The sequence below is a fragment of the Cryptomeria japonica genome, chromosome 5, assembly GCF_030272615.1.
Source record: "Cryptomeria japonica chromosome 5, Sugi_1.0, whole genome shotgun sequence".
NCBI lineage: Eukaryota > Viridiplantae > Streptophyta > Pinopsida > Cupressales > Cupressaceae > Cryptomeria > Cryptomeria japonica.
This window is the reverse complement of record NC_081409.1, coordinates 876306724-876595081: the sequence shown is the minus strand read 5'-3', so window position 1 is coordinate 876595081 and position 288358 is coordinate 876306724. Positions and strand designations below refer to the sequence as shown.

Genomic DNA, 288358 nt, shown 5'->3' with positions numbered 1-288358 from the left:
ACAAAAGGCATCTTTAAATCTGCATAAAAGCCCTTTTTAGATCTGCACAAAAGTGGTTTTTAAATTATCACCAAAATGGTTTTAACTTAGCACAAATGTATTGCATAGGAAGAGCATTTAAATCTGCATTAAAACCATGTCAAAATCTGTCAATATGTGCCTTCATAACAAATGGCAAAAAAAAATGCATTTTCATTCATTGCATGCACATTATGCTTGCAGGGGACATGGTTGATAATGATATTTCTTCAAGCAACCTAGATACAAACTTGCAAGCACACAAAAGAAATAAAATCGATTAGTTCATGTCGGGTTCACCAGAAAATGTAGATAGGAAAATGAAAAACATCAAAGCAATAATCAATAGGTAACCACAAAGCCTAAATTGCTATGAAATAAAATCCTATCACATTCAATAAAGGAATGGAAAACAAGCATTAAAAGAGAAAACCATAACATATGTTGATACTTTCTCCATTGACCTCCATTGTCCTTCTTTCACCTTCAAATGGGATTTTTGTGGACATCACCTACAAGATTGTGCATGCAAATGAAAGCAAGAAAGATGACAAGATGAAAAATGCAGCATAAGGATACTCGAAGTGTGGTTAGTTTTGATGAGAAATGCATCCAATTTATAGAAAAATTGGAGAGAGGACAACATTTAGTAAGAAATCGATATTAGATGCAATTGGATTCAAGAATGGGAAAAATCAGATTGGAGAGAAGACAACAATTAGCAAGAAATCGATATTAGATGCAATTGGATTCAAAAATGGGAAAAATTAGATTTAAAAAGAAATACCATTGCACACTTTCCATGCAAGAGGATAAGACTAGCAATCAAATCTAATGTTAGGATAAGATGCCATATCCAAACTCATGACAAATAAGGAAACATGCTTCCAAATTAAAGCACAAAAATAGGAGCCACGTGAGAGAGATAATGAGTTGGAAATTAGGATTTAGCAATTAGGAAATTAGGTGAAAACGATGAATTAGAAATTAGGAAATTAGTAAATTAGGTGAATTAATTAATAAGTTTTCATTCATTAATTAATTCACAAAAGAGGGGGGATTAATTAGCCAATTAAATAAATATTTAATTGTGACAAGAAGACTTAGGATAAATGAATAAATTATTTAACCTTGAGGGAAAATGACAAATAAGATTAAATGATTAAATTACAAAACCCTAGGAGATGAATTAGAAATGCAAGGACGATAATTAGGTCATGACAAAAGATAATTGATATAGGGTGGATTTGATCATGATTTAATGATGAAAATTGGATAATTGATAAAGTGTCGATGTTGATTGATAAAGATCAATGATAAATTGATCAAGATTGACAAGGATGAAATTGATAGACGCTAATTGATGAGGAACAATGACTAATTGATCCAAATTGATAAGAGATTGATAAATTGATGATTGATAAGGATAAAACCCTAATTCGACATTGAGAAGGGTTAATGATGTCCAATTTACATGATAATATTGATAATGATCAAAGATCACAATTGATAATGATAATGTTGACAAGACCTAATTGAAAATGTGACAAATGCAAGAAATGCAAAAGAATGACAAAATGTCGACAAATAATAAAGATCAAGTGTCCGACATAGAAGAAACCGTAAAATAAGGTCACGCGGACATGTTAAAGTATGACACTGCAAGCATTGACCATTTTTCGATGCCTACAGTAGTGATTATCATAATTTAGACTTTATATTAGTGAATCTATTCTCTTAGTCCCTTAAAGGAACTACGTTAGAGTGGTATAATTCATTTCCTGTCTATTCTATTAAATCATTTGATCAATTTATGGATGCCTTTTGTATGCAGTTTCAAGCAAACATTAGAATTAAGGTCACTATAGTGAACCTTGTTCATTGCGAGCAAAAACCTAATGAGAGGGTAACTGATTTCATTTCTTGCTATCAATCAATATCCACAAAGATCCCCTTTTCCCTACTAGATAGTGATTTGTAGAGGATGTCTATCATAAATCTACAGTTGGCATTAAGGGAGAAGTTGGCTCTTAATTGTTATCTAACTTTACCAACCTTTGTTCCACGCTCACTGACTATCAGCATATGCTAGCTCAATTCAGATAATATTCTTCAAACTCTCATGCTAATGTTTTTGGGGGTGCATCTACTTTAGGAGGGTCTAAAAAGAATAAAGTTGTGGCAAATCTCATAACTATGCCTCAAGAAACTGAGAGATCTATGCAAGAACCACAGCAGAATTGAGTCTTTACCAAATTGTCCAATTCTTATCTAAGTATATTCCAAAAGCTTCTAATGGGAAATATTTTGAACCTTCCTAAAATTAGACCATTTCTCAATAACAAACCATACCCTTACTAGTATGATGGCTTCAAATTCTGTCAATATCATTTTATGTTTAGACATGACACCAAGCATTGTATAATTCATCTAAGACATATAGTTCAAGATCATATAGATAGCAGTGTTATCCAAGTCGGTGATCGGAAACATAAATGTAACAAGTTTGTTGATAAGACCAACAATGAGCTCTAGATCCACACCAATCCTTTCCCACCTCATTCATCTAACTTTATTTCTACATAATGAGACCCTACAATGAGTGGTGGTATCTATGTAAACATGGTCACTATAACTTTGATCTCACCCCCTAGCCAAAGGACAAAGTCTAATGACATATCCTTTACACATCTAGATACTCTTTACTATGGGGATCCTACTCCTTTATACATATTCGATAAGATAAAAGGTCGCACTATTGCAGGTGTGATGGTTGATCCTACATGTTGAGTCGATGTCATTTGGAGGAGGCTCTTTTCATTAATGATTTACATATAGTAAGATATGATGAATGTCATGTCTTTGTTTGTATGCATGATAGGTTGTTTGTTCCTCTTCTGGGTAGCACCACCTTCACGGTCCTTGTGGGACCCAAGGTGGTTTCAAGAACCTTAATTTTTATTCTCAATTCAAACATGTTATTGGTTAAGCTTGGTATTCTTTGGTTGATCGACATGGAAGTAGTCCCCTCAGTTAATCATAAGTGCTTGAAGCTCCCTCATGAAGGCATAATCCATGTTGTCCAAGACACTAGATACTAGTCACTACTTGCCTATGGGGGATTTTTATTAGATCATTTTTGGCCTACTCTAATTAGGCCAATGCTTCTCCATGGAGACTTGTATAAAGCTTATTACAAGTATAAGATAGGGAAGTTGACATCTAGGTCAATTTAGCCTACAATTTCTTTACATCCTCCTACATCAATTTTTGCCCCTCCTTCCCTATCTGCTCTAGTACAACAACAGATTGTATCTTTTGACTCTTCTTCATCAAAATCTAAAGATAGACGTGTTCCTCAAGGTAGACCTCCTTTCTCACCTAGGAATGTGTAGCCCTCGATGGTGTCTTATGTTCCTACTTTTGTAGCTAGTACAAACAAAGAAAAGGCGCTCATGTTTGTTGACATTTATAACCCACCCTCCCTTTAAGTTTATAATTATTGGAGATATTTCTCATCCTATGTACTATGGTTTGGGTAGACGTTCACCCAGAGCTCATTTGTCACATCTAGCTCCTGCATCACAACCTCTAAGGGTATCCCTTTTTCTTTGACTTCTCTTAAAGTAAAATGAGGAAGGGTATTCATGTTGGCAACAATAATAAATGAAAACTGAGAGGAGGGTGAATCAATTTTCACCAGATTAATAAACTTAACCTCATATACAAATATGATTAATTGTAGCAACAACAAAGATAAGCAAATTGGTAGCACAACACACAACACCATGATTTTAACGTGGAAACCCCGGTTAATGAAAAAACCATGGTGGGAACCTACCCATAATAAGATGATACTCTATAGTAGAATGTGAAAATAATTACAATGGGGAATGCACCTGCATTCAGACTTGTTGCCTAGAGCTCATTGATCAAGATATAATAACCCAGAAGGCTACAACCCTCAAGGAAGGTTCACTACCTTATAAGGAAGTCTTACTAACATACAAAATATTCGGACAACAATCTAGAATCAAATGAACTGAAAGAATAGTATATGCAAATGCCTGATGACAGTTCTGATTAAGCACATTTGTCTGCTTTGCAACACTTCAATCTCTACTCAATCACAATGTTGAAGGATGTATTCACTTCTTCACACCTCTTCCACTCTCTTATAATATAGAAACAATACCGATACTCTATTTGCATGACTTTATCACCTATTTATAAAATTCATCAACCTTGACTACAAGGTCAGCAAAACCCTCAACTCACAATTTCAAAATTATATCACACGATACAAAGATCGACCATTGGACCAATATAATGATATACATGATATAACATGGACCTAAACCAAATTATCAAACACACAACACCATCGGAAATCATGCCAATATCAACTACAATACGTTACACCACCAAGAATACCGCATAACACGAAGAATATTACTGGTTCAATAAATCACCAAAAACTCGCACAACGATCAATGCGGACCATAAAAAAAATAAGACACAATTAAGAAACACCAGTAAGCACGTTAGAATCATATGTAACAATCGCACCAACACCACTTGTCAAATCTTCGTCGATCAACATCAGAAACTCAAGAACACTCAAACATCAGCAACTACCACGAAGAAAGATAACTTGTAGAGCACCAAATCATGAACCATTTGCAATGAAGATACACAAGAACACCCAAACAATCTCCCAAAATCTCAACTCAAGATCTGATCACATCGCAATATGCTAGAGGAAATACCGAACTCTGCAAAGCACTGATCAGAAAAAAAAACTGCAAACTAGATCACATGATATGATCAATTAAGCTTCCAGATCACTGAAACCAATACAAGAAGTACTCCATGCATGGAACCATCATATCAATAAACCAATTTGCAACCACCAAAGCAATAAATCACAGGAATATGTTGACATCAATGACAACAACATATCCTAGCAATAGCAATGTCCAACAATCTCCCCCTTTGGCATTGATGGCAACATATGGATGTGAAAAACAATCAATGCAAAGAAAGAAAACATCTCCAACAAACTCCCCCTAAGATCAAGCAGATAAAACAATTTTTCACATGCTTTCTCTCTCCCTTTGACTTCAATGACAAAGGTTCTCAAAATAGAAAACCAAACTTACTCTCCCCCTTAGAATAAACAAATTATAATTACAACTAGCTCAACTGAACCACAAACAGACTACACTAGAGGAGCAACATAAACTCATCAATCTGGACAATAAGGATAAGACAGTGAAGTCCATCGGATCGATGCAACTCAATGCATCTAGTTCCCATCAGGAGGGGTGGCTACCCCTAACTTCTCTCAAATCGACAAATGTATCTATAGGAAAAGGCTTAGTGAAAATATCAGCAATTTGTCCCTTTGTAGATATATACTCTAGCTTCACTTCCTCTTCATTGACTTTTTGTCTCAAGAAATGATACTTGATTGATACATGTTTAGTCTTTGAATGTTGCATCGGGTTCTTTGACATATTAATAGCATTGGAGTTATCACAATATGTGTCAGTAGGCTCATCATAGATAACTCTGATATCCTTCAACATTTATTTCATCCAAACTACCTGGGTGCAATTACTAGCCGCAACAATGTACTCAGCTTCAGCAGTAGATAGGGAAACTAAATCTTGTTTCTTACTAGCCCATGAAACCAATTTCTTACCCAAAAATAATGCACCACCGGAGGTACTCTTCTGGTCATCAACATCACCAAATTCCTCGGATACCTAAAGCCATAATCCACAGTTCCTTTCAAGTATATGAATATTACCTTTACAACAGTGACATGACTCTCTTTCAAATCATCTTGATATCTAGCAGCCATGCACACAATATGCATAATGTCAGGTCTAGACTGAGTTAAGTATAGCAGTGCACCAACCATAGATCTGTACAAGGTTTGATTAGCTTTCGAAGATTCATCATTTTTTAGATAATTTGCAGCCAGTCGCCATAGGAGTTCCAGCCGGTTTAGAATCTTCTAACCCAAATTTCTTTAGTAATTCCTTCACATATTTAGTTTGAGATATAAAAATACCTTTTCCAATCTATGAAATCTACAAGTCTAAGAAAAATTGCATCTCTCCTATATCATAGACATCTCAAATTCTTTTTGCATATCACCAACAAACTTCATACTCAAGTTATCATCTCCTCAAAAGATAATATCATCAACAAAAACTTCAACCATCAAGATGTTACCATTCTCAATTTTTAAGTATAGATTACTATCAACAGTACCTTTATTAAATCCTAATTTCAGCAAGTACTTATCCAATCTAGCATACCAAGCTCTAGGGGAATGTTTCAATCCATAAAGAACTTTCTTGAGTTTGCATACCATGCCTCCATCATCTGATAATGAAAACCCATTAGGTTTCTCAATGTAGACTTATTCTTCAATGTCACTCTTCAAAAAGGTTGACTTGATATCCATCTAATATACCTTGAAATCCTTATATGCAGTATATGCAAGCAATAGTCTAACAATTTCAAGTCTGGCTACCAAAGAAAAAGTCTCCTCATAATCAATCCCTTCCTTTTGTGAATATCCTTTGCATACCAATCTTGCTTTATTTCTGACAACTTCACTGGCTTCATTCAATTTGTTCCTGAATACCCATTTAGTACCAATCATACTCTTGTCTTTAGGTCTAGGCACAAGTTCCCATGTATTATTTTTTATATTCTGATTCAATTCTTCTTCCATAGTCTTTAACCAATTTTCATCATTGCAAGCCTCAACAACATCTTTAGGTTCAATTTTAGAGATCAAACATACCTCTTCAGAAGCTAGCCTTCTTCTAGTCATCACGCCTTTATTTTTATCACCAATGATTTTATTTTTCAAAATGATTCAATCTTACATACCTCAGATTCTTCTGATTATTCTGATTTTCAGGTTCCTACACCTCTCCACCAGCAACAACAATATTTGGGTTAACAGTCTCTACCAGATCATACTGCTTCAATTCTTCATTCTAAATTTTCTTTATGACAACATTTTTATCATTATCATATTTGCATGCTCTGATATCTTTTCCATAGTTCTCATCAACTTTCACATTTGCACTTTCCACTATCTTTCTCAGTCTTTTATTGTAGCACCAGTAGGATTTTCTCTTTGTTGAATATCCCCAGAAAATCCCTTCATCACTTCTCACATCAAACTTTCCTATATCCTCATCTCTCTTTATATAACACTTGCTTCCAAAAATTCTAAAATATTTCATAGTAGGAACATGACCATCATAGCTCATAAGGAGTCTTACTAGTATCACATTTTATATGTACTCAGTTGAATGTGTAAGCGGAAATGATAACAACTTCTCTCCAATAGATCTTTGGAACATTCCCTTCAATCAACATGGTCCTTGCAACATCCAAGATAGTCCTATTCTTCCTTTCAACAACTCCATTTTATTATGGGGTTCTAGGAGCAAATAATTGTCTTCTAATCCCATGCATCTCATAAAATGAATCAAACTCACCAGAACAAAATTGTCCTCCTCTGTTAGATCTAAGACATTTCACCTTCAATCCTATCTCAATCTCCACCTTTGCTTTGAATATCTTGAATTTGTCCAATGCTTTTGATTTTTCCCTCAAAAAGGCAACCCACATCATCCTGGAATAATCATTAATCAACAACATGAAATATCTATCACCCTGCATACTTCTTATACTTATAGGTCCACATAGGTCAGTATGCACAAGATCTAATAATCTATTAGATGAATATTGCTTACTCTTGAAAGAAATTCTTGTTTTCTTTCCCATTTGACATTCCTTATATACTAGATTAGCAGGCTTAAGAATCTTAGGAAAATCTCTAATAGCTTGAGTGGAACTGATCTTAATCATTGAATCAAAATTAACACTACACATTCTCCTATGCCATAGCCAGCTTTCATCAATCTAATAAATCAAGCAACTTTTCTCACCAACATTCAAATGAAAGATATTACCTTCAATGTTAGTTCTAGATGCAATCTCTATACCAGAGGCATTTAGGATCTTGCATTTTCCATTCTTGAATTATAAATCATAACTTTTTCCAACCATATGTCCAAAACTTAAGAGATTATGCTTCAAACCTTCGACATACAAGACATCATCAGTGTTATACTTACCATCCAAGGAAATAGAACCTCTACCATAGATCACACTGGCTTTGTCATCTCCAAATCTTACTATTCCATGAATCATATCTCTTCATATTCACAAATTTGCTTTTATCACCAGTCATATGATATCAACAACCGTTGTCAATCGCCCATTCATCTTTCTCTTCAACTTTAGCAACTAAATTTTTCTCCTCAATAGTGCGGCTTGTGGAATCAATAGGTACTGGTCCATCTTCTTTAATAGCAATAAATATAATTTCATCTCCTTCTGATTCTTCATCTATAACACCTTCATCAACAACCTAATAATAGTTCTTCTGATTCTTATACTTCTAGTTAGGCTTGTAAGGCTTATCATACTTCTCATGCTTCTCATATCTATCATTCCTATCATGCTTATCAAATTTATCATACCTACCATAATTAGACATTCTCTCTGGGAACCTAGAAGCAAAATGTCCTATCTTATTGCAAGAGAAATATTTCAGAGGTAATTTTCCATCATACTTACTAGATCCTTTAGGCAATCTTCGGGCAATCAATGCTTCAAGCTCATCCAATTCTCTTTCTTACTCTTCCATCTCTCTTCTCTCTCACACACATTTGGATATTTTGCATTCATCGGGATCATACTTCTATTTTCTAGATACAGATGCTCTTAATGCTATCTCAAACTTTCCATGTGATTCACCAAACTCACTCAGTTTAAATGCAGTAATCTTTCCAACCAACATATCTCTTGTTACAGTAGTCACACTCTAGATCTCATCAATAGCAGCTACCTTATGTTTGTAAGCAGGAGGCAATGATCTCAACACTTAGCAATAATTTCATCTTCTACAAGGGTTCCACTAGCACATCTGATACCTAGGACAAGGTCATTCACCTTAGCCATAAAAGAGTTTATGTTCTAATCTTCTCCCATTTTCAGCATCTCATACTTCCCTTTCAAACTCTACAACTTAGCAACTTTTACTTGTTTATCTCCTTCATATAGGTTTTTAAGCTTCGCTCAGATCTCATGTGAATTTTGAAGTCCCATTACATTAGTCATCTCAGAATTAGTTAGGGCACTCAGCAATCCTTCCTTAGATATAATTTCATTTTCATCATCCTTGATCTCAGCAGTAGTAAACATCCCATTCTGAGGAACAAAATAGGCATCCTTTGTAATCTTCTAGTTTTCTTCTCCAAGACATCTCAAGTGCACTTCCATATAGCATAATAACTTCCATTAAATCTCAGACTCTCTTTCTTAAAGAAAACATCTCCAGTTGCCATCTCGGATCTCCTCAAGTGGTCAAGCTTCTTTCGAAGGATCTAGCTCTGATACCAATTGTTGTCAACAACAATGAAGGAAAACTGAGAGCAGGGGGTGAATCAGTTTTTACCAGATTAATAAACTTAACCTCAGATATAAATCTAATTAACTACAACAACAACAACAACAAAGATAAGAAAACTTATAGCACAACATACAACACCAATATTTTGACGTGGAAACCTCGGTTAAGGAAAAAACCATGGTGGGAACCTACCCACAATATGATGATACTTTGCAGTAGTATGTCAAAATAATTACAATAGGGAATGCACCTGAATTTAGACTCTCTACCTAGAGCTCACTTCTCAAGATATAATAATCTAGAAAGCTACAACCCTCAGGGAAGATTCACTACCTTACAAGGAAGTCTCACTGACTTACAAAATATTTGAACAACAATCTGAAATCAAATGAACTGAAAGATAGGATACGTAAATGTCTGATGATAGTTCTGGTTAAACACATTTGTCTTCTCTTCAACACTTCAATCTCTACTCAATCACGATGTTGAAGGATGTATTCACTCTTTCGTACCTCTTTCACTCTCTTATAATGCAGACACAACATTGATACTCAATTTACATGACTTTATCACCTATTTATATAATTCATCAACCTTGAGTACAAGGTCAGCTAAACCCTGAACTCACAATTTCAAAATTACATCACATGATACAAATATCAACCACCGGACCAATATAATGATATACATGATATAACATGGGCCTAAACCAAATGCTCAAACATGCAACACTACCGAATATCATGCCAAGATCAACCGCAACACGTTATACCACCAGGAATACCGCATAACACGAAGAATATCACCAATTTAGCAAAATCACTAAAAAATTGCACAAGGATCAATGCGGACCATCAAAATAAATAGAACACAATTAGGAAACACTAGCAAGCACATTAGAATCATCTGTAATAGCTGCACCAACACCACTTATCAAATCTTCATCAATCAACATCTGAAACTCAAGAACACTCAAACATCAGCAATTGCCACAAAGAAAGGTAACTTGCGGAGTACCAAATCATGAACCATCTTCAATGAAGATACACAAGACCACCCCGAACAATCTCCCAAAATCTCAACTCAAGATCTAATCACACCGGAATATACCAGAGGAAATACCAAACTCTACAAAGCACTGATCAAAAAAACCAAATTGCAAACCGGATCACATGATATGATCAATTAAGCTTCTGGATCACTGATACCAATACAAGAAGTAATCCATGCACCGAACCATGATCTTAATAAACCAATCTGCAACCATTGGAGCAATAAATCATAGGAATATGTTGACATCAATGACAACAATGTTAATCTTAGAGGATTTGGTTAATACTGAGAGGGGGGTGAATCGATATTAACAATAATTTTAAATCAAAAACTTAGACTCATAAAACTTTCACCAAATCAAACATAGGCCAACACTAGAGTCATTTACCAGTACCGGTATCTGGTGATAAACATCTGCTAAACTGATATATCAATGTTGCACATTAAGTGTTCATTAACCATGCATAAACTAAAAGTAAAGCATAACATCATATCAAAAACATTCACCATATGAACACCATGATTTTCACGTGGAAACCCAAATAGGGAAAAATCACGGTGGGAATTGGTACCCACAAGAATTTTGCACTCTTTCATAATGTGCCCTGTTAGGAGCCAAGCACAGTTAGAAGCTTACAATGATGCCATGTTAAGAGCTGAACCTGTTAGGAGTCACCCGGTTAAGGGATTTACCTTAGCCCTGTTAGGAGCTTTGATCTATTAGGATCAACCTCACAAGAGGATTTAGAACTCAGATATTGAGTCATCCTATTAGGGGATTTTACAATGTGAGGCTTGTTAGGACCTACCTAGTTAATCGATTTTATCTACTGCAACTGTTAGGGAACAACACTGAATGATCTGTGTATAACACTCAACTGCTTGCTTGATCAGATTCAATTAAGCTCTAAGTCTACAACACTCTAGCAGATCTTCTCACACCCTAATTTGGCTTCACACACTTCTCAAAAACATTGACACAACAAACATCAACTGTACCGACATAAATAACTTTTACAACTAGGTCGGCAATAAAACCCTAAGACTTACAACATGGATCATCACAGATCTTTACAACTCATTATAGATCATCATATGGATCATTACAATCAATTACAAATCAATATCAACCATTGAATGATCATAAGTTGTCACAGCAAGTCGGTCTGATACAAAGTCAAACCCTTAGCACATTTCGCTAAGCACTTTGCACATTCCCAAGAAATTATATCTTAAATGAGCCAAAACATAATTCAAACACTTCACACAAGTTGTGTCACAACATTATCAACATGTGAGCTTGATGTAGATCATCACCAAACCAAAAATTGTTACCAGTTAAGAGAATTCTTTACCGGTCCTTAAACCCTAGCAAAAACTCAACATAAATTATAAACATAACTTTCAGTTGTCACAGCATGATGCGATTTTGGTCAGATACATGTTACAATGATAAAAACTCATATTCAAAACCGCAAAGCCTCAATCATCACCAATCGCCATATACAATTAAAATATTTCCTCGTTTACCGATTAAGGTCCTAATTCCTAGTTTCTTAATTCTTTACCGATAAGCTCTCTCCGGTAGACCAAAAAGACTTAGATGACAAAATACAACATAAGTAAACATCAGTAGACATAAATAAGCATTAGTTTCCATCAATGACAACACAAATAACTGATTAAAGGTCATCCATCATGCAATCTCAATCTCTTCATCACATTGTCATCATAAATAGTCTTTTACCGGTTCAGTCATCATTCTTCATCTGTATTAGTTATGCCAAACATGCAAACAAATAACATATCCTAGCAGCAACAATTTCCAACAGTCTGTAGCTCCACCTATAAATCCTATTTTAGCAAGACCTCTTGCCTTGTCTATTGGGCTATCAAAAATAGTTCAAGAGGCATCTCCCATGGAGCAAGATGTTGTTGGACCTTCTCAAACCTATATTCTTGGTCCTTATTTATGTCAGAACTAGCTTGTGCATGAGCATAAGCAATGTTAATGAGTGATGGACCTAAAACGTGAGGTCACCTTGAGGGCTAGGGGTGAGTTGTTAGTGTCCACTCTTGCTCCTATTGTCTCCATGGCTACTCTCATTATTGTTGCTCTGGCTACTCTCATTATTGTTGCTCCTGCTACTTTCTTCTACTCCATCTGTTACTACTTATCAAATTGCCATTAGTTTTATGTACAAAGTCATTCTATATTCTAGTCGGTTAGTATTACCGAATCATGCAGTCGGTACACACAGAGAAGTCGATATAGTCGGTTACAGAAGGAAAACACTCACAAAGCCCAGTATTTACCGAGCTGTCTGCCGAGTGTTATTTCATGTCTACCGAGCAGTAAAGATAATACACCGAGTTGATATACACCGAGTTAAATGTGTTACCAGATTCATTGAACCTGGACACACATACGAAAATGTGTTACAAGATCGAGGCACATAGAACCGTTATCACATTGGAAATTGCACATACAGATTTTGTATAATTTTAAGGTCATCTAACCAATGAAATATTTTGCATGGTTATTTATTCGATAAATCATGTTTGTAAGATCGAAGCAATGAATCGGATCACCGACATAAAAAGTCTATTTATACAACATGAATTTAGGGTTAGAAATATATGTGAATATGAGAAATGTGTGTGTATATGTGTATGAAGCAAGACTTATGTGATACATGAGAAATCACAGAGTATTATGACTGTTACAGAGACACAGAGGTCACCGAGAAGGTTATTAGAGAACAGTCAAGGAACAGAGTAAACAGAAGGGTTTACCAAGTTACTTTATGAGTTACCGAGGTATGCTATAGGCAAGGTAATCTTATTTTGAGCACATAGAATCTGCTACAGCATTTCAAATGTAAAGTTGCAGATATTTGTAATGATTCTATTGTAATATCTTGAAGTTGTAAGAGAAACCTTTGACAGGGTAAAAGACTCTAACCAAGTCTATAAATTGTAAATCCTTTAACCAGGTGCTACACTTATATAGTGTTGTAAAATCCTTTAGCAAGGTATATCTAACTGATCTTAATACTCCTAACAGGGTAAGCTATCAGAAATAGCTAAATGTAGCTCTAACCGAGCACTCTTTATTATTGCAGTAGTGAAGTTGTGGGTGCCATCCCCACCGCAGTTTTTCTCTCTAACCAAGAGTTTCTGCGTGACCAAAATATATGTGTTATGGAGTGAATCATGTATGAATGTTATCTGTTGATTATAGTTTTGTTTTATGTTACTGTACTATTCTGTTTATGTATAACAGTAAGGTTATTACAAAAGAAAAGTTTTGGAGTACTGATTCACCCCTCCCCTCTCAGTACATTAGCTTTCCATATTGGGCCTAACAATTGGTATCAGAGCTTAAATCTTGGAAAAGGGTTTAACTACCTAAAGAGAAAGATCTTATCAATGGAAGGCTATAAACAATCTCGGAGGATTGTGTATCTACAAGAAGAGCTGGATAATGCAAATCAAATGATTGCAGACATGCAAAGGCAAATGCAAAAATCTCTGAAAGTAAGGAGAAGATTATCTGATGACTTGCAGGATTCTCAAGAGTTAGTGGAACAAATCGAGACATCATCTGACAATAGTATATCTGAAGAGACTAAAGAAATGATTGGAATGTTGAAAGAAAAGAACAAAGCATTGGCTGATCAACTAAAAGCAATGAAAAGAGAACATGAACATTTTAGTACACAGATGACTAAAAATCTAGATGCATTAAGGATAGCTGAGGATAAAGAAAGAGATCTACAAAGAGAGAAACAACAACTTGAAGTCTTGGTATCAGATAAAAATTATGAAATCATAAGGCTAACTGGTATTCAACAAAATCTGACAGATCAACTAGGTTATACACATCATGAAGCAAATCTGAAAAATGATGAGAATCAAGCATTGAAACTTGAAGTATCAAGGTTGAGCAATGAACTTGAAACAAAGAAGAAATTCAAGGAAACACTAAAGAAGAGTTATGAAGCATCAAAGATGTTGGATGAGCAACTGAACACAAGACGACCCTATAAAGAAGGAGGACTCGGTTACAAAGGAAAAGACTCTATCAAGAAGGGAATCTGCACTACCAAGAGAGGAGAATCATCAAAACAAGCTGGAAAAAGGAATAACATCAAAAGGAAGAAGCCTGTTTGCTACTACTGTGGAAATCAAGGTCGTACTGCCAATATGTGTCAAATCAGAAAAGGTAAGCAACCGAATACCACTAAGACCAATGGTTATTGTTACAATTGCAATGAATATGGTCACACATCTAATCAATGTAGGACAAAGTCTATTAACAATTATCAGAAGGCAAAATTCAAAGGGTTTTGCAAAAACTGCAATAGATATGGACATAGTACCGAGAAGTGTTGGTTTAAGCAAAAGAACCACATATGGTCTGCACACCGAGCAAATACTAGAGGTTACTGAACTCACACAGATCCTTACCGACAATATTCTGCAGTACCATGGGATTACAATACAAGGATATGGTGTGAATGTTGTGGAAGATATGGACATATAAGTGCCAATTGTTTTATAAGGTTTGGAAAGAACAACCGGAAATCATGGAGAAATCCTAGTATGGCATGTTTTCATTATCACAAAGCTGGACATTTAGCTAGAGATTGCAGAGATCAACCGAGAAGAGACAATGAGGAGATAAAAGAAAAATTCAAGATGATTTGGAAAAAGAAAGAAATTATGTCTGATGAAGAAAGCACCTTACCTACCGAGTTAGGTGCTCCCACTCCAAATTAATCGGTAAAGGTATGGAGAGACTGCATTCTCACAAGGTTAAATCTTAAATAGTTCCTATTTTAAGTATGTACTGAATTCAAAATCTGCATAGTAAGATGTAGTAGTAAGTTTGAAATTCTATCAAAGTCTTTTGGAGCACTTTACAGGAAAACTGTTAAGTCGGTGAATTCAGGAAGCTTGTCAAGTCGGTATATGAAGGAAATCTGGTTACTCGGTTAAAGCACAAAAAGGGAAAGAAATTTTAGTGAACCGAGTGCATTTAATGTCTTTGACCTAACTTGCACGGAGCCTGATAAGGTATTTTTGAGTACTTAAAAGGTTTTTCGCGATCATTTTCATTCACTAAGTTTTCGAGAAGCAAAGCAGAGTGAATCAAGGCGATCAAACCATCTTCAAAGCAAAATCTAAGGTATTTACATCGAATCTCATCGCATTGCTAAGCCGGTTTATCGAACTCATTAAGTTGTTATCTGCTGAGTGTGAAGCGTCTGTCGTTTGTTAAGTTCTCAAACCCTAAGGTTCCTATGTCAATTTTTATCTGAATTCAAAATGGCATCTAAGATCCAAGACCCCATTGTTGTCACAAATGTAGAAAAGCCCTCACTAAAATACTCTTTGACTCCCAAAGTCACCTCAGAACCGGATGATAAAACTGCATTTTCACTCATCTCGGATCGAGTCTTGTTAGTCGAGGATGTGAGATTCTTCACAAAATATCATGTTGAAGAACTCGGTCAGGTTGAAATCAAGGATGCATACGATGAATTGTGCATAGATGGTAAAATGGATAGCAAGTATGAGCATATCAAAATCAAGGGATTGACTGAAGCCCTAACCTATCCTCGTGTGTTCAAACCCCAGTGGGTCAAGTTTGTACTAAGCCAAGTGCATGATGATTTCATGTGGCTACAAGAGAAACCATTTAAGATCACTAAAGAAATCATTCATCTGATCATTGGTTACCCTATCTATGATCATGCCCAAACACAGAAAATGATATCACAAAAGGAATTGATTAGTTTGACTAGAGTTGAATCGGATTACAGAGGTCTGAAGTTGAACAATGTTACTGATCCTGAACTCAAATTTGCCATTAGAGTAATTGGTTACTGTTTCTTCCAATTGGCAAGGGAAAACAATGTACCCTGTGCAACAGTGGACTTAGCATACAAAATTGTTAAGAAAGGTATGAAAGTTGACTTATGTGAAGTATTGCTGAAGAACTTGTTTGAAAATCTGAACACAATCAGGAAGCCGAAGAACAACAACACGGCAAACACTCTAAAATTTGGATCACTACTTGTATGAATGTTTTTCTACTTTGAGAAGTTTTTTCCAACAGTCGGTAAAGTTGTTTGGGAACTACACCGACCAATCACCTATTAGATCAATGACTTCATCAAGAAGTTAGGTGATAACTTTAATGATATAATGGATGATTACTTCAGCAAGTTCCAAGAAAAAATGCATAACAGGTACCGGATTCCACCACAGCTGGTAGAAAAATACAAAGATGAAATATGTTTTGAGGTAGACACCGATTACTGTTATGTGAATGTTGTGGAACCGAGGACTCAATCTTTGTCACCTATGGGTTATGAGATTGATTTTGATATCACACAATAGCAAATTGATGCCTATCTATCATTGCCAAGGCATACTACTGAGCTGAGGTATGGAACCTATGAAGAAAGGAAAGAAAAAGTAAAAATGAGCATTGTAGTACCTAAGGCTACAAGAAAAGCTAGAAAGATGATTAAGGCATTAATTGAGAAATTTGGAGAAGAGTCTTCCTCCACACCTGTCAAAGGAGTTCTAGCCATCACCGAAGAGGAGACAGAAGCCCAAGAAGCAGCCATAACACTTAGCACCGAATTGCCTAAGGGAAAAGTGTTGAAGAGAAAGAAACAGGACACTTCAATGGCCCTACCGACCCCTCCAAAAAAGAGACCTAACACAAGGGCATCTGTTGCATTGCCGAGTAAGAAACAAAAGACTATTATCGTTCCTAAGGTAACTAGAACTTACAAGAAATCTACTCGGAGACTCATTTTGCCAAAAGAGTCGAGTGATACCGAATCTGAAGATGCAAATAAATTTCAGATTGTGAAAAGCAAGAAGGTAGATGTACATAGTGTAGAAATTTTTTGTAATAATCTAAAGGAATATGGTGGATTTGGTGGATTCAGATTTGTCAAATATGAATCCAGATCTGCTGATGAAAAGAGGCAAATTGAAGAAGTTGTCATTTGCACACTTCTCAAATTCTGAGTTGTACCATTAGAAGTATGTAATTCTATTCCTAAGGAATTATATGCACATATTGAAACCACATGGCAATATGCCCTAGACTCGAAGAAACAAATCAGAGAAAGAAGTTTGGTGCATCTCTTTCCTGATATGTTGGTTGATGAAATAAAAGAACATCTGACAAATAGCCAAACTCAATTTATAGTAAAACAAAAGGCCTTGAAATTGATGAATGGCCTGTATATAGAGGTGGAGAAGGAAACAAAAGAGCAATGGAAGACCATCTTTCGAAGAAAGAATGCTGGTGAACAATCTCTAGTAGAAATAGTCGATGTCACCGACCAAGAGCCTGGTGTCACCGAGCAAGACCCTACTGAAACCATTCAAATAGATGAAGATATCATGGATGCAGAGGCACCTGAACAAGAAATGATAGAAGGCAATGTTTATGCAAAACTTGTCTCCAGTGAATCTATTTTGGAACAAGTTCAGCCTTACCCACCGATCAATCAACCTACTACAACCGAAGCTCCTCAGGCTACAGGTGAAGGCACCAAAGGTCAAAAGTCTACAACAGAAGGTACTTCACAAGAACAAACCTCTCAAGCACCTTCTAGCACGAAAAATGTTACAGCTGAGACACCAAGCACTGAGACACCGAAGGACACTACTGAGGCTAAAACCGACAAAAGTGTTGTCTCTACTGAGCAACCTACCAAGGGTTCTCACGCCTCTCAAGCTATTGTAGTGGTTCACCCGGTGAAAGGTAAAGAAAAGAAGTTGAAAAAGCATAGTTTCAAAATTGATTTATCAAAACCGATAGTGTTGCCCAATGTAGACATCTCCAAATTGAAAGGGAAAGCACTCAATGAATTAGGTGAACTGTGCAAAGCAAAGGCCGAACAGGAGAAGCAACTGGCCATACAAAAGAAGAATAAAGTACTTCAGAAGGTAAAGACCTTACTATCAGATATGCTACCTTCAGCTACAGTATCAACCGATGCAGCCATCCATATTCAATTGGATGAACTCCTAAATCAGATTAAGACATTTGGAGTAGATGCATCCGAATACTTAAGCAGACTAAAAGACAAGGAGCTAACTGCTAAAATGATAGAGGAAGTACATAAATCAATTGATGTTGGCAAGGTAAAACTTGTCAAATTTATTGTTGAGTTGTCCCCTCAACTCAAGCACATTCTTTCATTATTTCAGAAACTCTGCACATTTTCTTTATTTCTTAAGGATATTAAGAATAAAACAAAAGCAATTGAGAAAGAGATCACCGATCTCTCAAATAAGTTGACCCCCGAGCCCAATTCAGTTCAGAACTTTTATACTAAGCTACAATAGCTCATGGCTCAACAATTGGAACTGAGGAATGAAGAACACAAGATCAGGATGGACATAATGACACTTCAAACATTATTCCTTCCTCATCTTTCATCCGTTCAAGAACAGCTAAACCGAGCCACTTCTCTCTCTACTACACAAGAAGGAAGCACTTTAGATGGCTTAATTTCATTATTGGCTGATATTAATGCATAGAATTCTTTAATGGACAGTGTCAAGGATGCACTTTTTGTCGCCCTCACTGAAGCCCAGACAAAGTACAAATCCATTTTTGATCAGTTGCCACCTCCCAATGGTAACTAAATTTTGATGTTTGTCAAAAAGGGGGAGTATATCAGAGTACATCATCAGGAGTGTATAGTATCAAACAACTAGAGTGTAGTATACAGGGGGAGTATACTAAGCAGAGAATGAGTAGAATATGCAGTGAACCGAGCAATGAACAGAGGAAAGAACAGTGATTACAGAGTATTGTACAACATATTGATAAGGGGAGTATATTTGATTATACTATTTCAATGACTAATGTATATACTGCATGTTTAGTCAATTTTGTAATGTATACATATTTTTGAGTATTGACTTTGAAAGTAGTTTTGTCAAACATCTCAACTAATGTCAAAAGGGGAGATTGTTACTACTTATGAAATTGCCATTAGTTTTATATACAAAGTCATTCTATATTCTAGTCGGTTAGTATTACCGAATCATGCAGTCGGTACACACAGAGAAGTCAGTATAGTTGGTTACAAAAGGAAAACAGTCACAAAGCCCAATATTTACCGAGCTGTCTACCGAGTGTTATTTCATGTCTACCAAGCAGTAAAGATAATACACCGAGTTGATATACACCGAGTTAAATGTGTTACCAGATTCATTGAACCTAGACACACATATGAAAATGTGTTACAAGATCGAGGCACATAGAACCGTTATCACATTGGAAATTGCACATACAGATTTTGTATAATTTTGAGGTCATCTAACCAATGAAATATTTTGCATGGTTATTTATTCGAGAAATCATGTTTGTAAGATTGAAGCAATGAATCGGATCACCGACATAAGAAGTCTATTTATATAGCATGAATTTAGGGTTAGAAATATATGTGAATATGAGAAATGTGTGTGCATATGTGTATGAAGCAAGACTTATGTGATACATGAGAAATCACAGAGTATTATGACTGTTACAGAGACACGGAGGTCACCGAGAAGGTTATTAGAGAACAGTCGAGGAATAGAGTAAACAGAAGGGTTTACCGAGTTACTTTATGAGTTACCGAGGTATGCTATAGGCAAGGTAATCTTATTTTGAGCACATAGAATCTGCTACAGCATTTCAGATGTAAAGTTGCAGATATTTGTAATGATTCTATTGTAATATCTTGAAGTTGTAAGAGAAACCTTTAACAGGGTAAAAGACTCTAACCAAGTCTATAAATTGTAAATCCTTTAACCAGGTGCTACACTTATATAGTGTTGTAAAATCCTTTAGCAAGGTAGATCTAACTGATCTTAATACTCCTAACAGGGTAAGCTATCAGAAATAGCTAAATGTAGCTCTAACCGAGCACTTTTTATTATTGCAGTAGTGAAGTTGTGGGTGCCATCCCCACCGTAGTTTTTCTCTCTAACCAAGAGTTTCTGCGTGACCAAAATATATGTGTTATGGAGTGAATCATGTATGAATGTTATTTGTTGATTATAGTTTTGTTTTATGTTACTGCACTATTATGTTTATGTATAACAGTAAGGTTATTACAAAAGAAAAGTTTTGGAGTACTGGTTCACCCCTCCCCTCTCAGTACATTAGCTTTCCATATTGGGCCTAACACCATCTTTTGTGTTATTGTCTTTCATTCTGAGGATCATTGATGAGCCTCACCCCAAAAGGGTACAGGTTTTGATTTCTCCCTCTTTAGAGTCACCCCTCATCACTTGCCTAATATCCCTCTATTTTCCTAACCCATTTACCTATTAAATACACAGATTGTGTCCAATGTAATGTTGTCTTCTTTGCAGCCTCATCTTCATTACAGCTTTCCTAGGGTACTTAACCTACTATAATTGATAAGGGAGCTTCAACTTTACACCAACCTAAGAAATTTTTTAAATAGGGTTCTTTTCCCAAGTTTGGTCATTGAAAATTAGCTTCGACAACCTATTTGTTTTTTCTCTATTTGTTTCAATTTCTATTTCTTTATCTGCTTATATTTGTGTTATAGAGGAGGTCCCAACTTCTTTGGAGTTTGTCATTGTCCCTCTTCTAGAGGTTGGCAATGTGACTCATGTTTCGCTGCCTCAAGATGAGTCACCTATCTCTTCTATGAAGGGGCATTTATTTGACTCTTTAGAGCATATCCTAGTGTTGTCTATGATCTTGACATGATGGTTGACTCTTGCCTCTTAGGATCTTTTGGATTAGAATGTGGAAGTTGCATCATCCTTGGCTCTTATTGTTGGTGAGGGACTTGGTACTACACTCATGGTTTTCCCTCTTCAGGCTCATCCTCCCTCCCCATATGATCAAGATTGGGAGGATGATGATCTAATCGTGGAGAAATTATAGGACAATACTCATCTTATCTTGTAGATTAGAGTGTGTCTATTTGTGTTCCCCTATGCTTGGTTTTACATGCTTTGTGTCCCTAGGATGACCCAAGTTACTTTGTAGGTACCTGGAAATAGGGGGCGATGACTATCTTTATATGTTCCCCTGTGTTTGGTGTATACACCCATTTCTGTCCACTTAATTAAATAGATATTTGATATTCATTTGATTATTTAACCATCATTCAACTATTAAATAAATGAACAAAACATAATTTTTAAATTAAGTCATCTTATCCTAAAATCCCCTCTCACATTTAAATAAATTGATATTTATTAAAAATCCTAAAAATCTCATCTCTCACATTTAAATAAGTAAATATTTATTTAAATTCCTCACAATCACATGCATTTAAATTAAATAATTGTCTTATTAAATTTAAATCCCCTCACCCACTTGCACTAAATCTAGAAAATGCAAGTTACACACTAACCCTCCCTTTAATCATGTCTAAACCCCTATTATTCACCTAATCACCCTCTAAGTGTTTGCACAATCCTAAACCAAGGGATTAGAGAAGAGTCACTTCTCAAATATTTGAGGCTCTTATAAAGCCTTAAAGGCCTTCTCCCTTCCACAAAAAAACCCACATGGATCTTTGACCAATCTAACCCACATTTTACCCTTGCACATTCCCCCAACCCTTAGTTAAAGGCTTATCCATTAACCTAACCATCTATGGTAACCCTCAAGTCCCCACAAGCCTTTAAGGCTTTGACTAATCTAACCCACTTTTAACCCTTGAACATTCCTTTAACCCTTGGGTACAATCTTTATCAATTAACTCAACCATCCATGGTAACCTTCATGACTCTTCAATTCATTAAGGCTTTGTCCATTCCCTCTGAAGTATTCACTTGTTGATACTTGTCAACATGTGATTGCTTGAGGAAGAGCACATGGATTGAGGATCAACACTTCCTCAATCAAACCCTTTATTTGCCCATTTTACCTATAAATAGAGCTCTTTTCTTTATTGTTAGGGATCGAGCTCTTTTCTTTATTGTTACTTTTCATAGAATTTGAATGTTTTTATAGGAAGGATTTGTATTATGTTTTAGCTCTTCCACTAGTTGGAATTGCTATTTGACATCTAATAATTCATTTACATCCTTATTCAACACTTCACATAGTCAACCATCTCCCATATGACATCCTTTTGTGCTAGTGCTCAAGCTAAGGGCATACTTCATGTAGCAACAGGATCTTGGAGAGGAGGAGGAGGACAAGGAAGAGCCAAATAATGGGAGCATCATGAGGGAATTAATATTCATGTTTGCTTATTGTTCCTAACTTTCTTCCTATTTACTAATATTTCTTGATATGTTTTGAAAAAAATTGAGTTCATTATGTGTATGGTGAGCATGCTATTTAGATGAACTTATATTGATTTTCCACTAATCTCCATTGGAAGAACAAAGTTACTTTATAGGTACTTGGAAATAGGGGGTGATGACTGTCTTTATATGTTTTTACTCTCTTGGAGGACCCAAGTCTCTCTAAAGGTTCTTGGAAATAGGGCATTATACATGTCATCATCTTCCTCTATTTTTTAATCATCCTTCTTATATTTGTCATATCTTGATTTTCAATATTCAGTGAAAATCCAAAGCATTAGAGGCATTTAGGCCCTCTTCCATGTTGACCTAGATTTTTATTCTCTCTTTGTATTTGCATGCCTTATTTAGATCCATAAATTTTGGGACCATGATGAGTAACTCGTATGCAGCGATATGCATAATTTAATTTCATTGTTGTGAGTTCTTCTAACGTCAAACTATCAGATCCCCCTGTCTCTTTGTGTTTTTGTTGATGTTGTGGGTATCATGTGGCATCTATTGTAAGGTGGCATTCCATGGAAAATTCTAGTTATGGTGATGTGACACAACATCTCTGTTGACATATGGACACTCCAATGAGACATTGTGTGTGATTGAAGGTTTTGTCATTGATGGCAACCTTGCAATCCTATGGCACCGGCAAAACATTATATCGGCAAAGCATTACATAGGCAACCTTGCAATCCTATGGCACCGACAAAACATTATATCGGCAAAGCATTACACAGGCAACCTTGCAATCCTATGGCACCGGCAAGAAATTGTACCGGCAAAACATTATTCAAGCAAGACAGTGCACCGGCATCAGCAAGATCATTGTACACCGGCACAGAAGATGTACACCAGCACAAAAGAAAACATGTATACCGGCACATAGGCCGACAGGATTTTTTATATGTAATATTTTGTTTATTTATTGTAAGTTGACTTGGCAAATTGTAAAATGACTCTTGTATATAAAAGAGATCATTGTAGACATTTGTAGGATATGGATAGGAAACATAAAGAAAATTATAAGGCAGACCTAATGTGCGAATAGTAGGTCAAGGGTATATGTAAAGAACAAAGCAAGAACCGGTACTGAATCTGGCATTGAAGATGCTATTGTAAAGTAGTACAAATCATTGGATTTGTATAATCCTCATTGTAAGTCAGTGTGACTTCTTATTGAGCAGTGTGCTCTAGGCAGTTGGCCTTCCTGCATGTGCAGGCCCCTATTGTAAGTAATATTCTCTTATTGGCCAGTAAGTGAATATTGTGGGTCACAAATCCCACCGAGGTTTTTCCCACACTGGGTTTCCTCGTTAAACATCTTGTGTTATGGTGTTCTTTTCATGTGGATGTTTTTTATTCTGTTATTTACATTAATTCTTGTATACCGGTATACTGTTACTTTATGTTCTGCATATTCAGTTTTAAGAAAATTACATTACCGGTCAGATACTGATTCACCCCCCCCTCTCAGTATCTGTGGGAACCCTAACAATTGGTATCAGAGCCTGGTCCTCTATTTTCAGAAGCCTAACAACTTGAGGAAGATCTTGACACCGGTAAAGATGGAAAATCTGATGAAGCAACTTGAAGGAGCTCTTACTGACTATGATGCAGAGAAGTTGAAAAATATCAAATTAGAAGATGATTTAAAAGCAGCTCAGGACATTATTCAGGCACTTCAAGAAAATCTTACTATTACAAGAAATAAGAGAAGAGAACTTTGTGAAAAATTGCAAAATGAGAATGATGAAAAGGAATCACTAAATGATATGATAAGCAAATTGAAACAAGAGATCATGACAACAAAAAATGAAATGCAGGATATGACTATGAGATTTTGCAAAGAGATTGAGGACAGAAAGAAGAATTAAGAAGAATTGACCAGAAGACTAAGTGATGCAGCAAATGAGAACACAAGACTTAGCTATGAAAATGACATATTGAAGACAGATCTGATGCATACTCAGAATGACTCGAATGAACTAATGAGACAAAAAGAAATCTTGGAAAGGGAATTGGAAACTGCAAATCAACACAAAGAAAATTTCAAGAAAAGCTCAGAAGAACTTGGTACCTTATTGAAGAATCAAAAACCAAAAGGTGACACTTCTGCAATTGGATTTGAAGTTGGAGAAAGCTCTGGTACTGCAAATACCCAAGATCACAGCAAACCAGTAAGACCTTCTAATACTTACAAATTCAATGGAAAATGCTTTAACTGCAATAAATATGGTCATAGGGCAAATGAATGTAGATCTAGGAATTATCAGAATATCAATCCTCCCACTGGTCAATGCTCCAAATGCAACAAAATTGGTCATAACTTTGAAAACTACAAAATGAATGTAAGATGTTATGTATGTGGAAGATTTGGTCATTTATCAAATCAATGTAGGACAATATGATGCTCCACCGGTAGGACAGAGCAATGCTCCACCGGCAAGATGTTCTTCATCAAATTAAAGAAAATTATCTTGAGCGTTTGGCAATCTAATGACACATGTGCTATTATTCGCTCGGTTAGAGAAAAGAAGTTGAAAATCATTCATTACCGGCAAATAAAGTTGAGCTAATACATTACTGGCAAGCAATTAATGTGGTAGGTAGCAGAAAAGACTTTATAAAATAAGGTTTTTGGCTCCATTTTATTTCACCGTGAATTCAAACTTTCAAAGAGCGCGAAGATTTCCGAGCTAAGGCATTTCGAGCAAAGAGGCAAAGCACTTCAGCAATCAATCCATCCAAAGGCAGAAAAAGGTATTTATCATCATGGCATCCTCCTCTGCACCTGAATTCATAGCAAACCCTACAGTAGTCGAGGTTATAAAATGACCTAGGCCCGTGTTTCAGCTAGTTCCTAAGGTAGCTAAGAAAGATGACAACACAGGTGCTTTTTCAAAAATTCTAAAAGGTGTTGTTTATGCAGAAGACCATAGAATGTATATTCATTGCAACATAGAGGAATTAGGTGATGAAGAAATTAAAAACATGTATAAGTCTGTTATATGTGACAATTCCAGAAATGTGAAACCTGAACATAAAATTGTTGAAACCCTAGGATTCACTGAAATCCTCTGCATTCCTAAATTTCCCAAGGAAGTGGTTAGGATAGTTCTGAGCAAGGTACATGGTTCATTCTTTTGGCTTGACTCGGTGCATAAAATTACAAAGGAAGCTGTGAAAGTAGTAACAGGGTTACCCTCCACCGGTAGCAGACCCGACAAAACCAAGAAGGTCTCCAATGACTTAGTAATGAACTTAACTGGTGCAACATCCGACAAGAGATCATTGAGGGTTAATGATGTGACCAATACAAATGTTAGATTTTTTAGCATGATTTTAGGTTACAAAGCAACTCATGCTAATAGGCTTAACTCAGTTTCCAGTTTATGCATAAAGAGTGCTTATGACATGGTTAAGGACAATGTAAAAATTGATATCCGTGAATGGTTAAAGGACGAGTTAATTGGCAATTTAGCAAAAATCAAGAAGGATAAGAAAGGAACCTTTAAATTTGGAAATTTACTTGTATGCTTAATGCTACATATAACCAAACAGGCTCCCAGTATAGGCAACAAGGATTTTGGATTTGACATACCGGCAGGAAAACAATTATCTGACTTATTCAACAACATGGGTGAAAACAAAGAAAAGAATATCAATGAATATTTTCAAGCACTAAAGGTCAGAATGAATAAAAGAATCAGACTATCACAGGAAATTGTCAACAAATACAAGGATGATATATGTTTTGTAATTAAAAAGGATGAGATCTGGATGGAAGCAATCATCCCAAGAACAATTTGGGTAACAGAGATGGGGTATGAAACAGATGACCACATAGTGGAAACTTATGCCAAAGCACTTCTGGAAGCCCCCAATGAACCAAAGGAAGAAGTATTCGGTAGTGCTGAGACCATAGAAAGTCAAATTCAGTCTAAGAAGAGAGTGAAAAAGGTTGAGGCATTTGTGAGGAAAGGATCCAGACAAGTAAAAATCATAAAGGAAGACATATTAATGAAAACCGGCATAGCTAAAGATGAGTTGGCAGCCCAACAACCTGAAGCTCATCTATCACCGGTAGGTACCTCCTCAGAAGGAGATATGCCAGCAACCTTCAAAAGAGTTGTCAGGAAAAGAGACCCCTCACCAACAACCACTCCTTCACCTAGAAGGACAAGACAGAAGCAACAAACCGTGAGATCTCCGGTCAAGAAAGTCACACCTAAGAAGAAGCTGACCCCCAAAAAGTAGAAGAAGACAAACATTGACTTGGCCCCTCTTGACATATTACTGAATGAGATCACAGAGGAAGGTAAATTGAAAAACATAGAGAAAATATATGACACTTTAACAGATGATGAGAAAGGACAAGTTGAGGAGAGTGTTATATTACACATGGACATGTATAAAAAGTTTTTGATGCAAGTCCTAAATGAAATTCCTGATGATCTATACAAAAGACTTGAGGCCAGAAGGCAAGGAATAATTGAGTTGGATAAGAAAATTAAAATAGAAAAATTACTTGCAGTATACCCGGTTAACTCACCTAAGGAAATTGATGATCTGATAGCTCACGCCAACCAGACAGTTTTTTACACTGCACACCGGCAAATTTCACTAATGGCAGGTAGAGTTGCAGAAGTTTCAAAGGAAACAGAAAATGGTTGGGATATATTCTTGGTTGAAAAAGAAAAACAAGAAGAATATAGGAGTCCCAAGCCCATTCTGGTATATCAGAAGGACAAAGGGAAAGGTAAAGTTGGTGGACCACCAAGTATAAAGATTAGAGACAACTTACCCCCACCTCCTTTAAATACTCCACTGGTAAAAACAACAAATACAGAAGATCAATCGACAGCTGAGAGTATGGATACAGAGGATAACAATCCTAATCCTGAAGTCCTATATACTATGAATGTGGATACTCAGAAGATCAACATAGTGGTAGATAAGGATACACCAGATAAATCAAGTATAGCCAAAGAGCCTCCGACAATAGGAAACACAGAGCAACCGGCAACAGATACAGAGAAAAAGATGGAATCTGGAACACAAACAGAGAAACCAACAGAGCTAAAGGCTCCAGAACAGATGCCACCGGTAAGAAATGATGTAGGAAAACCAGTGCTTAAAGAGATGGAGACACAAATAGACCTACCAGAGGTCAATACTAGCATGGTCACTTCCACCGGCACTCAGTTTGTTGGGTCACCATCAAATGTGACTAAGGTATTACTTGAATCTATCAAGAAAATAACTAATTATAGCTCACAAGCTTATAAAGTGATAGATGATTCAATTCCATTTTTGAAATCAATAGCTCCTAATTGTAATATAGACAATAAAGATTCTTTAGGCCAGTTGGATACACTTTGTAAATATATTTCTAGAAATTTTGAGCAAACAAAGGTAGAATCTGTAAAGGAAATTGTAGAAAAAGAGAAACAGAAATTCTTTGAGGAAGGAATAAAGAAGTGTAACAGGGAATTTGACACACTTCTACCGGAACTATGTAATTTATTGAAAGAGTACAAAACTCTGTACAAAGACACCTGTAAGATAAACTTTTTGACCATAGATGTAGACAAAAAGATGAGCAAGGTACAGGAAGAGATCAATAAACTTGCAGATAATTTTGTTAACTCACCTGATACATTATCAGTTTTTGAGGAAAGATAACAAATTTTGAGGAAGAAGTACTCAAATTGGAAAGAGAAAAAGAGAAAATAATAAACAAGGCAAAACTCTTGAGATCTAAACTAAGTCCAAGATTGGACTATTTAGCATCTCTGCGGAAGGAAATCTCAAAGGCACTAACACAGGGAAGCAAAACACCGGCAGAGCACTTGCAGCATCTCACCAGTACAGTATACAGAATTGAGACAGCAATAAAAGACAGTAAGAAGTTTATGGATGGTATAAACTTAATTTTGGGAGATATTCTTCAGATAATAACTACCCAACTACAAGGTTGAGGTTATGGATTGGTACAACTACAAACTCTACTAACCTTTGTCATTGATGCCAAAGGGGGAGTAGTAGGATGAGAAAATTCAAAACACAGGGATCACATGCTCAGGAGGAGCTCTCACATTTTTGGTCTACACATTTTTTTTTGGATATCTTTTGAAATTTCTCATGAGTGTTGCCATCAATGCCAAAGGGGGAGATTGTTGGCATATGGACACTCCAATGAGACATTGTGTGTGATTGAAGGTTTTGTCATTGATGGCAACCTTGCAATCCTATGGCACCAACAAAGAATTATACCGGCAAAGCATTACATAGGCAACCTTGCAATCCTATGGCACCGGCAAAACATTATACCGGCAAAGCATTACACAGGCAACCTTGCAATCCTATGGCACCGGCAAAACATTATACCGGCAAAGCATTACATAGGCAACCTTGCAATCCTATGGCACCGGCAAGACATTGTACCGGCAAAACATTATTCAAGCAAGATAGTGCACCGGCATCAACAAGATCACTGTACACCGACACAGAAGATGTACAGCGGCACAGAAGAAAACATGTATACCAGCACAGAGGCCGATAGGATTTTTGATATGTAATATTTTGTTTATTTATTGTAAGCCGACTTGGCAAATTGTAAAATGACTCTTGTATATAAAAGAGATCATTGTAGACATTTGTAGGATATGGATAGGAAGCATAAAGAAAATTATAAGGCAGACCTAATGTGCGAATAGTAGGTCAAGGGTATATGTAAAGAACAGAGCAAGAACCGGTACTGAATCTGGCATTGAAGATGCTATTGTAAAGCAGTACAGATCATTGGATTTGTATAATCCTCATTGTAAGTCAGTGTGACTTCTTATTGAGCAGTGTGCTCTAGGCAGTTGGCCTTCCTGCATGTGCAGGCCCCTATTTTAAGTAATATTCTCTTGTTGGCCAATAAGTGAATATTGTGGGTCACAAATCCCACTGAGGTTTTTCCCACACCGGGTTTCCTCGTTAAACATCTTGTGTTATGGTGTTCTTTTCATGTGGATGTTTTTTATTATGTTATTTACATTAATTCTTGCATACCAGTATACTGTTACTTTATGTTCTGCATATTCAATTTTAAGAAAATTACATTACTAGTCAGATACTGATTCACCCCCCCCTCTCAGTATCTGTGGGAACCCTAACAATCTCTTCTCCTTAGAATGACATCCATGTAATGCATACCATTTTAAGGGGGGCTATCATATCTCTGCAGTTTTACATGTCTGCATTTGTACTATTACTTATCTCAATATATATTTATCTAATGATCTTGTATCATGTCTTGTATTTTATGCCATCGTGGGGGCTAAATCACTATATAATTAATCATATATTTCCCTATAATATGATTATATAACATAACACAACTTGCAACCCATATCAACACAATATTTTATCTCAATGATCACTAACTCTTTATCTATGTGTCTGATTATATTGTTTTCGTATCAATGTTTTTTCTTTTTTGTTTGACATGTTTTCCTACAGCTAACATGTTTGCGATGAAATAGCCTAACAACATCTCATGAAGGTTTAGGTCTCTTCCTCAGGGGCAACTCTGTATGGTTAGAGGATTCTACTTCCCCTTCATATCCCAGTTAAATGTTTTTAATTTTTTATCTTGTTACTTTAGCTCACATCTATTGATAATGATATGCTCACTAAAGTGGGGGGAAAATGTATTGTCATAAATTTCACCTCGTGCAATTCATGCTACATAAGTGCCTCCACTTTAAGATGATTGAAGAATTCCCTTTAAATTTGACCACACACTTGTTTTTCTTGCTTTGTTAGCCTCTCTTTTTTCCTTTCTTCTAACCTTGTTGATTATCTAACTCATGGACACTTGTGCGTCGAGGAGATGTCCATGTGCTATGCTAGTGTCCTGCAAAAATGCAATACAAAGCTGGCCAATAGATTATTACACATACTATTTTTAGAAATTGTAATGCCTTGTGCAATATGCATTGACATCAATTTTCCTTCTAGGTTGCTTATCTTGCCTTTTTGGGGCTTCATTTTGGTCTCTAATCACTCTCTCATGCATTCTCATCTTTTTCTACTGAATCTCTCAATCTCTCTTATCAATCTTTTTGCTTTCTCATGTTCTAAATATCTCTTGCCTCTCTTCATTTTCTAGTTTTACTTGTACTTGAGACTCCAAAACCATCACCATTGCTTCGTGCTTTAGAGGGTTTTGTGTTTCTTATTTTCTCTAGAGAACTCTCTTCGTTTTGGGTGTGGAAAGGGAGTTTCTCCCTCTCCTTAATTTTATTTTTTATCTTTTTTATCTTTATAAGAATATCGATTATCTTGTTCATTTTGTATCTTATTTATTATATTATCAATTTTCTATCTTGGTTATCCATGGAGGTGAAAACTCTAAAATGTGGAAAACCTCGAAAACACAACCCCAACATTTTAATCCTTGCATCTTGTGTGCACGTTATTAAAGAAGATTCACATTTACTAGAGGCTTCATTCATGGACCCATTGTAAATATTTTCTTCCTTTCCCTTGTCTTTTCACTCTTCACTTACAATTAGTTTAACTTCTATTTGGATGCTCAAAATGTTGCACCTGCACAATAGACACAAACAAGACAAGCACACCAATGGGACTTTACATTAGAGATCAAAATCAACAAAACAATGTTAATTAACCAAAATCTCTCAAAATTGTCTCATTGTCCTCTATCTCCAAGGATATTCAAGATTCAAGGTGGCCATCACTTGGAAGAGCGCTTGATCTTTAAGATGACAACCTAAAGAACAAGATTTAAATGATGAACTAGAATCAAAATGGATGCAACTAAGATCCTAGTTGATAAAATGATCAAAACTATTGATATGAAGATGATATGCAAAATGGAGTTGTGTTTCCAAATTGAAGGATTAAGTGATCTAATTAAGCTAAGATGGAGATTAAAATGCTATGGAAATGAGATGCAATTAAACTAAATGATTAATTTAACACATGATATGATCTAAACATGATGCAATTAAGATGGTCTAATGCTTGAGAGAGGCACAATGAGAGCTCCTTGATAACCCGCAAAACAACTATAATAAGGATGCATAAAGTGGATATTGGGATCCTTTGATATGAGACAAGGGCTCATCTTATAGAGTTGAAGGCTTAGAAATGGATGGTCAAGATTGATTACTAATCAAGGGTCAAGATTGAAGGAAGAATGTGGTCCCAAGTTGGAAGGCTTAGCCTTGTGAAAAATGCCACAAGGGGGAGAGGGTAAGGATCAATGTGGTCCCACATGTGTGGTCCCAGATTTGCAAGCTTAGCCTTGTGACAAGTGTCAGAAGGGGGAAAGGGGTGAAAAGTCAATGTGGTCCCACCTTGGGAAAAGGGGGATATGTGCTCACACATGTGTGAGCAACCTTGGGAAGCCCAAGTGAATTAATTAGGATAATGAGAGGATTAGATAGGTTCTAGAAGGATATTAGGATGCTAATGAGAAATGTAGGAGAATGCAAATGGGGGGGAATAATAGGTATTTTTAGATAAAATAAAAGGTTTATTTTAGCCAAAAAGGTGCAACTTGCATTTGTAGGATTTTGCAAGTGGAGGGACTTTTTATAAATAAATAATGATTTATTTAAATGCAAAGGGATTTTTAATCAATGTGAATTTAATTAAAAGGGAAAAGGCTATTAATTAAATAAATAAGATGTATTCAATTAAGTGGGTAAAGGGGACTTAATCAAACCTTAGTTTAATTAATGGGTTAGATTAGAAGAAAGGGTAATTAATCAAATCTGTAATTTGATTAATAAGTCAATTAGAAGAATAGGGATATTAATTAAACCTTAGTCTAATTAATAGGCGATTAAATGATGATTAAATGAATAAAATCCATTTAATTAGTTGTGCCAGATTTAGGTGTCTACACTATTATTTGTTCATTATGCTTAAAAGCATTAAAAACTTGTGTCCTATCATTTTGTATTTTCTGGTACAAAACTTTATACTATGTTCATACAGGATGTCAACGCATCACGTGTGCATCATGGATAAAGAGCGAACGCAAACCACCAAAAGATCTTTGTGACTTGTGTAGACACCTAAAATTGTCCTTTCCTAATTAAATAAATATTTTTATTTATTTAATTATTTTATCTTAATCCTTTTATTAATTAAATAGATTTTTATTTAATTAATTAATTAATCCTTTTCTATCCTTTTCCCATTTATATAAATATTTGTATTTATTTCAATGATCCTTTCCCTAAATTAAATAAATATGTTATTTATTTATTTGGCCCCACTTTTTCTATTAATTAAATAAACCTTTATTTATTTAATTAGTTCATTAGCTTTTTCCCTCCATAGATCTCAATCATTTAAGTGAAGTGTCTGCATATTGTCAAACTACACAACCACAATCCATCCTTTATTAAGCTCTTGTGCATAATACAAAATTTGAGAGCAACCATAATTAATCAAGCAAGATCAATGGAGATAGGAAACAATAGAGATCAAACCCTAATAAGCATGTGAATCGTATAATCTTTCATATTTTGTGTTTTGCATATTTTTACGTTCTTGATTGGTGTATGGTGGATTTCATTATAGAATTGGAGTTTTATGTGGTTGGTTCCTATTTAGTTTTACAATATTTGAACTATTTGGTTTTACAAGATTCGAGTTCCCATTTCCATCACACACATTTTGGCACGCCTGGTGGGACATGGATTTCTATTAGATTTGTCTTTTTGCAAGTTTTTGTAGCCTGATATTGTTGTTTTGTAAAAAAATAGAGACTAACCTTGTGCAACTAGGGTTTTAGACACAAGATTAGGGTTTTCAAAAGATTTGATCATATATAATAAATGGCTACAAATTGTTTGCTCTTTGGAAATGGTATCAAGAGTTCTTAATCCGAAAATCAAATTTTTTAGATTAGTTTTGAATTATTTATGAGTTTTTTATGATTTTTCATTTAAAAAAATTGGGATTAAATTAGCGAATTTTTTGGATTTTCTTATATTTCTAGAAACATATCAAAATTATAGAGGGATTTTGTTCTTTGCGATTTTAATTTGGATGCAAAATAATTAATGAAGAATCAGATTTTTGAAAATTAGGTTTTTGTAATGATTTGATCATATCTCACAAACAGTTGTGTATTTGTGTACAAAATATTTTCTACATGTTTGGAATGGTATCAAAAGTACTTAGTCCAAAAAAAGATTTTTTGGATCAGTTTTGAATTATTTATGATTTTTTGAAGATTTTCTGGATCAGTTTTGAATTATTTATGATATTTTAAAGATTTTTCAAACAAAAAAAAAAATTGGAGTAAATTAGTAAATTTTTCATATTTTCTTCTATTTTTTTAAATATCTCAAAATTCTAGAGGGGGTCTATTCTTTGTGATTTTAATTTTTATGCAAAATTACTCATGAAAAATTATATCTTTAAAAATTGGGGTTTTTCAATAAGTCTGTTTTATAGGGCTCAAATCAAGGCATTTTTCTAAGAAGTTTACATTTTCATAAATCTCTCAGAATTCTAGTAGGGGTTTGTTCTTTTCATTTTAATTTTTGCGTTAAAAATCATTGCCAAAAAAAGTAATTTTTTTTTTTTTATCATAATTTATGTTTCAATCCTTTTGATTGCAGATTCGGTGATTTTCAAGACTACTAACATTTGTGGTTGCAGGGGTAATTTAGGAGAGTGTCTATTTATATCAAATCATAAAACACTTCCATTGGTACACTAAAAAGAATAAGTGTTTGAAGTGTTTGGGGCACTTGCCCAATCTGTTGTAGAACCCTAGGTGTTTAATGAAAGTGTCCTCTCCCCTCGCCTTCACGGATCTTGGGTGTAAGATAAATCATTAAACATTTCTTTTTTATAGATGGTCTGCCTCCCAATTTGTGAGAGGGAATGACCCAAGTGGTACTTTCCTCTGGTCCGCTATATAAATAATCGTGGGTGTTACGAAAGTCATCAACCACCTAGTGTCTTTGTTCTATACCGACGAAATTTTTCCTTAATATCCACGTGATGCGTAAAAACCCTTGTTCTAAGGGCTACCTGAAACCTCTTAATTTAGTGAACCGTCACATGTATAGACACTAGACTACCCTAGATTGTGACTAAAAGCCTTAGTAGTGGCTCACCCTATTTTTGTCTCAACATCGTGATAGCTTCAATGCAAGAGGATAGTTGGTTTCCCCCCAAGATACTCACCATTAGGTTCCCTTGAGATGACTTAAAAATTATCATCTTAGCATAAGCTACTTGTATCTTTCCAAGGAGGGGGTGATTGCGTCATCCTTCCAGTCCTAAAGGCCCCTAGATGTCCTCTCATGCAAAGAAAAGACAAAATAGTGTATACATTGTTGGCAATTGACACTCATTTGATTGGTTTCATATGTTGTCATTGATGGCAATATATTCTGACTTCATTCTTTGGTTCGGTACTTCATCGGCACCGGCAGGTATCTTCACTGTTAGGAAGGATTCTATGGGTATCGACATTGAAGGTCGACATGATTTGCAGATCAGGCAAGGATAGTAACCGACAAATAGGGTACCGGTATAAGAGGCTGACATCATTGGGAGATCCGACAATCGGAAATTCACTTTGTTATTTATGTATATATGTAATGAGTCGACATGAATAATCATTTTTGTATTATCTATGTAAGCTGACATGATTCATGAAGGACTGTAAGGGTACATAGATCAGTTATTAGATCATTTTGAGATATGATGTTGTTAGATTAGATCGATAATGAGAAGATCATGTATATGAGGTCATTTGTGTAAGAGATCAATATTTTGTAATGATTTGTAGATAATTTTGGATGCGCTCATAGAGCGAAGGTTATTCTGGTAAGGGTTTAGGGTTTTAGAACCAGAACAGTCAGAGCTTGAACCAGAACTTGATCAGGCATAGCAGATGCATTAAATGAGTTCATTTTTATGTTTCATTATTCAAAGTGATTGTAGTCAGTGAGACTTCTTTGTGTTGAGCAGTGTGCTCTAGGCGGTAAGCCTTCCTCCATGTGCAGGCCCCCATATTATGTAATATCTATTCATATGGCAAGTGAATTGATATTGTGAGTCACAAATCCCACCGTGGTTTTTCCTCTTTAACATTTTCCACGTATAAACTTTCTATGTTATGGTGTTCATTTATGTGATTGGTTAATTGATTGCATTACTTCCTTCAATTATATATGTATCGATTTACCAGTTGGTAAATGCATGTTATAACAAGGTTAAAACTGAACATTTCGACATAACATTGATTCACCGCCCCCCCCCTCTCAGTGTTCTTGGATTACAAGAATTGGTATAAAGCCTTATGCCTCGGAGGAAGCCTAATAGCTTGAGGGAGATCCTGAATCCGGAATCCATGGAAATGAGTATGGAAAAACAAATTGAGGTAGCACTTGAAGATTACGATGTTGAAAGGATGAAAAACTTGAAGTTACAAGATGAATTGAATTCTACAAAGGAATTCATTCTTATCCTAGATGAGAGGTTGTCATCTGTTCAAGCTAGGAGGAAGGAACTATGAGGATTGGTGCTACCGGCGGTGTTGGCAGGAGTTATCAGTGGACTCCTATGTCCAGATAGGGCGACATGAGGGTTGGCTATGAGATGGGGGAGGACACTGGAGACATTGGTGACTGAGCACACCAGGTTTGCATGGGGGTCATGTCTGTTGGCACACTTGTATTATGAGATACATCAGTTTATATATCATGAATCAACATGATTAGGATGCAGAGTGACATTGTTGCAGGTATGGGCATGTGAGCATATGTCGATTACACGACCGATACACTTTAGAGGCAAAGGACATGGATGCAACTTTGTACACCTGTATGATATGATTACTTCTCAGCCACAGATTAGGAGTCTGGAGTATTGGCGCTGGGTGATTGATGAGATAGACAGTGTGGTATGGAGGTCATACCAGGACTGTGAGGAGTGGGAGGATGATGTAGTGGAGCTGCCATATGTATTCAGGAGCAGGTATTTGATAGGGAAGACACCGTATATTATTGAGAGGCAGTTGATAGATAGAGTATGTAGGCAATTTGACAGGATACAACAGATGCCATGGGGGTCAGGGATGTATGCACAGACAGTGAGGGATCACGTACATTTAGGGCCATTGCTTTCTTATGATCAGGTTGTGACACAAATTCTAGAGATGGTTCCCATGCCTTGGGACATTTGGGCAGATGTGGAGGATGTAGGGATGGATGCAGAGTATACTACATATTGGGGAGAGCATCTATTTCCATGGCTGACGGATCCAGGGGAGCCGATAGAGGGAGACAGTGGAGGTAATGGAGATGATAATGGGGATGGTGGAGGTAGAGGCCGACGACAAAGGCAAGGCGTAGTGATAGAGAGGAGAGTGTCTCAAAGGAGAGAGGGCGGAGAGGAGAGACAGACTCATGTAGTGAGGGGTAGAGGTGGATTACCATTACAGGTGCCAGTAGCACAGGTTCCTAGATAGGTACAAGTACGAGGACAGGGACAGGAGCAACCATAGGAGCAGCCACAGGGACAATGTGAGGGGAGAGAGGAGGAGGATGAGCTACTATCCTTGAGGGAGATTTTCCAGGGATAGGCAAATGAGATCCAAGATCTGGAGAGGGATACAGCTAGGCTCAGGAGACAACTAAGGGATACTGAGAGGGAGAGGTATTAGGCTATTCAGTGCTATATAGAGACTGAGACAGCACTGAGGTAGGCAGCAGAGGACACATGGGCCGGATACACCTATGTTCTGCAGGCAGGGGAGGAGATAGCCTATTGGCGAGACCTATACTATGGAGTGGTGCTACCAGATCAACAGGTTAGGAGCTTCCAGAGACCATCACGGACGATGATGACCACTGGAGGGAGAGACAGGCGACATGTGTCTAGTGGTGGGGTCATGGATCCTCCACCACCACCAAATAGATGGGGCAGGAGAGATGATCCTGGGGCGGGTCCTTCCAAGGCTCAGACTCCATCGAGGCTAGCTGGCTTCGAGGGAGGGCATTCATCATAGCCTTAGAGGGCTCCCTATGTATCAGTTTTTGTACCATTTTTGTATGATGATGTAGACACCTTCGGGTGATTGTAGCCATATGATTTTGACATCATTGTATCATGACACCTATGATTTTTTGATATATATATGAGATGATTCATCCTTGCAGTAGCTATATGCATGTGTACCTATGTGATGCATGTATCTATGTGATGCTTCTATATGTTTTATGATGCTTATGATATGGATGCAAATATGTACATGATGAAATGCAATATTTTTGTTCTTTTATGTTTTATATGTTATGCAAATGCAAATGTGAATGTATGAAATGCAGATGAAGATGATAATGCAAATAACTGTTTACATGATGAGAATATAAAATGTGCTAACATGTGTTGTGTGCAGGATATGGTGCAATTGTGATATCTATATGTATGTATGAAATGCTAATATGTGGTAATGCAAGTGCAAACTACATAAAATGCAATTTTATTTGGTGTGTAATTATACTTAGTCATGTGATAGCAGGCTACACAAACTCTAGAAGGACGATGGAGGTCAATCAAGAAAGGGGGATGGAAGATAAAAGGTATGGAAGTGAAAGAGCTTCTTGTGCTATTATCATCATCGAGCTTTATTATGGCAAATAGGTTATGACAATCGAGGCATATGTTCGAACCAGAAAATCATTGTACCTGTTTGCATGGAGATTAGACAATCACAAACAAAGAATGCACCAACTCATACTAGACTCACAATGTCCTCATATCCTTGTACAAGTCATAGCATTACTAAGAGACAATCCACAGACAGCAAAAAAAAAGAGGTGATGATACCCCATCCTCGTCTTTCTAGTCAAAGACATCCTAGAGATAAAATCTCTAGTCAAAGACATCTCAAAAAAGCTAAAAGACATGTCACCAAAAGATAAAATCAAAAGAAAACCAAGAATCGACACCAACATCCACTGTAGTCCTCAAGTTTTTAGTGTCTCTTGTCACTTGTATAATTCTATTTGATTGTGGTCACAATGTTTACTATCACAAAAGGATAGATAGCACTGAACCATAACGTTGTCTGAGTCTGTTGAAAGATTTGATTTGTTGAAGCCCATTGTTGTTGTTGTGTCTCATCTGAAATTGATCAAATCCATGAAACTGATACTTTATTGTGGAGAAGACGAAATTTTATTGCAGAGCGATGATGCAAGTGTTGCTTTATTATGGATTGTGCGCGGATAGACTGAAGATAATTGGAAGAAATTGTACTCCTCGGAATGTCTGATGCTCTTAGTTCCACACCCATCACTAGACGTAGGATTTGCCTTAGCCACATATAGGAGCTGATTTATTATGGGTGGAAAGGGGTGAAAAGGAGGGATTATTATGAATGGAAAGAGGTGAAAAGGAGGGATTATTATGAATGGCTAACCAATCTTAGGTAGATCAATAACAAGTTATGATGGGAATGGGTAAGTTTATTATGGATGGATAGGTTGTGAGTGTGCAAAGTGAAAGGATGAGATGGAATCCTGAAGGAGGGAGGAGAAATGCCTCTACACATGGCGTTGGTGACCCGGTTTTCACCATGGTACTTGCCCAGGGCACCACCAAAGTGGTTTTCACTGTTGGACCAATTTATTTCTCTTTACTTTTTTTTATTTTTTTTTATTTTTTTGTATCACAAGGCGCTTGTTTGCCAGGTTTTCACCAAGTAACAATTTTTTATTTATTTATTTATTTTTTTGTATTTTTGGATTAGGATACTCTGAAGAGCTATGTGTAAAACCTGCGAAGGTGCATGCTATTGATAGGATCTTCCAAAGGTTCTCCCTCTGGTGTCAAAAGCTTATATGCACTAGATCCATAGACTGATGTAATGATATAAGGACAAAGCCAATTTGGCTCGAACTTTCCCTTCTTCTCCCTATCTTGTTGATTTTTAGTATTTTCTTTGAGAACTAAGTCACCTACCTCAAATGTGTGAGGCTTTACCTTATGATTGTAGTTGCATTGTTCCTTGACTGGATGATGTGTAGCTTGAGTGATTGTCTTCCTTGAGAAAGGAACTGAGATAGAACTACTAGCATGTGAACTACGTAGGCCCATATGTGTGTCGCCTAAAGAAGTTTGGGCATCCCCGATAACAAAGTCCTTTGAGGAAGTTCCATTAAAGGTCCATGATGTATCGCCAGATGGGAATGGATGTGTGGGACAAGTGGATGAGTTATAAAGGCTTATGATTATGAAAAGAAGTGAAAGTATAATGACATGATGGAGACTTAGGATCAACAAGTATTCTTTTTTACTTAAAATTGTATATCTTTTGCCCCTAGTTATTTTGATATTAGGGGAGATCATCTCTTTCTCTTTTTCTTTCGTAGGATTTTTATCCTTGACCTTTATTTTTGTAGAGTCCAGTAGCTTTTGATTTTGATTTGTACTAAAGGACTTTTCTTTAGTTTTGATTTTTAGAATTTTCTTTTCAAAGCTTAATTTTTCATCCCTGATGAGTAAGGGCTTTTGTAATTCTTGTTGATCCAAGTCTAGGAGCGGAGTGGAAATGGAATGGATAGATGAAATGGTAAAGCTATGTGAGTTCTCAAGAAGGTTGACGATACACTCAATAGATTCTTTATTGGAACCACTCTTAGGACTATTGATATCAAGAGTTGCTTGCACCACTAGAGGAGATTTGCATTTAGACTTCGTAGCCACAACACTAGGTGGTTCACACCCAATTCCTTGCAAATTGTTTATAGATTTTTCCTGTCGACTAAATACCTTAGGATATAGTGGGAGTTGATCAACATGAAAGATATACTCACCACATCCCATGTCTTTAATCTTGATTTTTTATTTTAGCTCTGCTTGCTTTGATGTAGAAGGTTTTAATGATTCAGGATCAACATATGCTGATGAAGGAATAGCCTCTCGATTGACTGGCATTGTTATTTCTGATCTAGGGTGCAAATTGTTGCAATATATGAATGGGTTTGGATCAGCTTTAACAGTCACTTCAACTCCATTGTGTAGGAACTTGATACATCAAAGATATGTTGAGGGAACAACTCTCATTTCACAAATTCATGGGCGTCCCAAAAGTATATTGTATGTGAGATTTAGATCAAGGACTTGACAAACCACATCCTTCGTAACTGGCCCAACTCTGAGAGGTAAAGTGACTGTGCCTTTGGATGAATGCTCTTCGTCATCATATGCCTTGATGGTAATTTTATTTGTAGCATTCACAACTTTTTTAAAATATCCCAATTGCTTGAGAGTATTCAATGTACATATATTGAGACCAGCTCCTCCATCTATCAGGACTCGTTTTATTCGGTGTTTATGTAGGAAGGCTTCAATGTGTAAAGGTGCATTATGCAGTTGGCTTACAGAGGCGTCGTCGGCTTTAGTGAATGTAAGAGAATGTGGAACAGAAAGGTATCCCACCATGGCTTGAAACTAGTCCATGTTCATATTAGTGGGGACATAAGTTTCACTCAAAGTTTTATCAAGGATGGCTTTATGTGCGGGGGATATGCGTAAAATTTTAAGGATGGAGATAAGGGCGAGTGTCCTCCCTAACTTCTCTACTGGATCATACTCAGGTTTGGTTGCTGAGGAAGTGGTGGTTTTAGCTGGAGCACCTTGCAAAGTGACCTTACCTCGACGAGTTGTGACATTACATTCAAAGGTAGATTCAGAAGAAGGTCCAATGCCTTTTAGGACAACTTTGGGTCTTTGGGTAGAATTTTCAGGCGTTTTGTCCTGATGATAATGGTAGAGACATAATTGTCCATCGAAATGTGATTAACAATTGAATCATAGTTATAGGATGCTCTGGTGTAGTTGGTTTTCTCATCTATGGCTTTGGATTTTCCCTTGTCATGTTTAGGGAATGGTTCCTTAAATTTCTCATGTTCTTGATTGGATGAATGTCCTTCGATCTCAATGTCACCTCTATCAATAAGATCTTGTATGATGTTCTTCAACCGATGACAATTTCTTGTTTTATGTCCCTTGCTCTTGTGATATTTGCAATACTCATCGTCATTCCACCAATTTGGTTTGACCTTTGGCTCATATGGAGGATTGCTAGGAAATGTTATTATCTTATTTGCCACTAGCTTCTTGAAAGCTGACTCAAGTGGTTCTCCCAATGGGGTGTATTTCCTTCGTGGTTTTGAAGTTGTTTGAGTATTCACTTGGTTGTTTGTAGAACTTGATCCAGAAAGGATGATTTTGGGTCTCACTATGTTAGCATCAACAACACCATCATTTACTATGTTCTTGTTCTTGTTCCCAAATCGTGGCTTGTCTTTTCCTTTAAAGTCTTCTTTATTTTCTTTGAATATTTTGATGATGCCTTGCTCAATTAAGACCTTCTCAATGACGTCCTTGAAAGTGGACAAACAAGATTTCCTCAAGTCTGTAACCAATTTCTCTGTGGACATTCTGTGTGAACATCTCTACCATTTGTTTTTGGTGGAATTTCACAAGAGCATTTGTTGGCTAAATTCCTCCATCTTTGTAAGAATGATGAAAATGACTCCCCATCCTTTTGCTTGGTGTTTCACAAAGTGGTAACCGATATATCTGTCTCTATGTTATATGAGAAATGTTGTATGAAAGCTTCTGCTAGATCACCCCATGACTTAATTCCAGGTGGAAGTTGGGAGAACCATTACATAGCTTGTTCACCTAAGCTTTGTGGAAACAATATCATCAAATATGTTTCTTTTGCTGCTACCTAAATGCAAGCTATGAAAAACTATCTTATATGTGCCTTAGGGTCTCCTTTGCCTCTATATTTATCAAACTTTGGTGTTATGAAATGTGTAGGAAATGGAGGCATTGAGATGCTTTTATCAAATGGATAGGGACATATATATCTCATTGTGTAAGTTGGCTTTGGTTTATTAATGTCCTCCATTTTCTTTTGTAAGTCCTTTATTTGCTATTCCAAATTGTTCTTAGGTGGAGACCAACTTCTTGGACCATATCCTATGCCTGAGCCACCAGGTGGATGAGGAGGATACTGCATATATGGATGGTATTGATCATAAAAATGCTCATATAGCAGAGGCCTATAATGATATTATGTATAGGGACCACCTGGTATAGAGTTATAATGAGGGATGAAATACTTTCTCTATCCATGTATATCATATTCTACAGGCATGTCATGAGTTTGTTCTTGTGTAGTGCCCCCAAATTTGACATGGGGTTTTCTTGTGTCCAAATTTTGAGCATGCCTCTAGATATCCAATTGTTTTGGAGGTTGGTCCTTAGCATTGGTATGAAATTGAGTGTATTTATCTGCATAAGACTTCCATAATGGTCTGCGTAGACAGAGTTGTTCATGAGATGCTCTTTCATGAGTATCATAAGCTTGACCATGTGTATTTGGGAACTTAGGTTTTTGAAACAAGGATGATGGTGACTCAGGCATGAAACGTGGTCCTCTAGTACCTCCACTATTAAGCCTCCTTTGATCCATGCTGAGTTGAGTTTCTTGCATAGATCGATTTTCCTTTATTTGAGGCATGTCAAAATCATGAGGTATCTTAGCTCCACTTTGTGCCATCACTTGTAAGAAATATTGTTTATCTCTTCTCATGATCTCCTCAACCAATCTATTAAAATGGGGATCCGTAATAGAGTCTTCCACTTCTGCTGAATGTATGGAAAATTTGTCCACGTTGTCATTGTGTGTATCATTGTTGTTTGTATTATCCATGTTCTCAACATTTTGAATGTTTCTATAAATGTCCATGCCAGGTAATGTGGTATGATCAAAATTGAAAAATATATCATTGTCATACTCATAGCCACTCATGTTTGTGGAATCTTGAGCCTCTTTAGCTTCCCTCCTAGTTTATTGGGAACGAGTTTCAACCATGAACTAGGTCTTGACCAAGACATGTGAGATTAGATGAAAATGGAAAGAGTATGGAAGACCAAGAGTTTGGATGGAATGTAAATGAATCTGAGGTTTACTTGCAATGTCCAAAGTGTAAGACCAAATATGTATGTAGTAGAGTAGGTGTGACTTCCAAAGAGATGATAGTTTCTCTCGATGAGGTAAGTTGACCTTGACTCCAAGTAAGACCAAATGAGACCCAAAGGCGATAGACCTTGATGAAGGACCACTTAGCAAAATGATGTTGTATGTATTGTGTTGACAAAGCAAGATGAGGACAAGCAAGTGACCTTTTGACTCAAGTTTAGACAAATGTGAATGTAATGCAAGATATAAAGCAATGATGAACTTTGTGAGACCCAAAGATAGGCTAAATTCTAGATGAAAAACTAAAGAGATAACCTAGGAAGCTCAATAATTCAGAAACTGATTGCTCTTGTTTGTTGCACTATAACTTTTTTTTTTTAATACTGAACACAGACGTGCTTGTATACTTCATAGACACGATTTCCCAACACAGATGTGTTTGAACACTGCACGGACGCATTTATGAGATTTTGTAAATGTAATATTGCTTGTAATAACACAGACGTGTTTCTGCTCTTCACAGACGCGGCTAAATGACACAGACGATGTTTAACATTGCACAGACGCGTTTCCAGAAACTGAGTGCAATTTTTCCAATTTTGTAAAGTTGTTGTTGTGACCAAATCTAAATTTTTGATTGTTTTTCATGACAAGAGGACACAATGTTGATGAAGAATCAATGTTTGCAGGTGTTTAGACTCAAAATGACTCAAAAGAAAGTGTGTTGTTTGATGTAAAAAAAATTTGCATATACTTGAAGACATGAAATACACAATGTTTTGATGTGTGATCTTGAATGTGAAAATGTTCAAAAGAAGACAAGCACAATTCTTATCGTTGGCCAAGACAATAGTATGTGGATTTCCCCTGAGGCTACGCTATTCAAAGTGGATACTTAGATGCTTGACCCCACTGGCTCCACCCTCGACACTTGCTTCTCCGAGGTAGCCAAGCATCAGTCCCCATGAAAACTCCCCGTTGCGAACTTTGTATCTCTACTAAGAACCGTGTGTGTGTGGGCCGCTCCAGAGGTCCGACCTCTTGCCCCAACAACTAGAAGGATTTTGGCTTTCTAAAACAAAAAGGTGCTAGTAAAGACATTCACTCGTGTGGCCATACATGCGGCACTTTCAACTCTGTAAATACAAAAGGGCTCCCAGCCAGTAGGGGTTACGCCCTACAACTGATCAAATAAATTTGATCAAACGGGTTTATGGGGAGATATAGTGTCAGTATGAACTAATCAACACACGTTACCCATGGCTTTCACCATGGATACAGTTATTTATAGTGGTTCGGAAGATGTGGTTTTTCCTCTCTACCACTTGGGCCATTCTCTCCTCACTAGTAGTCCTAATGACCACATGGGGAGACAGGCCCTCTAAAGATTAAACAAAAAGAGCCTATTACTCAAGACACAAAAGATACTGGTTCAATTTTAGTGCATGCTAATCTATGAAAACAAAGCACACAATGAAAATCAAAAGAAAACCCTTGCCAAGATCCTGCAACAAAGATTTGTTAGTAGTTTTGCAATAATACCCCTCCTGCAAGCACATAAGTTAAGTAAATTTTAGATCCAAAAGACTTTGTGAAATAGGGGCCTTCGATAAGATGTTTTTTGACAAATTCAAAGATTTGATTTTCCATGAGTTATTTTGCATTATAAAAAACAGAGCACCTATAAAATTTCAAGACATTTCTAGAAATGTAAGAAAATCCAAAAAAGTTTCCAATTTGCTCCAAAAATTAATTTTTTTTATGAAAAAACATTAAAAAAAATCATAGAAAATGCAACATTGATCCAAAAAATCTAAATTTTTTACTGGAAACTCTTGATAGCATTCCAAACTTGCATTAAAAAATTCCTGCAAAAATTCAAAGCAGTTTGTGAGATATGAGCAAAATAATGTAAAACCCTAATTTTTAAAGATCCAATTTTTTAAGAATTATTTTGCATCGAAATTAAAATCACAAAGAACAGATTTTGTGTATAATTATGAGAAGTTTTGAAAACTGTAAAAAATCTGAAAAATTCACTCATTTTCTCTCAAAAGTATTTTTTTATGAAAATGCATAAAACATTCATAGAAAATTCAAATATGCTCCAAAAAAATTGATTTTTTTTTATTGAGCACTTTTGATAATGTTGACTTGTAGAAAAAATTTGATGTGAAATTTCAAAGTACTTTGTGAGATCTGATCAAAATAATGAAAAACCCCAATTTTTAAAGATCCGATTTTTTAGGAAATATTTTGCATCAAAATTAAATTCACAAAGAACAAATCATGTGTATAAATCAGAGAGATTTCTAAAAATATAAGAAAATCCAAAAAATTCGCTTATTTGCCTCAAAATAATTTTTTTTATGAAAATTCATTAAAAAAAACATAGAAAATTAAAATATGCTCCAAAAAATCTGAATTTTGGATTGCGAGCTCTTGGTACTGTCCCAAACTTGCAAACAACATTTGATGCAAAAATTCCAAGTCGTTTGTGAAATAGGATCAAATCTCTCCAAGATCTTAATTTGGTGTCCAAAACCCTAACTGCACAAGGTTATTTTCCAAATTGTATTACAAAACAACAATATAGGGTTAGAAAAACCTACAAAAAAATATAGATCTAACAAAAATCCATGTCTCACCGGCGCGTGCCAAAATGTTTATGGTAAAAATGGAAACAACAATATTGAAAGACTAAATAGATTCAACCACAAAACCCTAGCCTAACAACAACAAAGATCCACCATAACATATGGAGATTACCTAAGACAATTCAAAATCAACAAAATCACAAAGATGATACCATCACATGTCCAATAGGGTTTGAATCTCCATTCTTCTTATCTCCATTGATCTTGTTGATAGTTCTGATACTTAATATAAGTACATATCCAATAGCTAACAAGATGAGAGGGGTGGGTGTGAATCATACAAACTTAATCATCCATAAAAACATCAGATTCAACCTCGGTAACATATATATCAGTCATATAACCAAAAAACTGTCAAACATGCAAACTCAAAAGCATATGAACAATATAAACCTCATAACACCAGATTTTACGTGGAAACCCAAATAGGGAAAAACCACTGTGGGATTTTGAACCCACTAAGAAATATACTCTTCTAGAGTATGCTCGGTTAAAAGCAAATCCTGTTAAAGATTACAAACAAATTGCTAGATGTGACCCGGTTAAGGGATTTCCCTTAGATCTGTTAGGATCTTCACTTTGTTAGAAGTGACCTTGTCAAAGGATTTCAAACACTCAATCAGAATGTCACCTTGTTAGAGGATTTACATTTAAGACTGTTAAGTCCACTCGGTTAAGAGATTTCCTGTCACTTTCACAAAACAACAGTAATACAATCTATCTGCAACTTCACATCTAAAATGCTAAAGTAGATTCTTATTTGTTCAATACAATCTAGACATAGAACTAATCTTGTCTATCTGTTGGGCATCAATACTTTGTTATTCTAACAAGTCTTCAAGTTTCTGTGCTCAGTAATCACTGTGTAGCATCCCTGTGCATACACTTGCCTGCATACATTGTTTATCAACAGTTTCCTATTTATAAACAATCTTCTAACCGCTTAATCTCCTTGATCACATTTCCCATGATCAATCATAGCCATCAGATCTTCAATCTTGTCCAGGTTCATTGTATCTTTCGATCTTAAAATGTTTTACCCCGCCTTGGAACTTGCACATTCACCTTGGAACTTGTGTTAGGATAATGCGGTTCAATCTGAGCTATAGATCTTCTTGCCGACTTTTCATTGCCTTAGATTTGTTTAACAAACTTCTTTCACGGCTTGCCAATCATTGATCTGCTCTAGTTCATCAGCTTCTTTCATTAAATATCACATGTAAACATTTAATGCATTCTGTTATAGCTCAGTTACAACTCGGTGAATACTAAACTTCACTCAGTAGACATTCTATCTTCATTAACCGACTGCGATAACCTTAGGGTTTACCGACTAGGTTCCTTGGGGTTTACCGACTAGGTTCTTTGCTTGATAACATAGTATAGTATTAACCTTTACATTTTACAACATATGTATGATGTTAAAATAATCTAAAACATCAAGATCTCATCATTGTCTAACTCGGTAGTAGTTGCCCATTGAATATCTTATCCCCTTATTCATCATATTCTTTCCTGTGTCTTTACCGACTTCTTTATAATCTTCATATCATACTTCTCAAGATATGGCAACATCATACTGAATTAGAAAATCAATTTCTTGATATCAATGACAAAATAATAATATCAAGATAGTAAAACATATTTAATCAGTTATGTCCATAATCATCAACAACCTTCTCAATATCCTTATAATGTAATATTGCCAACACTTGTTTGATATATTTGCTCTCAGATTTTATGTGTGCACAAGAGCTCAACAAAGAACGAAAATGTGGTTGCAAGTAGGCTTGATCGCATATGAAAGTTTGAATGCTAGAATGCTTGGGAGGGGATTGATAATGAAGGAAGCATCCTCTTATATAGAAGACACTGTAAGAAATGGAGGGATAAGATTAAGAGGTGTAAAAGATAGATGATCAGCTAGGATTAGAGGGTAGGTAGAGGAAATAAGAAAATAATGAGAGGGTAGGTAGTGTAGGAATTAAAAGATGAATGACATGTGTCATGGGTAGAAAAGGATAATGAATTAATTAAATAAATAAAGATTTATTTAATTAATAGAAAAAGTGGGATCAATTAAATAAATAAAAGTATTTATTTAATTTAGAAAAGGATAATTTAAATAAATAAATGTATTTATTTAAATAAGAAATAAGGCTAGAAGAGGGTAAATGAATTAATTAAATAAATAAAGATTTATTTAATTAATAGAAGAATTAGGCTTAAACAATTAAATAAATAAAAATATTTATTCAATTAGACAGGACAATTTTAGGTGTCTACAGATACTACTCAATGAAGATAAGAAATTGATGAATGATCAAAGACTTCCAACACCGAGGAGGAGGTCCCAATTAAGGATATGTACTTAAGATACCCATTAGGGATGCTTGTTCCAATATGAGAGAAGGAATTCAAGTATGAATACACCTCTTCAATCAATAAGAAATCCTTATAGAAGACACTACTTCACAAAGGGGAAATTTTAATCTTAAGAAGGAGAGATGTTTGTAATCACTCTTGCCCCCCATATATATAGGGAGAAGATATGAGATAGAAATAGGCTATTATGTTGCTTCAAAAAATATGATTGCATGTGAAATTGTACCATCATGAGTGACAATGAGCCCCCAGTAAGTGAGCTACCAATATCACATAATGATGAGCAACATAATAGCCATTATTGTTATTTAAAGACATGATAGATTGAATGAGGTATTTGAATATGACATGTTAAATGATCTACTATAAGTGAGATTAAAAACATGTATAAGATGATGAATGTTAAAAAGTCTTTAGAAAGAGAGAAGTTTATAGGAGAAGAATATGCCACTAAGTCATACTTTTCTTGCACACAAGATATCTTGGGAAAGGGATGAGTGTAATTCATCAGCACCTTATTCCTAGAAGAAGGGATTTTAGAATGAGTAGAAAATAAAGCCTCATAAGTGGGATTAGAAATCTTTTGAGGAGATTCATAAAGAGATTTGTTCATCACCAAGATTTCTTTATGAGGGGGATGAGCGTTGAAAGAAGTAGAAGATGATTTAATTGAGGTGAGGTCATCATCACTAATAAATATAGCATTCACATTGCGAGATGGTCTTTTAGATGCTTTGATGGGCTTAGAGGGATAATATCCAAGTACAAATATAGCTTCATTTGTATTATGTTCTAAAGGAACTTTAATTCCTTGTTCATTTGCACCACAACCATTGCCATCATAGCCACTCTTAGCTAAAATGTGAAAACTAGGACCATAAAGGGATGCCAAATCAGAAAGAGATGGTGATGCCCCGTAGATTTCAATGCTATATGAATTAGATGAAATATTTGAAGAATTATTTGAATTAGAAGCAGCCACAAAGTGGTTACTTAGTTTCTTAGACAAGGTGAGTTGCTCTTTGGGTTCCTCTTTAGATTTCTCCTTCTCGTTCTTAGATTCTTTCCAAGATACTCTATACTCTCCTATAAAAGTAGGGGTAAAGTCTAGAGATCCCCAATCATCATCTAAGAGCACTCCTTTGGGAGAAAAGATATCCTTGGGAGGAGATTCCAATTAAGTGGAAGAATCAAGAGTACTGGAAGTAACAACGTTATTAAAGGAAGTAGATGTATTTGAAGAAGTAGAAGGATTGGAAGAAGAATGGGAAGTAGTTGAACAAGAAGATCCAGACTTTAATGATTCTTGAAGTTTGGTATCAGCTAATAAGGTGTATGTTGCATTGTTATAAATGAACTTGACTTGCCTATGCAAAGTTGAGAGGACAACTTGCATGCTATGAATCCATGGTCTCCCTAACATAAGGTTATATGTCAAATTACCAGGCATAACACAAATAGGTGTAGGTAACACAACAAGACCTACCCTAACAAGCAAGGTTATGACACCTAGACATTGTTTGGAAACATTATCAAAGCCTCAAATAGTAAGAGAAGAAGGTTTGATGAGAGAATGATCCACATTAATCTTATCTAATAAGTCCACACCACAAACATTAAGGCCAGATCCACTGTCCACAAGGGTTCGTCTTATAGCACTGTCATGGATAATAACCACAATCATAAGAGGATCATATTGATGTTGGATTTCATGAGAAGGTAACTCATATTGTATGAATACAATTTGAGCTCTGGGTTTGTTCGTAGGATCAATCAAAGAAGCCATGTTATTAGGTGTCACTATAGGTGGGACATCTAAGTTTTTCAAAGCATCTTGTAACATCCCATGATAAGCAAGTGAAGTTTGAACCAAATCCCAAATAGAAACCTTAGCAGGAGTAGCTTTAAGTTATTCAATGAGATCATACTCCTTACTAAGAGTTTGTGATATATGAGGTGCTTGTGGAAGAATAGGTTGAGAGGGAGGAAGTGGAGTTGGGATAACTGGAGGAGGACTAAGTTGCCTATTGTTTCTTGTGTTGTAAGTATGAGCAACTGTATTATAACTCTCTCCAGTAATTTCCTTAGCATACTCATAAGGGCTCTTAGTAGGATAACCTTCTTGCACAATAATAATAGGTTTCTTAGGAGTGCAAAAAGAATCATTAGCATAACCACCTTGAACCACTAAGATAGGCTTATGTGGGGAATTTTGAGAAGGACAAGCACCTTGAACTGTGAAGAGGGGTTTATTAGGTGTTTCATTCACATGTATCAAATTTATTGAAGATGGTTTAGGAATATAAAAGGTTTCTTTAGAAGAAGAATGAATAAGATTGTTGGAAGAATTGTTGATAGTCTCTTCTTGCACTAAAATATTATCATGGGCAAGACCATTTTTAGGAGGGAGACTAGAAGTAGGCATTGATGTTTTAGGAAAGGTCATATCATCCTCTATCACCAAAGGATCTACATGGGGAATAAACTCTCTAGGAGAAGGATCAACATTACTCTTTAAAGTCTCACCTTTGAGAGGGAGATCTTTGAAAGAGATGTTAACCATATTATTTTGAACTAGGGTATCCTTATGAGTAGAACCAAGTTGAGGAGAGGGAGATGACTTACCTTTAGAGAAAAAATGATTGAGATTCATGGAAGGTGAGATGCTATCAAGAGAGTTATCAATCATGATTTTATCCCCTTTGGCTAGGGTTCTCTCATGGGGGAGAGAATAATCAACACCGTCTTCTAATGGTTCATCCCAAATAGTGAGGTCATTAGGAAAAGCATTAGAAATATCTTTCACAAAGATGTCCTTATTGTTATTTCCAATTTTGGAGAAGGGATAACATTGTTCATTAATTCTTCATCCTTAGGAAGGAGAAAATCACTAAATATATTTAAACCATCCTCTTTCCTCAAAATGTGTTCAATAGGATCTTTAGGGGAGAAAGCATTAAGGAAATTTATTATGATTTCATCTTCTTTCTCTAAGGCATCTTTAGGGGTAAGGCAAACTTTAGGAGAAGGGAAAACATTTCTCATTAATGCATCATTTATTGTGGGAATTTTGTTGGAATCAGAAGAGGAAATGCCCTCACTAGGAAAAGTAGGGACAATACCATATTCTTGCACAAAATGAACCTCATGAGGGGAGTATTCTTTAGGAGTGAGATGGACATCTTTCTCCAAAGATTCATGCTTATGAAGGAGATATTTGAAAGAAGTGCTCATAACCTCTTGTTGTACTAACATGCCCACATTGGTAAGACCAAATTTAGGAGAAGATAAGTCAATCTCCATCAATACCTTTTCACATAGAGAGGCATCAAATAAGGAAGGTAAAGTAGAATTAAGAAAGGTGTTGATGATATCATCCTCTTCTTCTAAGCTAGCAAGATGGGAATGGCACATTTTAGGAGAATTGTCAAGATCGCCCTTCAAATCTTCATCCTTAGAGCATAGGAGAGTTTTGAAGGGGTTGGTAACAACTCTTTTAGGCACCTAAAATATTGTCATAAATAGGAGGAGGCTCTTTAAGAGGTAAAAATTGAAACAAGGGAAGCTAACCCATTATCACATTTAGGAAATGAATGCATCATGACAAAAAATATATCCTCTTTAAAATGATAACATATGCAAAATAGAAGGAAATGTTCAATTTTAACCAATGAAAGCACTCCAAATTTTTATTTAGAAAATGAAATTTATAAGTGAATGAGTTCCTAAATTAGATCTGAAATTAATGATCCAAATTAGGCTATCCACAAGTTCAATTTTGAATTGAAAAATTAGGGTTTTAACAAAATTAACCTCTAATTTATTTAAAATTTGCAAGAAATTAAAATTGTAAATTAAAATTTGAATTTGAAATAGCAAAAACACTCAGATCTAAGAACATAAATAAGAATTGAAGAAGATTGGATTCACGTTGGGTTCACCAAAATGTGGAGGTGGGAAAGCAAGACCAAGTGACTAGGACCTAATCCCACTTTTGCCAACACATTGGGAATACAAAAGAGCCTAGGGAGATAGATCACTTTGGATACTTCTTGCAAGAAAGAGAGAGCCAAGTATTAACTCTCGGGGTTTCTATTCCTCTTGTTGCAAATGATGAGAAAAACTTGGGTTTGATTGATCTACTAGACTAGGAGATGAAGAATGAAGAATGAATGAACTTGAAATTGAACAAACTTGCAAATATGAAACTAAGATACTGAAAGCATGAAAGGGGGAGGATTATAGATGTGTACCTGATGCTGTAAATTGAACAAAACTGACCAGGACTAGGGTGCCACTCCATTGTCTCTGATGGGCTGACAAAGAGCTATAACTGAGAAACTACAAATCTGAGATCCTGAAGTTGCAACCTGTCAAATTTCACTGCAAAGTGGTGTTGGTATTATGGATGTGTTGCATTGGTTTTGTCATTGATGTCAACACTTATCAACACTTGTAAACACTTATTAGTGTGTGTGTGTGTGTGAAAAGTGGAATAAGAATCTGTATCTGCAATACACAACACTTCAATCAAGTCATTACATGCATGGTTAATCAGATATAATCAATGAATGATAAACCATAACAAATCGACCCATTGCCTTCTAAAAGATGCGAGTATATGATTGCTCTCAGATTATAAGCAATACCAGTGACTAGACAACATCAATACGAAGGATTTTATCTATATGAACATGATGAATGCTAGATGGATGCAATATTAATCTAACAAGATTTAAGCAATAAATGAGATAAATGATTTAATCAATGTGAAACAATTAATATGCAATATCTCAATGAAATCCTAGAGCAAAAATAGTATAATAACGATATATTCTCCGGCCTCTTTTAATGAGAGATGAGAGCCTGAATTTATAGAAAATTCAGAAAGAAACCAAAGGCTGAGATCAACTGATGATGAGCGGTCAAGATTTTCCAAGAGGAAGCACAATCCAGGTGAATTGATGTGATTGGATGTTTTTCTCAGTTTTAAAGTAAATTGAACTAAAATTAAGATAAAATCAAGAAAAACTGATTTATTTTCTATTTCATTCAATTTTGATATTTAAATGTTTTAATTGCTTTCTTTGAGATTATCTATCAATTTTTAATTTGTTTTTCAAGATTATCTCCAATTGATTTCTTTTCTCAAATTTTAATTCTTTTTTTGTCAATTAATTCTTTTTTTGATTTATTTCCATTTTTGAATATTTGTGCTCATTTGATTTATTTAATTTTAAATTAATTCCTCTTTTTGATGATTTAATGGCAAATTGATTTATTTAATTAAATATGCAAGGATATTCAATTAAAATAAATAAGATAATTGTTTAAAATGATTTACTTGGAATGATTTAATTAATTAAATAAATATTTAGTTAATATTGAGTGATTGATTTGCCATGTGACATTTGATGATTAAAGAATTAATTGTGTGCTCAAGATTGATTTAATTGCCTTTGGTTAGGACCTTGGTGATGTTGTCGAGATTAGGGGCTTATCGTTTAGATGACCATTTTTAGGGTATTACATTTGCCCCTCTTTGAATTAATGTGCAAGCAGCGCGTTGGTTCAAAGAATAGTTGATGTCTAAGAGATGCCAGCTCTGAACTTGATTGATCACGAACTAGATGAAAAACGAGGTGTTAAGCTTGATTCGAAGCGACGAAGCTGAATGAAATCTAATTAAAGCGATACCGTTCTCGAACTTGATTGAACTTAGGAATGATAGAAAACAAAAGATACCGAACTTGAACTTGATTGATCAAGAAGCGGATCTTACTGATCTAGAACTTGATTGATCTAGACACAGCGAGTGATGATAAAAATCGATCTTGAAATTGATTGATCAAGATACGATGAAGATAAACTGTTCAGCTTGATCAAGAAACAAATACCAAACACCTGCTTAAATTTAGTGTGATTAAAGATACTCTTTAAACCCTTGATTGAGTTTAAACGAATAATCAGCTTGATGAAAAGCGATGAAATTGATTAACGTTGAGAGATTGATTTAGATAAAAGACAAATATTAGTTTGATATGAAGCGATGAAACTAATATGCCCCTAGAAATTGATTTGATTTAGATGATCAAGAGATCTCAACTTGATATAAAGCGATGAATTTGAAATGCCCCTAGCGATGAGGTCTTATTTGATGTTTAGCAAAGATTAGCTACTCGACTTGCAATGAAGATTTGAAAATTTTCTCGACATTTGAAGATGTGAGGTCATAAGGTCATGAGTATGCCCCCTCGGTAGCGAAATCGAAAGATAGCGAGGGTACATGATGATAGGCAATTTTTAGCGATGATAAGTTGTTTGAGCACAACTTGATTCAGAGGAAATTTTTGAAATTTTTGCGTTGATTGATAAGAAATTGAGCACAAAGTTGATTTGTAGAAATTAAATTGAGATTCAGTGTCGATTGATGAGAAATTGAGCGCAATCTGAAGAAGGAATGAGCTTTTGATGGAAAGAGCGCTAAGTAGTCCAAATTCTAAAATTGACTAGCAAAATGATCTTGAATTTCGATTTCGATCCAGAAAATGGAATCAGGACGGTCAAATTAGCTAAGGGTACAATTTTCGTGTCCATCGGAGCAAGTTGAAAAATTAGGTTTTTGGCTATATATGGGAAAAAGGTGTCATTTTCAATTCATTTTAACCCTCCAAGTTTGAAAATTCAAAAAGCCTTCTGTGAAGAAAATGGTGGTCCCTACTCGTTAGCATCGATTCGAGCACCAGAGAAGACATAATTGACCCCGAAACTATGAGCCAGCAGTAAGTGATCGATCTTAAGCCTGTTTGTGTTTACAATTTTGAATTTTTTAATGCTTTTTTCAAGTTTTCCATGTGTTTTGGATCGGGTGTCCTGGTTTATCATGCGAGACAGGATCACGTCTCGTACAAGAAACTGGTAAAAAGTCTTTTGTCATTTGAGCCCATTAGTTTTGTCGTTCTAGGGCCACCCATGTCTCGTATGATAGGTCTGTAAAAAGACCCTTTTGTCGTGCGAAGTGAAAAAGTTTGTCGTTTTAGCTTGTTTTGTCGTACTAGAGCTATTCCTGGCTTGTACGAGATGTTGCTTTTCTGTGTTTTGTCATACGAGAGACAGTGAGCATTTTTGAGGGTGTAAACGTGAAATTTTGATTTTGCTTTTGACTTAGTTGGATTTGCGTGATGTTTTACTTCTCTTGTAGGCTCATTTGGAATGTTTTATGATGCTTCGTGATTGGGTTTGTTTGCAGGTTCGATTACCTCCTATTTTGTTTAGATGCGTGTATCCTCCCACGATGACATTAGTGCGAGATTTATCTAAGGTTGAGCAAGCTCATATTGACTTGTGTGGCTTGACTCATTTGTTCAAAGTACTTGATATGCGTGTGAACCATGGGATGCCCACGACATTGGTAGAGCGGTTTCTTTCGGAGCATAACACATTTCATCTGCCAGTGGGGGAGTTGACGATCACTCCTAAGGATGTATACATGATCCTCCGTATCCCTTTTGCTCAGGATAAGGTGGATTATTATTCAGGGCACCTTCCAGGATTACACGCAGTAAAGCATGTCTTCGGTGATCCTGACATTTTGACTCGTTCCATGAGTTGGGACATACTTATGAGCAGGTACAGTGAAGAGTATCCTTTGGCATGTGTCCTAGCAGGATTGATAGGTTGTTTTCTGATGCCAGACAGAGGCCAGTATGGCTTCCAGTTTGGATGGGGCCGGATGTTGGAGAGGTTGATAGAGACCCCTCAAAAGCTTGGCTGGGGCTCTTGTTTATTGGCCCACATGTATCGAGAGATGCATGAGATCGTATACAGAGAGGGACGTAGCATGGCCGCTGGTGTGTATATTTTGCAGGTGTGGGCTTGGGAGCACCTTCTCATGTGTCGGCTGATAGTAGCTGATAGCAGAGAGCTTGGGCAACCAATCATTTATAGGTATGCCAGATATATTACACAGCCCCATCTGGGCAAGACAGATTTTTGGAGACGGCAGCTCGATGACCTGATAGCCATCGTATGGAGACCATACAGAGGTTTGGAGTCATGGGATGACTGGCAGCTAGTTCGCAGGGACCTGTTTGTTACGCACCCACTGATCGAGAGGTCGCAGACCATTATGGAGTGATTCGTTATTTCGCGGGTGATGAGGTAGTATGGTCGGCCTCAGGGGATCTCATAGGAGTATACAACTTATGCTCGATATGTAGATGAGGAGAGACAGGGATGGTCTCCGTGACTATCATACGCTTTGGCGATGCAGGAGTTGACAGGGTTATACTGCTTGAGGTGGGATTATTTGGACGATGTGGCGGATGCGAGGGTATTGCCCCAGTATAGAGATCATTTTTAGCAGCATCTGTTCCCACGTTTTACAGATCCAGGTGAGCAGGCTCCTCATATTTAGGATGTTGAGGATGATGCCTCCACACCAGCATAGGGCCAAGGCCAGAGACAGGGCCAAAGGCAGGGTCAGGCACAGAGAGCTGAGGTTTCGTGATGGGGTAGTGGTGATCCAGGTGCTAGCAGTAGCAGGGTGCCAGCTGAGGGAGGACATCAGAGGGGTGAGGGTGGATCCCTTTAAGGAGTGGGTGTGAGATTGGGTGGGACGGAGGAGGAGCGAGCAACACCTAGGCAAGTTCGGCAGTGGAGGGAGGAGCAGGGTGGAGCTGGAGGTGGAGTTGGAGATGGGGGTAGAGATGGGGGGCTTGCAAGAGAGCAGGGGACAAACGCTGGATGGTCGATGAGGGCCCATCTTGCAGAGCTGCAGTCATAGTTGTTAGTGGCTCAGACTCAGTTGGCGGAGCGAGACCAACAGCTGGCTGAGATGAGGACCTAGCGTGATCGCCAGATCGCCGAGGTGAGGACTGAGCGTGATCATCAGATTGCAGCTCTGAGAGTAGAGATGAGAGCAGAGATAGAGCCCTGGCGATAGGAGGTCCTTCACCAGTCTAGTAGGGAATCTTACTATGTGGCCACATATAGTGTCGCAGTTCCTATTGCTCAGTAGGTGACGCCCTACTCACAGTACATGGCACGATTAGAGGGAGCGCGGGCACCTCATCAGGATCCCGAGCATCAGGCTCCTCCTCCTCCACCAGGCGATGAGGGAGAGGGTGCTAGTTAGATTATTTCTTTTTGTAGCTCGGATATTTTTTTGTAGACACACCCATTTTTTGTAGCCTATATGATTCTTGCTCCGATGGGAGTTTGTATATGTCATTTGAAATCATTTTGTACTTGTAGACTTGACATGATATATATATATATATATATATATATATATATATATATATATATATATATATATATATATATATATATATATATATATATATATATATATATATATATATATATATATATATATATATATATATATATATATATATATATATATATATATATATATATATATATATATATATACGAGATCCGATTTGACTTTATCATACTTGTGTTGATTCATTTATGAGATGTCTTTTATGTGCTTTATTCTATATGTATGCATTTCTTTTCAGCATGAATGTATGAATGCAAATGGAATATGAATGCTTATTTTTATTTCTTTTCATATGCAAATAAATGATGTAAATGAGTAATGAGTGCAATTTTTTATTATTTTCTATACAATAAGATGAATGCAAATGAATGGCAGTGAATGTATGAATCTATATTAAATGATTATGTATGCAGCTAAACATCTCAAAACACAAGTGCTCGATCAGAGAAATGATGATAAGAGACCACTTAGCAAAGAAATGATGATGCTCCAACTCTCATTCAGAAGATAGAAAAAGCGTTGTTACATATCGAAATCACTCGAAATGCATGAGATGCAGAATGAAATGCAAAAAATGAGATCCAAAATGCAACCGAAACCTAGTCACTGGACTTTGAACAGCTTAATTGTCATCATTGAGCATTTTACAATTATAGCAGGCAGATTAGAGTTCCTTTCTTTGCATGTGCAATAGTAATGATCTTGTCCGCAATGACCCTTTTTTTTTCGTTCATATCCTTGGATAGGTTTCGCAGGGACTTGGATTGCACAATAAAGAAATTCCCTCAAAACAAACAAAGAAATGATACAGACCTCCCTGTAGCATTCAAATAAGCAAAGTTGAGGTATGTGAGGCGAGTCCACCTTGTTGTGGAGGCTCTTATCATAGACACCCAGCTAATTTAGATGTTTCCAGATCATTGGCATCATTCCTACAAGCAGCAAACAAGAAAACATTATGCCCCCAATCCTCGCTTCTCTTAGTCATAATAGACTTCCTTGAGTTACTCAAAGGGATAATAATCAAAAACCAATATAAAAGACATCACACAAAGAAAATTTCCATGCACAACTCAAATTGTTTAGTGATTGTTTTCCGTTATGTTGTTTTGCTTGTTAACTCAGTGATAAAACTCTTTAGTAGTCAGGAGACAGGTAACTGACTCGGAGTGAACGACCAGGTTTCATTGACATAAGGTTGACTTGGATGACACTGCTTAGGACATGTAATGTGCTCTTGGTGATTAACCTAAGACTATGACAATGATCGGTTTCAAGCCATGAGGGTTCCAACGAACTATGATGTCACGAAAGTGACTGAAATATGTACAAGCGAAAGCAAAGATGCATGAAAGCGGGAATGCCAACGTTGTGTTGATAGATGGAGCGCTTGAGTACAAGAGGTGCCTATTTGCCAGGTTTTCACCTGCTTGGCAGAGATGCATATTTTTTTTTTTTTTACCAAGGTACCTGTTTACCAGGTTTTCACCAAGGCATTTTCTCTCGTTTTTCCTTTTTTCTTCTATTTTTCTTTTTCTCTTTTTTTTTTTTTGAATTTCTTCAGGACTTTTTCTAATTTTTAGGATTTCTTCAGGACATTTTATGATTTTTATGGATTTTTTCAGGACATTTTATGACTTTTATGGACTTTTTTCAGGACATTTTATGATTTTTATGGATTTTTTTCAGGACTTTTTCCGTTGTATAAGTTGTTGGAAAAGAGAATATTTAGGTGAAGAATTTCTTCAAATGGATGGTGTTAATCAGTTCACGGAGCTGTTCGCCTTCCGATGTTGAGAGTTGATAAGCACCAAAGCCAAAAGCTGCAATAACGATATAGGGACCCAACCAGTTGGGTTCAAACTTCCCTTTGTTGTCTCAAAACTGTTGATTTTTAGGATTCTCTCTTAGAACTAAGTCACCAACTTGAAATTCTTGGTGTTGAACTTTCTTGTTATATCCTCTGGACATTTTTTTTTGATACACTCTAAGATGATCAAACGCCACTTGTTGATGCTCATCCAGCAATTCAAGCTCTTGCAACCTAGATATTCTATGGTCTTCCTCAGTAATAAGACCTTGCAAGGAAACTCTTAGAGATGGTATTTCTACCTCAATAGGTAATATTGCTTCGGACCCATACACCAAAGAGAAAGGTGTAGCCCCAGTAGGTGTTATGATACTTGTTCTATAAGCCCATGATGCAAGATTTAGTTGCAGATGCCAATCCTTCTTGGATTTGTTCACTGTTCTATGTAAGATAGTCAGTAGGTTTTTGTTAGATGCCTTTGCTTGTCCATTACCTTGGGGGTAATATACAGAGGACCAGTGTTGCTTGATTTTAAATTTCTCACAGAGATCATCTAGATCTTTGTTCTTAAACTGTCCTCCATTGTCAGTTATAATGGACGAAGGTATACCATACCTGCAGATGATATAATTAAGAATAAAGAGAGCCACTTGTTTGCCTATTGCCTTGATGAGTGGAACCACTTCTACCCGCTTAGTGAAGTACTCAGTGGTAGTGATAATAAATTTATGTCCATTGGATGACGCTGGATATATTTGGCCTATCAAATCGAACACCCACTGTTGGAAGGGCCAGTGCGTTACAAATGGTATAAGATCCCTTGCAAGAGCATGGATAAGGTACCCATGTAACTGACACTTTTCACAGGTTTTAGCAAATTTTATGGCTTCCTTCTCCATGTTTGGCCAGTAGTAGCCAGCCCTTAGTAATTTTCACGCTAAAGTTAGACCGTTCGAATGAGATCCACAAACACCTTCATGAACTTCAGATAATGCGCGTTGGGACTCCTCAGTTTCTAGACATCTAAGGAAAGTGTTATCTAAACCTTGCCTGAATAAGTCATTATCAATGATGACGTACCGTGACGCATTTCGGATTAGATTCTGTTTTTCATTTCGGGAAAGATTGGCAGGGACAACTTGGTCACACAGGTAAGAGTAAATGTGGCTATAACGAGATGAGTCATGTCCAATAATAGAACAGACTACCTGGGACTCGGGAGAATCATAGGCAGGGTAATGTAACTCTTCCACCAGGAATTCAAAGCGAAAATTAGACTCCTGTAGTTGTGGTATAGATGCCAAAGTAGCCATTGCATCCGCTGCTCTATTTGTTGTTCTAGGTATCTGCTAAAATGATATAGAGGTAAAATATTGCTTGAGGTCATCCACCATCCTCTTGTAAGGCATTAGTTTCTCATCTCTCATCTGATATAGATCATTGATCTGGTTGATAATGAGTTGAGAATCTCCATAGATGTGTAATTCCATGATCTTCCACTTGATGGCCAACTTGATCCTGTTTACCAAAGCTTCATATTCCACAATGTTGTTTGTGCAAGGGAAGAGAATCTTGTAAGCTTTTGGAATTGAGTATTTTTGGGGAGTAATAAATAGTATCCCAGCACCAGAGCCATGTTGAGTAAAAGACCAATCAAAGAAAATCTTCCATGATTGTTCAGTAAGGTGCATGATTGATTCATCTGGAATTCTATATGCAGAGGTTGATCGTCTTTAAGTGGAGCTTCAGCAAGTTGGTCTGCGATAACCTGTCCTTTGATGGATGTACGTTCCACATATTCAATGTCAAATTCTATAAGGACCATGACCCATTTGGCCAGTCTTCCTGTAAGCGTTGCTTTACTGAGGAGGTACTTAAGTGGATCAATCTTGGCTACCAGCTTAATAGAATGTGCCAACATATAGTGCCTCAATTTTTGTGATGCAAAGACCAATTCTAAGCATGCTTTTTCTATTATAGTATAATTCATTTCATATGACACCAATGTTTGGCTGATGTAATAGATAGCTCGTTCCTTTTTATTGTCATCCTGTTGTGCTAGAAGTGCCCCCAGTGAAGTATCTGTAGCTGATATGTACAGGATCAATGGCTTATCTTGAATCGGTAGCATTAATATGGGTGGATTAGAAAGATATACTTTGATTTGCTGTAAATGTAGTTCACAATCCTTATCCTAGTTGTATTGAATCCCTTTCCTTAATACCTTCATGAAGGGTTGAGCTTTGTCAGCTAACTGAGATATAAAACGCCTTATGGACTGAAGAAGGCCTTGTAGACTTCTCATCTGACTGATATTCTTTGGTGGAGGCATCTCCATTATAGCTTGGACCTTTTCAAGGTCAACCTCAATTCCTTTCTTGGATATTATGTACCCAAGAAATTTTCCTGATGTTACCCCAAATGCACATTTCTTTGGATTCAAGCGGAGCTTGAATCTTTCCATTCGATCTAATATGAGGCCTAGCTCTTGAATGTGTGTAGATCTCTTCATAGTCTTTACCAGGGTGTCATCAACATAATCTTCCATGTTTTTATGCATCATATCATGGAAAATAGTGGTTACTGCTCTTTGGTAGGTTGCTCTTGCATTCTTTAGACCAAACGGCATAAAATTCCAGCAGAAGGTTCCCCATGCACATGTGAAATTTGTCTTCTCTTGGTCTCCAGGTGCAATCTTGATCTGATTGTAACCAGAGAATCCATCCATTAATGAATACATCTCGTATCCAGCAGTATATCTACTATCATGTCAATGTTGGGCAATGGAAAATCATCTTTGGGACATGCCTTGTTGAGATCCCTGAAATCTGTGCAAACTCTAATAGATTTTTCTGCTTTTGATACAGGTACTATGTTGGATAGCCATTCTACGTAGTCTATAGCTCTGATAAATCTAGCTTTTAGCAATTTCTCTAGTTCAACCTTGACTAGTAGTGCCATATGAGGATGCATTTTTCAGAGTTTTTGTTTGACTGGTTTAACTCCTGGCATAATAGAGAGATGATGCATGATGAGATCAGGATCTAGTCCTGGCATATCTGAGTATGTCCATGCAAAGTTAATCTTCTTTTCTAAAAACAGATTGCTGAAATCTTTTAACTCTTCTACTGACAATGATTGGGCTAAATGAATGATATGTGGTATCTCTTGACTCCCAATGTTCACTAGCCGAGTTGGCTCGATCAATATGGAAGATCTCTCTTGGAAGTGGCTCGGCAGTATATCAAGTATCTCACCTTTAGGCGCCTCAAAGAGGTTTTCACCTTTAGGTACATCCTTTATTTTCTCTTTTTTAGATTCTGACACTGCCACAATATGGTTTTCACCATCAGTATTCTTATTTTTCTTTTTTTGCGACTAAGATACTTGATATCCACTTCAGTCATGTTTTCATTATGTTCACTGGTGGAAGAGTATATGGGTTCAACTGCATTGAGATAGTAGGCTAGTGTATAGTCATTGGCAAAAGTAGGCACGTTCAAGGGTTGGTTATAAAGGGTGCAATCAATCAGCTCTAGATGTATTAAGGATAATGTTGGAACAGGCTCAAGGGAGTTCACGGTACTATCATCATTGTTTCGGACCAACCAGTCGATTTCCAGAATACTACCTTGCGTATGTGTCTCGAGACCAGGAAGAGTTATGACACGATTATCGAAATTCATGTTAGTATTTATTGGGCCTAACTCAACCGACCTACTTCTAGCATTGTCACCTACTTCAGATTGGACTACATGTCGTGGTATAACAGTAGACATTATCTCATCATTCATGACAGAGTAGTCATAATGCGTTGTTGAATAGTTGTTGTCATAGATAGAGCTCTTGTCCGAGTCATCAGAGTCATAGGATGGATTTGCTGACCCATCTTCAAGTGGTTTAGTGAAGGCATATATAGTATCAACACCCACATCCTTGATGTTGCAAGTTCCTCCATGATTTAGTTTGTTGATTGCTTGCACTTGACACACTTGTGGATATGACTTGGACGGTTCTGTTAATCCCTATCATCTGTTCCATTCAGCTTCTTCTAGACTGATAACTAGTTCGTTTGTTGTAGCTTCTAGTTCTTCCTGTGTAATTCCATACCTGATTTGTCCTATCTCATTAGGAGGGTTGGTAGATGAAGGACTTGCTTGTGTCTTTTCTTTCTCCAACTGTCGGTCATAATCTTCTTGTCGTTTTAATCTGATTTCTTCTATTTCCTTTTGCATTCTTAGTGTATCAGCCCTTGTGTGTCATCTGCAGCGTCCCTGAGTTCTTCAAGCATTTCTGTAGTAGATATATCTGAGATGTGATCTGGACCCCATTCATACTCATTTGAATTGGTTTATGAGTCATCTACTTGTTGTCTGCCAGTATATGTGACGGGAACGTTTAGTGGTGCAAACAATTCTCTGATCCTGTATACCTCGTCTCTCATATCCTCTGGGATTTCTACTTCCTGTGGTATGATAGCTGATAGGATTGGAACTTGATTTCCATCTATTTCCTTTCTCTGGGTAGGCAATTCTTGTTGTTCAGCGTCACACTCTTCCTGAGTTTGGTGAGCATTAATCTCTTGTATGGTTAAAGGTAGTACCTTTTTCTTCCACTTACATTGATAGTGAGGTGTACTTTTCTAATCTGAGTGCTTGCTTGGATCATATCCCAGTCCAGCTCTATCATGGACAGACTTAGTTTGCAGTTGAATGGGTTCAATGATACCTTGTTGACGCTTACCTAGGGGACTGACACCTGAATATCCCATGCGTTGAAACATCTTATAGCTTGGAACATATTGTGTTGGAGAAATCGCACGATGTCGTACTTCTTTATCTGTGTTGTCTTCTTTGAAAAGTGATTTAAGGACATCATCTCCTTTTATCTCACCTGCAAGAGAAGTAGAGGATTGTATAAAGGTGCCATCATAAATGACCTTTGGGGTTGAAATTTGTGGCTTCATACCCTCTGACGGCTTTCTCAACTGTCTTGGTGATGGAGGAAGTGACATTAGTGAGAGTATAGGCTCTATCTTGTAGCCATCCATGCCAGTGTTTGTGATTTTTAGTTTCTTTTCCAAATCTTTTAGCAGAGATTCTGAACTTTCAGCTGCGAAAATTGCTCTATTATTAGGAACAAAAGCATCAACACCTCGCGTTAATGCATTGCAGGCATAGCTTGTATCGGCAGGAATACTGACTTCTACTCCATTATAAGGAAACTTCAGACATTGATGGTATGTAGATGGTACTGCTTTCATTTCATGAATCCATGGCCTACCCAGTAAGATGGTGTATGAAAGATGAAGATCTAGGACTTGAAAAATGACATCTCTCTCCACAGGTCCCACTCTGATTGGCAATGATACCAGTCCCTTAGAAGTTCTTTCTTCTTCATCGTAAGCCTTGATTATTATCTTCTTTGTTGGATCAATAACATTTTCAGAGAATCCCAGCTGTGTTAATAGACTGTAAGTACAAATATTCAACCCAGCACCTCCATCTATCAAAACACATTTAACGCGGTGTTTATGGATCATGGCTTCAATGTGTAATGGCTGGTTATGTGGATGACTCAGTGAATTGTCATCTTCGTCGGAGAACGTGAGATAATGAGGGGAGGTCAGCTGACCTACCATAGATTGAAACTGATCTATGTCTAAATCTTTAGGAACACTGGTGGTAAGTAGAGCCTTGTCTAGGACCTCTTTATGAGCAGAAGAGATCTTAAGCAGTTCTAGAATGGAGATTTGAGCATTGGTTCTCTTCAATTGTTCAACAATACTATAACTAGGAGAAGACAACGAAGCTGGTTGTTTCGATTTGGCCATGATTGTGTCTGTTTGTTTATTTGGCAGTTTTAATGTTGTTTGATCAAAAGTGGAGGAACTAGCTCCTGGGAGAGAAATCTTCCTTTGAGCGTGAGTCATAGCATTAGCAGTCTATGCTTGAGTTTGGGGATCTTGGACGATGATCACGTTGCAATATTCAGGTTGCACAGATTCAATCATGTCGATCACATTATCGTGATTAGTGTAGGTATAATTGATTCTAGCTCCTCCCTTGGATTTTGAGGATTCCCCTTGTTCATAATTGGTTAAGGGATCTTTAAAAGCCTTATGATCAACATTAGTCACGTGACTTCCAACAATGATCTTGCCTGCGTCAATGAGATCTTGAATTTCATGTCGGAGTTTCATGCAGTTGTTTATGTTATGTCCCTTGTTCCGATGATAGTCACAGTATTCATTTTCTCTCCACCATCTAGGTCTAATTTCTGGATCGTTTGGTCTAGAATTGTCTGGCAATGTTATCAAATCATTTGCCAATAAAGTTTTAAAAGCCGACTCATATGACTCATCTAGAGGAGTAAAATCACGTTTAGGTTTTGAGACCCAAGGTTTGTCTTTAAACCACTCTCTTGTCTTCTTGGGTGGATTTTCCGTTGTAGTTTTAGCTGCCTTGAGTGCCTGTGTGCCACTAGCCAAGTTAAATATTGTGGATTTCGCTTTCGTTTCGACGGTATCTACCACTCTGTCATTGACAACGTTCTTGTTGCTATCTTTGCCATATTTCCAGTATTTACTTTTTTCTTTAGAGCTAGAACCTAACTGTGTTTCCTTTCAAAGTGAGATATCCCCTTTCTTTATGAGCGCATCTTCCAGTCTGAGGGTGTTATCTACCATTTTGTTGAATGAAGGGTGTACCTGCATCTGGACATTGTACTTTAATTCAGGGACTAAGTCGTTGACAAAGATATCCATTTTCTCAAGATCTAGGATAGTCTATGAATATCTAGAGAACATCTTTCTCCATCGTTGGAGGAAAGTGAGAAAGGGTTCTCCTATCTTTTGTCTAACATTGCAAAGCTCTATCATAGTGACTGGGTGATGAATGTTGTACAAGTATTGTTGTAAAAATAGTTGGATTAATTCTTCAAACATTATTATCCCTTTGGGTAGGCTTGCGAACCATTCCATCGCTTGACCCCCTAAAGTCCTTGGGAAAAGGTGCATGAGGTACGTTTGATCATGCATAAACTCCATACAAGCGACACAAAACTCTCTGACGCGATCTTGAGGATCTGAGGTTCCATCATACTTGTCAAATTTTGGTATCTCAACTCGTAAAGGAAATGGAGACATGTAAAGTTTTTTGTCAAATGGGAATGAGCATATTGTGTCCAGAGAATATTGTTTTGGTGTCTTATCTTTGTTTTCTATTTTTGTGACCACAGTTTGCAATGCTTGCATTTATTTGCTTATTTTTCCCCATGGTGTCTCTTCCTCTTTAGCAACGAGGCCCTCTACATTATAACCAGTAGGGAGTTTGGCACCTTGTTTTGCTAATTCTAGGAAATAGTCTTCTTTTTCCCTAGCCATGATGACCTTCATCATTTTCCAGAATTCTTTATTATTCCGACATCTATGTGCTTCATCTTCAAGAGGTTCAGGGAGCTCAAATTCAGTTGATGAATCGCTGTCAGTGGCATGATTGCTGAAATCTTTGTGGGTATTTCGTTTACTAGCTTCTCTTTCTTGTCTTTCCCTAGACATGGTGGGAGATAGGGGCTGACCAAAGATGGGTATGTCATAAACTGGTATCTGTGATGAGGACGGTTTATTGTAAAAGGGGTCTTCCATAAAGAATGGATTGTCTTTGGTCGAAAAGGGTGTCTCTTTTGCTTTGTTTGTTTTGTTGCGAGAGCTTCTGGTTTGAACAGGCATTTCTAACTGACAGGACCAAGAGCGGGATGTGTTGCAGAAGTCAAGATCAAATTGTAGCTAGTAGTTCGTTTAACGTAGTAATTAAGAGAAGTAACTTAAGATCTAGTTTGGTTTCAGGAACGATCTATCCTGTGTAAGATGTTATCCAAGTTGACTTAGGATTGATAAAATGTTTGTTTGAACTAGTTGAGAAATGATCAACAAAATCGTGCAACGCAACTGCAGAGGTACACTATCAAGGTTGTTTATGCTTATGAGGATGATAACCAGTTTTAGGCTCGATGTATACTGTTTTGGATAGGTTTAACTGTTATGGACTAGCAAAATCAGAGACTCGTACGACATAATTTTTGAGACTGTACGACAGTTCCACAAGTTCAGGATGACAACAATTATGTTTCGTACGAGTTGCTGCCTAGTAACGTACGACAAATGGGCAGGTCCCAGACGACAAATGATTCTATTTGGTTCTATTTTGTATGACACAGGATTCAGCTTAAATGACAGACTGTTTGGTTTCGTACGCTACAAGATTGGACACAGGACAACAATTTAGTATACTCGTACGACACTGAATTTGGTGAAAGATGACAATTCAGCAGACTCGTACGACTGTTCACAGAGAAAAGACTAAAATTCTGAGTTTTCAATGACTGAGCAGGATAACTGAGTACAACCAATTTCTGAGATGGACCGATTTTTGACAGGGATAGGCCAGTTTCAACACAGACATAGTTTATCACTGATGGGAATGGGCTTGGGATAGACTAGCCTAGTCTATGCTTTTTGATCCTCCCCTTGGATCACCAAGTGTTCCAACCACACCCTAGGGTCTCTAGGTCTTCCCTTGCTTGTGGGATCCCCTGACCTTGCCCAATCCACCCACCAATAACATGTGAGTCTTCTCTTAAGCTCTCACCTACTCATAAGCTTCAAAAACCCTTACCTAAGCTAATAAGGGTTTAACTCTTCCTACACCTTCTCAGGTCCTAGAAAGGATAGGACAGGTCTTTGACATGTTTCTCCAACCACTCATGTGCCCCCAAGAGATTTTGACATTCCTTCTTGTTACCGATTTCACAATTTTGCTTTTTTCCTACAAAATAGGGCTACAAGGAATGAGCCCCTATTAGGCCTCCATTCCAGACTTTTAGGGATTCCTCTTCCAAACAATGCCAAAACTTGTAAAACTTCTCAAAGGGACTACTATTCATTTATCAAAGGCTCAAGGATTTTCCTAGTTTTGGGCTCCCAAGTGTCCGTACACTGCCCTAGGTGAAATTAAGGGTTTTCAGGGTTTTTTTAGGCCTGCAAGGGTCACAAAGTTGGTTTGTTGTCTTCACCACCTTTTCTGGATTGGTGGAAGCTCCTCCTTCTCACCAATGATGCTACACAAACCCCTCTTCAACTCCTCTAAAGGGTTCCTCCTTCCTTGTCCTTCCTTGTTCTCACGGACCTCTGCAACCTTGACCCTTCCTAGCCGGGCACAGACCAGTCTCGCCTAGGAGTGGGTTTTTGAAAGGTTTTCCTGCATTCTCCAGGGCCCTGCTTCCTCTGAGATACTGTACAGGGTCTGTACTCCTATACCCCATGGTTTCATGGTGTTTCCACAATGGGGATAGGAGTTACCAACCCATTTTCACAAAGCAGTCCAAAACTGGACAGTGAAGAGGTAACTACAAAATATTTACAAAGCACACAACACCTGCAAAATAAAACCTAATCTAAATGCTCAAAATGAAATTATAAACACTATACAAGACTCTCAACATAGTTTAGTTTCCAGAACAATCCATTATCAATCCTTTAATGCTCCATTTGTGCTGACTAGCAACAAAAACACAGTCACAGTCAAGGTGTTTTTCCTTTGGCCGTACAATCTGACATCTAACCCCTCATTTTAGGGTTTGCAACAATTTATAACATCTTTGCCTTGATTTGTGTACCAAATTTAGGGTTCCCAACGCCAAGCTAAGGTTATGACCAATTTGGTGGAAAAGTTGCATGACAACTTTGAAAAGTTGTCATGCAACTTTTTGCAACTTTTAAGCAACTTTTGCAATGTTGCTTTTCTTGGCTTTTAGGCCTTTATTAGGCTATCCTCTGGACACAACCATGCCAAAAGGACCCCAAACTCATCAATATGCCCACATTCCCTCAACCCCAAGAGAAAACTCTACCTAGACTTGTGAACCTAGGACCTAAATAAAACCAATGAGCTCTTGACTCTTATTACATTACATGGCTTCATGAAGAAGCAAAATCACAACAAAAACAAATGGTGGGAGCCCTTAGAAGGGTGCTCCTGCACCATACTCCCCCTTTGCACAAAACTAAGGAACTAGGGGAGAGATGAGAGCTGGATCAATACCAAGTTTCTTGAACCTGCCCTCTTCAACCCAAGTAGCTTCAGACACAAGTTGACCTGCCCACTTCACCAAGTGTTCCATGTAGACTTGGTGTCTAGTAGACTTCTTCACCCTTGACTCCAAGATCTGCTTTGCTATTGGCTGCTTCACTTGGGGCAAGACATTCACATCTAAGTCCTGCAACACCTTGGCTTGATTCTCAGTCCGCTCTGCTATTTCACCTTTGTATAATATCAGATTAGCAACATTGAAAACTGGTGATATAGCCAAATCTGAAGGAAGATCCACCTTGTAGGCGTTCTCACCATATTTGGACAAAATTTTACAAGGTCCTACCCTCTTCATTTGCAACTTAGTAGGCTTGTCACTTTTCATTCTAGCTTTACTTAAATGGACCATCACATAATCACCCACTTTGAACTGAACCTCTCTCCTTTTCTCGTCCACTTTAGCTTTTAGTTTTTGAGTAGACTCTAGGATGACTCTCTTGACCTGTTCTTGTACTTCCTTGATGGTTTGGGTGAAGTCCTCTGCTTGCCCACTCTTCATCTCCATTGAACCAAGTTCTCTTAGTTCACACACCCCTCTAGGATGTCTGCCATAGACAACCTCAAAAGGACTCCTTCCAGTGGTCCTATTTACACTATCATTGTAGGCATACTTAGCTTGTGGAATAACTAGATCCCAAGTCTGCCCATACTCCTTGGTTAGACACCTTAGCAAGTTGCCTAACACCCTATTAATGACTTCAATTTGACCATTAGTTTTTGGATGGTAAGTTGAGCTGAATGACAGATTAGTTCCTAGTCTTCTCCATAAGGTTTTCCAAAAATGGCCCATGAACTTGCTATCCCTATCTGAAACAATACTTAATGGGAGTCCATGAATCCTTACAATCTCCTTAAAGAAGAGATGTGCAATATAACTAGCATCATGAGTAGTTCTACATGGAATGAAGTGGCTCATCTTAGAAAACCTGTCTACCACCACATAGATGCTATCCATGCCTGTCTTTGTCTTGGGGAGTCCTACCACAAAGTCCATGCTTACACACTCCCAAGGCCTATTTGGGACTGGTAATGGCTGATAGAGGCCTGCATTGCTTGATCCTCCTTTTGCCCTTTGGTACACACCACATTGCTCCACATACCTTCTCACATCCCTTGGCAACCTAGGCCAACAATAGTATCTCTGTACTAAATCCAAAGTTTTATTGATTCCAAAGTGTCCACTTAGGCTTCCATTGTGTTTTTCTTGTATGATATATTCTCTCATGGATCCTCTAGGCACACATAACTGATTGCCTTTGAACAAGAGACCATTTTGAAGAGTGTAATCTGCATACTCACCATGAAAATTATTCTCAAACTCCTTGCATACCTTGTAGGCTGATGAGAAGTCTTCATCTTCTTCATAGAGATCCTTGAAACCTTCTATCCCTATGCTCTGCAATTGTAATTCTTGGACAGTCAATAACTTTCAGCTTAAAGCATCTACCACCTTGTTGAGCTACCCCTTTTTATGCTTGATGGTAAAGGTAAAGGATTGGAGGTACTCCATCCACTTCAAATGTCTGTTGCTAAGCTTCTCTTGAGTGTTAATGTAACTCAAAGCCTGGTTATCTGTGAACACCATAAATTCTTTTGGGTGTAGGTAATGCCCCCACTTCTTGAGAGACTGAACTAGTGCATACAACTCTAGATCATATGTTGAATACCTCTTCTTTGCCTCATTAAGGTTCTCATTGAAAAATGCTACAAGCCTTCCCTCTTGACTCAATACACCCCCTACTGCAATTCCACTTTCATCACACTCCAATGTGAATAGCTTGTCAAAAGTAGGTAAGAGTAGGATGGGTTTTGTGGCTACTTCTTGCTTCAATAATTGGAATGCTTCATCAGCTTGTTCAGTCCATTTGAACTTAGTTTTAGGGCCTCCTTTTATAGTGTCAAGTACTGGTGCACATATGCCACTGAAGTTCCTCACAAACTTTCTATAGAATTGGGCTTAACCATGGAAACTCCTAACTTCAGTCCTTGTTTTAGGGGCAGGCCAATTCAAGATTGCCTCCACTTTGCTTGGATCCATCTTCAAGGTTCCCTTAGACACCACAAACCCCAAGTAGACTAACTCTTGCTTCAAGAAGTCACACTTCTCTAAGTTGATTGCCAACTTCTCTTCATGCAACCTCTCTAGGACTAACCTCAAATGTTCAAGGTTCTCCTCTTTGGTTCTGCTATAGATGAGTATGTCGTCTAAGTACACCACCACAAATCTACCTATGAAGTCCTTCAACACCTCATTCATCAACCTCATGAAGGTGCTTGGGGCATTGGTAAGTCCAAATGGCATCACAAGCCATTCATACAACCCTTTTGTGGTCTTAAAACCGTTCTTCCATTCATCACCCTCCTTAATCCTAATTTGATGATAACCACTTTTAAGGTCCAACTTAGTAAAATACATGGCACCCCCTAAACAGTCCATCAAATCCTCTATTCTAGGAATAGGGAATTTGTACCTTATGGTGATCCTATTTATTGCCCTTGAATCAATGCAAAGTCTCCACTTGCCTCCCTTCTTTGTTGCTAGCACTACCGGGACTGCACATGGGCTGATGCTCTTCTTGATCAGTCCTTGATCCAACAACTCCTCCACTTGCCTTGCCACCTCCTTATTTTGGTTAGGTGTGAGCTTATATGCTGCTTTATTGGGCAAGGATGCACCGGGGACAAAGTCTATTTGATGGCTTATAGACCTTCTTGGTGGAAGTGTTGCAGGTGCTCCATCACTCACTATATCTTTGTATTCTTCCAACATTTGCTTTACCTCCTTAGGTACCTCTGTCTGCAACTTACCTTCCTCCTCCTTTGGCTTCACAAATATGGCACATCCCACTGTCTCTTCTTCATGCAGCAGGTGTAAGAACTCTTTACTAGTGTTAAGTAAGACACTAGGTGTTCTTGAGGTTCCCTCATCATTCTCTGTCAGAGACTGAATCTTAAAGGTTCTGCTGTCCTTCTTGAAGGAAATGGAGTTCTCCTCTCCATCATAGATCACCTTCCTATCAAATTGTCAGGGTCTACCTAGCAGCAGATGACAAGCATCCATGGGTAGCACATCACAAAGGATCTTGTCCTTGTACCCTCCAATAGAAAACTCCACCCAAGTCTGTTCATTGACAAGCACACTCTGCTCTTGATTCAACCATGTCACCTTGTAAGGACTAGTGTGGGGTATCTTTGTGAGTTTTAACTTCTTGGCTTCCTCATCTGATATGATGTTATCAGTTGAACCTGAATCAACTATCACCTTGCAAACCTTACCAAGGATTTTGCATCTCACCCTAAACAATGCTCTCCTATGCTTAGGTTCATCCTTAACCGATTGTCTTCTCAAGACCCTATTGAACATCAGATTTTCTCCAATTTTTGATTCAATATGGTCCACCTCAAGTGTCTTGTTGCTTGATGTGTCTTCATGGGCATAAGCAACCCTCTTTCCACTGTTTGATGAGGTAGGCTTGTCAGGGCATCTATGGGTCGGGTCTCCCAATTGACCACAATTGTAGCATTTCATGGTTGCAAAGTAGGAATTACCCCTGCCAGTACCTCTACCCCTATTTGGACCCCCTTGTGCACCTCTTCCTCTAGAATGGCCTCCTCTGAGAGTGGTTTCACTGTTATGCTCAGTCAACTTGGACTCTCCTTGATTCCTTTGCTCATTTGCCTTGCTTTGGTAACCACCTCAGTGACTCATTTGATCTCTACCTCTGCCTCTACCCTTGTTGTTGGAGTCTCCCTTCCTTTTGTTCCTCTCTTCCACCTTAGCAGCAAGCTGATGACATTTTTGGACAGTGGTTGGAGTCCATAGGCTTATCTCCTCTTGGATGTTCCACTTTAGGCCACTTAAATACCTAGCCACCTTGATAGATTCCTCTTCTTGGACTTTGGATCTAAGACAAAGCTTCTGAAACTCCTCTGGGTAAGAGGCCACATCAAGATATTTCCGCTTCAATCCTTGTCTCTTCTTATGAAGTTGGACTTCATAATCCTCTGGCAAGTAGTTCTCCTTGATCTTACTCACCATGGCCTTCCAGTTTGCAATAGGTAGCTTCCCCATGCTAATTCTCTCCTCTTGCAAGTACTTCCACCATGTCAAGGCTACTCCCCTTAGTCTTGATTTGGCAAACTTAACCTTTTGGACTTCTATCACACCTTCACACTCAAAATGGTTCTCCATACCTTCAATCCATTCCATGATGGTGTCAATATCCATCCTTCCACTGAAAAGTGGCAATCCTTCAAAAGATTTTGTATCCAAAGCCTTAATGGCCTTTACAAAAGGTTCTTCATTGATTAAGGGGTCTGGTTCAGGTATGATGTCATCTATATCAATAGTTTTCTTGCCTCTGTCATTGGTGTCCACACCCCAAAGTTCTTGTGCTCTCTGATCAACCACTTCTTGCAGCTTGTTCCTTATCTCACTCATAGCATCTTCAAGGAGTTTATTTTTCTCCTTATGTTCTTCTACCTCCCTTGCCAGCTCTACATTAGTGACCATTATGTTCTCCCCTACTGATTCACCAGAATATAGAGACATGCACGGTCCACCAAATCTTTAACTTGGCTCTGATACCAATCTGATGGGAATGGGCTTGGGATAGACTAGCCTAGTCCATGCTCTTTGATCCTCCCCTTGGATCACCAGGTGTTCCAATCACACCCTAGGGTCTCTAGGTCTTCCCTTGCTTGTGGGATCCCCTGACCTTGCCCAATCCACCCACCAACAACATGTGATTCTTCTCCTAAGCTCTCACCTACTCACAAGCTTCAAAAACTCTTACATAGGCTAATAAGGGTTTAACTCTTCCTACACCTTCTCAAGTCCTAGCAAGGATAGGACAAGTCTTTGACATGTTTCTCCAACTACTCATGTGCCCCCAAGAGGTTTTTACATTCCTGCTTGTTACTGATTTCACAATTTTGCTTTTTTCCTACAAAATAGGGCTACAAGGAATGAGCCCCTATTAGGCCTCCATTCCGGACTTTTAGGGCTTCTTCTTCCAAAAAATGCCAAAACTTGTAAAAATTCCCAAAGGGACTGCTATTCATTTATCAAAGGCTCAAGGATTTTCCTAGTTTTGGGCCTCCAAGTGTCCGTACATTGCCCTAGGTGAAATTAAGGGTTTTTTTAGGCCTGCCAGGGTCACAGAGTTGGTTTGCTATCTTCACCACCTTGTCTGGATTGGTGGAAGCTCCTCCTTCTCACCAATGATGCTCTTCACACCCCTCTTCAACTCCTCCAAAGGGTGCCTCCTTCCTTGTCCTTCCTTGTTCTCACGGACCTCTGCAACCTTGACCCTTCCTAGTTGGGCACAGACCAGTCTCACCTAGGAGTGGGTTTTTGAAAGGTTTTCCTGCATTCTCCAGGGCCCTGCTTCCTCTGAGATATTGTATAGGGTCTGTACTCCTATACCCCATGGTTTCATGGTGTTTCCACAATGGGGATAGGAGTTACCAACCCATTTTCACAAAGTAGTCCAAAACTGGACAGTGAAGAGGTAACTACAAAATATTTACAAAGCACACAACACCTGCAAAACAAAACCTAATCTAAATGCTCAAAATGAAAGTATAAACACTATACAAGACTCTCAACACAGTTTAGTTTCCAGAACAATCCATTATCAATCCTTTAATGCTCCATTTGTGCCGACTAGCAACAAAAACACAGTCACAGTCAAGGTGTTTTTCCTTTGGCCATACAATCTGACATCTAACCCCTCATTTTAGGGTTTGCAACAATTTATAATGTCTTTGCCTCAGTTTGTATGCCAAAGTTAGGGTTCCCAACGCCAAGCTAAGGTTATGACCAATTTGGTGGAAAAGTTGCATGACAACTTTGAAAAGTTGCATGACAACTTTGAAAAGTTGTCATGCAACTTTTTGCAACTTTTAAGCAACTTTTGCAATGTTGCTTTTCTTGGCTTTTAGGCCTTTATTAGGCTATCCTCTAGACACAACCATGCCAAAAGGACCCCAAACTCATCAATAGGCCCACATTCCCTCAACCTCAAGAGAAAACTCAACCTAGACTTGTGAACCTAGGACCTAAACAAAACCAATGAGCTCCTGGCTCTTATTACATTACATGGCTTCATGAAGAAGCAAAATCACAACAAAAACAAATGGTGGGAGCCCTTAGAAGGGTGCTCCTGCACCAATCACTGAGTTGTTTGATCTGTTTGATTTGTTTTCTCCAATTTCAGTATTTCATTTTTTTAATTCCAGGGATGAAAACACGGAAAACACGCAAGATATATAATATTTCAAGCACATCACACTAACCCTATGGAAGTTGGCTTAGAGAAGAAAACCTTTGCTTGCTGACTTAGGTACACACCCAATAGCTAATTAGAATACAGTCGTTGAGTCTCATGCAATGGATTATCAACGCCGTATTAGCCGACTCCAAACGCTAATGGGGGCACGATATGGCAAGTGTCTTGGGAGAGTTACTATCTCTCTTGCACAAATATTATCAACCTTTCAGAGGTGAATCGAGTGGCTTCTATTTTATAGTTCTTAATCAGGAATTCCATTTGAAATTACCCCTTGAAGTCATGCAAGCATGATTGAGGCCTATAGCCTGACAAGGTACCGAAACAAGCTGTAGTCACATAAATGCGATTGAGACCGTGAGGCCCTACAAAATGCCTGATATGAGAGATCTCAGAGAAAACTCAAATAATCTCATCCTCTGAGACTTTAATCATCAGAGACCTGTTTATTATAGTGAGTTGGAATGCTTAGGTCCAGTTGTACTCACTTGGGTCATTCTCACAGGGTGATTACTTTTTCCCATTGTGACAGGCCCGCTAAAGGTACACAAATCTCAAAACTTAGAAAAAAGCTTCGAGGGTCTAGATTTCTGATTGTCTGTAAAAGACGAGCATACTCTCCTACCTCTTAGATTTTTCTCAAAACATGAAAGACAGATTTGTTCATTAACCAGATAGCGAGTTAGGTGCCTAAAAAAAATGAATTTAAAGAATACACGATATTTGGTTGATTTTCTTTTTAGGCAACCTGCAAAAACAATGCATCAGTAGTCATGTTGTTTTCATTCTTTGACAGGCGTATGTTTGATTTGATAGATTCTTTGACAAGCGTCCTGCAAGAAATTGGTCAGGCTATAAAAATCTCAGACATACAGAAGACAATCCAAGGTCAGCGTTAGCATCATTAAAATTTCAGCAAAACAAATCCTGAAAAGTAATCTGTTTTTTTTTTAATCTATTGGAAAACAAAATCGTACGACAATCCTTTCAAAACAGAACGACGGAACTATTTTATCATACGGGTTAGAAACCAGCATATAGCGACAAAAGGATAACATAAGCAGTGCGTCGTATGAGTCAGAAATCAGCATAGAACGACAAAAGGATAACATAAGCAGTGTGTCGTACGAGTCAGAAATCAACATAGAACGACAACGTATAAAAGAATCAGTATGTCGTACGAGTGCATATTTTGATTTGTACGACAATTGAAAGGATATGATCTCGTTTCGTATGATAAACTGTAGACATTAATATAATGTCGTACGATGCAGTGAAACTGCTCGTACGATATTTCACAGAGGCTGTACGGACGAAACCTATAGGATAAAAAAATGATTTTGAGGCCAAAAAAGTTGTTTTCTGCCCCACGGTGGGCGCAAAAAATGTGTGTGTGAAAAGTGGAATAAGAATCTGCATCTGCAAGACACAACACTTCAATCAAGTCATTACATGCATGGTTAATCAGATATAATCAATGAATAATAAACCATAACAAATCGACCCATTGCCTTCTAAAAGATGCGAGTATATGATTGCTCTCAGATTATAAGCAATACCAGTGACTAAACAACATCAAGACGAAGGATTTTATCTATATGAACATGATGAATGCTAGATGGATGCAATATTAATCTAACAAGATTTAAGCAATAAATGAGATAAATGATTTAATCAATGTGAAACAATTAATATTCAATATCTCAATGGATTCCTAGAGCAAAAATAGTAAAATAATGATATATTCTCCAGCCTCTTTTAATGAGAGATGAGAGCTTGAATTTATAGAAAATTCAGAAAGAAACCAAAGGCTGAGATCAACTGATGATGAGCGGTCAAGATTTTCCAAGAGGAAGCACAATCCAGGTGAATTGATGTGATTGGATGCTTCTCTCAGTTTTATAGGAAATTGAACTAAAATTAAGATAAAATCAAGAAAAACTGATTTATTTTCTATTTCATTCAATTTTGAGATTTAATTGTTTTAATTGCTTTCTTTGAGATTATCTATCAATTTTTAATTTGTTTTTCAAGATTATCTCCAATTGATTTCTTTTCTCAATTTTTAATTCTTTTTTTGTCAATTAATTCCTTTTTTAATTTATTTCCATTTTTGAAGATTTCAGCTCATTTGATTTATTTAATTTTAAATTAATTCCTCTTTTTGATGATTTAATGGCAAATTGATTTAAAAAATTAAATATGCAAGGATATTCAATTAAAATAAATAAGATAATTGTTTAAAATGATTTACTTGGAATGATTTAATTAATTAAATAAATATTTAAATAATATTGAGTGATTGATTTGCCATGTGAGATTTGATGATTAAAGAATTAACTGTGTGCTCACGATTGATTTAATTGCCTTTGGTTAGGACCTTGGTGATGTTGTTGAGATTAGGGGCTTATGGTTTAGATGACCATTTTTAGGGTATTACAATTAGCACTGAAGATCTTTGGTTATGTTCACCGACATGTTCAGTGACTTATGCACAGTCATTGGTATTTGGTTCACCGGTAGGTTATATTGTTCACCGACACTGAAGATGATCTGTTATCATCTGAAGATTACTTGGTTATGTCGAAGACATGGTTTGGATACTTGGCTTTGGTGATTTGGTTATTGGTCTAATCGTGTTTGCATATTTGTTGTTACCGACAAATAGGTCTAGGTTATGGACCAGCAAGCATTATCTATTCCAGATCAACACGACACGTTGTGGAGATGATTTATTGATTGGTTATTATTGTAAATGCATTGAGCTGACATGATGCATCACATATTGATTCATTTGTAATTGATTTAATTGTAATATTCTTAGTGAGCCGACCTACACATTTGGTCTTAGGTTTTGGTATATATGTAAGATGTCATTTGTGAGATTGATATAGGAAAGGTAATAAGGTATTACAAGGTTGTAATAAGGTATATGCAAATATAAGCAGAGCTATACACACAGACATCATTTGAAGATTCAAGGAAGGTATGAAGAAGACAATCAGAGCTTAACCGATACTGAATCCAGCATATGAAGATGCTATTCTGAGCAGTAAATTATCATTGGATTTAACCATCCAATTGTAGTAAGTGAGACTCTCATTTTGTGATTGAGCAGTGAGCTCTAGGCAGTTGGCCTCTTTGCATGTTCAGACCCCATTTATACACACATACTATCTACAGTAGTATCATCTGATTGTGGGTAAGGTTTCCCACCGTGGTTTTCCCCCTTACAGGGTTTCCATGTACAAATATATGTGTTATGTGTTGTGGATGTTATTTGTGTTTCTGTTTCATGCATTAAACTTTACCGGTACTGTTATTAATTGTTAAACTGTCAACCGACATCAAGTTTGGTTTACCGGTATTATGCATCAAGTTTGATTAAGATATATTTGGGTTGAAATTAATAGACAACTGATTCACCCCCCTCCCCCCTCTCAGTTGCCTCCGGGTCCTAACAAGTGGAGGGACCAGGGCGCCACGCCCCCGTCCTTGATAGTTTTCTACACTTTGGAGACTTCTGGGTGGTGTTGATGCCTTTTCTTGGTCCAAAACTGCCTCTGGGTACATGTTCTTGCACTTGTAACTGAAAAGGGAAGGTTTGGGTGGTTATATAGGGTTTTGCCTTAGTCAAACTCTTGTGTTGGTGATTTCCATCTCCACAAATAGCCGATAATGTTTATTGAAAATGTGTGCTAGAAGCTTGTGTGTATGCAAGATCCTAAATGATAAGAAACTAGAGCTACCCTATGCATGAGAGTAAACCCTAAATGTAAATGGGAATGTAAATAACAATGCTTCAAACCAAATATGCTAAATGATCTAATGCATGGAGGTGAATGTGCAAATTGATGTAAAGAATATCATGCAAAGACATAAAAATAACATGAAATCATACCAATACCCCAAGGGAGAGATATTGCCACTAGATGTCCTATTACTCTTCAATGTCTTCGAGGCTCCTAATTGATGATGAGTGCTTGAGAAATGCTTGATAAATGTTGTTGAATTTTGTTGAAGACTCCACATAGGCTTCTCTTTCACTACATAGAAGACTCCTTATGCTTGCTTTTGATGCAGAGATAGGAGAATCTAATACAAATTTGCAAATAAAAGGTGTATTTTGGACCCAAACCCCTTACACTCCTCAGGTGTCTCAAATGCACTCAATGCCTCAATAGGCTCAAAACCTAACACCACCTAAACCAGGTGTGTCTCCTGCCTCTACATACTTCAAAGGACCTCAACAAACATGATTCAAAGGTTTTCTAAACCCCTAAGCCTCTAGCTTCAACACAAACTCAATACATTTATTCAACCAAGCATCTAGCCCTTCAAATCGGGTAATTTTCCTTTAACTCAAAACTTTTCCAAAAAAACTTGCCCAAAAAAATTACATATTTAGACACCCATTTGGATGTTACACAACATATCAGAAAACCGATATAGGTTGTTTTGGACGGACCCTTTGCTGTCCTCAAATGTGCCCCTTTTTAACCTTAAAAACCACCCACTTTACAAAGGAAGTACCAACAAAACTTAACACCAGGTTACAAAAATTTGTACAATATTCAATCAGGTTCTCAAACCAAGGATTTTCTAGGTTTTATGTCTTGATTCAACTTCTAAGTGTCCAAACTCTAAAACCCTCCTTAAATCACCCTCTAAACTAGGGCTTGCTCAAAATCATGCCTTTAATCACTTCTCTGATCAAATGAAGGTTGTTTCACTATTAAATTGGTGCCCTCTACTGATTCCAATCATAAAAGATAGCCCTCCAATGGCTACTTTAGTGGTTGCTACACTCTAGCCACCAACCCCATGCTCCAATCAACCAACAAATTCACCATTTGTGAGTGATCACTTTGCAAAACCACTTCAATCCTGCACTTTCATGTTAGTTTGATATGATACAACATTATTTTCCATCCCCAAGTCACAATAAGCACATAAAGGGGATGGATTACATATTCATACTTGAGAAAACAAGGAAAATCAGACTTTTAAAACAGGACAGTCAATATAAATCCTTAGATTAGATTAAAAATGATATAAAATGCTTCAGATCATGCACATTAAATGCCTATCAACCTTCCTCGATGATTAGAACTCAAAGATCATCAAAGGAATGCAAGTTTTTCAAGGAAAATCAAGTTTATTGCATTAAAACTGTCTCAATCCGCACAACAGCACCTCTAGTCCGTACCATCTGTACTTTTCTCTCTTTTTTCCATCATAAATGATGAATACAACTTCCCCAACCAACCCAAGGTGGTTGGAGGGGTTTACAAATTCATTAAGACTTAAAAACTCAATTTCCCTCCAAAATGCTACTAAACGTTGGAATACAAAGATTTGAATTTTCCAACTTTATTTAATACATTCTATTTGCTAAAATCATTCCAAATCAATGGAATTTTATTTCATATACCTAAATAACCCTACCAAAGACCCTACTAACCATTCTAGACCCTTGAAACACTATTGGCCTACTTGACATCGTATTTTGTCTTAGGTCCCTTATCAGGACTTATTACATTTAAATCAAATTGAGCATTACATAGAGCCATTATTGGCTTCAAAACATTCCAATTCACTTTCAAGGGATTGGAATCAGTAGAGGGCACCAATTTAATAGTGAAACAACCTTCATTTGATCAGAGAAGTGATTGGAGGCGTGATTTTGAGCAAGCCCTAGTTTAGAGGGTGATTTAAGGAGGGTTTTAGAGTTTGGACACTTAGAAGTTGAATCAAATTGGTGCCCTCTACTGATTCCAATTCCTTGAAAGTGAATTGGAATGTTTTGAAGCCAATAATGGCTCTATGTAATGCTCAATTTGATTTAAATGTAATAAGTCCTGATAAGGGACCTAAGACAAAATATGGTGTCAAGTAGGCCAATAGTGTTTCAAGGGTCTAGAATGGTTAGTAGGGTCTTTGGTAGGGTTATTTAGGTATATGAAATAAAATTCCATTGATTTGGAATGATTTTAGCAAATAGAATGTATTAAATAAAGTTGGAAAATTCAAATCTTTGTATTCCAACGTTTAGTAGCATTTTGGAGGGAAATTGAGTTTTTAAGTCTTAATGAATTTGTAAACCCCTCCAACCACCCTGGGTTGGTTGGGGAAGTTGTATTCATCATTTATGATGGAAAAAAGAGAGAAAAGTACAGATGGTACGGACTGGAGGTGCTGTTGTGCGGACTGAGACAGTTTTAATGCAATAAACTTGATTTTCCTTGAAAAACTTGCATTCCTTTGATGATCTTTGAGTTCTAATCATTGAGGAAGGTTGATAGGCATTTAATGTGCATGATCTGAAGCATTTTATATCATTTTTAATCTGATCTAAGGATTTATATTGACTGTCTTGTTTTAAAAGTCTGATTTTCCTTGTTTTCTCAAGTATGAATATGCAATCCATTCCCTTTATGTGCTTATTGTGACTTGGGGATGGAAAATAATGTTGTATCATATCAAACTAACATGAAAGTGCAAGATTGAAGTGGTTTTGCAGAGTGATCACTCACAAATGGTGAATTTGTTGGTTGATTGGAGCATGGGGATGGTGGCTAGAGTGTAGTAGCCACTAAAGTAGCCATTGGAGGGCTATCTTTTATGATTGGAATCAGTAGAGGGTACCAATTTAATAGTGAAACAACCTTAATTTGATCAGAGAAGTGATTGGAGGCGTGATTTTGAGCAAGCCCTAGTTTAGAGGGTGATTTAAGGAGGGTTTTAGAGTTTGGACACTTAGAAGTTGAATCAAGCCATAAAACCTAGAAAATCCTTGGTTTGGGAACCTGATTGAATACTGTACAAAGTTTTGTAACCTGGTGTTAAGTTTTGTTGGTACTTCCTTTGTAAAGTGGGTGGTTTTTAAGGCTAAAAAGGGGCACATTTGAGGACAGCAAAGGGTCTGTCCAAAACAACCTATATCGGTTTTCTGATATGTTGTGTAACATCCAAATGGATGTCTAAATGTGTAATTTTTTTGGGCAAGTTTTTTTGGAAAAGTTTTGAGTTAAAGGGAAATTACCCGATTTGAAGGGCTAGATGCTTGGTTGAATAAATGTATTGAGTTTGTGTTGAAGCTAGAGGCTTAGGGGTTTAGAAAACCTTTGAATCATGTTTGTTGAGGTCCTTTGAAGTATGTGGAGGTAGGAGACACACTTGGTTTAGGTGGTGTTAGGTTTTTGAGCCTATTGAGGCATTGAGTGCATTTGAGACACCTGAGGAGTGTAAGGGGTTTGGGTCCAAAATACACCTTTTATTTGCAAATTTGTATTAGATTCTCCTGTCTCTGCATCATCTTTGTTGAAAACTCCCTTAGATTAGATAGATCTTAGTTGCCTTCAAATGAAGAAAGAGAGCTCTTATGTATGAAACCCTAGATCTTAATTTCGACTTGATTCCGTCTTTAGGCCGACCTAGGAATTGAATTTCCCGCCAGTCTTTTGGGGTTAAGCATTATAATATCATAGAATTGTGCTCCCAAAATTTCGAGAAAAAAAGTCGAGGACCATGTGCACTCTCGCCATGGTCCGACCAACTTTTCACCAAATTTTCAGGGCCATTAGATATGATGATATTAGAGCAATTCCTAAAGTTACAACTGATTTCGAGGTGTTTTGATATGCGAAATTGGGCCTTAAAGGCTGAAATAAGACATAATTAAGGTTTATGATTAAATGATTTATTGGAGGAATAAAATAAAAAGGGGCACACTTAGGGTAAAGGGCCCAATTTTATGATGTATGAAGCGATGAAATATGATTTTAGATTTAATTAAATTAATTAATTAAATGCTTAAAGGGAAATTAGAAATGCAAGGTGCAAGATACACTAAGGCGGGTGCTAACCTACGTGTGAAATTGTACCACCCTAGCAAGGGTGTACAATTTACGACACTACACTTACAAATTAAGTAAATAAAAATGTAGAGTTGAAATTGCACATGTTTATGTTAAGTTAAAGACTTATAGTTTGACTAGGGAGAAGATGATAAATATTTCTCAATGATGGATCATAGAGTGATCAAAATATTGATGTAATTTTTTTTGACATATTTAAATTTAGAAACATTATAAACAATACAATAGATTGTGAAAATATTATGATTTCTCTAATTCAAATTTTGTAGCAATAGTAAAATATTAAAAATACATTTTAACAAGATTCTAATGTTTGAGATCTTTTTTTTTTCATTCAAACAAAATAAATATAATTTAAACATATGATATAGATAAACAATTTAACACTACTCTAATATCGATTAATAATAGATATTTTCCATAAAAAGTTAAATTATGATATAACTATGAGGATTCAATTGTGTAGTTTTTGAGTCAAACTCAATGATCCATGTTTCATGAGTAGTGGTTCACAAGAACCCATCTCTCATGAGAATGAATGGTCCACTTAGCACTCATTGCATCTAGGTGATGTTCACAAGGTGAAATATTAGGCCTTCCTGGGAGGTCACCCATCCCAGCCTTACTCCAACTTAAACACAATTAACCATAAAGTTTCCTCCAAAATTAAACTCACTTAACATGCAACTCTAATATTTTAATAAAAAACTAAAAAACTAAAAAACTAAAAATAAAAACAAAGACAAATATTTACATTGCAAAAAAAGTCATGTTCAATTGAAATGAAATATTTTAGAAAAACATTCATTCTTAATTTTTTAAAAATCCACATCATGCTCATGGTACCCTTACCAAGTTAAGTGAAATGAGTTTTACAAATACGGAGCATGTACTTTTTGCCTCTACACAAAAAACAATGGGAACTTAACTACAAACAATAGTTTAAAAAATTGCTTTAACGCCCATTACCCCCAAAACGAGGGCTGCAAAATCTAGTCGACCCCGAACAAATTTGAAGCTCAAAGTCAAAGTAGTCTCCTCCATAATACATCACATAAAACTACACGCCCATTAATTTCAACGCTTTATCCACTCCACGACATATACACACTCTATATCCATCCGCACAAAGAATATACTCACCGAAAAGAGGCGGCCTCAAGAAAAATAACTGGAAAAATTGAAAACCCAAACGCCATGAATTTTTCCCCACATTTTCGCTTTATTCTCTGCGACAGCTGCTCTTTTGCGTAGGGTTTGGCAGGCGCATGCTTGTTCACTGTAATGAACATTTTCATTGTTACTCGGCCCTTTTCATAACATTGAGAAGAGAAAACCCTAATGGAAGTGACACCCTATTACGGGAGTGGAGATGGAGGTGGAGGTGCAGGGGGCAAGCAGCTTCGTGGCCGCAGGCGTTACGCTCCAGCTAGGACTCCATATGATCGCCCGCTCGAGAGCCGCCATGGTAATTCTAGCAGCAGGTCGTGGTTTTCGAGGATTGTAAACCCCATCGCTAGCGGCGCCGGAAAGTTGTTTTCCTCTGTTTTCCGGCGGCCGGAGGAGACGTCGTCTTCGTCGGCTTCTTCTTCGGGTGACGATGACGATGAGGAGGACAACACTTCCGGTAAGGGAATTTAGCTAATTTTATGTGTTCTTCCGGTTCGCAACCCTAGGGTTAGGTGTTAGCTTTTGTGAAAGGAATTTAACTTAAGTTTAAAAATTTCTAGCTTCTGCATTTCGTAACTTTGGAGAATAGAATTTGGGAAAATTGTGATAAAGTTTTGGAGATGATTTGAAGGCCACTTTGTGGCTCACCATTACAAGGAATGATTCTTAGGGATGTAAGTTTAGAGCTTCTTATATACATAACTGTATTATGAATTCTGTAGAACGCTCCGATGTCCATGGGGAGTTTTGTTAATGGACTGCGGATTAGAGCTCTTTATACGTAGATAACACTATTACAAGCACTCGAGGACGGGTTACATCCACAACAAAAAGAACAATATGACAACTTTAACGAGCAGAACCATTAATATTGTTGTGAAGATTTAGATGATTGCCACAAGGAGGACACTGTATGGTCCATTTTCTCGAAGAACTATGTGTTCCATCCGACGCAAAGAATGATTTATATAGATTGCAGACTAGGTCTGCTTGCTTATATTGATAACTATCAACAGGCTTAACATGAGGGCGGAAAGGACCAAAAATGAAAGGCCAATAATTATGATATTAGCTACACCATAGTGGAATTATTTTTGACCAAAATTACAACCTTGATAATGACATTGTGATAAAGATTCATATGATAAACATTTAGAATGATCCTCTATGGACCATCATAAATTATGAAGGGCGTATTGGATACAGATTAGAGCTCCTTACATGAATAAATCTATTACAAACAAATAATCATGTGCAGTTTGCATAAAAGAGAACATTTAATTACAATCTTAGCTACGTGTCACAAAGGTTGTGGAAGTTTGACCAGAACTGATCACATAAAGAAGCTTCAATGGTTTGTTTTTCAGAGATTGCCACTCATGCACATTTTGGCATAATAATCAATGATGTGATAAAGATTTAGATAATTCCTGTCTAGAGTGATGATCTGTAGTTCATTGTTACAATATAATGTTGTAAAGGGAATGCAAAATCAGGTTTTCTTGTGTGGATCATAGTGTACAAATTTAGTGAGTTATAAGCTGGATGCTCAAGTTTTTCTGCCTGGCAAGTATTCGCTTGGGACTTGTGGACTGAGTCAGTGCAGGAAACTTGTGAGTTTCTTGGTGAGACTTGCTGAGTTTACAGCACAGACTTGGCAAGAATTTTTAGAGGCTTGCCTAATGAAAAAAATTGCCATGGGTATGTGAAAATGTGCCCGACTTTTATGTTTTTTGTCATCGTTGTTTTCTGTAATTAGGGTCTTAGCACGTTAAATTGAATATCAGTTGATTGAAAGCATTTATCAGCATTTGCTTAAAACTTAAAAGCAATCAAAATATGAAATTTAGCCTCCAATCCTCATGTTGGTTATAAATAGGAAAATGTAATACAAATTATTGTTTTGTGTTGTGCTAGATGGAAGCAGAGTTTTTTCCTTTATTTGGCTTGAAATGATGAACATAATTTTTCCACATTTTATGAATTTCAGTTTTTAGTCTCTATTGCTTAGGTCTTGAAATTTGAATATCTGATCTTGAAATTTGAATATCTGAATTTCATCTATGCATCTGTTTCGCCTAGTCAATCCCAAGTCAAGTGATGCTACTATATCAAAAATTCAAAATAGACTTTTGTGTTGTCTAAATTCATTCTTTATGCATTTCATGCATTAGTTTAGTTTGTTTTGTATGTATATTTAACTTTTTAATTTGTTGAGTTTTGTCAAGGCTTAAGGAGTCATTAAAATTTAGGTTGCCAAGTTTTTGAACAATGGTATGAATAACTCCTTTATTTAAGTCTTTAAAAAGTCTCAAAAAATGCATCTCTGCCATCCTTGCAATCCCTTTTGAAATGGTTTGTGTTGCCATTGTTTCATCATTTTTCCTTCAAATTGTTAGGAGTGTAGATCTCTTAAGAGACTTAGATCTATTGGTGTCCTCCTTTCCCCTTTTTTAGATCACCCACAAAACGAACAACCAAGGCCTCTTTGGTAGATTTGAGAGCCCTTCTCCTCATATCTGTTAGAGTGAAAGGCACCAACTATCTCATCGAGCACTAATTTTGAGACAATGCTTCCACTACCCATTACTAGGTTCTCCCATAAGTCTTGTAAAGAACATGAAAGGGTCACGAGAATGATCTTCCTCATCTTCTCACCCACAAATTGTAATTGGGTTATAACCATGTCGAATGCATTTTAGGTGCTCAAGAATAAAATCATCATCATTCATCCTCAAAGTGTATTACTTTCGTAGAAAAAACTTATTAACTAGTGATTTGGCTTGGTATAGGTTTCCTAGCTTTTCAAAAAGGGTTTTTTTGCAATCGAATCTTCATGAACATTTAATAACATAGTATTTTCAATCTTGTAATGCCCCCTTTTTAAAATGGGATTATAATAATAAAAAAATATAAAATATCATAAAAATAAAAAATAAAATATAATATAATTATAAAATATAAATTAAAGTTAATTTCATCAAAAGTCAAGGTGCATGTGAAGAATCATGATTGTTGAAAGTAAATAAGAGACACCAAACAAGGAGAAGTAACACCATACGAAGAATATATCTTTTATTATTTGATTATTATTCCTTTGGAGCATGGAACTGCGGTTCATTATATTAGAATATTTAATTATATTTTAGTCACCTATATTTAGTTCCTTGTTTAATGGTCATTTAGCTTTTTAGTTAATTAGCTTTTAAGCTTTATTTAGCATTTAGCTTTTTCTTTTTAATTAATTAGCTTTTAAGCTTTATTTAGCATTTAGCTTTTTCTTTTTAGTTAATTAGCTTTTAAGCTTAATTTAGCTTTTAGCTCTTTAATCTTTTACTTTAACGTTATGTTCTAATTATAGAACATCGTCTTGTAACCTCTATATATACGTGTGTATGTTGTTCAATGTAATCATCTGATTATTGAATCATTCATTCAATTTATTTTTCATGGTATCAGAGCATGGAAATAAAAAATTTCGAAAATTTTTGTTATTAAAATTTTTTGAAGTTTTTATTGAAGAGATTTTTTTTTAAACTTTTTTTAAAAAAAAAAACAGATTTTTTTTCTCTTCTTGGGCAGTTTTTTTTTGCAGGTTGAAAATTTTCCTAGGGTTTCTGCAATTTTTGACTAGGATTTTGACCCTTCTGTTCAAGTCGAAATTTTATTTTGGTTGTAGATTCTTGGTGGGTTTTTTAAGAGCTCAATTGGGTCGTCGTCAGATTTTTTGGGTGCATCATTTTCCGTGCCTCAATTTTTGAGTCGTCGGATTTGCATTTTGCTTTCAGATTCTTGGTGGGTTTTTTGAGAGCTTTTTTGGGTTGGTCTCAGATTTTTCTGGGTGCCTCGTTTTCCGTGCCTCAATTTTTGTGCCAGCAATTTGCCTTGAAATTTAAAAACAGTTCACAATTTCTGCTATTTCTGTGGACGTTGGGATTTTTGCTGTTTTTTTGGCACCATTTATGCTGTTTTAAGTGTGCAGAAAATTTTAATTTTTGGGTTTCTTCCAAACCTTGGAATTCGTGCCAGAATTCTCCTATAGGGTTTCAGTTTTTTCAGCAGCTGTTTCTATTCTGATTTTTTTTTCAGATTCTTCTGTCTCTTGCTTTCACTTAGTTGACCTCGATCAACCTCGATTTCCGTGATGACATCATTAACCAACATCATGTTGGAACACAGTCAAAAGTTCAACGGCCGCAACTACAACACCTGGAAACAATGTATGCTTACCATCTTTGAGTATCGTTGCCTTGATCAACTTGTTTTGGGCAAGGAATCTCGTCCTACAACAACAGGGGATGATCAAGACAAACATGATGTGAAGAATCGAGAGGCTATCATGCTTATCAAACTCTCCGTCACAGATGATCAACTCCCACAGGTGCCTTCAGGTAAAACAACAAAAGAGATTTGGGATCTTTTGAAGGATCTTCATGAAACGTCTGACAAGAGCCGAGCTTTCTTTCTGAAGAATATGTTGTTTTCTATCATGATGGATGAGAAGTCATCTATCCTGGCACATCTTACGAAGATCAAGGACATCCGTGATCAGTTAGAAGTTATAGGCCGAACCATGGTGGAAGAGGATATGGTAGTGATCACGCTGAAAAGCCTTCCTAGATCCTACGACCATTTCATTGATACGCTCAATATCTCCTCTACTAGTGTTGATTTGAAATTTCGTGATATTTGCAACAAACTGCTCTAACAGGATCAATGGAAGCAACAGTTTGGAAGCAGCGCTAGTTCATCCACTGAACAGGCTTTCACAGCCTCAGCTTCGCCTAAGTACAAGGGTAAAGCTCCGTCCTTCCAGCAGAAAGGACAAGGTCAAGGTCCACCTCAGCAGTCTTCCAAAAAGAAGAGCTTACAGTGTTCCTACTGTCATATATATGGCCATTTGGTGAAAGATTGCCGGAAATTGATAGCATCCCAGCAATCCAAATAGGGAGGGTCTAAGCAGAAAGCCAATTTTGCCACACATCCTGATCGGAAGGAATCTGCCTTCTATGCGTTCATGGCCCAAACCTCCTCTGATGATGTTCAATCATCAGCCTGGTACATTGACTCTGGAGCCTCTCAACATTTCACACATCATCGGGATTGGTTTACAGAGTACATTCCTTTCATTGATTCAGTGATCTTTGGTGGAGGTGAAGAGTATACTGTTGTCGGCAAGGGCAACGTTCAGATTTCATCTGGTGGGAGGGATTTAATATTCCTCAATGTATACTTTGTACCTGGTATGAAGCTCAATCTATTGTCAGTCAGTCAGATTATACAACATTCACCACAGCTGGATGTCGTCTTCGGGTTGCACAAGTGCAACATTGTTGACAGGGAGACTCGCACTACAGTTGCAGTTGGTATTGAGGATCATGGTCTTTATAGACTTGTTGATTCTACTGGTTCTCAGGAGCTCGCTATGGCAGCTAGGAGTACTTCCATCAGCACTCTTTGGCATCAGCGATATGGGCATCTCAATGTCCACTATCTCTCTCGGTTGGTTCGAGAGGATCTAGTCGTAGGATTACTTGAGATTCAAACTCAGAATCATGGAGTTTGCGGAGCGTGTCAAGCTGGAAAGCAGCATAGGACTCCGTTTTCAGATGGAGACGCTTGGAGAGAATCCAAGGTCTTGCAACTCGTTCATGCAGACATTTGTGGTCCCATGAACACTCCATCAGTCACTGGATGCAGGTATTTTCTATTATTTGTCGATGATTTCAGCAGACGCATGTGGGTTTATTTTCTTAAGCAGAAATCAGAGGTGTTCACCATGTTTCAAACGTTTAAGGCCTTAGTGGAAAAAGAGTCTAGTTGTCAGATAGTCACTCTTCGGTTCGACAATGGAGGGGAATTTTGTTCTACAAAGTTCACCAACTTTTGTGCATCACATGGCATTAAGCATCAACTTACCACACCTTACACCCCACAGTAGAACGGTGTTGTTGAGTGCAGGAACCGTATAGTCACTGAGATGGCTCGGTCTATGTTGGAGCATAGAAATGTTCCAAAACACTTTTGGGCGGAAGCGGTCTTCATTGCAGTCTACCTTCTGAACCGGTCTCCCACAAAGGCCGTTAAAAAGATGACTCTAGAGGAAGCTTGGTCTGGCAGGAAGCCCAAAATCAGTCATTTGAAAGTTTTTGGCTCTACAGCTTATGTTTGGATTCCAGATGCCACGCTCATCAAACTGGATCCAAAGAGTCAGAAATTGATGTTCATCGGCTACAGTGACAACCACAAGGCATATCGACTGGTTGATATAGACACTAATCACCTCATATTCAGTTGAGATGTAGTATTTGATGAAGAAAGAGGGCCTTTTCAGCCTTCCTCTCCTGATTTGAGCACTAAGGATCACCCTCCAAAGGCTGTAAGTATGGGTGTTCGTCTTCCCTTAGCTCCACTTGATGGGAGGGATTTAGTTGACTCTGAAGTTGTGGGGTCTCCCAGGCATGACATTGCACCCCCTGACTTTCCTCAAGATCTTCTCGATCCACATCCAAAGGAGCTTGCTCCAGATATTCTAGGCACTCTTCATCCTGCAACAGATGTTGGTACTTCTACTCTCGGGCCTAAGTGGTGGGCCAAGACTATTGGTGATCTTCATAATGATGAGCTCATTGAGGGTAGATCTGTTAGAGGTAAGAGCCAACAACACACAGTTAATTTTGCTCTATGGCCAACATTCACAGTATTTATGAGCCTCAAACATATACAGAGGCTAAAGGTGTACCTGAATGGGAAAAGGCTATGGCAGCGGAGCAACATAGTCTTCTGAAAAACAACACTTGGGTATTGTCTGATCTTCCTCCAGGAAAGAAGCCCATTGGCTGCAAATGGGTGTTTAAAGTCAAGTATAAAGTTGATGGAAGTCTTGATAAGTACAAGGCTCAGTTGGTGGCAAAAGGGTTTTCACAGAAGGAGGGCATCGACTATGAAGAGACATTTGCTCCCACAGCCAAGATGAGTACCATTAGGCTTGTCCTCGCTCTCTCAGCTCAATTTGGATGGAAAGTCCATCAAATGGACGTCAAGAGTGCCTTTCTCAATGGTGATTTGCAGGAAGAAGTCTACATGACACAGCCTCCAGGTTTCAAGGTTGCTGGTAAGGAACACCAGGTATGTAGACTAGTCAAAGCACTTTATGGCCTCAAACAGGCTCCTCGTGCATTGTACATCAAAATTGATAAGTACTTGATTGATCAAGGCTTTCAGAGGAGTCCTTCAGATCCCAATTTGTATGTCAAACATACTAGTGATGATATTCTATTTCTAGTAGTCTATGTTGATGATCTCATCATTACTGGCAATGCAACACATCTGATCATGCAGGTCAAACAGAATTTGTGTCAGCATTTTGATATGACAGATTTGGGACTTCTCCATTATTGTCTCGATGTAGAGGTTTGGCAGACTGATAGCCACATATTCATTTCTCAGTCAAAGTATGCCAAGAGCCTACTAGATAAGTTTCGAATGCAAGATTGTAAACTTGCATCTACACCTATGGAGATAGGGCTCAAATTATCAGCCAAATTAGATTCACCTGTAGTGGATGAGTCTTCATTCAGGCAACTAGTGGACAGCCTCATCTATCTCACCGCCACTAGACCTGACATCAGTTATGCTGTGAGCTATATTTCTCGCTTCATGTTAGCCCCAAAAGTTGAGCATTGGGTTGCAGCGAAGTGTGTGCTTAGATATGTGAAGGGCACTCCTGATTTTGGCATTCTATACGGCAGAAGCAAAGATCATAGGCTGGTTGGTTTTACAGACTCAGATTGGGCAGGTTGTGTTGATGACAGAAAGTCAACTTCTGGGTATGTTTTCAGCTTGGGTACAGGTGTAGTCACATGGACCAGCAAGAAGCAACAGGCAATAGCTCTTTCCTCGACCGAAGCAGAGTATCGGGGAACTGTTAAGGCAGCATGTGAGGCAATTTGGCTACGTAGGATGCTTGCAGACATGCAAATGTCTCAACCAGTACCTACTCCCTTGTTTTGTGATAATCAAGGTGTTCTAAAATTAGCCAAAAATCCAGTCTTCCATGAGCGGACAAAGCATGTGGAGCTTCATTGTCATTTCATCCGCCAACATGTTGAAGATGGATCAGTGATACTGCAGTACATTCCTACAGAAGATCAGACTGCAGATATCCTCACCAAGTCCTTGAGCTCGACAAAGTTTCTCAAATTTAGAGGGCAGCTTGGTGTGATAGATAGCATGACCATTAAGGGAGGGTATTAAGAATATTTAATTATATTTTAGTCACCTATATTTAGTTCCTTGTTTAATGGTCATGTAGCTTTTTAGTTAATTAGCTTTTAAGCTTTATTTAGCATTTAGCTTTTTCTTTTTAATTAATTAGCTTTTAAGCTTTATTTAGCATTTAGCTTTTTCTTTTTAGTTAATTAGCTTTTAGCTCTTTAATCTTTTACTTTAACGTTATGTTCTAATTATAGAACATCGTCTTGTAACCTCTATATATACGTGTGTATATCGTTCAATGTAATCATCTGATTATTGAATCATTCATTCAATTTATTTTTCACATTTAACTCGAGGAAGAAACCTTTGTGGCAAGAATTGTAGGACGAAAACCCACATTTTCTCAAGAGTGATACTATACAGTAATCACCACTGTGCTAAGATGACTAATCTTCTAGTAGACATTATTATAATTTTAAGTTAATAACATTGTGTGAATTTGATAAGTTATTAGAAATACCAATTGGAAGAAGTATAGTTTTTGATGTAACTATATATTATTGTATAGAAATAAAGAATTAAACTTGATTGGATATCAAGAAAAAATCCCTTTGAGATATTAAAAATTCAAATGGGACATTACATATTTGTCGATTAAAGCCTGTTAAGGCTTCTTGCATTTCTACCCGACTTTGCCCAATCATTTGGTGACACTATATTTGGTTCAGATCTAGATATTGCAGCATATAGATCTTGATGTATGAGAGAAACCTCCATCTTGAGCATCCACAACTCAAAGTTAGGGCTGCTGAATTTTTTCCATCTTTAGTCTAGACATGCTTGCTATCTTCTTGAAATAAAGATATTCTTTGTGCATGCTCCCACCCAAAAACCAAGAATTGTACAAAAAATGCGGATTCCTGCCACCTCGGATTTGAGTGGATTAGGGGTTGATACCAAATGAAAGGATGTGAAGGTGCAAAAAACATTATCCAAAATAGTTTGTAGGAAAGAAACAACACAAGAAAATCATTCACTCTAAAAAAATAATGTGATTTGGGAAAACTTTTTTGGTAAAAAAGCAGCCTCCAAATTTTGAACCAATGTTGGTTACAATACAATATAGGTAAGGAACCTTCACAAGAGACGACACCAACACTTAGATTTGGAGTAATTTTGACAACATAATAATAACTACAAAATGTGCTCTACAAACTCTATCTCAAGCATCCATTAAAGAGAGAAATCAATACATGAAAGCACAAAAGGGGATAAAAAAACCATTGGATAATACCTCCTAAAAGTGGCATTCAAATCTCCTATTTAGACAAGAGTTAAAAATTTAAAATAAAAAAGGAAACTTCAAACTTGAAATGTTTTATCTATCTAAACTTTTTATTTTAGAATTTGGATTAAAAATTGACACGTCATACTTGCAATAAAAATTTGATCATTAGAGTTTGTAGGTGATGGAATTGTTGGCCATGGAAATAACACCGATTTTGAGATCCTTCTTGAACTTGTCATGAAGAGCTTCAACTCATTGACCATTGAAGTTTATAAAATCAATGAACTTAGTCATGACTACATCATGCAAATTAGATTAGGGAAAAGTCAATTAAATGTTGCTATGTCTCCTTAGACAACTTCGAAATCTCTATATTATTAAAGTAATACCCTATTATTTAATGGTCATTTAGGAATATTTAGTTTTCTTTAGTTGTTATAGATAGTTTCTATTTCTGTTGATTGTTTCGTTTAGAAACATCGATATGTAATCTTCATTTCATTATTGAATATCCAATTTTTTTTTTCCGTTTTCATTATCGAATATCTAATTACCATTTCATATGAGGCAATCTTCATTGGCATAGAAAGGATCTCAACACCAAAGTATTTTGGACCCAATGTGAAGGCAAGAAGGTGTAGCAAGGTGGTCATTTTTCCTCGTATCTTTAATAATTTTGTTCACCTATTTGAAGAAGTTTCTTCATGATCTTGCTTGTTTGTATATATATGATGGTCTTCATCTTCTCAATCATTGATTTGATGCCATCATCTCTTTCTCCCAAACAAGGCTTATCCATGTTAGTATGATGAATTGTACTCATAGTTTGCTTGGTGAAACTAAGGATGTATTTTGCACAATTCCACCAAATGTCGTTGAGGATCATCTACTTAACATTTATTGCCTTTTTAGTTTGGTTTTCCTCCATATGGGTTAATTTTTCAATGAACATGTTAAATATGCCTCTTGAACTATAACAAGGCATCCCAAGACAATTGTGTTCAAGGCAAAATGGGTCTTAGCAACCTTCAAAATATAAATAATAAAATAAACTTTAAAGAAAAAATTTAATACAAAAATTAAATTTTTAAGCAACTAATATTAAAGTAATATTTAGTTATTTAATGGTCATTTAGGAATCTTTTTTTTTGTTTTTTTGTTGTGTCAGTGGTATCCCCGTGACCCACCTTACCTTGGACTTACTTATTGCCAAGTTGGGGTTTAGGAAGGGGCTAGGTGAGGCGAGACTAGTCCACTGGGGATGTACCAAGCCGCCTGCAAGCTAGGTGCATTGGGTGAGTCCGGGCCTCGGAGTCGAACCTGAGACCGATGGGGAGCAAACACACGGCCCAAGCCAACTCCGCTACTCGTGTGGGCTATCATTTAGGAATTTTTGGTTTTAGTTAGTTTCTAATTTCAGTTCTGTTTACGATTGTTTCTTTTTGAAACATCATTTTGTAATCTCTTTATATGTTCATTTTATGTTCATAGTTAATTCAATAAATTACCAAAACATGGTATCAAAGCAAGCTTTTTAAATTCTTGCTAAAGTTTTTTCAGTTTTTTCGATTGGTTTCTATAATTCGTGAAAATAAAAACATGTGTTTTTGTTTTTTTGTGTGAAGCGTTGAAGGTAAATTCGTGGCTCTCTGTTCCTAAAAGAGGCCGAACTTCTTTTGTATATGCTGGTTGAAATTTGTGTTCATTGAAGTTTTTGTGCATGTTCCGTATAACATGATTTTGTTCTTGTGTGCATATTTTCTCTGCTCTTGGATTGTTCGTCGTCCTCTGCTCAAATCATGACCTCTATATATTCGCGACAGGTTTTCTTTGGTCCCCGGAGGATAATATGAGACAAAAATCTGATCGGACTACAATCAAAAGACAACTGTAAAAGCAACTGCAGTAGGTGAAACATACAATCTGTATTCTTTCGTTATTTGTCTCTTTGTCTCTTTGGCAATAATAGGGAAACAATACAATGGTAATGTTCTTTATACTTTGACATCAATGCCAACTGTAACACCAACAACATGGACCTAGTCAAAATTTGCATCATCCAAGAGTGGCTCACACCAAAGAATCTCATAGAGCTCCACAACTTATTAGGATTATAAGACTTCTAGAGGAGGCTTGTACTTGGTTTTTCTCAAGCCACTTGGCCATTGAATTAGATCAGTAGAGGTGGCACAAAGGCAAAGTTTTCTTTGTTAGCTGCACAAAAAACGCATTTGAAGAACCAAAATGCAGAGTTTGTTTTGTGCCTATTTGTACTTTTAATGATTGACTGAGGACCTTTAGGTCAATGAATATCAATAAATTGCTCTTCAGATAGGGAGATTATAAATGAGAAGGGGCAAGAGAAGTCCTCAACTTTAATCCATTCTATTTACATGCTTGTTGTCTTGCTTCATGAAGAAAAGTTATTTGGTTGAGGGTCATTTCACCCCCCTGACTATGGACAAGCTACCAATATTAGTAGAGGGAGTTGATCTAGTGCCCCTGCTTCTAATTGCTTAGCAGCAATTCTAGATAGAGATTAATGCTTTCAAATATGCAGTCAAAGGCTATTTGCCTTGCACGATAAGATAGTCACCACAACAATTTGTTGGTACCCCTACAAAACTTCGTCTTTAGTCAAGTTTGTAATCATTAAACCATGTCATTCTTGTCATGTTATCTATGTCAACCATGTTTTAACATTGCCAATTGCAAGGTTATCTAGTCATGGTTTAGTTTTTCATAACAATGCTTGTAAAATTGCTCAAGGATGAGATATGCAGAGTGAAGATGATAAATGTTGTGATAGGTCAATTGCTTCAGCATAGAAAGGAGGGGGAAAATGTCACTGACTTGAATCTGAAAGGAAATTGGCAAAAGGCTAAGAGAATTTATCTAGTACACTTTTGGCTTGGCAAAGCTAGCATAATTCCACACCCAAAAAGGATGACAAAGATGGGTCTTAGAGGATGGCACACAATTTTAGTGACAATTCCATAAAGCAATGGCACTTATAAAGTGTCAAATGAACTAGAAAACTACCAGGCATAAGAGGGAACAAACAAGGAAAAGTAGCACACAATTTAGGTAGAATAACCGTTATGAAACCATGCCGAAGGAGTGGCAAATGACTTGGTGAATTGCACTTGGCAAAGTGGGTAAAAGGAAGCTTAAAAATGGCATTTTTTTTTTTGGTGCTGTCACCTTCAAGCTCTGCCTTCCTAGACTTAGTCAGTCAGCATATTTCTAATGTCCAAGTTTAGTTTTAAAATTTAAAGCAATCACCTTCAAGCTCTGCCTTCCTAGACTTAGTCAGTCAGCATATTTCCAATGTCCAAGTTTTTTTTAAAGCAAAAATCACTTAAAATAATGGTGTCTACATCAAGGAAAAGCTAGTTTTTAAAACACTGTTGGCCTATATATGCAAGTTACTATTTTTTCAAACTCACAAATTAAACTTCCTCATGTTGTTCATAGGAGAATACAGGTCCTCTATTCTGATTTTTGTAGGGTTATCAAGAATTTCTAGTGCCATAGTGAAGTATTCTCAAAGTTGGCATTGTTGGTAAGAGCGCTCACTATGATCAGCCTTTTGTCCTTCATATTCTCATCATATTTTACTGCTGTTGTGTCCAAACTCTTTCACTTCCAAGTGCTGTTTGTCATCTCTAAGCAGGAAAAGTCAATCAGAGTGCTACTTAAGGTTACGTTTTGAAATTCAGAAGGATGGGTCTGTAACCAAATCAAGCGTTTCATCAAAGTCCTTGATCAAAGTGTAGAGTCTTGAAGATGAGTGTCAAGCAGCTGGTTGTGATTGGTGGATTCATTGCGGCCACAATTCCACTTTTTAAATGCCAAGGTTAAGGTTTCCAATTTCAGGGCATCAAGTGGCAAAGGAGTTGTATTCATCAGTTCTATGTTCACGAGGTTTTAAGAGCGTTTATAGGCTCTAAGAAAAGGGTTGCTATGTTTTAGAGGATTCAATCATTTTTGTGAATCAAAGTCTATTTTAAATTTAAAAAAATCACTTTAATGACAAAAGTTTCCAGTCTTCTACCACAACCACATCTAGTAGTTGTTGTCATCAAGCAGTCGCTATTTTGATGGGATAGTGATGAGGTTATTATAAGGCTTTTATTTTATTAATTGTTTTAGAATTATTTTGCTTTTACAGTGTTTTATGTCCTTTTTTTTTGTAGGTAGGGATAGGATAGCTTTGAAGTGGTGTGTTTTTTTGGGAAATGTTTTATTATTATTTTATCCTTAAAAAGCTCTCTCTTGAGAGATTATAAATAAGTTCCTTGATCACATATTGTTTAAGGAGAGTTGATGCTAGATTTTGCTGTGGAAAGTTTCATTCAGACTTAGAAGTTAAAATATTGTGTTGTGGGTGTGAGGATTTGATAAGTTGTTATAAATAAAGTATTTGTGTAAAACGTTGTGTAGAACTTATCTTTATTCTTTGAAGTAGCTTTGCATGCTTCTAAGTAATTTCTTGCACTACATTTCTTGTTGTTAGTGAAATGTTTTCTTTGTTTAATTGATTTTGTTGTTGATACGATTGGTTTCTACCTTACCTAATAGAAACTATTTGTTTTCTGCCCATTTTTTATTTAGTTTTATAAATTTAAAGAGAGATGTTCCTTACACTTTGTTCTGGTTTGAGTTGCCTTGTAAATGACAAATTAAAATACCAACACAATTTAGCAATATCCAACATATGACAAGGAGCTTTATGCCATTGTCAGGCTTGCAAGTGATGGAAACTCAAACACTGCATATTGGGAAAATAAATATTTATCCACAATTTAGCAATATCCAACATATGACAAGGAGCTTTATGCCATTGCTAGGCTCGCAAGTACTGGAAACACGACATATTGGGAAAATAAATATTTATCCCTATGGGCCACAAGTCACTTCAGTTTTTATAGAGATAAATCATGTTACAACACAATGCCATCAAATTTGGTCTGCATCTCTATTAGTCCCACTTCATTATCAAACATAAGGAAGTTCCAATTTAGTAGTAGATTGTTTTAGTTCACTTACGTTAAAGATCTCCTCACTGTGCTTAATGCATGTGGATTTGCATCTGATATAGACTTTCCAAAAGATCATTTAGATATTGTAGAGCATTAAGCCAATTCTAATGGACTTCTATATCACCTTGAGCACTTGTTGGACACTTTGGAGTTGAAGAGACTCTCAAGTACTACAAATGTATTTTCTGGTCACACCTCTGATCAAATGTTGCCAAGTATGTCCAATCGTACACTACTTATGCCATAACCAAACTAGTTACAAAAGACAATGTATGCACACACTTTTCTTGGGTCCACCAGAGCCTCGGGAATCTTTATCTAGGGGCTTTCTGTCTATCTATCCCACCACCAGAAGGGGTAATGGCTGTCTACTTAGTGATAGATTCTTTGAGCTGGCAATTTTTTATGCTTGCCAATAAGTTTGTGTCTACTTTGGAAATTACTCAATTATACTTTCAGATGTATGGGTTCCCTTAGGAATACCATCCACTATAATGTTTGATTGACACACCAAATTGTTGAACCATTTTTGGAAAGCACTTTGGTCAGTGGACACAATATTGGATGAAGCTTATTTCCTTCCATTCATAGACTGATGAATAAACAAAAGTGGGAGATGGGATGATAGTGCATCTTCTTTGGATGAACAACTTGTTGGTTTTTATGTATTGCTAATTTGATGTGAGTTTTGCCATTGGTGGCTTGTGTTGCCTTGTGTAGTATTTTTTTGTGATCATATCTTTGTGTTTGCTTTGATGTTAGGATTTTATTGCAGTCTAGGGTATGCCTATTTACATATGCCCAATGATCAAGGTTTGTTCCTTTCAAGTCCTTTAGGTCTGTTTTGGCTAGGTATGTTGTGAACATACCTTGGTGCTAACAAAGGTCTTCATCATGCAATTTTATTTCATATTTGTGGTAGGGCTTCTTTTCTTGCTGTCATTGGCTTGAACCTCCCAGGTTATTTAAAAAGTGCTTCTCCTGCCCATGTTGGGACATTCAAACTTTTGGTCCATTTTTGTTTCTCATCAGCATTAACATGACAGAGATCTCAGCCAGATGTTAAACTTGATTGCGTACAGTCACACCCTATGGACTTAAAGTTGTTGGAAGCTTAATTGCTGATGTTTCTCATATCATCTGGTACAGTTTGTTGATCTTCATGAAATTCTCATCAGCCTGCAGTACTGTGTGGATTGAATAGGTGACTATGTTGATATGACTTGCTGAGACGTGTACAGCATATTTGCTGGGATGGTCGAACTTTTAGGCTATATATGCTGAAATTTCATAAAATGGTTGTCATTGGTTGACTGGCTGGAAGAGATTGCTAAGGATAATTTTTAACTGTCTCCTGTTTCTGCAAGTACTCGAGGGTGTCAGATGATATCACTTTGAATTTCTATGTTTCAAGAGCATGTATGTTTTTTAATCATAAAGGAATGTTCATAACTGTAATGCTATCATTGATGTCGATATCTTCATGAATGCCTGGTATGTTTTTGGGAATATATGTGATTCCTGCTACATTTGCTAGTTTGAGTGTTGTCCTAGATTAGTTGATCATCTTAGAGATTGTGAAAACCTTATGAAACCTTTCTCAAGGATTATTTCAGCATTATATAGAAAGAATATTTGTTTGTTGATGGATTCATCAACTATGGATGCTATTATATCTCTGAGTTTGTGCATTTGGCTTATATAGGGCATAGTTCATGTGTGTGTGAATGCAAGCTTTAGTCCTTTCTGTCCTCATCTCCCTTGAGTTGTAGGCTCTCTGGTTTTGATACACATTTGTTGCTCGATTTGAATTTTGAAATTCAACTGTTTCACCCAAAGGCCAATACAGATTAAGGCACAAGTTTTGTTTTCAGCTTCTCCAAAACACCATATTTCAAATGCAACAAGAACATCTTTACATCAGTTTTAGAATCATTATTCTACCAACTCAGCAAGTGCCTTTAGTATTTCAAGAATACATCGTAATAGAGTCAAAGCTTAACCAATCATTTCATGGCTTTGCATTGTTCTTCCTTTTGCACGTGTGCATGAAGTAGGCTCTCATTAGTATACATCTTAAGAGAAGTGATTTGCATATCTTGAGTTGCATGAACATTCTGTTTTTTCTTTTGCTTGAAGGAGGTTATGGTAGAAACTTGCATGAAGACTTATTGATATCCCTAGGTGTCTAGGGCAGGGTTTGTTTGGTATGATTAGTTATTTGAGTTATTTCTCTTTAATTATTCCATGTTTAACCTTAGGGAATACCCACTTTGGCCTGGCATTTGCATGAAGATTTAGTGATATACCTAGGAGTCTCTCATTGCAATAGGGAAGAGTTTGTTTGGTAAGATTATTAATTTGAGTAAGTTCTCTTTAAATATACTGTGTTTAACCTTAGGCCTAGCAGAGCCAAGAGAAGGGATTGATCTTCCCCATACATTATAGCCCATTCATTGCATAATCTGATTATAAATCTAACCCAGTACCCTTTGTTGACACTCCCTGGCCCTTAGGTTTGGAGTCTGTTTTATGAGATTTGTGGAGATATATGTTTGAGAGCCTACACAAATCTTGGAAGCTTGATGTTGTTAATAGGGACGTCTGCAATATTGGCACTTCAAGTTACTAAGGTAACTTTGTCAAATACATTGTAATTTGTGAAAATTTAAGTTCTGTATTGGGCAACATCCCATTAGTTGTAACAAATGCTGGTGGGCTTTTCATATCGTCATCAAAATATTAAGGCAATTGTGTAAAATATATTATGTAGGCTAAGCTCTACATATGGTGATGAGGGATTTGACTTTTGTATTTAGCCCAAGCATTCATGCTGATTTTTTGTCGATTCTTCACTATTTCTATGCACACCCTGCACACCTTGGAGGTAGTGATTAGCATGCTGTTTTGTTTGAAAGATGGAAGTAAAGAACATTTGGTTAAAATTGGCTGAAAGACCAAATCAAACAGCTCAAAATTTCATCGCTAGTGGTCCAAAAGAGTTGAACATGACACTGTGACTTCAATTCTATCTATTGAAGTGGAACTGAATTTTTTTACTTCTTGTTCTTTAAAACTTTGTGGTTGATTGTTTGGCTGCATTGTGTGTTCACAATCTGTAAATTGGAATCAGTATTTAAATTTTTATTTATAATGTGTGTACTGATTGACAATTGTACAGAGGAGCAGGAACAGGAAGAAAATATTCTAGGAGCTATAGTACTTAAGGTAAGAATACATATCTATAAGAAATTTATCTTCAAAAATTTCCATGATGAATAGCCAGGTTAATTTTAAAATGTTTGTTTCGAAAGAAAACAATGTAACACTCAAGTATAATTAAATTTGCTTGGTATGATTTATGGATTATTGTGCTCAGTTCCAGGGAAGATTTATGTTATTTATTTATTGCAGGATGATGTAGTACAATCAGATTCACAAGGCAGAGAGATTACTTTAGTAGCCAAAGACAAAAATGAATCAAAACTCACTGAAATTGAAAATCTAGTCAATAGCAAAACATTTACGAGGTATTTTGTATTTTTCTTCATGTTTTAAGTTTTGGGTTAGAATCTCAGTCTTACCTTTTGTTATTTATGTTTTCTTTTAAGTTTTTTAATAACTAGATTAGTTAACAGCTAATTTCAACAATTTCAAAAAAGTACAAAATGTATAGAGGGATATTAGATTAGTATGCGAGTTTTTATTTTTGTGGTGCAATCTTTACGTCTCAAAGCTTTAATTATTAATCTTTGATGTTATAAGTGTTGCTACAATATGCAAACGGTTTTATCTTGTATTTGGGTTGTATAATCATTATAAGTAGAGCAATTGAGCATTTGCATTCTTCATTTTGAGGTAGGTTGCTCTACTTTGTATCGCAAGGACATGAGAAAGGACTATCTATTTGTGCATTAGTATTGGAGGAGGTATTAATTCCAATGGTCATATATTATTATTTTTTGTTGTTCCATGGAGTTCCTTATAAAGGAAAATAGAGGACATGGAGATGAGTTTCCAGTGTGGGAAAAGAATCCAATGTTTTGGGATGGCATATCTCTATATAATAAATATAAAACATTCTTCCAAGGAGTTTCTTGAAAAAATAGTTATAAAATGATGTATGGCAATTACAAATGAACCTTAAGCAAATTAGTGAAACATAATAACATTGATTAACATAAATACTACTAAGCTTTGAAGTGAACTTAAAAAAATTATCATTGAACATTGAAAATTCAAAGTGTTGACTTGTTGATGTGTTTTTTATGCACATGCGAACACGGAATAAAATACCTAAAGGTACCTTATCCTCTCTTGAGCAAAGTTTCCCGACTGTTGAAGATCTCGCCGAAGGATTAGTCGAGGCAACTCCAAGGTTCTTGTATGTAGGTTCTCTACTCGTGGATAAGCTCTCTGTGGTATGATGTGATTTTGCTGGAATCACAAGGGGACTTACACTTGATGACTGAACGTCTGATTCGCTTTTAATATTACTGGAACACAGGATTTCACTAGCCTAGATTTTGAAAAAAAAGAAAAAATGATGAGGGCGAGGAAAGGATCTAATTCTGACACTAAGAATGTAAGAGCAATGAATGACCTTTGATGAAATTCTAACTAAGTCTTGTTTTGACATCCCAGGACCATCTCTACAAGGTTAGTGCGATCTTCGGAGGAAAGCTTTATGATGTTCAGATCATCACTATAGGCATAGACACCATCAGGCTTATGCATGTCAATGAAGAAGCGACAATTGAAGTTAAGCTCAAGCTGAATGATTCCAGTTGACTACACAAGGCAAGTCTGCAATCAACAAACTGCTAGTAGTATGGATATACAAATTTCACCATCAATCAAACACATTTCTTCCACTCATCTAATAACATGAAATCAAATCTGAGAAGTATAGAGACCATGCAAATTGTTGAATCGACCCATAGATTTCACCATTTCTTCAATAAAGTTTACAAGTCTTGTACAACAACATCTTGGCAACAATCTTTGCCTTCTCTTTCTATTCTACTCTAACTGCTATTCTATTAACTGACTATTCACTATTAGCTAACTATTCACCTACTATCAACTATTGACTAACTATTCGCTTTTACAAATGAAGAGCCAGGGCTTATATAGTGCCCACAATACAATTCAATGGCTTGGATTTTACAATGAAAACCCCAATTAGGGTTTGTTACAACAAACTTAATTCTGGCCAATGAAATAATTGCATTATTTGGACATGTCTTTTCTGGAATATTCGACCAATGGAGAACTGGGGTAGGTACATCGAAGTTTGTGCCATCTCCCATGAGTCAGGTACATTGAATCTGGACACGCTAAGGTGGACCAACCCGACTAGAGGAGTGATGACTGGGATGCCACCTTGTCTTTCCTTCAAATGTTGGGCTGGAGAAGGTCGTCCTTGTTGATGCTGGGCTGGAGAAGGTCGTCCTTGTCCTGGCCTGGTCTTCTTTCATCTGCCAAAACAAACCAAAAGATGATTAAGGACACATGATAAATTCATTTCAACATAGCATTTTCAACTTAAATCATCAACAAAAAGATATTAACATGAAACTTGCCCAAGATTTTCTCCAGGAACAAACCCTATAAGAATTTCGCCCTAGACCCTTTAGAAGGGTCAGGAGCGAAATTTGCTATTTTGCCCAATTTAGACCTCTCTTCAACATTATTTCACAATTAGCTCCTCGCCTGGCCCAAACAAGGTGAAAAATAGGAGTTTCAAAAGATTTCGCCCTGGACCCTCTGGAAGGGTCAGGAGCGAATTTTCTTGGTTAGGCCTCAATTACTCCATTTTTTGACTTCAAATCACTTCACAAGGCAAGGAAACACTTCTCTTCTCTCATCCAACTCTAGTTTGACTTAATTTTGCAAGGAGAAAAAGGTGATTGAAGAATTTTCGCCTTGGACCCTTTGGAAGGGTCAGGAGCGAATTTCTTCCTTTAGCCCAAAATCATCATTTTTGGAGACAACAATCAACTCAAGGGCAATCTCAAGGACCTCTACCATCTTTGTCTAGGGTTGGCTTGGCATAAATATGAGAGGAATAGATGGATTTTAGAATTTCGCTCTGGACCCTTTGGAAGGGTCAGGAGCGAAATTCTCTTCTTTCTTATACTTTAAGTTATATTCCATATATACTTCCAGGATGTTTGAGAGTGGTTTCAGACCTCCAAGAGTTATATTGCAAAATCTAGTTTTTGGAGGATTCTTTAGTTTTCCAGACTTAGTCAAATTTTAGGATCAGGACATTCCAGACTTAGCCAAATTTCAGGATCAAGGCATTCCAGACAGCCAAATTTCAGGGCATTTGAAGATCAGGATGACATTCCAGACTTCATCACTCACCAACTTGACCTAGCTCGGACCTTCAAGAATGATACCCACTCACAAAGCAAGACACAATTAGCAACAAGAGCAAAACCAGGCCCTAAGGAAGACTCTCAAAGAAACCCTAACCTGGAGCACCTGCTGACTCCCCTGGCTCAAGCAAAACCTACCATCCTATTGATCCCTTGGCGACACTCAAAATACAAAGGCTAACAGACAAACCCTAAACACCTAGAAAGCAAACCCTAGAAAGCAAAAAAAAGTAGGGGTCCTCATTTGCAATGGGGCGATGTGTGAATACGTCACAACACGACTCCACATGGTCAAGCTCCTCCAAAGTAATACTGAACAGCCCTCTTTGTGTATTTGTAGCATCCTTGTCAATCTGTGTTGGCTCCTCTAGCTTCACATCCCACTGTGTTGTTGGATTCTCTTTGTACAAAGTGTCTTGCGGTCAATGAGACACAATGCAATATGTACAAACACAAGCTTCTCTACTCTTCTACAGGTAAGCTTGTTCCTCTTAAAAGAGTGGATGAAGCTATAAGCAAATCAGTTATTCTCAGTAGCAAAAGAACTAGAAACTTGAGATAGCAATGAATTGGCTAGAGTGGTAGTCAAAGAATTCGGTCCATGGCAATCCCACCACAAAATTGAGGCCTCATGTGACATAGTTGCCCTATCCATCTTGGCCTCCTCAGAATAACCTCAAGAGTGACAAATTTTGTCCACTTAGTATGAATGGTGTTGGCCTTTACAGGATCATACATGTTCTACTAGAAACTTGAGATAGCAATGAATTGGCTAGAGTGGTAGTCAAAGAATTCAGTCCATGGCAGTCCCACCACAAAATTGAGGCCTCATGTGACATAGTTGCCCTATCCATCTTGGCCTCCTCAGAATAACCTCAAGAGTGACAAATTTTGTCCACTTAGTATGAATGGTGTTGGCCTTTACAAGATCATACATATTTTGGATGGACCTTATGAACCTTGCCTTCACCTCAGTATCTTGTATTCTTTTAACCTACCAAGCTTTTGCTTGTATCACTTGGAGTTCAATGCATAGCCAACCATGTGCAAGGGAGTGCTGAGCTCTTCCTATCTTCAATGAATGATTGGCTGAATATGCTCATTGTAGAATGCTAATATGGGGTCTCTTCTCACTTGACAACCCTCATTTGGTCTAGCATAGAATCAATGCACTCATACACCTTTGGCATCCCCATATCTAATGACGTGGAAAATTGGAGTAATGATGGAGACTAATTATTTTGTATCACCCCAAAAAACATTATACTACACTACATCCTAAACGATAATCCCTTGCTTTGTCTTGTACTCAGGCCACTGATTCCATTTTGCTATCATAACCATTAGTTGATATCTAGTCCTAATAGGTTTCAAGAATTTTTTCTTACAGAATGTTTTGAAGAGTGCATGTGAAGTGTGGCTGTTGAAAATAAACATCTACACATCTCTAGCATCATTGACCACTACTTTTATCCGGTCAATCTTTCCCATGTCCTTGAGTGCATTATTCTTGGTATGCACTCAATAAGGAGTCCACCAAATATGTCTATAAGCCGCCTCAATTAATTTCCTTTTAACTTTGCACACATGGGTTACATTTGTCGCTACTTGGACCACATTTTGAGGTCCAACCTCAATAGCATCCTTGAGGGTTTGAAACTGAAAATCAGCATCATTGCGATACCCTGAACAATCAGCTGCCTTAAGAAAATAGGAGTCCTCTAAACATGTAACCATGATATTGATGCATGGATGATGCCTAATGTCCATCCACCCATCCATGACTATATCGCGTCCACTTGCCGCCCAACATTTTTATTTGGAATAGTTCCTAGCCAAGATTGGGCTCCTCAATCTTGTTCCCCTAGTGGCACATATGATGGTCTTGACCTTGCTACTATCAACCTTCACCTCCTTACAATAAGGAGATTGAGCCACATGTCATGAAATGCCATTGGCAAAAGAGAATTTGGTAATGGCATCATCTGCACATTGAATAATTTAGCCATTGGGGTAGGAACATCACTTGTCAACTTGTGTTTCCCCTTGGCCTTTGTTGCATGGATTCTTGAAGAAGAAGAAGCTAGCATATGTGCAACTTGCCTCTGCAAAGTAGAAGTAGAATTTTGTTGTTGGATTTGATGACCCATTGACCTATGAAACAAAGAAGCTGATATAGGTATAGTTGCATTGTTTTCAACATTGACACCCATAGCTCACATGTCTCGACCTTGAATTTCAAATTTGTTGGTGTCACCAACAAGGCAGCAACTCACATATTTCCACACCTTTTTCTCAAATACGGGCATTAACTCTAGTAACGTTGCCTTGAAATTTAGGGACACAAAAGTGGCACTTCCACAACCTTTTGCCCCTAGATGCCTTAGGCCTGCTTTGTATTTTGTGTCAAATTGTTTTAAAGGAGATCAAGGATCAAAGGAATCCTTAGCAAAATTTGCCAGTATTGTAGAGAGGCATTTCATACTTGTAGGTTACATCTGTCATGGAATTGGTGGTTTCAATTTCACCATCATGATCACCCCTCTTAGCCTCAACCTCAACCTCAGTGGCATAATTGGATTCAACATTGTCACATTGAACATCACCTCATCCTCGTTCATGCCATCATAACTCATTACGACACTACAACGAACAAATTAACAATATAAAATTTGTAAGTCTACAATTCTAAAATTTAAATTCAAAGTATGCATGCAACATAATGCAAAGGATTAAGACAAAAAGATTTTCTTTTTGCTTTTATTAATTACGCCAAGATGTGTATTACACTCACAAAGTGAATTGAAGAACCTCTTTCAATAAAAACTCCACGCTACTTAAATCGACACTTGTATGCTTTTTATATATAAATAATTTTAGTTATCTATTTATTTTAAATGAAATATTTAATTTAAATTGTAAATATTTTATGATTATCAATATTAAAAATACTATGTTATATGAAAAAAGCCTAAGAATGATATGGATAAATTGTCATTCAATGGAGATACTCTTCCTAAAAATCAACGTAATAGAAGTTTCTAATTCATATTTAAAAAACATTTATGACAATCTTTTAAATATGAAAAAACAATTATTTCTATCTTTAAAAAAAATTAAATTAATAATATTTTATATTAAATATTATAAAATGATATATGTTAATGTTATAAACTATAATATTATATTATCTAAGTGGAATAGTGGGAATTAAATAGTACAATTATTTCTATATTATATTATATTATCCACATAATTATTCATTAGCTGAATTAAATAATTCATCGTTATCTCCTTATATCTTGAAACAACATTTTTTCATTTTCCAACTCAAATCCTTACATTGAACTAAGGAGCAATGAACATCAAGTCTTCAATTTATAGTCAAACAAATTTCTCACTTAAGATTTCAAAGGAAGCATTACAAGTGCGTGCAAACTAGAATGTTGTTCTCTCTGTTGAGCATATCTATGGCATTGAGTATGGGGCAACATGCAAGATCAAATTTGCACTTGTCTCGGGTTCAAAAATGCCCATTAATTGCATTAACTTTCTTCTCATCTTATCGATGTAGTTTTGCGAGATAGAATGTTAGGGGAGGTCCCCTTTTGTCATTTGTGAATGGAGTATGTGTGGACAAGTCCATGACCTTGAAGCCCAATTACAGAGATATTTTTAAGAATCGATTTACTATTGAAATTAGCTCGGTAGATTTTATAAGGTATGTGTTTTTCTTTCATCCCAAAACTTAATTACATGAGAGGTAGATTTAAGTGATTTTAGTCAACTTTTTGCAATTTGAATGTTTTTGTATCCCTAATTCAATGATAATTTATGTTGCCTATTACATAATATGCATATGAAGGTAATGTGAAACTTCTTCAATTAATACTTAATTTAATTATCACGAAAAAAATTTCAGCCTAGATTTTTTAAAATTTAATATTTTAAAATATCTGATTTGGATTTTCAATTATTAATATATGTTTGAATTTAATTATTTTGATAGATTTCTTTTTAATGTTTAGAATGTTCAAAATTTTTAGTTAAATATCAAAGTTCCCAGACTCGGACTCGGCTCTGACTCGGCAAGGCCGACTCGACTCGTGACTTGGCTCGGACTCGGCAATGACTCGGCAAAATAAGAAAACCCTTGAAATTTAGAGATTTTTAACGATTTAAAACTTGTTTCATACACCCATTATTGAATTAAGCTTAAAGACACTATAACATCATCAAATAGAAGCTAATTTGATCACATACATATTACATAAACATACTTCCATCACATGCGTAGAAATGTAAATTGTAGTTGAAGGAATTAGAAAACATAGATATATAGAGTTATAAATGTTGTCCAATATATATAAAATCCATGACTTCAAATGTTCCCAAACATATATGTAACTCTAAAGTGTAAACAAAAACAAGTCTATGGCTCAGGCTCTGGCTTAGCCTCGTCTATCTGCCTCCTAGAAAGGCGTCTAAGGTAGGTCCTGGATGACTGAGTAGCCATAGTCTCTACCTGTGATGTGCCAGTCTGAGTAGCCATAGGTGTTGTGCTTGATCGTGCTCTATCCTCCTCTGCCATAGCCACAGTGAGAGCCTTTCTGTCTGCCTGGTCAACCCACTCAAGGTCCTCATTAGTGAAGACTGGATCGGTGGACTCACTGAGCCAATCAGACTGTAGTGTTGCCCCAATGTGATTTGTGCAAGCTTTTTACCTCTTCCTCTCAGCTGGTTACAAAACTATGGCTTCCTATTTTTCCAGTGTTCCACGGGCGTTGGGGACGAGGGGACGCGTTTCCAGGACGGGGGGACCAAGGGCCTAAGTTTGGGGACGGCAGGGGGACGGCAGCGGGGGGGGTGGCGAGGTGGTGGTGCTGATATAGTTATACATATACATATAGTACTTGAAAAACTAGTTTTGAAAAGATGTATGACAGTATTACAGTATAAGAATTACATTTTCAAATGAGACTATAGGAAATTTGAAATACTAAATCTAAATACCAATTACCAAGATTTCTAAGTTGTGTTGTTATATGGAGCCTAATTAGACTCGTAGGTTAGATTTTCCCTACTTCTATCGGCGCGGTTTCCCCCTATATTTTTCAACGGGGGTTTGGGGGCAGCGCCCCCAAGTTGGGGTCAAGGGGCAGCGCCCCTTGCGCGTTCCCTTGACCCCGGGGTCAAGGGGCAGTGCCCCTTGCGCGATACAGGGCGGGGTCGAGGGGCAGCGCCCCGCGAGGCCAAAAAATCATTAAAAAATGTTATGTTTTTTTTTTTGTTTGTTTTACTGCACTTTTTTAAGTGACTCTGGCCGGGTCATGACCCTCGGACTCGGCGAGTCAGGCGAGTCACGCCCCCTGACCCGTCCGAGCCCGAGTCAGGGTCAATCGTGGTTTTTTTTTTTTTTTTTTATAAGGTAAATTTCATTTTTGTCCAATTCAATTTTATTTTATTTTGGTGATGAAAAATTTGTTAGTGGAATTTATATGTAGTTTTAGTATTCTTATATTTACGTCTCTATAATTTAAATCAGTGTTCCACAAGGATGCGTCTCCCCTGCACGCCCGCCGCCCCTACCTCCCCCCATCCCCCCAAGGCCCACGCCCCCCTGTCCCCAAAACTTAAGCCCTTTGCCCCCTATCACCAAGTCATACACAAAGTTTCATTGTAGTCTGACAAAATAAAAAATAATAAATTGAACATATAAACCGTTAATTTCAATTTGTAAAATAGTAAAATAAAAAATAAAAAATAAAAAATATGGCAAACACGTTTATAAATACGATTTTTTTTTTAATTTCCAAATTTCAATGTTGAATTTTGATGACAATTTGAACATTGAACAATTAATATGCACTTGCAACCATGTCTATGAAATTATGAATATGAAACTAATTAAAAAAGTCATAAAATCCTACCTTTGCTTTTAAAATCCTCTCAATTTGGTGTGGATTCCATCTTCCTCTTCTTAGAAGACAACCTTATGCTAGTACATTTGGTGTTGATGGTGGCATAGACTTGCACAAAACTGCCAATTGGTATCATGTAAACCATGTGGCTAATACCATCATCAACACCAAATGTACTAGCATCAAACTCTCACCGAGTCACATAAGTTTGCATCACAGTGTCAACAAGTATAGATCCCACAAAACAATTGTATAAGTAACCAAATGAAACCATAAATTAGAATTTGTATCCACATTGAAATATCTATGGGTATGAACAACCCACATTTGAGTTATATGCAACGTATAAGCAATAGACAACTTGCAACATTGCACAAGTCATAGATCTCATAATGGAATATATAAATTCAACAATATACTGGTAACCATGTCAAACAAAGATGATCAAAATTATACATGTAAGTTTCCAACAACTTGAACACCAAATCATTTCAGTTAATTTGCCACAAGCAAAGTACCATTGTCACGGGCTAAGTTACAGGGTTTGTTGAATTTCGGCCATGAAGTTCGAAATTCAACGATCATTAGAAAAATCTATAAAAATCATAAAAATTTGTCCACAAATTTGTATGGATTAAAAATGTTTATCTATAAAATGCATTTTTGTTCGGGTTGTTGATAGTTTTTTAAAATGCCCATCATTAGTCAAAACACGATATTAGCTTGTTGGTGAGGAGAGGTAGTGATTAAAAATGTCCCATGTATGGCTTAAATGGGCATATTTGGGCCCAAAGTAGAGGTAAATCACTCCACAAAATTGATATTCCGACCCTCATTACTCAAATAGCCATATAGATCAAAGCTAGGGTTAAAACAATAGTTGTATCACATTTCACTAGCGACATCCACCTTGACGCCTTTGCAACACTCCACCAGAAGTAGGCGGTGGTTTTTCTTTTTTAGTCTTAGTTTTGACGTTTTTCTTTTTGATTCATTTACAAAATTTTACATGTGCATTTTATATTTTAATCAATAGAGTTTATGTTGTTTTATATACATAAATTTTTATTAAAAAGGTTAACTTTATTTTTAAAATTTAATATGGTTTTATTTTTTAATAAATTTAAAAAATATTAAACTTTCATAAATTAAAATTAAATATATTCTAAAATATTTAATCTATTATTAATATATCAAATTTAATAAATTCAAATATTTAAATTAGAATTTAAGAATTACAATATATTTAATATTAATATTACCAAAATACATATATATATATATATAAATATTTAAATTTAATATAACATTATTTTATTTTTAATAATTTTAATTTATTTTTTATATAATATAAATCAAATTTATATAAGATGAATTTAATCACGAGATTTCTATCAAATTGTTTCCCCTTTTTGAATTTCATTCGAATTTTATTGTTGCTGAACTCGAACCTTGTGACATAGGTCACAGGAACAAATAAATAGATCAAATGGAAATACTTTTGAACAAAACATCTCCAAACCCGATCCATTGTATAGTCTGTTGAACAACCTTTTTACTAACTATAAGAAGAAAAAAATCTGACTTCGTATTTACAAGTTATGACATCTCAGCTAGCATTGCTATGTCAATAGGAAAATTTGGAAAAACCATTGATACACAACAAAGTGCTCAAAAGTTGACAACTATGAAAAATCATTGACACTTGGGGTGAAAGTTATGCCTTTTTGAAAAAAATGCCCAATTTGGCTATAAAGGAGGTTAAAAGTGTTGACCATACGACTGACTTCAGCAAGCTATGCAGGATTGGTGGCATGTGGTGGACCCGAAAAAAGTTAAATTCTATCTTAATTTTTTAATTTGGTTGATTTGAAAGGGCAATGGAAAAGGTTTAATAAAAAAAATTATACCTCATGGGGGGCTGGTTTCTGCCCACATGAGATTGGGGGTTGGGCCTGAGGCTTAGCCTCATTAGTCCTAGCTCACCAAACAACAATTGACAACCATCAATAGGGTTGTCAGTTTTGTTAGTGGTATAGTCAATATGATGGGTGGTACTCCCCTTACAAACCCATACTCACAACAAAAATAAAGAAATAGATAGAATAATGCATAACAATGAATATATTGATAATGGTTGAAGATGATTACAAATGTTCATATGCCTTGCTTATATAGGCAAGAGATGATGAGGTAGAAAATTAAATGCCTAAAACAATTATTAAATAATGAGACATGGGCTCATATCTTCTAGAATGCCACCTAAGATAACTAACGTGATCCTATGAACTTTATTAAATGACAAGTTACAAAAGTAACTTTATGATAATTAACTAAACATTTATTAAATGACAATTTACAAAAGTAATTAAATGATAACTAACCTATGCCAACTAATCATAAGTAAGCTTAACGTGTAAATGACATTTACTCTCGTGTAAATGATTTTTTTTTAAACATAAAATAGTAACGCTGCCATTTTAGCCCTTATTGAAAGAGAACAATATTTTTTGGTGATGCAAGATTGCTTTTACACCATGGATGCTCCTGCATCAAACACCCTAGGTAAGAAGAAATGATCCATGAGAGAAGCTCATGAACATTTGAAAACCATATGCTGATGTCGAATCTACCATTCTTCCTTGTTTGCTTCCACACTCTTCTTTGGCTTAGGTTACACCTTTATGTCTCTTCCTTCTTTCATTCTTCATCCGTTTCTTCCCCATTGAACATAATTAAGCTCAAACAAAGTTTCATTACCAAACTTTGGGAAGTCATGTGTTCTCTTCTTCAACATGAATGTCATGGAGTACCTTTGTTACCGCTGCAACTTCTTTTACATCATCAGCCTTGTTGTGACCATTTCACACATCGCCCCATTGCAAATGGGGACCTCCTCTTTTGTTTTGAGTTTTTAGGTTTTAGGTTAGATTGCTAGTGTTGATCCTTTAGGATGAATAAGTTTGGGTTGATCTTTATCCTCAACATTTTGAGAATGAATGATTTGCAATGATCATTTCATTTGATTGTCATCTTTTGCTTGCTTAAACGAGGATGAGGTGTTGGATTTGGCTAAGGCAAATTGTTTTTGAGTCAACTTTTGGAAGGAAGGATAGGCTAGAAGTCTAAATTATAATGAAGAGGCTCAAAACAAAGGGATCTAGATAGCAAAGTTAACACTTTGGGATCACTTCCAATTGAGCCCAAAATGTGCGAACTAAGACTTGTAGTCGGGCGTCGAATGTGCGAACTAAGACTTCCAGTCGAGCTTCAAATCAGCGAACTAAGCCTTGTGCATTTCCATTGCTTGAAAGATGACCACAATCTTGCTAAGTACATTGCCAAGAAGTTGTTGCAAACTTTATCAGTAGTAAGTCAAGGAAGTGTTAGTAAGTTGATTAATCCACAACAATCTTCCACTGCCAATTAGGCATGAAAAACGCGAACTAACATTTCTAATTGCCCCCTTGAAGTTCGAACTTTGCCATTAACATTTCCAATTCACTCCTCGAAGTGCGGCCTAAGACTTCTAGTCGGGCCTCCAAAGTGTAACCTAACCTAAGACTTCTATTCAGCCCTCCAAAGTGCAACCTAAGACTTCCAGTCAAGCCTCCAAAGTGGGACCTAAGACTTCCAATCGACCCTCAAAAGTGCAACTTAAGGCATAAGCACTTTCGCTACCTATTGTCATTTTATAACACCCTTGGTCCATCAGTGAGAACTGATCAGAGATATGTTCCATGCACTAGCTCTGCCCCAGTTGATCAAGGAGAAAACAATGGAATCATGAAGTGTGAAGTGTTGTCTCCCCAGAACTCCGGAACCCCTAGGTTCCCAATTTCCTTATAGAATAAAAACATTTCTCTTCATTGTGAAGCCTTGACCCTTGTGTGTGTAGGGAAATGTCAGTTAGCGAATGCAGGGAAGTGCATGCACCTGACAGTGTGTACATGCAAGCAACCTGGCCATACCCTGACAACACAATCCCAAGAAGAAAGGGACTTCCAGAAGGTGGATTGCCTGACATTTCCCTATTCAAAGATGATAATCGAGAGTGGGATAGTGAAAGCAGCAAGCTTCCCTCCAGCGATACAGTGCAATGAATTGATCATTGAGTGTGCTTAACACTATGATGCTAGCAAAAGGACAATAGTAGCACTTGATGGCAGAGAACTTGCCTATCTATTCGATTCAGCTATTGGTGAAGCTTTCCACATTCTTGAATTCAACGACATGATTTACAAAAGCAAGGAAGCAGCACATGCATTCTATGATGATGATCTTGACAAATGCCTTGGCATATTTAACAAGTACTAGTTATTAAAGAGTATTCCCGACATATCTAAGCTACCCACCAAGCTTCATAGGATTGATTTCAAGGAGGAATTTAGCAAATTAATCACTTTGCTCAATCGAATCATTGGAACCTCTCCTCCTAGTTTGAGAATTGGATGTTTTACTTCATGGAGATCATATCAAATGGAAAGGAGAGGATCAACTAGGCATGAATCATAAGCAATAAGATTGACATACAACTCAAGAGACTTGCACGAACCAGAACGTTCTACATGAGTTCATATATCATATATTCGCTTGCCAGAGCTCATGAATACACAAGATTAATTTATAGAGGTCCAATCGAAATAGGAGTTGGGGAATTGAGACAGGATGGTGAATGATGCCTTCACTATGCACATAACAAGAAGAATGTTGCAAGGTGGGATTCATCAAAGGTTATCCCCACAAGCAAAGGAGCTGATAAAGAAAGTTATTACGAAAACGTAATTGGTAAATTTTTCTTATGATATTTACAAATGATCAATGGATCATTTAATAATGTACAACAGAACGATGTTTCTAAATAAGAAACACTCTTTATTAGAAAGAATCTAAAACAGACAATATTTACATAATCTTCATAATTGACCATTAAACAATAATTAAGAATATTATTCTAATAGAAGTTTGGTGCTTGGTTTATCCAGTTTCCCAAGTTCACCTACATAAGGATTCAAGGATGCTTTTGTCTGCCCTACATGCTACCAAGATATCCTATGGACAAGATAGTATTGCTTGAGTTGGTGAGGTAGTTGATAACATATAACAAAGTACAAAAAAATACACAAGACAAGGATCCCTTTTCCCATTTGTTTGCTTGTCTCGCTCTTCATTCCACAATTGTTGTCTTCGGATTGCCTTGCTTAATCCTTGAGATCCTTGATTTATCATTGTTGAGTCTTCATGTTGGAATGTTGCTCTTGTTTTCATTAATCTCCCTTGAATTTGATTATTTCCATGTTGATGCAAGTCTTTCACATTTTAGAGTAATCCTCTTCATTGGTCCTTTCCACATTGTGAAGTCCTTGATGTTTATCCTTTATGTCTCCTTGAATGTTCATTCTTCGCATTGTACATCATTGAAGTTCAAACACCACAAATCACTGATTTTGTAAACATAAACATATGTTAATCTTCAAATAAAATGCAAGTGAATTAAAATAAACGTTGAGAAATGTGAAACTTGCACTTTCTCTTGCACACTAGGGCAGGATTAGGACATGGTCATGGATTTCAAAGTGGAAATCCATGACCACAAAGAAATTCTGACTTGAAATTGATTCAGTTTCTTTACTTGTTTCCTTGTATGATTTCATGAATACTCCTTGAAGGATTTTCACTTGATTTTGCTCTTGATTAGTTCCTTCCTTTGCTTGGAAACCTGATTTCTCCTCACAAACCCATCTTTTTCCTTGCGATTTATTTGAGAGGAAAGAATTGTGTTTGAATTGTGAAATAGCTTTCACACTTACTCCTCTTTATAGGATTCCTCAAATACATCTTGTAGGTTGGCCAAGGGTTTTTTTTTAATTTGTTTTTTAAATTTTTTGAATTTCCTCTCAAAGTAGCCAACTTGGACAACTAAAGGAGAGCAGATTTGAGACCCTCTCATGGACAAAAACAAGGGCAGGATTGCACTAGAGGAGAGGAATAGCACCCTCTACACTTGACTTCTTGGTTCACTCATCAATGCACCTTCTTGGGCACAATTTAGAGGTAGGGAGGAAATTAGATTAGAGCACATTTTCATGATGTAGAGTGCATTTCCACAAGGGAGCAAGGAATTTTATTATATGTAGAATGCATTTTGACCTTGATCAAGGAATTCCTTTGTTGGTTGAGTGCAATATGCCTAGTTTATGGAAATCATTGTTATATCGAGCGCAATTTCTTGCATTGCTCCTTATACATGCTTCACCTTAACTTAGTAGTGAATTGCCCCTTGAGTGCAGTTGAGATCCATGGAAAGGAAATTTTTCTTTGGAGTGAAACCTTATGAAGTGTTGAGCGCAAATTCAATGTAGACAAGAAATATGGAGCACAAATTTACACTTGCGTGAAAATCTTGGAATATTTCCAAGTCTTAAAAAAGAAATCCTTGAGCACACCTGAAATCTTGGAGTAGAAATTCACTATGGAAAGGAAATTTCCACATTTCCATACCTGTGGCAGGAAATCTTGCAATATTTCCGAGTGTCAGTAGGAAATTCCCTGATTCTTTTCCCTTGAAATTTCATCTTTGAACTTTAGGAACTTTCCTTTATTTTTCTCTCCTTTCAAGGTTAGAAAATCTGACCTTGACATCATATTCCTTGCAATTTTGCAACTTTTCTTGCACTTAGACAACATTGTGAATTTCAACCTTCAATTCCAGTCCTGACGTTTGTTCATGGATTAATTAAATTTAATAAGATTACGTCAAATTTAAAAAAAAAATCAAATAAAATAGTATTTGGCTCAGTTGAAAATCAAAGTTTTCTGGGCATTCGTGGGTACAATATTTGACATGTATCTGGGCTGTACTGGATACGTATCCATTTTGGATATGGGGATATGCGTGCCCAGGTAGGGACACAAGAGTTTCTGGCTACTCTGATCTTTAGTAATTGACTTAGTGCCAATTCGAATTGCTCTTCATACTTGGCTTCCATTGTAACAACTTGCCTATTATCTAACACTTCATCTTGTTCAATTTCTCCTAAGTTGTTTAACATTTCCTGCATTTTAAGAAGACATGAATGATAATCTTCATCAATCAATGCTTATATCATTGATGTCAAGAGAATGTAATGAATTAATGTTATGAAATGGTGAAAATTCCCTCGTATCATCTGAAATCTGATTGTCAATTGATACTGCTCTTAGAACATCTTGCAGTTCTTCTAGATCTTTCTTTTTTTGCAAAATTGAATGCTCATCAAAGATTTCTCCCTCTTGAGATATATTGAAATCTCTTCCGTCTTCTTTGATTGATGAAGCTTGATAATCCTCCATTTCAATGCATTCTTTCTTTTGGGTGCAAGGCATGCATAGTTCCCCTTAACTGCAGCGCATTGATCATCAGGCTCAACTGTACTATTCACTTGTAATATGATATCCTCCCTGTCGAATGATGTGGTAACATTTCTTTTGATACCAAGCTGATTTGCTGAAGGCACACACTCCAAATTTTGTCTGTAGTGCACTCCTTTGATGACTCTTTATTGCAATAATCTATTCAGATGGGGTAAATTGGAGAGATATTACAGGGTTTTATTCCAACCAAATAATATTTCTCATAAGAATTTCAGAAAATTTATCTGTTTAAATGTGTTTATAGTTGTTTTAATCAAGAGGTTCTCACATCTTTCGATCAGGTTACAGTTATGGCAATGTGAAAGTATTCAATCTCTGTCCTTTGCTGTGTTCCCAAATGATGGTGATATGCAGCCTTTCTTATGAATATGGATTATATTTTTTAATGTGTTGAATTCTTGAGGAATGAAATTTTTGAAACATTGTATCTATTTTGTCTTGCATTAGGGATGAGTTCATACACCTAACTGTGCTGCTACAATCACGGGTAATAGATAGTTCTGGCTTGAAAAAGCACGGACACAACAATGAGCTTTCAGGGAATTATTTAAGGAATGAAGCACTCGAGGAAGCACAGAGATGGCAGGAAGAGAGAAGAAAATCCCAGGAAGAAGGGGGAAACAGTGGATGGGATGGTGCTTTGTGTGGCAATGTCGCCAGCCTTGATTTGCCAACAGATGTAAGTGAATAATTATGGTTGTAATAGGCCTAGCAGTTAAAAAATAAGCTTCCTTTGTTTATGGATGCCTGTATTTACTTATGTATGTATACATGATGGGTATTCAATTAATAATTTTCTCATAAATTGTTCTATCTTTATTGTTCTTATATTAGGTTATTGTTTATTGCAGGTTCCTGACAACGCAGCATCTTCACCTGTAGACATTGCAAAAGCTTATATGGGAGTGCGACCTACCTGGGCATCATCATCACCTGTAGCTTTGCTGCCCTACAAATCAACTGAAAGTGGTTACCCGAGGAATAATCATTCTTTTGTTCCAACAACAAAAGAATTCTGGTCGGGTAGTAATAGCCAGCACGAGGATAGGTATAGGACTCCTACACCTTCAAGTTCATGGAACAACACACACAGAGTGACTTATAGTCCTTATTCCAGAGCTGGTCTAACACGAACTCCATATCATTGGGGTGCTTATTCTCAACATTCTATTCAGGTATAGAGACTTGTATAAGGATTGCTTAAGTTTGGATAGATGATTAATTATTTTGAATTGCTCCTGACAGTATCATATCTTCCATGTGCAGAGGACAGATAATGTAGCAGAGAATGATATGACATCTTCTAGGTTCACACAAAATCAGCACTCTGGTACAGGTGGATATGAGGTGAAACTTCACATCATTTGTGCTCAAATTTTCTTGTCTCATTTTATTGCAATTTTAACTTGTCAGATTGAAAGTGGAATGTGAAATGTATTTTTTTTTAAGTCAGTTAAACCTGGTTTCGATCAATGCTAACAGTGTTTTTCATTCATTGTGAGAAGATATTAAAGAGGAGGAGTTCCATGATAGATGATGATCAGGCTTGCATTGGACCAGTTCGAAGAACTCGTCAAAAGTCATTTGGAAATGTATCGTCATTTTTTACACCATATAAAGAGAGTATATCAAAAGTTTGTGATGTGCCTACACAATCAAGCCTGACAGCACAGAAAATCCTTGAAAATACTAATGAGAAGTTACCTTTGTCCGGTAATAAGCCCTCTGAAGAACAGTTGGCCTCTGTGAAAGATAAAACCACAGATCAATTGACTACGAGTGTTACTGATGTAAATTCCAAGAAGAGCAATAATATTACAAATGCACCATCAGCACTGGTATCTTCAGAGGGCACTAGGTCTGTCTGTGTCAGCTCTGCTATATCAGAGAAGACCAACAACTCACAACCAAACATCGTTGAGGCAAGACTCATGAAATTTTTGGTCAAATAAACAAAGCTATCTGTTGTCATCTGTAGTATGCTTTACGCTATTTTATCCTAGTCTAATTTCCTTTTATTTATGTATTCACACAGGGGCTAGAAAACAAGGCTTGTGAGACTACTGAGGGTGTAATTATCCCTGCCATCCAAACATCAAAGTCTCTGCCTCTTGCATCTGATGGTATATTTTTTGATACTAAGCATTTAAAAGAAACGAGCTACTATAAGTATTTCTGCAAGTTAAATTTCTTGACAATAGAAACTACAGCATTAACTAATATATTTTTCCTGCTTTGGAATTGGACAAGTTGCATATCTATGTTACCTCTGGCTAACATTATGTTTTCATCCTGCTAACTTGCAATATTCGCCCCTTAAACATGCAGCTGGGCTAAACTGTAAACAAAATCCAACTTTTGAGTTTGGCTCTGGAAACATGAGCAAAGGCCCTATCTTTTCATTTGCGACAAATGGAAGTACAAATTCTAATGCTTTCATGCCAAAGTTTGATTTCAAATTTCAAAGCAAGAGAGATATGTTATTCAGGTTAGCTACTATATTAGTGGGTTTTGTAATTGATTTGGTTATGTAGAAAATAAGTTGATTTTGGTAGCCTATCATTGCTAACTTTTCCAACTAATGATGTCTAATCCAGTGCTGCTGTGGAGGCAGCTGTAGCATCTGAATCAAGCTCACAGTCTGCTTTAAGCAGCAATCCAATATCAACCTCCCAGTCAGCATCCAATCTTGGAGCTGGCTCAAATTCTAAACCAGCTTTTCCATCATGGACTTCGGCTTCATTCAAGACTATGTCAAGCTCGCCATTTTCAAACACATTATTTAGCAATAGTTCCTCTACGTTATTTCAGAGTACAGGCTCTCCATTGTTCAGCACTTCTGTTGCTTCAGTTCCTGCATCATTTACCAGTTTCACCAAAAATAGCTCTCAAACAGGTACTGGAAATATTTCAATATTTGGATCCAGCAGCAGCACTTCATTTGGTGTAATCCCAACAACTCGATTTAACTCAGGGATTGCTCAGCCTGGAGTTAGCATTACTCCTGTGTCAGCTGCAACAGCTTCTTCCTCATCTGGTGTACATAGCAATTTTACTTTGGCCTTTGGCAGCAGTTCTTCCTCTCTAGACAATTCTGTTCCACCTTTGTTTCCATCTGTGCTCAAAACTAGCAGTACATCTTCATTTAGTTTTGGAACAAGTTCTCAATTTGGTTCTGGAGGTTCAGAAAATGGTGAAAACAAACAAGCATCTAGTTTGGTAGAGACTGTAGAAGCTGCAACTGACAAAACAACTTCTGAGACAAAGTCTTCAATTGAATGTGGTTTGGATGGTAGGTCTTTGACTTCAACTGGGTTGCCTAGTTCATCAGGGCTACCAACACAAATAATTGAATTGACAAGCTCAACTTCTGCTGTGGAGACAGCAATAGGAACTACAGTGGTGGATGGCCAACAAAGTGGGCAGATGAATGGAAACGATTTGAAAGAGCCTTCAAAATTAACAGCTACCCCTCTCTCAGGCTCTGTTGAACAGACAACTCTTTTAGAAACTACGTTGGTGGATGGCCAAAAAGTTGGGCAGATTAAGGGAAATGATTTAAAAGAGCTTTCAAAAATATCAGGTACCCCTCTTGCAGGCTCTGCTGAACAGACTTCATCAACTGTTTCACGAAGTTCAGCAGCTCTAGCAATTGATTCCCAATCAAATGCAGAATCAAGTGAAGCCAAGGCAGGCATTCCATCGCAGAAACTTTCCATATTTGACACTCATACTTCAGAGGGTCATAAAGAAGTTGCAGATAATGGAGCTGATAAACGTAGTCGGAGAATTGTAAGGGTCAAGCGGGACAGAGCTCGGAAGAAGTAAGGTGCATCAATTTCTAGACAGACTAACTGGCACAAAAACAAATAAAACGTCTTCAGGCAATGTTAAGTGCTACTGCAGTACTGTCTTTTTTAGTAGCTGGGGATAGCACACCTACAATTTACATATGCTGAGCTTCAAGAATTTGGAACACCAAACATCCTGATTGATTGTTCTAATTATTTTTTTTCAGGTAGATCTCAAGAGTCTAGCTGAATTGTATACATATTGTGCAATTCTGGATTACAGTGTATCTTTTGACAGGACCCATTAATGTTCGTGTGTAGTGTAATCTACAGATGACACGCAAAATACATGGTTGGATGGAAGTGCAATTCATATTTGTATTATAATCTGTAGTTTGAGTATACTTCCTAATGTTTGTCAAGTGACTGCATCTAGAACATGATTTGTCCATCTTTTTCAAATGCCACTGGAAAGTTGATGCTTCCGTTTGGAAATGTTGGTTCAGTTGCATTGGTTACAGTTTTAATTATCAATGTTAATCTGATCATGTTTTTTAGACTGATTTTGTTGTCAATGTTAATCTGGTCAGGCTTTTTTATATGTTTATGTTGTCAGTGCTTGTCTGGTTGTGTATGGTAAGCTAATTTTGTTGCCAATGTATGTTAGTCATGTTGAACTACTTTTTGCCAAGCTCGCCCACAAGATTAAACTCAAGAAAGCAAATGATTATGAACAGCAGCTTTGCATTTGACAGGACTCACAATAAAGGTTTACCATGCAACAGTTTAGTCATGTTATTGAACTACTTTTGTTGCCAACATTGGTCCGGTTGTGTTTATTGAACACAAGAAAGCTTTTTAATTTCCTTACTAACGATTGCATTAGGTACTAATTTTTTTATCATTTCTTTTGTAAAGAATTTTAAGTTTTTAAAATTGCATCATACTTCGCATATCAACTAGATATTCAGTGTGTTCTTAGCCTAGGCAACGGGGTAATACTAAAAAGCATGTTCTGCATGTTAGTTTTCTTAAACTATATTATTTTTCATGTGTTGTGTAATTTTATTTAATTTTGTTTTATTTAAAAACTAATGGTAAGCACTTTAAATAATGAAGATAAGTAGACATTTAAACTGCATTAACGACTTTAGACGCTTGCTAAAGTTCCTGTTTCATCTTTAACGTATGATAGACTTTAAACTTCAATGCGCACTAAACATCCTTTAAAGCTACGCTAATGGTAAGCGCTTTAAAAAATGATGAGAATTAGACAGTCGACATGCATTACCAACTTCAGCCAAAAGAATGATGATAATTAGACGGTCGATATGCAATCTCTAAAGTTTCTCTTTCGTTTTTTATGTATGAAAGTTTTTAATGTGCATTAGACATCCCACTCAACTCTAATGTTTAACTTGAAACTCGAGTGGTATGTTTAAGTGGAGTCCACTTCGCAATTCTAGTCCATGCCATCGAAATTGCCAAAAATTGAATAAAAAGCTATAAATAAGTGGTGAAAGAGGACATGCTATAAATTGAATAAAAAGCTAGATTTAAAAATTTAAATTAGGAGTTCCATGTAAAATATTCTAACCGTTGAAAATGCAATCGTAGCTCACAAAATTAACAGATAAAATGCTGTAAATGGGATCAAAATCTAGATTTTTGTTCTACATGTGATGGGGATGAGTTGTGTTAAAGGATGCTGGGATCAAAATCATAATTGAGTTTTTATTTCTTGATTCTGACCTAAAACCTCATCATGCTAGATACAAGAAGGTTCGAGACTTATAATAGAATATTTTTAGGTGATGTTTTATATCAAATTATTTGATTAATTATTGTAATTCATCTATGATTTTGGTACAAAATTTCCATCAATCCATATTTTATAAGAAATGTTTTACAAGAGCCCAACTCTTACAAGAATGAACACGGTTCAGTTAACACTCATTACACCTTTGGACCCATATCTTGCAAGTTATGATTTACAAGAACCTAACTCTTATGAGAAAGAATGACCCACTTGACATTTATTGCATCTTCATCAACCCATGCGTAATGTTCATCTATTACAATGCTCTTCATCAACTCAAGTCTAAATTATACAAGTAAAAACTTATAAAGCTCATCTATTACAATGCTCTTAAGGGTTATCTTATGTTTTTGTCCAAACTGTCCATTTAGTTTTCAAACCCTAAAGTAAGGGTTATTATAATACACTCAAGCTTGAGGACAATCCCATTTTTCAATGGAATATCTTCTCTTAATTCCTCATTAAATTATTGTGTTAGATATGTTCAGTAATACCAATGTGATGATAACTGTTAAGTTTAGTTTAGTTGTTACGTCAATATTACCTATGTGATGATAACCGTTAAATTTAGCGTAGATGTTATGACAATTCTATTTTTCAATAGAATATCCTCTTAATTTCTCATTAAATTATCTTGTATTAGATACATTCTGTAATAACGTGACGATAACCGTGAAGTTTAGTTTAGATGTAATGTACATGCACACAACATTTTCTTGGCTTTGAATTTTCCCTTTTTCCCAATTTCCATTGGATCTCGAGGTGTTGATAAGCATTTTACGAAGAATATGCTATACGGTGTAAAGGAATAAAAATAAAATGATTCCTTCACAGAAAACCTTCGCTAGTAGCACATGATTTAGAGAACTAACCAGATATTCTACAAACTAACTGCTCTGATTTACAATTATAGAAATCAGCAGAACATGTAGTTAACTGGAAATTTTATAATTTTTAGGTACAACATGACAATGGATTAAGATTTAGCACATCACAGTCTAGCTAGTGAAACAATCCTTTTAGTTTTGGGTCAAATTTGCACCTACTGATGCAGAACTATATGCTTCAAAACACATTTTTTATACTCGAACAAAGGACCATGACTTACAGTTGAATACAAATTCCTCACAATCACATTAAATTTAACTAGGTAACACATCTACAAAAGCAATTTAAATAGCATAAATATCTTAAATAGCCACAAAATATCAATCTTTAAGGCACCTATCTATTAAAGAATTATTATATTTATTTAATTTGCTTTGAAGATACTCTCATTTATATAATTGCTTTTATAAATAATGCTTAGAAAATTGTACCTATGCTGGTTTTACTTTATTTTTATTTACTCAAAAGTTATTTAGCATTACTTTATTCTACTTTAGAACTATTTAAGAATTATTTACATTAAATTATTTTATTTTATTAATTTTGTTCTTTAATAGTTTTGTTACCACACTCTCACCATTGAACTCCATCCCTCGCTGCCAATTGAGTTATGCCTCCTAACATAAAAATACAGTTCAAGTCTTTATGTACAGTCATAAAAAAGGTAACATATCTACAGACTATTCTCTTCCTCATAATCCGTAAACTGGGCTCAAAGCTTATCTAATGGAGTCCCAGTTGGTAAATTATCTAACAAAAATAGTTAAAAATATCAATATATAACTGCAGCAAAAGTCCCCTTTCTACTAAGAATATATTTAAATAATCTACAGTTTCACATCTACCAAGGCAATTGTGTGTCTCCTGTTATTCATAATATCCATTTAGAAAGAACATTGTTATCAACTTCAAAATACACGTGCATATTTGCTTTGGCGTTACCCAGCTAGGATTGCAATATAGCACCAAGATAATACAGATATATGCTCCAAAACTAGCACGTCTACCAAAAATATATAGACCTTCATCCTATTTGATATTGATAATAAACAGAAATTTGCCAACCTTTTTTGCAAACATGCTAGTTTCAAATCAAGTTAGTTAAATGGTAGGATCAAAGCTGCAAGGCTACTGAAGTACAATCATATCAACTAAGTAGGCATCTAAATCAATTTGATCTAATTTCTAACTATATTTATCTGGATAGCTTATTCTGCCTACGATATCCCAGATGCCACTATGCTGCCGATACTTTACCACTCTCCTGCTGTACAATAGATCAAATTCAAATATTTGGCACAGGAGAGCCATGGTAAAGCAAAACTGGCCGGTCAACTTGTGGCCAAGAAGAGATATCAATTATCACGTAACATGATGCAATACATAGGTCATTTTGCTCATGCATCAGGTTTCAATCATGGGCTCAGGGCCTGATGCCTCGGTAGAAACCAATCCATTCCTTGCAGACTGGTGAACTGAATTAAACAAGGTGTCCTTGATAACCTGGTTTGACAGTGAATACAACAATATATAAGTCCCTTTGAGAATCAGCTGATGATGTAAATTGATCCCTAGTTGTATACTATCGTAGTGCAGCAACATGGAATAAGTTTCAGAGCAAACATCCTACCTGTGACATCAGGCCATGCACCTGCTCAACGGTAATCTTTGAGCTGTCTCGTGTAATCTTTGCAAGTTGTGATTCCTCCTATACATAAATATTCAAACATTCTGCACATGCTTAGAATCAGAGTAAAGAAAACATACTCAGGAATAACATTTATGAATATAGAAGAAATACAAAGCATAGGATGGACAGCAGGCCACAAAACTAAAGAGAATACAAAAGATTACTAAAAGATATTTGTAACTTCATATCAAGACTTAAATATTATGGAGAAATTATATCTTCAGCAAGAAGACATTAATAAAGAATATTTTTTTTATTGTTATCATTCCTGTTTCAAAGCACCAATTACATAGGCAAGAGTTTGATTCAAAACAACAGCATGAATTTTCCACAGTTGATAATATCAAAGTACATAGATTTCTGGATTTGACCATGTAACATTTTAGCATCAACATTTTGGATCATGTTTCATGATCCATCATCAAGATGAGATTATGCTAAAAAAAGAATGAAAAAATCAGTACCTGTATATAATAAAAACTAAAAATATAAGGCAGAAGGACAAATAATATAACTAAGGAATATATGAAGTGATATATATAATGAATAGTGTATAAATCAATAGTGAAAAATGAAAGATAGAATATAGAATAATAGTGATGATAAGAGTATAAAAAATAAATAAACAAGAATCTCAAAGAGGCCATTGAAATTAACAATCATCCCTCCAACCTCAACCGGGATGGTGGTTGACATTTGAGTTCTACTTGGCAACCCTTCTTATTTGGCCTTAAAAATAGGGCTCCCCACCTTTCCTAACTTTCCTCTTGCATTCTCCCTCTCTCATTTGTCCCTCTGTTTATATTTATTTGTTTGTCTTTCTTGTTTCCTCTTTCATGCAAATTTTAGCATTATACAGAATTTATTTATATTCACTTATAATCCTTTACTTCATCGACCCTTTTTTAGTTAATTTCTCCATTAATTTTTCTACTAAGTGTTATCCTTTTTTATTGTTATCCATTTTATCTATTGTTTTTATTATTAATAATTTTTTCTTTGAATTTGTCTTATTCTTGGTATTCAGCCTGTCTTTATATTATTTTTGTCTTTCATGTATCATATTTTGTTTTATTCATTAATTTATTCTCTATCATATCTAAATCTATACTATATATTTGAACTAAACCCTATGGTCCCTATCTTCCCTAAATCTTTAGGGCATATATCTCTTAATTTATCTCATCATCTATATATTTTAGAATATGTATCTTTTGATCCATTCACTATCATCCCTAAATTTATACAATATACTTTAATTCACTATAGAGATACCTTAAATACCATTTTAATTTTTTTAGAACATACTATCATCGCCAAACTAATTCTATATTCTTTTGCATCTCCGACCAGAGCCCAATTGTATGGGTTCCTGCCTTCGCTCTGGGTAGCTCCGAAAATGGATGAGAGGGAAATCAAATGGATGGTTCGGCTGAAGAGAAGATCTTGCCTCCCACTCACCCTACAGGGGGTTCAGTAGTTAATATACCCCATTTTTTTCTATTGTTATATGCTTTATTCACTCTCATCTCCATTTTTATTCTATATTCTATTATTCATTTTTATCTATTGATCTATACATTAATCACAATATATATCTCAATTAATATATACTATTTTATTTTATTTGTCCCCTTTCATCACTTTATATATCCCTTATCATATTATTGTCCTTGTTGTGTATTAATATCTTTCGTTTTTATTATAAATTTCGTATTATTAAATATTTGACTTCAAATTTTTCTTTTCATGTGGTTTTCAACCCATCTTTCTAAATCCACTTTCTTTCCTTAATCATAATTTTTTTTATCAATTGACCTTAGGCAGGCCTTATTTTCACTTTGTAAATTTTTTCTTGCCTCTTTTTTTTTTTCTTTTGATTTTTTAACTTTTTGGGTCTTTTTCATTGGTAATTTTTCACCCCTCTTTCTTGGTCCTTCTGTCCCCACTCCCTATATCCATCAATTCTTTGGGTCTGCTACTATTTTTTTCATTCTTTTCTCTAGTATAATATCATTCTGATGATGTATCATAAATATCATCTGAAACATTGATGCTAATAAATGTTACACAGTCAATTCCAGAAATCTGTGCACAATTAGTGACAACTGACAGGTATTGCACTAGCTTTGAAAAATTATGCTCTTTTGGACAGACTCCTACCTAGAGACATGAAAAAACAGAATACCAAAAGGAAATGGAGTGCACAACTATTGATAATGATATAGATAATAATGGAACTACCTCTTTCTTGCGCTGTGGGGGCACAAGAAATGAACCCACACGTGAATGAGCAAGTTGACTCTCTGCTTGCTCCAACTTTTCCGCTGATCCACAGTAAAAAGATCAAGTCATCAAAAAATTCCATTAGAGAAACTGCAATTCAAAGATGTGTCAATTTAAGGTGACATCTGAGTAACATGCATCAACATAAACAGTACTACAATTTTCTTACCATGAAACAAGTGGCTTTTTCAAACTCAATATATATCTAACGTTAGCATCACAATGTGGTTAGAATCAATAGACAATAGGACTGGGTTATGAGTACATTTATGCACGTGGAAGATTGCACTTTGTTGGGACATTGGTATGGTACTTCAAAGATGTCTCTATAAAAATAAATAAATGAGACTATAAAGCCAGTCTGAATGGGTCTATTGCCTATTTGGTTTCCCTTTTGGGTCCTTTGCACACCTGCTTAGTTAAATTTACTTAGCACATTTACTTTTTGTCTCAAGTTATGTGATCACGACACTTATCATCACGATCACATCTCATCTCCCTTGCCTATTTATACAAGGGTCTCTATGTACATTTGCATTGTATTGTATTCTACTAGCATCAAGCCATCAACCATATAGCATTCTTTCTTGCTTGTCTTACTTGTAGAAAGTTCTTTGGTGCTAGATAAGATTTTTGCTCCTGTGAAGTTCATTTGCCACAACACATAATCAAAGCTCTGCATCTATAAGCCTTTTTTAGAAGGATTTTACTAAGCTTTTTCATTTGGTGCATCTTAGTCTAAATCTAGTCTCATAGTTGAGTCCAAAAGGCCCAAATGTCATTTGGCCCCCACCTCATTATATAGTTTGGACTATCTCTATGCAGGTATCATACCTCTTCGAGTCAATTGGAATATTCTCTAACTAGTGCCATCCTACATCCTTTAGTATATTTTCTAGCATATTTACGAGGTATACATTTATTTTATAGTTTAAGTTTTAATTAAAGGCAAAAGCCATTTAGGTTGATTGATACACCTGTCACATTTCAATCATGCATGGATCAGGTATTTATTTTACAATTAAGGAAATTTGTGCTAGTTTATCTATTTATGACAAGGAGATGTTGGCTATCATGCATGCATTAGCCAAGTTCAAGCAATACTTGGTTTGCGGGAAGTTTGTGGTGAAAACAAATCATAACTAGAAATTCTCCCTCAATCAAAAGAATTTGAATGATAGACAACAAAAATGGGTATGTTGCAAGCCTATGGCTTTGACATTGGGTATGTTAAGGGAAAGAATAATCTGATGGGTGATGCACTATCTAGGAAGCCTTATGTTCTATGACTGATATATTTGCTAAATGGAAGGTTTCTATAATAGTTGAATATGTCAAGAACACATTTGCTATTGATATATTAAATGGCAAGCTACAAGATGACAAGTACAAGGTGGTAATGAACTCATTTGCTATTTTAGTTCCTAAAGAGATTGTCGAAAACTGAGAAATAGAAGCATAAAAGAATATTTGGTTTGTTGGATGGGATGCCACATGGGAAGGAAATTTTTTTTTTTCGAGCGTCCCATTTACAATTGCTTGTGGACATGCAATTTTATGTAGGGAGAGCTGTCATGTCCTTATCTCGAGCATAAGTTCATTGATAATGATAACCCTTACCCTATGTTTCACAATTTTCTTCACAGACAAATGGGGAGGCAAAAAGAAAATTTATTAAATAATTACGTTAACTTGTTAAAAAATACTTTGCATTGTAAATTAAATGACAACTTATATATAATTATTATTACACTCAGTAATTGGTAAAAAATAGATTGTATTTACAAAATGATCAAACGATGATTATAAAGAATTACAAAAAACGATGTTTCTAAAAAGAAACAGTCGTAAAATAGAAACAAGCTATAACGTACATTATGTTACATATTTGACCATTAAATAAATAAATAAGATATGATTCTAATACCCTCCCTTGCTGGTCAATCTGTCAACAACACCAAGCTGCCCCCTAAATTTAGTAAACTTATTTGGGCTAATAAGAGACTTGGTGAGAATATCTACAATCTGATCCGCAGTTGGAACATACTGCAACTGAACTGAGCCGTCTTCAACAAGCTTCCGAATAAAACTGATCGTCTTATCTTCAGTCGAGATGTTGTCTTTGATGAAGAACGAGGACCATTTCAGCTTTCCTGAGCAGCATTATGAGGATCAACCCTTTGAAGGCTTCTGATTTAGGTGTCTATCTTCCATTTGGTTCACCTAATGGGAGGGATGATGCAGATTTTGAATTTCCTCCGAATGATGCTAATCTTCCACCTGTTCTAGATCTTGTTCCACCCCTAGTTCCAGTTATTTCTCCTACATCTGATGTTGGCACTTCTACTCTCCGGCCTAAATGGTGGGCTAAGACACCATCAACGATCTTCGTCCTGATGAGCTCATTGAGGGTAGATTGTCTAGAAACAAGAGCAAACAACAGTCTACTGTCAATTTTGCTCTCATGGCCAACATTCATAGTATTTATGAGCCTCAAACATATACAGAGGTAAAAGGGATTCCAGAGTGGGAACAGGGAATGGATACAAAATACCAGAGCCTTTTGAAGAACAACACCTGGGTTCTCTTTGATCTTCCTCCAAGGAAGAAGTCCATTAGCTGCAAATGGGTGTATAAGGTCAAGTATCATGCAGATGGTACCTTCGATAATTACAAGGCTAGATTGGTTGCTCAATGATTCACACAGTGGGAGAGCATTGATTATGAGGAGACTTTTGCTCCTACTACCAAGATGAGTACCATTCGTCTTCTTCTCGCTATTGCAGCTCAGTTTGGATGGAAAGTCCATCAAATGGATATTAAGAGTGCCTTCCTTAATGATGAGTTGCAAAACATCAAGTATGTAGACTCATGAAAGCACTCTATGGACTCAAACGGGCTCCTCTAGTGTGGTACATCGAGTTTGATCAGTACTTGGTTGCTCATGGATTTCAGTGTAGCCCTTTTGACAATAATCTGTATATCAAACACTCTGGTGATGATGTTCTCTTTCTTGTTGTCTATATGTTGATGACTTGATCATTACTAGCAGTTCAACACATTTGATTGCAGAAATCAAACAAGACCTGTGCAAGGCTTTTGATATGACAGATTTGGGGCTTCTCCATTATTGTTTAGGTGCTGAGGTTTTGGTAGACTGATGGTATCAGAGCTAGAATAAAAAATTCGTCAAAACATTTTCACAAATTTTGAAAGAAATTTTTGGAGGTTAGATTTTTTCTTGTCATTGTTCCTGGCTTCAGTTTGTGAATTTTTCGTGGGATGTGTGTCTACCGCGACCTCCCACACGACTTGGTGCAGATAATGGCACATTTTTTTTCTCCTCTGCAACTTTCGCGATTTTTCGCGACTTCTTTATGCGCATCAACCTTCTTCCCGTCTGCTTGTCCGATCATCTGCGATTTTTTTTAATCCACGAACTCTTTTGTCTTTGGTTTTATGACCTCGGTTCGTGTTTCTAAGTTTTTGTGGGATTTGTTGATGCAATTTTCTGCGATTTCGCATCGGATCTCACACAATCTTTTCTTCTCTGATTTCCTTCATTCCGCGACAGATATTTTGTGGTTTGCACGTCTTCTTTGAAGATGAATTTCTTCTCTATGGCTCACATTTTTTCACAACTTTCTATGATTATTTCATGATTTTCCCAACAACTTACGTTTTTCCTTCTACTGACTAGGGTCTGTGAAAAATTCTCAAATTTTGTGGTCGAAATCAAATTTCACCTACATATTTTTTGTGGGTTTTTTGCAAGGATTTCTAGATATTCGTTAGATTTTTTTGGGCCAGCCAAAGATTTTTACCTTGATATTTGTGCCAATCATACTTTGTCTTTTTTGAAGTTTGTACCTGATTTTGCCTTTATCTTTGCTAGAAGTGAACAGGTGGAAGATTAGCATCACCCGAAGGAAATTAAGGTTGTGCATCATCAAATTCAGAATCTGCATCATCCCTCCCATCAGGTGAACCAAATGGAAGACGAGCACCTAAATTAGAAGCCTTCAAAGGCTGATCCTTAGAATGCTTCTCAAACGAGGAAAGCTGTAATGGTCCTCGTTCTTCATCAAAGACAACATCTCGATTGAAGATAAAATGATCAGTGTCTACATCAATCAGCCGGTAAGCCTTGTAGTTGTCATTGTACCCTGTAAAAATAAGCTTCTGACTCCTGGAATTCAACTTGGAACGCTTTTCATTTGGAATCCATACACATGCGAAAGAGCCAAAAACTTTCAAATGACTGATCTTGGGTTTGCGACTAGTCCAGGCTTCCTCAGGGTTCTTCCCCTTAACATCATGTGTGGGAGACCGATTAAGGAGATAGACTACAATATACACTGCTTCTACCCAATGCTTCTTTGGAACATTCCTGTGTTCCAACATAGACCTAGCCACTTCTGTAATGGTGTGATTGCGACGTTCTACAACACCGTTTTGTTGAGGGGTGTTGTTGATGTGTATTTTGTACACGACCAAACACAGAATAAAATACCCAGAGGTATCTTATCCTCTCTTGAATAAAGTCTCCGAATGCTGAAGATGTCGTGAAAAGGATCAATCGGGATGACCTCAAGGTTCTTTTTTGTAGGATCTCTACGTGTGGATAAGCACCAATGGTCGTTGTGTTTGTTGTTTCTTCAAGGGGCCTTACGCACTTTCAGAGAAAGCTTGTCCGTGCTACTTCCTTTCAAATGAGGGAACAGGATTTTCCTAACACTAATAAATTTTCAAAAAATGTCAAAAAATAAGGGTTTCGGGGAATAGAGACTTAAACTAATCCTAAGAATGACTCAATGAAGGCTAGACTTGATAAGATTCTACCAATTTCAGTATCGCCAAGAAATTACAACTCTACTGGAATTGATGCGATCTTCTAAGGGGATTCAATAACTTTCAAATCATCAAGGATATAGATACTATCATAGAGATACATATCAATACTTCCAATAATGATTGAATTCTTAATCAATCTTAATGTTTCCAGTTGACCACACAAGGCGTCCTCACAATCAGTAAGAAGCTAGTGGTTTGGAATGTGAATCTTATCAAAGATCAAGCACAACAATTCGTCCTTCAAACTTAAAATTTAAATGCTATTTCAATTGAGAGTGATTCAAAAAGATAAACAATCATAACGATAGCCACAAGTATTGCAATAAAACACCATAACTTCAATATTTTATTGATCTCATAGCCAAATGGACAACAATTGTTCAAAATTCTTTCTTCACTACTCAATCTTGCTACAAACAATGACTAATTTCTCTCTAACTTTCTAACTTCTTCACTCTAAACTCTTTTTCTAACCAACTCCTTAAAATGAAATGAGTGAGGGCATATATAGCATCCTCAAATACAATGAACGACTTGGATCAATTCAAGATCAATGGCCAAGATTTCACAATGAAACCCTAATTAGGGTTTGTTACAACAAACTTATTTCTGACCAATGAAATAATTGCATTATTTGGACACATGTCTTCTCTGGAATATTCGACCAATGGATAGCCGGGGTAGGTACATCGAAGTTTGTGCCATATTTAATGAGCCAGGTACATTGAATCTGGATATGCTGAGGTGGACCAACCCGACTGGAGGAGTGATGACTGGGATGCCACCTTGTCTAACACTTGGTGCTCAATTTGGTGATGCCTTCCTTCAAATGCTGGACTGGAAGATAGATGGAGAAGGTCGTCCTTAATGATGTAGGACTGGAGAAGGCCGTCCTTGATGATGCTGGGCTGGAGGAGATCATCCTTAATGATGCTGGACTGGAGGAGATCGTCCTTGATCTGGCTTGATCTTCTTTGATGAGAGTCTGCTAAGTAATTGATCCTCCGGCTTTGGGGGTCGTCATTTGATGCCTACACAAAAGATTAAAGTTAGTCTTTGAATATAATATCTTATAGCATACGATCTAGACCTTTCAAGGGAACATATTAGACATTAATTTGAAAATGACAAAATAAATCCAAGAATTCTAAATTTTCAAATTAATTATGAATGGAAATTAGATTTTTCAAGACTTAGACTTTAAAAGATTGCTATGAAATCAAAATAAGTCTTGAATAAGAACTTCAAAAAGTTGATTCTTCATACCTCCTTCTTTGAAAGCCTAACTATGAACCTTGGAAAATGGAAGAAAGAAGATCAGATTTTGCTGGATAAGGATTGAATTTTGGTCTCCCTTTGAATGAATTATGCCTCAATCAGCCTTCAAAAGAACTTTGCTTTCCACTAGCCTCCAACCACTTAGCAAATTCTGGAAATTAGCCTCCAATTTAGCAAGAAATTCGCCTCCAAACTGGTATAATTGGCTCCTCCAATCTGCTCTTGAAATTCGCATGAGAAGAATAATGAATGAATGGTTTGAAAATGCTACCATGCTCCTCTCTTATATAGGGCACTCACCCTAATCAACCATGAGGCCGACCTAGGTTTTTAGCAATAAAACAAATAAAATCCCTTTTAGAAGGAGGCCGACTTGCTTGTAAAAGCAAATAAATGAATTTGAGCGCTCACCTTTATTTTTAAAATTTTAAAATTAATTTTAAGGCTTCCAAGGTGGATTTTATATTTATATTAAGGCTTAAAAATTAATTAATTAAATGGTAAAGGCCTTAATTTATGTGAATTTGATCTAGCTTCCCCAAATGTCTTAATTTTGACAAATTTAGTGAAAATTGAGGAATATTGAGGTTTGATCAAGGCTCAATGAAGTTTCCTTTCTTCCTTGGGCATTGAAATATCCAAGATGATGAAGGTCTAAACCACTTCAAGGCTTGTTCATTTCATAAATTGAAATTTTCACAACCTATATTTGCAAGTTTAATGTCCTTGTCTTCACAATCTTGCAATTTGCCCCTGACTTAATCAAACAAGGTTGAATGATAGGCTTTTTGATGATTTCGCCTTGGACCCTTTGGAAGGGTCAGGAGCGATTTTTCCAATTATGTCCTGAATACCTTATTCCCTTTACTCCAAAATCTCCCGGATGGGGAGCTCATGTTTGTTTTGACCTGACAAAGTCTTGCATTCCAAATTTTAGCATTTCTCATGAGCGAATTAGATGAAAATGTGATTTTCGCTCTGGACCCTTTAGAAGGGTTAGGAGCGATTTTTACCTTTTAGGTCAAAATTCACCTTAGTTTGATCATTAACCTCCTCCAAGGCAATCTCCGGGGTCTATTCATCTTGATCACTGAGTTGGCTTATCAATTTTTGAAGGAAATATTGTTCTTTTGGGAATTTCGCTGTGGACCCTTTGGAAGGGTCAGGAGCGAAATTCTCTCCTGAGCTCAAAATTCTCATTTTTTGAAGGTCTAAATTTCTTCAAGGCATTCCAAATGGCATCTTTTACTGTAGTCCAGGCCTAGTTTCACTTGAATTTTGGAGGAAAAGGTGTCTGATGTTTTTCGCCCTGGACCCTTTGGAAGGGTCAGGAGCGATTTTCCTTGCTTAGGCTTACTCCTCCATCATTCTGACTTCAATCCACCCCTCAAGGCTAGGCAATGGTCTTCTTCATTCACTCCAGCCAATCTTGGTTTGTTCTTGCAAGGCAAAATAGGGGATTTTGAGATTTTTGCACTGGACCCTTTGGAAGGGTCAGGAGCGAAAATCCTTCTCTGACCTAGAATCATCATTTTTTGAAACAAACATCCACTCAAAGGTGGTCTCAAGGGCCTTTTCTACCTTGGTCTAGTCTCGCCTTAGCACAAACTTGAAAGGAACATGTTGGTTTTAGGATTTTCGCCCTGGACCCTTTGGAAGGGTCAGGAGCGAAAATTAGGTTTTAGGGCAATTTTCCAATCCTTTCATCTTCAAATCACTTCCAAGGCACAAAACATCTTTGCCTCACTCCTCTCCAAGTCATGAAAAGCAAAATCTTGTCTTAAATTTGCAAGGAAAAAGGAGAATTTGGAAATTTCGCTCTGGACCCTTTGGAAGGGTCAGGAGCGAATTTCTCTCTTGGCTTCAAAACTGGCATTTTGGCAACCCAATTCCACTCTAAGACAATCCAAATTCTCTTCTCACACCCTCGCCCAAGCTTAGTTTTGTCCAAAATTTGAAAGAAAGGATAGTTTTTAGGATTTTCGCTCTGGACCCTTTGGAAGGGTCAGGAGCGAAAATCTCTCTTAGGCTCAATTCCTTCATCTTTTCAACCTCAATCATCTTCAAAAGGCAAAAACACACCTCCTCACACCCATTCAAGCCATAAAAACCAAAAAGTTGTCTTGACCTTGCAAGGAAAATAGGTGTTTTTAGGAATTTCGCTCTGGACCCTTTGGAAGGGTCAGGAGCGAAATTCACTATTTGGCTCAATTCCTTCACTTTTTAATGATTTCTTAGCACTTCAAGTCACTCCCAGGGGCGATTCCCTCTTGATTTCACCTTATCCCACACTTGACTTAGCAAAACTTGATAGCAAAGAGTGATTTTGAGAAAATTCGCTCTGGACCCTTTGGAAGGGTTAGGAGCGAAATTCACTATTTGGCTCAATTCCTTCACTTTTTAATGATTTCTTAGCACTTCAAGTCACTCCCAGGGGCGATTCCCTCTTGATTTCACCTTATCCCACACTTGACTTAGCAAAACTTGATAGCAAAGAGTGATTTTGAGAAAATTCGCTCTGGACCCTTTGGAAGGGTCAGGAGCAAATTTCTCAATCTTGACCAAAATCCTTCATTTTTTCACCTTGAAACTTCTTTGCTAAGTGGGATTTCATCTTTCATTGTGGTAGGAATAGGATTTCACGTCCAAGCAAGGCTAAAAATAGGTTAATAAGGAATTTCGCTCTGGACCCTTTGGAAGGGTCAGGAGTGAAATTGCCTTTCTTGGCCAGAATCCTTCATTTTCATGACTTCTAAACATGCCCAAGGGTTTCAACATGCTCTTTCTTCCTTTCATCATGTCTTAGACACCTCAATTTGACCAAACAAGACAAGAAATGTCTCCTATAGAAATTTTCGCTTTGGACCCTTTGGAAGGGTTTGGAGCGAAATTCTCCTTTTGGGCAAAATCCTTCATTTTTGCAAGCTAAAACATCCTCAAGAGGCAAAAGCAAGTTGTTCTTGTTTCACTCATGCCAAAAACTTGACTTTCTTCACTGCACAATAAGAGCTTTTGGGAATTTCGCTCTAGACCCTTTGGAAGGGTCAGGAGTGAAATTCACCATTTTGTCCAAAGTTCCTCATTTTTACATCCTTCCAAATCTTCAAAGGTATCAAATAAAGTCCAATCTTCATTCCAAGAGACCCTGCACATCAAAACTTAGCCAAAGTTAGGAAGAAATAAGCTCTAATTAGATTTTCGCTCTGGACCCTCTGGAAGGGTCAGGAGCGAAATCTCCATTCCAGGCCAAATTGCTCAGTTTTCAAGTTTCAAACTACCTCACAAGGAAAAGTTAGGTCATTTTCCAAGCTCAGAACAAGGTTGCAAGTCTATCCAAGGCAAGAAATAGGGTTTAGGATGAAATTCGCTCTGGACCCTTTGGAAGGGTCAGGAGCGAAATTCTCCTTCAAGCATCATCTTGCTTTTCAAAAATCAATCAAGTCCCTCTCCAGGCAAGAACATATCAATTCACTTTCAAACATGCCTTACTTAGTCAAAAATGAGAAGAAAAAATGAGGTCTACAAGGATTTTCGCCCTGGACCCTCTGGAAGGGTCAGGAGCGAAAATCTTATCTTAAGCTTGATTCTGGACATTTTGAACTCCAATTTTCCTTAAAAGGCAAACATAGACTTTCCTCATGTATCTCCATCAAGACCCTGCTTTTCACTAGGCAAAATGAGAGCTTTTCAAAATTTCGCTCTGGACCCTTTGGAAGGGTCAGGAGTGAAATTGACATTCTCAGGCTAGATGTTACCTTGATTCGCTTCATCCTCCATCAAACTTGATCATATCAACTCCCTTTCTTCATTGACTCTGCACAACTGACTTAGACAGGGAAACAAACAGGACTCTGACAAGAAAACCCTCAAATCTAGTCCTGACCTGACCTAAGGCCTATTCACCCTGTTCCTTGATCAAACCAACTTGACTCCCCTGAAAGGCATGCTTCATTATAGCAATCTTGAGGTTTCAGGCAGACGACTACCAACTCCCAAAACTAGGCTAGACTCAGCTTGAAAGAAACCCTAAAACGAGCTCCAGAGATTAGCCCTAATCTAGCCAGCCCAGGCAAACCACTCACTCACTAAAAAAACCTAGAAAGCAGAGAGAAAAACAAGCAAAAGGAAAGCAAAACCTAAAGCAAAAAGAGGGGGTCCCCATTCTAATGGGGCAATGTGTGAAATGGTCACAACAGGTGTGTGGTGTGGTTAACTGACATGAAAACTGGAGAAAGCAGTAGAACAAAACTCCCCCCCATTATCAGACCTAAGAGTAATAATAGAACAACCAAACTGTTTTTCTACTAAGGCCTTAAATTTTTGAAATACAGGAAACACATATGATTTATGTCTAAGAAAGTACACCCACATTTTATGACTGAAATCATCACCATAAAGCAAGAAATACCTGCACCTAGTAACATAAAGTTGATTCATTGGACCACATACATTAGCGTGGACCAACTGTAGTACCTTAGAGGCTTGCCATGAGTCACCATCCTTGAACGGTGTCTTGTGCTCCTTCCCAGCCTGACAAGCTTCACAAACTCGTTGATTCTGAGTTTGAATTTCAGGTCAGGTAGGCCATGTACTAAATCTTCCTAAGCAAGGTAGTGAATGTTCAGATGACCATATCGTTGATGCCATAGTCTGGTGATAGAGGAGGATTTAGCTGCAAAAGCATGCTCAAGAGAATCCCCTGTATCCACAATTCTGAATAGACCATGATCCTCAATGCCAACAGCTACAATAGTGTGTGTCGCACGATCAACAATCGAACACTTGTGAGAACTGAATATCAAATCAAGCTGAGGAGAATACCGCATAATCTGGCTCACAAAGAGTAGGTTGAGTTCCATGTCGGGAACATAGTATACATTGAGGAAAATGAGAATCCTCCCACCAGACTGTATTCTAAACGTTGCCCTTGCCGACAACGGTATATTCTTCACCTCCTCCAAATATGACTGAATCGGTATAGGGAAATAATTTTGTAAATCAAACACGCCTGTGAGTGAAATGCTGAGAAGCACCAAAATCTAAATACCAGGCAAAAGACTTCACATGGTCTGCAGGTCTTTTAGCCATGAAGGCATAAAAGGCAAACTTTTTCTGCTCTATGTGCTCACCGACATTGGCTTTAGTCTGAGACCCCCCCTACTTCCGCTGTTCGGAAGCTATCCAATTGCGAAAATCCTTGATCATATGGCATTTGTGACAATAATTGCACTGTACTTTATGCTTTTTCGAACCATCCTAAGATAGACTGGAGCCCTTCTGCTGAGATGATTGAGAGGATTGAGATTTGCGTTTATCCTTGTGAAAGGATTTGGTTGCAAATGCTTGCTCTAAGGACAAAGTGGCACTGCTACCAAACTGTTGTTTCCAACGATTCTGCTGCAGAAGTTTGGTGCACAACTCTGGAAATTTCAAATCAACATTCGTTGAGGTAATGTTGAGGAGAGTTTCTATGAAGTGCTCATAGGATTTTGGCAGAGTCTTCAGGATTATTACTACCATATCCTTTACCTCCATTTTTCGACCAATAGCTTCAAGCTGATCTTGAATGTCCTTAATCTTCGTGAGATGCTCCTATAAGGACATACGTTCATCCATCATGATGAAGAACAATTGGTTCTTCGGGAAGAACACTGGCTTTTGTTGAATGTCTCATGCAATTCCTTTAGATGCTTCTAGAATTTTGATGCTAACTTGCCAAAAGGAATCAAAGGCAATTCGTCATCTGTGACAGAGAGCTTGAGAAGCATGACGGCTTCTCGATTTCAGTCATCAAACTTGTCCCGATCTGCTTCGGTTGTGGTAGGACGAGACTCTTTTCCCAAGACGAGATGATCAAGACGGCGATATTCAAAAATAGTCAACATGAGTTGCTTCCAAGTGTTATAATTCTTGTCGTTGAATCTCTGACTGCCTTCCAACATTAAGTTGGTCAACGACGCCATCTTGCACACTTCCCAAAGCACGAAAAACGAGAAAATCTGAAAGAGGCGTAAATCTGAAACAGAGGTAGAAGCAGGTATAGACTTCAAAAAAGTGAAGTACAACTAGCACGAAACCCGAGGTAAAAAAATCGGCTTACTCAGAAAAATCTGATGAAGACCCATAAAACTACTCGAAAAACCCACCAAAAATCTGCAATCAAAATAATTGTTCGACTAAAAAAGAAGGATCAAGATTCTAGCCGATGTTGCAAAAACCCTAGGGCAGCGTAAATCACTACTAAATTTCAAGAACCTGTGAAAAATCGTGGGTTTGATGAAGAGGAATTCTAAGGGTTGAAAAAACCATAATTGTCGCCCACACATAGGTTGCAGAATGAAGAGGTCACGAAATATCATGTAGGCTGTAGGAAGGTATCGTGGCACCCAAAAAAGAAGACACGCAAAGCAAAAAACGCACGTAGGGCAGCAAGAAATCGCGGGCAGAGAGCCATCGTAGATTTTTAAAAACCACAAAATCCACAAGGAAGAAGTCGCATTGGACAGAAAAAACCGTCGAAAGAAAAAAACGCAACACAATTCTTATAAAAATTGCATAGACAAGAGGTTGTGAAATCCTTCTTGAAAATGTCGCGAAAAATCTAGACCCATTGATGCAATTTCAGAAAAACCTCGATCTTGCCTAGAAAAATTTGAAATGCAGAAAGTCGCACGGGTTTTAGTAAAAAAGGCGCCAAAAGAGATATGACAGAAGACGCCTCGTGCAAAATCGCGAGCTCAAAGAAAATCTGACACTAGAGAAACCCCGCAAAATGACCAAGAAAAAATTCGTCGTATGAAAAACTTTTCAAGAATTTTTGTCAATATTTTTTTTTTAAAATTTGACAAATTTTGAGTGTTTCTGCTTTGATACCATATTACACTTAGTAATTGGTAAAAATTAGATTGTATTTACAGAATGATCAAACAATCATTATAAAAAATTACAAAAAACGATGTTTCTAAAAAGAAACAATCGTAAAATAGAAACAAGCTATACTGTACATTATGTTACATATTTGACCATTAAATAAATAAATAAGAGAAGATTCTAATAATTATTTAACAAAGTGTTCAAAGTGAGTAAATAACATGTTGCTTGACCCAAGGTGCAAAAAGGTAACTAATAATGACACTTTATTATATTTTTATAACTTTTCAGAAATGATTGTCAAACCAAAATAATATTGTTTTATTTCCTTGAAAAAATAATAAAAGAAGGAATGTTTTGAAAAAGATCTTGCTTTTTTAAACAATTTCATTTCTCAAGAATGAACACGCATTCTTCTTTCATGTTTAAGGACAAAAGCCCTCTAGTAATGCTGGTTCCAAGGATGAAAATCCTCCTATCCTTTCAATGCAATTTCACTTAAGGATTTCTAGTATGCTTCAATAGATCCTGATTTGATTGTCCCTATTTTGGTGTGAGATTTCTATGATTTGTTCTAGTGATCAAATTTTATCTCCAATTTATTGTTTTAATTATGGAATTCTATAGATTTAAAAAATAATGATGTTTTAATTATGGTGGCAATTTAACCCTATGCATGCCATCTAAAATATGATAAAACTACAAGTTACATTCCATAAAATCAGGTCCTACCTTCGTGTTTCTGAGCATAGCCTTTAGGATCACAATTTGGTTGTACACATAGCAAGAGGGTGATCAATGTTTGAGCAGGTTGTGCAAGTTTGGTATTTATAGTAATATTGAAATTTCCTTGAATCCTATAATATAGTTCAATTTTGCAGTGCAGTTTCTTTGTGTTGAATTTATTGAAGTCGTACTTGATAAGCACACTCATATACTGAGAAGGGGTACTAAGAATGGGGGGTGAACCAATATGAAGTAATCTTTTAGTAAAAATAATCACAATAATATCAATTACACGACACCAACACACCAACAATTAAGAACACAAGATTTATGGGGAAATCCTCTCGAGAGAAAACCACGGAAAATGATTGCTTACATAAAATTCTCATACAAACTTTGTAGACACAAAACTACTAGAGACATTGATCCCCACTAATCTTTGTAGGCACCCATCCACTAGAGACACAAATCTCCACCACTAAGCATCAACTTAAGAAGCATCATCTTGATTTTGTCTATGTTGAAGGGCCCCTTTCAAGCGTTTCACTCTACCATCTACTCCACCATAGATGCCTAAGGAACTGATTCTATAATGCCCACTTTTTAGTTGTTTTGTGAGCATCTTACTAAAGAACAAACCAAGCTTATTCAATCAGATGCACTTTTGCAATGTCTAGTTCTAGGAGTCAAGCATTGGCTCAAGTGTCAAAAGGTAAAGGTAAAATAGGTCCACAACTAAGACAAAATCTCCTTTAGGTAGTGAGTCTTTGTCCAAACCAAAGCAAAAGAACAATTAGAAATCCACAACTCCGGCTCTTTCTTCTATGTCCAATGAGTCTTACTCCAAGACAAACAAGATAGGTAACTCTTCTAGCTTTTGCAACAAGCTTGGACACAATATATTCAAATGTTAGCAGAGCTTAGAGGCACTTCTCACCATATTACAAATTCACATTTTCTTTTTGAGAGTACTCAAATTACAATAGGAGACTCTTCACAAATTCTAGTTTTGGGATTAGGCACAATATAGTTAGCAGAGGGGCGCATCAATGATGTTCTCTTGGTTCCAAATATTATTGCTAACCTTTTTATCTGTTTATTAAAGCTCTCATTCTAGTAAGGGAAAGAAAGAAAATTTTACTCAAGAGCTACAAGATCATAGATCCTATTTGTATAGGTTGGATGGTTTTGAGTCTTCATTAGGATCATCCCTCATCGCACATGCAATTTTTTTGTGCATGCTTTGACACAATTAGTATGGTCATTTGAATTACATGTATGTTCAATAGTCAAGCACACAAGATATGATGATTGGCCTTCCTAGGATTTCACAAGTTTTGAGGTTGTGTCCTTGACAAAAATATCTACCCCTTTCCTAGGAGTAAGGCCTCATGCACTAAGGCATCCCTTGAGTTAATTCATAGTGTGACCTTATGTCATTTTTGACTCCTTTTTCAAGGGCCAATTATGTGTTCATTGTATTGATGACTCCTCACTATACACTTGAGTGTACTTCCTTAAGTAAACGAGGTAGATTTTTTTTCGTTTAAAACCTTATGAAATTTTGTTGAGAAGCAATATGGTTTTTCTATCAAGCATATCCACACGAATAATGGGAGAAGTATATGACTTAGGCATTTTAGGACTTTTGTTAATAGCATAGTATTCAACATTCTCAAATGGTGTGGCTAAATGAAAGAACAAAACTTTATGGGAGATAGCCAATTGCATGATTCAATCCAAGAACATGCCACCAACTTTTTGTGCTAAAATAATGATTTGTGCCAACTACCTTTGGAATTGCATGCCCCACAAAGTAATGTGGAATATAACTCTCAAGGAGATTTGGATCCATGTCAAGTCTTATGTTTCTTCCTTCACATTTTCCTATTTATTCCTAGTTTCACTCATCATTTTCATCCTACAATTTAGATTTAGAAACATGAGAGGATCTTTTGATACTTGTTTTAATGTGGATGACATGATTCTTATAGGTAGTTCCACCTCTATCTTTTAGTGTGTTTAGAGAACATTGATGGAGCAATTTGATATGACCAATCTTGGTCTTTTGCATTTTTTCCATTGTCTTCAAGTTCTTGAGTCTTCCTAGGGGATTTCTATTTTCTAGCTGAAGTATGCTCTTGATGTGTGTCACATATTTAGCATGGCTAAATACAAGACTACCACCACTCCATTTCAATCGTCACATTGTGTACGAGTTGCACTAAACCTAGAGTTGATGCTGCATTGTATTGTATTGTATCAGTATTAGCAATACTTTAGTGCTTCTCTCTTGTAGATGGTGCTTTGGTGTTGGAAAAGATTTATGCTCTTGTGAAATTATTTTACTACATTGTACAACAATTGATTGGCAGTCTTTTGTATTTACAAATAGTCATCCTAATATTTTCGTTGTGGTTGGCCTTGTCTCTTATTCCTCTCAGGATCCTCATGATGTTGAGACATGGACCAGCTAGGAATCGAACCTAGGACCTTCCATACGCTGTTGGAGTGCTCTACCACTAAGCTACTGGCCCCTCTTGGACCAGTCCATCGTCGGTTCGGGTGTGGCTTATTTTCAACACCAACACCCCCCCTTAAGCCACACCTCTTGTGTGCTTGGGGCTCCTAGCCTGGACCTGGCTTTGATACCATTTTGAGACATGGACCAGCTAGGACTCGAACCTAGGACCTTCCATAAGCTGCTGAAATGCTCTGCCACTGAGCTACTGGCCCCTCTTGGACCAGTCCATCATCAGTCCGGGTGTGGCTTATTTTCAACACCAACACATGAGAGTCACTGGAAAGCAGCCAAGTGTATTTTGAGGTATATCTAGGAAACTTCACATTTTTGCATTAACTAAACATTAGGAACTTTTCATATTGGAAGAGCCACCCAAGAGGGCCCCTATGGCTATCCACCCACCCACCCCTTTTGTAGATGAACCCCTTGTAGGCTTTGCTAACTCAGATTGGCGTATTGATGTTAATGGTTAGAAGTCTACTAGTTTTGCCTATTGCCTTGGTTTTGGTCTGATTGCATGCTCTTGCAAGAAACAGACAGCTATTGCATTATCTCCAATGCTAAGCATCAAGGAGTAAATTCTGCTAGCTAGAAGGTTATTTGACTTCGATAGTTGATGATGGTTTTCCTCCTAATCACCCCACTATTCTTTGATGAGATAATCAACATGCGACATATTTCACACAACTTAGTGGAGTATCAACAAACAATACAGATCGAGATCCACATGCATTTCATTCAACAACTCCAACATGGTGTTCTTAATTTAAAGCAGAGTAGCCGGAAACTCCTTTGTCCTTTTCCTTGGGCACGTGTATCCCCATATCCAAAACAAATACATATCTAATACGGCTTGGATATGTTAAAGATTACAACTTCAGTAGATATCATGCTGCCGTATTAATGTAATTCTCGTACTCCTCTTATTCGAGTTGCTTCTTCTACAGCTGAAGATGTTTCCGTTCCTCCTCCTTGGTTCGTATTCTTCATAACTGCCACCGACTTGTATTATCTGGAATTCAGTTCCTTTCTTTAAGTTCGCCAGCTCATTGTGTGTGTCAGTGTGTAACTGATACTGTTCTTTTATCTATCTTTCGTCTTCTTCTTGAGGAGTTATCGGGTTTGAAGCATATTATTTATTAATGTGACATGGGTCATTTTAAGAGGATGATTGACATTCTTTGAATGGTCTTCTGCTGCGACTTTGTATCTGATTTTCTGAGTTGATTATTTATGTTCAGCTGTGAACATTTGGGTGTGCAGATTCATTCTATTGCTACATTATTTTGTAAGCAAGTCTTCTGATAGTTGACTTCTATTTGAGCATTATCAATCATTGTTAAAATGATTGTCTTCTAAGTGTGAGAGACATGTACTTATTTTTGAGACTTCAATAAAATCTATTTTTGAGTGTGGTTGGGTTTTTCACCCTCAGGTGGAGGGTTTTCCCAGGATAATTTGTTGTGTTTTTGTTCTCTTAAGCTTTCTTAGGTTCTTTATCTATGTTTATAGCATTCTGGTTCTAATTTTAGCATGGTATCAGAGCGGGTATAAAGATAAGATCCAGAATTAGATTGCTTAGTTTTGAAATTCTCTTTATTTGAAGCTTTAGTCTATTTATTCCAAGTTTTTCATCATGGTTAATGGACTCAAAGTTGAAGACAGACTGGATGGCGCAGCCAATTATACTTCATGGAAATTCAGGATTCTTATTGTGCTAGAAGAGGATGATCTTCTTAACTATGTGAGGTCTGTTGTAGATGAACCTTTAGATGACACCGAAAAAGCTCAATGGAGGAAGAATAATCTCATGGCTAGAAAAATACTAATTGATTCTATTAAGGATCATCTAGTTCTTATTATATCCAAGTTGAATTCAGCCAAAGAGATGTTTGAATGTCTTCAAAGCTTGTATGAATTCAACAGTACTAGTAGAGCTCTAGCATTGAGACGTCAACTTCTTCATATTAAAATGGCTAGAGGTGAATCTGTTGTTTCTTTCTTTATGAAGATTACGGAATTAAAGGATCAGCTCAACGCTATTGGTGATTCTATTGAAGATAAAGATCTTGTTATGCTGGCCATGAATGGTCTTCCTCACTCTAAGGAATCTTTCATTCAAGGTATTAGTGGAAGAAATGAGCTATCCAAGTTTGATCGATTGAGGGTTGATTGCATTCAAGAGGAGTGCAGATTGGAGGCAAAAGGAATTGGACGTAAATCTCATCATGAAGAAGATCATGTTCTTGCTGCTCATACTTCTAGAAGAAAAGGAAGGAGACGAAACTTCAAAAGGAACAAAGATAGAAATTCTGATTCAGCTCTTGAATCTAAGAAAAGAAAGGATCTATCTAGGTGTTGTGACCATTTCACACATCGCCCCATTTAAATGGGGACCCCCCCTCTTTTTGCTCGTTTTTGCTCGCCTTTCTCTCTGCTTTTTAGGATTTTGGTTTAGTATGCCAGTTGTCTGGACTAGGGTCAAGCCTTAGGGTTTCTGTTACTGTGTTTTCAGGCCAGAGTCCAGTCCAATTTTGAGCTTTTGAGCTTCCTCTCGTGGAATGCAATTTTGAATAAAGTAAATTCGCCAGAGGCTGGGTAAGTTGGTCTAGTTTCAATTGGAATTTTGAATGCAGAGTCCAAATTTGTCTAAGTGTGAATGATGAGATTTTGATTTTTTGTCCGATTGAGTAATTTTGACCAAATTTTGAAAATTTTGATAATTGATCCCGGGCATTGGAAATGACTTGTTTTTGCCTTGTGAAGTGATTAAACTCCCAAAATCTTGATATTTTGGCCTGTAGGAGCAAAATCGCTCCTGTCCCTCAGTGAAGGACCGGAGCTTGTTTTTCAAAATCTTACTGTCTCTGCAGGATCAAGACGAATTTCGAATTGGAAGTGATAAAGGGAGGCATGTTCTTTCCGTTGAATATAATTTGAAGAATTTTACAAACACGGAAATGTGCCAGGAGTAAAAAAATCGCTCTTGTCCCTCAGTGGAGGACCGGAGCTCAAAATCAAACATTGCCTTGTCCTTGCAGGATTTGAACAATTTGACAATTTGAGGAGATCAAAGAAGATACATTTTATCAGTTGAATATAATTTGGAAGCGCAAACATGAGGAAAACATGACTTTGAAGCTAAATCGCTCCTGTCCCTCAGCCAGGGACCAGGGCGAAATTCAGTGGTAGCTCCCGTCCCTCTCCCAGGGACCAGAGCGAATTTCCTCATGAGGCATGTTTTGGGCGAAGATCAAGTGAACATTAATTTTGAGGCAAGCAAGGAGGATGAAATGAACCCGTTGAAGACAAATTGAAGATTGCAAGACATCAAAGTGAACCCCAAATTGGCCTAAGTGCTCCTGTCCCTCAGCCAGGGACCAGAGCGATTTTTGTCTTAGGTCAATTTTTCACCAAGTTAGAACGAATTTCATGCCAAGAATAGGTGAAAAGGTGCACAACGAGTCTATTGAAGATAATTTTTGAAGTTAGCAAAATGTGATGGAGCCTATAAGTGAAAATTCGCTCCTGTCCCTCAGCTAGGGACCAGGGCGAAATGTTAATTATCTTGCCTTCCACCCAAATTCAAGTCACTCCAAGTCAGGGTGTAAGGAGGCAATGACGTCTTAAGGTGTCTCGATGAAGAATGAAGTTGCAAAGGCCGCCAAGGATGAAGGATTTGCACTAAAATGCCCAAGTTCGCTCCTGTCCCTCTCTCAGGGACCAGAGCGAAATGTTCAAGTGAGGCCAAATTTAAGTTGCCATTCACATTTTGAGTGTTCGAAAGGCAGTAAAGAGCATCATTTTGAGCCTTGAAGACAACTGCAAGTTAATATGATGAACGATTTGCACCAAATGGCCAAATTCGCTCCTGTCCCTCAGTCAGGGACCAGAGCGAAATCTTCATGGAGGCTTAAGTTTTGAATGATTATCACATTTCATGCGTTCAAGAAGGATCAAAGGACCTCATCTTACATTGTGAAGGTGATTGTAAGTTGATGAGAACAAGGATGAGCCCAGAATACTCAAATTCGCTCCTGTCCCTCAGTCAGGGACCAGGGCGATATCCATTAGATTGGCTAGTTCTTTCAAAATCACGCCAAGTAAAGGGCGTACAAGGTTACACAAGTGTCAAAGTGATCTTAAGAAGATGATATGCAAAGAAACCAAACGTTAAAGGGTGATCAAATTGAGCCAAGAAGCTAAATCGCTCCTGTCCTTCAGGCAAGGACCAGGGCGATTTTCACATAATCACTCATTATCCTTCAAGATCACGTCAAAGCCAAGCTACACAAGATCAAAGATATCATTTTGAAGGTGACAAACGAGAAGTTAAGGTTAAGAACGAAGAATTTTGGCTAGAACATAGGGATCGCTCCTGTCCCTCACCAAGGGACCAGGGCGATAATCCATTTAAGCATCAAAATGTCTTGTTAAAGACAAGTGAAACAAGCATGGAACGAAAGACTAACGTTGTTTCTCCCTCATGATGAAGATTAAGGATCGAAGATGCAAAGGTCAAGGAGAAAACATAAAGTTCGCTCCTGTCCCTCAGTCAGGGACAAGGGCGATATCCACCTTAGAGGGCACTCATTCACACAATCAAGACGATCAAGCTCGAGGTTCTTAGCAAATATGCCAGTTTCAACGTGAAGATGGAGATTTTGAACGTAAAAAGCAAAAGAATCTAGGCTAAAATGACAATTCGCTCCTGTCCCTCTCCCAGGGACCAGAGCGATGGGGTTTGTATCTTTCCCTCCTCCAAATTTTGGCGCTAAAACAATTTTTAAATTTTATTAAATGCTAGAAAAATCGATAAATCAATTAATAGCATTTAAAAAATTACGCTTGGATATTTAATTAATTAATTTTGCCTATTTTAAAAATCGAATTAATTAATTGCAAAGGCATTAAATGAATTAATTATTATTTTAAATAAAAAATCAAATTGGAGCGCTTGGATTTAAATATTTACAAAGTCGGCCATTGGTTTTTATTAAAAATTGCTTTTAATTATCTTTGTTTTTACCAAGTCGGCCTTGAGGTAGTTGTAAGGGTAAGCGCCTATAAAGGGAAGGTGATAATTTCATTTTCAAATCATCATTTCACCTTCATTCATATGCGATTTGGAGAAGACAAAGAGGTGTGCAATTTGTATTTACAAGAAGCGAATTTCATTAAAGGAAGGTGCGAACATCATCTTCAAAGGGGAGTGCGAGCTTAGTTTCAAGTGAGGCGAACTTGCCAAAGACTACGTCAAAGGCATTCCAAAGGTGGCGAAGTTGCTAGCTTGAGAGAGATCACGTTGAAGTCACCAAATTTCGATTGTTGCCTAGGCGAATTTCTTGTTTTGCATTTTAGAGTTAAACTCTCAAGTAAGGTATGGCGATGTGATCCCTTGCCTTAATTTTGAATTTTGATCGTCATAGCCTTAAATTTTGAATTTTTGAAATTTTGAATTCCAATAGCTCGATCGTATTTAGGAAATGATAACTCAAGGACTTATCATGAAGTTTCCTAAAAAATTAATCTCTAATCTATGATTATATATTGCAAAATCTATTACTTATTGTGAAATGTTGTGTAGGTACCAAGATGGCGACTCCCAGGCTCGAAAGATCCACCAGTCGGAAGACTCTCCCCTCAAGGAAAATCAAGCCAGATCAAGGACGGTCTCATCAAGGACGATCAAGTAAAGATAGGGGCAACCTCTTCCAATCCAGCATTCCAAGGCGAGGTACATCAATCATCCTGCAGATCAAGGACAGAAGGAGTTAGAGCAAGAGTTAATTAAAGATAGCCTCTCAACGACATCAAATTGAATATCTACCAAGCTACAAGTGTCAGACGAGGTGGCATCCTAGTCATCACTCCTCCAGTCGGATTGGTCCACCTCAACAATGTCCAGGTTCAATGTACCTAATTCATAGAAGGTGGCACAAACTCCGATGTACCTACCCTAGCTATCCATTGGTGGAAATTTCTGGAGAGGACATGTGTCCAAGCAATACAATTTTATCATTGGTCAAGTATTAAATGTTATGTAATGGTTGTAATAAACCCTAATTAGGGTTTAGGTGTCATAATCTTGGCCATTGATCTTATTTTGATCTGGACCGTTCATTGTAATTGGGGATGCTATTTATACCCTCATTTCATTTCATTTGACAATCAGAAATTAGAGAGAGATAGAAATTATTGATGCATTAGAGATTAGAGTTTAGAAGCAATTTACTTTTGTGGCAAGATTGAGTTTTGAGAAAGGAATTCAAACAATTGTTGTACATGATGGCTTTGAGATCAATAAAATATTGAAGTTATGGTGTTTTGTTGCAATTCTCTTGGCTATCTTCATGGTTGTTCATTTTTCTTAAACCATTCTCAATCAAAGTAGCGTGTTAATTTGAAGGACAAAGTGTTGGACTTGATCTTTGGTAGGATTCGCTTTCCAAACCACTAGCTTCTTGCTGATTGTAGGAACGCCTTGCGTGGTCGACTGGAGATATTGGAATCACTCAAACCTTTAATCATTGTTGTATCTTGGATATGTACCTTCATGGTAGTGTCTTTGATCTTTGATGTATTGAAAATCATTTGTTACCTTAGAAGATCGCATCAGTTTCAATTGAGTTGTTAATTTATGGCAATATTGAAGTTGGTAGAATCTCACCAAGTCTTGTCCACATCAAGTCATTCTTAGGGTTAGACTAGATTAGACCTCTTGCAAACCCCATCCTTTTGATATTTTTTTGAAAAGCTTGTTTAGTTTAGCAAAATCTTTGGCAACGTAAGGCCCCTTGATGACACAGCAATCACAACGACCACTGGTGCTTATCCACACGTAGAGACCCTACTAAAAAGAACATTGGAGTCATCCTAACTGATCCTTCTTGCGAAATCTTCAACAGTTAGCGACTTTATTCAAGAGAGGATAAGATGCCTTTGGGTATTTTATTCTGTGTATGATTGTGTACAAAATACACGTCAACACTAGGGTACAATGCTTCAAATGAGAAAAATTTGGTCATTTTGCTAGAGAATGTCCTTCAAGACCCAAGCCTCAAGCTGTTGCAACAAATGTTGAAAATGTTTCTCCTCATAGAGAGTCTAATGATAATTCAGAAGGATTCTTATTTATTTCTGCTCTCTCCAGTAACATTCCTACTAATAGTGATACATGGCTTATTGATAGTGGAGCCTCCCGCCATATCACTGGTTATCGTGAACACCTCTCCAACTTGAAGGAAAAAGATTCACATCTTCAAGTTATCATTGGTGATGATGCATGTTATTCTATGAAGGGTGTTGGTTCTACTTCTTTTCAATTGGATTCTGGTATTCCTCTTCTTCTAAGTGATATTCTATTTGTTCCTAGTATTAAGAGGAATCTGATTTCTATTTCAGCATTAGAAGACAAGGGTTATCATGTTGCTTTTGTTGATGGAAAAGTTCTTGCATGGAAGAAGAATACTAGCATTCAATTTGTACGTGAGATTGGTGTTCGTCATGATAGTCTTTACAAGCTTTCAGCTCGTCCTATTCAAGCTTTTGCTCATGATTCTTCAAGCTCATGTGAGCTGTGGCATAAAAGATTTGGCTACCTAAATTTCAAAACTTTGTTTTCAATGGAGAAGGTAGTTGTTGGTCTTCCAAAGCTGAATCAAAACCATGAAGGTGTCTGCAAAGGATGTGCTCTAGGTAAGAATGTTAAGAGTACTTTTCATAGTAGTGAAAATAGGGCAAAAGATATTCTAGAGTTAATTCACTCTGATTTGTGTGGCCCTATGTCAATTGCTTCTCTTAGTGGTTTTTGGTATCATGTTACCTTCATTGATGACTTTTCTCGTAAGTGTTCGATTTATTTTCTTAAGTCTAAAGAATCTGATGAAGTGTTGTCCTTATCTAACAAGAAGATAAAGATTCTAAGGTCTAATAATGGGGGAGAATATGTTTCTGGTTTATTTCATAACTTTTATGTTGAAGCTAGGATTAAGAGGGAGTTTTGTGTCCCTTATAATCCTCAACAAAATGGTGTAGCTGAAAGAAAGAATGTGACGATTGTTGAGGCAACAAAGGCTATGATCCATGATCAAAGTCTTCAAACATTTTTATGGGCAAAGGCTTGCAGGACAACAGTATACATTCAGAACCGTAGTCCTCATCAAATTCTAGACAACATAACTTCAGAAGAAGCTTTTTCAGGTATCAAACCTGACATTAGTCACCTCAGGATTTTTGGATGTCCTATCTATTTTCATGTTCCAAAAGAGAAAAGAACTAAGTTAGAACCTTCAGGGAAGAAAGGCATCTTTGTTGGTTATAGTGAACCTTCAAAAGCATATAGCATTTACATTCCAAGTCAAACGCAGATTGAAATCAGTAGGGATGTGTCTTTTGATGAAGATGTAGCTTGCAAGAAATCCAAAGAGTCTAACATGGAATCTGATAGAGAAGATTTTGAGTCTTCTCAAGATATAGATATGGCTGATCCAGATTCACCTTCAGAGCTTCAGAGGGAGAATACAAATTTAGAAGATTCTGCTGATCCTGTTGATCCAATTGACTCTATAGATACTTTTGCAGGTCCCTATAATATTCCAGCTATTAAGAAAAGACCTTTGTGGGCTCGAAATACTATGGAAGAGGCTGAAAAATATTTCAGCCCCTCATGGCATCTTTAGAGAGAGTAAAAGGCCTCATAAGTTTGCAGGATATGTAGCTTTGATGAGTCACATTTTAGTATCCAAGCCTTCTAATTTTGAAGAAGCCTCAAATCGGCAAGCATGGAGGGATGCCATGATGGAGGAGTATCAATCCATTATCAAAAATGATGTGTGGGATATTGTTCCCAGGCCAAAGGTAAATCTGTTGTTTCCTCTAAGTGGTTGTTTAAAATTAAACATATAGCTGATTAAAATTAAAATATAAAGCTAGATTTGTAGTTAGACTATGAAGAGACTTTTGCACTTGTAGCACGTTATACTTCTATCAGAACTATTATTGCTATTGCAGCTGTTAAAGGGTGGAAATTGCATCAGATGGATGTAAAGGCAGCATTCTTGAATGACGTAATTGAAGAAGTTTTTATTGAGCAGCCAGATGGATTTGTGATTCATAAGAAAGAATCACATGTATGCAGATTGGAAAAGGCCTTGTATGGCCTTAAGCAAACTCCACGTGCTTGGTATGAAAGAATTGATCGGTATTTGTTGAGCTTGGATTTTCTCAAAAATGATGCAGATTCAAATATCTATTTCAAGGTAATTGATGGTAAAACTTTAATTTTAGTTCTATATGTTGATGATTTATTTCTTATTAGAGAGGATGATCTCATTGCTAGATGTAAGAAAGAGTTAACTTCTGAATTCAAAATGAAAGATCTTGGTTTGATGCATTATTTCCTTGGTTTAGAAGTGTGGCAAAGACCAAATGAAATCATTTTGAGTCAAGGAAAATATGCCATTGACATTTTGAAAAGATTTGGTATGTTGGATTACAAGTCTATGGCAACTCCTATGGAAGCAAATCTGAAAAAATTGCATTAAGTTTCTGCTAATTCAGATTTAGTTGATCCTACTATGCATAGTTGAACTACTCGGCGAAAAACTCGGCAACGTAAAAACACGCTTAATTTTAATAAAAAATGCATTTTTTTTGCAAAATTTAATGAGAAGATGCATCCAATGAGTCAATAAATGATAACACAAGAAACAAGCTTATTCTAGATATATTTAAATGCAAAGTGTCTACAAAATCGCATCCTCATGAGAAATGTTGATGGCTGGAAGCAAAATAGTAAATAGTTTTTGTAAAACCAAAAGTAAATACAACTTCCTCTTCCCAGCTCTAGCTAAAACTAGTTTCAAACTTTCATCATATTTGAAATTTCATCATTCATACTCATAGTTTCAAACTTTCAACTCTAAAATGTATAATATCAAGATTTCTTCAATGCTAATTATGTTGTTATATGGAGCCTAATCAGACTCAGAGGTTAAATTTTCCCTACTTCCATTAGCGCAATTTCCCCCTATATTTTTCGACGGGGGTTTGGGGGCAGCGCCCCCAAGTTGGGGTCAAGGGGCATCGCCGAAGGATCCTGAATTTGACTAAGTCTGGAAAATTGAAGAATCCTCCAAAAACTAGATTTTGCATTATAACTCCTGGAGGTCCGAAACCACTCTCAAACATCCTGACAGTATATATGGAATATAACTTAAAGTATAAGAATTATTATACTTCAATGTTATATTCCATATATGAATCCTGACGTACAGACCAAAAAACTCGGCGATTACTTGAAGGCATAGTGGGCTTTCAGCGTGGCCCTTCCAAGTGAGTTTCCCCCTTCTCAGCCCAAAACCATATCGAAAAACAAAAAATGCATGTATTTTTTGCCGTTTTCTGCTGTTACCGAGTTTTTGGCAAAAACTCACCAAAGACTTGGCGAGTTTTTGTCACTCGCCGAGTGTGCCATCTATGCTACTATGTATAGGCAATTGATTGGATCTTTGATGTATTTAATCAATACTAGGCCTGACTTATGTTATGTTGTTAACACTCTTAGTCAGTTTATGAGTGAACCTAGACAGATTCATTTTGCTACAGCTAAACATATATTGAGATATGTGCGTGGTACAGTGGGATATAGTCTGAAATATACTTCTTGTGAAGATCTGAAATTGCAAGGTTTTTCTGACTCAAACTGGGCAGGCAGTGCTTCTAACAGAAAAAACACTTCTGGTTATTGTTTTAGCTTAGGTTCAGCTATGATTTCCTGGTGCAACAGAAAGCAATCTTGTGTGGCACAAAGTACAGCAGAAGTTGAATATGTTGAAGATGCTTCAACAGCAAGAGAGGCAGTGTGGCTTCGTAAATTACTTACAGGATTGTTTGGACAGCCTTTGGAACCTACAGTAATTCATTGTGATAACCAAAGTTGTGTGAAGCTTTCGGTTAATCATGTTTTTCATGATAGAACCAAGCATGTCGAAACTAAATATCATTACTTGAGAGATATAGTTCAAAGAAAAGCAATGGAGCTCAAATATATTTGCACAGAAGAGCAAACAACAGACATTCTTACCAAGCCACTTCCTAGAATGAATTTTTTGTTACATTCGAGAAAACCTTGGTATTGTAGAGAATGATGCTCTTGCTGAGAGGGAATCTTAGCTTCAATAAATTTTTATATGTTGTTAATGAGTTGTTCTCTGTGAAAGAGAAGTTCGAGGTGAAATCCCTTGTAATGCATTTTTCTCCGTGATGGAGAAATTTAAGGTGAAAGCCCTTGAGGCTCTTTTCACTTATTGGGGGTAGCCATAGTGGATGTCATGTTGAGAGACTCCATGACAACATCACGTTGAGTGACTCCGTGATGAGAGCTTGTGTTATTTCATCCATGAGAGTAGCCATGATGAACATCATGTTGAGTGAATCCATGATGCCAATCACATTGACAGAATCCATGATTATTTTTGTTATTTTCATATTTTGTTTGTCATGTTGAGAGACTCCATGACTTGTACATGTGTGAATGATATCTCCTTTGTTAAGAGGGAGTGTTAAAGATTATAACTTCAGAAGATATCATGCTGCCGTATTAATGTAATTCTTGTACTCCTCTTATTCGAGTTGCTTCTTCTACAGCTGGAGATGTTTCCGTTCCTCCTTGGTTCGTATTCTTCATAACTGCTACCGACTTGTATTATCTGGAATTCAGTTCCTTTCTTTAAGTTTGCCAGCTCATTGTGTGTGTCAGTGTGTAACTGACACTGTTCTTTTATCTGTCTTCCGTCTTCTTCTTGAGGAGTTATCGGGTTTGAAGCATATTAATTATTAATGTGCCATGGGTCATTTTAAGAGGATGATTGACATTCAATGGTCTTCTGCTGCGACTTTGTATCTGATTTTCTGAGTTGATTATTTATGTTCAGCTATGAACATTTGGGTGTGCAGATTCATTCTATTGCTAAATTATTTTGTAAGCAGTCTTCTGATAGTTGACTTCTATTTGAGCATTATCAATCATTGTTAAAATGATTATCTTCTAAGTGTGAGAGACATGTACTTATTTTTGAGACTTCAATAAAATCTATTTTTGAGTGTGGCTGGGTTTTTCACCCTCAGGTGGAGGGTTTTCCCAAGATAATTTGTTGTGTTTTTGTTCTCTTAAGCTTTCTTAGGTTCTTTATCTGTGTTTATAGCATTCTGGTTCTAAATTTAACAGGATACACGTTGGATAGTGTACCCATGTGTGCCCAAAAAATCTTGTTTTCCAACCATGCCGGATTCTATGTGATTTAATTTTTTTAAAATTTGATGTAAATCTTCCTAAATTAAAATCTAAAAAACTTCATTTGTGCATTTAAATTTTTTTTTTAAAATGGTATAAACAAAACCTACACCAAATGAGAAAGACAAATGAATTTGTTTTCTATTTCAGTGACCCAATTTTTGGGTTATCTTCGACTGCAACTCTACTATTTTTGCATATTGTAAATTATTAAATCAATTTATAATTATTTATGTAGCAATTATGTGTCTATTTTGCTTTTGAAGTAATGAAAATCTCCTCTAATAACATAGAAAATTGTGTTAAATATGTGTATGTGTTCTTTATGAATGTTGTATCCAGCCGTATCCATATTGGGGGTCTTAAAATGGCCATATCCATATCCGATATTGTATCCGTATTCATGTCTATGCAACTTTGATTTACAGTATCTTCCCATTAAGAAGTAGGTTGTACACATCTTCAGTAAACCTTTGGCATCACCTCATTATCTTCAATTATGATTGGTGCTTGGAGTGAAGAATGTTGTCCTTGGGGGGTCATCTTGAATCCTCTTTTCTTAACATGTTTTTCTTTTCATGTTCTCTCTTTTGAGGAGTAGGTTTTAGTACATGTTTTTCTCCTTTTCTCAATTTGTGAAATATATTTATTGCATTTTAATTTTTTTATATCTTTTCTTCTCCTTTTATTATGAATGTTGTACACGGGTCAGTATTGTTTTAAAAATTGAAATTTTTATTTAGCTTTCATTATGGCAATCGGGTATCTTGGATGACAGAATATGGACTGGTACCAATACCAGAAACATAAGTGTCGGTGTGAATAAGGCGTTGTACCTAGCTAGTTCCTAGTAGGGGACTTATTCACATGACTTAAGTTTAAATAGGTGCTAGGTGTTCTGGAAGTCTTAGTTGTCTAGATAAGATCTTAGCATATCTTATCTTTCTGTATTTTATTTAATTCTAGCTACTGAGGTCAATTGATATTTGTTTGAGGTAGTTGTGTCATAACATAGGATTAAGGCACATGTCACAATCCTATGTCTCCACCTTGTCTTTATAAGAAAGGCCATCTCATTGTATATTTCATATTCAATCAATTAAACTTGCATTGTCAAAGTAAGCTATTCTTGCCATTTTCTCTCGTGGAAGATATTTTGGTCTAGCAGTTGATCCTAGGGTTGTTGAGGAGACACGATTAACTCCTACAATGTGTCTAACTTATACATCTGCCATTACCCTTCCAACATGCAGAAACTTTCATACATGTTCTCAATCTTCTCCATCAAGGATTCTCCACTTGATCTTCCGTTTGAGAAATTTTTTAGTTAATGTGTTTCATGAGAATCTAATGAAGTAAACCAAGGATTCTCCACTTGATTTTTAGTTTGATCCGTATTGATTATGGAAAGCCTGGTTCCATTTTTAATGATGTCATTGATTTTGTTTGTGGCCTTTTTGTTCATAGCCAAACTAAATGGTAATTTAGCATTTTCAACGAACATCATAATCTCTACAAAAATCTCAATAGTAAATCTTATTCTCAAATCTTTATGTTCTTCAGTCACAAAAATTAAAAGAAGGCTACCAAAAGTAAGAAAGAATGCAAAGTGTCAAATCTTAGATGCATTAGACACTCAGCAAAGGGATCTTGAAAAAATAAGTTAATTACGATGTACTCACCAAGATCTGAAATTTGTCCTGCAACATAATCTCTGTTCCCCAAGAGTGGAGAGGATGAGAGAGTGTTTACCCAATACTTGTTCCACAAGAGATCCAAGAGGTGAGAATCAAGAGATGACTTGAAGTATGTAATGTCCAAAGCATAATACTGCATTGAATTGGTCAACATATGCTTAATATGAGTACAACCAATAACATCTACAAGGTTCGCACACGAAATAGAAACACACAAACACGAAGTTAACTAGATACAAAGCAGCCGTCAGAAAATAAACCTATTAGAGAGGAATTGTTTTGTCTATTGAAAAATACCTGCTTGCAGTGGACACCAAAATCTTCGATTTTGTTTAAAGGGATTGTTTGATATTCAGAGACTGGTTCATCTGGAGGTTTGTATCCTTGTGGGTATGTTCGAAATGCACCAATCTCAACTTTACCTGCAGATACAGTTCTTGTTGGGTCTATGACTACTGCCAAGAAAGGCTCCTGAAACTGCTGATTTAGCATTTGAGTTGACACATCAATACCAGACAGCCAGCAACCATAACCGGGATGTGAATGATACCAACCAACAACATTTTCCATTCGTCCAGCCTGTTTGCATTACATGCAGTATAAAAATCACTAGTTAGCATTTGTAGTAATTATCTTTTACCAAGAAAATAGTCTCCAGACATTGTATGTCTGGACACCCAAAATAAAAGAATCACTAATCATAGTTACAAAAAGAAAATTAAACAACCATGACAATCAAATATCTGATGGTAACTAGGTTACACTTAATACAGTTTTTTGGAGACACCATACTGATGAATCAATATCCTCTCTCTTTTTGGTATCATAATGATATTGTAATTGTCTTGCTCTATATTCTTCAGCATATACCATGGTTACAGTTTTTTGTTAACAGGCTGTTCTGTAATCTCCTGGGTCTTCCTCTGTTACAGACAGTTTTTGTAATCTCTTCTCCTGTTATTAATATTATAGTAGGTGCTTTTGTCAACTAACAGCTATAAGATTCATTGCAGATTAGAAGTTAAACACTTTACAGTTACCTCAGTTAGAAGCTACAGAAAATAGCAAGAACTCTTAGCCTGGGCCTTTTATACAATGCAGCTTGGAACAGATGTAATTGTATTTAACAGGTGAATGACAACGCAAAAACCTATCAAAATGCAATCATGAGTATAGAAAGTTGGAAAGTAAACATTCTATAACTAATATATCTAATACTACATCTGTTAATGGACCTGTCTGGGCTAAATCAGATGTAAAGGTGGCGAAGGATGTTGAGTTGAGCAAACCAGAAGAGGGATGGGTCAAGGTGAATTTTGACAAGACCTCCAAGGGTAACCCAATCCAGGGCAGGATACATGGTGAGGGATTGGACGGGTAATATTTTAGCAGTGGGGGCCAAGAAGCTGGCAGAAAGAATGAACAGTGAGGCCGAAGCACAAGCCGTGCTATTGGCAATTAATGGCGATTAAACTAGCTGTTTTAAAGCTTCATCTAGAAGGTGACTCTTTGATAATCATTAACACTATTATTGAAATGTGAATCTATGGCCTGGAAAATCAATAAATATATAAAAATCATTTAAAATTATTTAAAATCTTTTCAAAATTTTCAAATTACCAACACAATGAGGCGTGGGAACACTGTGGCAAACAAGTTGTCAAAGGTGGCAGTGTAAATTAATGGGGGGCAGCTGTTGGAGATTTGGGAAGACTATTGAGGATTGCATTTCAATTTTTGATGGTGCTTGTACACCGCCAAAAGTCGAAGTTAATTGTGGCAAGTGATGTGTAATTAATGCGCAAAGCCCAGAGGGACATTATTAAATGGCAGAGGTCGCATTTCATTCACCTTGCACGGTGGTGTTGGGAGACAATCAACAGGAGAAAGAGAAGGGTGGTGTCGGTGCGCTGAGAATGGAGGCAAACTTCACTCTGATAACCCCAAAACAACAGCTGGCCTTCATAGGCCAGATGTCGGAGAAGAGAATGAGAAGCATTTTCAAATTTGAGGAGCCCATGTTTACTGGTTAATGTAGCAGTGTGTTTGAGAGGAATGGTTATACGTTATGAATGAATTACTGGAAATGACACTACCGGGAGTAGGTTTCTCAGCCCGCAATGGAGAATGGGTGCAGATTGGCGACCTGGAATCTCCAATGTGTCCCTTTATCTGGTGGAGAGCAAATTTTGACAAAGATGAGCATTGAGCTGAAGCTCAGATAAGGTGGGATGTGCTGAAGATTTTCTGCGAGAGGAGCTGGAACGGACAAAAAAAGTCTACAAATTGGGTCAGAAGAAAATTGGGTGAATGGCCCTTTGAAGCCAGGGAGGAAGAACTGAGTTCTTGTGAATCTGAGTAACTAATTTTGTGAATTTTGGTCATAGTGTTTATACGGTTTGTCTATATTTTTGTTCAAAGAGTCAATGTTGTGATATATGTATACTCTAAAGTAGAAGCTGAACGAATAGGTTGTATAAGGTTATTTGTATTCAGGCATAACAGTGAATTTTGTATAATCTCAGAAAGGGTGGATTGATATAGGATAGCCAGGGTGTTTTGGTAGGGTTTGATACTGGATGATGCGGATTGGCTTTTATTTGATGCATATGTATCTCTTTAATCTATTATGAATAAAATCAAAATATATTACTGATTAAAAAAATAAAAATTAATACTACAAGATGAAGAGGATAAAATAGGAAAAATGAAGTGAGAGAAACCAGTGTAACAATGGGTAGAAATGTGTTATTGAGCTCCATAGCATTAACATTAGCAAAAGAAACTCGAGAGTCAGTTTGTTCATTCTACAAAAACAATGACAAAGGTACATAATAATATACCATGCACAAAAAAAGCCAATCTAACCACCATGCAAATGCCTTATTATAATTACAATTTGAACGAGTTATAAATTTTAAATTCACAGCAATTCAAAAAACATGTTGCTCAGTTAGGATGCCTGTTTTATTTGTATGTGGTAATCCAAAAGTAATCAAAGATATATAGATTACAAGATGTCTTGGAAAGTTAAAACAACTAGAACATCTATGCTAGTTGCTCTGAAAAAGATGTGGTTTAGTCTTTTAGAATGCAGAAGATTTATAGACATTAAAAGAACTTGTCATCATTGGAATGCACCACAACCAATATGGTCTTTGTGGCTTAATCAAGCACAATCAAAAAGTTAATCAAGCTACAATATAGTTTTCAACCAAGACTAATTGTAGCATATTGGTTGAAAAAAATAATCATCCACGTTTTCAGAAGGTATAGATGACTTTATAAAGGCAGGTGTCAAAATGAGCAATTGGTAACATTTGCAATATAGATGTTAGGAAAGCCTAGTGTTGCACCAGCAATTAATATGGGTTTAGAGTCCATCAAAAAGCATCCTATTGCTAGTGCCTAGTGCCAACTTTTATTTTTGAAGCATTTTAAAGCAGTTAGATCTGATCCCAAGTTACCAGTTCGGGTACGGCAAAAAAAAATTCCATGGGTATGGATTAATAGAATATTAAAATATGTTAATTTTAGTATTAATGCTCATTCAGTGTACATTCTATTTTAGAAAGATCGTCTTCGATCTTCTCAGCAGTTTCTTTTTAGAAACTTGCTATTCTTGTAAATAACTTGTATTATTTATGAGCGTTTTGCTCATTCTGTTTATTTAATCAATTCTTTGAAATCCATTGCGTGTTTTTCGCACTATATTATGGTATTAGAGCAGGATTAAATTTTTTTTTGGAGCAATCTTATAATTCTAAATTTGTTTAGTGAAGATTGCTTTCAAAAAAATTTCGGAGTATTTTCCTGTTGGTGTCTAAAAACGTGTTTTTTTTTCACGTTTTTTTTCACACCCTCGTTTCCTGTGTTCGTGGCCGCACTGGTTCGTTTCCTGTGTTCGTGGCCGCACTGTATTTGGCGTCCGTGGCTTTCTGTTCTGGGGGTTTAGGCGCGCGTTTTTTCCAAAAATCGCGTTTTTGACTTCGGCTCCCGCGACCTCCGCCTGCAACGCCACTTCGCGTGATCTGTTCGCGTCTGCAGGCTTCGGTCTTTGTCACCTCCACGGCGCCTTTTTTTTCTGCACTATCGCGTGGAAACGAACCTCTGCAACTCGTCCTTTTCTGTCTGCCAACCATGGTGCCGACCTCTGCAAACTTCGATTGAAGTTTTTCCTTCCGTTTTTTATCGAAGTTCAGTTTTTCTTGCAGATTCGTGGTGGGTTTTTCAAACCCTAATCTGGGTTGTTGTTCTTTTTTTCTGGGTGCCTCGATTTTCGTGCCTCAATTTTCGAGCCCGCAAATCCAGATTCTGATAGGAGAATCCTTCTGGGTTTTTTGCACGCTTTTCTGGGTTGTCCTTGGATTTTTCTGGGTCAGCCAGGAGTTTTTCTTGGGAACCGTGCAAATGGCTTCTCTCACCAATCTGATGCTAGAAGGTAGTCAACGCTTTAATGGTCACAACTACAACATCTAGAAGCAGCGTATGTTGACCATTTTTGAATATAGGCGTCTTGACCAGCTTGTTTTGGGCAAAGAACTCAGTCCTGGTACACCTGGTGCAGATCAAGATAAGTTTGATGAACGCAATCGGGAGGCAGTCATGCTTCTCAAACTCTCAGTAATTGATGATCAGTTACCGCAGATTCCTTCCGGCAAGACAGCTTCTGACATCTGGAAGCATCTGAAGGAATTGCATGAGACATCCGACAAGAGCCGAGCATTCTTTCTGAAGAATCAGTTGTTCTCCATTATGATGGACGAACGTATGTCCTTACAGGAGCACCTCACGAGGATTAAGGACATTCGAGATCAACTCGAAGCTATTGGTCGGACTATGGAGGAAGAAGACATGGTTGTAATCACTTTAAAAAGTCTTCCGAAATCGTATGAACACTTCATTGAAACCCTCAATATTACTTCCACTAATGTTGATCTGAAGTTTTCAGAACTGTGCACCAAACTTCTACAGCAGGATCGTTGGAAACAGCAATTTGGTAGTAGTACTACATCAGCCTCCTTGGAAAATGCCTTCACAGCTCAATCCTTTCAGAAGGATAAAGGCAAATTTCAGTCCTCTCAGTTTTCTCAGCAGAAAGGCTCTTCTCAAACACAGGATGGAGCTAAGAAGAAAAATGTGCAGTGCAATTACTGTCACAAGTACGGCCATATGAAGAAAGATTGCCGTCAGAGGCTCGCTTCTGAACAAAAGAAGCAGGGAGGGTCACACCAGAAGGCGCATGTTGCGGAACATTCCGAGCAAAAGGAGTCCACCTTTTATGCTTTTATGGCTAAGAGGTCTTCAGATCATGCCTGGTCTTCTGCTTGGTACATCGATTCTGGTGCATCACGTCACTTTTCTCATCGGCGTGACTGGTTTACAGACTTCTCACCTTTCAGTGATTCCGTTGTATTTGGCGGAGGTGAGGAGTATACTGTTGTTGGCAGAGGCACTGTTCAGATACAGTCTGGTGGCAGGACTCTCCTTTTTCTGAATGTGTATTATGTTCCTGGAATGGAACTTAATCTGCTCTCTGTCAGTCAGATTATGAGGAATTCTCCTCAACTAGATGTGGTGTTCAGTGCTCACAAGTGCTCCATCATTGATCGAGAGACTCGTCTTACTGTTGCTGTTGGTCTAGAGGATCATGGCCTATATAGGCTCCTTGACACTGGTGATTCTCCTGAAGTGGCTCTGGCAGCTCGTGTTTCTCCTCTTAGCACTTTGTGGCATCAGAGATACGGACATCTCAACATTCAGTATCTCTCTCAGCTGTCTCGGGAGGGACTTGTTTCAGGGTTACCTGATATTCAGACTCAGCATCTTGGAGTATGCGGCGCCTGTCAAGCTGGCAAACAGCATCGGACTTCATTCCCACATGGAAAGTCTTGGCGCGCATCTAAGGTACTTCAATTACTTCATGCTGATATTTGTGGTCCTATGAATACATCTTCTGTTACTGGTTGCAAATATTTTTTGCTTATTGTAGATGATTTTAGTAGAAAGATGTGGGTGTACTTTCTTAAACATAAATCAGATGTATTTAGTATCTTTCAAAAGTTTAAGTCCTTTGTTGAAAAAGAGTCTGGACAAAGTATCATTACTCTTAGGACAGATAACGGGGGGGAATTTTGTTCTTCTGCATTCTCCAACTTCTGTGATACCCATGGCATCAAACGCCAGTTGACTACACCCTACACTCCTCAGCAAAACAGTGTTGTTGAGCGTCGCAATCGTACGGTTGTTGAGATGGCTCGTTCTATGTTACAACACAGGAGTGTTCCGAAAAAGTATTGGGCTGAAGCAGTATTTACTGCTGTCTACCTTCTTAACCGTTCTCCTACTCAGGCTGTTAAGGGGAAGACTCCAGAAGAGGTTTGGTCTGGTCGGAAGCCTCAGATCAGCCACCTGAAGGTTTTTGGCTCTGTTGCCTATGTTTGGATTCCAGATGCTAAGCGCTCCAAGTTGGATTCCAAAAGTCAGAAACTCATGATGACAGGATACAGTGATCACCATAAGGCCTACAGACTGATAGATATAGACACTGAACGTCTTATCTTCAGTCGTGATGTTGTATTTGATGAAGACAGAGGATTCTTTCAGTCCCCTTCTTTTGAGCAGAATTCTGAGGATCAGCCTCACCGTGTTCTTATCCCATTAGGTTCGCCTGATGGGAGGGATGATGCAGAATCTATTTTCGATGATGCACTACCTGAGTTCCCTCCGGAGAATAATCCTCCTCTTGCTGCTCCTGTTCCTGATCCTGAGCCTCTTCCAGCTCCTCCAGATGTTAGCACTTCTACTCTCCGGCCTAAATGGTGGGCCAAGACCATTGGTGATCTCAGGGATACTGAGCTCATTGAGGGTAGAACCTCCCGTAATAAGAGCAAACAGCAGCATACAGTCAATTTTGCTCTCATGGCTAACATACACAGTGTTTTTGAACCTCAGACATATTCAGAGGCTAAAGGTATACCTGAGTGGGAACAGGCTATGGAAGCTGAGTTCCAGAGTCTTCAGAAGAATCACACTTGGGCCCTTTCTGATCTTCCTTCAGGGAAGAAGCCCATTAGCTGCAAATGGGTGTACAAAGTAAAATACAAAGCTGATGGAACCCTAGACAAGTATAAGGCTCGTCTTGTTGCTCATGGGTTCTCACAGAAAGAAGGCATTGACTACGAGGAGACTTTTGCTCCTACAGCCAAAATGAGTACCATACGGCTCGTTCTTGCCTTAGCAGCCCAGTTCAGTTGGAAAGTCCATCAGATGGACGTAAAGAGTGCCTTTTTGAATGGTGACTTACAGGAAGAAGTCTACATGACGCAACCCCCAGGATTCAAGGTTGCTGGTCAAGAACAGAAGGTCTATAGACTAGTCAAAGCACTCTATGGTCTGAAACAAGCTCCTCGGGCTTGGTACATGAAAATTGATAAGTACCTGACAGATCATGGCTTTCAGCGAAGTCCATCTGATGCAAACCTGTATATCAAGCATACTAGTAATGATATTCTGTTTGTAGTTGTCTATGTGGATGACTTAATCATTACTGGCAGTTCAGCACATTTGATCACTGGGATCAAACAGGATTTGTGCCGCACTTTTGATATGACAGATTTGGGACTTCTACATTACTGCTTAGGAGTTGAAGTTTGGCAGACTGAGACCAGTATCTTTCTCTCTCAGTCCAAGTATGCCAGAAGTCTTGTGGACAGGTTCAGAATGCAGGATTGCAAACCTGCCTCTACTCCTATGGAACCTGGGCTCAAACTTTCAGCTCAGTCATCCTCACCAGTTGTGGATGAATCTCTGTTCAGGCAACTAGTGGGCAGTCTCATCTATCTTACTGCTACTAGACCTGACATCAGTTTTGCAGTGAGCTACATTTCACGCTTCATGACAGCTCCCAAGGCTGATCATTGGTTAGCAGCGAAGCGTGTGCTGCGTTATGTGAGTGGCACTTCTGATTATGGACTTCTGTACACTCGGAGTTCTGATCCTATACTCAGTGGTTACACAGATTCTGACTGGGCAGGTTCGGTTGATGACCGTAAGTCTACAGCAGGGTATGTGTTTACTTTGGGATCTGGTGCTGTCACATGGACTAGTAAGAAGCAGCAGGCAGTGGCTCTCTCCTCGACGGAAGCAGAGTATCGGGGAGCAGTTAAGGCATCTTGTGAGGCGGTTTGGCTTCGGTGAATGCTTGCGGATATGCATGTCTCCCAGGCAGGTCCTACTCCCTTGTTCTGTGATAATCAGGGAGTGCTCAAACTCGCCAAGAATCCAGTCTTCCATGAAAGAACCAAGCATGTGGAAACGCATTGTCACTATATTCGACAGCTGGTTGAAGACGGATCCATCCAGTTGCTGTATGTTCCTACCTCGGAGCAGCCAGCAGATATATTCACCAAGCCCCTTGGTCCTGATAAATTTGTAAAATTCAGGGGGACTATAGCATTAAGGGAGGGTAATAGAATATTAAAATATGTTAATTTTAGTATTAATGCTCATTCAGTGTACATTCTATTTTAGAAAGATCGTCTTCGATCTTCTCAACAGTTTCTTTTTAGAAACTTGCTATTCTTGTAAATAACTTGTATTATTTATGAGCGTTTTGCTCATTCTGTTTATTTAATCAATTCTTTGAAATCCATTGCGTGTTTTTCGCACTGTATTATGGATACAAGACATCCATACATATATATGTATATAAATTATAAGAATATTATAATATATATTATATTATATCATATTAAAATAATATTATAATAATATGATATAATATATATATTATAATATAATTTTGTTTTTTTTGTTTTTTTGGTCGGTAATTGGCCGAAGCCTGAATAGCTTTTGACTGGAGCTATGAACCAGTGGGGACACAGTAGGGGGCCCCATCCCCATTACATATCTTTGAATTATTATTATTATTATGTTTGATTAGATTGACCCCAAAACCTTCCCCATCCTATGGAAGGCCAAGAGTCACAGCTTAGAATTCCACTTCAAATGTCCCTATTGGGAATTGAACTTGGGTCTCCACGGTGAGAACCCAATGTTTTAACTAGTTAAGCTCAACCCCTTGGACTATATTATAATATTATTATATATATGGAAATTTATTAAAAAAAATTAAAAATTAATAAATAAATAACATATTTACTAAACATTATTAAAGATAAACGAGGGATCATATGTCTATAATAATAATGTTTGTGATTTTAGGAGATTAGTAAACTTGCAAACTAGAGATAATAACATATTTATATATTAATTTGGGGATCTCTAGTTTGCAATTTTACCATAATATCAAAAACGGTGGGGCTACATGGAGCCACATATTTTACAAGCGATCTTGAGAATAGGTGAGTCTTGGATAAAAAAAAGATTAAAAAACAACGAGAACTTGAAATGCAATTTTTGGTGATGTATTCAAACGAACCAGCAACGAACTCAGGACCATATCGAGACCAAACCCGAACCTGGCTTCAATTCTGAGCCTTTGAGGAAGAACCCGGTATCCGAGATTTGATATGATGATGGCTTCTTTCAGAAAACAATATTAGAAATCAATGGATTCAACCCGAAGAAGGTATGATAAATACCACTGATCTTTAAAAGCTAAGTTATTGGTTCTAGCATGGATCCTAGTTTAGGTTTGTGGAACTAACAAAAAAGATTTGGGATGAGTTCATTTTTTGTTTCTTATATATGCAGCGTAAATGTCGGACTTCAGATTAAAATATCATATAGCATCAAATAAACAATAAACCACAATAAACTCGAATGTCATTTAAAACATAAATGATTAATATTATAGGATAGTCAATGTTAAAACTTCAAGTTCTCAACATCAAATGCATTTTTTTTATCATCAATATCATTATTATCATTGACATTAGATGGAACATTTGAAGAACCACAAGCAGTGCTAGTGACACTTGCACTAAAAGTGAGTGCACTTTTTGGACTTCTCAAGTGCAATATGTTGCGAAATGGAAGCATCCAAGTTAGTAGGTTTTAGCTCCATATCCCACAACTTTGTGTCCCCTTCTTCGTAGCCATGTTGTTTTTGCAAAAGGCGGCACAAGTTCGAATACAAATACACTAAGTTCTTTACTCTTTTGAAGTGCAATATGTTACATTTCACCAAGTGAATGAAAGAGTACATGCCTCAGATGTAGATGAACTAGCAAACTATGAAGACAAAGTAGGGAGATAAAATTATACATTATAAAAATAAAATAATTAAAAAACTACAAATGAAACTTTGAAGATTAAAAAATAAATAAACTTGTGATAAAAACTTTGATTGCAAGGGGTTGTAGGTGTTGGAATTGTTGACCATGGAAGCACCACCAACTGTGAGCATCCTTCTTGAGCTTATCATGAAGAGCCTCAATACTTTACTATTTGAGTGTACAAAATCAATGAACTCAATCATGACTACATCTTGCAAATCAAGAATTCAGAGAGGAGCCTATATTGCATTGTACCCTTTAGCAACTTCAAAACCTCTAATAGGGAATTCCTCGTTGACACAAAGAATCTTAGCACTATAGCATTTTGGACTTAATACAAAGGTAAGAAGATGCAATCAGGTGGTCATTATGTTCAATTATCTACACTTCTTTTGAAAGAAGTTTCTTCGAAGTCTTTTCTTTCTCATTTATGATGGTCATCAAGACAATGCCATCGTATATGTCTACCGAGCAAGGCTTGTCGATGTTAGTATAATGAATCATGCTCAAAATGGGCTTGGTGAAGCTAAAGAGATAGTCCACACAATCCCACCAAGACTAATGACATTGATTAAGGGTTGAATTTAGCATCTTTACACCCATGAATCTATTGATGTGCACATGCAAACATCAGAATAAAATACCAAAGTACTTTACCCTCTCTTGAACAAAATCACCTCAGATGCTAAGGATAAGATCAACTAAAATGATTCCAAGGTTTCTACAATCAGGTCTTGACGAGTGGGTAACTCAATGGTCGATGTGAATTGTTGTCTTCACTTAGGGACTTCCACAATTGTTCGAATCAACTTTGTATATCATGAATATGGAATGGGTGTGTTGATGACTTAGGATTTGGCAATGTAGTTCTTGACTAAATTCTAACAAGACTTTCTAAAAATGACAAAAAGGGAATAGGTTTCAAGAAATTTATTCTAAGCCTAGGAATGTAAGAAATAATGAACAAATTTAGTGGAATCAAACCAAGCAAGATCTCACCATCAAGTCGAAGAAATTTTGACACAAGCTTACTGCAATCATCTAGGGTGTATTTCATAGATTTTCAAATTACTACCATCAAACATTGAAACCATCCAAGTTGATGCATAACAATGGACATATAATAATCGAAGTTAAGCTTGCATAAATTTCCAGTTGACCACGCAAGGCACACTTACAATCAACAAGAGGCTAGTGGTATGGATAAATAGATTCCATGCAAATATACTCAATAATTCTTTCATTCAATCTAACAAACATTGAAAGCAAATTCTAATCTAACTTGGAGGAATTGAGAACCTTGAATGCAAGACAACACTTCAAAAAAATCACCATCAAGTCAAACAATGATTTATATTCAAAAGTTGCAGCATATACCAACAATTCTACAAAATCTCTCTTACAAATGAGAGGCAATGAGGTATATCTAGAGTCTCATACAAAATGGATGGCCAAGATTAAACTAAAATCAAGGGCCAAGATCATGCTAGCAAAACCCTAGAGTTGCCCTAATTAGGGTTTACATAAAAAATGGAGCCACCAACATATGGACCAATAGAAAGATTATGCCCTGCATCTCTTTCTCTCACAACATAATCCAAGAATCTAGCTAATACAGAATCTAACTCCATGGAAATGTTGGGTAAGTTATCCTGCTATAAATCAATCATGTCCAACGCATCCGAGCAAGCATCCAAAGTGTTCTTCCAATCTGGCATGAGCTTCTGCGAATTATGAACATAGATCGACAAAGAGACCAAGTCATCTATCTGACTCTTCTTCAAAGAGTCCAACTAATTGAAATACATAAAGTTCATTTTGTCTCTCAATTCTACTAAATGTAACCCACGGGCTTCACTGACATCAACTCCCAATAATTCCTCAATTGAGGCAAGAATCTTCGACTGAATAGCATGAATAGATCCTTCCATCTCTACACAACTCTTTTGTGTGCTCTCATAAGTTGATTTCTTCATGGCTAATGAACAATACCAGCAATGGAAATTGTATCTATCTCAATTGTGCACAATATTCTCTCGGATCAATGTGGACATAGGAATCTTCTTCAAAGCTCTGGGGCGTGGAATAGTCTTCTCCTGAATGGGTTAGAATTCCTCCCAAACTCCCTCCAAATACTGTATCCTGAATATAAGCCATGTTGTCCTATCAAAAGCCTGGACAAAATGAGTAAGGAAATCATCCACTTGTCTCTTCGTATCTTCAATCCATTTCTCCACCTCCGAGAATGTATCTCACATTGCCTCATAATGTGTATGTAGTCCACAATCAACTACAATAGGGGAAATAAGGGTGGGATTCCCGCGCCTTATCCCTGCAATGTACTCTCTAAGAATGATATTCTCTTCTTCGTACTTCTCTCTTTTCTTTATCTCTCTATCCAATCTCACACTGATTGCCTTAAGGGTATCACCAACCTCCTGAAATTCTTGCTCTTTTGTAGTACGGCCAAGGGCAACTGAAGTAATCTGGAAATCCATGGGAGTAGCAATGTCTGTTGTCACATCTCCAATAGGAACATCCACCTACGCAATCTGCATTCTTGTCTCATCCCTAGCTATGTGTGACAAAATCTCAACCCTCTTAGGTTCTTTCTCCTTGCTGCTTCTAGCTAAGTAGTCATCAATGTCGTCAATAGGCTACGCCTCTACCATCTTCTTACTTTTCTCCATACTTCTCATCAGCCAATCAAGAATAGCAGCCATCTCCATACCATCATTGAGACATATCTCTCGATCAAGCTCTCACTGCCAAGATAACATCATCATCATCATCAAGATTATCCCTGGTCAAATCATATACATTCTTCCCCAAACTAACCTCCAAAAGGACAGTTGGAGATCCCGACTGATCATCTTCATTAGGTGGAGCAGATGTAGCTGTGATATGTAAATCCTGAATATTCTCTAGTAATATCACTGTGTTGGAACATTGCTCAGCCTCCTTGTTCTATTATGGCATTTCAACTTCCTTGATTGATGAGACATTGAGGGGTGGTGAAGGAATGATAGTCTTTTGTTTCTTCTTCTTGACCTCCTCAATCTTCTTCCCTCTAGCTTTAACTTCTCCTGGTGTGTTCTTCCTTCGCTTGGGAGCTTGACTCTCCTCATCTGCATGAATCCTGATATCACTAATAGTCCTCTGATCATCCTCGAAAGCGGATTCCTCCGGTTTCATCCTTTCATAAGTGAAGGCAACACCCTTGTCAACTAAGTTTTTAATCTGGTTATCTACCCATCCTCGGGAGAAACTCAAGACCTCTCTCATCAACACATTCAAATCTGTTTCTTCTAGTTCTAACCAATTAGGCAATAAAATCGCCTTCTTCATTTCATTCTCATATTGTGGATGTGTATGATCCTTATCATCTAATACTTGATCAGGAATGAGGAAAATTTCACACTTCCTCATGAAATCCACTAACGTTTTGGACCACATTCTTCTTTTTATTGCTTGCTCGTCCATTAAGTTGGCCCAATAATCTCCCTTGATCCTTCCAACTTTCTTATCTTCTCTTGTATGTTGCAAATCGATAGAATGCAAGCTCTTCAACTGTTGTGCTAGTTGCTACGACGGATTGGCAAACCTCCAATGTCTTCCCCACTGAAATAGGAAATGGCATGCCCATTTTGTGCTTTTCCTTTTGGATAGAATCATATTCCAGAAGTTGTCTCACAAACTTCAACAGGATCGTTCTGTTAGTAGGATACCTAGGAAGCCTATAAGGTTCGGATTGAAATCCATGAATCCTTAGGTATGTGAAAGTGGGAAACTGTATGTACCACAATCTATAGTTCTCTATCAGCTTTGTTGCCTCCTTGGACAACCTCTTGTGAATTCCGTCTTGCAACATTCGTGTTATGTACATAGTGAATGCATCATTCCCTCTCTTATAATCTTCAATTCGATACATGTTCAGTTGTGGATAGCACCCGTAACTCCTGAATTGTCCTTGTCCATTCTCGACTTCACCTCTACATATCAATCCTTTGTAGGTAACAAATCGTGCAAGCAGGTACACCAAATAGGAAGTCATGGTGAATGACCTGGACCGCTCCACATTCTTCAGCTGAAAATCCAAATTGTCACTTATGATTTTAGACCAATTAATCAATGTTTCTTTCAGACAATCCTAGATGAAATAGAACATCCATCCATCGTATATTGCACCCTGCCACACCCCTATCACTTAGTTAAATAAGAATACTAAATCACTATATTCACCTTTGAAATTTGTGCACGAGTGTCTTGGGAGCCTTGGAGTGATGAGTGTTAGGCTTGATCATCCATTCCTTATTCACTACAGTCTTGCACGCATCCATCTTCTTCTTATATCTATCTTCATATTCATCCTTGGTATATCTTTCATGTCTACTCCACGTGGAATTCCAAACACCTCGGCAATCACATCCTTAGCAAGGTAGGCAATGATGGCACCCTTAGGAGTTAATCATTTGGGAGCGAGGATCATAACATCCTGCACACTCCAGGATAAGAGCGCTGCACTGTATGGATTACGAGAATTCACCGGCCTGATAAATGCCACTCTTCATAATGTTCACATAAGTTGGGGAAGGAATCTGGCTTCCAATTCTGAACATTCGTTGTCACATCTGGCTCATGTTCATGAAATACATGTTCGTATTTGTAATATCCTTCCATCTGGATGACATCTTGGATTCTGGATAGACACTCATCTCAACTATCTTTTATTGTTCCCTCCTTTCCCTGATTCCAGACTTCGACATCGTTCCTGTACGAAGCTAGAAGTTAGAACTTCAGAAAATCAATCCTAATAAGCTATTTTCAGAATTAGGAAAGTTCTGATTTCTTAAAACGTAGACAAATTTGGGAATGGAAATCAAGAATTTTGTCCATATTTAAACGAACTCTGAAAATGGAACGAGAATACAAAAATTAGGTTACAAGACCCTCATGAAAGCTCATAAAATCAATCATTTTCAGACTTAAGAAAGTTTGAAGACACCTCCTTACACTTCGGAAATTTACCAAAAATAGAGCGCAAAGGAGTATACCGGATCAAGAAATGACTACAGAAAGGTATGAAAAGGGATAACTTTCACACGAAAAATGTCTGAGGACACCCTTTCGAAGTCAACAATGGCTGCCAACAATTTGAAGACAACCTGCAACTGTGTAAATTACTCCTTAAAATCATGTTGCAATCACTCAAAAAGCAAAATATATGATACAAATCAATTTCTCAAGGCAAACATGGGTAAATCTGAGCATGTAGGTAGGGCTGGAAACGCGAGTTAAGTCTTTAGACAAGTCTGAAAATGGAGTTTTCAGACCTACCAGCACCCTTAGGAATGAAGATAAACTCAGAAAATGGCCCCAGAATGGAGCAAAAAAGCTTCCCAAGCGAAATCGCCTAGAATGACAAGTGGATGGAAATGACAAATTTCTGAGGACAGCCCCCCATCAATGGAGTTTCAGACCTGGAACAGCGTAAATGGTCTGAAAATACACACAAAACGCCACAAAATCCTTCCAAATGCAAATCGTCCAAGTTGGAATTAGTTGGGCAATGAAGAATGAAGTCTGAAAATTAATTACCAGCCAACAATGGAGGTCACATAAGTCTGAAAAATGATGAAAATCAGGCCTGAGAACAATTGTCAGCAAGTTCCCAACAATGGCGCCACCACCCAAGGAGAATCAATCGCCAAAATGGAGGTAAATCCTCCCAAAACAAAAATCGCCTAGCTCCTATAATGGTGCCATCCTCCCAAAATGGCCAAAGTCTGAAAAATGATGCTTCAAACACACTCAAATGGCAGCCAAGAAAAATCGCCTTGGCTGGGAATGGAAGAAGAATGAACAATAAAACCAATCTTCAGCCCAATATGTCAACTTGACAATCTTCAGCCCAATGTGTCAACTTGACACTTCGCCAAAATTCGCCAGCTAGAGGAAAAATCGCCTAAGTACACTCAGCAAATATAATAGTATTATAATGTTGGCCTCCTCTTTTAAACTTGCTTTTGCCTTGAGTTTTCACCACACAAGCAATGTGGGATAAAACATTTGCTCTTTTACACACTTGTGGGGAAAATCGACTTGCCTAGGAAATAATTAATTTTTTAATTTAAATTGCAAATCATTTATTAATTTTTTTTAAAATTAGATAATTGTCAACATCATTAAAAACAATTAAATTTGGGTCACGTCATTAAAAAGATTTTAAAATTTCATCCAAAATTGGACCCATGCCGAAAATCAATCCCTATTTGGATTAAAAATCCAAATAAAAATAATGAAAAAATTTCAAAAATGCATATTGGGGAAATTCGACCCTTGTCTGGATAAAAATCCGGACAAAATTTCATCATAAATTGCACAAAATTGCCTTCAAGGGAAAATCGACCCAAGTTGGGAGTCAAAATCCCACTAAAAATCATCACTTTGGCCAAAAAAGGACTCTGGGGGGAAATTCACACCAAGTCTGGAATCACTATCTACACTAAAATCCACAAAAGGTTGTCATAAATAGCTCTGGTGGAAAACCGATTGTCATCAAGAATCCTCACTTAAGTCATCCATAACTTCATCCACACTCCCTAGGGGAAATTCGAAGGTAGTCGGGAAAATTCCCAACACTTGGACAAAATTTTAATCATCCTGGTGGAAAATTGCTCCTAGTCTGGATTTTGAGCGGAGGAAAAATAGAGGATGTCTAGATTTCAAGGGAAATCCATGTCCAATCTGGATTTTGAATGCAGGAAAAATAAGGGATGTCTGGATTTCAAGGGAAATCCATGTCCAGTCTGGATTTTGAGTGGGGAAAACCATGAGTAGTCAAGAATATGAGGGGAAAAGCACCTCTAGTCTGGAATTTTGACCTTTTGACCCTTAGAATATGGATTTTCATTCGGAATATGATGATTTTTCCACTCAAAACCACTAGAAAACTTTTAAACTCAATAAAACTCATCTGGACTTGGGCAAATTCACCAAAAATTTGAGCGAAAAAACAAGGAAACTTATTAGGAGCAAAATCAACTTGAATAACTTAGTGCAAAATCAACTTGAATAACTTCCTAGGAGCGAGAAAACAACTCCAAAAGGCCCTAAAACACCTTAGCACTTAAAAACAGTGTTCCACAACCATTGGGGACGAGGAGGACGTGGGGATGGGCTTTGGGAATGGGGGAACAAAGGGAAAAAGTTTGGGGGACAGGGGGGAGGCCTTTTGGGGGGGAGGGGAGGGGAGGAAGGTGTGTCCATGGAAAACTGCTTAAAAATCACCGATGTGGATGTTCAAAAACATGTTAACGCTCAAAAGGTCTACACTTAGACAAAATTAGGATCATTTAAAATCTCAACTTTACGTGCTTGATCCTATAACTTCAAAAACCCCAAACAACAAATAGGCATGATCAAAATTGCCGACTATGCTGCGAAAACCTTAAACTAACCAACATAGAAAGCAGGAAAGAGGGGGTTCCCGTTCTCAATGGGGTGATGTGTGAAAAGGTCACAACAGAATCCCATAAGGGATTCAATGTATCTTCTACAAGTTTGACCTATTTTTCCAATAAAGCGTCGCACACCTTCTCATAACCCAAATTCTTGGACTCTTTCTCAGCCTCATTAATTTTTCTCACCATTTCTTGCCAATATAACAACATTATAAGCCAACCCATTTACATATATACATCTTGCAATGTGATGATTGGCAATGTGTCAAGTCTCATTTTGAAATGTCATTTCCGAAGGTCCCTTCGGTCTTTTCTTTGTACTCTTTCTCTACCACAACATTGGGATTATATGAGAGCATGGGGGGGTTTCACTTTCTTTAATTTTCTTTTTGCTAAATGATGATTTTCTCTACAACCTATTGGTCCATCTACTTGCTCTTGATCCACAATATGCTATCATTTGCTTCGATGGCACAAATATATTCAAGTAATTATGTAACGTTTCTATAATGGTCATTTAGTTAGTTTAGGATATTTCCTTTTCATAGTTTGTTCTTATTTAGAATGTTTCTTTTTGGTCTTTCGTTTCTATCTTAGAAACTTTGCTTAAAATTGCTTATTTAAGGAGACTTCGTCTCCGTTATTAATACAGCATCAAATTATCATTTCATGGTATCAAAGCTTAGCTCTTTTTTTTCGCAAATTGTTTTAGTAAAAAAATTTGTGGGTTTTCTGATTTTTTTCCACAAAAAATCATTTAAGGGTTTTGTTTGATTTTTTCCACAAAAATTAGGGAGTTTTTATTTTTGTTTACTACTTATGATAGCTGTAAGTAAAGTTTTTAAACAGACTGGGGGTTTTGTACAAATCCTCAAATATCATGGATTGGTTTTCTGATTTTTATCCACAGAAAATAATGGAAGGTTTTGCACAATTTTCTCTTCAAAAATCGTGGTTTTTTTGTTTGTTTTTTGCACCATTTTTTCACACAAAAATCATGGGTTCTCTCTGTTGGAGGGTTTTCTGATTATCCACAAAAATCATTAAGGGTGTTGCTGTATTCTAAGTTTTCTGATTTTTTTCCAAAAAAACCATGATTGGTTTTTTGTGCAAGTTTTGAGAAGCTATTCTTGATGTCTTTGGAAAAAGGGAGGGATAGCTTTGTTACCCAACAATATGTTGGATGGATTGTGGTAAACATAGTCATATTCAAAAGTTCTGTAGAACTAGGGAGGGTCTCAATAGTTGGCTCATGTCGCTGAGCATTCTGAGAACGGGGCAAACTTGTATGCATTTGTGACCAAATGACTTGCAGATTATGTCATGGAGAACATCAAAAGTATAGTTTCAACTACAACATTAATGGTTGCATGAGTCATTTCTCTTTTCCACTGCTGCATGTGAATCCATGCCTTTAATATGAAATGATGCTTCTAGGCAGAAAAGTACGAGTGGACAAATGCAAGGCCTCAACAGAAACTTAATGGTGCTTTGGGTCATCTATGAGTGGTGCAGCGCATTAAATGTTCCTTCAGCACCCTTTTCTGCAATGATAGTTAATCCTTCGATCTTGCTTGAATACTAATCATTGATGTCTTTAAGACAGTAAAATCAATCGTTATCATATATAATGGGTTCATGTATAGTACATTTCTTTTAAACCATGATGTAAACAGCCTTACCAACGAAAAAGACTTGCTAGTTGTTAAATTGATGTTCATGTCTTTACACTTGGTGCCATTGGAGAGACATATTGGACACATAGACTAATAAGAGCATTGCATTTGTTGGGGTGATTAATATGTGGCCCAATGATATCATAGCAACTCACCATGTGCATTGACAACTAAGCCATTATACATGATAACATTTCACCTTTTATTCCCATCACCCATATCATGCATGGAAGTGAGATCCACATTCAAACCCATGATGTGAAGAGCCTCCGCAATCTAATAACAACTTGTTATTTGTCTACCACTAAATACAAAGCTTCCCATTGGAAACCATATCAATAATTCCTCTTAAAAGAAACAAAGACAAGGTGGGCCTCTCACTCAAAGTTGTGATGTGGAGTTGCACAATGCAATATAGCGATTCTAGATATCGAACCATATCAGCATTTCCTTGGGAGAGATGAACCCATTGTGCACTGTCATAGTGAAAGTGGAGCCCCCACTCAAAAACGCAATGTGAAGGAGTTGCAGAATGTAATGAAATGTTGCTAATTGTCACAAATCAACAAGACTTTTGTAACTACTCCATGCAACCCACATAAGCATTAATGGGCCAATCATAAGCTATCAACTTAACACAAAGATAACAAAAACATTATATGAATTGGCAAGTATGACTCCTAAATTAAGAACACATGGCATGAGATGAGACTTCAAACGAAAATTGCAATGTGAACGTGTTCCATAATGTAATAAGAAATTGACACATGGAATGCCAACTAGGACTTAAGTTGCAACAGGACCACAACCAAACAACATAAGAAATAAAACAAGCGCAAGAAGTTATCAGCAAATGAAAGCTAGGGGCCGATAGAATGACGATACGCATGGGGATCGGGTTGTAAATCACCAAACCCAGAAACTGAAGATTACAAAGGATCATTTTTTCGGAAAAAAAAGATAAAAACCCTAAGACAGGAACACACCTGTACCCATAATTTTTGAGGATAAAACCAAGCAAAACCCAAAATCCCATGCAAACATCGCGAATTACAAATGACCAGACATGATTTTTGAGGAAAAAAATTGATCAAAACGCAAGACACAAAACCTAAGACACGGATCAAAATACAAAACTTCGTTTTTGAGGAAAAAGGAAAAACGGTAAAACCCTTTTACAAAACGATTTTAAGGTAAAAAATCACACAAAACCCACAATAATTTTTCATGGACAAAAAATTATAAAACCCACCCAAAAAATTTTAAGGAAAAAATGATTAAAATGCATCCAAAAAAATTTGAAGGAGAAAAAATTATTAAAAGCCCATCCACTAATATTTTAAGGACAAAAATTAGAAAACCCATGCAAAATAAAAAATCCATGAATAATTTTTGTTGAAAAAATTATTAAAACCCACCAATTAATTTTTGAGGTGAAATTATTAAAACCCGCAAGAAATTTTTTTAAGGGAAAAAATTTATAAAAACCCAATCAATATTTTTTTAAGGGAAAAAAGTTTATAAAAACCCCACCAATATTTTTTAAGGGAAAAAATTTATTTAAACCCATCAAAACATTTCCGAGCGACCAAACAAAGAGGCAGATTGCGTGCCCTAGTCGTATTGTTGCAGGGAGATGAAGACATCGAACAAGACCCAACTCCATTAAGCCCTAGAACACAGGTACAAAGGATTTGAAACCCTAGGTCACAGGATGCAGAATACAAATGCGGGTTGAAGATTTGAAACAACACATTCACGACCAGAAACCAAGTGAGCACAAAAAAGCAGAAGAAAACCTCCACGATCTTCAAACGTAGCTCCCAAACTGCCCACAAACATAGGTCCACGAACCCACAAAAATTTTGAATTATAGCTCCAAAAGAGCCCACGAAATTCTGCAAAGATTTCAACAAAACCTCCAACGATTTATAAAAAATAGAAAAAACAATTTTTTAGAAAAAAAAATATTCTAGATAAGAAGAGGTTATGAATTTTTCTCAAAATTCACCAAATTTTATGAAATCCCATTCGCCCGCTCTAATACTATGTTAAAATATTCGATGTTTTATTAAACAATAGAACGAGAGCTCTATATAAAGAATTTACAATAGACGATGTTTCTAAAAGAAACAATTGTAAACTAAAGCTGAAAATAGAAACTAACTAAAGACGAATAAGATGACCATTAAAGAAACATTACAATATTCTCATATGCACTTGGTATTTTGTGACCTTGGATTTAGACTTGATGATCGTTGTCCTTTATTTAATTTGTGTGATATCCCCACTTCGAAATATAATTTAATAATAAATAATGATAATAAAATTAAAATACAAAAGAATAAACATAAAAATTAAATCAAACTAAATATCAAAACATTTATTTAGTACTGATTAATCATCCATTTATTCCTATCAGCAATATATTATAAAATAATGAATAACCATTTATCTCTATAATAATAAATTATTAAATAGAATATTAATTTGCAATCAATATTAATTACTATTAAATATAAATAAACTGCTGGTATCAGAGATTATCCCCTCACAAAAGACAGTGATATTCAGTAATTGTTATTAGTAGTTGACAAAGCAGAGTCCAAGAGAATATATTACTGTTGTTTGGGAAGAAAGACAATGCCCATATGTGGTTAAATCATAAACAATAAATGTGAAAGGAAGACAATGATTGTTAAGAAAAAATACAATCAAATGAAGGGGAGATATTAAAGTACCAACATTAACGATTTTTCTTAGCAGACCATATTCTTGTTCAGACTAAGAAGAGAGCATAATTTTGGGCCAAAGAAATAAGTTTGATGAAGTATATATTATCATTAAACAGTCACAAAAAACAAGTGAGTGTATTTAGATCAGTATTTACAGCAATTATCTTAAAGTTCAGAATTCAGAATTAATAAGGATCTTGCACGATGACTGTCCAAGTCATACCCAATCATCTTCCAAAAGGATCGTTTCAAGAATAAATCAAAGACTCAAATCCTGCCCGATGATATTTTACGTAAGACTTCTTTTGTATGTTATAATTTATAGAGGCATTAACAATTGTGATTAAAGTTAATACAAAAGGTCAAAGCCAATACATCGAGGACGTGTGATTGCTAAGAGTAGAGATACTTTCGATTTAGGTAATGAAACGATAATACAAAAAGTTGTGACTATTCAAAAGAGACATATCTTTCGATGCGAGAAATATAAATATTGATTTAAAAAAGGGGAGTTTGAGGGGAATATTGTTGGTTTTACGTATATCCATTTTTGGATCTGCTCCAGTAGTGCATCTACTTTTGGCACGTTCAGGGTTGCACAGATTAGAGAACAATTAGAGACAAAAGAAAATACAGATTTCCATAGTGGTCGAATGATAATGACTAAAGCAGTGATCTTCTAACAGCGGTGATCAAGGATGCAGACTACTTTGAGAATACGAATTGATAAATATATATTAAAAATTCGGGATAGTAAAGAGGAAAATCCTCGACGTTCAGGAATGGAGGCATAGGGTGGAGTTGTTCATTCACATTTTGGCATAAATTGGTTGTATATACTTATGAATAGTAAACCGGAAGAACACCACCATCATTGCCCAGTTTGGATGGTTCTACATGCACAGAGTCACTAAACCAGATTGCATGAATACGGGGACTGGTGTCAAGGATGACAGTATATACATAGCATAAGTGACAAAGTACTATAACACAAACCACAACAGTACAGTTGCCATTACAAAGTTAATATATCAGACAAGCATTCAGTTTGGGCCGATCCAACTGCATGTAATTTGCTTTTGCTATTAAGAGGGTATCGGGACTGCATATAATCTCAGATCCCAGACACAAATTGCATACTCAGATCAATGAACGACACCTTCAGAACTGCTGGCATCATCAATAACATACCCTCATTTGTCAAATTCCGGAAAACTGATCAAGATAAGTTCCATTATTCAAATTAATCTCAGAATTTTATAATAAAATATATCTAATTTTGATAAAATTATATTATTAATATATTACAATTCTAATTTGAGGGTAGAATGGATGTCTCAGGTTTAAATTAAGGGAAATCCCAAATGGGGACATTACAATTTGTGTCAAGGTGTTCTCAGCATGTTATTTTTTATTGGCATCTGGATTATATGGTTTATAGCATTATGCATGTGATATACTTATGTTTAGATCTGACAATGCCTCTATTTTTGTTATGGTTGAGGAAAGATATATATAGATATAATATTTATACTTGTTGTGGATGAATGTTATTATGATTGTGTAACAGTTTGGGTGCATTAATTTTATGATTTATATGATGATGTATCCCGTTGGGTGATTATGCATTGCTTTGGCTATTATATATGGTATAGGTACGCTTGGCGTACAACTTGAGTATGTAAGTATATGGCTATTTCCCCACTTGAGTATACAGGTTTGAGTTATTTCCTCAATGGTGATTACTTTGGAGATGTTGCATTGGGCCACATGCATTTGTTATCCCTATCTTACTCAAATTGAGTGTGAGATGTGAGATGTGTCATGTGTGACCCTATGTAAATCTGAGTCCAATTTGGTAGTGATTTCGAAATCTGATCATGTTGTGGGTTATTTGTAATTGTGTGATTTAATTTAGTGGCTTAGTTCCATTTGCTTGTAATCGTGTTTTGATAAATTAATTATTGCTTATTATCTGGTTGAAATGCTTTTGTAGAATGGAAATTGGAAAAAGGAAAAATAACGCTAAGATAGTTGCCTTAATAATTATATTAAATTTGTTGCAACTACTTAATTGGGACTTGGGAAATATTCCATTGTATTAATATAATTTGTTATTTCAATTCTTGCAAACAAAAAAAAGGCCTTAAGCAATTTAAATATTCATGAAATGCATCACGTGTGAAAAAGGAATATAATATTCTGAATAAAAGACAATAGAAAATATGGAAATTAGAAAAGAAAGCATAAAAGAAAAAGAACTTAGTCATTTTTCTTATTCTTGCATTTTGGGAAGGAATTGGCTCTCAAACCCTCTCTCTTTCAAATTTGAAATTGAGGGGAAATTGCTTGCCTTCAATTGTATGAACTTAGGATTGGCATTGGAGTGAGAACATCAAAGGTGCTTACCTTGTTTGGGTGAGTTTACCTCATTAAAATTAAATTTATTAGAAGAAACAAGAATAGGAGAAGCCAAAACTTAAGGTAAATCTCTTCATTTTCTTTGGTCTTTGTATTCCTTCGATGTTTGAATGTCATGCTTACTCTTAAGGTAGCATATGGCTTCCTTCTTAGATTGATTTATAAATTATAAGCAAATAAAGGAGATTTAAATTGTTTGGCAATATTTATTAAATGTCCATTTTGTGCCCTTATTAGAATAATATGTTAATAATTATTTAGTTAATGGTCAATAATGTAACATAATGTACATATTAGTTACTTTCTATTTTTCTTCTATTTACGATTGTTTCTTAATAGAAACATCATCTTCAATAATGCTATATGTACATCTCTATTCTTTTAATAAAATAATTGCATTCCATGAACATGGTGTCAAAGTGAGAAGATATTAAAAAAATTGCCAAAATTTTTAAATTTGAATTTTATCCCTATGTTGGTTTTTTGCATTCACGAAGCTTTCTTTTTTCACGACGAGATTTAATACCCACATCTTTTTGTGCTCGCATGGCTTCGTTTTTTGCAGATTTACCCTCGTCTTTGGCCCGCATTCTCAAAGTTTGTGCCCGCACGAACACTTGCATCCTTTGTTGGTGTCTTTAGCGACTTCTTTCCATGCGATTTCGTGTTTTTAAAACACGCAATGGGATTATTTTGTGGCTGCGTTGGCTCTATAACCTTATGTGACGACAACGAGAGTTTGTGTGCTTCGTGCAACTGAAATAAATTTGTGTTTTTGTGCATGATTTTTTGCAATTTCTGCAAAACAATTCCAGTGACGCAATTTTCTTCTGCCCGCAATTTTTCACAACTTCCTGTGTGCTCTATTCCGCAGCTAGGGCATGTTTTTTTCTGTCTTTACAGATCCGACCAAGGTTTTGCTTTTTGTCAGCTTTGCCAAAATTAAATTTCAATTACAGATTCCTCATGGATTTTTCTCATACATTTATGGGTCTTCGTCGGAATATTTTGGGTCTGTCAAAATCCATACATTGGGATTTGTGCCAGCCATACTTTGTTCAATCTCGAAGTTTGCACCTGAATCTACCTCCATTTCTACATTGGGATTTGTGCCTCGAGTTTTGTGCTCTTCAAAAATCAGCTTTTCACCTCTTCAATAATTCTCGTTTTTTGTGCCTCGAAAAGTGTACAAGATGGCATCTTTGACCAACATAATGTTGGAAGGGAGTCAGCGATTTAACAACAAAAATTACAACACATGGAAGTAGAGGATGATGGCGATCTTTAAATATCGTTGCCTCAACGATCTTTCTAGGTAAAGAGACTCATCCTACCAAAATTGGACAAGATCAGGATAAGTTTGACGAGCGCAACCGAGAAGCAGTCACGCTTATCAAACTTCCGGTTACTAATGATCAGCTGCCTCTAGTGCCATCTGGCAAGACAGCTGCAGAGATCTGGACTATTTTGAAGGATCTTCATGAGACATCAGACAAAAGCCGTGTGTTCTTCGTCAAAAACCAGCTATTTTCTATCATGATGGATGTGTGTATGTCCTTACAAGAGCATCCAATAAAGATTAAGGACATTCGAGATTAGCTAGAAGCAATTGGTCGTAAAATGGAGGAAGAGGATATGGTAGTCACCGCCCTAAAGAGTATACCTAAATCCTATGAGCACTTTATAGAAACACTCAACATTTCTAGAGTTGTGCACCAAACTTCTGCAACAAGATTGTTGGAAACAACAGTTTGGTAGGAGTACCACTTCATCCTCCACAAAACAAGCCTTCACAACCAAATCCTTTCACAAGGATAAAGGCAAATCTCGGTCCTCTCAACAAAAAGGCCCTAGCCAGTCTGAGGATAGCTCGAAGAAGAAGAAAGTCCAATGTAACTATTGCCACAAGTATGGTCACTTGATAAAGGACTATCGAAATCGTTTGGCTTCCAAACAACAAAAACAAGGAGGGTCTTAACCTAAGGCCAATGTTGCAGAGCACTCAGAGTAGAAAGAATCTTCCTTTTACGCTTTCATGGCAAAAAGACTTGCAAATCATGGAAGTCTTCTACTTGGTATATAGACTTTGGTACATCTCGACACTTCACTCATCGACATGAGTGGTTCACAGACTTCTCACCTTTCACCGATTCAATCATTTTTGGAGAAGGTGAAGACTACTATTGTCGGCAAGGGTAACATTCAAATTCAATCTGGTAGGAGGAATCTCATATTCCTCAATGTATACTACATTCCTGGCTTGGAACTGAATCTTCTCTCCGTGAGCTAGATTATGCAGCACTCTCCTCAGCTTGATGTGGTATTTAGTTCACACAAGCGTTCGATTGTTGATCGTTGGACTCGCACTACTGCGGTTGTTGGCATCGAGGATCATGGTCTATACAGACTTGCGGATACAGGTGATTCTTTAGAGCATGCCTTTGCAACTAAAGCATTTTCTATTAGCAATCTCTGGCATCAACAGTATGGCCACCTAAACATTCATTATATTGCTCAACTTGTTCGAGGAAATTTAGTTCATGGCTTACCTAAGATTCAGACTTAAAATCAACAAGTTTGTGGAGCTTGCCAAGCTAGGAAGCAGCACAGGACACCATTCAAGGATCGTGACTCCAAGCAAGCCTCCAAGGTACTATAGTTGGTTCGCGTTGATATATGTGGACCAATGAATACACCTTTTGTTACTGGTTCCAGGTATTTCTTGCTCTTTGTAGATGATTTCAATCATAAAATGTGGGTGTACTTTCTTAGACAGAAATCAAATGTGTTTACCGTATTTCAAAAGTTTAAGGCCTTAGTAGAGAAAGAATTTGACTGTCCCATAGTCACTCTTGGGTCAAATAATGGAAGGGAGTTTTGTTATACCGCTTTCTCCAACTTTTATGATACTCATGGCATCAAACACCAATTAACCACACCTTACACTCCTCAACAAAACGATGTTGTAGAGCATCGCAACCGCGCTATAACTAAGATGGCTAGTTCAATGTTGAAACATGGGAGTGTTCCTTAATCAGTCTCCCACACAAGTTGTTAAGGGGAAGACTCCTGAGGAAGCCTGGACTGGTCGCAAACCTAGGATCAGTCATCTAAAAGTCTTTGGCTCTTTAGCATATGTTTGGATTCCAAATACCAAGCGCTCCAAGTTGGATTCCAAGAGTCAGAAACTTATGTTCACGAGGTATAGTGACAACCACAAGGCTTATTGACTGATTGATGTAGAAACTAATCGTCTCATCTTCAATCGCGATGTTGTCTTTGATGAAGAATGAGGACCTTTTCAGATATCCTCATCTATGCAGAATTCTGAGGATCAGCCTTTGAAGGCTACCGATTTGGGTGTGTGTCTTTCATTAGGTTCACCTGGTGGGAGAGGCAATGCAGAATCTGAATTCCTCCGAATGATGTCGATATTCCACCTATTCAACCTATTCCAGATCCAATTCCAGTTATTCCTCCTGCATCTGATGTTGTTCCTTCTAGTCTCTAGCCTAAATGGTGGGCTAAGACCATAAGTGATCTTCATCCTAATGAGCTTAGTGAGATTAGAACTTCCAAAAATAAGAACAAGCAGCAAAATACAGTCAACTTTGCTCTCATGGCCAACATTCACAATGTTTTTGAGCCCCAAACATATTCTGAGGCTAAAGGAATTCCTGTGGGAAAAGGCTATGGAAGCTAAACACTAGAGACTTTTGAAGAACAACACTTGGGTCCTCTTTTGTTGTACAGAAGCCCATTAGCTACAAATGGGTGTATAAAGTTAAGTACAAAGCTGACGAAACCCTTGACAAGTACAAAGTTCATCTCGTTGCTAGGGGGTTCTCACAAAAGGAAGGCAATGACTATGAGGAGACTTTTGATCCTACAGCCAAGATGAGTACCATATAGCTCGTCCTTGCCTTGGAAGCTCAGTTTGGTTGGAAAGTCCATCAAATGGATGTTAAGAGTGCAATCCTCAACGATAAGTTGCAGGAAGAAGTCTACATGACGCAGCTTCGAGGGTTCAAGGTTGTTGGAAAAGACCATCACGTGTGCAAACTAGTGAAAGCACTCTATGGCCTAAAACAGACTCCTCGGGCTTGGTACATCAAAATTGACAAGTACCTCATAGATCATGGCTTTTAAAGGAGTCCATCTGATTCTAATCTGTATGTCAAAAACATTGTTGGTGATATTATTATTCTTGTTGTGTATGTTGACGACCTCATTATCACTGGTAGTTCGGCACTTTTGATTGATCAGATCAAAAAGAGTTAGTGCCAATCCTTTGACATGACAGACTTGGGACTTCTGCACTATTGCTTAGGTGTTGAAGTTTGGCAAACTGAAGGTAGTATCTTCATATCTTAGTCAAAGTATTCATGTGATCTGTTGGACAAGTTTCAGATGCAAGACTACAAACCTGCATCCACACCTATGGAGAAAGGACTGAAGTTGACAGCCAAATCAGATTCCAATCCTTTGACATGACAGACTTGGGACTTTTGCACTATTGCTTAGGTGTTGAAGTTTGGCAAACTGAAGGTAGTATCTTCATATCTTAGTCAAAGTATTCTTGTGGTCTGTTGGACAAGTTTCGGATGCAAGACTACAAACCTGCATACACACCTATGGAGAAAGGGCTGAAGTTGACAGCCAAATCAGATTCACCTGTGCTAAAGAATCAGCATTTAGGCAACTAGTGGGCAGTCTCATCTACCTTACTGCTACTAGGCCTGATCTCAATTTTGCAGTGAGCCACATTTCACGCTTCATGACAGCCCCCAAGGCTGATCATTGGGTAGCAATGAAGCGTGTGATGCATTATGTGAAGGGCACTTTTGATTTTGGTCTTCTGTACAACAAAAGCCACGATCCTAAACTCATTGGTTTTACAAACTCATATTGGGTAGGTTCTGTTGATGACAGAATATCAACATCTAGGTATGTTTTCAGTTTGGGATCTGGTGCAGTCACATGGACTAGCAAGAAGCAGCAAGCAGTGGCTCTTTCCTTGACAAAAGTAGAGTATCGAGGACCAGTTAAGGCAGCCTATGAAGCAATTTGGCCTCGGAGGATGCTTTCAGACATGCAGATGTCTCAAGCAGGTCCTATTCCCCTTTACTGTGACAATCAAGGGGGTGCTCAAATTGGCCAAGAATCTCGTCTTCCATGAGAGAACCAAGCATGTTGAACTTCATTGTCACTTCATTCGGAAGCTGGTTGAATACGGATCAATTCAGTTGCTATATGTTCTAACAAAGGATCAAACAACAGATAATCAAACCAAGTTTCTAAGACCAGATAAGTTTGTAAAATTCAAGGGCAACTTGGTGTAGTTGACAGATTGACCATTAAGGGAGGGTATTAGAATAATATCTTAATATTTATTTAGTTAATGGTCAATAATGTAACATAATGTACGTATTAGTTAGTTTCTATTTATGATTGTTTCTTAATAGAACCATCATCTTCATGAATGCTATATGTACATCTCTATTCTTTTAATAAAATAATTGCATTCCATGAACAGCCCTCACTATGGCAGAATTTTCTTAAAACCTTTGAAATGTGAATTTGACTTCATGGAATAGGTGTTGTTCACCATAGGATCAAAAAAGCTGATTTTGGAAAATTTGTTAACAAAAAAGTTAGAAAATCAAGCATTCATCAATGCAGTTAAAAAAAATTTTGTGGTTTTTCATTAACAAAAATAGATTGAAAATTTTCAATTTAGCAACAAATTTGAATGATATGGAATGGGAAAAGAATACTCTCCTTAATGATTTTTCAATATGAATGGTTTAAGATCATGTTCAAAGTATTTTGTGCCATTTTTTTGCAATGTTTTCTATGCCACTATTAGGGATCTATTGGAGAGATTCGAGATCATGATCAAAAAATGGAAAAGCTTTGTATTTCATTAATTATCTTGTGGCTATTATCTTCTCAAGATGTATATTGTACGGCATTTGAGTCCTATATAATTGTAATATTAAAATTGGACCTCCTAAGGGTAAGGAATGTAAATTGACAACATAAGTGATGATGGTATGATGCTTTTTCTATCATGTATTGACATTGGTGTTGAACATACATGCCTTTCTTTATGCACTTGGCCATTACTATGATGTTGGTTAAAATGAAGTAGAGCACATTTGGATTTGGGATTTAAAACGAATGCAATACTTAGAAAACATGCAATTAGTGCTAACATTGAAACATTTATTCCAACTATATCTCTAAGTAGTTTTGGTGTGAAAAACTACCTTGTTGCAGTGTCGTTTTGGATTTTCCTTGTGGGTTAAGAATAAGCAGGATGTGTAGGCCACCTTCCCCTCCATTCCTTGTGTCTTTGGGCATGTTTTGGAGTCCATTGTAGCTTATCCAGCCCTTGGGAGTCATCTCCTTTGTGTGCTAGAGGATATCAGTTGTTAGTGTTTGCCTAGGTCTTCTGGTCATTTTGATCATTTTGAAGTTTGTTTGTGTTGTATCCCTCCTAGATTGGAGATCTAGAAACAAACATTTGTTTGCTCTATGACCAAGACTACAATGTAGAAGACACAAAAACACAAAAATTGAACTACAACACAATTATGGGATTCCCAAACTAGACTAAGAAACTTGCACTATTCCTAGACTTCAATGCATCCCAAGGACACCTGTGGGCTCCCACTAGTGTATGCCAAACACACTAGTGTCCTAGCGCACTGTCATACTTTTGTTCATTGAACAATGAGTATTTCCAAGCCTTTTCCAAGAAAACTTTGTATATGATAGATGTTCCCCTTGGTCGTGTGAATTTTCCCATAATTCTACCTCGTTGATAAATTCCTCTATTGAAAATATATGTCAAATTTTGCATTGAGAAATTGGTCTTTGCATGGAAAACTTGTTGCCATCCCTAGTGTAGAACTTGTACCTCCTAAGGTTGTCACATCTTGTATGAGTCTAATCCTTGGGGGTTGATAAGTGTGTTTAGTGTTGAGAAACAATAGTCATTTTGTTTAGAAGAGATGCATCATCTCCCAATTATATCACTCCTTGTGTTAGGTGTTCCTAGGCTTTGTGAAGGTTGTCGAGTAGGTGTTAGGGATGGATTTAGGGAAGATAGTACCCTCCTATTTGTGTTATGAGTCTTTCACTTGTGTCCATTTGCTTGGAGCAACAATGATGTCCCATGTGTGTGTGTCGTTATGCATTACACACCACTTGGTTATGCATTGGGGTGCCATGCAACACGATAGTGTTGTATCTTAGTTGCTTAGTGTTGTTTCTTGTAATGTCCCCTCATGTTAATGACCCTAGTTTTGCCCTTGATCACTATTCTTAGTTAATAAAGGAGGGTTAGAGAAAGGGTACCTTTATCTTCTAAAAGGAAAATCCTGCAATAAGTTAGAAAACAGCATAAAGTCATAATACATAAAAGTAAATAACATTTACAAATTAAACTATAAATGCAGAAATCAGGAACACAAATCACAACTTGCTATTTGATTGTAAGATTCTCTAAGCTCATTAAAGCAACCCCTAATCATAGTAAGCTAGGATGGGTAATATGATAGGGTATCCTTGTGACCCTCTACACTAGGCCCAAAGGCAATACACCTACGCCCCCCTTTGGCCTCATGTGGCCATGCCATACATATGAGGTGGCATACCTATTGAGGCATCCTTATATACGTTCCCCCTCAATCATGTCACCTTCTCTAGCTCACATTAAAAGACATACATAGTTCAGTCCTTCATGGTGCTGAGGATAAGGACTTCTCCTAATAGGGTGCCCAAAAAGTCTAACCCTCTAGGCCCAAAGGCAGAAAACCTTCGCCCTCCTTTGGCCTCATGTGGCCCATGCCATACATATGAGGTGGCATACTTAGGGGTGACCCCAACACTGTTCCCCCTATTTAGGATTCCTCCCTTCTCTTACCATGATTGGATCCTAAGTCACAAGGTTCTCCAAATTTTTGGCTTCAAGTTCGAAAATTCAACATATAAATAATTAATAAAATTTGTGAAAATTCATCTCAAATTCGTACAGGCAAAGCGGAACTTTAATTTTAGTTAAATGTAGTTTCATGGAGATTTTTTTAAGGGTTTTTCGATAGGTATTTCTTATAAACAACCCCCAACCTCAACGAAAGTCTATCGAAGAGAAATTTCTATTGTTGTGGCTAGGGCACAATAAATGTGTGAAGACTTGAAAATGGCATATGTTGCAGGTCTGAAGACGCGATAGGGCACAATAGGTCCACGATTTGAAGACGTGACAGGGCACAAGTCGCGACTACAAAGTAACGAATGCATTTCAAGTCAGGAAGATTGAAAAACAATCGAACAAAGGGAAAAAAGTATTTAGAAAATCTCAAACAATGTTCTTATATTTTTATAATGAAAGTAGTAAAAATTGTATGCATTAATTTATTTATTAATTATATGTTTTATACATAGAATAAAATTTAGTTTTTTTCAAGTTAAAATAAAAATTAATATATTTTTTATTTTAAGTTTTTTAAAAATAAAGTTTAGTGTTTTATTTTGTTTTTATGTTTTTAGAATAGAATTTAATATTTTGTTTTTGTTTTTATAGATTAAAATTATATATATAGTGATTGTTTATTTTATTTCAAAGCTATAGTTTTAAATCCATTTAGCAATACTAAATTATTTTTATAATTTTATGCATTTTTTATTTAAAATTAAATTTATATAGGAAGAATTTAATGTCGTCTTTTTTTTCGAATTTTTTACCTTGCCAAACTTCATCCGAATTTTATTGTTGCCAAACTTGAACTCAAATTCGAACATTGTGACTTAGATTGGATACATATATAGATTATAGAGAGCCTTCTATCTTTACTTGCTACAATTACTGGCAGCCATGTTCTAATAAAGATCAGATGCTTTGCATAACAAGGAAATGTGCCAGATTGGCCTATGTCTGTTAAAGCAGATAATAGAAAGTTCTTACAGCTTTTGCCGTCCCTTTATTGCTTCTGTTCTGCTGAAGTATTCCACCTTTGATTCTTTTTTCATTCAGATCTGAGTGTAGATCGAACTTCTGTATGTTGATCTATTTGTATGTATTTCTATCTGCATAAGAAATTCACTAGTACTCATACTCAGATGCAGTTATAAGCAATCAGTCAGTTTTGGTGTAACTTTCTGAAGGTCTATGTCTTTAAGTCTGATTCGCCTGTGACGTTAATGTAATTCTGAGTGCAGTCTATTTCTCTCCAACTGATTCCTGTCCCTCTTTTGATTGCTGGGTTGATCTTTATATGTCCTTTTTTAGAAATCGATGACTCACACCCTTTCCTTATGAATGTCTTGAGTTGTTAAGGAAGTGTCCTTTGCTGATCGGTTCCTCCTCTTAACTAATTAGTTAATCCTTCCATTTCACCGTCTCGGTCATATTTCATTATTAATGAAACTGCTGTTAATAAGCATCGATTATTATGTATAATTACCTCCTATCCCACTTGACTTGCTACCAGTTTGAAGACGTCATATCTAGGGCCGAAATCTGAGGGGAATTTTGAAGTCAAAAATGATCAAGGTTGACTGGCATCACGACTGGGACATGACAGTCCCCATGCATACCACCAAGAACAAGGATGTTATTTCCTGTAACTTAATAACAGTTCTGATCTGATCTGATCGATGGTGATCTCCCTAGATGCTTTTGATTCCTTTCCTTTATATCTCTCAATGAGAGGGAGAGGTCACACCTCTTCATCATGTATGCCCTTTGGCAAAAGACACACCCTTTCACCATTAGCACCCTTTGAAAGAGTGCAACTCTTCATTATTTCTGCCCTTTGAAAGGGACACAACCTTTCACAATCAGATCTGCCCTTCCTATTTAAATCAGATCTGCACTTCCGATTCCCCAATTTATTGCTCCCTCAAATGAGGTTAAAATGCTAGCAATCTTGTAATCTCCAATTAAATCATTGAACGCATGAAAATGTTTATTCGCTATTTCAGAGCTAAGTCCACTGAATTTGGGCAAATAATATCTAACTTCATTGGAAATGAGATTTAGATGATTTGGGATATCACTAAATCAAGTGGTCTATACCTTCCAACAAAGAAAGGCATTGACTAAGATTATGACTTATATTGATTGATATTATGCATCACAAATACAACATTTGAATGTGCAAGGGAAAGGCTATAATAGCATTCCATTTTTAAATCTACCCTTAATGAAAACCAACTCCCCTTATCAGCATTCTCTACAAGTTTCAACTTAATATGATTTTAAGATTACACAACACAACACCTTATCCCTCCCATTTCTTAGGTTCTTTGCATACAAGTGAATCTTTCTTATTTTAATACCCATCCCTCAATATAAAATCATCCATTAAAAAGTAATTAAATTTATTCACGATGAACCTAATAAAATAATGTGTTCATTCTATAAAAATAGAGTATGAAGGAAAAATAGAATACCTGAAAAAATATTGCACCTCATACAAGTTATCCTCCAAATTTTGCAAATCTATGCCAAACATTAGTAAAATAGGAAGCATTTTTTTAATCATTAGTCAATAAAGACACCACAAACAAGAAATAATCAAATCTCTCCTACACTTAAGACTATACAGGACCTAGTGGGGTACCCCTACCAATGTACCCTAGACTCTATGTGAAATACAATAGGTTTATCTGTATCACAATGTAAAGCAAATAATATGTTGATGCATAAATGGCAAGGATTCTTAAAATATGGCACATTCATGTACATCCCTTGTACCCTTAATGCTCAAGCATGAACAATATAATTTACAAAATGAATTACAAAATGATTTTCATTCTTAACGTATGAGTGGGTTGGGAGATTTCCTATTGACTGACTGATGCCTATTTGGGGAAATACATAGTCACCAAAAATTGACACAATTTTGCATTTGCAGTAACATTTCTGGTTGTTCAAAACATGTACTACTACCTTACAGTGACTATTATTGCCTTGCAATAACTTGAACCTACATATGTAATTTGACTACAAAATTCTACTTAATAATCTCTTACCAGTACTGCAAACCCTACTTGATTTTTGGGAAGATTTCTCATTACCACTGAAAGTGTACTAACCAAAAGAGAAAATCCTATAGCAAATTTATAGGCCAAGATTTTTCACCTTCCTTAAAGCTGTCCTTCTCTTCAAGAACAAACAATACAAAAAGGAAGACAACTATGCAATCAAATCATCACTCATACAAAGTAACCAGAAATAAGTATCAAAGTAGAATGGACAGACAACATTTACACTTGTATTCTTCAATTCATAGAAGTAAATATATTTAAAATATCACGATACACTCCAATATATCTTTTCTTGATAGAGTTCCCAACATTTTCTTGAAAATATCGCAACTTTTTCAAAATATCTTTGAACAAAATTTTCAACAAAATTGAATATTAGCAATGTCACTAGTAATATCAAAATAAATTAGTTTTTTTTTTTATATAAGCATCAAACCTGCAAGTTTTTAGTCATGCTATCATAGAAATTTTATAAACGGGTTATACACCTTGAATAGTGTAAGTAGCTGTTGAGATTTCCAGCTGCCATTATTGAATAGCAATTAGATCTGTTGCCAAGGGACAACAGCAATTATTACTATCATTATTTAAAAAGTGAACATGGTTATCTACAGTTGTAAGACACCTAGTATAATTGAGTTTGAAAAACCTAGTGAATAGGACCACAGTTGTTCTTATTGTGATTAGTGACTATGACTATTTCATTTGATAACAGCAAACACTGCTGCCATTATTCATGATTCATGAACGTAGTCATTACTAGACAAAACTGTCAAATGATTATTCTATCTTTTGACTTGTCATTGTAGTTGCATCAGAAATCTTGGTGCTTTCATTGAATTGCTGTCACTTCTACTTATCAATGGATATTGTTGTTATTTCATTTGTAAAACAGTTATCTGATTAAGGTAATTATTTAGAAATTTTCGTTGATAGAAATCAGATTTTAGTAATGTTGTACCTGTTATAATTGCTGTCCTCGTTATTGTCTTTTGACATAACTCCTTTTGTGATTAGTATCTTCTTGACTACTGATTGGTAGCATTACGTCATTATTGTGACCCATTCATTTTTTATCAATATGGTGTTCAGTAGCATCCTTACTAGTACTATGATCAATTAATATGGGCGTCAATACTGCTGTCAACATTATAAAAAATATTGCTCATCAAAGTGATTAATATGAAACGTTGTTAAGACAAGACATTGCTATCTTAAAATTCCAGGCATGAATGTTGCCATTGTTGTTAACTTAGAGGTATTTGAAGAGATGGGGAGACTTTTGTTGTCAACTATTGTTACCATTTTGTGTATAGTTTATTCTATTCAACTACATAGTTAAGGAGAACAGTAGGCTTAACGAGTCATATTTAGCTTAATTGCATTTTATTGCACTAAAGGTTCATTGTCATTATGGCAGAGTTATTAATTAAAAATTAAAAATTGTTAAAGACAATTACATTACATTGTTACGAGTATCTATAATCTGCAATCTCAAAATTGATGAGAAAAATCCATATTTATTTTCATGACATGCACTCTTGTTTACTTTCATTGGCACTCTCTATGTAATTAGGATGGCTTTAAATGTGAAAAAAAATCAACTATTTCTCTTTTTTTTTTTAGTTTTCCTGTGTTTTTTAGGCTCTCAATATTTTTCAGGTTTTTTTCCAATGATATCTCAAGAAATTGAAAATATCTTTATCTTTTGGGGTGTCAAAAAATTCTCAAGAACAATATTTGCTTCTATGCTTCAAATAAGCACAATATATATTACAGAAGCTTTTTCCCTTGCTATCCAACCTTTTGCGAAGAAAAAAATTCACCACTTATATAGAAAAGAATTCAGAGATGATACCCAGCGAATGGTTGACATGCGTCAATTGAAGATCACAAGATGAAACGCCGAAAAACAGCCAACCTCTCATGTCAATTGCCAAGGAAAATCCCATGAGATCTACAAGAATGGAGGTAATGAAGACCATCGAGAATTGCAGTTTTAATTGCTACATTAATAGTTGCATGGGTCATTTCCCTTTTCCACCACTGTATATGAATCTGTGCCTTTATGATGAATTGTTCCTTCTAGTAGAAAAGTTTGATTAGTCGAATGCAAGATTTAACAAACCATTAAAGATGCTTTGGGTCGTCTAGGAGTAGTGTAGTGTTGGTGTTTGTTTTATCATCTACCAAACGTTAGAATAAGATACCCAAAGGTATTCTATCCTCTCCTAAAAAATCACTATTGATTCCAAGGTATCCTCTCCTGAAAAATCACTGTTGATTCCAAGGTCTATATGTGCGAACAAGTGACTTTAGTGGGATAGCTACTCAGGTAGTGTTTGCTGAAAATCTCAAGGGGGACTTAAGTTTACAAATGTCTTTCAAGCTTCTGGACTTAGATAGATTTATCGATTTTAGACTTTCTTTTTTTTTGGATTTTCCAAGATTTAGACTTTCAAAAAGGGAAAAAGGGATAGGGTTTCAGAAAGCCGATCTCATCCTACGAATCCTGGAGACCGTATTAACTGGGTGCTCTCGGAAAACCATACTTTGCTTTGCCACACTGAGGACAACTACACAAAGCGGGTGCAATCTTCAACGGGTTGTGCTTATGATCGAAATGTTGGCACGCACAGAGGATATGCTCAGACTAACTTTGCATAGTGAAATGGAAATCATCTATTCACCAAACGTATGAGGAGAGATACATCGTTAATTAACACTTATCAAATCCTTCAATCAATTCTAAAAACATGAAAGCAAATCTAAATTAACTTAAACTAATGTGTTGAGGAAATTGAAACCATGCTAATCACTCAAACAACAGAGATTACAAAGCCTTCAGAGAAAGTGCACATGTAATATATTATTTGAAAAAATAACCTTCACGCAACAATATATCAAAAACCTCAAACACTCCAAATGAGAGGAGATGGCCTTATATAGTTTTTCAAAAAATAAAGAACGGTCGAGATCAAATAATGATCAAGGGCCCAGATTGAAAGTTATATAAACCCTATTTAGGGTTTCCCAGAACTCTATCAGTCTGAATGAATGAGAACATTACATGTGGCACAGTTGCCATTCTCACTAAAGTATGCGTCTAGTTTCCTTTTCAGATAAATCAGGTTCATTGAATCCGGGCATGTTGACTTGGAGCAATGTGATTGGTCGAAGGATGACAAGGCACCACCGCAGCATGAGTCACTCCTAATCTTGCTGAGGCGGTGCAGGAGCGAGTACGAGAGCTGGATCAACTCCTTGGAGCGGCAATGGATGTTGCTCTCTTCCTTGAATTTGTGCTTCAATGCAATCAGCAATCGCTTCCTCCTCTTCAAGGATAAAACACATTCGACACCGATCAGGATAATTTATTTTTACACTCCAAGCTAAGCTGTATAATTTTGTGATAATGTTTTCTTGCTCATCGTTGAAATTCAAGTCTGGTTGTAGTACTGGTTCAGGATCTCTTCCTGGTTCAGGAGGAATGATTGGCAGGCCCATGAAGCTCGGAAGGAAAATTGTTGAATTTCTTAGAATAATTTCTTGTTGACAACTCTATGCTTGCTTCTTCGTGGCTCCAATTTATGTTGCGCGAGAGGAGGATGAAAGCTCTAAGTAACCCCTTGCAAATATGAAATGATAGGACCAAGTTGTTGAGACATTCGCTGTGATCATGCCCTCCTTCTTGATACCCTGAAATTTGGAGAAGAATTTCTCCATGCTTTCATCATAATTGAGGAAATTGGAATTTTCTTTGTGAAACATTTCCCATACTTAGCCAAATTTTGGCTATCTTCATGCTCGGATGAACCTTGCCCGTGAACTTGTCCTCAATCCTCCGTTTGGCTTGAAACTCCAGCTGCGATCTCTAAGATGATCCCGCTTCTACTACCATCTGCAGCCTGCAAAACCAAAGGAAATTCAATTAGAAATCTATCTTTTAGTACAAAGTTTCGAAGGTTAGATGGCAGAATGCTTTAAACTTCCGATTTCTCAATACTTTTAGCTTTGAAACAAGCTGTGAACACTTAGAAGGTCATGCTTGAAAGAAAGAACATTCAATCCAAAATGATCCTCTGATCAAAATTTTGGATAAACCCGATAAAAACATCCCTAATACACTCAGAAAAATTGAGAAAATTGATAAGTCTGCACACCAATCAACTTCACCTTAGACAGAAATGAGAATACAGAATGAACAAAACTCAGAAAACTTGAAAGTTCTGCCTTCTATTAGTTGATTGGACTCCAAAATCTGCAGATACTTGATAAGAATGAGGTTGAAAAATTAAAACTCCTTCAAAAGTTCGCTCAATCTGCAAGAGATCACCCTGCAACACCTCCAATCTGCAAAATCTTCTTTGAAATAACTCTCAACCTGCAAAATAACTCTCAATATTACTCTTAACTTGCTCAGAAAGTTCGAACCTTATGTGTGAGAATGAAGAAGTGAAGAAGGTATTTGTAATGAAGTTTGAATTCGCAATTAGAAACATGCAAATCTTTTCCAATTCATGTTTCTAATTCAATTTCAACCTTGAGAAAGTTTCCAATTTGATTTTGAGTTGCAATGTTATCTTCCTTAAGTTCAAATTCTTCATTTTACAACTTTCTAATTTGATTTTCCACTTCATATTTGATCTTCAAATATCTCTTTTTAAAACTTTCTAATTTGGAACTTAGTTCGAATCTTATGAAGATTTGGGTGACATCACCAAGGAATATTCGAACTTGCTGTTGACTTTGCTTGACCTCCAAGTGTAGGGCGGACTTTCTAGCTCATGGCACCAAGGCATTAAGAAGGCGGACTTTAAACAGCTAAGTGCCTTACTTGGGCGGAGTTTTCATCTCTCTCCATAGGGCGGAGTTTCTCATGAGTTTCACCTTGGGCGGACTTTATTCACTTTGAAATCCTCTTGCATGTCCTCCAAAGCGGACTTTGCTAGTTTCTTCACACCTTAATTCCTTCAAGGCGGACTTTCTATCTTCAGTGATGGTGGACTTTGTGATCTTCATGCCACTTGCTATCTTCCCACCCTAAGGCGGACTTTCTTGGTCATGTTTCTAACTTGTTGCAATGTTGGGCGAACTTCCATCAATATGAAGGATAAGAGCCATGTAGCATAGGGCGGGCTTTATACATCATACTTTTCAAGGCGGACTTTTGAAGTATCACCAAGGGCGGAGTTTAAGTGTTGCTTTGAAACCATCTTCTAGGCGGAGTTTGGAGAGATAGGCATCTTCCTTTATCACCTTAGGCGGACTTTTGAGAGGCTTGCACACCACTCAACCATCATCTCCTAGGGCGGACTTTTCTTGTTTGCAAGCACTACCAAGGCGGACTTTGTTGGCTTCCTTGCACCATGACCCTTAAAACACTTGGAACAACCAAAAGGCGGGCTTGCTACAATCAATACAAGGGCGGACTTGGAGAGATTTGTCACCTTGGGCGGACTTTAGAAGACCATCTAAGGGCAGACTTTTGGAGGTATGCAACTTGGGCAGACTTTGGAAAGACCAAGAAGGTGGAATTTTGGAAGCTCAAGACCATCACCAAGGCGGACTTTGATGAGTGCTCCTTTAGGGCAGACTTTTTAGACATCTCCATAGGGCGGAGTTTTGAAGCTACTTCACTTGCTATCATCCCACAAGGCGGTCTTTGAAGACTACCTCCAAGGCGGACTTTGACTTGTACATGATCATAGGCGGAGTTTAGAAGAGATCACCAAGTAGGGCGGAGTTTCAAGAGATCACCAAGTAGGGCGGAGTTTTAAGAGATCACCATCACGGTGGAGTTTGAGACACATGCTTCAAGGGCGGACTTTCATAGACATCCATTCATCATCACCTTGGGCGGAGTTTGGAGAGATCATCAAGGCGGACTTTGAAGACTACCTCCAAGGCAGACTTTGAAGTGTGCACTCTGAGGATGGAACAACTCTTGACACCAAGTCTATCCTGTCTGTATATGAAATATAACATTTAAGTTTAAGTGGCATTTCAATATGTCTTTTCTCTTTCTTATACTTTAAATTATATTTCATATATATTGTCACGATGTTTGAGAGTGGTTTCAGATCTCTAGGACTTATAATGCAAATTCTAGTTTTTAGGAGATCTTTCAAAATTTCAGACTTAGTCAAATTTCAGGCCAAATCAGGATGACATATGCGAATTTCTAGACTTAGATGATTTTTCGAGCTAATTATCCTTTGAATGTGCCATGACCCCCTAAATATAGGAACTTAGCTTTCTGGGTCAAAAGTTGAAAATTTTCGATAGCGATCGAAGCAGGTCAGTGGTACCAATGCAAACCCTAGGTCACCACTCCGAAAAAGCAAAAAGCAGGCATCCCTAAAAAATAGGGAAAACTTTCTAAAAATAGCCATACCAGGGATCAAACTAAAAATGCCAAAAACGAAACTTCCTAAAAAATAGGAAAAAGGAAAAAAGCAAACTTTCTAAAAATAGATCAAATTCGTTCAAATCAATTGCGTTCTTCGTCCTTTGGCCTTTCTAGGCACTTTGAGGATGTCTAGACTCTATTATCACTTGGCTTGCACAAACTGACTTTCAATCTTTAGGACTCAAACAGTTCAAAACTTGACAGAACCGAGCAGAACTGAAGCAGAAGGCCACTGGGCACTAACAAAAAACCTAGAAAGCAGGAAAAAGGGAGGGTCCCCATTTGCAATGGGGCGATGTGTGAAAAAGGTCACAACATGTAGCACATTAAAATGTTCCTTCAGCACCTTGATCTGCACTTTAAATATTAATGACATGATCATCAACTCCAATATTGCTTGAATGTTGGTCGTTGATGTCTTTAAGTAAGGAAGATCAACGGCTATTGCAAATTGCAATTTCATGTATCATACATTTCTTTAAAACAGCAATGTAAAGAACCTTGGCAATGAAAAGTAATTGCCAAGCATCAAATTTATGCTCCTATCTTTATGCCTAGTGCCATTGGAGAGACTTCTTGTACACATCAACCAATAGGAGGATTGCATTTGTTGGGGTGATTAATATGTGGTTCAATAATATCATAGCATCTTGCCACATGCATTAACAACTAAGCCATCATATGCGGCAACATTTCACCTTTATTCCCATCATGCATCGCTACATTTCTTTAAAACAGCAATGTAAAAAGCCTTGGCAGTGAAAAATACTTGCCAAGCATCAAATTTATGCTCCTATCTTTATGCCTAGTGCCACTCGAGAGACATGTTGTACACATCAACCAATAGGAGCATTACATTTGTTGGGATGATTAATATGTGGTCCGATAATATCATAGCATCTTGCTACATGCATTAACAACTAAGCGATCATATGCAGTAACATTTCACCTTTATTCCCATCACGCATCGTGCGTATGATAATGGGAACCCCGATGTTAAGAGCCTTAGCAATGCAATAATAATTTGCCATATATAGTACTACCTAGTTAGAAACCATATCAACATTTGCTCTCATAAGAGACAAAGCCACCATACATTGTGAGGATCCCTAACTCAAAGTCATAATGTCAAGGAGTTGCACAATACAATAGAGTGCCACCAACAATCGAATCATATAAACATTTCCTTGGTTGTAATGAATCCATTACACATCACACGAATGAAATTGGGGGCCCTCACTCAAAACTATGATGTGAAGGAGCTACACAATGCAATGGAATGTCACAAGCTAACAAGACTTTTCCAACTACTCCATGCAGCACATAAATAAGAACTGATGGGCCAATCATAGCCCATCAACTCAATGTAGGGACAACACAACATCGTATGAACTAGCAAGTACAACTCCTAACTCGAGAACACGTGGTATGATATCGCTAGCTCATTGTTTTAGCCTATATTAGTAGGTACTATTGGTAAGGCTTGGGCCTTGGTATGGGTAGGGTCTGAGTACACTCCTAGGTATGGCCAAGGTATTGCTTGAGCGCCCAAGTTCATTGTGGGTCTGTAATGTCCCCACTTTGAAATAGAATTTAATAATAAAATTAGAACATTAAATTAAAATATAAAATAATATGATTAATTAAAAATTAATTAAGTTAATGATAAGTCAAAAGACATGAAGGGAAAATTTGTGTCTCCCTCAAAAATAAGATATAAAATGGAGAAGAAAACCTCATTTGAGAGGTGGTGATAATTTGGAAATGAGAAGTACAGATCTGATCTAAATAATAAGTGCAGATCTGATTATGAAAGGCTGTGTCCCTTTCAAAGGGTAGAAATAATGAAGAGTTGCACTCTTTCAAAGGGTGCTAATGGTGAAAGGGTATGTCTCTTGCCAAAGGGCATACATGATGAAGAGGTGTGACCTCTCCCTCAAATTGAGAGATATAAAGGGAAGGAATCAAAAGCATCTAGTGACATCACCATTGATCAGATCAGATCAGAATTGTTATCAAGTTACAGGCAGTAACATTTGTGTTCTTGGTGGTATGCATGGGGATGTGCTTAATATGTATGCTTAGTATATGAAGCCTGATAAAGTTGTTATGCAGAATCTAGTAATAATATTGTTATAAACTGCAATATGTATGATAGTCATACTTAATTTCATATATATTTATAATACATGAGAAGTTAGTGTACTTATAGTCTAAATCGTGTTATTACTGTCAATATTTAAGAAGATGGGGATGAGATGTTCCAAAGAGGGGCAGTCTAAATCCAAGCAATAGGTTAAGTCCCAAGATAGGGTGGGGATCAGCAACCCATAAGCCTTGAGGGTATAGACCCAAGATAGGTAAGGGCTTCGATCTGTAAACTTTGAGGGAACCTATTGTAGTTGGTCTCTAAGCGCTTTGGTAACATACGTAAACCCTTCTCCCTTAAAACTAAAGTAGTAACAGGGTCTGATATCTATATTAATAATGATATTAATCATTTAATGAGGAAAATAGATAAGCACTTGTTAATAACTAATTGAAGAATATCAATCAATTTTAATATGTTGAAATAGATCAGGTAGGGGACATTACAGGGTCCCTCACCCTAGCAACACTGGGGCCATACCCAAGCATAGTTTGATACATTAAAGCCTTCACTGTATCATTTTGAGTATTCCAGTTCCTTTATCCATCCAATCACAGCTATATCATTTTATATCAGAATATGCTAGCAATCAAGCAATTAAATATTTGTTTCAATTGCATTTGTGAGCTATACCTGTGAACATGGAGTTAGTAAGCTTTATATCAGCATTAATGAGATTGATTTCAATTGATTTACATTATGCATATGTAGCAGCTGTTTGTTTGTGTTTTGTTGCACAACTCTCCATGTATTGCTAATGATTAGAATTTTGCCAAATGTTTGAAAAAAGAAATTGAACCAATTTCTGCACTTGACACAGCTAGTAACTGAACCAAATGTTGATGTTGACCTTGATGCTTCCGATGAAGAAGAATATGAATATTAAATATCAGTTGTAATTTGATTTTCGTTGTGTAATGAAATTTTGAGACTAGAGTATTATCTTTTTTTCAAATTAATGAATATGAAGTATGTAAAAAATCTATATATTCCCATACTAGTAACCAAGGGAAAAAAAATTGCTGTACTCCTGTACCAAGTCTGGTTGCCATAACCACACCCGCACCCAAATTGGCAACTTAGGTTTTAGCAAAAGACTTTGAACAATAACTGTTATGTGAAGGATTCTTGAATGCAACAGGAAATTGACACATGGAATGTTAACGGGGACTTAAAGTTGCAACATGACTGCAACAAAATAACATAAGGAATAGAATAGGCGTGGATAATTACTAATAACTAATAAGTGAAAGCTAGGGATCAGTAGGATGAAGATACTCATGGGGATCGAGATGCAAACTTAAGTAAACAAATTGAAAAAATCAATCAATGTTAAAATAGAAGAATACAACATCAATGTGCACAAAGCACCATCCCTCATAAGGACTAGGGTTTTAGCAAAAAGATATAAAAGGAAACCCTTACAGCCTAGAAATAATTAAAACCTAAATCTCATAAAAAAAGATGGAAGCATTCCATCACTATGCATGATGTGGCATTTCTTTCTTGTTTTGCCATCTTTTAATCCAAATCATGCTTTGTACTATATCAATTATCATCAATCTATCAAATCGATTATGGAATCAATGAGTTGTTATTGTACTTACCCTTTAAAATTTCAGATCATTTGTTTGTATCTGTTATTTTTAGGTAGTTTTGATTATTTGTATTTTAAAAATTCAAATTCTTTGCCATCTCCAAAATCAAGAAATTCTTTGCTGTCCCACAAACCCCTCTCCTCATCCCAAAAACTCAGAGAAACACTAAATCATCAAAATTTACAATGCAACTCAGAATGGTCTTACCCTAACCTAGTAAGAAGTCAATCAAGAGAGGAAAGAAATTTATCTTGGTGCCTTTAAAACTTGCTCAATATTTTAGAATTCAATTATGTCTAATAGGACCATTCACTGAGTGAAAGGAAATGGTCTATTTTGGGCTGAGCAAGTAAATGCTAATTTCACCCTGTATTGGCAGTAGAGGTTTGTTATGCCCCAAAGACAACTTAGCTACACAAATGCAGAGACTTGAAAGAGAATTGAGTCTACCCTTTAGGGTTTTAGTGAGTAATCAAATTGATTTCTTAAGCACAAACCAGAACTATGGAGGACAAGGAACATCTTTCCAACAAGCATTCTTCAAGTCTTTTAGACGAAGACTCTGACAAGAAATCAAGAATGCATAGAACCATAGCCACTGGATTGGATCGGGGTAGCTCATCCAACACTCTCAATAAGAGGCACAATTCCTCCCCTCTGAGCAGAAAAACCTCCGAAGGCACTCTTGAATCAGAGTGGGAAGAACATCATTCATAAGGACTTTCTATTAGCATCTCAGAAAGTCTCCTAGAGTTGGGCCAATGTTGGTTACGGCATTTATAGATGAGTTCTATCTTTTTGTTTCAGGTGTTGAAAATTTTTAAATTACAAAAAAGCTGCAATATGAATTGCTCACTATGAATTATGATTCCTACATGAGCTCTAACTTTAGATATTACATTTCTATTATTGTTCCTAATACCAGGTGCTATGTTTGAACATGTTTATTGATATCTACCTATGAACGACCTATGTATTTGAACCTTCACTATCCTAATCTGAGTTTTTTAATGATGAAAAAAAGGTATTCACATAAACTTTTGCAGCTTAATATATTTTCAGAGACATACTTTTGTATATTGCATTACCATACTATCACACTTTATATCAATTCCACGAAATCTCTAATTACTCTTAAAACATAGACCAAAACAAATATATTATCCATGGAACCATAGTATCATTTCTTTAACAATGGGCAACACACATATTAAAAAGAAAATAAACAGTAAAAGGAAGAGAAATTAATGCAAGAATAGCATGCATACCTGTTTCGTAGTCTGGGCATACTCCACCATGTACTCATAAGCGTCAGCCTGCGCATTGACTCTGGTTTCAGTACCCTCCACAGGAAGAGCAAATGCATCCATCACAATAATAGTGTCCCCATCCGTTTTTCCCTGCATTAATCCCATGACCTCAATGGTGCCTCCTGACCTAGAATGCACCACCATCTTCAACAGAGCCAATGCAGATACCTTCACTTTCTTGAAGTAGTGTGGGTCCCTGTTCCATGGCTTGTCCTGCTGCACCTTGTTCTGACCGGCCTCATCATATCTATATATGGCATCACACTCTGCATTGGGGACATCCATGTTCACTATGTTGTTTTCCAGTTCCCATGTTTGTTGTGCTATTGACGAAGAAGAAGAAGCAGAGTTACCCAATATGTCCATCTGATCAAGACCCACTTCAAATACAAGCAGCCTCAATGAAAACCTCCACGCAATTCAAATGTAAACCCCTTCAGCAAATATCTCCAACACGCAATTTAAACCCTAAAACGTCCAATGAAAATCTCAAACAATGATTTCAGATACAACCCCGCCTTACAAGAAAATCGGTAACGCCCCCTTCAGGAGAAATCAATCGGAAACGAGTACCCACTTCAGTTACTCAAGGAAAAAACTAACGAAAACCCACTTCAGTTACTCAAGGAAAAAACTAACGAAAACCCACTTCAATGAGCCGATGAAAAAAAATAACGAGAACCCACTTCAATTACCGGTCTCCAAATGAAATACAGATTTTCGACGTACAGAAATAGCCAACATTTCTCACTGCAAATTAGAAAATTTACCGAAGCTCGCAATTGATTTGAGAGGACGTTTTCTCTATTTAAATTTCTTATGCCGGTTTTAAAGAAATAAAAGCATCATTTATATAAAAGGATAATTAATTAAATTATACATGGCAATTAATTTAATTATGATATATGTTTTAAAAAAATTAAATTATATAAGATATTTTAAAAATAAAAACATCTTTTATTTTTCTCTTAAGGTTGATCTCTTAGAATAACTCGAACATGGTGTTAAAGTTTCAAATCTACTAAATTCTTGTCCAAATTCTAAGAGATCCAATCTTAGGAGAAAAATTGGCTCATCTTGAAAGGGTAAAAAAAAAAAGATTTTCTTCAAAGACACAAAAAACCATCTAGGTCAGTCTTAGTTTTCTAAAATTCTTCAAAAAATTGTGAGAAAAATTAAAAGCAAAAATAAATAAATAAATAAAACAAAACAAGTTTGAGCCATAATTTTTTTCAGTTAATATTCAAAAAAAAAAAAACATATTAAAATAGTACCTAATAAGTTTTTCGGGTCGTATTATTTCATTTTGAGGAGTTATCAAAGGTTTCTATATGTATTGAGGGTTTTTGTTTTTGTGTCACTTTGGAGATTATCTTGACAAGTAAATCATGTATAAGGGTTGTAAATGTAAATATTGTGGGAGTAATCAACATAGGCATGAATAGTGCCCTAATGTCTCACATGATGTACCTTCATTAGTTGAGTTTTGCATTCCTATTAAGAAAGATAAGTTGTTTTTTGTTGGTGATTTAATAAATACTACATGTGTCATTGCAACAGGCATCTGATTGTCTTCTTGATTACAATCTTTATTTGATGGGCATTACTTCATTATTTGTGGAGTCTCATATTATAGATTTGGAGGATTATTTTGAGGACATTTATCTCCTCTCTATTGACAGCCTCATTAGTGTTGTCAACCCATCTTCATCATCCATGGAGTTTGTTCTACATTAGTTTTCGTAGAGTCATGGATTATCATCTTTTAGATTGATTAGACATGTACTTGATTGGTTTGTGGCATCATCATTTGTCATGGACATAGCAACATTTGAACGGTTTTTAGAGGGACATAGTAATTGGATTTGGATTCTTACTTTTTTCAATTTACGGGAATGGCTTCTCATATCACCAATGGATTTGTTTCTTCGTAAAGGGAAAAATTTTGTTTGCAGGCAGTGGATCTTGATCTATCTTTAGGTGCTCATCATTAACATGGGAGCTATTTTTCATTTGGGGGATTCATGTCCTCATTTTTTCTCTATTGTGGGGGAGATATTCATTGTACCAATATGACAAAAGTGGTCTTTGTAGGATAAATTTGATTCCTTCTTTCCTTCTTTCAATAGTGCAACTATTTCATTTTCTCTCTTTTGAAGAGGAGTTTTCTCCCACTATGTTTTTCTCCTTTTCTCCATTTGTGAGAGATTGCATTGGTTTGCACATGAGTGCCTAATCAAACCTTGTTGTCGGGACCCATTCATTCATGAGTTGCATTCATCATTAGTTTTTTAGCTTGTCCCTAAGTTAATATCAAGGGGGGTGCTGAAGTAATTAGGATATTATCTAATTAATTTTATAATTAGGTCATTTAATTAATTTATTCACTTAAACTAAATTTAGGCGTCATTTGATCTGGGGACCTAGCTCGATTGGTGAGAGCTTCCAATGGTGAAGCACGAGGTCACGAGGCCTAGTCTCCCCCCAACCCACATGTACTAGAGGATGTGTCGTGCTAGTGTCACCAGTCACGTTAAAAAATTTACCCAACGCACTATAGTTTATAAGAGGGTGTGATACTCGATTCCTATAATCTAAAAAAAAAAAAAATAGGTGTCATTTATCTTTGATTAGATCACACTAATAATACCTTCACTTAGTTGAGCTAATCTTTAGTTCTTCTAGCTTAAGAAAAGGTTTCTCTTTCCTTCTACAAATAAAATCTTTATTCATTTGTAATCATCCAATTTCATTACAAGTAAACCTCAATATCAAATTCCCATTTGGAACACACTCTCTCAAAGTTACATAGCATTAATTATGGGTCTTCTCTTCAAATGTGATAGGTGGTTTTCTTATAGGTGATTCATGGGCTTGTGGAATTAAACAAATAACTCCAACAAAAGAAACCTAGATAACAAAATATAATAACTCAAGATTGATATCTCTACTAGTTATATAAAAAATTATCTTAAAATTTGAAATTTAGATTGGTAGTAAATAATTATAATAAATTCTAAATTAATTTATAAAAAAGTATATAAATTAAATCAATATTTAGTTAAGTTCGAGGTGAAAAAAGTGATGTGAAAATGTTAAGAATAAATTCACCATGATAATAAAATTTTAGAAGTTAATTGGATGATTCTCTCAATTTCTCCAAATTAATCATGCATTGATTTAGTTAAGGTTCATGCTAGCAAGCCTAAACTTCATGCTTGCATAATTAAATAAGAGACCATACCTATGTTTGCAACCATGAAATCAATTTGAAAAAACAAACTATTAGAATTCACTTACCTTGATCTCTTGGTATGTAAGGATTGATAATGTTTACAAATACCTTTTAGAATTTATTGAATTTTGAATCCTACTTTCTAATTAGTTAAACTAGTTTTATGGTTGTGAGTGAAAGATTTGAAAATAAATGAGCATAGAATGGACCTAATATGACATATATTGGTATAATTATATTATAATGTTGTTGGATTCCTTTTATCCATTTTATAAATCAAATTTTAAATGTCCTTAATAGATTTCTAGATGATTTCAAATAAATTAATGTCTTTAAATACATAAATCACGCAAATAAATCAACGCAATTATGTGCTAGGTTGACTCATAAAGGCTAAAGATTAAGAGTCGAGGAGATTTTTTTTAAATTTGAATTTTAAAAGTTTGGGAATAAATTTTTTTACTATGAAAAATGACTTGGGTTAAGTTTGCACTTACAAGTTTAATCCCAGGTGACAAATGGGGGTATTTAAGAATTAAAGTGTAACATCCCCCCGATAGAATATGTTATCAATGTAAATAGATTAACAAGCCACAACAAGATTTGATGAAAATTGTGATATTCAACATACATGTAATTACTTCCAACATAAACTAAAATATCCATCAATTTCATCAATTTCAGGAGTGTTTAGATAACTAGTTCAACATGAAACTTGTATCAATCAAACTTCACAAACTTCATACATTGTAGCAAAATTGGAACACAAATTGGTCACTAATTGTTACCAAAACTACACAAAATGACCCTAGAATGTCTGTTGCATCTAATATAATAATATGAATCTAGTTTTTGTATCAAATAGAAATGTTATGATAGTCTTACAATATCATGAAATAACAAGAAACTCTACAATAGTCTTGCAACACAAACAACAACTTTGAAGTTGCAAACACGCAAAACTAAACTAGTTGGTTGCATTATTCTTTGAGACGAGTGTAACCTCTAAATGATATCACCCTCATTTACCAAAGTGGTTCCATCCTTTGATACCTACAACTAGTGAATTTTTGTCCATTAATTGCAATATCTTGTGATTTTATGTTCATTAAAGTAACTCAAACACAAAGTGCTCTAGTAGATGAATTGACATGAGATGAGATGATTTTCCAAAAGAAAATCTTACAAGTTTTATATGTTGCAAACCAAACGTAGGCACTCAAAATATTGTGCCTCATTTTGGAAGGAAAACAAATTAAATAATCTTCAAAACTATTGAGCTACCCTTAAATTGTTGTATGGGCCCAAAATTTAAAAATTACTAGTTACATGACAAGATTTGCAATAAATCATCTTATTTTAGTTACGTGACTTATACATTAAATTAAATTAATAAAAAATGGGACATGATATAAGACTAAATTTGTAGGGATAAGTGATACTAGAATTAAGATATGATGATGGCATGAGTTGAATTCATACAAGAATATGCGACTTGTAAACTTGGTATTGTTAGGAATAGGGTGTTGTACACCTTACACAAAAAATAATTATTTAATCATATAAAATAAATATTCATTTGTGGTGGCTCATTCACGAGATTTGTAGGGTGAATCTGAGCGATGGAGAAAGATGCTCAGTGAAGTGGGAAGCACCTTAACAAGGATGGTATAAAGCGAATTTTGATGGAGCATCAAAGGGTAATCTTGGATTATTAGGTGCAGGCTTTGAATCTCACAGCCGATATTTGGTAAGGAACGGGGGATACGTGACACCTTTGCTTGCTTAGGTGATCAGAGATTGGATGGGGAACATTTTGGTTATGGGAGCTCAAAAACTTTTAGAAGGTACAAACAATGAGGCAGAGGCTAAAGCAGCTTTAATGGTTATTCGATGGGGGTTAAAATTGGGTCTACAAAACCTACATCTAGAAGGTGACTCACAAATAATTACCAATGCAATCATCATAGGTGAAGCTCAAACATGGTACTTAAATAAATTTATTAGGAGAATAAAAAATGATTTAAATCTTTTCAGAAACTACACTATCTCACATGTGCGAAGAGGTGGTAATGAAGTTGCTAAAGTATTTTCCAAATGGGCAAATATCATTTGAAGAAGTGGATGAGACACGTGGAAGATTTAAGAGATCTGATGGAGGATGACATGGGAGGTTGCATATAGTTTGGTTTTTAAATGCATTTATTAATTGGAAAGGTCGAGAATGAAGTGATGTGATTGGGGCTTTGTTTATAGGTGTTTGGGCCCAGTTTTGGACACATTTGGTGGTGGTGGTTGTTGAGGTGTTGAAAGGGATGGAGGCAACATTCACTCTGTACAACGTTCGTGGGTGAGGTTTCTGCAAAAATAATTAAGTGCATTTTCAAGTTCAGTGATGAAGCCTTTGTGCAAATAATGGAGATATTTCTGGGGAATATTTTTAAAAGACAATGCATAAATACAAAATGAATGTGTATGTTGTTTCAATGGTGATGGTCTGGGGTTTGGAGTTGGGTGAACAAAAGGACGTCTTGATCCAGGTGTTGCGAAAGTGCATTGAGGATGATTGGCTCCGTGGGTTGATGGAGTTTTTTGGACATGGCCATGCCCAGGGCAGGGTTTTGTTAGTTAGTTTTTTTAATATTTATTTTTCCTACACATTATTAAGCATACTTAGGTTATATTAGGATGGTTTATATGTGGACACGTGGCATAGTCTTACATTTACATGTGTCATTCACACCCACATTTCGATGGTTGAATGTCAAACCCACTTTTGGACTCATTTGTCACTTCCCATAACCAATTGTTTGGTTTTACCTGAGTTTGTTTTCCAAATGTTTGGTATTTTCCAATTAGGCACATTTCCCACCTAATTTGGTTATTTGGGAGTTATTATTCCTCTTGGAATTATGTGCCCGTATGAGAAAATTTAGAGCTAACTCAGATGAGTTCATATCAGCTCAGTCGCTACATGGGAGTGTTGATCCATATTGTATCTTTTGGAGTGTGATAATATCATCATTTTGTTATTGCACCGTATTCTAGCATTTCTCCTCTCTGTTGCACTCATGTAGAACGTTGATCTTGGTTTTGCAAGTGATCCTAGGAGATTGAGTCCTTCCATGACTCTAACAGGTTTGACGTGGGTGAAGGGCTTGATATTGATGAAATCCACGAATTGAGAGAATTGGTGCCCTTCATTCGGTGGCCCTTTGGGATTGATAGAGACGAATGTAGAGTGGAAGTCACTATCAACTAGGACTCACTCAAGCTCTACCTGAAAGAGAAAGAAGTGGAGTTTTGGGGCATTGAAATGGTTGAACTTGAAATAAAGGAAGCTAGGGGTAAGGTCAAGAGGAAAATGGTCGGTGTACAGGGGTTGAAGCGAAAAAAAGGGTGGCGGTGTGTACTGGAGTTGCTATAGGTGGTGAAGTGTGGAATAATGTTGATGAAGGTTCAAACAGGCAAGCCCATAACATGCCCTAGTTCTGGAAGGAAGGATGCCTTAGATGCTTCATGTTTTTTTGTTGTGTCTTTTTGTTTTACAGTGATTAATAATTTCACTACTTGGTTGCTTGTAATGTCAAAACATGTTATATGTGTAAATGATGATAATTGTATAGTGGTTTCTGAGGTCTAGGTTTCAAGTAGTTGTTAGTTCTCTAGTTCGTTGATAGTTTTGGGATACAATTTTGGTGAATTGTTGTTTGCAACCCTTTAACAGATGTAAATGTTGGCAGTTTTGAAGAAAGTCATCTGGTTGATGGCATTGGTTTAGTGTATTGGTGAGAGAATTTGCTCGTAGGGGTTTTGGGTTGTGGTGGCCTGTACAATTCAGGCGTTTTGAAACTTCAAAAAATATGTTATATATTTATTGTTTAATCAATAAAATATATATTACCGACCAAAAAAATAAAATATACATTTGTGGTGCATCATTAGGAGATGTGTTTAGCCACATCAAATATTTACCTCAATCTACTTGCGATGTTGTAATTGGTTAGATGTTTTATGTGTGGGTTGCATGTGGGAAAAATATTTAATATTTAAAAAATTTAGTAGTAAAAAGTAAATGAGGAATCAATGGTTTTTAGTACTCGTGGTTTTGAGGCACGTGGTCTTACCTTACCACTTGGTTCTATTTTAATGATCGTGATTTTATAAAAGCAAGCATGTGTTTAGTGGTTGAGGTTGGTTGTTTGGTTATTTGGGTGTTGCGCTTGGTTGTTACTGTGTTGAGCTCTCTTCTAAAAGATGCATATGTGAAGTATGGCATGATATGATATGTTGATACTATAGACACCAAAAAATGACCACATTTGATCACTTTATCCTTATTTCACCCGATTCCTCATATTAATTAAATAATTTTTCATCCTTGATATATATATATATATACACACACACACACAAAAGATATCTTTATTAATCTTTAAATTAAATCTAGTACATAAAAATTTATATCCTTTTTACACTTACTAAACTAAATTAATTATAATTACAATATTTTATATCCAAAACTTTCTTATATAAATCGATATATACTTTTATTTTAATTAATAAATAAAATGTAAACATAACATTTAATTTAAAACATTAACTTTTTTATCTTTTTACACTTACTTTCTTAAAATAATTCTAATCACAATATTTATATCCAAAACTCTCTTATATAAATTGATCTATACTTTTGTTGTAAATTGTAATGATAACATTTAATTTAATTTCTTATATGTATATAGTCTTAGCCATTTTGAACGATCTCACTCCTTTGCTATTTGAGCATCATCATGTTGTTGAAATTTTGTGACCACACATCAAATTTGACCATCTTGGGCAAATCTATATAATGAGGAGCATGTCATACTTCATTTGCAAAAAAAATGCTATGGTTTGATCCTTTTTTAGCTTAATTAGTGGGTTTGATTCGTGTGTTTGAGTTGATTTTATTGCTAATTCTACTCCATTTGAAATCATTTTCCTTGCACAAATTTAGACATGCCTAATGGGACCCATGTCATGGATCTAAACTAACAATTTTGATCATTTTAGTTGATTTATGTTTCCAAGTTGCGATTATGCAAATTTTTGCGTGTAGGGAAAAAATATGAATGCAAAGGCAGATTTAAAACTTACACAAGGGTAAATTTGCTAGGCATACTTTTCCTTGTTGGATTTTCTATTTAAATTTGGTATTTTCATGTGCAACAGTGTTGTATGCTTTGTTCATTCTACTTTTCATTGTTGTTGATTTGTTGTAAGGAGCATTTGGTTGTAGTGTTTTTGAAGGGTTTGAGATTTGATTGAATACTAATGCATCCCTCTCTTAGTAATCTGATGTGACTAACAATTGGTATCAGAGCCAAGTTCCTTGGGAGAGGCCTAATAGATCGAGGAAGATTCACGATGATACAAGAAGGATCTCACAAGGCATCTCAATTTGATGGAATAAACTACACTTTATGGCGAGTAAAGATGGAATCCTATCTAACATCTTTAGGGTTTGGTGTTTGTAAATTTGGTTGAAAATGGTTATACTCCTCCAGGTGATCTGTCTAAGATCAAGGCATGTGAAAATAATGCTAAAGCAAAGAATGCTTTTTGGAATGAACTAGTTGATGTTGAGCTTATAAAGGCGATGTATTGCAACATTGCTAGGGATGTATAGGTGAATCTTGGTGGTATTTATGAAGGAGATACAAAATTCAAGAAAGCTAAGTTGCAGATCTACAAAGATAAATTTGAAAACCTAAGAATATTAGAAGATGAGGATATTGCTAGCTATCTGTTATGAGTAGATGAAGTTGTCCGTGCAATCAGAGGTCTTGGAGAGGAATTAAAAGAACTGGTTGTGGTACAAAAGGTTCTCATGTCTCTTCTCAGAGCCTATACTACTAAAGTGTCTTTAATTGAGGAAGCTAGAGATTTAAATAATTTTTCAATGGATCAATTGTTTGGTGCACTTACTGCTTTTGAAATGGGAGAATTTGATAAGAAGGTCCCTTAGAAGGAAGTTGCTTTCAAAACTAGTAGAAAGTAAAAGAATGAAGCATCTGATTAGAGAAATGGTTCTAATGAAGAAGAAGCAAACTTTGTTAGAAAATTTAAAGAATGGCACTAGAAAATACAAAGGTAAGTTACCTTTCAAATGTTTTAATTGTGGCAAAATTGGTCATTTCTAAATACCCAGTAAAAAATAGAGAATAGTAACAAGAATCTCAAGGGAAACAATTTCAAAAGAAGTATGTACTCTAAAGAAAAGTAATACTCTTTATATGATGAGGATTCCAATGCTCTTGATAATGATAGAGAAGAAGCCCTTTTCATAGTCCTAAATATTGTAAACAATGTTGCTAACCCAAAAAAATGTGTGAAGAAGACTGTTCTCAAAGATCCTAATCCTATCAAGTTGTCTTGCACTCTAGAAGATAATAATAATATTGAAAGGTATATGATTGTGTGGATTGACTTTCATATAAAAGAAGAGACAAACTCTTGAGTGATTGGTAGTGGTTGTTCCAAAAACATGACAAGTGATAGAGGTAAGTTCATCTTGATCTTAAAATATGGAATGGAGGATTAGTCAATTTTGGGGATGATTATTCAACAAATATTTGTGGAAACGACACAATAACTATTGATGGAAAGAGCAAAACAGGAGATGTTCTCCATTTTAAGGGTCTCAAGCACAATCTTCTTGGTCCAAGTCAAATGTGCAACAAAGGTTACAATATTACTTTTCATGATAAAGGATGTGAAATCATGAAGGCAAGGTCCGAAAGATTGGTGGAAAAATGATCTAGAGCCAAGGGAAATGTATACAACCTAAAGCAAGCAAATTAAATAAATTGTATTTTAGGAAAAACTAGTGGATGCTAGATATGGCACAAAAGAATAGGACACACCAATTTTGAGAATATTTTGAAGATTGGCTCTACACATGCAGTTAGAGACATGCCAAAGATTGTCAAGCCTGCAAACACATTATGCAAAGAACGTTAGATTGGAAAGAAAATAAGAACAAGATTCAAGACTGGGGAGTTCTCTTCCACAAAATCTTTGGAATTGATTCAAACTAACATGTGTGGACCAACTAGGACAAAGATTCTTCAAGGTGAAAGGTACTTCATGTTAGTCATTGACAATTTTTCTAGGATGAATTGAGTTACTTTGTTAAAAGAAAAATCAAAAGCTTTTAGCATGTTTAAGATTTTCAAGTTAATGGGGTGAAAATGAAATGAATAGTAGAATCAGGTGTCTAAGGTCTGATAGAGGAGGTGAATTCAAATCAAATAAATTTCAAAAATTATGTGAGGAACATGAGATATAGAGGCATTTGTCTACTCATAGAACTCTTTAACAAAATGTAGTAGTTGAAGAAATAATATAATTGTTCAAGAGATGGAAAGAACAATGTTGGAAGAACCTAATTTGCCTAATATGTATTGGAAGAAAGCAATGCATATTGCAATCTACATTCTTAACAGGGGACAACTAAGAGTGAACAATGACAAGACTCCTTATGAGCTATGGCATGGAAAAGCTACTACTATCAAGTACTTCAATTTTTTTGGGAGTAAATTTTAAATTAAAAGAGATGAAGAAGATTTGGGGAAGTTTGACTCTAGATTTGATATAGGAATATTCCTTGGTTACTCAACTAGAATCAAAGCCTATAGGTGTTGCAATAAAAAAATGAAAAGGTCATTGAAAGTGCAAATGTCAGAGTTGATGAAGATTTACATCATAAAACATGTAATTCAAGAGGCTATCAACTAGACGAACCTCCAAGCACCAAAAGAAGAGGTACTTGAAGAGAAGGAAGAAATACCTGAGGAGAACCCTAAAACCCTAACCAAATTTGTTTAGAAGACTAGATAATTAGAGACAAAAATGAAGGTGTACAGACTAGGACAAGAGTTGCAAAGATGAATGAACGAGTGAAGCTCTACCTATTGTCAAAGATAGAAACATGAAGTGTTAAAAGATGCTAGCAAATATAAAGGATGGATACAAGAAATGAAAGAAGAACTAAATCAGATTGAGAAGAATAAGATTTGGGAATTGGTTCCAAGGCCTACAGACAAAAATGTAATAGGAACAAAATGGGTGTTTAGAAACAATCTGAATGAATATGAAGAGGTTGTGATGAACAAAACAAGGTTGGTGTGTAAAGGTTATTCTCCAGTGGAAGCAATCGATTTTGAAGAAGCTTTTACTCTGGTGACCAAAATGGAAGCAATCAAAATGTTTCTTGCTTTTGTTTTACACAAGCACTTCGAGGTATATTAGATGGATGTCAAATATGCATTTTAAAATGGTGACCTAGAAGAAGAAGTCTACATTGGGCAACTTGATGGATTTCAACTATCTAAAGACCCAAACATAGTATGCAAACTCAAGAAGGCATTACATGGGCTCAAATAAGCTCTTAGGGCTTGGTATGCAAGATTATAAAAGTATTTACATCAAAAAGGTTTCAATAAGGGTCCATAGACAATAATATTTATATTAAAATTGACGATGAAATAATTTTTATTGATGTTGTACATATATTGATGATATAATATTTGGTGGAGATGATGCAATGTGTAAGAGGTTTTCTAAAGAAATGTAGATGGATTTTCAAATGTCTATGCTAGGTAAGTTTCCATTCTTTCTTGGACTTCAAAATGCTCAATTAGATGATGGTATCTTTGTCTCTCAAGCTAAATATGTAAGGAGATGTTAAAGAAGATTGGTATGGAAGACTGCAAACATGTGAGCACTCCCATGGAAACATGTTGTCATTTAAGCAAGGATGATGAGTCACCTCTTGCTAATCAGACTCACTATAGATCTATGATTGGGGGCCTACTATATAGGTAACTACATCTAGGCCTAACAATGTTACACGTGCTTCACATTTTAAATTCCTGGAACTTGAAGAATGCTGGCAGTTCTGACCCCAAGCAAAACAAAAGATTATAAGCAAGATGGCAAACTCCCCCTCATGGTTGGTTCAAAGTCAATTTTGATGGTGCTACAAAAGGGAATCCGAGCCTTGCGGGATGTGGAGCTATTCTTAGAGATGACAAAGGTATATGTAAGGAAATGGTTGTTGTTCCAATAGGAAGCCAAACAAACCACAAGGCAAAAGCAATGGCAACACTCCAAGGTATACTCCCCCCAAAAAGATGGAATTGCCCCTACATATGGATTGAAGGGGACTCTTAACAATATCATCAAATGCCTTAAGGGGACCTATAAGCCCTCATGGTCTATCAATAACATTATAAAGGCCACTAGAGACCTCATTAACACTTTTGAGAAAAGCTACATATCTCACATCTATCGTGAAGTGAATGCTTCTGCTGACTGGGCAGCCAATGCGATGGTAAATCAAGACGAAATGATTACTTGGAAGGGAGAACAAGGTCTCCAAGAGGATGTTAGATTAATCATTTTTAAGGACCGATACAATAGCACCCCAAAGATCATTAATGTACAAAACAATAATGAAACAAATTAAAAGGAGTACTTCGAGCAATTATAATATTGTCAGCACCATTTATTATAACACTTAATCTATCACTTCCCACGCTTTCTGGGTAAATTTGGTAGCTCCGAGAAACTTTCTATCTAAAACTCTCAGCAAGTTTCGACATTCAGCTTAAAATAGCGAAAACATGGGCGGAAATAGACGCCACTACGAACCTAGGAGCTGTAAGGAATGAAAGCAAAAGGAGGCGGTCTGGAATATTCTGCAAAAGAAAGGGTTCTCAAAATTTATGGAGAGGCTCCATGGACGGGACGCAACAATCACTAATTTCTTCAGTAAAAACTGGAGAAAGGGCACTTTGAAGATGGGAGACTAGTCTGTTATCATAGATGAAGACCTTATTGCCCAAGCCATGGGTCTCCGAAGGGAAGGAAGCAACTACTACAAAGATAGAAAAGTGAGCAAGGAGGCCATTGAAAGATATTACTTTGGATGGTAGATTCACTAAAGTATACGGCTACCATTTTGTTTTGATGAATCATTTTAGGCATGACGAGAAGGTTAACATTCCATTTTTTTTTTATGTTTTATGAATGTCACCATTAAAGCCTACAAAGAGAACCCTATGGGTGACACTGCCATGCATCAAGGCTTAATAGTTCTTATTTATGACCACCTCAAGGCTAACCAAATTGCCCACCTGCAACCCTCTATTTCTGAGTCTGAGGGGGATGGGTCGGACTCTATTTTTTCTTTGGATGAGGGTTTTGACAGTGATCCAACGAGCGATTCTGAGGAGAGTATGGATGAATCAGAAGTTCAAGTTGGCAAGAAGAGGAAATATTTGAAAACCAGGCCTTCCTCCTCAAAGGGCAAGAAATCTAAAGGCAAAATTCTCCAGATTAGCTCCTTGGAGAAGGAAGAGGTCTTTGAAAATTCAGAGAAGGAGAAACCCCAAGGTTCATTGAAAAAGAAAACCAAAGCCCATACTTAGACCAGAAACAAACAAAAGAGAAAGGACGAGAAGGTGAAGGAGCTGGAGGAACATAAGCAGAAAAAGATTTTGGATGTTGATCAAAACTTGGAGGAGGTGACCACTGGAGAAGTTCATAGGGTTGAAGATAAAGCTACTGTTGGTGACAACCCTAATAAGGAATAGGACAACTCCGGTAAGATAGAACCCCCCTCAAACCCTCCTCATGAGGGTTTGAAAGGTTTTATGGACACAATGGAATGGTTAATCTCCAGTTACAAGAAAACTATGGATGACAACAAGAAGCTTAGCCACAAAATCCAGATTCTGGAAACTATCAACACTAGTGAAGGGAAGACTATGGCAGATTATATGGAGGATTTGACAAATACAGTTGCTAAAGCTGAAAATATAAGAGACTCCTTCAACCCCAGATTCGAGCAAATTGAGAAAGACTTGTTGGAGAGGAAAGCGAATGCTAATGCTATGGATCAAACTATTTCGGGAACTGTCAGTAAAGTCAACAAAATTGAGGAATGTCTCAAAATCATCGTAGAGAAAAGCTTAAACATTCTAAAGGTCTCTGTTGGCAATACCAAAACTATCATCAACAAATTGGATGAGGAGAAGGACATTCTGGAAATTGACCCTGACACTGAAGGTACAGGAGATGTTCAAGGACCTAGAACAAGAACCAGAGGTAAAAAGAAGGAAAAGAAGCCTAATAAGGACCTGGATGAACTCAAAGTTGTTGCGGCCACCTATGACCAGTTGGTGATTAAGGCGGAGGACCTCCTAAAGACTCTTTAATTGTGCAGTGTTTTCTTGGTTTTTGTTGTTTTGTTATTTCTATCTTTTGTTGTCCTTTCTGTTTACTAGCTTTTATGTTAGTCATTTTGTAAGCATTTTTATGGTTCGGATACTCTTTGATGATACTTCTTAATCTCCTATGTTAAAGGTTTCGGGTCCTAAAAACCTATTTTTCTCATTAATGAAAACAATGTTACATGTGCAGTATGTTTAGTTGCAATATTTCAAGCAAATCCAATAGAAATTCATGTGAAGGTATTCAAAAGAAGCTTTATATATTTGAATAACACTCTAGACTATGGATTATGATATCCAAAGTGTAATGACTTTGACTTAAGTGCCTATATTGATGTTGATTAGGTAGGTAATATTGATGATAGAAGAAGCACAAGCAGTAGAGCCTTTTTCTCTAGAATAAGATTGGTGTCATGGTTTAGTAAGAAGCAAGAATCAGTGTCCCTATCAACAATAGAAATAAAGTATATTGCAGTAGCATCATGTTGCACCTAAGTGTTGTGGATGAAGAAGATATTGAAGGACATCAAGGTAACATATGATGAGCCCATTCCTATCCTTTGTTACAATACAAGAGCATTTAATTTTTAGAATCCAGTGATGCATTTTAGAACAAAAAACATATCTATCTAGTATCACTTTTTAAGGGAAAAGGAAGTGAAATTGGAATATGTACCTAGAAAGAATCAGGTTGCAGATATCTTTACAAAATCTCTTTCAAAGGACAAATTCAAGTATCTCAACTTGAAGTCGAGGGTTGTTTCCCCTCCTTCCAAGTAGACGCATATGATGGTGCATCTATCCAAGGACAACAATTCATGACATATCTTTTTCCTGGACTACAAGGGCTACCTCTCAGGGGGAGTAGGTAGTGGGTTGATGCTAACAAGGGAAGTGTGTTTTCTTGATTTTGATGAAGATTCCTTACCCTTTTCCCTTGATATCAAATGGGGAGAGAATTTGGAGATTGTTGGATCACATAATAGGTGGTGCCATCAATGACAAAGGGGGATACTATTGTAGATATGGTGTTGTCATTGGTATAAAATCATGATATGTAGTGTTGTAGATATGAAGCAGTGTGTTGATGTCAAACTATGATGTTGAATGTTCTTGTTTGGATGTGCAAAATGGGAGATTGTTGTTGTTGAGATGAAAATGTGTTTAACCTATGATTTTATGCTTGATTGTTCATGGTTGGATGTAAAAATGAGTTGATCTAACATTCATGGTTGCATGTCAAATATGGGATGCTTTGAAGTTCATGGTTGGATGTCAAAATGTTCCTTATTGATACTTTGCTGTAATGATGCAACTCAAGTATGTTGTGCCAGTTTTTTGTGTCTTTGACTCAAGAGATTGTATCACATTTCTCTACGACTAAAGGTATGACTTTGTGGTTTGGAAGTAAGAAAAAGAAGATTTTTAGTTTGTAAACTTCTCATTTTAGGTCGCAAAAGTCAATAGAGCCATTTCAAGGGCCTGCTGAGTGAAGATTATTTTGTTGTTCATCATGATGGGTTAGAGGAATGCTCTCAATTTCATTATTTATTATTGTGGTTTGGAGGGCATGATCATATTGTCTCTATATTACTTCTCCTCAAGTTCCAGGTATTTAAATATATCAAAAGTATGGATATAATTGTTTTGTATCATGATTATGTTTCCTGACATGCATGTGATGATTGGTTTCAATATTTTTTGGTTTGTCTCGGCTAAATTGAACATGACATTAGGAAAAAAGTGTATTGAAATGATGTTGATGCTCATATGTTTCTCTCATGTGCTCCATTTTATGGTTCCTAATCTGTTAGGAATCAATTATTGTATAGAGTGGACATTTGGAAGGTTAAGTGGTAGTTTGGACAACCTGATATATTTGCATCAATGCTCTATGATTTGAGTTAGCACAGAGAAGTGTGCTAACATGTTTTGGGTTGTTTATCTCTTACCTCCATGAATATTTACTTCCCTTCCATCATAGAAGTGTTTGGGGCCAACCTCCTTAGGGGACACACATTTCATGCCACCCGACTTGGAGTATTTATGCCACCTTGTTGATGTTCTAAGTTGAATTAGGTCTTGTTTATCCTTTGGATTGGATCACAGTTATTCTTTTCTCTGTGTGAATTTTCTTGAGGCTGACCTCTTTGGTCGATGCACATTTCATGATCATATATTTTATCTTGGTAGACTTGGAGATTTTGTTGATGCTTGCAAAGGATATAAATAGAATTTCAAATTATTGAGAAGCATGTGGTCGTAGTGTGGAAGTTGTGAAGTGTGTGCAAAAATGCTTTATGCATCTCAGGAGTACTGAACTAAAGGTATCTATATTCAGATGAGACTAGAAGTTTTCTAGAGGTAGTAAGTGAAAGACAGTTGATGGTGCAAAAGTATTTTGGTGGGAATTCATCAATCATTCATGATACTTTGAGGTTGTAGTCTCTTCTATGAATGTTGTAATCATTGCAGAGTAGTGAACTTCCTTTCGTAGAAGCCATAAAACTATTATTCAGGGAGTTGTAGATTCCTTGGGTTGTAGCCCTAAAATAAAGTTGTAAATCTATTTATATTATTGTGAGGTTGGATTTGGATAGTATATCCAAGCAACTTACTCACTTTTCTTTTTCCCTTGTTGGTTATCCATGCAAATCTCGTGTTTTTATGTATAATGGTGTTATATTCTTTGTTCTTTATATTTTTTATTATTGTTGATTTGTTGTAAGGAGTATTTGGTTTTAGTGGTGTTGAAGGGTTTGGAATTTGATTGAATATTGTTTCACCCCCTCTTAATATATTGGTGTGAATGACAACAAATTAATGTATTATCTTGAGAAAAATATTATACACTTTTTAAGTCTTGGTGTGAGTATTCTAAAAAACAATACAACCTAATTAAATTCCACTAAGTAAATAAGCAAATCAGAATCATGTATCCACATATCCCAATCCATGCTTCCTTTACTAACATATATCCTTAACCAACAAACTTAAGGTTTCACAAACCAACCTAAAAATATACTCGTAGCATTGTAAATTGTATCCACATACAATTTTATCCTCACCTAGACCTCACCTTGGAATTTTGTCTTTCAATGCTTGATGTCTATTTTGATTTTTCTCACACGTTCCAAAAATTTGCATTTATAACTCCCTTTCTAACCCTTGTTCAAATCCGAGACCTAAGTAATAGGACCAGGGTGCCCTCACCATCGTAGTGCTTCTAATCAGGACCCAAATTTGGTCCCAACAATAGTCACTTCAATTAGGCGAGAATTTAGGTCCCAAGTTGGCTTGCTCCATAAATTCAAATAATTTTTGGATGGTCAAGTATAAAAGAAGGACTATCCCTCTCATTTGAAGTATACGACGAGGGTGATGGATGGATCACTCCCAATTACACTCTAGAAAAATTCAATTCAAGTGAGAAAGCAATCAAGCATTCGTCGAGCATTGAAGGAGAGGTCAAGTCAAGTTCAAGCATTCAATATGGCATCCATGATCAACCTTCCATGAAGAGATTCTACATAATATCCTAAACCCTTGGCATGAGGATTCAAGCAAGCTTCATCGAGGTATTATAAACATAAATTACAAGTGTAGACATATAAATCTGACCACCTACTTAAATAAATATTTAATATTTATTTAAGCCACATTCCTCTATTGATTAAATCTTATTTAATTAATTTCTTCATTTTCATTTATTTGATTAAATGAATTATTCAATTTATTTAAGTAAATTCATCTTACCCCCCCCCCCCCCCCCCCCCCTTTTCTAACAGTTAATTAAATAAATCACTTTATTAAACCTCCTTTCACCATGTTAATTAAATTGCTCCTTGCATATAAATAAATCAAATTTATTTATACTCACCCCTACTTGCATTTTCCTACAAATGCAAGTTGCATCTATTTTTGTTGAAATAAAATATTTTATTTTAATTAAAATCCTATTTCTCCCACTTGCCCCTTCCTACATTTCCCACTTGCCTTCTAATCATTCTTCTAGAAACTTTCTAATCTCAATTGATTAGCCTTAAAACCTCCCAATCACATCACATCCCTAAATTTGGGGAGATCACTTCTCAAATTTGGAAGAAAGTCTTCTAAATGCAATTAAGACTTTATTCATTCAATGAGTTAACTTGTTGAGTTCCCCAAATTTGTAAGGACTCTTACAAATTTGTCCCCAAAGTCCTTTTAACCATTAATGGTTAATTCAACCTTCCCTCATGGTTAGAGACTTTCTCTCTAAATTAACTCTCATCTAACTCAAGGGTCTCATCAAGCACTCATGGCTTTGATCCTAGTTATCCCATCTAACCCTTGCACAAGAGTTTACCCCTTGGGTAAAAGTGTTATCCAATGGATGACCCTAACCTAACCATAACCCAACCTCCTAAGGTGACCTTCATGTCTTCTCAGGAATTTAATGCCTCTTGCATCTCCTCTCAAGTCATCTCTTGTTGATAATCGTCACCACTTCATTGGTGAAAATTGTAAGCATGGATTGAGTAACTTTCAATCCTAGTCATTGTTAAGATTATTAAATTTTAACCATCCATTGCCCTATTTACTCTATAAATAGAGGTCACTTTCTTCATTCTGCATATCCAAGTTTAATGCATCTACATTATATTCTAATTATATCAAAAAAATTAGCCTCTCTTTGTTAGAATAACATTGTATTATTTAGGAGCATTTCATATCATAGCATATCCATATTAATATATCATGTTAGGATAGTTTGTTAATATCTTTATCATATCATTATCTTCATCCTAGCTTAATAGCATAGTTTTAACATATCATATAAGATCTTAGAATGCATTCATGCATATAGATCATAATATCACTTGTTCTTGGAGTTGTCATTCCTAAGTCATTTGCTCAATGATTTGAGAGAAAAACATTAGCTTTAGGGATCCTATGAGATAGAGAACAATGAGACACATCTTGGGAAGTTATCTTATTTTAACTAGTTTAAATTAGTTAATCTTTATACTCAAAAGTTTCATTGGTATGTTGGTCCTTTGATCTCAATGTTGATATTCTGATCACCACATATTCCATCATACATTTTTGGTGCCCACTATGGGGCAGGTCCCCAAATTTAATATCTTTTTTCTTGCAGGATGAACACAAAGATCACGTCAAAACTTTAGAATAACACGTCTGAGAGTTTCTGTAGCACATCCATAGCTTACTTTAGCGCATCTATGGCACTGTTTAGCGCATATAAACCATCTTTCAGTGCATTGGATCTTCTTTTTAGTGCTTAGATCTATCAGATAATCCAACGTGTAGGAACACCAGTTTAGCGTATCCAGGTCTTAGAGTAGTGCATCTGTCTAATATTTATAGTGCATAGACATCATTTCTTAGCACATATGTCCCACAGTTTAACGCAAAGAGCTGATAGAGGCAAAAAAAAATTGTTAAAAGGTCAAAAATTACGCTTGTGAAGCCCACCATTAGAATTTGATTTTGGCTAACTGATTTGGTTGCAGGATCTAACAATTGTTTGCAGGAGGAGTTAGATTAGTTTTCTTTGCTAGTAAAAAGAACTCACCTTTCTTGCAAAATTTTAAAACAAACCTCACATTTCATTTGGAAGCTTAAAAAAAACGTCACATTGCTATCTTGAAAGCTTTCAAAGTTTGCAAATCGTTGTTGATTCATTTGGCGAGTTTATTTTGGTTGACTAGGATCTTATTTATTCAAAGCTTTTGTTATCTTCACACATTGCTATCTTGGGATAAAAAGAACCACATCTCTTTTGGAACAACATCTCCAAGGTAGTTTTTAGAAAACAATTGTGATATTGGATAAAAAGAAAGTGTGTATTCCGTGTTTCGAAGGTGTTAGGTATATGCTCTCCCCTTAATTGGGTGATCAAAAAGCCAAACACACCATTTTCAATTTAGAAAATAAGATACATCCTTTAGTAGCCTGCCCTCCAGAGAAGCTCATAAGGTCGGTGAGAGGGGAATGATCTAAGTGGAGAATGACTTTATTGCCAAGTATTTCAACCTACTGTAATCAAATGTGGAGGCTAATGAAAATCCCCTCCAATGGTTTTTCTTAGCGATTAGCCTTCCCCCAGTATATTTAATATACGTAAAGCCTTTGTTCTAAAGGTTAGGAAGCCTCTCGAGGGAATTTATCACTAAAGACTGAACGAAAGCTTGATTACGAACTTTAGAACTAAAGGCCTCGCCATGTCAGTTTTACCAAACATTTCTAATATCATAGTGCAAGGGTGGGGAAAAATCTGCCCCCAAGACACTCACCACATATCTCCTAGGACAATGATTCAATTGAGGCACAATCCTCTTTGAGTTAATTTATGGATAAATGCAAAAAAATGGGGGCCCCCTAGGGGGTGATAGGGTTGTTTGAGTTGATGGAGTATCAAGTGTGGGCTATTGATATTTTAAATGACCCTTGAGAATAGAGAGGTCTATCTGATGTGTATTTCTTTTGCAAACCCGTGAAAACAAACAAGGATTTGAAAAGATCTTATTGAACATACACTATCTGTTTAGCATAGACAAACTGTTATTGCTTTTGTCTATTGTATTTTTAAATCATCTTTTGGAGGATCATCCATAAAAAACACAAGGATCATTTCAAAAATTTTACAAAGTCATCAAACTGAGGAAATTAGGACAATTAGCGCATTAGGCATCCAAAATAGTGCATCTCAACATCATTATAGTGCGTATCGACCATGCAATAGTGCATAAAAGCCACACATTGGCGCTTGGGCAAATCATATTAGCGCATAGACAAAAACAACATTTACAAACACCAAATAGCATTTGTGAAGATCAGAATAGTGCATAAGCACATCAAAGTAGCGCATATCCATCATCAAATAGCGCATACCAACCAAATCTTAATGCTTCAGCAAATCAGACTAGTGCATTACAAACCCAATATCTGCATTATCAGACAACACTAGATAGTGCATTCCATGGGCAACATAGCACATTTAATCAAACTTTTAGTGCTTTGGAGTCACACTTTTGCGTGTAGATAGTCTGTCTTAGCGCATAACCAAAATTGTCCAAAATCAGAGAGCAATCTATCAACTTGTCGGAAATTTCATCACCAGTTTCAGATACCCTTTTAGGTCTTTTATCAAATCCAACACATATAGAGGAAATTTTATCAACACAATATTAGTTAGTGATCAAAATTTTCAAGACAACCAATTCCAAACATCAATATACCAAGTTAGTTTTCTAATTTGGTTAAATCAACTTAGTTTCCAATATCGGGAAGTTGTTATCACATTATTTGACATACTTGGTCATATCAATAGAGGCATATTGAAACCTCTATTCGACTGAGTGGACTTAAAAATTGAAACAAAGTATACATCTAGCCAATCTCTCAATTGAAACTTTTATAACTCGTATGAACACCCTTCGGCATATCAAGAAGAAGCACCCTTGTCTAAAAACTGGTTTGAGAAAGAGACAACCTAGTCCTAGAGTGCTTATCAAGAGGAGAAAGTTTCTCTACATTAACCATCAACTCTTTGTATCACATCGTATTTTCCCGCATCACATGCGATTATATCTTCAAGGAAAAACCCACAAGTTTGACGAAGAGCCTTTGATAAGTAGGGATTTTACTAAGAAAAACCAACATTCAACCAACGTCTTAACAAAGGGGGAAATATCAATCCCACTTTCTTTCCAAAAATTTGCATAACTTACAACGAAGCTCCGAACCACCAACTCCACCAAGAACCATGCTAGGAGAAGAAGAATTCACTACTTTAGAAGTATATTAATGCTTGTTGTCACTCGATCTTAGAAAAAACAAAGAAAATGATCCACAACTAGAATCAAGCATGAGTTGTAGGGAGTCCAATCCTTTTGATAAATACACACGTATGGGGGAAGAGGAGATCACCAAGGAGCTCATCCAACAATGTCAAGAAAGTGCCACCTTCCAAAACCTCATGAAAAGGCTCATAGAATCAGACAAACAAAAATACATCCTCATGCTAAGTAGTAAAGGAGTCAAGATTCCCGAGGATTTTGGCATGGAGAATTTAAGGAATACCAATGAAAGAATCCCAAGAACAAGGGAAAGGACCTACACATCATGTATACCTAAAAATGGTCTGAATATAATTAATTAAATATGTAGTTATTAAATTAATAACCCTTTCTAATTAATTGAATTCACAAATAATTTGATTAATCTCCCTATTCATCTACTTATTTTTTGTATTAAGTATCATAGAATCACAAAGTTCATTTTTGCTCATTCGAGCATCCACGTTACAAACTTATTACATACTAGCTCCTTTCGAGCACCAAACTAGAAACAACAATTGGAAGACCAAGGGTCACAACTTAGAAATCCACTTTAAACAACCAATGGAAGACCAAGAGTCACGACTTAGAATTCTACACAAAGGTGTCCCTTATGGGAGTTGAACTTGGGTCTCCACATCGAGAACTCAATGCTTCAACCAACTAAGCTCAATCCCTTGGACTCTATTATTCTACTTATAAAAAAATATAAGGATTTATTCATTAATTTCATTTAAATAATTCCCCTTTGATTAATTAATCTAAATTAATTAATCCTCTCCCCATTTTAAATTCATTCTTCTAATCTCATAATTAGTCAAAATAAATCAAATCATGATCTGTTGAGATTAATTATCTTTTTCTAAATATTTACATTTCTAAATTCAAATTGAGCACATGGCTCCTAACTTCTAACCACCTAGCCTAACCACCCCCTAACCTATCTCATTCTATCTAATCCTAGGGTCTAACTAACCCTATCCTCTTGCACATCCTAACCTCTTATGGGTTGGATATTCTACCCTTGAGACACATGACACTTTTGCCACATGTCTCCTCCCTTGGACACTTGCCCTCTCATGAGCAAGACTTCTTGACACTTGTCACCACAGAGATGACAAGTGTCCCTTCCTCCAATCTCTTCTCCAACTTCCTCAATCTTGACCATTGATATCTTTAGATCAAATCTGGACTGTCGATTCCTACCACCTCAATTTTGGCCTTGGAATTCCTATAAATACCCCTCATTTTGGAGCATTTGGGTCAGGAGCCTATCAAATATCAACGCCAAATGGGGATTAGCTTGAGGAATCCATTAATAGCATGCATCTGAAAAAAAATTATGTCTAAAACAACAGAAAAATCCAAAAAAGTGAAAAAGCAGAAAAATTCAAAAAAGTGAAAAAACAAAAAATACAAAAACAACGAAAATAGTAAAAAAAACAATCAAATATGAGAAAAAGTGCAATAAAAATAGATGGTGAAAACCTGGTAATAGGTGCTATCTGTCAGCTAGCTCTTCCATCTATTAGTACATGCATCCTTCCGCTTGCATTCATTTTCATCAACGTTGTTCATATCCATAATAAGGCCTTTGTACATATGCAGGCTTCACAGGTGATTTCTCACCATGGTTTGGATCATTGTCTATACCATAACAAAGTTTGTTTCTAAACTGGAGGCAAAATCCCGAACCTAGCTAGGCACAAAATTTCCTTGGGTTTAATCAAACAGGTAGAACAATAGTTAGGCAACACTTGTCAAGCAAAAACTGAGACACATCCAACGTTGAACACAAGATCAAATTATCAACCATCAACTATCAAATATCAGTATAAACATGAAAAATACATATCAATGGATGATGTCTTTTGACTAATGATTTTAACACCGTGACAATAATGGTTCAACTATTTTATCTTGATTTTCACTATCATGATTTCTGAGCGACTCCAAGATGTCTTTGATTAGAGGAACAAGGAATGAACATGATATTTTTTTGTCTACTGTCTATAAATTAATCGTTAATATTTGTAAATTTGTCTCAAAACATGAGCATCAGAGTATCATCAAAGATATTTCGGATTTATATATAGAAATGGTTAATATTGCATGTTTTACGCAAGAAACACTCAGGTCATCTTGGTTCAATTATACCTCAATGATTGTGCTACCTTGCAATATTAAAACCCAGGAAAGTAGTGCTTAGGTCATCACGGTTCAATTCTATCATCGATGTTTGCACTCACTTCCCACATTATAAAAGCTCAATGATGATAAAAATAAATGACCAAGTGACTGATCTAATCGCAGCATTGCATCACATTTGCATTTAAAGTAGACTGCATTTCATTTTGCATGGGATCACAAAAGCTCATATTTTTTCAAAGGCCAAACGCTTCAATATGTGTTATCTCTCTTATTACGTGATTGGGTATATTGGACATTAACAAAAATTTAATCAATTTATTCATTCGACATGATAGGTTAGTTCATTTCATCACATGTCAACATTGCATAATAAGACATTATTTGTCTAGATCCATCATCCATATAGGTCATTCAATCTTTCATTCATTCATAATTATCAATCACATCATCATTGCATTGTGTTGCATCTATCTCATATCAACATGCATTGGAAAAGTCAGAAAAGCATAATACAAATAGGAAATATTTTATTGCACCTGCATCACCATACATAATCACATGGTTCATATAGCATCATCTTGCATCATCATATAAGAGGCATGCATCCATCATATAGGGTACATAATCATATAGCAAGTAGAATGCATCCATAATCTCATAGACCATATAAGGCAAATAGGATTGACTGCATATCACATCATTAGAAATAATCAAGGTCCAATGTATAATGATATCACAAAAATGTTTGAATATATCGCAAGAATCATCAATATCTCATCAATGGTGTGTACAACATCAGATTAATGATCAATCTCACATATCAACCGTAACTTTCTCCAGATATTATCGGCCTAACCGAATCTCATTCTACTCCCCCGAATGCACCAACATCAAAACATCTAAATCTTCCTGCAACAAGATATCAACAAAATGTTAGTTCTTTATTCAATCAATCTCTTTGATCATTTGATCTGCTATCCTATCCACTCACTGGAGATTTCCATCAATCTCTTTGATCACCCATCAGTGATTCTCATTCATCATGAGGTCACGCATCTAGTATTTTTAATCTCGAGTTTACATCATTGACCCTCATTGATCATGAGGTCAATCAAACTCTATCGATCATCAATTCAAGCAAAACATAAAAGTAGTCAGAGAACTGACACTTTCATCAACCAAAGTTGGAATCAAATAAATTTTATCAGGAAATCAATTTCGCCCAAATCCAAACAATTAAAATCGTCAATTCTCTCAATTGATCTCTCGAGGGGGCATCCTCACATCATAATCTATCAATCAGCATCTGGGGCATCATATCAAAATCATATCTGCATCAAATCAAGATTTCTCTTTGAACCAACATGTTGTCATGAATCGCTTCAAAGAGAGGCAAAATGTATACACCTAAAAAATGGTCTGAAGATAATTAATTAAATACGCAATTATTTAATTAATAACCCTTTCCAATTAATTGAATTCGTAAATAATTTGATTAATCTCCCTATTCATCTACTTATAAATAAATCTAAGGATTTATTCATTATTAAGTTCATTTCAATAATTCCCCTTTGATTAATTAATCTAAATTAATTAATCCCCCCCAATTTTAAATTCATTCTTCTAATCTCATAATTAGTTAAAACAAATCAAATCATGATTTGTTGAGATTAATTATCCTTTTCTAAATATTTGAATTTCTAGATTCAAATTAAGCACATGGCTCCTAACTTCTAACCACCTAGCCTAACCACCCCCTAACCTAACCCATTCTATCTAATCCTAGGGTCTAACTAACCCTATCCTCTTGCACATCCTAACCTCTTTTATCCTAACCTCTTATGGGTTGGATATTCCCCCCTTGAGACACATGGCACTTTTGCCACATGTCTCCTCCCTTGGACACTTGCCCTCTCATGAGCAAGACTCCTTGGCACTTGTCACCACAGAGATGACAAGTGTCCCTTCCTCCAACCTCTTCTCCAACTTCCTCAATCTTGACCCTTGATATCTTCAGATCAAATATGGACCATCGATTCCTGCCACCTCATCTTTGGCCTTGGAATTGCTATAAATACCCCTCATTTTGGAGCAATAAATCCCTTGCATTCATAGATTTAGCATCATTACTATAGGCAATTTTATCTCAATCATCTAGCATAATTAGCATCTTAGAGTAATCATGCATACAATCATGTATATCTTACCATCTTAGATTAATCTAGATTCATTTGTTTAAATTTTGCATTCATTTTAATTTTTTTTTTTTTTAATAAGTAAATAGCTGCAGAGGGGCAACACCCTTGTATTAATAAAAAAAAGAAAAGAATACAAGGCCCAATTTAGTGAGAGCGGTAGGGGGAAAGAACCAGGAAGAAAACCGCCTACCTTAGCTCTATTCCTTAAACAAAGAAAAACTAGTAGTGAAGGCTGGTTGAGTACATGACATCAGATACCAACTTCTTAAAGGTAGATAACAGAGGCATTAAAACAAAAATAGACAATAAAAAAATTAGAGAGACCGGAGAAAACAATGACAACCGGAGTCAAAGGGAGTCTTCAGAAGCACTATCCATAGGAGCATGAGCCGCATCCAAGATAATAGGGCATTCAGTGCCACAGTTCGAGTGAGCTGTCGATTCTGCCTTCTCCCTAGGGAGTTGATAGTTGTTTGGGAACCACTCCTCACCAAGCCCAAACCCCCATTTATTACCAACCACCAAGTCTCCATTCTCCAAAATCCCAAAATCTTCAGCACCCGCTAGCTCTTCATCATGAAGAAATTTTGCCCTCCATTCCGACGTGAAGCCGTTTTGAATGTTAGCCGCTTTAAGAAGGAATTCAATGTTCCCGGTAATGATAGGCCAGGTTGCTTGAAGAGAATCAAAGTCCAGGGAGTTAACAATCACAAGCTTCCTCACCTCTGCCCCATTTCCTAAAGTCATATAGTAATTTTGGGGAAGTGAAATTCACATATTGGCATCAATATTATCCAATATAGCATCAATCTCCCCCAAAAGGTGATGTTTAAACATCATATGAGTTAACAGTTTTGCTCTCTGCTTGCTAGTACCCATGTATGATATCATTGCAAGGAAAAACACTGGGATATCGACATTGGCTTTGTACCTGTGATAAGCCATAAGGAATTCCTTTCCCGAAATCCTCTTAAGGTTGTGGAGAATAAGAGGATGTCGAGAGAAGATGACCTCCTGCAGGCGTTTGTCCATGATTTCGCCCAGGAAAGCCATCTGGTGACAAGTAGCTTCGAGGATAATTGGGGTCTCCATAGCAAGGCACCGAGAAAAGAAAGCAATTATTTGATGGAAAGAAGAGGGAATTCCATTGTTAAATAGTAAGACATCAAAATAGAGAATACGACACCCTGCAAGTAGTTCATGCCAATTGAATACACACACGTGTGAAATGTCAATGTACAAACAACATCTGAGCCAAATCTCATCAACTTAATGTCGACCGACTTTAACCATTGGGTGATTATGAGCAAATCTTGAAAGGATCTAGTCGTAACTAGATATTAATTAAAGTACACTTATTTCCAATTGCCATGGGCCCCAAACCGGCACAGATCAATGATGGCGGCAATGTGTCACATCTCGGTGACAAGAAGAAACCTTAACATGATATCAAGTCAATCAGTTGGTCTATCCACCGGAAACCATGACATTAGATTGAGAAGGAGTAAAGTGGCAATTGGGGAGAAATGCACCGGTTTGCACCACAACCGGTGATTAATATGGAGAGAAACTTAATTGGAAAAAGAGAGAAGAGCGCAACCAGCAAGAGACCCAACCGAAGAGCACCCCCCTCAATGAGATAGTGAGGATACCATGTCAATCGGTGGAGGCAATACAACGTCACCAACCAACCCAACAAAGAACCATCATCTATAAGGAGCAGACAATCAGTAGAAGACACTGCCGACAAACTCAACCGGAAACCATCATTACTTGGCAGGATAAGCATGCCATAACATCGGTGGAAGCTCAAGGGGGGTCACCAACGGCTATCGCCAATTTAGAGAGTCTGTCAGCCTCTCCGTTACCTTCCCTATAGATGTGACTAACCCGAAATTCATTAAAGGTGGCTAACAGCACCAGAATTGGTTGAAGCCACTAGTTAAGGTGCCAACTAGGGATGTTATTACAGCGGATTGCATTAACCACATTTAATGAGTCTCCCTCCAGATGAATTCTCTGCACCCCAAGCTCCTTCCCTAACAGAAGACCTCTTAAAGCCGCTCTGAATCCAGCTTCATTGTTAGTAGCAACTCCAATCTTTTCAGAGATTTCTTTTATACAGAAACCATCGGAGTCCCTCAAAATACAACCAATACCACTTTGACCCGGATTTCCTGTAGAAGCACCATCAAAATTTACCTTGCTCCACCCAAGTTCTAGCGCATCCCATTTCACCCCCACTCTTGGATTGACTTGATCCACTGGGTTTCCCAAGCCAAAAAGTAGTGGAATGAGTAAATTTGGGAGAGCCAACTTAATCTTACAATCCCAGTCCGTGTACAAATTCTTCTTTAATGATTTGGATTGAGCAGCCTCATTCAAGAGCTCTGTCAGATGGATCTCAATTTTCCACAAAGAGACATTAATCTTATCTCTTTACCCTGAAAGATTCTACGATTCCTTTCTTTCCAAATTTCCCAAATCAGAAGCGATGGAAGGATATTAAGAAAATCAGCAAAAATAGCCTTTCCTGCTGATTTAGGCCATTGCGAAAACCACTTATCCAACCCTGATGGGAAGGGGCTGAAGATTCTCAATTTTCCCATGAAATGCCACCAACAGTGGCTGGAGAATTTGCAGTGGAAAAGTAGATGATCCGCAGTCTCTTCATGCTCTAGACATAGAGTGCATTTGCTAGGTCCATTGATACCCATTGAATAGAGCCTTTCTTTAGTTAAGATTTTTTCTGACAAGCCAACCAGGAAAAAGAGCCTGCTTTGGGAAGGAGCTGTCAATGCCAAAAAAGATTAACGGGCCAATCTTTTTTGTCTATGGCTGCTTCTTTCAATTTGTAACCAAAACATACTTTGTATTTACAATCAGAGGAACCACACCACCTAATAATATCCTTTTTAGAGGAAGGGAAAATAATCCTTTTGTTGAGAATGTCGGCAAATAAGTCTTTCTGATGCTGATCCAAGTCCAAGGGATCCAAGGAGTTCCATTTCCACTTAGCAATACCATTTTCTTAGATAGGATAACCATAATCACAGATATTATGCCCCCAAAGGCGACAGGTTTATACCATAATAGGTTGTAGTGAGAGATTGCGACATAAGGCATCTTCACCAGCCCAAGAGTCAATCCAAAAGGAGGCATCCCTACCATTCCTGACATCCCAGGAAACTAGATCACTTATGATTTCCTTGCTATCCACAATAAAATTCCAGATGGTCAAGCGTCTGGGGGGGTTGTTTATAGTGAGAATCCTTTTTGGCTCCAGGGAGTCCAAATATTTATGTTTCAGAAGCCTTACCCATTTTTGCTTCCCACCACTACAAATTTCCCAAACCAATTTTGCACCCATAGCTAAATTCATAATCGAGATTTGGTGAATGCCAACACCCCTTGCCTTTTTTGGTTGGCAGATCTTTTTCCAAGCTACCAAAGGAAATTTCCCTTTGTCATCCGAACCATTCAAAAGTAACTTTCTCATTAGAGAGATCAATTCATCTTCAATTACCATAAGTAATCTCAGGCAAGCCATGGAAAAAATCGATAGCGCAGAAAGGACCGATTTTATCATAGTGAGTTTACCAGCAGAGGATAATCACTTGCCTTTCCAAATTGAAAGCTTGGATTTTCACTTATCAATAAGATGCTTCCAATAGTGAGTTCTGTTACTGCCAATGAAGAAGGGGGTTCCAAGAAATTTCCCTGGGAAGTTTGCAACTCTGAGATTAAGAATCCTTGATAATACACCTTGCAAGTTAATCGGAGTATTGACAAAAAACACTTCAGATTCGTGCCAATTGATTTTCTACCCGGAAGCCATACAGTAATCATCGAGGCAAGATTTAATATTTCTTTCCTCCCTCTTGGAATTCGAACTGAATAGAATGGTATCATCGACAAACTGCAAATGAGACATTTTTTCAACCCCTGTTGCCACATTGACTCCAATCCAATGATCATCAAGCTGAAGAGCTCTGATTGATCGACCTAAGGCTTCAACCATTATGATAAACAAAAATGGTGATATTGGATCACCTTGTCGAATTCCTCTTGTTGAGGAAAAGAAGCCATGAGATGAGCCATTAACCAAAACAAAGAATTTGGGGGAGGATAGACAACTCGTGACCCATGTGATCCATTCCTTGCAAAAGCCAAATTTATTAATAACATCAAATAAGAAATCCCTATCCACCATATCATAAGCTTTCAGAATATCCAGTTTTAAAATCATATAGGAATCCTTGGTTTTCCTAGTCGTGTGAAGCATTTCATGAGCAATGATAATGCCTTCCACAATGGATCTTCCAGGGGCAAAACCACTTTGTTCATCTGATATGATGTGTTTAAGGAGGGGCTTCAATCTGTTGGCTATGATCTTTGTTACAATCTTATATCCCATGTTGCATAGAGCAATGGGCCTAAAATCACTCATCTGTTGAGGGTTTTGCTTCTTCGGGATTAGAGTAAAAAAGGTGTGATTAATAGCACCTAACATAGTCATTTTTTCTTAATTCTTCTACGACAAGATGTATATCTCGAGCGATGATATCCCATAAATGATGGAAAAAAGTAGCAGGGAAGCCATCAGGGCCAGGAGTCTTATCAGGTTTTAGCTGAAAGGTAGTTTTCCTTACTTCATCAATTGAAATAGGAGTACAGAGAGTTGTATTTTGACTATCAAATATTATGGATGGGATTTAGTTAAGAATTCTCGCTCTTGCTTCATGATCGATCTGGTGATCACCATTCAATGAGGAATCAAAGAATCTTACAACTTCTTGCGCAATGTTCTCATAGTTCCTGACAGTGACTCCATCCGGTCTCATAATCTTCAATATTTTGTTTCTATTTCGAATGGCAATGGCCGACAGGTGGAAGAATTTGGTGTTTTTTTCACCTTCCTTTAGCCATACCTCCCTTGATTTTTGATGCCAATGGATTTCCTCACACCGAAGAATTTTATTTAGATCAGATTTGAGAGAATTTTCTTTGATAAATAAATCCTCATTCATTCCTGAAGTAATAACAGAGTTGGTTATTTCTTCCAACTTAGCCTTAACTTTTAATTTCTCCATATGAATATTCTTGAATTGGCTCTTATTCCATTCTTTGATCTTAACCTTAATGTACTTGAGCTTCTTATTAAGAATTAATAATCTTGAATGGTTCCCAAGAACCGGTTCATTCCACCAAATAGATATAAGATCATATAGCTCAGGCACTCTGAACCACATTTTCTCAAACCGGAAAGGAGTATCTCCCTTCGCTTGTCCCATAGCGACTTCTAGATAAATTGGGTAATGATTTGATTCGATAAGCGGGAGAATCGATGACTCTAAAGCTATATTTTTACCTAGCCACTCACCAGTAACAAGAAACTGGTCAAGCCGTTCAACAATATTAGTAAAACCCACTCTCCTGTTCGTCCATGTGAAAACTCCATTTTTAGGAATAATGTCTCGAAGGTGATTCTTCTCAACAAATTCCAAAAAGTCCTTCTGGGACGTACCAGTCCTTTGAATACCCCCACTTTTCTCAATGCTAGAAAGGATCACATTGAAGTCCCCATCTACTACACAACTGCCATCGGTAATACTATTTAGTCTGATGGTTAAGAGATCCCAGAGAGCACGTTTATCACCAGCAGAAAATGGTCGGTACACATTGGAAAGATTGAAATTCTCATTTCGACCAAGAATAGTTACCAGGCAATGTTGCCAATACTTATCTTCCCCAACAAGAGAGATCCTAACAATCATGGGATTCCAAATGATTCCCAAGCCACCAGAGGCTCCATTCGATTTCCTAAACAACCCATTCCACTGTTTCCAAACTCTTATTTTAGCATCAGTCTCAGCCTTACTCCACTTAGTTTCTTATAGTAGCCAAATATCTCCTTTGGTGTCATAAATTTGGCGCTTAATCAAGCGCCATTTGTCAGGGGCATTGATGCCCCTGAAATTCCAAGATAAGAGTTTCATTACTCTTGGGGAAGGGCATTTCCCTTCCCTAAATTAAGTTTGGTTTGACCACTGGCAACACCAGCCACTGCTAGCATAATTTTTTTTAATTTGCACCCTCGCACACCTTTTGGTTTAAAATTTGATTTGACAATAGTTGAATCCGACTTCCCAAAACCTTTTGTAGTAACCTCCAATATAAGCTCAGAGTCAGGTTCAAAGTCTTCATCACCCTCTGAGGAGGAAGATTCAATTTCACCATCTTCCAATTCAATACCTATCGAGGAGAAAATCTTCCCACCCTTCTCCCCCACAATACTAGCCTCCATAACCTAAGTGTGAAGATTGCAATCTTCAATTACCAGTTGATTCCTGGGCACAAGAGGAGAGGGTGGAATCGAATCCGCTAATTTGGATTCAATATCCACCTGTAAAGTTTTAGTCTTTTCCAGAAGCATGAGAAGATCTTGTTGGCTATCACTTTGTCCAAAGGAGGGAGGAGCTATGTTCAACGGAGTTTCCTCCATCAATGGAACATTCTCATTATCATGAGTTTTGTTGCAAAAAATCTTCCCCGGTATCAGTGGAGCTAGGAGGTTCCGATTGCAGCTTTTCTTCAATAGGAAATTGCATACAGGAATAACTTCAATGTATCAAAGCCAAAACATCACAACTAATGCCGGTGTGATCCAAGGAGAAGCATTTAGGACAAATATACAACTGATCTTCTCTATCAATCTTTTGGATCTAGATCTTCCCAGTACCAATAATTTTGACTTCATCAGGGATCTTGGTGATTTGATATGTGCTAATGTAAATTTTGAGGAAGCTTCCCCATAATTTATCCTCCAAAATTTCATCAACCGATACAAAGGTGCCAAGGTTTTTGCATATATCCTTAATGACATCAATGTGCCAATAATTTGAGGGACATTTGTACAATTTTATCCATACCTTTCTATCCAGTAATACATGCGTTCGGGGATTGAAATTGGGCTGCCAATCAATGATGTGAACTTCAATGCCATCCAAGATATATGGACCTTTGTTTTTAGCTTGTCATTTCTCCTCATTGCTCATAAATTCAATCATATAGAAATCATTTGGGATAATATTAATGTTAATATCCTTTCCCCATTGTGCTCTACACTAGGATTCAAAGTTGTCCTTAACTCATTTTCCACCACCCCACTTGATGAAAAGGCAAAACTCAAGAAAACTCGACCTAGCATAATTAATTTTATTTTCATCGAAAAAGATGGCAGGTCTTGAGATCTTACCGGTTTAGGAAGATGGGGTCATTGAGGGAGGAAGGTCCGTCTTTGGAAGTCAGGGTAACTCTCTCGGTTCAACCAAGGGTTCCAAATTTTAGGACGGAAGTTGGACGGAAGTTGGATCTCTAAGACCTGGCATGGTCCGCCCTTGAGTTATCTTGCCCAAAGCGCCCATTCCGCATTTGGAAATTACCATGAGCTTTCAAAGGGACTAGAGTAGGTTCAGAATGAGGATTGCCTCTCTCAATTACCGCACCGGGGATGCTAGATTTAGGCGGTGGATACCAGTTTCTGGGGGCCTCAGAAGAATGATTCTTAGCTTTGCGAAACCAACCTTTTTTATTCCAAATAAAACCATTTTCCTTACATTTATGCGGGTCAATAGGGCACTGGTTACCATTTGAATACCAATTTCCATAGTTCATTCGCGGTCTGAAATATCTATTACCCTGGAACATGTCTGCTTTCCCAACATCAACCAGTTTCTGAGTTGATTGCAATCTACCTATATCGATGGGAAAGGAAATATTCGCTTCATCGCTCCATGAACCAACCTTCGCAGCCTGAGCGCCAGAACTTCGCACATTGGTAGACCAACTCCTATCGCTACTGTCGATCCAACTGTCTTCCAACGCTACCATTTCGCTCCCTCACATGATGCAATAATCTTGAATTCATTTTAGTTTGCATTCATATAGATTAAATCCTCCATCTTGGTGTAGTCAATTCATTGGTCTTGATTTGTCATGGTTTTACAATTATGGATTTTGATCAACTAACCATGCATGTAATGATCTATCGAGTGTTTGTGTTGCAGATGCATATTGCATATTGCACATTTCACGCGAACACATCCAATACTCAAAATCAAGAGTACTTGGGAGGAGATGACACCCATAATCAAGACAACACCCACAACCGAGATGATACCAATAATCATGATAACATTAGTGAGCAAGGGGATGCCCATCGTCAAAGGTTCAATGAAGAAAATATTCCCTTAGCCAACATTACACAATAACTCCAAGCACTCCAATGACAGATGCATGATATGCAACAAGGGTCCACGACAAGGTACTCTTTGGAGGACATTTGTCCTTATCCTTTTGATAAAAGGTTAAACATGGTGCCTTTCCCACCAAACTCGGATATACCAAAGTATGACAAATACAATGGTAAGAGTGATCTTGGTGATCACGTTAGGGAATTTTGCACTATGAGCTTGGAGTTTGCCCACAATGACACTTACATGATGATGCTATTCCAAATAAGTCTAGGAGGACAAACAATGGAGTGGCTTTCAAGACTCACACCTCCTATCAGATCATTTGATGAGTTAGTGAACAAATTCATTTCACAATACTCCTACAATATCCAACACAAGGTCACCATGCTAGATATATGCAATACAAAACAAAAGAACAATGAAACTTTCATGGTTTTTTTACAAAGATGGAGGCGCATGGTCTCAAGATACCCACGTGATGTGTTCGAGAAGGAAAAAACGGAAATTTCATAGACAACTTAATGAAAAAATGAGTTGTCAACTCAAAATGCAATGTCTACCTACTTTCCAAAAATTAATCGAGAATGGCATTCAAGTGGAAGAATCCTCAATCAAGAAAGGAACTTTGAAGTTCCCTAAAGAGGGTGTTATCTCATCAAACAACACCTATAATAACAATTACTATAATAACTCAGACAAGTCTAAATTTTGGACGAGAAATAAGAATGTAGTTAATGATGGTGTGGTGGACAACGTTAAACCAAAACAACCTATGTTGAACCTATTCGACATTACTCCACCAACTAACACTCGAAACAATAACAATAAGAGAACCAACAATCCAGGAACAAGCAATAAAGGAAATCCCAACCAAGGGAATAACAATCCAAAATCAACACCATATTGATGAAAGTTTGCACCTTTAAGATAAACCCTTGAATCCACATTTGAAGAACTATTGGTAAATAAACTCATCACATTGCCAAACACAAGTTATTTTGAGCCACAAGTCAAACTACCATGGTGGAATGACACACACTATTGTGAATATCATAGAAACAAAGGGCATCGCACAAATGATTGCCTAAGATTGAAGAACTTGGTTCAGGATTTAATCGATAATGGTGACATAGCGGTAAACGGTCATAAGAGCAACAATGATCATTAAGAATCCACTTCCAAATTATGACAAAGGCATATCATCATCCTCGAACAACAAAGGATCCCATATTGATCATGTATACAACAATATTATCAATCACATATCGACATTCGACAATCAATTCAACGCCATTACCATAAAAAAAAAACAAGAGCATGTCCCTGTCAATGTGACTACACAAGCAAAAAAATATGTCTTGAAGGAGAGCACATATTAAGAAACAACATCTCCAAACACTCAATACAACTTGGTAGACCAATTGAAGAAGACAACCGCTCACATATCCATATTAGAACTTCTCAAGATCTAACCTGCACACAAGGATATTCTGGAAAAAGCTCCCTTGGACACTATAGTTCCAAATAACCTAGATGTTGACCGATTCCAAGCCATGGTGGGACATTTAACCATGCCTCACAATCTATCATTTTCAAAGCATGATGATGTCTCTCTTAATCATCTGCATAATACCCCACTCCATATCGAAGTCCTAGTCTACAAACATCGAGTGAAAAGAGTACTAATAGATGGAGGAGCCGATCTAAATATTTGCACTCTGAAACTTATCCGTGATGAACTTATAAGGCACTAAGAGGGGGGGGGGGAATCAGTGTAAGTAAAAATAATACAAATTTGATTATCAATTTTACCAACTTAAAACTCAATAGGCTTATAAAAAATAACACCAAGTAGACAATCACCATATAAAGCATAAACCACATGACACATGAGTTTATACGTGGAAAACCCAAATGGGAAAAACCATGGTGAGAGTTAGTACCCACAAGATCCACTATCTGCAGTATAGAGATCGGATTGGTTAAGGTCTACAACACCCGGTTAGGGGCACACCTTGTTAGGAGTGTCTAAGCCCAATTAAGAGCTTTACAAAAGGCCCGTGAGGACCAACCCTGCTAGGAGATAACCAAGTTATTGGGACTTGCAAATACAAGTTAATGTGTCACATAGTTAGAGGATTTAATTATCAGACCTGTTAGGATTCGACTGCACCCTGTTAGGAGTGACCTTGTAAGAGGATTTTCTTGCTGCAACTGTTATGGAGACAACAAGTACAAATGATATCAGTATAACACCTTTAGAGTCTGATAAGATCCACTTTAGAACATTACAATATCACATAGACTTCATCTCTCAACTCCTCTAATCATCGCACTATCAGAAATACAAAATTCGCTAAATGATCAATCACACTTTCAAGCTCATACACTTATATCCTTTCATACCTCATCACACATTTAAAATCATCATAAGGTTGGCTAGAACCTTGTTACAATTTCCTAGGTTCAATGCATCTAGACAATCTTGCATTTTACACTTTAGTTGTGTTGGCCACTGACATAACAAATCCAATTCTATGTCGTTTTACTAATCTTAGTGATTGTCATCACTACCAGTTAAGTCTTCATCAACTAATCTGTTCAGTTAAACAAATCTCATTCACCTGATCGAATCTATACATGCGGTCACAAACATATATTCACCTAATAGTCTTCAATGCTACTGCAAAATTGCATCATCTCATCCTTCATGATTTTCATGTACTGGTTGTTGGAATGTAACACTGTCTGTCTTTTACTGATTGAAGTCTTGATAACTAGTTCTGATACAAACTGTCTTTGCTAACCGGTTAAGCCTTGTCGATTGAGCTGTAGGACTTAGATGACTTAAAGAAACATAGTTGCCATCAATGACAACATACAAAATAGTCATCATATATAAATCTAATCTTTATACACAACAGACATAAACTGGTTGCATCAAGCAAACACACATTACCGGTTTAGTTCAAATGATCAAATGCCAACAATCTCCCCCTTTGGCATTAATGACAACACTTAGGAAAATTTTGTCAACCAAGTGTGCAAAACAAAAATTGACTTCATGACATACACTCCCCCTTAGAAATTGCACGTTGTTACAAAAAAAATAAGAGAACATTACTCCCCCTTAACTTCACATACAAAATTTTGACTCTTAAACTAATTCTTCTCCCCCTTTGACAACAATGCCAAATAAAGAAGTAAAATACATAAATTACATCAAAATGGCATGTATATATAGAGATAAAAGTTTTAAGGTCTTTACAATGCAATTCTTAAGAAAAGATCACTGAAATGAAACTTCAACTGTTTTAGATCATTGTCCCAAGTTTTTAACAGTGTGTCAGTAATCTCAACACGTGTCAGTATTTGTGCTATGAAATCCTCCATAGCATCAACTGTACTCATCTCTATAGTAGCCAAAATTGCCTCTGACTCTGTGAATGCTCTCTGAAGAATATCTACTTTTGGAAGTAGTTGCGTCTGGAGTTCCTTTAGTGATCTGACCCATTTGACTTGCTCATTTTCATATAGTTCTAACTGGTGTTGTAAATCAACAACCTTTCTACCAAAAGTGATTACTGAGTCCTGTACTGGTGTGAATGTTTCACTTAACTTTTGTAACTCCTTCTCAATATCAGCTCTCTTCTTTCTCAAGTCAGCACAAAATAGTGAAAATTGGGAGATAGTAGCCAAAATCTTACAACCGGTTTCCAATTCGGTCTTCAACAAGTCTTTATTCACCGTTAGGGCTACTTTGCCTTTATCTATTTCAACCATTAACTGTTCTCCCCTTTTCTTCTTGTAATCCTTTTCAACATAAATGTATGCAACTTCTTCAAGGGTTTTAAGTTGTTCACCGACATCAACAACTAACTGTCCAAGTTTGGAAATAGGCGCAGCCAAATGTTCTGTATTAGTCTCTGGTAGGAGACTTGATAATATATCAACAGTGGTCCTTATAGTCTCTGTTTCTCTTTGTTGTTCCTTCAATCTTTTGTTTTATGCATGGGATTGCATTGCAGTAGAAATCTCTATCAACTTTGAAGAACTCAAATTGTCTTGATCAATAGGACCTTTAATGCTCATAGAGTCATCATCATCATCAACTATTGTTTTCTTCAGTTTGGATTTAGGAGGAAATTTAGGAGTTGTCTTTATTTATTTTGTTCTCCTCTCCTCTCCACCTTCTCTATTTTCTTCTCTTCCTCCTTATCTTTTTTTATCTTCTCTTCATTAGTGGTGTCCTTGACCGATGGCGAATTTTCAACAGTATGTTCTTTCACCGGTGCTTCCTCTTCCTTATCAACTTTATCCTTCTGATTATACTTAGTAGCAACATTTACATTTGCATCTACACTTACATTGACTGGTGCAGTCTGAGTCTCTGTTGACTGTGCATTCACCGGTTGCTCATTTGAGCACTTGTCTTCTGCTTTCTTTTCATCTTTGTTTTCTTCCTATTCTTGCTGAGGTTCAAATATATGTACATCAACTTCAAAAACATCTATATTGTCACTGGTGTTAGCAACATTATCAACATCATCGGTATCATCATCTGGTATATCTACCAGTTCAGTATCAACAAGGTCATTATACATATACTTGTTGTTCAGTTCAAAATTTGTGATCTCAACACCTTTAGGAAGTTCTTCTTACTTTGGCTTTTGAGAACTATCCTCTTCAAATTGTTCATTTTTTTCTTCATCTTCATCCGCGATGAGACCTAAAGGATTTTTCATCAAAATCTCAGTCTCTTTTTGGACTGATTCGGTCTCTCCAATAAGCATTCTTCTTAATCTTTTCTTTGATCTGAAAAATGCTTTTGTATTAGCCTTAATCGGTTCAATTTCCTCTTTAGTTGCTTCCGGTTGCAAGTGTTTAAGTGTATAATCAATAAATTATTTATCTAGGCTAATTGCCACTTGCCACCTTAGATCAATTAAATTATATAAAGAATCTGGAATCTCCCCTTGCAACTCAATGAGGGCTCCGTTATATTTATTCATACTGAAGATGACTGCATCTTCAATCTCCCTTTGTTGGCTTTCAGATAATTGCACAAACAATGTATTCAAACCTTTGTATATCTCATACTCCTTAATTATTCGAAGCATTCTACTGAAATAATCTTCTAATGTAAATGGTTTCTTAGATGCTTTACCTTTACCAGTAGTCTTTTGGTTCTTAGCACTTGCCCTTAGTTCTCTCTTGTCTTCTTCTGATTATGTCTCCTCTACATCTATCACCGGTTTATGAGCCTTTTCCTTCTTTCTTTTACCGGTTTGGGCAGGCAGATCAGGAGGTTCAACAAGTTTACCTTTCCTATGAAAGTGTATTTTAGAGGGTTTACCTCTTTGGGATTCAACAGGCTTTACCTTTGTTTCTTCTACCTTCTTCTTTTCTGCTGCTTTGGCTGCTCTTGTCTTACCAGTGGAGGTACTGGTTGCTACACTAGAAATTCCACCTTGTTTGGCCTCATGTTTGGCTCTTACTATTTCTATATGTTCCTTAGTGAACCCGTCCCATTCAGCAAAGGCCTCCACCTCTTTCCTTACTTTCTTTACTATTACCGGTCACTGCAATTCAGAGTGTACTTGAAGTAGTTTCTCCTTATAGGTTTCAAACCTTTCAGCGGTGGTATCAACCAATTGTTCTAACAAATGATCAACATAAGCAATGAGTAGATCTTTGTCTTATTCATATCCCATGGGCATTACCCATGTGGTCCTGGGAATCACAACCTTCATCATGCATGTATCCGTGTCTACCATAAAAGAGATGGAATCATCATACCGATTGACTACTTTTGACAGTATGCGTTCCCTAGCATGTATTTTCTTTTGAAATTTCTTGAAATAACCCCATGAAACATCATCAAACTTGTCTTTCAGCATCCTAATACTGTTCTTCATCTATAGTAGGGTAGGTGAACTGGTTATCCATTGAACATCTCCAATACCAGGGAAAAAATTTTGAAAATAAAAAAACAATCCCAAAATTAGTTGTCCAAATTTAAATCTTAGCTTCTTGTCCTTTTTCACAACTTCTAGATTTTCCATCAATTGGCTCCATAATGCCTCTGCAAGATCATAGTTCACATTCTCCTTTACCATTTGGTATGCAATATGTATTGTTGTTGTCGGTATACTATTCATTCTTCTTGAATAAAAGATTCTATAACCAATTACCATCGATGCAAATTTAACTGCAGGATCATTAATATCATTCACAGTCATGGCTCTTCTATCCCATCTAGACCCTGTTAGCTTCTCAACATCATTTTTAGGTAGTGACCTCAACAATGGGACTTCACCAGTTGAGAAGAATCTAGTTAATGCATGGATTTCTTCCTTTGTTATCTTATGAGGTCTATCCAGCCACATGAACTGTTCATTAATCTAGCTTAAAACAAATCTCACTAACCCATCATCAAAATCATCAACAAAATTGATCGCATGATGAAACCCTTTGTCAGCGACGCTTCTAAACTGTTCTTTTAGTATCTCTTTCTCATCACATAAAGATTTGTACTGATTAAAAATAGCAATCACACCCATGTCTGTTGGCATTTGCATGAAGATTGTATTAATAAAATGTTATATTGTCATTGATGTCAATTATAACCGGTAATGATGTTGTAATAATGTTGTTGTTTAACTGGTAGGAAGAGATAGTAAAGGGAACTGCAACTGGTAGGTGAATTTGTGGAGGAAACTGGTATTGCTATGAAATGGAGAGATGAACTGGTAAACCCTACCTATTGATATGATAAACCCTAACCGATGAAGTTTGGTGAATCGGTTGTATTGGTTTATAATCAAATGATGAGCAGTAATGATTATGCCATGTATGCATGTTGTATGAGAAGAGTTTCAAAGGGTTTTTGGCACGTAGAGATAACGTTTTTTGTCTTGGGAATGAGCAAGTACATTGCATGTAATGGAAACCACGTGATGAGTTACAGTGTTCAATGAAGCGGTGATCAAGGAGCGGTCAAGGATATCTTGAATAATGTGCATTGATTTCTATGTAATTTTCTATGTAATCCAACGATCATACTTGAATCAATTTGTTTGTAATCTCTATGAGATCTTAGGTTTGTGATGTGTTACCGACCTATTGATTTGTTTTTAAGGTTGATGAATCATTTTGTTGTAGAGTTGGAAATTTGTGATTGAGAATAAGAGAGTGTGGTTGCCGAACCAAATGATGTATCTGCAGTATGTGTAAAGGTAGATAGGAACATGAAAAGGATTTGAACAAGCAAGTGTAGTGCTTTTCAAATAGATTGGCAAACCCCTGTTGTTTTCTAACAATTGCAACAGTCAAATCCCTTAACCGGGTAACCTCTAACAAGCTTAGTGTTATTCAAATCCTCTAACCAGGTGATCCATTAGCTTGGATTTCAAATCCGCTACCGAGGTTACTCCTAATAGGGTATTGCTTCTTATAGGGCTTTATAGTCAATCCCTTAACCGGGTGGTCCCTAATAGGATCTGTTCTTAACAAGACTTATTGTAAAGCTTTAACAGGCTAGGCTCCTAACAGGGCGAACTTCAGAAGAGTTCAAAATACTTGTGGGTATTCATCCCCACCGTGGTTTTTCCCATTTGGGTTTCCACATCAAAAATATTATGTCAAGTGGTGAATGTTTTTTTGGGTATGTTTGAAATGGTTGAATTGCTTAACTGCTAAATCCACTTTGATATGTTATGTTAACCGACAACAATCTAAAATATGTTTTAACTACCATGAGTAAAGTATTTGAATGATTCAGTTAAAGTTTTGAGTTTCAAAGATGTTTTACTGTTAGTCTGTTATAACAGTCAACTGGGTTTACTTGTCAGTATTATTGCATTTGAAGTTCAATGTTTAAACTAGTTAGTTTAGAGTTTGCTTTGAGAGGTTGTTTTTTAGATTGGTGAAAGTCAATACAATTTTCTAGTTACTGATTTCACTCTCCCCTCTCAGTAGTTGACCGGATCATTATTCTTTCATCATACAATCAATTGGTATAAGAGCATTTCAAGTCCTCCAAAGTCTAAGCCTAACAACTTGAGGTAAAGATCTTGTAGAACACGGTGAAGAAAGAAGGTTTGAAGTTTAATAGAGAGAAGTACAAAATATGGAGTGATAGAATGAAAATTTATATCAAGAGTCTAGGAAGTCAATATTGGGAACATATTGGTACTCAATATGTTGCACCTAGTGGGATTATAACTGATGATCAGAAGAAAGAGCAACAAGAAAATAATCAAGCATTGGAGGCTATTATCAGTTCTTTGTCTGATGCAGAGTATGTAGATGTCCATGGTCTGGAGACTGCATATGAGGTGTGGAAGAAACTTGAAGAGATCTATAGTGGTGATGAGCATGTGAAGATTGCCAAAGATGAGAGTCTGAGAGGAAAATATGAGGACATGTGAATGACTGAAGGTGACAATATACAACAGTATGGTCAGAGGATCAAAGAGATAGTTAGTGAGATCAAGAGTGCTGGTGGTAAAGTGGAAAATGCCATAGTGATTAGTAAGGTGTTGAGAACCCTTCTACCGATCTACGCTATCTGAGTTGCAGCCATTCAGGAGCTAAAGTCTATTGAAAAAACTAAGGTAACCCTTGACTCCATCATTGGTAAGCTTACTACTTTTGAATTAAATGGTTATGATGGTAGTGTTCAGAAATCTGAATCTGTATTTAGAGCTTCAGTTTCTAACCCTTATATGAGGAAAAGTAGAGATGTCAGTCACAACTATGAATCTAGATCCAGTAGAGAAGTTGATGATGAAGACAATTTGGTTGAGCTTGAAGCATTGTTGGCCAAGCGGTTGCCCAGAGGTACCAGTAAGTAGAGAGGTAAATTACCTTTGAAATGTTTTGCATGCAACAAGATTGGACACATTGCAGCTAACTATCCTAATGGTGACAATGAGCATAAGTGTGAGAAGTAAAAAGGAAAAGGCAAAAGAGATTATCTTATTGCAGTTGATGGTGGTATCACTGATGAGGAATCTGAGGGAGATGCTAATGAAGATATTGTCTTTATAGCCATTAAAGCAAAGACATGTGATCAGAAAGCATTAGTTTCTCACATGGATAATTTTGATGATTGGATCATTGATAGTGGTTGTTCACACCACATGACCGGTGATCGGAGCAAATTTCTTACAATGAAGGAATTTGATGGAGGAGTTGTGAGATTTGGTAATGACTCACCCTGCATGGTAAAAGGTAAGGGAACTATTTATCTTAATGGAAAGAGCAACCGAAATGATGTCTATTGGGTTGAGGGATTAAAGCACAATCTTTTGAGTGTTGCACAACTCAATAACAGAGGATATTCATTGGAGTTTAAGAATAGAATGTGCAAAATCTATGGGAGCAAAGGTGAAATGATTGCAACCAGCAAGCAGACTAAAGGTAACTTGTTTCACCTAAATCCTAAAGCCAATAATTGTTTAATTGCTAAAATAGATGAGAGTTGGCTTTGGCATAGGAGATTTTGTCATATAAATTTTGATAACATTGTCAAAGTGAGTAAGTCCAAGTCAGTGAGAGGTTTTCCTTAGTTGGACAAACTAGTTAATGCTCTGTGTAAGGAATGTCAGTTGGGAAAGATGACATCCTCAACTTTTAAGAGCAAATCTTTTTCAGCAGAACATCTGTTAGATTTGGTTCATACAGACCTCTATGGACCAATAAGGACCGAAAGTATTCAAGGTGACAGATATTATGATCTTCACTGATGATTGCTCAAGAATGATGTGGGTTAAATTCTTGAAGGATAAAACATAAGCATTTAGAAATTTCAAGGCATTCGAGGCCTTAGCTGAAAAGGAAAGTGGTAAGAAGATAAAGTGTCTGAGGACTGATCAAGGTGGTGAATTTACTTTAGTGGAATTCACAAGATATTGTGAAGAAAATGGTATCAAAAGGCACCTTTCTGCATCGAGGACACCAAAATAGAATGGTATTGTAGAGAGAAACAACTGATCAATTGTTGAAGCTGCTAGAATGATGTTGATACAAGGAGGTGTTGCAAAAACTTTATGGAGAGAAGTTGTCAGCACAACTGTCTACACTATGAATCAGATATTGGTAAAATGAGGTAAGGATAACACTCCTTATGAATACTCGTATGGTGGATCACCTAATGTCAGTTATTTTAAGATATTCGGTAGTAAATGTTTTATTAAGAGAGGTGACTATGTTAGCAAGTTTGACGCTAAAAGTGACGAAGGCATATTTCTTGGTTACTCCACCAAGAGTAAGGCCTACAAATGTTACAACAACCAGACACAAAGAATCATTTAGAGTGTTGATGTTCAAGTGGATGAGTATCCTAAAGTCTCAAGGGAAACCGGTGTGGAGAAAAAGGATGAAGATCCCTGCATTCTGATTTTGGAACTAGAACCGGTGAAGTCAGAAGCTGATAAAGAGAATATTGTTTTACTAGTTCAATCGGAATAGGTAGATTCGGAAGAAGATGATGATAATGAAGAAGAAGAACCTGAAGATAATGATCATGTTATTATGAGGTATGTCAAACTCAATCATAGTCCTGACTAGATTATTGGAGATAAGGATGTTGAAGTGTTAACTAGAAGGAGAATTAGAGAGAATTATTGCATGATCTCCACTATTGAGCCTAGAACTGCTAAGGAAGCATTTGGAGATGATCACTGGATCAAAGCTATGGAGGATGAGCTTGATCAAATTAAGAAGAACAACACATGGACCCTAGTACTTAGACCAGTAAATAAAAATGTGATAGGTACTAAGTGGGTATCCAGGAACAAACTGAATGAAGATAGAGTAGTAGTCCGAAACAAAACTAGATTGGTATGCAAAGGTTATGCACAGGAAGAAGGAGAAGACTATGGTGAGACTTTTGCACCAGTTGCTAGACTGGAAGGTGTCAAGACTTTACTTGGATTTGTAGCACATAAGAGATTCAAAGTATATCAGATGGATGTGAAGTCAACATTTCTAAATGAGTTACTGGAAGAAGAAGTATACATTGAGCAACTAGATGATTAGGCTTTGACTGATGCAAAAGACATGGTATGCAAATTGCACAAGGCACTGTATGGGTTAAAGCAAGCACCGAGAGAGTGGTATGAGAGGCTACATTCACACCTGATGAAGATAGGTTTTTAAAGAACCAATGAAGACAACAACATATGTCTCAAATCTGAAAGAGATAAGACACTGGTTAGTGAAGTGTTTGTAGATAATATCATATTTGGAGGCAATAATGACATGAGCAATGACTTTGCAAATGAAATAAAAAGTGAGTTTGAAATGTCTCTAGTGGGAGAGATAAAATTCTTCATAGGTTTGCCAATTCAACAAATGAAGAGTGGTATTTTTATCACATGTTGGCATTTTGGCACTAAGTTGTCATTGATGTCAATCGGTGGAGATTGAGCATGGAGGATGGTTGCTTGTTTATGATGAAGAGGTAGAATGTTAAGATGTGCAACCAGTACAGGATGCTATACTGGTCAACAGAAGAAGAACACTCTACTGGCAAAGGGTTTTACCGATATGTGTTTGTCGGACTGACTGTGTATTGGTAGGCCGTGTCTTGATCAATGTGATGTCATGTGAAGTTGAGGTGGCAAGTAGGGTGTGGTTGGTGAAGCTTCATCCACAGGGTTGATGAAATAGATATTCACCATTAATGAAGGAACCACAAATCAAGGGATTGCATCAGATTGATTGTGGCTCGAGGAAGAAGGAATGACAGAGGAAGATCAGGGGAGTAGTTGGTGCCTGGATCAAAGCAAGAAGATCGGATTGAAAGAATACCTCGAGAAGGAAACATCACAGGTATTAATAGTAGTTTGACAGATGAAGATGTATATAATGGATCGTGTTTCCCTTGTCTGGAACACGTGTCTTAAAAGGCATAGAAATGACGAAGATGAATAGATGGACATCAAGGTGATCAGATCATGCAGGATCTAATTGGATTTGGTTTTCCTCGTAGATGGTGAGGAAACCATAACTGTCAAAACTTTGAATTGCTTTTTGGTGGGAAATCATCTGATAAGAAATGGGAGCTATGGACAAAAATAAGTGATGATGTTGTTGTGAAGATTGAGCAAAAGAGAGAAGTTAGAGTGAGCAAGGAGATAACTTGAGAAGGGGTTCCGATCAAGTTACAGTGTGGGTGAGCAAGAAAACTGGTGAGAGGATTCTACCGACAATATCATAGTCAGGCAGTTGAGCCTAACCGGTAAGGTGTGGCAGAGCAGGCAACATCCTAGTGTGACACAATGTATTGAGAGAATGTGTGTGAAAGGGAAAGAAAGATAACAAAGACTTAATTGATTCAAGAGTTGTTGAATCCATTTGCAGCAAGAAGCCTTAATTGTATTCAAATAATATTTCAATATACATTGCCAAGTCGAAGCTTGGTGCAGGGGTTGGTGCCCTAAAAGTGCAGGGGTTAGTGCTCCTTGGGTTGGTGCACTAAAAGTGCAGGGGTTAGTGTTCCTTGGGTTGGTGCCATAAAAGTGCAAGGTTTAGTGCTCCTTGGGTTGGTGCCCTAAAAGTGCAGGGGTTAGTGCTCCTTGGGTTAGTGCCCAAAATCTTTGTAAATCTGTGTTTTACCTGTGAGGCTGGATTGGAACAGTAGTCTTCAACAACTTTTCTCACTGGGTTTTTTCCCATATTGGGTTTTCCTCGTAAATCTGATGTTGTGAGTTACTTGTGTGTGTATGGTCACTTTGGCTTTCTTTCTTGTATTACCGGTTTGACTGTTTAAGTGATTAAGTACATAATTGATATTCTCAAGTTAGATTAGAGAAAAAAAAAACTTAGGAACCACTGATTCACCCCCCCTCTCAGTGGTACTCTATGTTAACAATTGGTATTAGAGATAAGTTCTTGGTTATCTCTAAACCTTGGGTAGATTCTGGACTTTGAGCACAATGGCAAGAAGTGAGTCTGCTTCCTCAAAACCCCCCCTCTTTTGATGGATCTAACTATGCCTTATGGAGTAGAATAATGGAGACATATATTTCATCTCTTGGATTTGATGTATGGATGTCAGTCAAGAATGGGTATGTCATTCCTAATACTCCTCCCACTGATCCAGATGCAAAGAAGGAGTATGAAAATAATGCAAAGGCTAAACATGCCATCTTGAGTGAACCGTCTGATAATGAATTTGTCAAAGTCATGCACTGTGTTTCAACAAAGGAGACATGGGACAAATTGCAGAGGTTGTTTGAGGGAGATGCAAAGGTCAAGGAAGCCAAAATGCAAACTCTAAGGAGCCAACTTGAAAGCATCAAAATGAAAGATGATGAAAAAATTAAAGATCACCTTCACAAATTTGATGAAACTGTGAATACTATTAGAGGACTTGGTGAAGAGATTGCAGATGAAATTCTTGTCAAAAAGATACTTAGATCTCTCACTCCCAAATATGATACTAAGGTGTCAGCCATAGAAGAAGCCAAGGATCTGAAGACTTTTACTATGGATGAACTATTTGGTTCCCTGATAGCCTATGAGATGAGAACAACCGGTGAGACTTCCTGAAGAAAAGAAGCTTCTTTCAACACCACCAAAAAGGGGAAAGAAGTTGTTACTCATAAAGAATCCAGTGAAGACTCTGATGCTGAAGTAGCAAACTTTGTCAGGAAGCTCAAAAGAGGATTAGGCCAGTACAAAGGAAAGATACCACTTAAGTACTTCAACTGTGGGAAGGTAGGACACTTCATTGCAAGTTGTCCTTACAAAGAAACCAGTGGAGATAAGTCAAGAGAGTTTAGAAGATCTACCGACAAAGACAAAGAAAGGAATGACTACCGGCAGGGAAGAAGAGGCTATCAAAATGAAAACAACTTATATACCATTGAGGATGACACAACAAATGATGAGGATGCATCAAAAGATGATGATCATGAGAACCATAGAAAAGTAAATCTTTTCATGGCATTTGACAGACCTGCTTTTGAAGATGAGGAAGAAGAGGATGTTGAGGCTGAAGTGGATTTGGAGAGTGAACTTATCAGTTCACTTGAAGAATTAAGTAAAACAAGATGAGAACTCAAGAGAGTTAAGCTTGTTGCAGTAGATGAACAAGATCTCTTGAAGCAGTCTCTGGAAGAGACTGGTCAAATCATATCTGACTTGAAGCTGCAGCTGGAAGAAACTAAGAGGATCGGTGAAGCTACAACCCTTGATTTGACAAAGAAAGAAGAGGAGCATCAAGAACTGGAAGCAGAAATAATAAAGCTCAGAAAGGAGTTTGAAGAAAGCAAGGAAGAAATAAAAACAAGAAGCAAGTAAGAAGGAAACACTGAGGCTTTGGATAAGATGTTAAGCAAATAAAAGCAATCCAAAGTCACAGGTGGCTTAGGCTTTGAAGTTGGTCAAGGTTCAACCCACAAAGGTAAATCTGACAAAGAGATAATGTTCTCTTCTTCAATTGAAGGTGAAGAAAAGAAGACATTCACTATAGGCAAGGAAACCAACAAAAAGACATATGCAGATGCTGTTGGAAATCAACATCCAAACCGGTATACAGAAATGAACCGGAGGTCACATTTCATGCACAAATTTGTAGATCCAAGGAGGAATGCCAGGATTGACCGAGAAGGATTCACCAGATTCAACAACATGAATATAAGACACCTAATGAGGCAGTTCCATTCAAGACCAAGACATCACGACCGATATGTATCAAATTTTCATGGTTATTGTTACTGGTGTAATAAATTTGGGTACAAAATAGCTGACTGTAGGTTAAACAATAAGCCTTCTATGAATTTTGAAAGTAGAAATTCATTTAATGCACTCCGAGATATGAATGTTGTTTGCTATCAGTACAATGGATATGGACATAAGAGTTTTGATTGTAGGAAGAACCAACCGATATCCTACAATAGCTTTAAGGATGCTTCCTTTATTGAAAACATAAAATGCTATAACTGTCAAGAATTTGGACACATGGCCAAATTATGCAAAAATGAGAAGATCAAGCAAGTGAAGGAAAATCCTGATCAAAGACCGATATCTGAACCTCAGTAGAATACAACAGCTGACAAGAAGAAGGAAATCAAACTGGTTTGAGTTGAGAAAGAAAAGGAAAAGGCAGAATCAAGTCTCATAGTGCAGACTACCTTGCATGTTGAAAGGAAAAATCTATGGGTGGTAGATAGTGGTTGCTCAAACCATATGACTGGTGATAAAAGAAAATTTATTAAACTTGAAGATTGGAATGGTGGGTCGGTAAGGTTTGGAGACAATTCCTCCATTAAAATAAAGGGAAAAGGAACACTAAGCATTGATGAAAAATTGAGTGCACATGATGTATATTATGTTGAAGGCCTCAAACATAATCTTCTGAGTGTGAGTCAGATGTGTGACAACGGTTACGAATTCACCTTTGACTCAACCAGTTATCAGATAAAGAAAGACAATACCGGTAAAGTTGTGGCAGAAGGAAAGAGAACTGATGGAAATGTTTATAATCTGAAGGAATGCTATGAGTCCCAATGTATGTTAGGACAAGTAGATGAAAGTTGGTTGTGGCACAAAAGATTAGGCCACATAAATTTTGATAACTTAGTTGCAGTAAGCAAAAAGGGGTGTGTGAGGAATATTCCACCCATCATCAAGCCGATAAACACATTTTGTGATGAATTTGTAAAAGGCAAGCAAACAAGAGTAAGTTTCAGGACAAAGGAGCACAACACTTCAAAGCCACTTGAAATTGTGCGTACATATATGTGTGGTCCAACTAGAACAAGAGCACTTGCCAGTGAAAGATACTTTATGCTCTTCATTGATGACTACTCAAGGATGACATGGGTCACCTTTCTGCAAGATAAATCACAAGCATTTGAAATATTCAAGATCTTTCGGAAGATGGTGGAAAAGGAAAGTGGGTACAAATTAAAATGTCTAAGATCAGACAGGGGTGGAGAGTTCACATCAAATGAATTTGAAGATTATTGTAAAACACATGGAATTAGAAGGCAATACTTTGCTCCTAGAAAACCACAACAAAATGGTGTGGTAGAAAGGAAGAACAAGACAGTCAAGGAGATGGCCATAACTATGTTGACTGAGGCCAGTCTGTCAGATACCTATTGGAAAGAAGTTGTTCATACTATTGCATACACCTTGAACCGGGTTCAATTAAGAACAAACAACATGATGACACCTTATGAATTATGGTATGACAAGAAGCCATCAGTTAAATATTTCAAAGTTTTTAGAAGCAAGTGCTTCATTAAGAAAGATATGGATGGTCTGGGAAGATTTGACTCTAGAAGTGATGAAGGGATCTTCCTTGGCTACTCATCTAACAACAAAACCTACAAATGCTACAATAAAAGACTAACAAGAATTGTTGAAAGTGTGCATGTAAGAGTTGACGAGGATATGCACAAAGGATGTCAACCACACATTAACCGATATGATGACTCCGATGTTGAAAATAATGAAGTTCAGTCTGACACTGAACCAAAGGTAGCACCTCAGAAGGTTCCCAACCGGTATGTATAGTTGAATCATTCGGAAGAGCAAATTATGGGAAATAAGAGTGATGGTGTGCAGACTAGAAGAAGACTTGCCTGAAATGATGAACAAGCCAACCTATGCCTCATGACTAAAGTTGAACCCAAAACTTTCATTGAGGCTAGCAAGAGACAAGAATGGATGGATGCCATGGAAGAAGAAATGCACCAGATTGAGAAGAACAAGACTTGGGAATTAGTCCCTAGACCGGAAGACAAGAACATCATTGGCACAAAGTAGGTCTACCAGAATAAAATGAATGAAGAAGGTAAGGTTGTGAGGCATAAAGCTAGACTAGTGTACAAAGGATACTCTCAGGTAGAATGGATTGACTTTGAAGAAACATTTGCATCGGTGGCTAGATTAGAAGCAATTAGGATGTTTCTAGCTTACTCTGCCTACAAGGGCTACAAAGTGTACCAAATGGATGTAATATCTGCTTTTCTAAATGGAAATTTAGAAGAAGTATACATGGAGCAACTAGAAGGATTTCTGCTACATGATGATGAGACATTTGTATGTCGGTTAAAGAAAGCTCTATATGGTTTAAAGCAAGCCCCCAGAGCATGGTACTCAAGATTGGATCTGTCTTTGAAGGAGTGGGGATTCAAAAAGGGAAGTGTCGACAATAATTTGTACATAAGGATCACATGATTATTGTGGTTGTGTATGTAGATGACATCATCTTTGGTGGCAACAAGGATACTCTCTGTAAAGAGTTTGCTGATCAGATATAGTCAAAATTTGAGATGTCAATGCTTGGTGAATTGAATTACTTCCTTGGCTTGCAAATACTATAGAAAGATAAAGGAATCTTTATCTCACAAGTCAAGTATGCAAAGGAGATGCTGAAAAAATTCCAACTGGAAGATTGCAAACCGGTAAGTACTCCCATGGTGACTGGCAGCAAATTGAGTAAGAATGATGAATCACCGGTAGTGGATCAGACTTTGTACAGATCCATGATAGGCAGTCTACTATATCTAACTGCTTCAAGACCAGATATTATTCAGGCATTATGCATGGTGGCCAGATTTCAAGCTGCACCAAAGCAGTCACACATGAATGTTGTTAGCAAAAATTTTAGGTATCTACAAGGAATGCTCAGCTATGATTTGTGGTATCCTAAACAAGGAAGTTTTATTTTGGAAGCATACACTGATGTTGATTGGGCAGGATGCATTGATGATAAAAAGAGCACAAGTGGTGGTGCATTCTTTCTGGGCGACCGGTTGGTCTCATGGCATAGCAAGAAGCAGGACTTAGTCTCCCTATCTACTACTGAAGTTGAATACATTGTTGCTACTACATGTTTCTCTCAGGTGCTTTGGATGAAGTAGACTCTCAAAGATATCCAAGTGGACATCACCGATCCCATTCTCATTCGATGTGACAATTTGAGTGCAATCAACATAGCAAAGAATTTGGTCATGCATTCCAGAACAAAACACATTGCAATCAAATACCACTTCCTCAGAGAGAAGGCTAAAGGACAAGAGGTAAGAATGGACTATGTTCCTACTGGTGAACAAGTAGCAGACATTTTCACCAAACCACTACCGGTAAGCACGTTTGAGTACCTCCCACACAAGTTGGGAGTTGTATCATCTGCCTAGGAAGGTTTATGTGGCTCAGGGGGAGCATGGTATGGATCAAAGGGGGAGTGCGCAAGTACCCTTTGTCATTATGTTAAAGGGGGAGAAATGTATTGGTATGGAGTGTAATGTGAGAAGTTGACATCAATGCCAAAGGGGGAGATTGTTGGCATTAAGTTATCATTGATGTCAATCGGTGGAGATTAAGCATGGAGGATGGTTGCTTGTTTATGATGAAGAGGCAGAATGTTAAGATGCGAAATTGGTATAGGATGCTATATCGGTCAACAAAAGAAGAACACTCTACCGGCAAAGGGTTTTACTAGTACATGTTTTCCGAATTGACTGCGTATTGGTAGGCCATGTCTTGATTGGTGTGATGTCATGTGAAGCTGAGGTGGCAAGTAGGGTGTGGTTGGTGAAGCTTCATCCACATGGTTGATGAAACATATATTTGCCATTAATGAAGGAACCACAAATCAAGGGATTGCATCAGACTGATTGTGGCTCGAGGAAGAAGGAATGACATAGGAAGATCAGGGGAGTAGTTGGCGCCTGGATCGAAGCAAGAAGATAAGATTGAAGGAATACCTCGAGAAGGAAACATCAGAGGTATTAATAACAATTTGATAGATGAAGATCTATATAATGGATCGTGTTTCCCTTATTTGGAAAATGTGTCTTAAAAGGCACGAAAATGATGGAGATGAATAGATGGACATCAATGCAATTAGATCATGCAGGATCTAATTAGATTTGGTTTGCCTCGTAGATGGTGAGGAAACCCTAACCGTCAAAACTTTGAATTGCTTTTTGGCGGAAAATCATCTGATAAGAAATGGGAGCTATGGACAGAAAGAAGTGATGATGTTGTTGTGAAGATTGAGCATAAGAGAGAAGTTAGAGTGAGCAAGGAGAAAAATTGAGAAGGGGTTCTGATCAAGTTACATGTGAGTGAGCAAGCAAACCTGTGAGAGGATTCTACCGGTAGTATCATAGTCAGGAAGTTGAGCCTAACTGGTAAGGTGTGGCAGAGTAGGCATCATCCTAGTGCGACACAGTGTATTGAGAGAATGTGTGTGAAAGGGAGAGAAAGATAACAAAGACTTAATTGATTCAAGAGTTGCAGAATCCATTTGCAGCAAGAAGCCTTAATTGTATTCAAATAATATTTCAATATACATCACCAAGTTGAAGCTTGGTGCAGGGGTTGGTAACCTAAAAGTGCAGGGGTTAGTGCTCCTTGGGTTGGTGCCCTAAAAGTGTAGGGGTTAGTGCCCTAAAAGTGCAGGGGTTAGTGCTCCTTGGGTTGGTGCCCTAAAAGTGTAGGGGTTAGTGCTCCTTGGGTTGGTGCCCTAAAAGTGTAGGGGTTAGTGCTCCTTGGGTTGGTGCTCAAAATCTTTGTAAATCTGTGTTTTACTTGTGAGGCTCGATTGGAGCAGTAGTCTTCATCAACTTTTCTCACTGAGGTTTTTATCCATATTGGGTTTTCCTCGTAAATATAGTGTTGTGAGTTACTTGTGCGTGTATGGTCACTTTGGCTTTCTTTCTTGTATTACCAGTTTGACTGTTAAAGTGAATAAGTACATAATTGATATTCTCAAGTTATATTAGAGAAAAAAAACAACTTCGGAACCACTGATTCACCCCCCCCCCCCTCTTAGTGGCACTCCGTGTTGAACATCACATAGTCTAAATATGTGAAAGAGGTATTGAAGACATTTGGAATGAGTGACTGTAAGCCAGTTGGGATTCCAATGGTTACAGGTTATAAATTGTCTAAGGAGGATGAAGCCACATCTGTTTATAAAAAAGAGTACAGGTAAATGATAGGGAAATTGCACTATGTTGTTCACAACAGACTGGATATAACTCATGTCATTGGTCTAGTTGCAAGATTTTAGAAGAATCCAAAGGAAACATACTTGATAGCAACCAAGAGGATATTCAGATATTTGAAAGGTACTATTGACTATGGTTTATGGTATCCATATGCAGGTAACTTTGATTTGAAGGTGTATACAGATGCAGACTGGGTAGGTAATGTTGATGATAGGAAAATCATAACCAGTGGAGCAATCTTTCTTGGTGGAAGACTTGTTTCATGGAGTAGCAAGAAGCAGAGTTGTATATCATAGTCCACTGCTGAAGCTGAGTATGTTGCAACTTATATGAATTGTACCCAGGCTATCTGGATGAAACACATTCTGGAAGGATTCAAGATGAAGTTTACAAAACTGGTAAAGATCTTATGTGACAATACCAATGCCATAAATATCTCAAAGAACCATGTTTTGCATGCACAAACCAAGAATATTGAGATGAAATATCATTTCTTGAAAGAAAAAGTGCAGAGTAAAGATGTGTTATTGGAGCATGTTTCTACCAAGGAGAAGCTAGCATATATCTTTACCAAACCTCTACCTAAGACTACTTTTGAGTATCTTAGAAGTCAGCTAGGGGTTGTACCCCTACATGAGGTCAATTGAGCATGATGTAGAATACATTAGTCCCAGAACTACTTGCAAAATTTTACAGCAGGATTTCTGTAGAGTGGAGTTATTCCACATGGGGAGCATCAAGTGTTGGCAATATTACATTATAAGGATATTGAGAAGGTTGTTGATGATTATGGACATAACTGATTAAAGATATTTTACTATCTTGATATTATTATTTTGTCATTGATGTCAAGAAATTGATTTTCTAATTCAGTATGATGTTGCCATATCTTGAGAAATATGATATGAAGATTATAAAGTAGTTGGTAAAGACACAGGAAAGAACATGATGAATAAGGAGATAAGATATTCAATGGACAACTACTACCGAGTCAGACAATGATGAGATCTTGATGTTTTAGATTGTTTTAGCATCATACATATGTTGTAAAATGTAAAGGTTAATACTATACTATGTTATCAAGCAAAGAACCTAGTCGGTAAACCTTAAGGAACCTAGTTGGTAAACCCTAAGGTTATCGCAGTCGGTTAATGAAGACAGAATGTCTACCGAGTGAAGTTTAGTATTCACCGAGTTGTAACCGAGCTATAACAGAATGCATTAAATGTTTACATGTGATATTTAATGAAAGAAGCTGATGAGCTGGAGCGGATCAATGATTGGCAAGTTGTGAAAGAAGTTTGTTAAATGAATCTAAGGCAATGAAAAGTCGGCAAGAAGATCTACAGCTCAGATTGAACTGCATTACCCTAACACAAGTTCCAAGGTGAATGTGCAAGTTCCAAGGTGGGGTAAAATGTTTTCAGATCGAAAGATACAATGAACCTGGACAAGATTGAAGATATGATGGCTATGATTGATCATGGGAAATGTGATCAAGGAGATTAAGCGGTTAGAAGATTGTTTATAAATATGAAACTATTGATAAACAATGTATGCGGGCAAGTGTATGCACAAGGATGCTACATAGTGATTATCGAGCACAGAAGCTTGAAGACCTGTTAGAATAACAGAGTATTGATGCCCAACAGATAAACAAGATTAGTTCTATGTTTAGATTGTATTGAACAAATAGGAATCTGCTTTAGCATTTTAGATGTGAAGTTGCAGATAGATTGTATTACTGTTGTTTTGTGAAAGTGACAGGAAATCTCTTAACTGAGTGGACTTAACAGTCTTATATGTAAATCCTCTAACAAGGTGACATTATGATTGAGTGTTTGAAATCCTTTGACAAGGTCACTTCTAACAAAGTGAAGATCCTAACAGATTTGAGGGAAATCCCTTAACCGGGTCACATCTAGCAATGTGTTTGTAATCTTTAACATGATTTGCTTTTAACCGAGCATACTCTAGAAGAGTATATTTCTTAGTGGGTCTGAAATCCCACAGTGGTTTTTCCCTATTTGGGTTTCCATGTTAAATCTGGTGTTATGAGGTTTATATTGTTCATATGCTTTTGAGTTTGCATGTTTGACAGTTTTTGGTTATATGACTAATATATATGTTACCAAGGTTGAATCTGATGTATTTATGGATGATTAAGTTTGTATGATTCACCCCCCCCCTCTCATCTTGTTAGCTATTGGATCTGTACTTATATTAAGTATCATAACTATCAATTGGTATCAGAGTTTTGGACTCCGAAAGGAAAGTTTAAAGGCACTTGAGTTAAAGATCCAAAGATGTATAAGAGGGATGCACCTAAGCTGAATAAGTCAAGTTTCTCTACATGGCAGAAAAGGATGAAGCTACATCTATCAGGAGTTGGAGAATATGCTATATACTATTTGGAGAATGATTTTGTTGCACCGAGCACCTATCCATTGACTATGGAAGAGATAAAGGTGAAGCAAAAACATATTCAAACAATGATTGAAATAACATCTACATTGACCGATTCTGAGTTTAATGATCTAGAAGGCTGCAATGATGCAAGGCAATGTGGACTAAGCTCATATCTATATATGGAGGAGATGAACATGTTCAAAGAGCAAAAGTTGATAGTTTAAGAGGACAACTTGAATCTATGAGGATGAATGAAGGTGAGAACATAACTCAGTACAATACAAGACTAAAGGAGATTGTAAATCAAATCAAAGGAGCAGGAGGAACTATTGAAGAAAAGGATGTGACAAGTAAGTTGTTAAGAACCCTTCTACCCGCCTATGCAATCCGAGTCTCTGCAATCAATGAATTGAGGTATGTACCTAATATGCCAGTTTCCTTGGATGCTACTATTGGTAAGCTACATGCATTTGAGTAAAGTAATTTTGATAATAGTGGGTCATCGGTAAATAAAGTTGAATCTGCATTTAGTTCTTTTCATCTGAATGAATCTAATGATTACAATGAAAGAAAGTATAAGTACTCTGAAGGAGATCATAGTGGAGCAAGTGAAAGATTTCGGAAGAACATGGAGGAGGTACACAAACTGTATGAAGAAATCAGATAGCAAGAAGAGTTTGAAGCACTATTGGCCAAAAGGTTACCGAGAGGCAAAGGTAAGTATAAAGGAAAACTACCTTTGAAATGTTTCAATTGTGATAAGATTGGACATATGGCTTCTAACTATCCTGACAAAGATTTCACTGAAAAGAGAGATTACCGAGATGACAGACAGAAAGATAATCATTACAAAGGACACCGAGACTTCAGAAGAAGAGATAGAAAGGCATGCTTAATTGCTGATGAGGAATCTGAAGATGATAAATCAGATGAGACTGATACAGGGGAAGTTGTTTATGTGGCTATCAAGGATGGATCAGATGAAGAAAGGTATGAAGAAAAAGCCCTAATATCTCACATAAACACTAATGATTCTTGGATTATAGATAGTGGATGCTCACATCATATGACAAGAGATAAACACAAGTTTGTTATGTTAGAAGATTATGATGGAGGCTATGCTAGATTTGGTAATGATGCACCATGTCCGGTAAGAGGTAAAGGATCCATAACACTTCTTGATAAAGCAAGATGCAATGATGTTTATTGGGTTGAAGGTTTGAAATATAATTTGTTGAGTGTAGCATAGCTAAACAACACAGGTTACCGAATATAATTTCAGGAAGGAATTGTCAAAGTTCATGACAAGAATGGAGAGTTAGCTGCTACTGGGACACAAACAAAAGGTAATACATTTCACCTTGACTCAACTCACAATAAGTGTTTGCATGCAAAGATTGATAATACCTGGTTATGGCATAAAAGGTTTTGTCATGTTAATTTTGATAATCTGATCAAGATAAGTAAGAAGCACAGAGTAAGAGGTCTACCGAGTCTTGAAAAACCTGAGAATGCTATGTGTCGAGGATGCCAGATGGGTAAAATGACAAGATCAAGCTTTACAAGTAAGTCCTACACTTCTAAGGGAATTTTAGATCTTGTGCACACTGATCTTTGTGGTCCTATGAAAGTTCAAATTTATTATGGTGATAAGCATTTCATATTATTTGTGGATGACTATTCAAGGATGATGTCAGTAATGTTTTTAAAAGAAAAATCAGAAGCTTTTCAAATCTTTAAGTGGTACAAGGCTAGAGTTGAAAATGAAATAGCAAGACAACTGAAATGTCTTAGATCAGATAGAGGAGGAGAGTTCACATCTGATGAGTTCAACCTATTTTGCAATGATCATGGTATTGAAAGACAAGTCTTTGCACCGAGAACTCCACAACAGAATGGAATAGCTGAAAGAAGAAACAGATCTATTGTGGATTGTGCTAGAACACTGATGATTGAGAAGAAGGTTCCACAAACATTTTGGAGAGAAGCAATAAGCACAGTTGTTTACACCTTGAACCGAGTTCAATTGAAGAAAGGTACTTTGAAGACACCTTATGAAATCTGGTATGGCAAGAAACCTAATGTAAGTTATTTTAAGATCTTTGGAAGTAAATGCCATGTTCATAAAGATGATAGGAATGGCAAGTTTGATCAAAAATGTGAAGAAGGAACATTTCTAGGATATTCTTCTAGAAGCAAAGCATTTAAATGTCTGATCAAATCATCTAACAAAATAGTAGAAAGTGCAAATGTGAAAATTGATGAATTTGCAGAAAGAACTGATGAAGGGAATTCCAAAGAACCGCAAGACTATGATGAATTTGTCTATGTGCAACCGAGAAGTCCTACCGAGATAACTGTTGAAGAAAATGAAGAAAATATCCAGTTACCGAATGATGAAGAAGATCATACAGAGCCTACCGAGCCTGTATTAGCCAAGTATGTCAGAAGACACCATGTATCAAGTCAGATTATAGGAGATAAGGATGATCCAGTGATGACAAGGAACAAACTGAGATAAAACACATGTTTGATATCTGAATTTGAACCGAGAATTGTGAAAGAGGCATTTAACAGTGAAGATTGGATAAATGCTATGACTAAAGAGATTGATCAAATCAAGAAGAATGATACATGGACACTGGTCCCAAGACTGAAGGACAAAAATGTAATCGGTACAAAGTGGATCTTCAGAAACAAGCTAAATAAAAAAGGTGAGGTCATTCAAAACAAAGCAAGATTAGTCTGCAAAGGTTATGCCCAAGAAGAAGGAATTGATTATGGTGAGACTTTTGCACCTATTGCTAGACTTGAAGGAGTTAGAACATTGTTGGCATATGCTGCTTTCAAAAACTTCAAGGTATATCAAATGGATGTCAAATCTGCATTTCTAAATGGAATATTAGAAGAATAAGTTTTCATTGAACAACCTGAAGGATTTGTTGATGACAATAATAAAGATTAGGTATGTAAATTGAACAAAGCTTTATATGGTCTGAAACAAGCACCTAGAGCATGGTATGAGAGATTGCACTCTTATTTGATTAAGATTGGTTTTATAAGGACAAGTGAGAACAACAACATGTACATGAAGAATGATGAAAATGGAATACTAATCTCAGCTATATTTGTTGATGATATTATATTTTGTGGAAATGACTCTTTATGCAAGAACTTTGGAAATGAAATGAGCAAAGAATTTGAGATGTCATTAATCGGTGAGATAAAGTATTTTATAGGCTTATAGATACTGCAAATGAAAAATGAGTTTTTCATTACTCAATCCAAGTACATAAAGGAAATCTTGAAGAAATTTGGAAAGGAGGATTCAAAACCAGTAAGTACTCCTATGACTACCTACTGTAAACTATCAAAGAATGATGAATCTGCATCTGTTGATGAGACACTCTACCGATCCATGATTGGAAAACTACAATATGTTGTTCACAGTAGGCCAGATATAGCACATGCAGTAGGTATTGTTGCAAGATTCTCCGCAGATCCTAAGGAAATACACATGACAACAATCAAAAGAATTTTCAGATACTTGAAAGGCACTGAAGATTATGGCTTAGTATATCAGAAAGGAAATGATTTTGATCTAAAAGTTTATACTAATGCTAATTAGGCAGGCAACATTGATGACAGAAAAAGCACAAGTGGAGGAGCTTTCTTCCTAGGAGAAAGACTAGTGAGTTGGCTTAGCAAGAAACAAGGATGTGTTTCTCAGTCAACAGCCGAAGCTGAATATGTTGCATCAGCACTAAATTGTACCAACATTGCATGGATCAAACAATTGTTGGAAGGTATAAATGAGAAAGTTACCAAGCTAGTAACTATATTCTGTGACAATACTAGTGCCATAAATATTTCAAAAAACCCTGTTATGCACTCTAAGACAAAGCACATCTCTATCAAATATCATTATCTTAGAGAAGAAGCTCAAGAGAAGAAAGTGGTGTTGGAATATGTTAACACAAAGGAGCAAATAGCTGATATCTTCACCAAGCCACTACCAAAGGACACTTTTGAATATCTCAGAAGTAAGTTAGGGGTCCTACCCCTATCTTTTACTCACTGACCGAGTTCGGTGAAAGCATCACTTCGATGACTCTATTGAATATCTTTTGGGGAGCTGATGCTGGATTGATACACTTTAGAATGTTTTTCTGGAAGTGTACTGGAATTACTACTGGAATTAATACTAGAATAATATAGAGAATGATACAGGGAACAAGAATTGAAGACAAATGCTCTGACCGAGACTCAGTTGATACACAACAGCAGGCAATAACTTCTTACAGACAAAAATTATGTTTTAGTTCTTTTTCTTTTTGGCATTGTTGTCAAAGGGGGAGAAGACCTACCTAAGGGAGAGAAGACCTAAGGAGGAGAAGACCTACCAATGGGGGAGAAGACCCGAGAAGACTGAGAGAAGACTACAGATTGAACTAAAGACTGAAAACAAAAGAGAAGTCTGATGAATGGGGGAGAGCATTTCAGCTTTTCAGAATCACAACAATCCGAATTTTTTAAAGGTCAAATCAATTGGTTTTGCCATCAATGCCAAAGGGGGAGATTGTTGGCAATATTACATTATAAGGATATTGAGAAGGTTGTTGATGATAATGGACATAATTGATTATAGATGTTTTACTATCTTGATATTATTATTTTTTCATTAATGTCAAGAAATTGATTCTCTAATTCAGTATGATGTTGCCATATCTTGAGAAATATGATATGAAGATTATAAAGTAGTCGGTAAAGACACAGGAAAGAACATGATGAATAAGGAGATAAGATATTCAATGGGCAACTGCTACCGAGTCAAACAATGATGAGATCTTGATGTTTTAGATTGTTTTAGCATCATACATATGTTGTAAAATGTAAAGGTTAATACTATACTATGTTATCAAGCAAAGAACCTAGTCGGTAAACCCTAAGGAACCTAGTCGGTAAACCCTAAGGTTATCGCAGTCAGTTAATGAAGATAGAATGTCTACCGAGTGAAGTTTAGTATTCGCCGAGTTGTAACTAAGCTATAACATAATGCATTAAATGTTTACATGTGATATTTAATGAAAGAAGCTGATGAGCTGGAGCGGATCAATGATTGGCAACCTGTGAAAGAAGTTTGTTAAACAAATCTAAGGCAATGAAAAGTTGACAAGAAGATCTATAGCTCAGATTGAACTGCATTACCCTAACACAAGTTCCAAGGTGAATGTGCAAGTTCCAAGGTGGGGTAAAATGTTTTCAGATCGAAAGATACAATGAACCTAGACAAGATTGAAGATCCGATGGCTATGATTGATCATGGGAAATGTGATCAAGGAGATTAAGCGGTTAGAAGATTGTTTATAAATAGGAAACTGTTGATAAACAATGTATGCGGGCAAGTGTATGCACAGGGATGCTACATAGTGATTACCAAGCACAGAAGCTTGAAGACCTATTAGAATAACAAAGTATTGATGCCCACCAGATAGACAAGATTAGTTCTATGTCTAGATTGTATTGAACAAATAGGAATCTGCTTTAGCATTTTAGATGTGAAGTTGCAGATAGATTGTATTACGGTTTTTTTGTGAAAGTGACAGGAAATCTTTGAACTGAGTGGACTTAACAGTCTTATATGTAAATCCTCTAACAAGGTGACATTCTGATTGAGTGTTTGAAATCCTTTGACAAGGTCACTTCTAACAAAGTGAAGATCCTAACAGATCTGAGGGAAATCCCTTAACCAGGTCACATCTAGCAATGTGTTTATAATCTTTAACAGGATTTGCTTTTAACCGAGCATACTCTAGAAGAGTATATTTCTTAGTGGGTCCGAAATCCCACAGTGATTTTTCCCTATTTGGGTTTCCACGTTAAATCTGGTGTTATGAGGTTTATATTGTTCATATGCTTTTGAGTTTGCATGTTTGACAATTTTTGGTTATATGACTGATATATATGTTACCAAGGTTGAATCTGATGTTTTTATGGTTGATTAAGTTTGTATGATTCACCCCCCCCCTCTCATCTTGTTAGCTATTGGATCTGTACTTATATTAAGTATCAGAACTATCATCAAGTTGCAGGTTGATGATGCTTAATAATGAATTTTGACATTGCATGTTTTACTTTCACTTTGGCATTGTTGTCAAAGGGGGTGAAGAATTATATGATTGGGGAGATGATCTATATGATTGATAGAGAGAAGATCTATAGCCAGTTACTAGTTGAAGACATGGAGACTCAGTTGAAGGAGAGTACATGATAAAATGTAAACCAGGATTCCTATTCACAATCATAGCAATCAAGGGTACTGATACTTGTATTGCCATCAATGCCAAAGGGGGAGATTGTTGGCATTTGCATGAAGATTGCATTAATGAAATGTTATGTTGTCATTGATGTCAATTATAACCGGTAATGATTTTATAATAATGTTGTTGTGTAACTGGTAGGAATATCTAGTAAAGGGAACCACAACCGATAGGTGAATTTGTGGAGGAAACCGATATTTCTATGAAATGGAGAGATGAACCAGTAAACCCTACCTATTGATATGCTAAACCCTAACCGATGAAGTTTGGTGAATCAGTTGTATTGGTTTATGATCAAATGATGAGCGGTAATGATTATGCCACGTATGCATGTTGTATGAGAAGATTTTTAAATGGTTTTTGGCACGTAGAGATAATGGTTTTTGTCTTGGGAATAAGCAAGTACATTGCATGTAATGGAAACCACGTGATGAGTTACATTGTTCGATGAAGCGGTGATCAAGGAATGGTCAAGGACATCTTGAATGATGTGCATTGATTTCTATGCAATTTGCTATGTAATCCAATGCTCATAGTTGAACTGATTTGTTTGTAATCTCTATGAGATCTTAGGTTTGTGATGTGTTACCGACCTATTGATTTGTTTTTAAGGTCGATGAATCATTTTGTTGTAGAGTTGGCAATTTGTGATTGAGAATAAGAGAGTGTGGTTGTTAAACTAGATGATGTATTTGCATTATGTGTAAAGGTAGATAGGAGCATGCAAAGGATCTAAACAAGCAAGTGTAGTGCTATTCAAACAGATCAACAAACCCTTGTTGTTTTCTAACAATTACAACAGTCAAATTCCTTAACAGAGTAAGCTCTAACAAGCTTAGTGTTATTAAAATCCTCTATCCAGGTGATCCATTAGCTTGGATTTCAAATCCTCTACGGAGGTTACTCCTAACAAGGTATTGCTTCTAATAGGGCGTTATAGTCAATCCCTTAATCGGGTGGTCCCTAACAGGATCTGTTCTTAACAAGACTTATTGTAAAGCTTTAACAGGCTAGGCTCCTAACAGGGTGAACTTCAGAAGAGTTTGGAATACTTGTGGGTATTCATTGCCACTGTGGTTTTTCCCATTTGGGTTTCCACGTCAAAAATATTGTGTCAAGTGGTGAATGTTTTTGTGGTTATGTTTGATATGGTTGAATTGCTTAACTGCTAAATCCACTTTGATATGTTATGTTAACTGACAACAATCTGAAATATGTTTTAACTACTGTGAGTAAAGTATTTGAATGATTCAGTTAAAAGGTTTTGAGAGTTTCAAAGATGTTTTATAGTTAGTCTGTTATAACAGTCATCTGGGTTTACTTGTCAGTATTATTGCATTTGAAGTTCAATGTTTAAACCAGTTAGTTTAGAGTTTGCTTTGAGAGGTTGTTTTTGATGTTGGTGAAAGTCAATAGAGACCGGATCTTTATTCTTTCATCATACCATCAATGTCCTCAAGTTTTCAATGATAAAAGGATCTTACATCTTCTACATGTAAAAATCCATTCGGTACACTAGATAGGGCACCGACAGGGTCTGTTTCCTCAGACTTATATGGATGTCTTATAAATTTTGGTCTTGCTCTCTCGGTCACATTGACAAGGTGAGGTGTATCCATTTCAAATATGCAAGTCACCAAGCAAAGAGTAGGATTTCTCAGATAAATAAATTTTCTGCTTCGGTACTAGGGTTTCCAATCATAAAAAACTTTCAATACTCGATCACTGATTCAAACTTCACTTCGATCGCTTCAGATTGCTGGTAAATGGTTTGACTGTTGCTAGCACAAACTTTTTCTCTTCTTTGCTCGCTCACCAAATACACTCAAGATCACAATATGACAAATGAAATTCAAAATGTTCCTTTTATTTGCACTTTATCTATCGCAATAAATATATTTACCGACAAAACCCTAAAATGCCTTAAAATACTCTTAAGCATATTATCGGTTGCAAAAATTTTATGTTATTTACCGGTTATGATCCAAAAACACATCAAAACATCAAAATGCATCATTATATGTAGATTTAACTTACAATACTTCATCTAGGGGTTCTTCTCAAGATTTGACATTATGTACACCCCAAGTTGTAGAAACAACTCAGTTTGTTGGAGATGGATTCTCCACATTAGGTGAAGAATCTGATTCATCAGATAGTTTGTCATCACTCTTCTTTTCCAGATTCTATTCATCTCAGCTCTGGTTTCTTCAATATCAACTTTTTGCTTTCCCTTCCGGTCTACAAGATGATTCATCGGTTGGTTCTTTTGTGTTCTGCAAAACTTGGCAATGTGTCCCGATTTGTTACAATGATAACATGCCTCTCCAGATGCTCTCCAAGGTCCTGCATTACCTCTTCCTATTCTTATTCTGCAGTTCATTGCCACATGTCCAAAATTGTTGCAAATTGAACAAATCACATTGACTCTCTTCTCCATCTCACAAGGACTAGACCGGTTAACATAGGGTCTTTGCCAATTTGTGTTCCTCTGGTCATTGAAATTCCTTCTCCAATCACCAATAGATCTTGGATTCATATGAGGTGTTGGATAATTAGCTCCATACCTACATTCAATAGATCTATGCCCATACATGTTACATGTATACTAGTAACCTTAAAATTTCTTAGGCACATATCTAGTATTAGGTATATAACTAGTATTAGCATCAAATCTGCTTCTACAAACATTAGCAGTATGTCCTAGTTTATGATAGTTAAAACAAACAGGTTTGTAAGATTTCTTACCGATAGGCTTCTGAGCCTTAGGAGCTATTTACCTTCATGCATGATGCTCTTGGTACCAGAAGGTTCACCCTTCTCAAATGTATTGTATCCTAACCCAGATGTATCACCGTTCATCCTCTGAGATTGGATCTGTTCATCAAGCATAGAGGAACTCTTGTTGGATTTATCAAGCTTCTCATTGGCCTCAGCAAGTTCCTTTGTAAGATCTTCATTTCTTTTCATGAGGGTCTCTCTAAGAGACATTGCTATTTCAATATTTGACTGCATTCTTTCTTTTTCTTCTTTTTCCTCATGCCAATGTTTATACAAATTTGCATTCTCCTGCTTAATCTTAAAGATTTCATGCTCTTTATCTTGGATCTGATCCTCAGCCTTTCTTCTAGCTTCAAGTTCCTCACTCATCTGGATTGTAAGTGCTTCCAACTCTCTTCTTAGGTTAGTCTTCTTACCATTCAACTTCTCCACTTCTTCAACTAGTGCATCAATGTCCACCTCATCTGAAGAACTGTTGTCAAAGATCTTCAACAATTGTTCGGTCAGTTCTTTCCTTTTAGCTAGTGATGTCTTGTACTTGCCTATTAGGGTTTCTAGCTCTCCCTTGGTTTCAGCAACTTCCTCAGCCATTTCTCTGTAACTCATTCCTTCACCCATATTTTCCTTAGGATTAGAGATCCCTTATAAGAGGTTAAGCCTTAAGGAAGTTAGGCTTTGATACCAATTGATGAACTTATAAGGCACTAAGAGGGGGGGGGGGGTGAATCAGTGCAAGTAAAAACAATACAAATATGATTATCAATTTTACCAACTTAAAAATCAATAGGCTTATAAGAAATAACACCAAGTATGAAATCACCACATAAAGTGTAAACTACATGACACAAGAGTTTATACGCGGAAAACCCAAATGGGAAAAACCACGGTGGGAGTCAGTACCCACAAGATCCACTATCTGTAGTATAGAGACCTGACCGGTTAGGGGAACACCCTGTTAGGAGTGTCTAAGCCCGGTTAAGATCTTTACAAAAGGCCTGTGAGGACCAGCCCTGCTTATACCTACCCAAGCTAGTGGGATTTGTAAACACAAGTTAATGTGTCACCTGGTTAGAGGATTTAATGATCAAACTTGTTAGGATCTGATTGCACCCTATTAGGAGTGACTTTGTAAGAGGATTTCCTTACTGCAACTGTTAGGGAGACAACAAGTACAAATGATCTCAGTATAACACCTTCAGTATCTGATAAGATCCACTTCAGAATATTACAACATCACATAGACTTCATCTCTCAACTCCTCTGATCATCTCACTATCAGAAATACAAAATTCGCTAAATGATCAATCGCACTTTCAAGCTCATACACTTATATCCTTTCATACCTCATCGCACATTTAAAATCATCATAAGGTCAGCTAGAACCTTGTTACAATTGCCTAGGTTCAATGCATCTAGACAATCTTGCATTGTATGGTTTAATTATGTCGGCCACTGACATAAAAAATCCAATTCTCTGTCGTTTTACCGATCTGAGTGATTTTCATCACTACCGGTTAAGTCTTCATCAACTAATATGTTCAGTTGAACAAATCTCATTCACCTGATCAAATCTGTACATGCGGTCATGAACATATCTTCATCTGATTGTCTTCAATGCTGCTGCAAAATTGCATCATCTCATTTTTCATGATTTTCAAGTATTAGTTATTGGAATGTAACACTGTCAGTCTTTTACCGGTTGAAGTCCTAATAACTAGTTCTGATACAAACCATCTCTTCTAACCGATTGAGCCTTGCTGGTTGAGCCATAGGACTTAGATGACTTAAAGAAATATAGTTGCCATCAATGACAACATACAAAATAGTCATCATACATAAATCTAATCTTTATACACAACATACATAAACTGATTGCATTAAACAAACACACATTATAGGTTTAGTTCAAATGATCAAACACCAACAATCCGTGCATTGGGTTTCTCGGAAACGACCATTGATCCTAAGAAAAAGATAAAAATAAAAGCATATGATGATGAGGAAAGATCATCAAAAGGGTTCGTGGTATTACCCATTCAAGTAGAGCCAGTTCAGAAAGATACTCTATGTCAAGTCTTGGACATGGACTTGTCTTACAACATACTTTTGGGTCAACCTTGGATCCATGAAATGCAAGTGGTGCCATCCACATATCATCAGTACCTGCAATTTCCATATGATGAATGAGAAATTACTATCACAACAAAAACTTATCCTTTCCAATATTGCAATAATCTCAAAGAAGTTCAAAATTTTCTTGTACCCCATAACAAGGAAGCTCCCGCTTCCACATAAGCAAACAACAAGGACCAACTCAAAACTCTATCCATAGATTTTGAGAAAGGTATGAAGTTAAAAGACAAAGGCATGGGGGAATACTCTTTTGATTCTTTATGTCTATCAAAGTTGCCGATTTCACCAAGATCTCATGGATAACCATCAACTTCCAAACAACAATCTTCACAACCTACCAAAAAGTTTGACGATGTGTTCATTCAAGAAGGAACACTAGCAGATAAAACAAAATAAAAGGATGTTTTGAATTGGCTCTACAAAGATGAAGAAGAAATAAGAGTAGCAACTATTATATCACTATTCCCACACAATAGTATGGCAAAGGATTCAAAATCATGCAATGGATGGGGTATCAAGGAAAAGGTCCACTTGGAAAGCATTAAGAAGGCATCACTAAACCAGTTCAACCCCATTCACAACTTACCAAAGATAAATCTAGACTTGGGTATGATCAACATATTCAACCTGTACAAAACCAAGATCATCATCAAAAGCCCTAATGGAAAAGACAGGTCACATACCAAGAGGAATCATGGCAAGAAGCACTACATCAAGCAGTTGCAAAGATCAACAAAGAACAAAAAGATGAAGAATAAGAAAAGAGGAACTTGCTATTCAAAGAGAGAAATCTTCTTATAAATAGATACATCACATGCAAGCAATGACAAAACCTGATCAAGCCAGCACACAATCTGTCACAAAAGGAATAGTTAGAACAAACAAAGAAGATAAATCTAAACCACCACAAGATGAGCCTGCCATTCAAAGGAGGGAAACTGCTTAGGAACAAATCCAAAAAGTACAAACAAGTACTAAACCTGAATCAACACAAGCCACACAACTTGTATCCATTATCAGTGAACTCTTCTCGCCTTACAATATTCTGGTCAAATATAGTGGTATAGCCTTGGAAAGTGATTCTAAGATAGACTCAAAAGAATATGAATGGGATACTTGCTCTGATGTCACTAAGGATATTGAGGTAGATAAAATCCACACATATACACCCATACCCTATGATGGACAAAATGCAGGGGCTATATCAGTTGAAGTTGGATCACAACATATCAATGTTTCCAGTGACGATGATCAGGTTTTGAGTGAAATCAATTCTGAAGAGGGTATCATCATAGACTTTGGCCTAAATGATGCCAATTTTGACAATGTATCTATCATGACTCTCATTGTTGTGGACCTTAACCCACTAAACAATCCCTTATCATTAATCCATCCTAAACTCATAGACTGGGAACAACCTAAACAACTTACCATACCTATCTTCCCAAATAATGACACTATTGTCCAATACCTTTGTTATGTAAACCCCTAAACATGTTCCACCAGTGAAATTCATAATGAATTTCTTAATTAGGAGAGTGCCAAGTCTCTTAGTTGCAAAAGCAAAATCAAAACTTGATCTAATGGTGAAAACCATTTAATGGCAGTATTAGATCATAAAACAGTAAAAATAAAGGACGTATCTAATGGTGAAAACCTCTTTGAGGTGCCTAAATATGAGAGATTTGACACTCTTCCTGAGCATTATTAGGAGAGATCACCAATTTTGATTTAACCAACTCAATCAATCAATATTAGCACTGAAGCAACAACATGAATCATACACCTAGCAAAATCACTAATAGAACAAGAAAGGCTCGATTTCATTAAATTCTTCAAGGAAAAGCAAATCAATTTTTGCTTGGTCTTATGTAGATATGTCAGGGGTAGATCCGAATTTAATCATACATCACTTATCTATATCCCCTAGAGCTAAACCTGTGAAACAAAAATTGAGAAAGATGAACCCACTTGTCGCCATATTGGTTAAAGTAGAGTTGAAGAAGTTACTTGATGTAGGATTCATCTGACCCATCGATTATGCAGAATGAATCTCTAACATTGTACCAATCTCTAAACCGAATAAAAGAATCAGGATTTGTACAGACTTCAGGGATCTCAAAAAGGTTTGTTCGAAGGATGACTTTCCTTTACCGAACATCAACACAATTATAGATCTAATAGCAGGACATGCTATGTTGCCCCTCACAGATGGTTTCTTTGGCTACAATCAAATCAAAATAGCACCAAAGGACCAATACAAAGCAACATTTACTTGTCCATGGGGTACTTATTATTGGAATGTCATGCCCTTTGGCTTGAAGAATTTAGGAGCGACCTATCAAAGAGCAATGACCACAATATTTCATGACATGATGCACACATTCATGGAAGACTATGTAGATGACTTATTGGATAAATCATTCACAAGAGAAGGACATCTGGAAATTCTAGATAAAATCTTTCAAAGGTTGGAGCAATTCAATGTATGACTCAATCCTAAGAAGTGTGTCTTTGGTGTAACATCAAGCAAACTTTTGGGATACATAGTCTCAAAAAAAATAATCGAGGTGGATCCCGTAAATGTACAAGCGATCATGGAGATGCCACCTCCATGAAATATCAACCAATTAAGATCTCTACAAGGACGAATACAATCCATAAGAAGATTCATTTCTCAACTAGTCGACAAGTGTCTTCCATTCATGCATTTACTATATAAGAATGTCCCCTTTAGATGGGAGGAGAAGTGTGCCGAATCACTCTATCAACTCAAGCAATATCTGATGAATCCACTAATCTTGGTACCACCAATAGCTGGCAAGCCACTTATTCTCTACATATCAGCAACAAAATTGTCACTGGGGGCATTACTAGCACAAGAAGATCCAACAGGAAAAGAAAGGCCAATATACTACATCAACAAGACTTTGAATGGATACGAGTTTAACTACACATTCATTGAAAAATCTTGTTTGGTAGTAGTGTTCGCTTCTCAAAAGTTTCACCACTACATGCTAGCCCACACAATCAAATTGGTAGCAAAGCTTAATCCCTTAAAATATCTACTCAGCAAAGCTGTTCTCATAAGAAGGTTAGCTAAATGGGTCATGGTTCTAAGTGAGTTTGACATTCACTACATAGACAAAAAGGCTATCAAAGGACAAGCTATAGCTAATCAGCTCGCAGAGGCACCCTTACAAGATAGTCATCCAATCCATGTGGAATTCCTAGATATAGATATTCTCATAGTATCAACAAAACCATGGATCTTGTACTTTGATGTATAATACACACAACATGGATCAGGTGCTTGTGTTCTATTTATTACTCTAGAAGGAAACACTATCCCTAAATATTAGAGATTAATGTTTCCTTTTATAAATAACTGTAAAGTGGAAAATTGAACCCTCCCCACCTAGGAGAGATAAAGGAAGTGACTAGGATGATTTTCACTTGGGAGAAACTTTACATTCAAAAGAGGGGCTTGAATCCACTAGATCTAAATCCAAGGGGAACAAGGATATGAATTTGAAGTGGATTGCAAGAATTGTAATGTGGTTTGCCCTCTTTTGCAAATAGATATGTTGATTTGTTGACTATGTAGAAAAGAGAGATAAAATGGATGAAATGAGGAGCTACCGGTTCAGTATTGTGCTATAATTTTAGATCTGAGATATTTAAATTGATGTGGTTTTTCCTCTTTACATTCAAAAGAGGGGCTTGAATCCACTAGATCTAAATCCAAGGGGAACAAGGATATGAATTCGAAGTGGATTGCAAGAATTGGAATGTGGTTTGCTCTCTTTTGCAAATAGATATGTTGATTTGTTGACAATGTAGAAAAGAGAGATAAAATGGATGAAATGAGGAGCTATCGGTTCAGTATTGTGCTGTAATTTCAGATATGAGATATTTAAATTGATATGGATTTGCCCTACAAATTTGGAGAAAAGTCATCGAGGCTGTGTTGAAAGTGCACACGGTCCTCCAAAAAATCCGTGCACTGAAAAGGGTTTTTCTGTCTCTGTAAATGGAGTCCAAACTTGCAATTATAGTTGTGCACCTACAACCTACACACAAAAAAGATGGGAAGAAGGGTCATGGATAGGGGTTTGCCTTAGTCAAACCCCAGTTGAGGAATCAACCTTGAAAGAAAGTAATGTAAATGATAGAAGTGTATACCTTGTAGATCTACAATTGATTGATGATGATTGCTTTGCTTCTTGAATATAATCATAAATGTTCTATGCAATGGCATGTAACATGACAAAACCCTAACACACACACATGCTTGCAAATGAATATTGTAGTGTTGCTCTAATGGATGAATGAAGAAGGCACATGAAGAAGAAGTCTTGATGAATGCTTGAAGACTTGAATGCTTGATGAAGACCTTTCGCTTGAATTTTGACTATCGTGTATTTCGTATATTCATGCATATTGTGTAATTAGCCTATCTGCAAATGAGAAGACTAAATCCCTTTTATACATGCCTCAGAGAATTGATTCACCTCATCAATGGAGGACATCGGGGAGGTTTGAAATCCCAAAATGCAGATAGGGTCGGAGAGACCTATCTCGGGGCCACCCTAAGAGGGGGGGACAGGGGCGCCACACCCCTATCCTACCCTATCTTGGGGCTTGGACATGGTCCTGAGGCAGTCTCAGGGCTAAAATGGGAGGAACTTAGGGTGAAGGTGCAGAGAGGGGTCTCGACTGAGAGAGGAGATGTTGTCGCCTAGGTGAGGACCTAAAATGTGGTTGAAATTGCAGGGGTCACAATTTCACGACGTTACAATAACATTGCTAAGTACAAAACTCTAGTCACAGGAATCAACTTGGTCGTAGAGAGGAAGATCACATAATTAAAATTCTTTGGAGACTCCCAATTGGTCATTAATCAGGTTAATGATGAATATCAAACAAAGAACGACAATTTGATGCCCTATAAACACATGGTGGATGACTTTAAGAAATATTTTGTGGACATCAAATTTGAGCAGATTCTAAGGGTGAACAACAAAGCTACGGACGTCATGGAAACCATTGCCTCTCTCCTACAAATACTAGACAAACAAAATTGTTATGAGTTCTTGGTGGAACAATTGTTTTCTCCCGCCTATGACAATTCTGAATCCCAAGTCATATGCCACCTAGTCGGTTCTAACTCACCCCTCTATGGAAAGATCTACACCTACCTAAAAGACAATGTCCTTCCATTAGACCTATCCCAAAACCAAAAATGCAGTTTTATTCGTCAAGCCACCTGCTATACCTTAACCGCTGACACGATTTACCGCCGAGGTCTTGATGGTACTCTTCTTCGGTGTCTTGATCATAACGAATTTGAAACCGCCTTGCAGGAACTTCACGAAGGTATTTGTGGCACGCATTCAAGTGGTCCTACTCTCGCAAATAAACTTCTAAGAATGGGTTATTATTAGCCAACCATGGAGAAAGAATCATATCAGTTTACCAAAAAATGTCAAAAATGCCAAATTCATGGCAATCTTATACATGCACTAGCCCAGGAGTTGCAACCATTCACAACATCATGGCTGATATATCAATGGGGACTTGACCTAGTAGGCAAGATTCATCCTTCCTCATCAAATGGACATAATTTTATCATCACGAACACTAATTATTTCATAAAGTGGATAGAGGCCATCCCATTGACTACTGTTACCAACAAGAAAATATCCTCTTTTATTCTGAATTATCTCATTTGTAGGTATGGCATTCCTAGTTCTATTATCACGGATAATGGAAGACCTTTCAAGAATCAAGATGTACAAGAGCTTTGTGAACGATTCCATATCCAAATTTGTTTCTCCACACTATATTATCCACAAGGAAATGGCCAAGCAGAGGCCTCAAAGAAAACAATCCTAAAGATCCTCAAGAAGACAGTGAATGATGTTGGTAAAGATTGTTATGTCCAGCTTAATCCTGCACTTTGGGCATACAGGAACAAGTATCCGTACACCTACAGGAGCTACACCATATTCATTGGTGTATGGATCAGAGGCTATCCTCCCTATTGAGGTAGAAATTTCATCACTCAATATATCATTAAAAGGCCTCATTCCAGATGCGGAGTATCAGGCAAACAGACTGCAAGAACTGGAACTGCTAAATGAGCATCGACAACATGCCTTTAATCATCTCAAGGCATATGAACAACGCATGTGCCGAAGCTACAATCACAAGGTCATACCAAGAGCATTCAAACTTGGTGATTTAGTCCTAAAAGAAAATCCTTGAAATCAACAAGATTGAGAAAAGAAGGGGAAATTTGAACCTAACTGGTTGGGACCCTTTGTCATCATATCTGCTTATAGATCAGGGGCATATCAGTTATCAACTTCAGAAGGGTACGTGCTTGATGAGGCAACCAACAACATCCATATGAAGAAATTCTACACTTGAGTTGCCCAATGCATGGATCAAGTAAAAAAGAAAAAAAAAAAAAAAAAAAAATCGTCACTAGGGTGAAAACCTGGTCAATAGGCACCTTGTGGCACAAGAATAAAATAAAATAAATAAATAAAAAATAAAAAAGTGCAATAAAAACAAATAGTGAAAACCTGGCAACGAGCACTATTTATGATAGATCGACTCTTCCATCTATATGTACTCATATCATATCTTTTTTGCACTAAGCCTATGGCCATCACAACTTTGGTAAGCACATATCAAAATCTCAGACACACTTACCGTAGTCACTGTCCTTGATTATCCAAACAATTATCTGCATAAATCTCTCACTATGGCTTGGTGATCAATGTCTATATCCACATCAAAAAAGTGTCCATAGTTGGGGGCAAAATCTTGATCTCAGTAGGGACATTTCGCTTTAGTTTTCATCAAACAGGCAGAATATCACAAATAAAGATCACAACATACCAAGGAGACAAATGTCAAAACTAACCATCAATCAAAATCAATGCCAGAGTCCACACAAAACCAAACACGATGGATGATCTATTTTGAATTATGATTTGTTTACATTTAGCATGAAGTTTTGATTCTTTTTATCTTGATATTTTAACTATTCGATCTCCTGAGCGACTCAAGGATGCACTAAGCTAGAGAAGCAACAAAGGATTTTGTTGTTTTCTTTGGATTTCTATCTATGAGGCGATCATTCATATGGCACAAATTTGTCTCGAGACATGATTGGAAACATATGATTGATGACATTTCCCATTTTGCACATAAAAATGGTTAACTCTTGTTTGTTTTACACAAACAACACTCAGGTTGTCTTGGTTCAATTATACCTCGACGCTTGTGTCATTTTGCAATGTAAAAACTCTTGTAAGTTATACTCAGGTCATCATGGTTCAATTATACCATTGATGTTTGTATTAACTTCCAACATTTCAAAAGCTCAATGATGACAAAAAGAGCACAAACAAGTGGCTAACATGAATGACAATGACACAATTAAAAAGATCATTGGTGCATTTAGTTGCATTCATACATTTAGTTACATTCATCATCATTATCATCATTATTACCATTACAACATATGTATTATATATAATCATCACATCAATGCATGAAAATATCAATCATCATCATATCAACATTTTTTAGGACCACATATATCACCTTCAAAACATATAAATAACCATTATCATATCAATAACATTCATGCATCATCGCATCATCAAAATATGTATATCCAAAATGCCATCAAGAAACAAGCATTTGCATCCATCCATGTGCTAAATACATCTAAAAATCATCATCATAGAATCATTATCATGAGATCATCATAAGCATCATAATATCATCACATCAGTATATAAATATCAATAATCACCATAGAACATCACATGTGGACCAAAGAGAATCATTGTCATATATCATATAATCTCAAAACAAGGTCAAAATATACAACTGCATATCATGTCTATAAGTACAAAACCAATGATCTATATCACAAAAGTGAGCCTATCAAGTATGACTATCCTCTTAGGCAGAGGGTCTCATGGTGGATGTCCCTACTCCTAGATCCCCACTAGATGGATCACGTCATGTTGGTCCTGTAACACCTCTTCTCTCTGTCATGGAATGACTGCATCCAGATCGGGTGGATGCAACTGCAGCGTAACTAGGTTCTCTTCTCTCTCAAGGGACCAGATCCTTGTATAAATGTCGGTAATACTCGACCTCCTTGGCCGAGTACTATATTTCCCTAAGTGTGTCCTTGAGAGGGGTTTTTGCGGGTTCTCTATCTAACCTATCAACAAGGTCCTTTGCTTGTTCTAGTCGCTCAATGGATGTATCTCTCTCCATCTACAACTGGGCAATCTGTCTCTGCTATACCAAAACCTGTGCTTGCAACTGCTACACAAAGATCTGAAGGGACCTAATTTATGCATCTTGCTGATGGGAAGGTACCCTAATTTAGATAGGTACCTGTGAGGAAGTACCCGTTGCACCTGTCCCTATCCGTGGAGCCGATGGAGGAAGAACATCTGATCTCCTCCTCTGTGTGGGTCATCTACCTCCCACCGCACCTCCCACCTGCACCTGCATCGAGCACAAGACCACCACCTCTACCATCACCATCATCCCCATCATCCCCCTCATCATCATCATCATCCCCCTCATTGTCATCTCTCTACCTCTGCCCTTCTCACCTCTACGGTCACTCCTCCTCATCATCAAACACCAACAATGGCTCCATAGGATCAGATAAACAAGCCACCGCATGAGCAACAATGTAGGCTAAGAACTCCTCAGTCATCCTGACATCTACTACTCTGGATCTGTAATCCCATATCTAGCCAGCTATACTCATGTACTCGACCACTGCTGCAACACTATAAATAGTTGACCCCCAGTCGGGTACATCCTGCTGCTGACGAGCATACAAACAAGCTCCTTGTGGAATCCCCTATTGTCGTCCATTTTGCAGTAGACACGACTATGCAAAAACCTCTCAATAATAAAGGGCATCCACCCAATCAGATATCGCGACATATATACATAGGGCATATCTAGCCCATCCTCAAAACCATACCTTGCAGTCCATGTATGGTCTCAAGATGACTGTTTCTATATCATCCAAGGTCCTGTGCCAATGCTTTAGTTTGCCCAGCTTACGCTAGACAACTACACCTATATACCCATATGCATATGGCTAACCAACTGGTCTGTCTCTATCTGCAAGCGACTGCATCATCGCTATATGCTCCCAGGGCCACACCTATAATAATGTCACTCTTATCGATAGATTGGTGTATCCCAGATACTCAATCTGGTGGATCTCCCTGTATAGGTGGCCCAACATGCATGACCCCCATGCAAACCTGCGACCCTGTGTGACTATATCCTCTAACACCAGACCCCATCCCACAACCAGTCCCTTCGACCTATGGTCGAGACATAAGAAACCGCCAATAAAACCTGCTAGTACTGATGGCAGTGGAGCATAATCCAGATCCAAAAAATCTTGCCATGGGATCTCATAACCACTAATGTGGTCATCCTGAAACATGCGCCGAAGAGCCTCTGTGCCACCCTCCTTAGTCTACTCATAGGGTAGTAATTCTCCTACCATAGGAATCCGCAGGATCCGGTAATAATCCTCAGGCATCACCATCATCTCCCCTGTCGCCAGATGAAAGGTGTTGCTGTCGCTATGCCACCTCTTTGCCAATGCTGTCAACAAACCCTGGTTAATGGTATACCAAGGCATGTCCAAAAGAGATGATAATAAGCATCTCTCAATGATATCTCTATCTACCTATGTCAGTTGCGGGATTAGTCCCCATGGCTTCGAGAATCTCTCTCGAGACTGTAGTACACTGAGTACCACCTACAAATCATAATATACCCATCATCAATTATCGATCCGATCAATTCTATCAAAACAAATCAACTCAATAACTCAAATTGCACATATCATATCAAAAGCATCATATCAATGAATCATATCAAGAGCATCATATCAGTGAATCATATCAAAAGCATCATCTCAATGAATCATATCAAGAGAATCATATCAAGAATCAAATCAACATCGTATCTCGGCAATCATATTAACAAAATCAGAATCATATCAGTACATCATCTCCATATTAAGAGCCTCATATCAAAGATCAATCAAACAACATATCAATTGAGTTCCATATCAGAGCAACATATCGAGCAACTTGATCAGACAATCCATATTAGAGAAACAAATTAGTGTCCCATAATCAACAACATATCAGTAAAACATACCGTGATCCATAACAATGAACCATATCAGTACCCCATATTAGTGCTTCGTATCATGACATATCAAAACAACAACCCATATCATGATTTATATCATGACCCATATCAGTGCACCATATAAGAGCAAGAAAATTCAATCCCAAGACCCATATCAGACAAAAACAACTCCATCAAACCCATATCGACATCCAAACAAGTGACCACATCGATCGCAACCTACCTCAATCCAAACTCATCTTAGAAAAATATTTTTTTCATACTTTTACGTCTTATGCACTAAAACAGACCTTGAAAGCACTAATCTGTTAGACACACGCTACCTTTTTCATCGAATGCGTTATCAAATATGTCCAATGCGCTAAAATACCGTGATGCGCTAAAACAAAAAATGAATGCGCTACCTTGTTCTACCTATGCACTAATATGTTCCATGTGCTAACTTTTCAATCGAATGCGCTAGTATATCTTTCGTAGGCGCTACTTTACATCTATGCACTAATCTACCAAATGAATGTGCTAACAACTAGCCCTAGGGTTTCAATGCACTAATCTACGTTGCGTATGTGCTAGAGAACTATGCCTAGGTGCTAAAATGCGAAAATACAACCCTAAAACATGAAAAATGTGCCAAAAATTCACAAAAAAATCATTCAAAAAGACAGGGATTCGAGTCAATTATTGGTGGGCCATATGCGACGGGTCTCCGATATCGCCTAACGCACTCAAAATGGTAAGTATGATAAGGAATCGACATCGTTGTCAGAGCTCCAAATGTCCAAATCACAAGAAGCCAAGTGTAAAATGAATTTTCAAAATGACTTCTTACCTTTTTAAAAGGGTAATAATAAAGGGTTAATAAGTGGGGCACATATTTTTTGCACTTCTTTTTCAATTATTAACCTTATCAACATCTTTTTTTTTCGGGAGATGAAACAAATTGTGCGTATCCAAACTTTCAACATCGTCAACATTCTCATATCAAAACAAAATCAAATGGTAAAAAATTTGACAATTTTTACAACTCTATCAAGCTCACCCTTGATTCATCTCCTGAGAGGACATCATCAATATCATTTATCAAATCCACATCTGGGGCATCATATCAAACATTTTGACAAGCGACACCATATCAACCAAATTTTTGCAACATATCAAGCGATTTTCTTTGAATCAACATGTGCACACACATTACTTCAAAGAGGGGCAAAATGTAGACGTATAAATATGACCACCTACTTAAATAAATACTTAATATTTATTTAAGCCACATTCCTCTATTAATTAAATCTTAATCAATTTCTTCATTTTCATCTATTTGATGAAATGAATTATTCAATTTATTTAATTAAATTCATCTAACCCCCTTTCTAACCTTTAATTAAATAAATCACTTTATTTAATTAAATCTCCATGTTAATTAAATTTACATTTAATTAAATTCCTCCTTGCATATAAATAAATCAAATTTATTTATAAACTTCCCCCCACTTGCATTTTCCTACAAATGCAAGTTGCATCTATTTTAGTTGAAATAAAACATTTTATTTTAATTAAAATCCTATTTCTCCCACTTGCCCCTTCCTACATTTCCCACTTGCCTTCTAATCATTCTTCTATAATATTTCTAATCTTAATTGATTAGCCTTAAAACCTTCCAATCATATCACATCCCTAAATTTCGGGAGGTCAATTCTTAAATTTGGAAGAAAGTCTTCTAAATGCAATAAAGACTTTATTCATTCAACAAGTTAGCTTGTTGAGTTCCCCAAACTTGTAAGGACCCTTACAAATCTGTCCCCAAATTCCTTTTAACCATTAATGATTAATTCAAATTTCCCTC

General features: G+C 36.7%; 2 protein-coding genes across 2 annotated transcripts; one reads left to right on the top strand and one right to left on the bottom strand.

The window, feature by feature from the left end:
• The first annotated feature begins 85502 nt into the window (after positions 1-85502).
• Positions 85503-124244, top strand: LOC131067398 (nuclear pore complex protein NUP1). Its single transcript, XM_058002383.2, has 10 exons — positions 85503-86077; positions 103352-103398; positions 103585-103700; positions 120338-120569; positions 120742-121065; positions 121157-121237; positions 121396-121812; positions 121926-122013; positions 122219-122378; positions 122488-124244. Exons 1-10 carry the CDS (start codon positions 85792-85794, stop codon positions 123716-123718), a joined length of 2982 nt encoding a protein of 993 aa, XP_057858366.1. The 5' UTR covers positions 85503-85791; the 3' UTR covers positions 123719-124244.
• A 2986-nt stretch (positions 124245-127230) lies between these two features.
• On the bottom strand, positions 127231-208487 carry LOC131067397 (COP9 signalosome complex subunit 5). Its single transcript, XM_058002382.2, has 6 exons — positions 207633-208487; positions 160906-161187; positions 160594-160741; positions 130323-130405; positions 128019-128096; positions 127231-127891 (listed from the first exon to the last, which is right to left on the bottom strand). Exons 1-6 carry the CDS (start codon positions 208038-208040, stop codon positions 127793-127795), a joined length of 1098 nt encoding a protein of 365 aa, XP_057858365.1. The 5' UTR covers positions 208041-208487; the 3' UTR covers positions 127231-127792.
• Between the last annotated feature and the right edge of the window lie 79871 nt (positions 208488-288358).

Bases quoted from the DNA above. Each gene is read 5' to 3' on its own strand.
- LOC131067398 (XM_058002383.2), top strand. From the start codon at position 85,792: ATGGAAGTGACACCCTATTACGGGAGTGGAGATGGAGGTGGAGGTGCA. The intron at 103,701-120,337 runs GTATTTTGTATT...GTCTTGCATTAG, and splicing joins AATAGCAAAACATTTACGAG to GGATGAGTTCATACACCTAA. The intron at 122,379-122,487 runs GTTAGCTACTAT...TGTCTAATCCAG, and splicing joins AAGAGAGATATGTTATTCAG to TGCTGCTGTGGAGGCAGCTG.
- LOC131067397 (XM_058002382.2), bottom strand. From the start codon at position 208,040: ATGGACATATTGGGTAACTCTGCTTCTTCTTCTTCGTCAATAGCACAA. The intron at 160,742-160,905 runs GTATTTTTCAAT...AATTCAATGCAG, and splicing joins TTGGTGTCCACTGCAAGCAG to TATTATGCTTTGGACATTAC. The intron at 128,097-130,322 runs GTAGTTCCATTA...ATTTATGTATAG, and splicing joins CCCCACAGCGCAAGAAAGAG to GAGGAATCACAACTTGCAAA.